Here is a 269573-nt window from a genome sequence, read left to right as displayed (position 1 = left end):
CTTCCTGCCTCCCCGTGGGACTGCTTACACCACCTCATGGCGAGGTAGCTGGGTTCCAAGAAGGAACATTCTTCCAACTTTCCAGGAAGACAGACCCCACTGCAAGTGCTTCTCAAGTCTCTGCTTGCATCGTGCTTACTGCTGACCCATCAGCCGGAGCCAGTGACGTGGCCGAACTCCTAGACCACGCCGGAGGGAGTGCTTCACAAGGACAAATACTGGATATGTGGTTCCCAAGGGGAGGGGGGTGGCAAGCACCAAAGTATAGTCAACCACAAGGGTCATTATGGAAAAGCCTGTGAAGTTGTGACACCCAGAGGGCAGCTGCCCAGCTTGGAATTGTTCCCCTTTGGGGCAACTGGGTGGGCTGTAGCTGGTGGACACCTCATCCATGCTAGGAAGGCAGTGAGGGCGTTCTTCGTAGCCAGAGTGCATGCAGGAGCTCTAGGTGGCCACGGTTTTTTGTTTTTTATTTTGTTTGTGGGCCAGTCTAGAGAACAGGAAGGGTTGAGACAGTTTCAGATAGATTTCTGGTGAGGCCTCTCCCTGAGGCTGACTGAGGCTCCCCCTCAGGATTGGGGAAGGCTTCCCCTTAGATCCATCCCATTTTATAGTAAATCATCCCGCCTTCTTTTTAAAGTTTTATGGAGGTGTAATTTGCATAGTATAAAATTCACCAATTTTAAGTGTACAATTCAGTGGTTTTTAGTAGATTTATGGAGTTATCACTCAATCCAGTTGTAGAACATGGGGCCAGAGAGGCCCCTGGTGCTCATTTGCAGTCAGTCCCCACTCCTGCCCCAGCCCGGACGACCACCAGTCTGTTTTCTGTCCCTATAGATTTGCCTTTTCTAGACGTTACATGTCAAATGACCCTTTTTGCTTTACTTCACATTGGCTTGTTACCAGCTACCAGAGAGGCTTCTCTAACCCAGCATAGCCCATTGCTTTAGATATTTTGGTATAAATCCTACAAGGCCTTTTGTCTTATGCACATACATATGCCCTTGCATGTGTCATTTTTTTTCATATACTAGTTTTTAAAATGAACTGTGATCATATTGTATATCTTGTTGTATAAGATACACGACTTTTGGGTTTTTTTTTTTTAGGTGATCACAGATAACATTCCACATTGTCATATGTTCTAAAAAATCATATATGATAGAATTATATTTTGTTATAGGCATGTACCATAGTTTAACAAATACCCCTGTTTCCAAATAATGCAATCATACCAACAGGCTAAAGAATAAAAATCACATGATCATATCACATGATACATGACAGGATCCAATACCCATTCATGATAAAAATTCTCGGCAAAGTAGGAATACAGGGGAACTTCCTCAACTTGATAAAGGACTTATGCAAAAAACCTACATCTAAACATCATACTTAACGGTGAGAAACTAGAATACTTAGAAACTAGAAGCTCTCCAGCTAAGCTGGAACAAGACAAGGGTGTCCTCTCTCACCACTCCTTTTAACATCATACTAGCTAATGGAAGTTCTGGCTAATGCAAGAAAATGAAATAAAAGGTATACAGATAGGGAAGGATGATATAAAACTGTTTGTATGCAGATGACATGGTTGTCTATGTAGAGAATCTGAAAGAATTGAAAAAAGTTGACCCCAGGACTTCCCTGGTGGCACAGTGGTTGAGAGTCTGCCTGCCGATGCAGGGGACACAGGTTCGTGCCCTGGTCTGGGAAGATCCCACATGGCGCGGAGTGGCTGGGCCCGTGAGCCATGGCCCCTGAGCCTGCGCATCCGGAGCCTGTGCTCTGCAACGGGAGAGGCCACAACAGTGAGAGGCCCGCGTACCGAAAAAAAAAAAAAAAAAAAAAAAAAAAAAGACCCCAAAGTGGACACAACAGGTGAATAGCAAGATTACAGGATATGGGGTTATTTATACAAAAGTCAGTCACTTTCCTATATGCCAGCAATGAATTAGTGGAATTTGAAATTAAAAACAATACCATTTACATTAGCAGGTATAAATCTAACAAAATATGTACAAGATCTATATGAGGGAAACTACAAAACTCTGATGAAAGAAATCAAAGAACTAAGTAAATGAGGCAATGTTCCATATTTATGCACAGGAAGACTCAACATTGTCAAGATGTCATTTCTTGCCAGCTTGATCTATAGATTCAAAGCAATTTCAGTCAAAATCCCAGCAAGTTATTGTGTGGATATTGACAACCTGATTTTAAAGTTTATAACCAAAAGACCCAGAAAAGCCAACACAATATTGAGGGAAAAGAATGAAATTGGAGGACTGACACTACTCAACTTTGAGACATACTCTAAAGCTACAGTAATCAAGACACTGGTATTCGTGGAAGAACAGATAGCTAGACAAATGGAACAGAAAGGGAGCCCGGAAATAGACTTCCATAAATATAGCCAGCTGATTTTTGACAACGAAACAAAGGCTATAGGAGAAAACATAATCTTTTCAACAAACAGTAATGGAACAGCTAGGTATCCATGTGCAGAAAAAAAAAAAATCTAGACGCAGATCTTACATCCTTCACAAGAATTAACTCAAAATGGATCATATAAAACTGCTAACAGAGGAAAAAATCTAAATGACCTAGGGTATGGTGATGAGTTTTTAGATACAACATGAAATGTTACCAAGCCAAAACTTGGGTCCACTCGCCGGCGTGCAGTAAAGCCAAACTGACACCAGGTTGTGGCGAAAGAAAGAGCAGCATTTATTGCAGAGCATGCTGTACAAGGAATCAGGATAGCTAATGCTCAAAGCACACGAACTCCTCGATGGTTTTCAGCAAAGCATTTTGAGAGGTAAGGTGAGGGAAGGGAGTCCCAGGGTAAGTGATCATCTCTGATTGGCTGATGGTGAGGTCACAGGGTGGTGTCACAGGGTGGTGTCACAGGGGTTCACATAATCAGTCTTTAGGCTGTAGTAGGTCTGGGGGGCTACGTACTCATGGTCATCAAGTAGTTAACCTCTTCTATCTAGTGGGGGTTTTGGCATCTGTAGAACAACTCAGGAAATGTGCATCAGGTACTATTATTTGGGTACTTCAGAGAGGAGCTGAAGCAGAGGATGTGGGGGGAGGGATCTGTCCCAGGGAAGACCCCTTAGGGTCCTGGTTGGTTCTACAAAGGCACAATTCATGAAAGAAAGATTTTGTAAGCTGGACTTCATTAAAATTAAAACTTCTGCTGTGTGAAAGGATACTATCAAGAAATTAAGAAGACAAGCCACAAACTGAGAGAAAATCTTTGCAAAGCACACATCTGATAAAGGACTGTTATCCAAAATATACAGAGAAGACTTAAAACTCAATAATAAGAAAATGAACAACCTGATTTTTAAACAGGCAAAACCCCTAAACAGACACTTCACCAGAGAAGATACACGGAGAGCAAACAAGCATGTGAAAAAATGCTCCACATCATGTTATCAGGGAAATAAAAATGAAAACAATGAGCTGCTACTACACATCTATTAGAATGGCTCAAATCCACCACTCTGACAACACCAAATGCTGGCGAGGATGTGAAGCAACAGGAACTCTCTCATTCATTGCTGGTAAGAAGGCAAAATGGTACAGCTGCTTTGGAAGGCAGTTTGGCAGTATCTTACAAAAATAGGCATACATACTCTTATCACATGATCCAACAATCTTCTCATATTTACCCAAATGATGTTAAAATGTATGTTTATACACAGACCTGCACATGAACCTTTTTTCATAATTGCCAAAACTTGGAAGCAACCAAGATGTCTTTCAGCAGGTGAATGAATAAACTGGTATGTCCAGAAAACAGAATATTTTTCAGCACTAAAAAGAAACAAGTTATCAAGCGTGAAAAAACATGGAGGAACCTTAAATACATATTACTAAGTGAAATAAGCCAGTCTGGAAAGGCCGCTTGCTGTCTGATTCCAATTATATGACATTCTGGAAAAGATAAAACTGCAGACAGGGAAAGGATCAGATTCTGGGGGTTAGGGAGGGAGGGTGGGATTATTAACAGGCGTAACACAGGATTTTTAGGGTGGTGAAAATACTCTGTGTGATAGCATAATGGTATAACAATGGATATATGTCATTATTCATTTGTCCAAACCCATAGTATGCACAACACCAAGGATGAAATGTAATGTAAACTATGGAGTTTGGATGACAGTGATGTGTCCGTGTAGGTTCTCCTGTAACAAAGGTACCACCTTGGTGGGGGATGTGGATAATGGGGGAGGCTGTGTATGGGGGGCAGGGATATTTGCGAAATCTCTGTACTTTCTGCTCAATTTTTCTGTGAACCTAAAACTGTTCTAAAAAATAAAGTGTTAAAAAAAAAGGCACTGCAATTAAAATGGGCAAATGATTTGACTAGACAGTTCTCTGAAGAAGGTATACAAATAGCCAGTAAGCATATGAAAAGATGCTCAGCATCATTAGTCATTAGAGAAATTCAAATGATATTCACAGAGCTGGCTAGAATCAAGAAGACATAAATAATCAGGTGGCTAAGGCTATGCAGAAATCGGGGCCCCCATACATTGCTGGTGAGAATGTAAAGTGGTACAGTCGTGTTGGAAAACAGCCTGGCAGCTTTTCAAAATGTTAAATGTAGAATTACCATATGACTCAGCAGTTCCTCTCAGGAGAAATGAAAACATATATCCACACAAAGACTTGTACATGAATATTAATTGCAGCATTATTCACAATAGCCTCCAGGTGGAAACAGCCCAAGTGACCATCAGCTGATGAATGGATAAACAAGTGTGATAGATGCGTACAGTGGAGTACTACCCAGCAATAAAAAGGAGCAAGCACTGATAAATGCTACAACAGGGGTGAAACATCACGAATTGAAACATTTCAAAGAAGCCAGACAAAAGAACACATGTTGTATGATTCCTTTTATATGAAATGTCCAGGAAAGGCAGGTTAATAGAGACAGAAAATAGATTAGGGATTACTTACTTGGGTCGTTTCATGTTATATCACAGTCATTTTTTTCAAGTTGCTAAATGGTTTTCATGACCATTCTTTAATGGTTCTATTTTCTTATTCTTTTAGTGTTCCTCATTAAGATTCCTGCTTTTATATATAACATTGCAGTGAACACATTTGTGCTTAAGGTTTTTTGCCAGGGATTGGATTTTTTTCTTCTGGTTAGATCCCAGAAATGGTATTCTTAAGTCAAAAGATGTGAACATTTTCATTGTCACTTTGTCATTGCCAACACTGTCATTAATGTGTTAAGGTACCAGTCTCACCTCAAAACTACCAGGATTAATTATTATCACTTGAAGTACTTGTTGCTAATTTTTACATAGGCAGTAATTTGCCATTTAAAAAATTATTAGTGTGGTTGAACATTTTCCATTGTTTGTTTCCTAGTAGCATTCCTTCTTTTATAAATTGTTTGCATCCTTTGTCTATTAATCTCCAGGGAGTAGGGAGATCTTGGTGTTTCTCATCATTTATTCATATGAGTTCTTCCTGCAGTTGAAGTGGTGATTCTCAACCCAGTCTAACTGGCTGGTCCCATCTGGGGAATTTGTGGAGAGGGTCCCTCAAAATTCCCCTTCGTGTGGTATTAAGGAGGGAGGTGGAGGAGTGGGTAAGAGAAGGGAAGGACCAAGACAGAAACAAAACAACTCAGAGGCAGGTAGGTCCTGGTCCTCAGCCAACCCCGTGTCCTTGTTTCCCCCAGTCCTGGGAGAGCAGGCTGCAGGGAAGAATTGGACATCTGTTCTCTACCTCTGGGGCCCTTGGCCTGGTTCCCTCGTTTATCTGCTCTCATTAGTCGACGAAGGCCTGGTCTCCCCAGACTGGCCATCCCAGGAGCCCCGCTTCCCTCTTGGGCCCCCCTCCCCAGTCCGACGGCAGACCCCTCTTTCTGCCCACCCAGCCCGGATCCCCTTTTGGGCCTCTTGGAAATTTCTGCCCTCTCCTAGTTCTCAGGTCATTTGAATCACTGAGGTGTGTGGCATGGCTGTAAGAAGCTTGGCTTCTGGTCCATTCGGGCCTAAGTCCTGCACTTGCTGCTTGCTGGCTGTGCCTCAGTTCCCTGTTTGCTAAAAACCTGTGATTTGTTGTGAGGAGGATCCGTGAGAACATGAGGAGTACTCGGCAGGCTGCCTGGTAGCTGGGGGCCACGGAACAATGGTGGTTACCCTCAGGGGAGGGGGAGACCCTAGTTAAAATGAGGCTGTTGCTTAGTGTTTCTCAACCTCGGCCACAAAATCGCCCACACCTGGGTCCCGTCCTCCGAGAATTTGATGTCGTTGGGCTGGGGTGGGGCTTCCCAGCCCAGGCGATTCTGATGGCCAAGGTTGAGACGCACAGGCTGGGAGGACTAGTCCGGGGGGGATCTGCCTGTCATCTCCCGCCGCCACCCCGGGCCTCCCAAGGGGAGGCTCCTCATCTCACTTTCCGAAATGCATCCCTTCTCCAAGCCCGAAGGCCTACCTGAGCTTCTGGTAACTGACCTTCCCTGGATGAAGCCAGAGCAGGGCCCACTTCCTCTCCTGACTCGGGGTTTAATTCCATTTTATTGTCGCACCACTTTTTCTTTTGCACATGTTGGTGTTTGTTCTTTTCCTGCCTGCACGTCTGTGGACAGAAAACCAGACTCGTCTTTTGTGACCCTTGGGGCATCTTGGAGGCTCCCGACTGTAAACTAGTGTTTGGGAAAAGTGCATCTTTCTCCCCAAGCTCGTCAGACATCCCCGGGGCTGGAGAGGACGAGGCCGGGGGAGTGAGGCAGGCTGTGCACGTGGGCTTGGCAGGATACTTTCGGCTGCAAGTAGGAGAAGCCCCAGCTCAGACTGGCTCAGAGGACCACCAACTGTGGTCTCACCCAGCGGACATCCAGAGGAAGCGCATCCCATGGTCACGCAACCATTAGCGTGTTAACCATGTGAGTTTGGGCTGGCAGCTTAAACTCAGTGTCCTCGTTTGTGAAAAAGGACCGTTGCCCGTGCAGTGAGTTGACATTAGTAAAGGCCTTACAACGATCCCTCATGTGAAGGAAGTGTTCTGTATGTGTCGGCTACTCTACGATCAGTCATCACTGCGTAACAGATGGGAAATTCTTGGTGGTCCACAGCAATCAGCATTTCTTTCCCGCGCGTCTGCAGGTTGGCAGGGCTTGGCTCGGCCCCTCCCATTCAATCTGTGCATACAGCTCAGGTCTGCCCCACAGGTGTACCCACTGGGTCCCAGGGAAGCAGTGCAGCAGGTGCTGGAGCGATGCTTTTCACATAATGGTGGCAGTGACACAGGATAGAGGAAGAACACCAGCGTCGGTTGGGAATTGGCACGTTCTCACTCTGCCCCCTTTCATTTGGCCCAAGCAAGTCCCATGTCCCAGCCCAGTTTCAGCAGGGAGGGGAGGTAAATTCTACTCACGCCAGTTAGTGGTAGTATCCAGTCACATGTCAAAGGATATGAAGAATTAATAAACAGTGTGTCATCGGTGGATTAGATCAAAGATTGTATTAACATTGTTAAATTCAAAATGTTTTCTCATTTCTCTTGTGATTTCTTCTTTGACCCGTGGGTTATTTAGAAGTGAGTCATTTAGTTTCCATATCTTGGGGGAATGTTTTCATATATCTTCCTGCTACTGATTTCTAGTTTAATTCTCTTATGATCAGAGGACATACTTTGTATCAGTATTAAATTTCTTAAGCCAAAGGCTATGCTGTGGTGATGTAATAGAACATCTCTTTTCTTAGAAAATACATGCTGCAGTATTTAGGGGTAAATGTCCATGATGCATGTAACTTACCCTCAGATGGATCAGGGAAGAATTCTGTGTGTGTGTGTGTGTGTGTGTGTGTGTGTGTGTGTGTGTGTGTGTGTGTGTAGATTGCAATTAACTGAAGGTGGGACAGGGAACATGCACAAATCATAAAGCTAAAGGGGTAAAATGTTAACAGTAGGTGAATCTGGGCAATGGATATATAGGTATTCTTTGTACTATTTTAATTTTTGCAACTTTTCTGTAAGTTTAAAATGATCTCCGAATAAAAAATAAAAAGAAAGGAAAAGCTAATAGTCTCACCCCTATTCCACTCCTCCAGGTGTGTATCCTTCCATACGCTTTCCTTACCCACACAAACATGTACTAATATTTATACACTTAGATGGGATTTTTATCATTTTATTAAAATAGGATTATTCTCAGTGCATTAATTATCGTGCAACTTGATTTTCTCTCTTAACAATATATCGTAACAGTCCTTCTAGGTCAAAAATTTAGGTTTAATCTAGGTTTAATTTACTTTGAAACAGAGGTTTATAAGTACCACAGTTTCTTCAACCATCCCCCTACTGTTGGATATTCCGGCAGTTTCCAGTTTTTTTGTCACCACAAACGAGGCAGCAAAAACCATCCTTGTACATATCACCCACGGTATTGGTGCCCAGTCCGTGACTCACTTCTGGAATTAGAATTTCAGTCAGAGTCAGGTAGCACCACAAACCCTTTGCGATTCATCGTGTTCAAAGCTGTCGCACCGTGGGAGTGAGGCTGGTCTCCAGAGGCCAGCCATCTGCTCACCCTCGTGTCCAGTCGCACGCAAGCCCAGCATTTCCAAGGCGGGCCAGAATGTCCTCTGGAAAGCTTTAAAAAAAAAGAAAAACAGTGCCCCCCCAACCCACGTTTCTCTTTGGACCTGAAGAGACTGCTGGAACAGTCTGCTGTCTTGTGGCAGGGGCCCCATATCGAGGTGGCCGGGGAGTCCAGCATTTCCACGTGTCAGCCAGACCTGGCACGTCCCGCCTCAGCTAGTTCATGCACCTGCTAATTATATAACTTTAAGAAGGTTTTGCTAGAAATTTCAGGCAGAGCCCAGGCTTCTGTAGGTGGGGCCGAGTGGCTGGTTGGATTCTCGAGTGGAGACAACTTGTAGTCCAGTTGATGTGGCTGAGATTGTAGTTGTGATCTTCACACAGGACAGTGTCCCACAGCAGGGATGACAGTTAACATCCATGGGATGTTGCCTCGTGCCAGGCAGGGAGCTAAGCACTTTCCATAGAGCATCTCGTTTAACTCCCACTGTGACCCTGAGGTACAAGAGTCGTATAATCCTATCGCATCACTCACCTGTGGCCACAGCACTTCTGCATGAAACCACCCCAAACCTTAGCAGCCTGAAACAACCACCAGTTATTTGCCTGCGATTCTGTGAGTGAATGATTTAGGCTGGGCTCACATGGGCAGTCCTGGCTTCGGCTGGGCTCCCTACTAGGCTTCTGGGAGTTGGCTGGCTGTTGGCTGGAGCGACGGGGATTTTCATCCACGTGGTGTCTCATCCCCCAGCAGGCTAGCCTGGGTGTGTTTACGTGCTGGGGGAAGGGGTGAGAGCGGGAGAGAGACAGAGAGTATCAAGGCTTGCTCAGGTCTAGCCCAGAATCGGCACATCATCACTTTTGCCACATTCTCTTGGCCAAAGCAAATCACACGGTCAGCCCAGATTCAAGAGGTAGCAAAATCACTCCACCTCTGGGTGGTCGGAGCTGCAGTCACATTGCACAGGGCATGATACAAGGAGGGGTGAAGGTCTGTGGCCATTTTGGTGGTTTACCTCACCGGCTTTTGCTGGTCAGATGAGTCAGGAACAGAGAGGTTACTTAAATCGCCCGAGCTCACAGAGCCAGCAGATGGCAGGTCCGGACCTGGGCGGGCAGACAGCAGCGCCCCAGCATCCAGCCCCTCTCCCATCTGCCCGCGTCCATGAAGGCTTCCTGACTGCGGAATCATCTCGCCATCTCTCAAAATCCCCAACACCCAGTCAACCTCAAGGAGAGAATCATCTTCAGAGACCCTTGGCTCCTTGAAGGACAGGCATGTGACAGAAGTTGGAGGAGGTTTTGGACAGATGGCCCGGCAGGTGGTTGGGGGGTTGAGTGGATCGGTGGGTGGACGGCTTGTTGGCAAGTAGATGATGTGAGAGGGCTGAGGACAACTGTCACCTCATCTCCGCTTGGGTTTTTTTCTGAAGTGGAGGGGCAGGAAATAAAGCTGAGCCTCCAGGTGGACTTTCTTGGGGCCATCAGGCTGAGGGCCTGAGGTGTGGGGTCCACACTGGGATGAGTCGGCCTTTCCAATCCGAGGTCCTCTGAGCTGGAGACGGTGAGTGCAGTCTTCCTTCCTTCAGAGGAGGGAGAGCCCCGAGTGAATTTTACAAGAGAGTCTTCAGTGCCAGGGTTTGGACCGATCATTTCCCAAGTCTCTAGCCCCGTGCAAGGCACCAGGATTCCCAAGAGGACTCTTATCTTCAAGGAGTTTACAGTCTGAGTCCCCTCACAGGGCCCTGGGCAAGGCCAGGGACACAGTCTGCAGGCACAAGTCCTGGCTGATGGCCAAAGAGAAGAGAGCGGCCTTCTCCGTCCCTCTTTGTGGGGTCACCTGGGTGGCTGTGCTGTGGATCCCTCATGTGTGCCCAGGCTGTGTGTCAAGTATCCCAGCCCATCCCAAAGGGGTTTGTGGGAAAGGCCTTGACTCTGCTCTGGAAGCCACCCCCAGCCATCAGCCTGCCAGGTGGGCCAAATGCACTGGTTCATAGTTGGTCATGTCACTGTCCATGACCTTGTTTCCTCCCCATAGAACTCTGAGGAGATGGGATGGGGGCCAGAGGACCCTCCAGCGCCCAGAAGAGGCCTTGGAGAGCAGCAGCCTGAACAGCTCTCTCACCACCTGCCAGCTTCCACCCAGCACCATGAGGCTCTTTTTTTTTTTTTTTTTTTCAAATTTGTGTATTTTATTGGGTCAGCTTGATGACTTTTTTACCTAGTTATATGAGATACCTAGTTGAAGACACCGACCCTTTCCAGCACTGCAGAAGGTCACTTGTGCTCATCTTTACTTTGCATGGCCACCATTTTTCTGACCTTTAGGTGAGTTTTGCAAGTTCTCAACTCATCCTGCATCCCATGCTTTCCCGAGATTACACTCATCGTTAATCTGCACTGGTCTCTCCCCCGAGGGCTCCTTGAGGGCTCCAGCTGCTCTAGCTGGAAAGCCAATACTCGAGAAGCAAGTGTTAATGGAAAGGAGGGTTTGCTTTATTCCAGTTGCCAGCAACGGGGGGAGAAGGCGGACTCCTGTCCAAAGGCCAACTCCCCACTGCCCATCAGTGGGCAAGAGCTTTTATAGGCAGAGGGAGGGGCCGCATGCAGCACAGCACAGTCAGCTCTGACAGTCATCTCAAAATGTCACCAGTGGTCTGATCAGCATCATCTTGATTGTTTTAAGCACAGTCCGTGTTCAGTTCCAGGGTCGGTTTGTTGCCATTTCTTTGAGGCCAGTTCTCGGAATTGCAGCAGTTTATGTCATGGCTACAGCCTGGTCATCAGGTAGTTAACTTCTTCAACCTGGTATGGGTTTCAGTATCTATAAGACAGCTCATAGGACATGGCTCAGAATATGATCTGTAGCCCTTGAGGAGGAACTAAAGGTCCTTGAATTTGTTTAATGGCTTAACTATTATTATTTTGTCCTGTTTGACTGCTTTCCTTTGTTTCTATATTTTATCATTTCTCTGATTAAATTTATTCTTTGGCTAAGGTTTTCTACGGACAAGAGGCAGGTGAAGGACATGGTGGGGGGCGGGTGTAGGGAGGTTGTGTCCTGGAAAAGCCCTATAGGGTCCTGTTCCATTTCAGGAGTGGGTCTTAATCACCTCTGTCCCTGTTTCCCTTCCCTCCAGACTAACACAGAGCAGGGTGCCCAGTGGATGTGCCTTCCATGAAGGCCAGCCTGCCTCTGTACAGCACGGGGTGATGGGTAAGAGCACAAGCTGCCTGCCTTCCAAGCCCTGACGCTCTCACTTACCACTGTGTGACCTTGGGCCAGTTACCTAACCTCTCTGTACCAAACCAGGGAGGATACTACTACTTGCCTTACAGGATCACTGTGATAATTAAGGGCATCAGTATTTATAAAGCTCTTCCAAATGTCTGGGGCATAGTGAGGCTGTTTAGGTGTTTGTTAAATGAAGACATGAAAAAAAAAGATATTTTCCACCTGAGCAGCTGAAGGCAAGGTCTAGCCCTGTCTTTTGACCACCATCTCCTGAGTCAGGAGTCAGCAAATTATAGCCTCCCTGCCACCAGGTCTTGTAAGTAAAGTTTGATTGGCGCACAGCCATGCTTTCTGGTTTGTGTGTTGTCTAAGGCTCGTTCACGCTGCGATGGCGGAGTTGAGTAGTTGCAACAGAGACCATTTATCCTCCGGCCTTTTCCAGAGTGAGCTTACTGACCCCTGCCCTGAGTCTTCTAAACTCACCATCAACCATGGTCTGCTGCAGCTTCAATGCGAACTGCTCTGACCTGGGAAAAAGTGGCTTCTGTGGATGTTGCACGTTTAAATGCCTCAGCTGTCCTCTCTGCGCAAACCCCCTTGACCCCCAAGGGTTTCCTTGGCCTTAATCCTGGTCCTCAAGAGACCCTCAGGAGGCTCAGAGGTGGCCCTTTGTTTGGCTGGTGGGTGGGTTTGAGCTATCATCTCTGAGTGGGGACAGGTGAGGAGAGAGGTGCAGACATGCCCTCGGGGATTAAAGTTCCACCCAGAGCGATAGCGGCTCCCTGCTGCCACAAGGGCCACAGTCCTGTTTAAGTTAGGCTGTTAAGTGTTGGCCTTAGGGCCAACTCTGGCGAGCTTGCATTCCTCTGGCACTTTCCACCAAGCTTGCCGTTGCAGATTACTCAGGAAGGCGCCAGAGAGTAGATTGTGAGATGCAATTTATTATGTAAATCTGGAGCTAGTCTTCCCAGGCCATGGGTTTACTGGGGCATCGCTCTGGGCCTTGCAGATACTCCCGTTACTCCTGGCAACAGACCCACCTGCCATTCACAAACTCCATTTCCTGGGTCCTATTGCCAACAGGAAAACGAAACCAAACCAAAAAAACCAGCATGAAGGCAGAACTTACTTGAGGGGAGGCGTGCAGGGGGAAAAGGACAGCAAACCTTAGCATTTCAGTAGGAAAAATCTACTCAGATATCCCTGGAAGGGTGGAAGTGTACATTGGAGCCATCTTTCGGGAAGGCAAATTGCAGTATATACCAAGAACTTGAAAATAGTCCCAGCCTTTGACCAAATCTAGCCTCTGGGAGTCCGCTATCGCCACAACCATGGCGTGTAGCAAACCACCCCCTAACGCAGATTTACAATCATAAACAATTTTCTTGCACACGAGTGTCAAGAGCTGTGAAGGGTCTCAGATGTTATCCTATTTCCAAGTTACCAAGTGAGCTGGACTGTTTCACGGGGGCTGGTAGGAGACATGAGTCTTCTGGGTCAAAGGTGAGGGGTGGTTTGTTCACCTCAGCCATGGCAGTCGCCAAGGCTTCAGCATTTGCCCCAGTTCTTCACGTTGTGATTCTCACACGGCAGCGCAGTTAGGACAGGGGACACCTGCACACAGTGGGTGACACAAAAACAAACATCGATTCAAGGTGGGTTGTAGACATAAAAGGCAAAACAATAAAGCTTCCAGAAGAGCATCTTGAGATAGACGAAGAACATTAGCCATTTGGCCTTGATTCCCAGTCCAGGCGTCTCTTGGAGAGGCCAGGCCAGGCCAGACCACCTCCGGGCCACTGGGTCTGCTCATTTCTCCACCCATTCATTCATCACAAGTTTTCTGAGAGGCAACCATGGACAAGGCCAACACACAGCAGTAAAACAAAAAAACAAAAACATTAACCGTGAAGGAAAAATTGATCAATTGGACTTTATTAAGAGTTTATTTCGTGTAGCTTGATGGTGTTTCCAACTTTGCTGGTGGGGCACAGGGATTCTGAGTTATTTCAGAAGATGAAGAAAGAGAGAGAGGCCGCTTGAGAAAATTAACAAGGTGATCCTGGCAACACCCTCAGCGGGCCCAGCTTCCTGGCTGCTGTCTAGGGCTCTCCCCTCCACCGCCGGGTGCACAGCGTGAGGGCCTGAGACCTGGCTCTGTTACTTACTGGTCGTTTACTAGCATGTCACCCTGGAGAGTTACTTCACTTGGCATACGGCAGTGATGGGAGATGGAGGGCCGGCACTGGTGCTGGCAGCCACCCCAGCAGAGCCCTGTGCACTGGCTGTTCACATCTGCCAGCAGAAGCCATTGATGGACTCCATGACTGCAGTGCCACCACCCAGAGGCTGACACAACCATCTGAAAATGGAGTGAGTCAAAATGACTCAGTCTGCAAATGCTTTATTCAAAGCCGAGTTTTTAAACCAAAGCACAAACCATGGCAAGTAGGAATATTCATTCAAAGGAACAAAAAGAAAAGCTCAACCTCTATGTACTTATTTAGAACCACCTACCAAAGTAAAAGCAAGACCTAACTCTGCCGTCTACTAGAGGTAAATTGAAGTGTAATCAACCCGCATGGCTGGATGTCCTCACCTGGTGAAGAGTGTCCTCGGGTGGCTGGGTCCTGTCAACTGAAGAACAAGTTACCAAAATAGAGCAGATCTCTCTAAAAGCAGCATGATTCAAGGGGGAGGGACAAAGACCTTAACAAAGAGTCAAAGATTTATGCCATTTAAAAAACTGCCACAAAGGATGAAACTACTTATCTTATAGGCTGGTGACGAGGATTAGTGTTGAACGTAATGCAGGTATTAGGCACATGAACGCATCGTCACTAGTACGATTATTATGGCTGTCAAGTAGTGAATGATTTGAATGTACCATCTGGTCAGTTCTTTTAACTGTGACCATCAGAACTTCAGTATCATGTAGCTTTTCTGCATGAGGCGTTCTGAAGCTGACTGTCTTGGGTCACAAGCAGACCCTGGGCTGAGGACTTGAGTGTTAATGGTTTATTAAGGATGCGCTTCCTGGGAAGACTGGTGTGGGAGTAAGGGAAGCAGAACCGGGAGGGGTAAGCAGCTCTGTGCTTTCAAGTTAAGTCCTGTGGCTTCATCCTGGGGGCTCAGGAGTGTAAGTTATGCCTCGGAGTTTCCCTGACCTGAGACAAGGGAATTCTGGCATCCTCCAGACGTTGTCTGGAGGGCTGCGCTCAGGGGAGAGTATTAACTCCCAGATGCTTCTACCAACACTTTACCAGCTTTTTACCAAGAACACTGCTCTATTGAAGAGTATCACTGTGAATCATGGAAGCACATTCAAGGGGTGATAGCCAAACACTTAAAGGGATGCAGAGGGGTCTGGGCAGATCTCTGACAGGCTCTATTATGCTTACTAACCCCTATTAGGCTGAAGAGACATCAGCAAAGGGTCTCCTTTCATGCTGGTTAGGGAAGGAACCAACATCTGTTCAAAGGCCACCATGTGTGAGGCCCCACAAGAGAGCATTTAAAAAACATCGAAATCGGGGGCTTCCCTGGTGGCACAGTGGTTAAGAATCCGCCTGCCAATGCAGGGGACACAGGTTCGAGCCTTGGTCCGGGAAGATCGCACATGCTGCGGAGCAACTGAGCCTGTGTGCCACAACTACTGAGCCTGTGCTCTAGAGCCCATGAGCCACAACTACTGAGCCTGTGTGCCACAACTACTGAAGCCCGCGCACCTAGAACCCATGCTCCACAACAAGAGAAGCCATTGCAGTGAGAAGCATGCACACCACAACGAAGAGTAGCACCCGCTCGTTAAACTAGAGAAAGCCTGTGTACAGCAACAAAGACCCAACGCAGCCAAAAATAAATAAATAAATTTATTTTAAAAAATTATAGAGAGGTAAAGAAACACAAGAATTCTACTCCTTAAAAAAAGAAAAAAATGGGCTTCCCTGGTGGTGCAGTGGTTGAGGGTCCGCCTGCCGATGCAGGGGACACGGGTTCGTGCCTCGGTCTGGGAGGATCCCACATGCCGTGGAGCGGCTGGGCCCATGAGCCATGGCCACTGAGCCTGCGCGGCCAGAGCCTGTGCTCCGCAATGGGAGAGGCCACGACAGTGAGAGGCCCACGTACCGCAAAAAAAAAAAAAGAAAGAAAAAAATAAATACTTCTTTTGCAACAACTTCTCTCAATGTTGGGAAAATAGTATCTATACCAAAAGCCTCAGGTTTAAGTCAATTCTAAACCTGGCCTAGGAATTCCTATCATTGCTATGGGACTTCCTATCAGTCAACAGGGACAAAAAAAAACCAGTTTCAGGAACCTAGAAAGCAGAAAGCAGGTGGTGTCTCTGCATCAGCCTGGTTTTATGCCCTCTCTGAGCCCAAGGCTGACTCATGAAGAGGGTTCTCAAACCTCAGTCTTCTGTTTTATAATCTGCTTTGCTTTTTCGTGAACACCCCTGGCTTCTCTGCCGGTCCCCATGGAAAGCATGCCCAGGGGTGCCCTGTCTAATGCTGGGACAAGTTGACAGCACGTGGAGGCTGAGCCGCAGGCTGAGGAGCCTCGGGACTGGGATTAAACCAGCCTCTCACTTCTTCACCCCTGCCTGCAAAATAAGAAAACCTCTGAGCTGAAGGGTGGCAGGTCCCCACTGAGGGTGATGATTCTTGGGTCATCTATGTTTTTCTTGGCTGGAGGCCAGAGCCAACATAACCCAGGGAACATTTGCAGAGAAAAATCCTTATGTTTGCTTACTTTGCTTTCTTGCTCTTTCTCGTCAAAATTTAAACAGTGCTGAGGCTGAGAATGAGCAGATTCAGGAAAAAATGGCAACAACAACAATAACAACCTGGAAAGTGAGCTGGCGAGGCCTGTTGGCTGGGCCGGCAGACTCGGAGGCCCTCCGGAGGTGGTGACTTTTTGACTTTCATTTGAATCCCTGCTATGTTCTGCCATCTTTTCCCTTACCTTTCCCATCCTGGGTTCTGCGATTAACGTCCAGAATTGAGCGCTGTTCAGAGCACGAGACCTGGGCTGAACAGAGATGCAATGCAACCATCTTCTCCAGTGTCCTAAGGAAGAGAAACCCAAATTCAGCCAAGTGGATAAGTCTTCTGAGGCTAAGAAAGAAAAATGCATGTGTGGAGCTTGCATTCTCAGAGATATTGTTATGACCTACTATGTGCCATGTACTGTTCTAGAAATTACTTAAATGAACAAAATCACCGTATCTAAACTAATTACAGAGTTTCTACATGGCGGTGATATAGAGGTCTGGGATATTATTTTAGTCCTATCATGCAGATATCAATAATTATATTTTGTTTTATTCATGATTAGATAGCAATATCATTTATGCTTCTATTCTAGGACTAGGACAGGGAAAATGCAAGATGAGCCTTCAGTATCTTTTTTTTTTTTAGTTGAAGTATTGTTGATTTACAATATTATCTTTCAGGTGTACAGCATAGTGATTCACAGTTTTTAAAGGTTATACTCCATTTATAGTTATTATAAAATATTGGCTATATTCCCTGTTCTGTGCAATATATCCTTGTAGCTTATTTATTTTATACATAATAGTTTGGACCTCATAATCCCCTATCCCTATCTTGCCCCTCCCCCTTCTCTTTCCCCACTGGTAACCACTAGTTTGTTCTCTACATCTGTGAGTCTGTTTCTTTTTTGTTATATTCACTAGTTTGTTTTATTTTTTAGATTCCAAGTATAAGTGATAGCATACAGTATTTGTCTTTCTCTGTCTGACTTATTTCAGTTAGCATAATATCTTCCAAGTCCCTCCATGTTGCTGCAAATGGCAATATTTCATTCTTTTTTTGTGGCTGAGTAGTATTCTATTGTATGTATATACCACATCTTCTTTATCCATTCATCTGTCAACGGACACTTAGGTTGCTTCCATATATTGGCAATTGTAAATAGTGCTGCTATGAAGAGCCTGAAGCATCTTGTGGTGTGAGTAAGTAAGGAAGTATTTGAAAAGGGTGGGGATGTGTCAGTGGCTGACAGAGATCCTAATGGCCAAAGCTGGAACAGTTGAAGCAATGAAATAAATAACAATAATGTTGGATTATAACCCATAGAATAAAAAAATCCGTAAGCACATACTGATATAAGTAAATAAAATTTAAAGAATCAATCAATAAATAAGGGAGAAAGGACAGCTCTTCTTTATAGGAGAATTCTAATTAATAAATGTAGAAAGAAAAAGGGAAACAGAAAATCTCCTTGAGAAAACGAATCTAATGTCAGATTCACTGATGAATCCTAAAGTAGTCAGCAAAAGTTTGAGGAAAAACAGGATATTTGCAATCTCAAGTATCTCTCCCAAGATATTTATTAATTACAAAGAGAAAAACAGTAACTTTATGGTATACACATCCAGGACACAGCACCATAACTAAGTGACCAAAGGCAGCATCACTATAAAAAGATATGTCAACACATTGCTCCCCTGACAGGATACACTGAGGAGGGCAGAGTGCCTCAGGGTTCTTGCCCAAACACTTCGCCTGCATCTGATGCTGAGACAAACCCAAACTGAGGGATATTCTACTATATAACTGACCAGTACTTTTCAATAATGCCCAAGTCATGAAAGACAAGGGAAGGGACTTCCCTGATGGCGCAGTGGTTAAGAATCCACCCACCAATGCAAGGGACACGGGTTTGATCCCTGGTCCGGGAAGATCCCACATGCTGCGGAGCAACTAAGCCCATGCGCCACAATTACTGAGCCTGCGCACTAGAGCCTGCAAGCCACAACTACTGAGCCCGTGCAAAACAACTACTGAAGACTGCACGCCTAGAGCCGGTGCTCCACAACAAGAGAAGCCACCGCAGTGAGAAGCCCGTGCACCACAACGAAGAGTAGCCCCTGCTTGCTGCAACTAGAGAAAGCCCACATGCAGCAACGAAGACCCAACGCAGCCAAAAATAAATTTTAAAAAAAGACAAGGGAAGACAGGAACGGTCACAGATTCAAGGAGATTAAGGATATGTGACATCCAAATGCAGTAGTGGGAAAACTGCTGAAGTCCAAATAAAGTCTGCAGATTGGTTAATAGTATTGTACCCATGACAACTTCTTAATTTTATATGGTTACATTAGATAGTAACATTAGGAGAATCTGGGTAAAGGGTAAGTAATAAACTTTTCTCTAAGTCTAAAAAAATTTGTTAAAGGACAGAATACATTTGAAAGTAGGTCTATTTTATGTCTCATAGAAAAAGATTTAGCGGGAATTCCCCAGCAGTCCAGTGGTTAGGACTCCATGCTTGCACTGCACCGGGCATGGGTTCCATCCCTAGTCGGGGAACTAAGATCCCGCAAGCCACGCATCATGGCCAAAAAAAAAAAAAGAAAAAGAAAAAAGAGAAAGGTTTACCTTTAGGTTCAGAATGGTCTGGTTTTACAAAGCACCTGTTTATCATGGACTTAGGGTCGTTGAGAGAGGCAAACTTGTGTGTCTGTGGAGAAAGCGCCAAAAACCAACTGTCAGCGTAGCTGACACGTTCCTTCTTGCTTTGCCCCTTGCTGACTTGGCATTTCCAGGTCGTTTTGGTTTTCCAGATTTGTACAAATGAACCCCTGGCTCAAAAGTATTACAAATGATTACAATTCTTTGCATGAGGTAATGTGGCTTATACAGTACCTTGTTCTTAAAAAAAAAAAAAAGCCGTACAGAAACCACTTGGTGTGCATTTTGTTTACCCGAAATCAGATGTCATGTCGACCCTATAATTTTTGGCCTCACATTGGCGCATTAAAGCCCTCAGACCACATCCAGAAAGACCACATCCCTCAGCACAATGCTTCCGTTATGTGGACCCAACTGATGGAAAGGAAAATAGAGAGCAAGGGAGTTTTCCCTACTAACTAAACAATTAGGCCCTTCTGAGAGAAAAACATCAAATTTCAAGTAACCAGAAAGTTTCACAGGTCATTGTGGTTATGAAAATCAGTGCAGCCAACAATTAGCAGAAAATTTGGATGGTGCCTTTTGTACCATCAATGAAACAACTGAAAAGAGTGGAATATTCCCCTTTTCTACCTTTTGTAAGCTTTTCAAAGAAACATTTATTTTTAAGGAAATTGTGTTTTTAACAAAGGCTCTGTGTGTTCTTTATTGGTCTATGAATAATAACACTGGTCAAGTAGGGAAAAAGTGGCTCCAGGCAGGGCCACCACGAAGAGTTGTGCATGTTGTGTACTGCAAAAAAAAGGCACCCCGATGAAAGGCTAGTGAGGCTGAAACCCATCCTTCTCTCTGCCCTCCAAGCTGCATGCCTGTAAGGTGACATCTACCCAGAGGAACGGTTGCCTTATTCTAATTACACAAAGGTGCCGAGCAGGCTAGTATTGGCTCTAGCAGTAGGTGTGGTATGACCGGTGTGGGGAGCAGATTGGGAAATGCAAGTTTGGTGTGGCGGGAGGAATTTTGATGATCTATGACTAGATCTTAACTATTTTACTGTTTTATGGCAAATATTTCTTTCTAAACCCAGTGTTTTTATTGAAAAGGTAAGACTCTCTGCTATCCCGGAAACCTACCATATTCCTCACATAGCCTTCAGAAATTTCCTGCACACACACACATACAAATTTACACAAATGACAGCTTATTATTATATCCTTTGCTTTTTCTTTTTTTAAATTTATTTATTTGTTTTTGGCTGCGTTGGGTCTTCGTTGCTGCGAGCGGGGGTTGCTGTTTGTGGCAGTGCACGGGCTTCTCATTGTGGTGGCTTCTCTTGTTGTGGCATACAGGCTCAGTAGTTGTGGTGCATGGGTTCTAGAGCACAGGCTCAGTAGTTGTGACCCATGGGCTTAGTGCTCTGCCGCATGTGGGATCTTCCCGGACCAAGAGTTGAACCCGTGTTCCCTGCATTGGCAGACGAATTCTTAACCACTGTGCCACCAGGGAAGTCCCAATCTACTTTTTTTAAAAGTATAGTTGATGTACAGTATTATATAAGTTACAGGTGCACAATATAGTGACTCACAATTTTTAAAGCTTATACTCCATTTATAGTTATTATAAAATATTATCTATATTCCCCATACTATACAATCTATTCTTATAGCTCATTTTATGAATAATAGTTTGTACCTATTAATCTTCTATAAATAAATTTTATATGTACATAAACGTAGCAGTCTTTCCCTTTATGGCTTCTGGGTCTTATGTCTTATTTAGAAAGAGCTTCCCTACTTGGAGATGATTTCTTTAAAAAAAAACAAACTTAACTTCTCATACTGTTATGTTTTTAAAAGTACTTTCATCCATCTGGAATTGACTTTGGTGTAAGGAGTAAGGTATGGCTCCACCTGGCACTCAGCTGTCCCAAAGTCATTTATTGAATAATCTATCTTTTTTTCACTGCTTTGAAATGCCATCCTTCCATATGTATTTGGGTCTATTTCTGGGTTCTATTATTTGTCCCACTGATCTAGCTGGTACATTCATATACTATTTCAAGCCTCTTTAATTAAGTACGGTTTTATAATACCTTTTATTATTTAGAAGGAATAGTCTCCCCATATTAGCCTTCTTTTCTAGAGTTTTCTTGGCTATTCTTTTTTTTTTTTTTTTTTAGTTTATTTATTTTTGCTGCACACGGGCTTTCTCTAGTTGCGGTGAGTAGGGACTACTCTTCATTGAGGTGCGCGGGCTTCACATTGCAGTGGCTTCTCTTGTTGCGGAGCACAGGCTCTAGGTGCACAGGCTTCAGTAGCTGTGGCTCACGGGCTTAATTGCTCCGCGGCATGTGGGATCTTCCCTGACCAGGGCTCGAACCCGTGTTCCCTGCACTGGCAGGCGGACTCTTAACCACTGCGCCACCAGGGAAGCCTCTTGGCTATTCTTGCATGTTTTACTTTTCATATGAACCTTAGAATCAGCTTGTCTAATTAGAAAGTAGATATTTTCATTGAGATTGCATTTTTAGATAAATTTAGGGAGAGAAAATACAATATCACTTCTTCCTATTCGAAAATAGGGTATGTCTTGCTATTTATTCAGTTGTTTTTTATTCAAGTTTTGCTAGAGCTTTGGCTCATTTAAATTCATTTTAATTGAGTTTATTCCTAGATATTCTATCTTTTGTGGGTATTGTAAGTGGGGTTTTTCTTTGATTGTATTTTCTAACAGGTTCTTTGCACATCAAAAAGCGATTGCTTTTTGTATGTTAAATTTATAATCAGTCACATTACTGAATTTTCTCATTATTTCTACTCATCTTTCAGTTGATTCTCCCGGGTTCCCAGATATAAAATCATATCACCTACAAATAACGATACTTTCTCCTAAGAGTTAATTACACATTTACTTTTACTGCAGGATTTTCTTACAGGGCCGGGCAAGGATCTTCCAGTTATCCTGTCCTCGAAGGCTGTGTCTACAGCCGGGACACGCCAGATCCGGATGCTCTGCTCTCTACCCTCAACCCCAGTGGCTGATTTCCCACCAGCATAAAACTTAACAGAGAAGAGCTCTAAGCAGAGGAGAGACAGGTTCGAATCTGGAACTAAGAAACCACCTGGCATCTTCCAGAATGACCCTCCTCTCTGTGCCCTTGAGCAACATTTTCCAAACCTCTGTTGAAAATAAAGGTGATTCAGATCACTCAAGTCATACCAGGCCTCAGCTGGGTTGTTCAAATACTGGAATTATTTCAGTATTAAAGGCATGTTTCTAGTTCTTAAAGCTAACTAATCCCAGGTAGGAGTAAAATGGCACAACTGCCTTGGAAACCTGTTTGGCATAATTTCCTAAGGCTTAACACACCTATAGCCTCTGACCCAGCAATTCCACTCCTAAGTTTTTATACTCAGGAGTAGTGAAACCCACATACCTACAGTCATTAATCTTCGACAAAGGAGGCAAGAATATGCAATGGGAAAAAGACAGTCTCTTCAGCAAGTGGTGTTGGGCAAGCTGGACAAACTCGTAAATCAATGACGTTAGAACACACCCTCACACCATGTGCAAAAATAAACTCAAAATGGCTTAAAGACTTAAACATAAGACATGACACCATAAAACTCCTAGAAGAGAACATAGGCAAAACATTCTCTGATGTAAATCATACCAGGGTTTTCTTATGTCATTCTCCCAAGGCAAAAGAAATAAAAGCAAAAATAAACAAATGGGACCTAACCAAACTTACAAGCTTCTGCACAGCAAAGGAAACCATAAATAACACAAAAAACAACCTATGGAATGGGAGAAAATAATTTGCAAATGATGGAACTGACAAGGGATTAATCTCCAAAATATACAAATAGCTCATACAACTTAACAGTAAAAAAACAATCAACCCAATTGAAAAATGGGCAGAAGACCTAAGGAAACATTTCTCCAAAGAAGAAGTACAGATGGCCAACAGGCACATGAAAAGATGCTCAGCATCACTAATCATTAGAGAAATGCAAATCAAAACTACAATGAGGTACCTCCTCACCCCGGTCAGAATGGGCATCATTAAAAAGTCTACAAATAACAAATGCTGGAGAGGGTGTGGAGAAAAGGGAACCCTCCTATACTGTTAGTGGGAATGTAAGTTGGTGCACCCACTGTGGAAAACAGTATGGAGGTTCTTCAGAAAACTAAAAATCGAATTACCATATGATCCAGCAATTCCACTTCTGGGTGTATATCCAGACAAAACTATAATTAAAAAGGATACATGTACCCCTATGTTCATAGCAGCACTATTCACAATAGCCAAGACATGGAAGCAACCTAAATGTCCATCAACAGATGAATGGATGAAGAAGATGTGGTACATATATACAATGGAATATTAGCCATTGAAAGAACGAAATAATGCCATTTGCAGCAATATGGATGGATCTAGAGATTATCATACTAAGTGAAGTAAGTCAGACAGAGAAAGACAAATATCATATGATATCACTCATATGGGCAATCTAAAAAATTATACAAATAAACATCTACGAAACAGACACAGACTCAGGGACATAGAGAACAGACTTGTGGTTGCCAAGGGGGAGGGGGTTGGGGGAGGGATGGAGTGGAAGGTTGGGGTCAGCAGATGTAAGCTATTATATATAGAATGGATAAACAATAGGGTCCTACTGTATAACACAGAGAACTATATTCCATATCCTATGATAAACCATAACAGAAAAGAATATTTTTAAAAAGAATGCATATATATGCAACTGAAGCACTTTGCTGTACAGCAGAAATTAATGCAGCATTGTAAGTCAACTGTACTTGAATTAAAAAAAAAGAGAACTGAGAAGCGAATGCATAGAGCCTCCAAAGTCAAAGGCAGAAATGTTCTCAGTATTTCTGTTGGTACCCTCCTCCAACCAACCCAACTCAAATGTCCATCAACAGAAGGACAGATAAATTGTGTTTTATTCATACAACGTAATCTTTTTTTTTATTGGAGTATAATTGCTTTACAATGTTGTGTTAGTTTCTGCTGTACAATGAAGTGAATCAGCTCTATGTATACCTCCCTCTTGGACCTCCCTCCCACCACCCCCCATCCCACCCATCTAGGTTGTCACAGAGCACCGAGCTGAGCTCCCTGTGCTTTACAGCAGGTTCCTGCTAGCTATCTGTTTTACGCATGGTAGTGTATACATGTCAATCCTAATCTCCCAATTCATCCCACCCTCCCCTTCCCCTCACTGTGCCCACATGTCATTCTCTATGTCTGTGTCTCTATTCCTGCAAATAGGTTCATCTGTACCATTTTTCTAGATTCCACATATATGAGTTAATATACGATATTTGTTAATATACAATATTTGTTTTTCTTAATTTGTTAATATACGATATTTGTTTTTCTCTTTCTGACTTACTTCACTCTGTATGACAGTCTCTAGGTTCACCCCCATCTCTACAAATGACCCAATTTCATTCTTTTTTATGGTCAAGTAATATTTCACTGTACCACAGATATGTACCACATCTTCTTTATCCATTCATCTGTCAGTGGGCATTTAGGTTGTTTCCATGTCCTGGCTATTGTAAATAGTGCTGCAATGAACATTGGGGTACATGTATCCTTTTGAATTATGGTTTTCTCAGGGTATATGCCCAGTAGTGGGATTGCTGGGTCGTATAGTAGTTCTACTTTTAGTTTTTTAAGGAACCTCCATACTGTTCTCCATAGTGGTTGTATCAATTTACATTCCCACCAACAGTGCAGGAGGGTTCCCTTTTCTCCACACCCTCTCCAGCATTTGTTGTTTGTAGATTTTTTGATGATGGCCACAACATAATCTTTTGTAGCAAAGAAAATGCCTGAAAGAGACATTCACCATGAGAAAGAACACATTCCTGCTTTACTCACAGCGTGAATGGTTCCTACAAATGCATTGTGAGCCCAGAGGCCAGACCCGGCAGAGTGCACACTGCAGGTTTTTACTATGAGCTACTTTTGTGTATCTTCAAAATTCTCCATAATACAGTTTTTTTTTTAAGCTGCTCTGAAAAAAAAAATGTAAAGATGTGTAAAGCCATTTAGTAAATTTTCCATCAAAATCACTAAAATAAAGTCTGACAGTTGACCAAGAAAGAAATGCAAGGGAAACAGTTTGTAATGTATTTTACAAAAATGTTAACCCAAAATGTTATTCAAGGAGTTTGTGCCTTACAGAGGAGTAGGGGTGGAGTCATCAATTACCTGAATTGGGCAGAAGAACTCCTGGACGTGCTTATTCATCCTCCTGAGGTTTGCTGGTCACTCACTGTGGGTGGACCGCAGGGACCCGAGCTCTGGCACAGGGGGACTGGGCGCCTAGCCTCTGCCACTCACCTGTGCCCACGCTGCTTACCCTCTCCTGGTTCTAGATCAGCACCCACTTCACTGGGTCGTGAGGAATAGAGAATCACAGACGCAGATGCTCTCATTTCTTGTAGGAAACAAAAAAGGGGTATGGGGGCATATTTGCTTTTGGAATGATGCTGTGAGCAGGCAGGGTGGGCAGATGGTAATTCTTGTAGAGAAGCACACACAGCCCTGAGGTTGGAGTAGTTGAAAGAATGGGCTCGTATGATGGCTTACAGCACTGTCCTTGAAGCCGGATCCCCGAGACCTGTCTGTGCCCCACATCCTGAGTTCAGTATGACCTCGAAGACCTGTGGTGTCAGTTAGTACGTGGGAAGGTTTAGAAGCACACTTGGCCCGAGTGCTCGATGCAGGTGCTCAATGAACCTACTTACAATAATAGTGCAGCTGCCCGTTTGTTCTGATAACCCGTGCGCCCCTTAAGGATTTCTGGGCCAGCCTACATTTGCAAAATGATGAGACGCTGCCACGGGTAGCTTGAGCATCTTTTTGCTAAAGCCATAATCGATCCAGGCTGCACGTAATCAACTTAGCTAGGGACTCGGAAGTTTAAAATAGCCAAATAGACCTTTAATAACACTTTTTTTTTGAAAACATTTTTATTGGAGTATAATTGCTTTACAGTGGTGTGTTAGTTTCTTCTTTATAACAAAGTGAATCAGCTATACATATATCCCCATACCTCCTCCCTCTTGCGTCTCCCTCCCACCCTCCCACCCTCCCTATCCCACCCCTCTAGGTGGTCACAAAGCACCAAGCTGATCTCCCTGTGCTGTGTGGCTGCTTCCCACTAGCTATCTATTTTACATTTGGTAATATATATAAGTCCATGCCACTCTGTCACTTCGTCCCAGCTTAATAACACTTTTATAGTTCACATCCAAGGTCATGTGCCACGGTGACGCAAACCTCTGTTTTCCTCTCCTGTGAAATGGGTGCACATCCTCAAGGTGCTAGGCAGGTTAATAGGACTAGATCCTTGCATAAGGGTAAGACTAAGAGGTCCCAGGAAGGCCGTAGCCCCGGGTGACCCCTTTCCTCTCTGGGTTTGCCCCAGACTCTCCTGCTCCTGCCCTTCCTCACCATGAGATGCTGGGTGATTCACCAGCTTCAGTCTGGGAGCAGGCTCTGAGGGTCCTGCCTGTCTTCCCAGACACACAATATCCCAGGTTTCCTTCTGCAGGTCTTGGTGTCTCTGCCAAAGATCCCGGGTACGGGCTGTAAACTGGGGGAGAGTGGAGCACCCCTGGCTTCTCCCCATGGGGACAGTGAGGGCGTTCGTCACGGAGCAAGCCCTCTGTGCATTTGTTTAGTAGGTGTAGCAATAGAAATGCTCCTCGCCAGCAACTTCTTTGGTATTCTGACTCTGTCATCTCAAGAAAGCCTCAAGTCATGCCATTTACTCCAAAGCACGGCATCTGTAAAAGCATAATGCCGGGGGACCGGGGGCTCAGCCTGCTGTTTATTTCAAAAACCCTCTGGCAGAGATCATCTGGGCTCAGGATGTCACTCCTTGGTCACTCCCAGATTCTTGATGGATTTATTAAGTTTTTCGGGGAAAGTTCTTCTCTGTTATTTGCTTGGCAAAGCCTTTTTGGCTCCCGTTGGGAGATGATTACAAGAAGCTTATGGAAAAGAAGTGGAGACCCCAGTCACATGTGGTCTCCAGAGCTGACCGACAGTTTTCTAGAGGCCCGAGGGGCCAGGTGGGGAAAACATGTGGCTGGATTGGGGTGAGTCGTTCGCCTAAAGGTATGGACAAGTTGAGAGCAGTGCTGACCATCGCCACAGGGAGTCACAAACGCCTGTGCCCTCTGGGTCAGGCAGTAGGGAGTGGCGGGGAGTGTGGTGAACTGGAGATTGCTTGTGCCTTCCAGACAGCAACCCTGCCCTCAGGCTGACGCCTTGTGGGAATGAGTGCCCAGCTTTGCCAGATCTTTGATTTGTCAAAAGAGGCCAGGAATTTGGAGCTGAGAAATTTCCAGATTCTTCATGTTGGAACCCATTTTTTCAATTGAAAAGAAGCTCAACATCAATCATCATTAGGGAAATGAAAATCAAACTACAGTGAGATACCACCTCATACCCATTAGGATGGACTATTACTAAAAATAATAAAACAGAAAAAAATAAGTCTTGGTGAGAATGTGGACAAGTTGGAACCCTTATATGGTGCTGATGGGAATGCCAAACAGTATAGCTGTTGGGGAAAACAGTATGGCTACTCATCAAAAAAATAAAAATAGAATTACCCTATGACCCAGCAGTTCCACTTCTGAGTGTATGCTTAAAAGATTTGAAAGCAGGGTCTCAAAGAGATGTCTGTACACTCATGTTCATAGCAGAATTATTCACAATAGCTAAAATGTGGAAGTACCCCAAGTGTCCATTGATGGATGAATGGGCAACTAAAATGTGGTATATTCGTATGACGGAATATTATTCAGTGTTAAAAAGGTAGGATATTCTGACACATGCCACAACATGGACATTGTCGACATTATGCTACATGAAATAAGCCAATCACAAAAAGACAAATAGTATATCATTCCATTTATATAAGGTACTTAGAGTCCTAAAATTCATAGAAATTCTACAGAAAGTAGAACTGTGGTTGCCAGGGGCAAGGGGAGGGGAGACTGGGGAGTTAGTGTTTAATGGGGACAGAGTTTCAGTTTTACAAGATGAAAAGAGTTCTGGAGATGGATGTTGGAGATAGTTCACAACAATGTGAGTATACTTAATGCCATTGAACTGTACACTTAAAGTGGTTAACATGGTAAATTTTATGTATATTTTCCCACCAAAAAAAAAGTGGAAAAAGTTGTAAGTACAGCACAAAGAAAACTTGTCTTTGGGCCGGCGGGGCCTGAGGCTGCTGGCTCGTCCCCTCTGCTGCACCTGAGCCTCCACTTCAGCCTGCTCACTGCATCCACTTTCCTGCCAGGCCCAGCTCTGCACCATCTCCGGGGCTGGGTGCACCTGGGTTTCAATCCTGCTCTGCTTCTCACAAGTCATGAGATGTTGGAGTCGGCCCCTAAGGGTAGGCCAGGGATTATAAAAGTAGCTTTGTCGCTGTGCTTGTTTCCTACCTGAAGGTCCCTGGAGGCACTGACCCCAAATGCCTCAGCCCAGGTGCCCTGGGTGATGGCAAAGGTGAGCTCAGCTCCTGGTCATGTGAACTGCTTGCCCACACGCTGACTTGACGTGGTGCTTAGGAATTACAAGCTCTCTTTAAATCCATGCTTAACAGTTTAAGAGGAGGGCATATGTGCAGGTGGGCCAAACTAAATGTTGTGAAGAAAAGAGGACGGGAGGGTGTATTAGCAAAACAATTTTACATAAATTCCCCTCACAGTTTTCCTATAGAGTTTAAAGTTTTGTTGTTGCCTGTTTTCTCTGAGGGATTCCAACAGACTTGCTTTTTCTGACAGTGTAAAATTTAGTAAAAGTAAACTAGAACTTTTTTGGTAAAAGTACATTTGTGAGTTATATTCTTAAAATACACCATCTTTTCTTGGGCATTTACCAAGGATTTGAAAGCAAGTAAGTTGTACAGGGTCCTTGTCCTCAAGGAGCTTACATTCTAAAGGAAAGACAAAATTAAAAGTACTTTTTTAGCTTCTGGGTAAGGGTTACTAGGGATTGGTGGGTGACCAGCCGGCAGGGATAGGTCAGGGGACCTGTCCTGCTGGACAGAAAGCCTGAGCTGACAGTACAGGGGGACCAGGACTGAGCCAGAGAGCCAATGGGAGGGGGAAATGGAGAAACACAGAGAGGAAGTTCTCGTGTCTGTGATGTGAAACCTAAGACGAGGTCCCAGTATTAAGTGCTGCCTTGACATCTGGTGAAGCCCCCAGAGCCTCAGATGCCCAGACCACAGGTTCCCCTCCCCACCCTGCTCCCCAGGATGAGGTCCCCCACCCAAGCAACCCTCCTTGTCAAGGGGACCAGGCACAGTTCCTGCTTATCCCTGAGGAGCGGGTTTCAGCCTGTGGAGGTGTTCAAACAAGCCAACCACACCCTGCCTCTTGAGCCGGAGGTCACCCCGCCCCTTGATACCACCGAGCTCACCGCTGCAAGAAACAGGCTGTTCACTCTGTCCCCAAGCACAGCCCCCGTGGGGCCCTGAGTGGCGCGGGGTCCTCTTCTGCCCCTAGCTGTGAGGATGTGTGACAATCTCCTCTGTCCAGCGCCGTGTGTGTCCTTGGCCATCCCCATGACCCTAGGACCGGAATCCCCCCTCAGCAGCAGGTGAATAGGAGGCGGTTAAGCAATGCCCAGCAGGATGCACATGGGGAGCCATGAATCAGCATTGCTGGAGGATTCGGTGAGGCTAGAGCAGTGGGATGGCCGCCCAGGAAGTGGGCAGAGACCAGCTCACGGCCGTTCTAGCACCTTTAACTGGTCATGCGGACCTTTGTGGCAGGCACCTCTGGAGTGTGCGGACCAGGGATGAGGACCAGCCATATGTGAGTGTAAACAGGGGGCTCTGGACAGCACATGGCAGCGTTCGAAGAGGATGAGGCTCCAGGGAGCAAGTCTGATCAGGGGGCTACTGCGGATGTCCGGGTAAGAGACAGTGAGGACCTTAACCAGGACCAGGGTGTGCGGTGGAGGAGGGCGAGCCTTGGCAAGGGTTTATGATGTAGGAAATGTAGTCAGTTTGCCCCACCTGATCAAAAGGCATCAGGTATGTGCTGAATCCATTAGTGAGTGAGTGAGTGTTAAAGGGGCTCTTGCTGGAGCCCAGCAGGACCGCAGGGTAAGGTTGTGCAGGGTGAGAGCTTCCCAAGGGCAGCCAGCCTGCAGATGAGCGAGGGCCGGGGGCCCATCTTGTGCTCCAGTAACCTGGCATAGTGGCGAAGTGTGTAGGAGGTCGCCAGGAGAGCCGAGACGAAGATAAGACCGCCACCCCCCCCACCCCCCCCACCCCCGCCCAAGAGATGATGTGATCTCATGCTCAAGTGCTGACTCAGGCTGGGCGTGCAGAATTCTGAAAAGGCAAACGCCATCTCTCTCCGTTTTCCTGTGTGAGATGAGTTGGACTTCTTGAAAAAAAAAAACAACTTTCATTTCTTCCCTTTGGGTAGGATTAACCTTCAACATGTTGACTCAAGTATGAATTAACTAGTGGATCCAAATGTAGGGTTTTTTTTTTTTTTCGAGACTAGGGAAAAGTCCATAGTCCTCTGGACTGTGATTTCAAGAGAAAATTTAGAAAGATGAGAAACTCAATGAATCAGATGCTAAAGAACTTTATTCTGGCGGTTCTCAACTCTGGCGGCACAGTAGAAATATCTGGGGAGTTTTTAAAAATAGTTAAACCCAGCTCCACACCCAGAGATTGTGATACAGTTTGAGGGGCAGGGCCCTGGCGTCTGTATTTATGCTACCCCCACCAAAGACAGCTGTGGAACGGGTGCCTGCCAGGTTGTTAGCCCAGGCGCCGGTGGAAGAGAAAATGCACGTTGTGAGACCAGCAAGCAACATTTTATATTAAAGGACTTTCACAATCGCTAGCTTTCACGACCTTATTTTACTCACGTTACACTAAATCAGCGCTCAAATGGTTCTCAAACCAAGCACTTAAGATTTAAGTACATGAAATCTTCAAGTTGGAAAAAAAAAACTTTCAAGAAGATTCCACCTTATCGATTCACACTTGAGCACATTGTCAAGCACTGTGGAGGGCTGGTTGTTATCCGGTATTAGTTGGGTTTGGAGAACCAGCAAATAAACAAATTAAAGGCAGTACCTGAAAGATCTGAGGGTTAGGTGGACATCTTACATTCTGATGACGATTTTTGTTTCATCTTCTCCCTGCCCCAAAGTAAACCATAAATCAAGGTTTACAAGGACTTAGATTTTTTTTTCTAATAAGTCCACAAAAATGTGTGGCAGACTCCATAGGAACCTGCTTTTCATGTGCTCCTGAGTTCAGCTACTGATTCTCCCTGTGGCTTTTAGAAATTTCTTCTCAGTTTTCCCATCAGTGTAATTATTGAAAGGCACCACACCCCATGCATGACACCCACAGCAACACGAGACTCCGCCAATGACTTTCAAAAGCATAGAAAAGATACCTTCCCCTCCTCATACATGCTTAAATTCCAAAACAGCGCATTAATTTACATGGTAGTATAGTGAGCAGAGAAAATCACAAATTCCGCAGCATAATCTAACTAAAGGGGTGTGTGTATATATATATATATATATATATATATATATATATATATATATATATATATATATATATAGGATTAATTATCTATGGCAGATGTCCCCAAAGTTTCTCCACTCACAGTGACCTGAGCATCTCAGTAATTTTTTTGTGGCACCCCCTAGACCAACAAGAATACTCCAAAATCTTGTTATTGAGTTCAAATATAAGTATTCAGTAGCCATTTGAAAAAAATAATACACAATACACATGGCTTGAAAAAATATTTTTTATTTCTTCCTTAAATAAATATCCTGAAACTAATTAAATATTAAGGTGCCTGCTGGGCATTCACACTTCTCAAACCTTGGACCCAGATTGGATAAACCACCTTCACTTCCTGTACCACGTTGATCTTCACATGATACTTTTTTTTTTTAATCACTGAAAACTCAGCTTTACAAATGTATAATGTTATTGAAAGGAATGAGCATGATCTAAGGTTGAAATTGTGAGCAACTTCAAGGTAGTCCCAACCTCTCTGAACCTCGGTTTCTTCACTCCTGGAATGATGATCAAATAAATGCATGCCCACCTTATTTGACATTCTTGTGAAAAATGAGTGGGATAAAGTGTAAAAATGGTCTCTAAAAAATGTAAAGCACTATGATAATAGACGTTCATTTCCAGTAATAAATAATAAAGATGGTAACTTGGAACATATCATAACATGAATAGAATTAAGAAATTAAATACTAAGTATCTTGAAAATTGTTATCATCCTTTAAGTTAAGTGCTAAATCTTAGCACTTAAAGTGTGGTCTGAAGTGTGTTAGACTCTGCTGGGAGTGTGTTAGAAGTGCATAATCTCAGCTTCACCCCAGCCTTACTGAATCAAAACAAGGTGTCTTAAAAAAAAAAAAAAAAAAAAAGATGTCTAGAGGATTCACCTGCACATTAAAGTTTGGAAAGCAGTGATGTAATTTAACTTCATCATTTTGTATTAGTTAGCTGTCACAGTAAAATTACTTGTCCTAACCATAATGGAGTAGAAACCAACAACAGAAGGAAATCTTGGAGATCTCCAAATGTTTGGAAATTAAATAACACACTTTAAAATAACCCATGGATCAAAGAAAAAATCACAAGGAAAATTAGAAAATATCTTGAAACTGAGTTAAGATTAAAATGCAATATGTCAAAACTTACGGCATGTATCTAAACTAGTGCTTAGAGGAAAGTTCAGAGCATTAAATGCTTACATTAGAGAAGAAGAAAGGTCTCAAATCAATTACATAAGCTTCCACTTCAGGAACCTAGAAAAAGAAGAGGAAGTCAAACCCACAGTAAGCAGAAGGAAGAATATACAGTAAGTCCCCTACATACGCACCTTCAAGTTGCGAACTTTCAAAGATGTGAACGTGTGTTTGTATGTCAAATCACGTACGTTAGTTCACGTGTCTGGCGTACGTTGTCCCACATGTGCATCCTCTGCAAGTGGTTATGCTTTTGTGTACTTTACTGTATAGAGTACAGTAGTACAGTATCTTTATTTCAAGCCCAGGATGTCGGGAAGCAAGCGTAAAAGCAGTGGTGATGTAGCTTGTCCTGCTAAGAAGCACCAAGTGATAACAATGGAAACAAAAGTGAAAATAATTGAGAGAGTGGAGCGAGCCAAAAAGATGGCAGACATCACTCATTCTTATGAATTATTCAACCACTGGCACCATTCTAAAGAACAAGGACAAGATCATGGAACATGTGAAGGCTGCTGTGACGATGATGTCGACAATGATACCAAAGGAACGTGAAAAAGTGATGGAGGAGATGGAGACACTCCTCAATGTGTGGATGCAGGATCAGCATCAGCGTCGAGTCCTGCTCAGCTTAACGCTGATTCAAGAGAAAGCTAAAAGGCTTTATGAAGACTTGAAGAAGTAACATGGTGAAGAATCAGAGGGCACATCTTTTAATGCCAGCCATGGCTGGTTTCATCGGTTCAAGGCTAGAGCCAACCTTGACAACGTAAAAGTAAGTGGAGAGGCAGCAAGTGCATATATGGTAGCTGCCTGGGAATTTCCTGAAACACTCCGAGAACTTACTGATGATGGTGTGTATTTACCCCAGCAAGTTTTTAACGTCGATGAGACACGACTGTACTGGAAGAGGATGCCAGACCGAAGTTACATCAGTAAGGAGGAAAAGTTGATGCCAGGCTATAAAGCAGCAAAGGATAGGCTAACTCTGTTGTTTGGTGGCAATGCTTCTGGTGATATGAAGCTGAAGCCTGTCTTAGTTTATCACTCAGAGAACCCAAGAGCTCTTTAAAACATAGCCAAGGGCTCTCTTCCTGTTGTGTGGAAGAGTAACCCCAAAGCCTGGGTTACACAGGCCATTTTCCAGGACTGGTTTTTCCACTACTTTATCCCGGAGGTAGAGAAATATTTCTTGGAGAAGGACATCCCATTCAACATTCTTTTGCTGCTCGATAATGCTCTGGGCCACCCCCCATTCATGGATGACTTTCATCCCAATGTCATAGTAGTACATCTGCCACTGAATACTACATTGCTCATCCAACCTATGGACAAGGGAGTTATAGCGACTTTCAAGAAAAATTATTTATGTCACACTTTTCGTCAGACAGTAAAGGCAAGTGACAAATCAGGAACAACCTTGTGACAATTTTGGAAGGACTGTAACATCTACAAGGCCATAAAAAATATTGACTTCACTTGGTGTGAGTTTACGGCTGTCACCATGAATGGGGTTTGGAAGGACCTTTGCCCACAGTTTGTTCATGATTTTCGTGGACTTGAGAAGGTGGATGAGGGGTCCAAAGAGGTCTTCAGCAACGTAGTGACCCTCAGTGAGAAGCTGGAGCTAGATCTGCAAGAGGACAACTTCACTGAACTCCTTGCTGTGCAACACAAGGAGCTTATTAATGAAGACCTGATGGAATTGGAGGCCCAGAGAAAGGACGAAGAGGGACAAGAGGAAGAAGAAGTAACTGAAGAACTAAAGAGATTCATGATGCAGGAAATGGCAAGGGGATTTTATTTATTTGAGGAGGCACTGTTAAGATTTTGAGGCACAGAACCTGAATGTAGAACAGTACACAAAACTTGCAGCAGCCGTTCAGAATGCAATCCAGTGCTACCTTGTCATCTATGATGAGAAAAAAAGAGCTACTACCCAGACATCCCTGGATTGTTTTATCAAGAGGGTAGATAGAATTGAATCCAGCAAGGAACCAGAACCTGTGCCATAACGTCAGGCGTGAGTGAAATTGCAGCTTGCCCTCCGTCTTCTATTGTTGATGATCCTTCAGCTCTACCATCTCCCACCTCCTCTCCGTCCTCCAGTCAGTAACTCTTCTTGCCTGTTCACTTGATGCCAGTCCCTGTGTGCCAGCCGTTGTACTGTACTACTGTACTTTTCTAGGAACTGTACAGTCAGATTAAAAATGTTTTTTTGTGTGTTTGTTTTTTATGTATTATTTGTGTGAAAAGTGTCAATAATATAAACGTATTACAGTACAGTACTATATAGCCGATTGTGTTAGTTGGGTACCTAGGCTAACTTTGTTGGACTTACAAACAAATTGGACTTATGAACGCACTCTTGGAACAGAACTCATTCGTATGCAGGGGACTTTACTGTAGTAATGATCACAGCGAAAATCAATGAAATAGAAAACAAAAAAATAGAGAAATCAATGAAATACACAAAGTTGGTTCTTTGAAAAATCAACAAAGTTGATAAATGTTTAGCTAGACTGACCAAGACAAAAAGAGTGAAGACATAAACTCTCAAAATCAGAATGAAAGAGGATACATCAGTACATGCCCTAGAGAAATCAAAAGAAAGTCAAAGGGAAATATTATTCACAACTTTGTGCCAACAAATTGGACGAGTTAGATGAAAGGAATTCCTAGCAAAATTAGCAAAACTGACAAAGTAGCATCAAGTCTGATTAGATTAATATCAAGTAAAGACATTGAATCAGTCATTTAACATCTTTGCACAAAGAAAAGTCCAGGCGCAGCTGGCTTCACTGGTAAAGTCTATTGAACATTTAATGCAAATGAGTGGAATAATACAATCCTACACAAATTCTATTTAAAAATAGAGGAAAGAACAATTTTTTAAAGGAATGAACTTTTTAAAAAAATTATTTATTTGTTTATTTTGGCTGTGCAGGGTCTTAGTTGTGGCATGCAGGATTTTTAGCTGCGGCATGTGGACTTCTTTGTTGTGGCATGCATGCGGGATCTAGTTTCCTGACCAGGGATCGAACCCGGGACCCCTGTACTGGGAGCAGAGTCTTACCCACTGGACGACCAGGGAAGTCCCAGGAAAGGGCAATTTCTTACTCATGTTTTAAGGGCAGTATTACACCTGACAATCACAAGCAAAGACTACAAACACCGCTTGTGAACATAGATGCAAAAATCCTTAATAAAATATTAACAAATCAAATCCAACAATATATAAAAAGGAATGGTCGTTGCTGTATACCTTTGAGCATTTTCCAGAGTTCCAGCAAAGTTGATTCTGATAACTTCTGCTCATCTTTTCAGTGTTTCTCTGGAGGGACAGGCCCTTGCTGCTGCCAATCTGCCATTTTCAGTGATGTCATTGCCCTGGTTGACTTCTTGACCACAACCTCATGAGAGATCTTCATCCAAAACCATCCAGCTAAGCCACTCCCAAATTTGTGACCCACAGAAAATGCGAAATAATGTGTTTACTATTTTTAAGCCAAATTTTAGAGCAATTTGCTACACTGCAATAGATAACTAATGCAAGATTATAAATCATGACCATTTTCCTAGGAATGCAAGGATGGTTTTACATTTGAAAATAAAATAATGTAAAACATCATGTTAATAGAGTAAAGGAAGAAACGTATAATCATCTCAGCCAATTCAGCAAAAGCATTTGATAAAACCCAACACCCATTCATTAAAATAAAACAAATAACTCCTTAACAAACTAGGAAAAAACCTCGACCTGATGAAGGGTGTCTTTGGAAAGCCTATAGCTAACATCCTTCTTATGGTGAAAGACCAGGTGATTTCCATATAAGAGTAGTAACATGGGGGCTTCCCTGGTGGCGCAGCGGTTGAGAGTCCGCCTGCTGATGCAGGGGACACAGGTTCGTGCCCCGGTCTGGGAAGATCCTACATGCCGCGGAGCGGCTGGGCCCGTGAGCCATGGCCTCTGAGCCTGCATGTCTGGAGCCTGTGCTCCGCAGCAGGAGAAGCCACAACAGTGAGAGGCCCGCGTGCTGCAAAAAAAAAAAAAAAAGAGTAGTAACATGGTAAAGATACCCCTTCTTACCACTCCTAATACAGGTTATGCTGGAATTTCTAGCCAGTATAATAAATCAGAAAAAGAAAGGCATATAATTAGAATGGAAGAAGTAAAACTATATTATGTTACAAATTACAGGATCTTGTAGGTAGAAAATCCTAAGAAATCTACCCCAAAATGAGGATAATTAAGTTTAGCAAGGTCTCAGGACACAAGAATCAAGTTCACTGTGTTTCTATACACTAGCAATGAACAATCCAAGAATGAAATTATGAAATAATTGCATTCACAATAGCATAAAGAGAGTAAAATATGCATGAAACATCAGCAAAAGGAGTACAGTACCTTTCTATTGTAAACTACAAAACACTGTTAGGAGAAATTGTATTTCTCAAGTAAGTTTCACATAGGCAGCATATGACTGTGTCTTGCTTCTTTATCCAGTCAATCACAGCTCATTGAAACTGGAATCTTCAGAGCATCTGCATTTAACGTGGTCATCTATGTCACTGGGTTTAAATATACCATCTTGATATTTTCTAGTCCATCTGTTCTGTTTCCTCTTTTCTCTGTGTCCCCTTCCTTTGGATTGAGTACTTTGATGGGTTCATTTTATCTCCTTTGTTGATTTATTGTATATGGCACTTTGGTTTTTAGCATTTGGTTTAGAGTTATAGTATACAGTTGACCCTTGAACAACACGGGTTTGAACTCCGTGGGTCCACTTGTACTCAGACATTTTTCAATAAATATGTACTACAGTGCTCCACGATCCGCAGTTGGTTGAACCCATGGATGTGGAACTGTGGATACGGAGGATGGACTGTAAAGTTATATGCAGATTTTCAACTGAACAGGGGTTGGCACCCAATCCTTGTGTTGTTCAAGGGTCAACTGTATATCTTTAACTTATCACAATCTATCTTTAAGTAATATTATACCATTTTGCATACAATATTAGAACCATAAAACATCATACTTTGATTTCTACTTTTATTAAAACCATGATACTTTTTTTTTTTTTTTTTTTTTTTTTGTGGTACGTGGGCCTCTCACTGTTGTGGCCTCTCCTGTTGCGGAGCACAGACTCCGGACGCGCCGGCTCAGCGGCCATGGCTCACGGGCCCAGCTGCTCCATGGCCCGCAGGATCCTCCAGGACTGGGGCACGAACCCGTGTCCCCTGCATCGGCAGGCGGACTCCCAACCACTGCGCCACCAGGGAAGCCCCATGATACATTTTTATTAGTTTTGCTTTAAACAGTTCAATTTTATTTTAAGGATATTAAAAATATGAAAAAGTATATTATATTTACCTTATAAATTACCATTTACAAGGTTTTTCATTCTTTTTATAGTTCCAGTTTTCATCTGATATCTTTCTGTATGAAGGATTTAACATTTCTTCTGGTACAAGGTCTGCTAGTGATTTCTTTCAGCTTTTGTGTACTGAGAAAGTATATTGCCTTCATTTTTGAAATATTTTTTTGCTATGCATAGAATTCTAGACTGACATTTTTTTTTCTTTTCACATTTTAAAGGTGTGCTTGCACTGTCTTCTGTCTTGTACTGTTTCCTGAGGGCTGTCATGCTTATGCTTGTTTCTGTATTCACAATGGTCTTTTTTTTTTCTGTAGCTGCTTTTAATTAAGTAATCTTTTTATGATTACTTTTAAACAGTTTGATCATGTTGCACCTTATTGTTTTCTTCATATTCCTTATTTTATTAAAAAAATTTTTTTAATTAATTAATTAATTTTTTTTGGTTGTGTTGGGTCTTCATTGCTGCACACAGGCTTTCTCTAGTTGTGGTGAGCAGGGGCTACTCTTTGTTGTGGTGCGCGGGCTTCTCATTGCGATGGCTTCTCTTGTTGTGGAGCACGGGGTCTAGGCACATGGGCTTCAGTAGTTGTGGCATGCAGGCTCAATAGTTGTGGCTCACGGGCTGTAGAGCGCAGGCTCAGTAGTTGTGGTGCATGGGTTTAGTTGCTCCACGGCATGTGGGATTTTCCCAGACCAGGGCTCAAACCCGTGTCCCCTGCATTGGCAGGCGGATTCTTAACCACTGTGCCACCAGGGAAGTCCGTTCTTCATATTTCTTGATCTTGGAGTTTGGTTAGTTTCTTAGATCTGTGGGTTTATAGTTTATATTGAACTTGAAAATATTTCAGCCATTTATTCTTTAATTTTTCCGTTCTATTATTTTTATCTTCCCCCACCTTCAAAGACATCAATTACATATGTATTTGTCTGTTTGAAATTATTCCACAGCTAACTGATACCCCGTTCTTCTTCCTTTTTTAGCTTTTTTTTCTTGGTGTGTTTCATTTTGGATAGTTTATATTCCTACATCTTCAAGATAATGAATCATTTCTTCTGCAATGTCAAATCTTCTGTCGATCCTACCCAGTGTATTTTTCATTTCAAACTTTGTAATTTTCTTCTCTGACGTTCAATTTGGGCCATTTCATACATACACAGAATTAAGGGGTCCCCCTCTCCACCTCACTCCAGTTCTGAATTCTATACAAACACACACTCTGGCCTTCAGAGGTCTCTTTTTCTGGTTGGTTGGGGTTTCTTGTTTGTTTGTTTTTTGCCTGAAAGGTAGTATTTTCATCAGAATTTTAGACTCCTACACCACCTTGCAGCTCTGTGACTGGGGTATTTTCCATTGTCCTCAAGGCTAAGCTATGAAAGAGAAAAAGGAAAATGGTAATTTCCTCTATGCTTTTACAATGGGGATCCCTTTTCATAGATGCTTTGGTCCAAAAGATGAGATTTCTATTGAGTTTTATCCACTCACGCAATCACCATGTATCTCTGCAACACTGTTTTTGCTTACTTTTAAGAGTACTTAGGTAGTTGTTTTTTGTGCAGAGTTTTTGGTTGGAGTCACTGAATGAAATAGATTTACTATTTACTCCATCTTGGGGAAAATTGGAAGCCTACTTTTTTCTATTTATTTGTGCCTCTGAATCTCAAATATGTTTCTAGCAGAAAGCATAAAGTCAGATTTTGCTTTTCTTTTTTTAAAAATCAAGTCTGACGATTTTTGTCTTTTGTTTAGAATACTTAGTTCATTCACACGTAAGGCAATTACTGATATGTTGGATTTACAGCTGCCAATTTGCTTTTTGTTTTCTATGTGTATCTTGGTTTTTTTTGTTCCTTTGTTCCTCCATTACCACCTTATTTTGTGTTGAACAAATATTTAGTATGTCATTTTAACTACTTTGTCGCTTTTCTAGTTTTTTAAAAGTTTTCCCCCATTGGTTGCTGTAGATATTATACTGTACATTTTTAACTTATCATAACTCATTTCAAATTAATACTGCCTTAATTCTGATAAAATATATCAATTTTATCCCAATAGAGTTTCATTCCCTCCCCTCGCTTATGATGTTGTCTTAAATATTACATCTCTGTATCTTTTGTAATCACACATACCCACACAATCTTTATTATTTATGCAATATTTATTTTTAACAACTTGAGTTAGTATGGTACATATGTTATAATTGATAAACTACTATTGATACAGTTCTGAAAATTGAAGTCCATAATTTACATTAGTATTTACTCTTTGTGTTGTATAGTACAGAGCTGTAGGTTTTTGATAAATGTGTCATGTCGTGTATCCACCATGACAGTTTCAAAGAGAATATTTTCACAGCCCTAAAAATCTCCTGTACTCTACCTCTTCATCCTCACCCCCAACCCTCAAACCACTGATCTTCTTGTCTCTATAATTTTGCCTTGTCCAGAATGTCATATAGTTCGAATCATACAGTATGTAGCCTTTTCAGGTGGCTTCTTTCATGGAGCAATATGCATTTAGTGTTTCTCCATGTCATTTTGTGTCTTGATAGCTCATATTTTTAAATTAATGAATAATATGCCATTGTATGGAGGTCCCACAGTATGTGTATTCTGTCAACTATTAAAAGTCATCTTCATTGCTTCCTGTTTTTTGATTATGACTAAAGCTGTTCATGTTCAGGTTTTTGCATGAACATAAGTTTTCAGCTCGTTTGGGTAAATACCGGGGAAGGTGATGGTTGGATCATATGGTAAGAGTATGTTTAGTTTTGTAAGAAACAGCCAGGCTGTCTTCCAAAGTGACTGTACCATTTTTCATTCCCACCAGCCACTTTAAGAGTTCCTGTTGCTCTACATCCTCACCAGCATTTGGTGTTGTCAGTGTTTTAGATTTTGGCCATTCTATTAGGTTTGTGGTGACATCTCATTGTTTGTTTGCTTGTTTGTTTTTGCGGTACGCGGGCCTCTCACTGTTGTGGCCTCTCCTGTTGCGGAGCACAGGCTCCGGACGCGCAGGCTCAGCGGCCATGGCTCACGGGCCCAGCCGCTCTGCGGCATGTGGGATCTTCCCAGACCAGGGCATGAACCCGTGTCCCCTGCATTGGCAGGCGGACTCTCAACCACTGCGCCACCGGGGAAGCCCTCTCATTGTTGTTTTAATTTACAATTCCTTAGCGATATATGATGTTAAGCATCTTTTCATATGCTTATTTGTCATCTGTATATCTTCTTTAATGAGATTTCTGTTCAGCCCTTTTGCGCATTTAAAAAAATGTGTTCTTTGTTTTCTTATTGTTGAGTTTTAAGAGTTCTTTGTATATTTTGGATAAGAGACTTTTTTTTTTTTTTAGTTTATTTATTTATTTTTTGGCTGCGTTGGGTCTTCATTGCTATGCATGCCTTCTCTAGTTGCGGTGAGCGGGGGCTACTCTTCGTTGCAGTGCGAGGGCTTCTCATTGTGGTGCCTTCTCTTATTGCAGAGCACAGGCTCTAGGCGCACAGGCTTCAGTAGTTGTGGCATGTGGGCTTCAGTAGTTGTGGCTCATGGGCTTAGTTGCTCTGCGGCATGTGGGATCTTCCCGGACCAGGCCTCGAACCCGTGTCCCCTGCATTGGCAGGCAGATTCTTAACCACTGTGCCACCAGGGAAGCCCCAATAACATTCCTTTATCAAATAAGTGTTTCGCAAAAATTTTCTCCCTGTGACTTGTTTTTCTTTCTCTTAACAATGTCTTTTGCAGAGCAGTTTTTCACTTCAGTGAAGCCCAAGTTATTAGCTTCTTCTTTCATAGATGGTGCTTTGGGTGTTGCATCTAAAAGCCATTGCCAACCACTTAGCATAATGCCCTCAGGTCTGCCTATATTGTCACAAATGGCAGAGTTTCCTTCTTTTTTCCGGCTGAGTAATATTTCATTGTGTATATATACCACATTTTCTTTCTCCATTCATCCATTGATGACATTTAGGTTGTTTCTATGTCTTGGCTGTTGTGATAATGCTGCAGTGAACCTGGGAGTGCAGGTATCTATCTCTACAAGACCCTGTTTTCATTTCCTGTGGCTGTATAACCAGAAGTGGGATTGCTGGATGATACGGTAGCTCTATTTTAACTTTTTGAGGAGCTGTCATACAGTTTTCCATAGTGGAAATGGTAGTGGCTGCACCAGTTTACATTCCCACCAACAGTGCACTATCCCCGTTGCACTATCCAATGTTGAACTATCCTTGCGTCCTGGGGATAAATCCCATTTCATCATGGTGTATGATCCTTGTAATGTGCTGTTGAATTTGGTTTGCAAGTATTTTGTTGAAGATTTTTACATCTATATTCATAAGGAATATTGGCTTGCAGTTTTCTTTTCTTGTAGTGACCTAATCTGACTTTGATATAAGGGTAATAGTGACCTCCTAAAATGAATGTGAAAGTATTCTCTCCTCTTTTGTTTTTGAAAGTTTGAGAATTACTGGCATTAATTCTTCTTTAAATGTTTGATAGAATTCACCAGTGAAGCCATCTGGTCCTAGGATTTTCTTTGTTGGGGTGTTTTTGATTACTGATTGAATCTCCTTACTTGTATTGATCTGTTCAGATTTTCTATTTTTTCATGATTCAGTCTTGGTAGGTTGTATGCTTCTAGGAGTATGCCAGTTTCTTCTAGGTTGTCCAATTTGTGGTGTATGTTTATTTATAATAGTATCTTATCAGCTTTTGTATTTCTCTGGTTGTCTGTTGTAATGTGTCTCCTTTCATTTATAATTTTATTAATTGAGTACTCTCTCTTTTTTTCTTGGTAAATCTAGCTAAAGGTTTATCAGTTTTGTTTATCTTTTCAAAAAAATCAACTCTAAGGTTTCCCTGGTGGTGCAGTGGTTAAGAATCCGCCTGCCAATGCAGAGGACACGGATTCAATCCCTAGTCCGGGAAGATCCCACATGCTGTGGAGCAACTAAGCCTGTGCACCACAGCTACTGAGCCTGCGCTCTAGAGCCCATGAGCCACAACAACTGAGCCCATGTGCCACACCTACTGAAGCCCATGCGCCTAGAGCCCATGCTCCACAACAAGAGAAGCCACCACAATGAGAAGCCTGCACACTGCAACGAAAAGTAGCCCCTGCTCGCCACAACCAGAGAAAAGCCCGTGCACAGCAACAAAGACCCAACGCAGCCAAAAATAAATAAATAAATAAATAAATAAATAAATAAATAAAAATTCATTTAGCCACTCTATTCCTTTTGATTGGAGAATTTAATTAATTTACATTTAAAGTAAGTATTGATAGGTAAGGATACTAATACTATCTTATTAATTTTTTAATGTATTTATTTATTTATTTTTGTCTGCGTTGGGTCTTCGTTGCTGCATGCAAGCTTTTTCTAGTTGTGGTAAGTGGGGTATACTCTTCGTTGTGGCATGTGGGCTTCTCATTGTGGTGGCTTCTCTTGTGGAGCATGGGCTCTAGGCACGAGGGCTTCAGTAGTTGTGGCACACGGGCTCAGCAGTTGTGGCTCCCAGGCTCTAGAGCTCAGGCTCAGTAGTTGTGGCACATGGGCTTAGTTGCTCCGCGGCATGTGGGATCTTCCTGGACCAGGGCTCGAACCCGTGACCTCTGCATTGGCAGGCGGATTCTTAACCACTGTGCCACCAGGGAAGTCCCTATCTTATTAATTTTTTCTGGCTGTTTTGTATTTCTTTTGCTGCTGATCATCCCATCCTGGAGTACGGGATGTCGTGGCAAAATGAAGCAGTCTTTTCTACTCTTTTTATGCAGTTATTCTCAGGTTTTTTTGTTTCACTGTGTTGCTGAAGCTTTGTAGGTGGACTCCAGAGCTCTCCTAGAGCTGTTTTCACTCATGGATCCCTGTCTAATTGTTGATCTTTGTCAGGGAATGGAGGTTGGGGTCTCCAGCTCCAGCATTTTGATTACCTATGCATATACTTTTAAACAAAGAATATACCTTCTGATTTTTTTCACTTAATAAATTGCAAACACAGGAATTTAATTTCAGATAAAATTATTCACTCAACATATATTTACGTACTTCTTATATATTACTATATACAAGTAGGATAGAGAAAAAGAGGTGATGCCGGTACCAAAAAGCCTAAATCCTCACACAGGTTTGATCCCTGACCTGCTGTGAATTAGAGGAAATGACTTCATTGTGCTGTGTTAGTACTTTTAGTACTTATTTTATAGTGTCTATAAAAGGCTTCATTAAAAACATTAAAGTAATTATGTTACTTATCCGTTAGTTCCTCTTTCTGTATAATCACTGTTAGGGCAGGATATCTTCCTCAGGGCCTGATAAAAGATACACAAGAGACATAAAAATGCAAGATATAAAATACCCAAATAATTAGGTTTCAAACTTCAAATTTTGAAATTCTCATCTTGGCATTTTCCTCGGGAAGCAACAGGTTGCAGTTAAAAGAGTGACGTTTACACAGAGACCTGCATTTGAATCCAAGCTTAATCCTAACAACTAAGTTGGTGCCCTCAGCATGTTTTTTAATCCATTAATGTAAAGGGTGGTATGGCTGGTCTGGGTTTCCTGTGCTGCTGTGCACGAAGGCCTATTTTCTGTGAGTGGCTGGAAGGAGTACTAACTGGGAGTTTCACTTCTGTCCAGGGCTTACTAATGAGCAGTTTTCCTCCAGTGGGTACAGTCTACAGATGCTCCATGTGCTTAAGTGAGGTGACCTCTGTCCCCAAACAGGAGGAGTCTTGGCTTTCTCTGGACAGTACATCGATTTTTGTGAGGGAAGATTGCAGTCAACCCTCCGTGAACCTGGGTTCCACATCTGAGGATTCAACCAACAGTGGATAAAAATACAGCCCCCCTCAATTCCAGAAATTTCCCAAAAGCAAAACTTGAATTTTCTGTACACTGGCAACTATTTACATAGCATTTATATTGTATTTACATAACATTTACATTGTACTAGGTATTATAATTAATCTAGAGATGATTTAAAATATAAGGGAGGATGTGTGTAGGCCATATGCATCATATGCAAACACTACACCATTTTATATAAGGGAGACAGTGCCTGGCACAGAGTAGGTGATCAATAAGTGTGTCAATAAGTGATGAGTTCAAGTTTATCATCATATGTTTTTATCAGGGACGCATGGTACACCGCGCTTAAGGGTTGCTTAAAGATGCTTGCCAGGCACACATGCCCACAAGCTTTGGTGAAGGCTGAGTGTTCTCCCAGCAGTGCTCTCCCCAGAAGTCCAGCCCGTACGTGAAGGTTTCTGATGCTGCTGCCAGGGCCAGGGGGCGGGATGGGGGGGGGCGCTTCTGCAGAGAGTGACATCTGCAGCCAAACTGCAGACCGAAGGTGGCGGATGGAGGCACAGAGCAGGCAGTGATGCTCACTTAGGAGTTCGGGAAGAAGCGGAACGTGCAGCGGATGGAGTCCGTGTCGGTCCCCTCTTTCCACAGCTGTCTCAAGGTCCCTTTGGAGAAGATTAAGCTGGGATCCCCAGGTCTGCTTCTGACTTACCCATGGGACTAGGAGCTGTCACCTGGCTTGCCAGCATTCAGATAGCCAGGTGCCTGCCATATGCGCTCGGAGACTATAAAGAAAAGACAGATGAGTCTCTGACATGCCCTCTCCCTGGGCAGGAGCTGGATCTTCTGGTAGGTCAGTGTGGTAGTTTTCAAATCAGTCAGCAGGGACTTCCCTGGTGGTCCAGTGGTTAAGACTCTGTGCTTCCAGATGGGCACAGTTCCATCCCTGGTCAGGGAACTAAGATCCCGCCAACGGCTTGGCGCGGCCAAAAAATAAATAAAATAAAGTAACAAAATGTCCGCAAATTCTTTGACATGCCTCCCCTCAAAAGGTGGAGCTAGTCCCTTCCCTGCCGTCTGCCCGTGGATGTGGACTGGGCCTGGTGACTTGCTTCTGATGAGCAGAACGTGGCACAGGTGACGGCCTGTCACTTTTGAGACCAGCTCATACGGCTTCCCCCACCTCTCTTCTTTCTGGTTGTTGGAACCCAGTCACCACGTTGTAAAGAAGCTCAGGCCACACACAAGGGGAGGTATGGCTGTCCCCCCGCAGCCCGTTAGGCTCTCAGCCCACAGCCAGCATCAGCCACAGACACGTAAGTGAACAAGCCTTCAGATCATTCCAGACCCAAACCTTTGAGTCTCATAAACAACTCCATTGTGTCCTGAGTTCCTGTCCCTCAGAAACTGAGAAACAAGAAATGATTACTGTTCCTTTAAGCCACCAAGGTTTGGTTAGATTGGTTCTGCAAGGAATGGATGACCAACATAGCCAGTTTTTTGAGCCAAGTTAGAGCATCTGAAAGCAATGTGCTGATCAGACCTGCTCAGCAATGCTTAGACACAGGCTGCAGGTGACATCCATCGAGGGGTCTAGACAGGAGAAGCATTTTCCAGTTTGATAAGGTAAAGCAGTGATCCTCAACAGCGTACCATTCCCAGAGGATGGTTGGGAAGTTGGCGGAAGTGTGGTTGATGTGCCGCCAGGGAGTCTGGACATGCAGCAATGTGCGAGGCAGCCCCGCAAGGTCGAGAATTAGCTCATGTCCCGCGCTGCTTTCAAATGTGCTTTGCCCCCAGCTTCCGCTGGATCTGGCAGTGGGAGACCCCGAGAGCACAGTGGAGCATGGAGGAGAGGACAGGGCACTTGCTCCTGGTTTCCTCCCGACCAGCAATGGATCAGCAGTGGCCACGTTCCCCTGCTCAGGCTGCAGCTCTGGGCGGCGGGGTGGGGCGGGGGGGGACCCTCTCCTTCAGCTCCACGACTGACTGCGTCCTGTCAACTGCTGCCTCCCCTTTGAAGCTTCGGGAACCTTTGCTCGACCCTCGAGAGCTTCACCTTCCCTGATGGCTTCCCTAGAGCCTGCCTTGGCCTTCATGGAACTTTCCTTACTTCCTCCTTCAAGCATGCCGTCTGTTTCCTTCTGGGGCGCCCGCTGATACCTTGTATGCCCATCGTCTCCTCTCTGTAGAAGTGTTATCCCTGCTTATGGTAAGATTGTTTCCCTATTTCTCTTATTATATGCAAGTAAGTCTGGTCTGTCTTCTCTGAACACTAGCTTTTATTCTATCCTCCACCTTTAACTCTTCTGTTTTATTTTTCTGTACTTCTCATCTGGACCGTAATTCTGAACTCACTTACTTTTTTTTTTTTTAATATTTATTTATTTGATTGCTCCAGGTCTTAGTTGTGGCACACAAACTCTTAGTTGCGGCATACGGGATCTATTTCCCTGACCAGGGATCTAACCCAGGGCCCCCTGCATTGGGAGCTCAGAGTCTTAGCCACTGGACCCCCAGGGAGGTCCCTCTTCTCACTTACTGTTAAATCTAAACTTATTAGGGAGTTCCCTGATGGTCCAGTGGTTAGGGCTCTGTGCTCTTACTGCCGAGGGTCTGAGTTCAATCCCTGGTCGGGGAACTAAGATCCCACAAGCCACGTGGCGAAGCCAAAAAAAACCCCAACTCATTAATTATAAATATAACTAACTTCTACAAAGAGGTGCAAGTATTTGCTCTTTTATTATGTTTTCTAGTGTAGTCATGCTGGAGCAACTACATATTGAAATGTGTATTCCATAGTATTTCTTTATAAATTATTTTTCTTCTACTTCTTTATATTGTGGTTTGGAATATGCCTATATATAACATCAAATATATGATATATATACATCACATATATGATATATGATAGATATAATTTGTGTATGTATGTAATATTTATTATATATGCTTATTATCTGTAAATTTCATTTCCAGACAGAAAAAGGGATTTACTTAATATTAATTGTAATAGGGAGTCTTAATTGTAATAGGACCTCTGACCGTTGAGTCCCACAGTGTTGAGAAGGTTATAACAAAGTCTCCTCCATGACATTGGCCTTGACACCCCACAGACCCCTTGAGCAACCTGTAAGATTTTGTGGGCTTCCTGAGAATGGCAGTCCATCAACTCACAAAAAGGACTCCCAAGTTCAGGAAGCTTTCCTTTGAGCCCCTCCCGCCTCCCATCGTCCAGAAGCCTGGTGGGAATTCTGAAACCCACCCCGCCACCTGGCAGCCTCAGAAGGAATCAAGTTGTTGAGGTCAGAGTCTCCTGGGGCAGAAATGGACAGTGCAGCCTCCTTGGCCGACACTTACTTATCCCATCTGCCACTTCCCAAGACATTGGGAATATGCACCAACCTGGTCTATGGTGGCATAGACAAGGTGGTGAGGACCCTCTGAAGTAGATTGCTGAGTCCAGAATGATCACACTGGGACACGTCAGTGCCTTTTGGAGAGTACCAGGTATTAAAGATAGTGGTAAGAACATGCAGCATTTAACACACTACATGTTGACTGACATTCCTGATTCTCTTATCCTTCTGTGTCCTCATTAAACACCCCACTGTGACCTCACCCCACTGTGACCTCTCATTGTTACAATGAAACCAGACAGAGACAAAGTACACCAGAGCCGATCTCACTAAAAACAATTAGACTCTTGACTGCTATAATCACCATGGCTCTATAATATTGTCCCCTTTCAAGGAGCTGAGAATCCTTTGCAGACATGACCTCATTTACCTATATGACAAACTTATCCATAGGCTGGGTATTATCATCCCAATTATGTCTTAGGCAGTTAGGACTGTCTCAAGATTGCCTGGAAAACTGGCCATAAAGATGAGACTGGAAACTTAGTCCTGCAATTTTCACTTTTGTTCTGGACCAGCTAGAGCTTGTTGCCACTGGCTACAAGGCACGAAAGACATTTGGAACGTTTGGAGAAATGCATATGCGCTTTGCCATCCAAAGTAAAAACAGCAATATCAAACCCTAGGTGTCTGAAACACTCTCCAAAAGAGGAAACAAAAAAGATTCTAACACATCACCAAAAGAGGCTGTAGAATAATATCTCTGGCTAATACACATGCCAAAAGCACTTGGGTCTTCCAAGTGTCACACCATGAAAATAAAAGGAAAAAAGGAAAAGAAATACAAATAAAGAACAAAGAGATGAAATCAAGAAACATTCCCTTTAAGAAAATATTGCAAATAAGGGAGAGACAGATTCCTTCTGGAGCTCGTTGCAATACTCACACATGAGAGGGAAACAAAAAAAGGGAAAGAACTGCATCGACATAATTTGCCTTTTTAAGACATCTAATTTTTTTCTCCAGTTCACTGCAGTCTTCTTCCTATCTGGTGTATCGTTCAGTGACAACCAAGAATCTGAAGCGTCTTGGGATCCCAGGTGATACACATGCCCCCAACACACGTGATGTTCTCATGACCCATGTGGTTGACATAAATATCTACCCTTGAGCCTATGGTTAATAGGAAGCTGATTTCCTAAGGCAGAAAAGTTACTTAACTAAATCTATAACACAGCACAGTTTTTAAATAAAACCAAAAGTGCCTCTCTAATGCACCGAGTTTAGAGTTTGGTTTCCACCTGGTGCAGGAACGCCAAGCTCTCCTAGCACACCCTTCCAGACTTAGGGCCCCTGTGAAGTGGGATGAGGCACTGGACCTGGCTTGGAGGACTGGCACAGTGTGGTGACCTGGGTGACCTTGCACAAACCACGGTTCCTATGCCTGGGACCTTCACTGTAAAGGAGCAGGCCCAAACCGGAAGACTTCGGAAGTCCCCTTCTGGAGCTCCCACCTGCTTATATGTGAATCTGCTTGATGAGACTGTATGCTTTTTTGGCCACACCTGGAGCCAGCTTGGGTTCCCCTTGATGTGGACCCCAGAGAATTATCTGATGGAGCTTTGGGCACCAACAGCGTGTTAAAGACCTTTCTATACTCACTACACTGATGTATTTCTTTTTTTTTTTTTTACGGTACGCGGGCCCCTCACTGTTGTGGCCTCTCCCGTTGCGGAGCACAGGCTCCGAACGCGCAGGCGCAGCGGCCATGGCTCACGGGCCCAGCATGTGGGATCTTCCCGGACCGGGGCACAAACCCGTGTCCCCTGCATCGGCAGGTGGACTCTCAACCACTGCGCCACCAGGGAAGCCCCTGATGTATTTCTTGACTTCATCATCTCCCCAGTAAGTTTGTGAGTGTCTTGGGTGCAGGAGCAGGACCCCCTGCTTTGAATCCCAGCAGCCCGGTAAGGACCCAATGCATGGTTTCAGCTGTGTATATGTTTAGCATGTTATCGAACTAGTATAGACATACAACTAATATTTCAAACTAATATAAATAGATATATTTATATCTGTTTATATAAATAGATATAAATAGATGTATTTTTAAATTAATCTACTTAACTATTCATAATCTAAGATAATCTTTTTGTTCCTTAAGAAAAAAAAATTCTGAAAAACCCTGTGTTCAGGCAAAAAGAAAATGAATTTGACATTGCATCAATGAATTTGGCAGGCAAGATAATGAGACCCATTCATATTTTATTCTCAGTAGAATCTTGAATTCCAAGGAATTCAAAATATATCAGCAAGACTGATTTCACTCTTGTAATATTTTTGAACACTGAATTGGAAGAAGAAGAAAAAGATCACCGTTTACTGTCAGACCACCTTGCCGGAGCCCATAAATCAATTCTAGAACTCTGAACTTGCAATTCATTGATATGGTGATTTTCTCTTTCTTAGTGTTTGTCTTTCTAAGGATGATCACTCTACAGTCAACAGCAAAGATCCTTTTATTTCATTTTGTAAAGCCACAGTCCCATAGAGCCCCCGAATGTCAAGCGGACAAAACAGGAGAACATTCTGGAAAGTTCTGATTTTACACATTCTGAGTTTTCTGGTTCTCTGAACAACAGTGGCCCACCAAGGCCACAGCAGCCTCCTCCCTTCCATCTTTGACGCTCATCAGAAGTTGCTTAGCATCCATGGAGTCACCTCGTTGTTCTTATCTTTGCATTTCAAGGGTTCAGCCAGCTCTTGAGTCCTTTCTGAGTGTCAGCTCTGAGAGCGACAGGTGCTAAAATGAGACCCGGCACCTGCCTGGGGGGAGATCATTCCTGATGGGAGAGAAACCATGAGAAACATGTTGCAACACACCATGGTAAAATATATTAAGGCAGAGGTTTGTAAATTGCCCTAGGAAAGTCAAATCAAGAGGGTATGGGGAAGCTGCTGAGAAGAGGCAACACTTGAGCTGGACCTTGAAGGATGAGTAAGAGCTTGCCAGGGAAGGAGGGGTGACATTCAGTCCATGGGGTCCTGGACAATGGGGAGCTAGAAGCACAACGTTTTGAGGAAATTCTAAGCAGTTCGAAGTGGCCAGGAAGACCTGAGGTGCAGAGGGGAAGCAGAAAGTAGGACAGTGAAGGTTAAAACTAGGGTTGAGTCGGGGTAGACTGGAACAGAGTTGAGATTTTATCCTGAAGGCAGCAAGGAGCCCCTGGGGGTTTATAAGCAGTTTGGGTAAATCGTCAGAGCTCTATTTAGATAACAGGAGAGCAGAAAATTAAAAGGCGGTCAGGAGTTTTCCAAATGCCAGGGCTGAGCAGCTGTTGTGTTACTCCCAGAGAGAAAGGACAAAGGGCTCAAGGCTACACCTAAGGCTGAGGCAAGGCAACAGAGAGAATCAGACAGATTTAAGAATCTGGAGCAGGCAGGGTGTGCTTGGTAACTGATTTGATGCTGGGAAAGGCTCTGGGAAGGTGGGTGATCATCGGTGAAACTGAGAGGAGAGCAGTGAAATTAATGGAGATCAAGGGACCAAGGAGGAGAAAGAGGCCTGGGAAGGAAGGGAACAGGCTTGAGCTGCCGGATGCCCACCACCGGGCACTGGAGACTAGGTCTGGAGCTCCAGAACACTCCCATGGGAGGCATCTTATATTCTCCCACGTATACAGATAGAGCTTGGTTTTGATTCAAGAGATCGCAGACGATTGTAATTCCAAAACAATGGAGCAATACACGTTCAGAAGATGTGATAAAAGCATGAAAGCTAATCTGGCCGCTGAAAAAGATACTCTCCTCCCCCCACCACGCCAGACCAGACTGGGATGTCTTCCGGGTTTTTTTTAATTTGTTTTGTTTTGTTTGAGGGTGTGTGTGTGCACAATTTTCTTTGCTTGCTGTTACGGTCATCTAGCTATTAGCTGAGTGTCTTCTCCCAAGAATGTATGTAATTGCTGGGACCTGGTATAGACTTCTTAATCACTGGGGTGAAATTTTATGTTTGCCTCCAGGTAAGAAAAGTTGGTGACAAGGGGAAAGGGTAGAAAGAAAGCAATTACAAAACAGTGTTATGAAATAAGTAGCTCTTCTCCTTGTCTCTTGGTTGGACCTATCAGGAGAGCGGTTTGATATCACCGTGCAGTGTGTACACTGAACAAAACTAAGGAGGGCAATTTACATCTTAGACCTTGTAGAAATGAATATTTATCAGGAAAAATTTCAGGAAAAGCAAAATGCCTTAAGGAAGGGGGCATCTTTTTCTAATTTGCACAAAAATGCTATCGGGCTAGCAGAAGCTTTCTTTTCCTGTTGAAGATGGTTCACTGGTGAGATATGTAAGAACAGTAACATATATTCATTTCACCAAGACATTAGACGGCTGAAAGGAAACACAATCCATTCATTCTCAAGTTGCTGGAATCCTACTATAGACACCAGCCTGGAATTCAGTCTTTAGCCAGAACAAACACAATTTAAGATATAATCAGGGTTAAACTCTTGTTACAGTCAAATGCAATGTTCTTTAACCAGAAGAGAATGTGCAGCATCTCCAGCTTCTGCTTTTATCTTGTGGAGGTGAAGGGCGCTTGGAAGATGCCTTGACTCGAGTTCTTTGCTAGGATTCTTGTATCGGTTCCTTAAGTGAAAGATGTTTTCTTATGTGAACACATGGCTTCGTCCGTTTGTGCTGCCAAAACAAAAATACTGCGTGACTTAAACAAGTTATTTCCGACAGTTCACTAGGCTGGGAAGTCCAAGATCAAGGCCCCGGAGTGTGGCCTTGTCATGATTTCCATCCTCTTCAATGGTATCCATACTTAAAATACAATTACATATTTCAATCTCACAGACATTTGGAAAGATACAAGATCAGTGGATTCCTCTGAGGCGGCGGTCACCTCGGTTGTTCAGGGGATGGCTGCTCTGGACAGCTGAGCCCTGACTGTTGGGCTGCTGGCCTGTGCCCGGTCTCCGCCTGGATGGCCAGAGGCCTACGGTGAGGGAATGCCTCCCCAAGTAGAGGGTGCCCCCTGCTGTTCAGTGGTGCTGAAGCCACTTTGAGAGTAGGGTCAGGGCTTCCAGCGGATGGGGGTCTCAGGTCAAAAGTCAGAGTACCCTGGACTTTCCTGGAAAGGCCCTGCGAGGTGATTAGCTCAAACCCACGTATTACAGATGGAGAAACTGAGGCCCAAAGAGGTCAAATGTCTTGGCTGTGGTCACAGCTGGTTAAAAGCTGGATTTCCTGACCCGTGCCACCCATCAAGGGGAAATGGAACTCACAACTCCAGTCTCTTTTGCCTTTTTAAAGCCTAAGAACAATTACTCATAAATTTACTGTGCCCATTTCTTATGATTGATACCTTCAACTTCCTATAATGTGAACTATTCACATTTTCAATACATGATTTCAAAAAATCAAATGATTTAAAAAATAGATTTAAAAAATCATTCATTATGTTTGGATCCCAGAGTCTCCCCAGGAAGGAATTTCCTTAAGAATGAAATAGAGGCCTGCCTCTTTCTTTCTTTCTTTTTTTTTTTTGCAGTACGCGGGCTTCTCACTGTTGTGGTCTCTCCCGTTGCAGAGCACAGCCTCCGGACGTGCAGGCTCAGCGGCCATGGCTCATGGGTGTGCCCAGCCGCTCTGCGGCATGTGGGATCTTCCCAGACTGGGGCATGAACCCGTGTCCCCTGTATCGGCAGGCGGACTCTCAACCACTGCGCCATCAGGGAAGCCCATATTTTATTTATTTTTAATTTAATTTATTTATTATTATTTTTGGCTGCGTTGGGTCTTTGTTGCTGCATGTGGGCTTTCTCTAGTTGCGGCAAGCGGGGTCTACTCTTCATTGTGGTGCGCGGGCTTCAGTAGTTGTGTCATGCGGGCTCTAGAGCACAGGCTCAGTAGTTGTGGCGCATGGGCTTAGTTGCTTTGCGGCCTGTGGGATCTTCCCGGACCAGGGCTCGAACCCATGTCCCCTGCATTGGCAGGCGGATTCTTAACCACTGCGCCACCAGGGAAGTCCCAAGGCCTGCCTCTGTCTAGCCTAGCCATTTCTTTCATTATCTTTCTCCATAGGCCTCAGTTTTTTTAAAATCTACCATACAAAGTGCATATTTAGAGGAAATGTGTTTTCTCACTTTTAGAGGCACAGACACCCTGCCATGTATGAGATGTTATAGTACTGACTGATATTACCAAGTGAAATTCGACGTGTGAAACACTTCAAACAGTGACTGGGACAGTGTGGACTTTCCGAAAATGTTAGCTATCAGGATTGTGTCATCACAGCCAAAAGCCAAGGGGAGAAGGGTATTTTTGTCAGTCTCTGTTGCCTTGTGGAAGATTAGTGTATCGTTTCTATTTGATACCTTGAAATACTGAAAAATAAATCTTAAGAGTTCAAAGGATCTTGGTATCTTTGACAGCAGGTACAGACACAGGTATCTGAGGATGCCCGGAGGCCCAGCAGCCCCACCCTGGGGCTGACCGCTGTAAGTCACTGAATCTCCCACCCTGGGGATCACTCTGCTCCTTGATCTAGTCTGTAGATGTGTCTGCCTTGGTATGAAGGGCTTGCCTGTGCAACCCTCCAAACTTGACCACTCGGCTAAAACTAACGTTTCCTGTAAACTTTTTTTTTTTTTTTTTTGGCCGTGCCACACAGCACGGCTTGCAGGATCTTAGCTCCCCAGCCAGGGATCAAACCTGCGCCCCCTGCAGTGGAAAGGCAGAGTCCTAACCAATGGACCACCAGGGAATTCCCTAAACTAATTCTTTTCCAAGTATATATCTGGAGTCTAGTAAAGGTGTGTTGAACGTATGCAACTGCTTGCTAAAGCCACAGGATTCTCAAAAAAAAAAAAAAAAGCTAATTCTATTTATGTGAAGTTCTAGGACAGGAATCACTGATCTAGTGATTGCCTTTGAGGCTGTGGGGATGAGGATTTAGCTGGAAGGGGCACAAGGGAACTTCCTGGAGTGATGGGAACATTCTGTGTCTAGAGAAGGATTTGGGTTTCATGGGTGTCTGCGTTTGTCAAAATTTATTAAATGGCACTCTTAAGATTTGTGCACTTCACTGTAAGTAAACTTAAAAAATGGACTGTAAACAAATATTGAACTTTAGTTAATGACCTGCGTTCTGAAGTGCTTAGGGGTGAACTGATGTCTGTGACTGTGAAATGCATCCAAAAATTTGATGGACTAATGGATGGGCAGATAGCGAGGGGTGTGACAAAAAATGTATATGTGTATGGTAAAATAGTAACTGTGGTAGGCGTCTGGACATTCCGATATTGGTTCTTCCAATATTTTGTGTTAGAAGATTTTCACAATAAAATGTTGGGAGGAAAAGAATTAAGATAGATGCAGTCATTTATTATCTCTAATGTTACTCCAGCTTATTCAACTGTCAAGATTCTACATTGGAAAAGGACATTTGTTACAGTTCTAACCAAAGAATTGTGCAGAGTGGAGAGCTGGTACCTCTCTGGTCCTTTGTCTAGTAACATGGCCGGACGGTAATTACTTGCAGACACATCCCTCTCCCCGATAGTCTGTGCTGCTGGAGCGGGGAATGCAACACATTCACTTAATGAGCCCTGCGAGTGGTGTGTGGTGGGCACTTCATTAACATGTGGAAAGAGCAGGGTTTGGGGGCCAGACAGGGGTTCAGATTTGGATTCTGCAACTTACTGGCTGCTGCCAGCTCTGTTTCTGTGTCCCCATCCACAAGAAGGGGGGGAATCTCCATTTGGTGTTCTGAAGGTTCAAGAAGGTAATATGGGCAAAGCACAGTATCTGGCTCCTGAGAAGAGCTTAAAGAAATAGTAGCCTATACCTGAAATTGAGTCATACCTGGGCCATCGGGCCCTCGTGGAACTATTGGAGAACAAAATCCCAAAGGAACCATTAGGTTCTCATCTAGACTGAGATATCTTGTCAACCCATTTCCAGGACTGACCTCATTCAGCTGCTCCTTCTGTAGTTCGCTTTATCCACACCCTCCTGTCATTTACAAGGTGCCTCCAGGGGACTGACAACTGCCATGGGCCCCGCCTGGCCAGGAGCATCCCCCTTCCTGGGAGCTCAGGTCCCCAAGTCACAATCTGCATCTTGTCAGAATCCCCAGCATTTTCAAGTTTGAAGACGCTAGTCTACATTAGATGAGTTTTCTGATGACTCCCAGTTGTTCACTGGTAATAAATCTCATTTGTCTTTACCAGGGCTTTACTCCTGTATATTACTTCTTATTGTCCCTAATTTCTTCCTTCTTCAGGATCTGCTCTTTCCTGACACTGGCAATTGTCCTTAAAAAAAAAAAAAATCTGATCATGATGCTCAGTCTTTTTTGTTGTTGTTCTGGTTTGCTTGGGACCTACCCATTTTTTTTGTTGTCTTTTTTTTAAACTTTTTATTGGAGTATAGTTGATTTACAATGTTGTGTTAGTTTCTGCTGTACAACAAAGTGAATCAGTTATACATATATTCAGTCTTTTTTAGATTCTTTTCCCATATAGGTCATTACAGAGTATTGAGAAGAGTTCCCTGTGCTATACCGTAGGTCCCTGTTAGTTATCTATTTTATGATGCTCAGTCTTGCTTAACTATGAATATGGTTAACAAGTTAACTTATTGGGCTTCCCTGGTGGCCCAGTGGTTAAGAACCCGCTTGCCAATTCAGGGGACACGGGTTTGAGCCCTGGTCCAGGAAGATCCCACATGCCGCAGAGCAGCTAAGCCCACACGCCACAACTACTGAGCCTGCGCTCTAGAGCCCACACGACACAACTGCTGAAGCCCTCACGCCTAGAGCCCGTGCTCCGCAACAAGAGAAGCCACCGTAATGAGAAGCCCGCGCACCGCAACGAAGAGTAGCCCCTGCTCGCTGCAACTAGAGAAAGCCTGTGTGCAGCATAACAAATTAATTAATTGATTAATTAACTTATTAAGGGACAATCGGCTTTTCTGAAAATATTAAATATATGGGTACACGGATGCATTATTTAAATTAAAAAATAATATATCAATGATGTTCCTTTTCTCAGTAATTAGATATTGTGCTGTTATAATTTTATAAGCTCACCAATGGACAGGATTGAGTACGGACACCTCAGCCAGGCAGGTGAGGAAATCCATGGAGCCCCCGCCTCCATCATCATTCCTGCCTCCTGTCACCCACCCCCCGCCCGCTTCGTGCTTCATTGTCCGAGCTCTCCCAGTCCTCTGCACTTCCAAATGGCTCTGGTGATACTGGGATCAGGGGTTTGAGCTTCCCCATGTCTCATTGCTACCTGGAAATTCTGTATTTTCTCTTTTAAGATAGCATCCTATTTAAATGCCTAGTGCTGATTGGAAAATCATAACTTGGTAACCATCGCAGTAAAGACTGGTTTAGGCAAGAATCATCAATGGATGTATGGTCTTAAAGTGTCTCCCCAGATATGGTCTTCAGTACAAGGCAGAAATCGAGCAGCACCAGATGTGATGCCCCGTGAAGGACACAATTCCGCTCAAGTCAGTGCTGGATCCAACCATGTAGGAGCCTCAGGTAAACCCCAGTAAGAAATGGTCAGCTACCAAAAAGAAGCCCTGACCCTTCAAGAATGTTGTCACAAAAGACAAAAACACAACTGTGAAATACTCCAGATTAGAGGAAGTTAGGGACATGACGACTAAACTCAAATCCTAGACTGGATCCTGTGCTAGAGTAAGGCCATGTTATAAAACACACTCTTGGGTCAGTTGTCAAACTGGAGTATGGATGGCAGGTTATGTAAAATATTGCATCAGTGTTAAATTTACTGAACCAGGTAACTACTGTGGTCGTGTAAGAGAATGTCCTTGTTCTTAGGAAACACACATCGACAGAACTAAGGGTCTATGGTGTGTGCAACTTACAGTTGGTTCAAAGAAGAAAAAGGAGAGAGAGAGAGAGCGTGCGGGTGCTTGCTCACTTGGAAAAATTAGAGAGAAACGCTGGAGGAAAATGTTAGCGGTAAGTGAATCTGGTAAAGGCAGTATTGGTGTCCTGTGCACTATTTTTGCAACGTTCTGTAAGCTTAAAATTATTTCCAAATAAAAGTCTAAAGTTTAAAATATGTATTTGTACAAATTAAAAAAAACATTCAACTCAATGACATGTTTCTCTAAGCAAAGGTAAATCACACACTACCAATAACAACACACACCTATTCTCAACTGTACAAAAACATGCAGACCTACCCTGGGGAGATGTGGAAAATCTCGTCTTTGTTGTCAGGTCCATTCCTAAGGCAAAGGTCAGCTCTCCCTCTCTTGTCTTTTCTGCGTCAAGGGTTTAAGCTGCTCAGTAGGTCAGTTTTAAGTTGTAAGGGAAGCCATAATCACCCAGTGATACCAGGTGGCTGTTATTCTCCAGCACCACCCCTCGGTATGGGTTCTTCCCAGCAGGACTCCTCAGCCTTCACACCTCTTAGGTGAAATCCACATCACATCCCTGAAGACCAGTGTGGATTAAAAAAAAAAAAAAAGCACAACCTAAAAGTTGAGAATGATATTTTACTCGGTGGACATCCTGAGGATTTAAGCCCGGGAGACAGCCTCTCAGACGGCTCTGAAAGAGTGTTCCATAGAGGTAAGGGAGGGGCCAGGATATATAGGAGTTTTTGAAGAAAAAACAAACAAACCAGGTAGTCAGAACATCAAAGATTCCTGTTATTTTAAAAAAAACAGACATCTCCAGTTAATGAATTTAGCACTTTTCTATGTATGGGAAGATGCAAGAGTCTAGGCTCCTTGAAATCATTCCTTTGATATGCACCCAACTACCTAGGGCCAGTACCCTTGTTTCTCCATCCTGAATCGCCTCAGGGTGCACAGTTGGGAGGGGCTGCAGTGGCCACAACAGCCTTTGTTTACTGATCGGGCAGGTGGCATTTTTAGTCCACATTAGCTATGTGGACAAAGAAAGTCAAGGAAGTCACCTGCCCGATCAGTAAACAAAGGCTGTTGTGGCCACCAAGGCATCAGCCACTGCAGCCACACCTCACCCACCACGGTGCACCCTGAGGGGGCTCAGGATGGGAAAGAACAGGATACTGGTCCCAGATAGCTAAGGTGCGTAGCAAAGGAATGATTTGAGTGAACCCAGACTCTTGCATCTTCCCATACATAGAAAAGCACTAAATTTATTAACTTGATGTCTAATTTTCTTTAATTAACAGTAACCTTTTGATGTTCTGACTACCTGGTTTTTGTTGCAAAACTCCTATATATCCTGGCTCCCCCACTCCCTCTTCGGAGCAGTCCCGCAGAGCTAACTGAGAGGCTGCCTCCTAAGCTTGAAGTCCTCAGAAAGTCCGCCTGATAAAACATAATTCTCAACTTTCAGTTTGTGCATTTTCAGTTGACACTAATTTCTTGGTGAATGACTAGTCGTAGGGTGCGGCAGAGAGGGATGTGGAGAGAGGGTCCAAGTCAGACTGGGCACTTTCTCCAGGGCAGGGGCTGAATGGAATTCATTACGAACAAGGCAGCTTCCGGGCAAGAGAAGGGGATGGATTCAGCCTCCAAGAGCTAAAAAGGAATTTTAGGAAATTCTTGTCTCTCCCTGGCTTTCCAGGCCATGTGAATATTTTCTTGGTCTTCCTAGAGGACAAAATTTCAGAAAGCAAATCTGAGGAAAGTAAACAGAACTGAGAAGGTGCCCTAGTGGAAACGCCCTTCCACAGCGAAGTGGGGTGTGTTCTTCAGCTCCCCAGTTGAGGTATCCCAGATAGCACCAGTGCTGCCCCATTTTCAGGACCCTGAACAAAGACCCAGAGAGCTGTGGACAAAAAAAGAAAAAAAAATATGGCGCCTGCCATTCCAATAAACAACGAATGTTGCCTGCCGTCAAGGCATCAGTCTCTGCAGCCACACCGAGGGTGCACCCTGAGGATGCGCCCTGAGGCGACTTCAGGATGGAGAAAAACAGGATATTGGCCCTAGATAGCTAGTGCCATATCAAAGGAATCATTTCACTGAGCCCGGACTCTTGCATCTTCCCATGCATAGAAAAGTGCTAAATTCATTAAGTTGAGATATGTGTTCTTTTGTGACTAGTGGTCATCTTTTGAGGTTCAACCACGCGTTTTTTTCAGCAAAAACTCCTATATATCCTGGCTCCTCCCATACCTCTTTGAAACAGTTCCCCAGAGCTAGCTGAGCGGCTGTCTCCCAGGTGTAAGCCCACCAAATGAAACATAATTCTCAACTTTCAGGTTGTTGTCTTTTTCCGGTACACAGAGCGAAGACTATGAGGGGATCAGCCCCAAGCTATGGTCTATCACTGAGGCTCCTGTCCCCCCACTAGATGGATGAGAGGCTGCCCATAAATCTGTGGACTCCACACAGGGACAAGACGTCAGGGAGCACAGAGGGATGTTTCGGTTGCGGACATGGGCAGGAACCCGCGTCTGCCTCCTTCGGTCGTGAGATCCCGGTAATATGCCTTGTCTCTCCCAGTCTCAGTAACCACCCCCGCCATGGGTTTAAGTGAGTTCAAGGGTTATGTGAACTGGTGGACACCACGCCCGCGCGGCGCTCACGGAGCGCGAGCACAGCCTCGCTTCCCCGCAACCGGAGCGGGGTAGACCGCACGTCCCAGCGCCACCCACCGGCGCCCACCCAAGGAGCCAAACGGAAGCGCCCCTTACACGTCACTTCCGCCAACCGAGGGGGCGGGCTCGGCACCGGATGCGGAAGTCACTGCAGGGGTCAGTTGGGAGGGTAGTCTTTGAGGCGGATGTGTTAGAGAAAGGGGTCAGTGCACGGAGAGAAGCTACATGCTTTCGCTACATGCCTTCTCCACGTGGTTTGAAGAAAAAAAAACAGGGGGAATCCGGGCGCCACAGTGGCCATTCTCCGGTGGCCGGAGCATGTCACCCAGAAACGGCTCCCTCAGAGGCCAGTGGGAGCGCCTGGCGGGCGGCGCGCTTGATGGCGCCGAGCATACTGGGAGGTGTGGTCCCGGCGCGACCCGAAGATTCTGGGTAGTGTAGTCCTGGCGTCCTGCTGGAGTGGCCCCCGAGCTGGTGGCTCTAGTGACCCCTTGTTCTTTGGTGGCGCTGGTGAGTGTGGCTCCCGCGGGCCCTCGCTGCAGCCGTGCCCTTCCCCGCGCAGAAAGGTAAGTCCTGAAAGACTGGCCTGCGGGCTGGGGCTGGAGACGGTTCGGGTGGTGGGGAGAGGAGGTGGCGGCGGGGACGCGCTGTCGTGGCTCAGGCCGTGCCCTACCGGGTGTCACATTTGGGGAATGTGGGCGCGCATCTCCGAGGGACGTGGGTGAAGCCCAGCCGCGATGCCCAGTGGTGGCGGCTGCTGGGCTCCGGCCTCCTCCTAGGTTCGGCCTTGGCCGAAATAGCGGTATTGGGAGAGGCGGTCGCTCATGCCACGAGTCCCCGGGTTTAGGGGTTTGAGTAAGTAAGCTTCGGGGGCCTTATGTTTCCGAGGGGGTGACAGGTGCCAGCAGGCCCCGGTGCCAGGTGTCTCGAGTTCTGGTGGGTGGGAGCTGGTAGTCTTCTTTCGGGCCCGGCTACCCGTCGGCTTTGCTGAGGCCTCCCGCGGATGGGCGGCCGGCGTGGGCCAACGCGCCCGGGATGGGCTGGGTGTGGAGTGGCCATTTTGGCGCGATCTTGCGGGGTGCGTGTGGGGGGTGTCTCAGTTTGGCTGGTCGCCCCTGGGTTTGGGACTTGGAGGAAGAGGTCGTCTGGGGCCCACCGAGCAAGTTTTTCAGAGGTCCTGGAAACCATCATTGATCACGGGAATCAAGGATTTAGACATCTCTGGTGTGGCCCGGCTTTGGGATCTTACGTTCCATTTTAAATTTTTATTACGGAGAAATTTTAAAGGGAAATAAATAGAACTCCGTAGATCATCACGCAGACTTAACCCTTATCACCTCGTGAACAATCTTGATTCATCTCAGAATGATACACAGAATCCTTACAACCCGCAGAGGTTCGCTGTCACTGCCCTGCTTAAGAGCCTGGCCTCCACGGCCAGATTGCATCCAGACTCTGTCACCTTATAACTGTGTCACCTTAGGCAAGAGACTGACCTCACTGTGCCTCGGTTATGTCATCTGTAAAATGAAAATAATAAATCTTACTTCACTGGGTTGGGAGGCTAGAATGAGGTGAAACTCATCCAGCGCCCGGATCAGTCTCCGGTATATACTAAGTGCCCAGTGAGTGTGAACTTCCCTAGTAAAGATCAGCGGTGAGAGAGGATCAGCTAAGGCCCGTGTTCTAGCCTACATAACAGCTCTGTTCCCAGCAAGCTGCCCGCAGTCTTTTCTTCTGTGTCAGGTCCCTTCCTGATGCCTTTAAGGAAGAGGAAACCCTACCCTGCTGGAGCTTGAGAGTTTCCAGCGACTCTCCTGAACCTTTCGGTTCTCATTCTGCCCCCTGTGGCTCCTGCCTGCCCAGAGAGGGCTGCCTGGTGGGCCAGGGGAGGACCCTGGGCTCCTGACAGCCCAGCCTCAGGTGGGGGCCGCTTGCCTTTTGCCTGCTGGACCATGGGTGGGTTTCCTTCGCTCAACTTTGACATCTTGTGCCTTGTAATGCCCCATCCCGGGATCAGGGCCCCAGCTGGTTTCCCCAGGAAGCAAGGCCTGTTGTAAGGGTGGCCATTTTCACAGGGACTGTTCTTCAGACCCAGCGTCCGCCTTCACTACCCCTCCATCCTGGCGCCAGCGCTCTGTCTCAGCGTTTGCTCACACCTGCTCACTCCCGGGGCTTGTCCGCCGTGAAGGCCTCGGCCTTCTGGTCTTGTTCCGTCCAGCGCTCTCACTGCCTTTTTGTCCCAGGCCTGTCATTTCACACACAGTTACCTCAGAAGGCAGCTTACACATAAGGACTTCTTGTTGTAATATAACCACAATTTCATCATTACACCCAACAAAATGAATAGTTCCTTTTCCAGTTGTTTTAAAGTTTCTTTCAGTCAGAACAGCTCTGGTCAGAGACAGGAGAGGGAGATGTATGTGGAATTCGGTGTGGTGGTTTTCCCTGTCTCTGCCCCTCTCCCCGCATTTCTTCTAACCTTGCAGATCTGGTTAACATCTGCAACTTCTGCCCTTGGTACAAGCTGGGCCTCTTTGTTCTTTCCAGACTTACCTCCTGTTCGGTGGCTGCCGTGTTCTCTCCCCTGTGCTGTGCGCTGGATCCCCTTCTTCTTCCCCGTCTCCACTCCTGCAGCGCCCTTGCTCCTGCCTCTTCTCCACCTTCTTCTCCCTCTGCCCCCCCTTCCCCCACCGCTGCCTCTTGAGTTGGGCACCTGAGGTATAAATACTGATCTTGCCATTCAGCCTGCTAGAAAGGGACCTTTCTAATCGTTTGCTTCTGTCCCCACTCCAAAGTCTGACTGCCCAGATTCAAATCTCAGTTTCACCATATCTAGCTGTGTGGCCCTGAGCATGTTATGTTGCCTCTCTGAGCCTTCTGTTCCTCATCTGCCAAATGGGGATCAGAATGGTGTCCACCTGACAGGGATGTTGGGTGTGATAACCCTAGCCATGCGGTTAGAGCGCCTAGTACATAAATACTCAGTAACTGTTCGTTAGAATTATTATTAATGCTTCCAACTTGTTCTCCAAGTCACCCTTTCAGTGTCCTCCCCTAATCCCCACACTCGTCAGACCCTGCTTTACAGCTGCATGGAAACTTATTCCATTGTCTGCTTTTGTTTCTCCGTACCTCTCTGCTTGAGCATCAACTCCTGTGATGAGCTGGGATGGGCTCCCCCGGCAGAGCACGCTGCACGTCCCCAGCAGTATTCCCGGGCTCCCATTCGCTGTGGGATGCTTGACACATCAGGACCCCAGGGCTCAGCCTGTGTCATGACTGTCCAGCTGTCCCATTGGACTGGGAGGTGGTTCTTTGACGGTCGGGTGCCTTATCTTGTGCTTCTTGAGCCACTGATAGGGTTCCTGGGACCGGGTTAAATGAGTGCCGGGTTAAGTGAGACTAAGTGAGTGATGCATGGTGAAGACATGAGTGTCATCCTTGCTGGAAGGATGGAAGTTCACATGGGGAGTCTGATTGGAGAGTGCGCTGTGGGCATTAGTGGAGTGAGCCCTGAATAGCAAGTTAGTGTGGACTTGATGTGGGTGCGGGAGGGACCCAGTAAAGGGTCCTGAGCAGAGCAGGGACCACAGTTTCCCTCCAGCTCTTGCCCTGCAGCTTTCCTCCCCTTCAGAGCTAAACTCCTTGAAAGAATTCTCTTTTCTTGATGTCTCCGTTAATATCCTTCCATTGTCTTTTAAATATTCCAGTAAGGCTTTTCAGCTTTACCCACTAAAAAATATTCTTTGTCTAAGTTACCACTGAGCTTCCTGTGGCTAAATACCAGTCCATGCTCAGCAACATTTTACATAGTTGCATTCGTCTTAGGATCTCCTTTCATGTTGCTGTCCCTGGTTTCCAGGTTTTCCTCCTACCTCATAGGCTGCGCCTCCTCTGTCTCCTTGGCTGGCTTCTTTACTCCCAGAACCCCTGTGGAAGGCCCCGCTTCAGCTCCATCTCTCCTTGGTGGCCCCGTCCACTCTCAAGGCCTGAGATGCCATTCCTCTGAGGTTCAGCCAAGATCTCTCTCTTCAACTCCAAATCCCAGTCTCCTGTCTACTTGGCATTTCCACTTGGGTATCTCATGGGCATCCAAACTTGATGTGTCCAACAACAAACTCTGATCAACTCCTGTAAACATGCCCCGACCCCGTGGAGGATGGACAGTTCTTTCAGGGAGTTCAGCTGTAAAAGGGAGCAGAGACATGGCAACGCCTTCAGCTTCCTCAGGCTCAGAACTTCGGAGTCATCCTCGACTCCTTTCTTGCTCTTACACTCCATATCCCCAGTAAGCAGCCTCCGCCGCTCCTGCTGTGGTCCGGGCCACCACCTCACCTGGATGGTCATAGCCCTTGAGTGATCTCTCTGCTTCCTTCCTTGTCCCTCTCAGTACAGCTGTATTAGTCAGTTCAGCAGGCAGGTCATGCATTTGCTCAAAGACCTCCAGTGGCTTCTCACCTCAGTCAAAGTCAGAACCTCCCCCACTCAGTGTCAGTCACCGCATACCAGCCACAGTGAACTGTCTCTGTGCCTTGACGGTGCCAGGCCGACTCTCGCCTCAGGGCCTTTGCACTGGCTGTTCTCTTGCATGTGATGCTCTCTTCAAAGTTACTGACTTGGCTCATCCCTCACAGCCTTCAGATTTTTATTCAATCATCTTCTCAGCAAGGCCTTCCTAACCACTATTTAAAATCTCAAAACCCCGTCTCTTTTGTGTTACTTCTTTTCTGCTTCCCTGCTTTATTTTCTTTATCTCACTTATTACTTTCTGATCTGATGTGTGTTTTATTTGTTAATTTAATATGTCCATCTTCCTTCTCTAAACTTGCATGTCAGTGAGGGCAGATGTTTTTGTCTTTGTTCACTTCTGTATCCCCAGGGTCTAAGATAGTGTCTGTCGCACAGTAAGAGCTTAGGACATTTTTAATAAGTAATCCAGCCATGTGTAGGTGGAGCTAATTCTGGGAGGAACGGATCAGGCTGGCCGGGATGTCGGGAGATGGTCTGCAGAGCCTCTCTCAGGAGGGACTGTCCCTTCCCCAGATGGGTTGGGGGTGGGAGGCATAGAGAGTTCTTGGAGGTGGACTCAGTAGGCCTTGGTGACTGGTGTGATTTGGCAGGAAGAGAAGTACACCTGGTGCCCGAGTCAGCATGTGGGTGATGGGAAGGATGCTTCTGTCATTAACAGAGCTGAAGAAGGCAGAGGCACAGCATGTCTGTGAGGGCTTTCATTATTGATTGCTGCACAACAAGCTCCCCAAGCCCATGGCGTAGAGGAGCCACCATGTTATCATCTCTCCCAGTTCCTTCGGTTAAATCCGCTGGGCAGTCCTTCTGCTCCGTGGGAGTTATAGATCCAGCTGAATTTTCCCCCAAAGTCACTTGTGGACTCTTTTGGGTTGGACCATCCAAGACGGTTCCGTCACACATCTGGTGCTTTAGTGGACTGGCTGGAAGGCTGGGGGCACCTGGGCCCCACACTCTCTCTTCGCAGAGTATCGGGGCCTCTGCTTCTGTGTGGTCCCTCCAGCAGGGGAGTTGAAGTTCTTAAAGTGGCATCTCGCGCCTCCTGAGAGCATAAGCTGTGTCGCCTTCTTAAGACTTAAGCCTGTGGGACTTCCCTGGTGGTCCAGTGGGTAAGACTCCACACTCCCAATGGAGGGGGCCTGGCTTCAATCCCTGGTCAGGGAACTAGATCCGACATGCTGCAGCTAAGACCCAGCACAGCCAAAATAAATAAATAAATATTAAAAAAAAAAAAAGACTTAAGCTTGTAACTGACACAGTGTCACTTGTGCCACATTTATTGGTTAAAGCAGGAATGAGGTCAGTCTGAAGGAGCTCCCAATGTTTGAAGTTGAAATAATTTGAGCAGCAAAATAGTGATAATATTCTTTTTATTTTATTTTATTTTTTCACATCTTTATTGGAGTAAAATTGCTTCACAATGTTGTGTTAGTTTCTGCTGTACAACAAAGTGAATCAGCCATATGTATACATATATCCCCATATCCCCACATATATCCCCATATCCCCTTCCTCTTGAGCCTCCCTCCCACCCTCCCTATCCCACCCCTGTCTATCCCACCCCTCTAGGTCATCACAAAGCATTGAGTTGATCTCCCTGTTCTGTGCAGCAGCTTCCCATCCATCCATTTTACATTTGGTAGTGTATATATGTCAATGCTACTCTCTCACCTCATCCTCTTTTATTTTTTTATTGGAGTATAGTTGCCATACAATGTTGTGTTCGTTTCTGCTGTACAGCGAAGTTATCAGTTGTACATATACATATATCCACTGTTTTTTAGATTCTATTCCTATATAGGTCATTACAGAGTATTGAGTAGAGTTCCCTGTGCTATATAGTAGGTTCTTTTTAGCTATCTATTTTATATATAGTAGTGTGTATATGTCAGTCACAATCTCCCAATTTATCCCTTCCCCCCCGCAACCTTTCCCCCCAGTAACCATAAGTTTATTTTCTATATCTGTGACTCATTTCTGTTTTTTAAGTTCATTTGTACCATTTTTTTAGATTCCACATATAATAAAGTGATAATATTCTAATATAACCCATAGGATAAACTGTAAATCCACGCTGAAATAAATAAGAAGGGACAACTCTTGCTTACAGAAGAATTCCAATTAATTAATTAATTTATTTATTTTTCATATTTATTTATTTATTTTTTTGGTTGCACCGGGTCTTAGTTGCAGCAGGCAGGCTCCTTAGTTGGATCATGCAAACTCTTAGTTGTGGCATGCATGTGGGATCTAGTTCCCTGACCAGAGATCGAACCCAGGCCCCCTGCATTGGGAGCATGGAGTCCTATCCACTGTGCCACCAGGGAAGTCCCCAGTTAATGAATTTAGAATGAAAGAGGGAAATAGAACATTGTCATTTGGTCAACACCACAGTAATAATTGTTGCAGACAGGTCCCACAAAATTATGCTGAAATTAGTGGGTGGAAGATTGAAGAGAAATACGTTATTTGTATAATCTCAAAGTATCTCTCCCAAGATACATATTAATTATAAAGGGAAAAAGAGTGACTTTGCAATGGAGAAAGCCAGCAGACACTGCCTTAACCAAGTGATCAAGATTAAGGTTAACATCGTCAATAATGAAACATACCAATATCACGAACCCCTTGATAGGGTGCACTGAAAAAGACACATGACTTCTGAGGAATTCTAGCCCCAAATGAACTAATATCATTCTAATCATTTTTTAAAAATCAGATAAACCAAAATTGACGGATGTTGTTCAAAAATGTCACTTTCATGAAAGAAGGAACTGTCACAGATTGGAGGAGATGAAAGATATATGACAGCTAAATGCAATGTTGGAAGCTCAGTTGATATCTGGACCAGAGGAAGGACAGGACATTAGTGGAAAAACTGTTGAAATGTGGTTAAGAGTTGTAGTTTAGATAATAGTATTATATCAATGTTAATTTCCTGGTTTTGATCATTGTATTTTGGTTTTCCAAGATGTTAACATTAGAGAAAACTAAGTGACGGTTATATGGGAATTGACATTTTTGCAACTTCTTTTTAAGTCTAAAATTAAAAATGAAAAGTTTTATGGATTCATCAATCTTACATTGAATTGGATATTGGAAGAATGAGAGTTGAGTTTTGTTAAAGAATATTTCAGTATGTATAAATGCAATCATGATTTTTCTTCTTGGATCTGTTCATTAATATAGTGTATTATAGTAATGGATTTTCTAATATTGAACCAGTCTTACGTTTCTGGGTAAATCCCACTTTGTCATGGTGGAATATTTTCTTATTGCTTTGAATGATGGTATATTTTTGCCATGCATTTAATGTGGTAAAATATATATAACATAAGATTTACCATCTTAACCATTTTCAGTGTATAGTTCAGTAGCGTTAAGTACATTCATATTGTTGTGCAACCATCCGCACTCTCCACCTGCAGAACTGAAACTCTGTACCCATTAAACAGTAACTCTCTATTTCCCCTTCCCCCCAACTGCTCTCAACCTTCATTCTGCTTCCTGTCTCTATGGATTACTCTAGGTACCTCATATAAGTGGTATCATATAGTATTTGTCCTTTTGTGTTTGGTTTGTTTCACTTAGCATAATATCTTTAAAGTTCATCCATGTTGTAGCATGTGTCAGAATTTTTTTTGAGGCTGAATAATATTCATTGTATGTATATACCACATTTTGTTTATCCATTCATCTATTGACAGACACTTGGATTACTTTCACATTGTAGCTATTGTGAATAATGCTGCTCACACAAGTGTACAAATATCTGTTCAAGTCCCTGCTTTCAATTCTTTTGGGGAAATACCCAGAAGTGGAACTGGTAGATCATATGCTAATTTCTTTTTTTTTTGATAATTTCTATTTTTAATTTTTTGAGGAACTGCTATATTATTTTCCATAGTGGTTGCACCATTGTACATTCCCCCCAGCAATGCACAAGGGTTGAATGACGATTATGAAAAGTCTGATGGAAGTCTGGTATATTTTTTGCCTAGAGTCACTTAGGATTTTTGTTGTTATTCTTCAAAGTCTGATAGTTTTTCCAGTAGATACCTTGAAGTTGTTGGTTGTGAGTCAATTCTTCCCTTGTACTCTGTAAGCCCTTTCATATTTAGATTCAGGTCATTTTAAAAAAAAATTTTGTTGGAGTACAGTTGATTTACAATGTTGTGTTAGTTTCAGGTGTACAGTAAAGTGATTCAGTTATACATATACATATATTCATTCTTTTTTAGATTCTTTTCCCATATAGGTTATTACAGAGTATTGAGTAGAGTTCCCTGTGCTATACAGTAGGTCCTTGTTGGTTATCTATCTATATCTATCTATATATTTTATATGTAGTAGTGTATGTATGTTAATCCCGAGCTCCTAATTTATGCCCCCCCCCACATTTCCCCTTTGGTAACCATAAGTTTGTTTTTGAAATCTGCGAGTCTGTTTCTGTCTTGTAAATAAGTTCATTTATATCATTTTAAAAAATTAGATTCCAGGGGCTTCCCTGGTGGCGCAGTGGTTAAGAATCCGCCTGCCAGCGCAGGGGACACGGGTTCGAGCCCTGGTCCGGGAAGATCGCACATGCCACGGAGCAACTAAGCCTGTGCACCACAACTACTGAGCCTGTGCTCTAGAGCCCGTGAGCCACAACTACTGAGCCTGGGCACCACAACTACTGAAGCCTGAGCACCTAGAGCTCATGCTCCACAACAAGAGAAGCCACCGCAGTGAGAAGCCCACGCACTGCAAGGAAGAGTAGCCCCCACTCGCCGCAACTAGAGAAAGCCAGCGCACAGCAACAAAGACTCAACGCTGTCAAAAATAAAGAAAATAAATAAATTAAAAAAAATTAGATTCCACATATGAGTGATATCACATGATATTTGTCTTTCTCTTTCTGACTTATTTCACTTAGTATGATTATCTCTAGGTCCATCCATGTTGCTGCAAATGGCATTATTTCATTCTTTTTTATGGCTAATAGTCCATTGTATATATGTACCACATCTTTTTTATCCATTCCTCTGTTGATAGACATTTAAGTTGCTTCCGTATCCTGGCTACTGTAACTAGTGCTGCAGTGAACATTGGGGTGCATGTATCTTTTCTAATTATGGTTTTCTCTGGGTATATACACAGGAGTGGGATTGGTGGATCATATGGTAGTTCTATTTTTAGTTTTTTAAAGAACTTCCATACTGTTCTCCATAGTGGTTATACCAATTTACATTCCCACCAACAGTGCAAGAGGGTTCCCTTTTCTCCACACCCTCTCCAGCATTTATTGTTTCTAGATTTTTTGATGATGGCCATTCCGACCAGTGTTAGGTGATCCTTCATTGTAGTTTTGATTTGCATTTCTCTGATAATGAGTGATGTTGAGCATCTTTTCATGTGCTTTTTGGCCATATGTATGTCTTCTTTGAAGAAATGTCTATTTAGATCTTCTGCCCATTTTTTGATTGGGTTGTTTTTTTGACATAGAGCTGCATGGGCTGCTTGTATATTTCGGAGATTAATCCCTTGGCGCTTCATTTGCACATATTTTCTCCCATCCTGTGGGTTGTCTTTTCATTTTGCTTATGGTTTCCTTTGCTGTGCAAAAGCTTTTAAGTTTAATTAGATCCCACTTGTTTATTTTTGTTTTCATTTTCATTACCCTAGGAGGTGGGTCAAGAAAGATATTGCTGTGATTCATGTCATCTATTTTTGAAGTTTTCTTGGGTTATAGTTTTAAATATTAGTTCTGTTCCCTCCCCACCCCCACCCCAACCCTTTTTTGGTTTATTTCTTTGTTTTCTTCTGCAGGAGCTGCAATTATACAAATGAAATTCTTTGTTTGTCTGTTTTCCATTTCAACCATTTTTTCTCTAACTCTTTTTACTTCTTTCTTTCATTTTCATCTCCTCCTGTTAGCTTTCAGTGGCCATCATGTTTTCATGTCACTCTATTCTTCCTTGGTGTCTTACAATTTAGTCTTCATTTCTTTCTTTTTTTTTGGTTGTGTGGTTTGCAGTATCTTAGTTCCCCGCACTTATTTGCAAAACAGAAACAGACTCACATATTGCAAAAACAAACTTATGGTTACCAAAGGGGAAATGAATTGATAATTGATTCTAATGGCCAATTTTTGTCCTTCATTATTGCTTTAGGTTTCTCTGGTTTTGTTCACAATGCAGTGTTTTTTCTGTGTATACTTCTTACGTTTTAAAAGAAAAATCTTAAAAATAAAGGAGTCAATAGCATAATGAACGTCCTTATGTGCATCATCTTGATTTAACACTTGTTTATATTTTGCCATATTTGTTGCATCTGGGTTTTTGGTTTTTGGGTTCCTTTGGTGTTTGAGAATTTTTTAATAATTTTTTATTAATGGAAAAATTTCAAACATATTCAAAGCAAGGAAACTATAATAAAACCCCAGCTTTAACAGTAAACACTGTGTAGCAATCTTGGGAGGGGGGTGGTTTGTCCAATTTTTCCTGAAGTGTTTTTTTTGTTTTGTTTTTATAAATACATTTATTTATTTTTGGCTGTGTTGGATCTTCATTGCTGCCCATGGGCTTTCTCTTGTTGCAGCCGCAGTGCGTGGGCTTCTCATTGTTGTGGCTTCTCCCATTGCAGAGCACGTGCTCTAGGGCTCAGCAGAGCACGGGCTGTAGGGCTTATGGGCTTAGTTGCTCCATGGCACATGGGTTCTTCCTGGACCAGGGCTTGAACCCGTGTCTCCGGAATTGGCAGGCGGATTCTTAACCATTGTGCCACCAGGGAAGCCCTCCTGAAGTGTTTTTAAAAGCAATCCCATGGATCATTTCATCTATAAATACTTCAGTGTATATTTTTTAAAACAACCACAATAATACCATTTTCACAACCCCTCAAATTAATAATGATGTGTTAACATCTACAGTCAAGTAGAGAGCCTGAAAAACGTCCTTCTACATTTAGTTTGTTGGGATCAGGAGAGTTTGGGACCAAACCTACTGAAGGCCTGACTCTGAACTTTTTTCCAGGGCCCTGGTAAAAACCAGAGTGTTACACTTCCACCGTGCCACCCCTCCCCCAGCTGTGGGGTTGGAGAGCAGACCCTGCCTCGCTCACTGGGAGAGCATTTCCAGCTGACACCCTCTAATTTCTGCTTTCCTTACATGGATCTGCCTTCTGAGATATCATCCTTTAGTGATACCAGGAAAAATGGCCACAGGGTCCTGGGAAGCCAGGGTAATGGTGAGTGTTTCCTGCATTTCCACACTGGCTGTCGCAGGATGGACACAGTCCTTTCTCTTGTCTTGACCACCTTGTTGGCACCTGGCAAAGTCCAGCTCTAGTCCTGGAAGTGTAACTTATCTTACCTGCAGCCTGTTTGACCATGACTTGGTCAGTTTAGGAAGTTACCATCCCTGGAAATATTACCCGTGGAAAGGCACAGGATCAGAAAAAATGCAAGAAAAACCTTTAGTTTACACCTCAGATTGAACCCTGGCACGGAGACACAGTACAACAACAAAAACAAAAACCAAGCAAATCTGGGGAATCTGAGTTCCAGAGTTGCCATACTATGTGGGCTTACTAGACAAAAGACTTTAAGACAGCTGTCAGAACTAATGGAAAACATGAACGAGGTCAAGAAAACAATGTAAAAACAAAATGGAAATGTCAGTAAAGAGATAGAAAACATGAAGAGGAACCAAGAAGCTTAATGAACTCTAAGTAGGATAACCTCTTAAAAGAGACCCACACCAAGATACATTATAATCAAGCCAAAGGCAACAGAATCTTGAGAGCAGCAACAGAGAGCTCAGAACTTAATCACAGATGTATGATCAGGTGATTTTCAACAACACTACCAAGACCATTCCATGTGGAAAGGACAGTCTATTCAATAGACACTGCTGGGAAAACTTATACCCACATGGAAGAGAATGAAAATTAACTCAAAATGGATCAAAGACCTAAAAAGGTAAGAGCTAAAACTGTAAAACTCTTAGAAGAAAACATTGAGGAAAAGCTTCATGAAGTTGGATTTAGTTATGATTTGTTGGGTAATAACACCAAAAGCCCAGGCAACAAAAGAAAAAATAGATAAATTGGACTTTATCAAGGTTAAAAACTTTTGTGCATTAAAGAATGTATATTTGCAAGTCATATATCCGATAAGTAATTAATGTCCAGAATATATAAAGATCTCAGAGAGCAACAACAAAAACCAAACACCCCAATTCAAGAACCGTCAAAGGACTTGAATAGACGTTTTTGCCAAGAAGATATACAGATAGCAAATAAGCACATAGAAAGATGGTTACTGTCACTAATCATTAGGGAAATGCAAATAAAGACCACAATGAGAGATCACTTTATACATTTCACATGATGGCTATTACCAAAAACTCAGGGAGCAGCAAGTGTCGTCAAGGATGTAGGGATACTAGAATCCTTTTACATTGTTAGTGGGGATATAAAATGGTGTGGCTTCTGTGGAAAACAGTAGTGTTTCCTGAAGAAACTGAACATAGAATTACCATTTGATTCAGCAGTTCAACTTCTGGGTATATACCCAAAAGAACTGAAAGCAATTTGTATGGTAGTATTATTCACAATAGCTAAAAGGTGGATACAAAAACCCAATGTCCGTCAGTGGAGGAATGGTATATACATACAGTAGAGTATTTTTTAGCCTTAAAAAGGAGGAAATTCTGAGTACATGCTTCAACATGGCTGAAACTTTTAATTTTAATTTTTTTTTTATTTTATATTGTAGTATAGTTCACAATGTTTTGTTTGTGGTGTACAGCACAGTGATTCAGTTATACATATACATGTATCTATTCTTTTTCAAATCCTTTTCCCATTTAGGTTGTTACAGAATACTGAGCAGAGGTCCCTGTGCTATACAGTAGGTCCTTGTTGGTTATCTATTTTAAATATAGTAGTATGTATATGTCAATCTCAAACTCCCAATTTATCCCTCCTCCCCACCTTTCCCTTTTGGTAACCATCTTTGTTTTCTAAGTCTGTGAGTCTGTTTCTGTTATGTAAATAAGTTCATTTGTGTCATTTTTTTTTTTAGATTCTGCATATAAGCAAAATCATATGATATTTGTCTTTCTCTGTCTGACTTACGTCACTCCAGGTCCATCCACATTGCTGCAGATGGCATTATTTCATTCTTTTTTATGGCTGAGTAATATTCCATTGCATATATGTACCACATCATCTTTATCCATTCATCTGTCGATGGACATTTAGGTTGCTTCCATGTCTTGGCTGTTGTAAACAGTGCTGCAGTGGACATTGGTGTACATGTATCCTTTCAAACCATGGTTTTCTCTGGATATGTGCCCAGGAGTGGGATTGCTGGATCATACAGTAGCTCTATTTTTAGTTTTTTAAGAAACCTCCATACTGTTTGCCACAGTGGCTGCACCAATTTGCATCCCCACCAACAGTGTGGGAAGGCTCCCTTTTCTCCACACCATCTCCAGCATTTATTGTTTGTAGACTTTTTGATGGTGACTAGTGTGAGGTGATATCTCATTGTAGTTTTGATTTGCATTTCTCTAATAACTAATGATGTGGAGCATCTTTTCATGTGCCTCCTGGCCGTCTGTATGTCTTCTTTGGAGTACATGGCTGACACTTGAAGACATTATGCTAAATGAAATAAGCCAGCACAAAAGGACAAATTCTGTATGATTCCACTTATTTGTGATACACAGACTAGCCAAATATTGAATACATGGAGACAAAGTAAAATGATGGTTGTTTACCAGGGTTTGTGAGAAAGAGGGAGTCAGGGTTTAATGGTTACAGAGTTTCAGCATGGGATGATGAACAAATTCTGGAGATGGAAAGCGGTGGTGGTTGCACAACAGTGTCAACATACTTAATGTACTGAAATATGCACTTAAAAATGGTAAAAGTAGTAAAATGTTTCTGTATATTTTACAATAAAAATTTAAAACCTACAGGCTGCTACTACACGCGACCTATTCTGTATTCTACCACTAGGTGCCTTTTATTCCTCCCAAGTGGTCCTGCTTCCCATGATTCAGGCTCTCTCTTTCTTGGCCCACAGTGTCCTCTGCTTTGCTCCCCACACGCCTCATCAGGAATACCTGGCACCTTCCTCTTCCCTTGATTCCTGCCCTTCCCTCAAGACCAAGTTCCTGGGCCTCTCATGAAACCTTTCCTGATGTCTATATTCCAGTGTACTCTCCATTTTGAAATAGTGTTGAGGTAAAGATAGTAAAATGGGGCAGGCGGATGAGAATGGCACATAGAGATGAATTTGTAGACCAAGTAGCCAAGAACGTCCACGCTGAGCATCCACAGTGTGGGACGGGAAGTTTAATGGACTGTTACCCACATTTCGTAAGTGAGAAAACAGAGGTGCTAGTTGACGGGGGGGGGGGTGGGCCCCAAACCAAGGCAGTAGGATTCAAGTTCATGCTCTTTACCACTCGCTGCTTGTGGCTCTCAGGCCAGGGAAGGCCGAAGGGGCCCGATGGGATTGAAGGGAAGGACTGAGTTGTATTTGGTCTTTGCCATAATTGAATGGTACTAACTTCATTCTGATGCTTCAACATTTAAAACCATTGTTCAGGGCTTCCCTGGTGGCGCAGTGGTTAAGAGTACGCCTGCCAATGCAGGGGACATGGGTCCGAGCCCTGGTCCGGGAAGATCCCACGTGCCGTGGAGCAACTCAGCCCATGCGCCGTAACTACTGAGCCTGTGCTCTAGAGCTCGCGAGCCACAACTTCTGAAGCCCGTGTGCCTAGAGCCCGTGCTCCGCCATAGGAGAAGCCACCCAATGAGAAGCCCATGCACCACAAAAAGTAGCCCCCACTCGCCACAACTAGAGAAAGCCCACGTGCAGCAACGAAGACCCAACGCAGCCAAAAATAAATAAGTAACAGAACCAAAGCTTAAAAAAAAAAACATTGTTCAGACTATTCTTTTAAATTCTTAAAGTCTGTTGCTTTACTGTTGTTTAATTTTTATGTTATTTGCTCTTCCCTCAGCCTAGATTTGCTCTTGTTATTTGCTCTTCCCTCAGCCTAATGTTCCCGAAAGTTAAAGACTCCATTTTTTGGTAGGTATTCTCCGAAACAGCCTATTCAGTATCTCGAATGTGTAGGTTAAGTGCCACTGCCCCGATAGTGACAGGGGTTAAAAGTCTTGGAACACAGAGCACCAGGGTCAAAGACAAAATCTAGATATCTCACCTACCTCTCCCCGGGCAGGCTTCTGCCTGCCCCTGACCCTGAGTCCTGGGCAAGGCTGGCTCCTGGGTGAGCAGGGCTGTATTCTGTGTTACAGGCACACATGGCATTCAGAGATGTGGCTGTGGATTTCACCCAGGAGGAGTGGATGCTGCTGAGCCCTGCTCAGAGGTCCCTGTACCGGGAGGTGATGCTGGAGAACTACAGCAACCTGGTCTCGCTGGGTAAGCCTGGCATCTCTCAGGACCCGTATCCCAGCAGCTGGGTACTTTAGGCTGTGCTTGAAGCAGCTATCTTGCTTTCTGACTTTGCCTTTGGGTTGGACTCAGAAGCAGAGACACTCTGTTCCCTCTTTCCCCAGAGAAGGTCTGATTTTGTAGAATTGAAATGTGTAGAGGTGCGTGTGTGTCTGTGTGTTGTGTATGGGATAATCTGCATTTCTAGGCCTTTTCTCCCAGTCTCTTGGGTAAGCATGACATGTCTTCCTAGTTATTATCTTCTTTTAAATGAGGGAGTTGTTCTCTCCCCAGGATGGAGTAGGGTCAGTGAGCTGTCATCCTGGTTTCCCCTCCCCTGCAGAGAGCTCCCCACTCTCAGGTCTTTCCCACCACCTTTTGAAATTCCCCACCCAGTGTGGCTCTGAGTTCAGGAACTGGCTTTTGAGCCTATAACCTACAGCCATATTGTTTTCTTTTCCTATGAGCAGGGATTCCATTTTCTAAACCCAAACTCATCACCCAGCTGGAGCAAGGGAAGGAAACCTGGAGAGAAGAGAGAAAATGCCCACCTGCCACCGGCCCGGGTGAGTGGGGAACACTGGGCAGCCCAGGGGGTTGGGGGCAAGAAGGCGTCGCTCAGGTGCTGGGGAGGGAGGCTGTTGTGCTGGCCCTGGGGCCACCCTGTGTGCTGCCCACCATGTGACCTTCCAGCCCTTCATCTGCACTCGAGCTTTCCCTTTTTGCCCTCTCTGCCTCACTCAGTTCTCTCCCACATTCATAGGCTTCTTGCTCTTGTTACTATATTTTTAAAAGATCAAGCAAGAATGTGGAAGTAAAACTGAGTGAGCTAAAGAAAAAAGGCAAGCCCAGTGGGAGGAAGGAAGGCTATAAAAAGCCAACTGGGAAATTGAAATGGAATTCTAAAAAAATTGTAAGAATGGATTTCACCCAGGAGGGTGAAACTTTAAACGGTTATGTAAATACCTATATAATCCTCAATTTTGTCTCTTAGCCCCCAGAGCCTAAACTAGTTACTATTTTGGCCATTTAAGAAAAAGTTTGCTGACCCCTGCTCAAAGGGATTACAATATACAGCCTTCACTTTTCCTTTTCTACTTATTCTGGATACCACTTTATGTAAAATTTAAGAACAGTGCAATTGCACACTTCAAATTAAACCTTTTTCCCCACTTGCTTTATTCTGTAGTTGTCATTTGTACTGCCCCTCTATACCTTCTAAACTCCCTAATACAATGTTAAAATATTTGTTTTAAGCACTCATACGTATTTTTTAATCAAATGAAAAAGTGTTTTTATACTCATCCAGATAATTTACCATTTTCTGTGCTCTTATTTTCCTGAAGATTTGAGTTTCTACCTGATAGCATTTTAGTTGTCTAGCATTTCTTGTACAGGTGGCAGTGTATTCATTTAAATTTTGTTTTTCTGAATGTGTATTTCATCTTCATTCTCGAAGGATATTCTCACTGGATATAGAATTCTAGTTTGGTTTATTTTTTCAGTCCTTTAAAGATACTGTTCCCCTGTTCTGGCCTCTGCTGTTTCTGATGAGAAATCAGCTGTCATTTACACAATTATTACCTTGGTTTTTTTGTTACTTTTCTTTTTAAACCTCTGACTACTTTCAGAGTTTTCTGTATATGTTTGGTGTTCAGCTCTTTGACTGTGTCGTAACTGAGGAAACATGCTTTGCTTTGTATTTTCCCTGCTTAGGGCTTGCTGAGATTTCTGAATCTATAAATTTATGGCTAGAGCCAAATTTCGGGAATTTTTGGGCATTATTCTATCATGGTTTTTTTTTTTGTTTTTGTGGTACACGGGCCTTTCACTGTTGTGGCCTCTCCCGTTGCGGAGCACAGGCTCTGGACGCGCAGGCCCAGTGGCCATGGCTCATGGGCCCAGCCGCTCTGCGGCATGTGGGATCTTCCCAGACCGGGGCACAAACCCGTGTCCCCTGCATCGGCAGGCAGACTCTCAACCACTGCGCCACCAGGGAAGCCCTATCATGGTTTTTTTCTGTTCCCCTCTCTCCCCCTTTTGGGGACTACAGTTACATGTGTATTAGTCCTTTTTACATTGTCCCACAGGTTGTTGAGCCTGTCTTTTTTTTTTTTTTTCCCCCCTCTCTGTTCTTCAGATTGATTTCTGTTGATCTGTCATCTCCAATATGCTACTAAGTTCTGGCCAGTGAATTTTTCATTTTTAGATATGGTATTTTTCCTAACCGTTCATTAATGAAGAGCAAATTTTCCTTTACCTTCTTTAGCAGAATAACTTAGATACTTAGCGGATACATTTTTATTTATTTATTTATTTATTTATTAACATCTTTATTGGAGTATAATTGCTTTACAATGCTGTGTTAGTTTCTGCTTTATAACAAAGTGAATCAGTTATACATATACATATGTTCCCATATCTCTTCCCTCTTGCGTCTTCCTCCCTCCCACCCTCCCTTTCCCACCCCTCTAGGTGGTCACAAAGCACTGAGCTGATCTCCCTGTGCTATGTGGCTGCTTCCCACTAGCTATCTATTTTACGTTTGGTACTGTATATATGTCCATGCCACTCTCTCACTTTGTCACAGCTTACCCTTCCCCCTCCCCATATCCTCAAGTCCATTCTCTAGTAGGCCTGTGTCTTTATTCCCATCTTGCCCCTAGGTTCTTCATGAACTTTTTTTTTTTCTTAGATTCCATATATATGTGTTAGCATACAGTATCTGCTTTTCTCTTTCTGACTGACTTCACTCTGTATGACAGACTCTAGGTCCATCCACCTCACTACAAATAGTTCAGTTTCGTTTCTTTTTATGGCTGAGTAATATTCCATTGTATATATGTGCCACATCTTCTTTATCCATTCATCTGTTGATGGACACTTAGGTTGCTTCCATGTCCTGGCTATTGTAAATAGAGCTGCAATAAACATTTTGGTACATGACTCTCTTTTTTTTTTTTTTTTTGCGCAATACGTGGGCCTCTCACTGTTGTGGCCTCTCCCGTTGTGGAGCACAGGCTCCGGACGCGCAGGCCCAGTGGCCATGGCTCACGGGCCCAGCCGCTCCGCGGCATGTGGGATCTTCCCAGACCGGGGCACGAACCCGTGTCCCCTGCATTGGCAGGCGGACTCTCAACCACTGCACCACCAGGGAAGCCCCCATGACTCTTTTTGAATTATGGTTTTCTCAGGGTATATGCCCAGTAGTGGGATTGCTGGGTCATATGGTAGTTCTATTTTTAGTTTTTTTTTTTTTTTGCGGTACGCGGGCCTCTCACTGTTGTGGCCTCTCCCGTTGCAGAGCACAGGCTCCGGACGCGCAGTCTCAGCGGCTGTGGCTCACGGACCCAGCCGCTCCGCGGCATGTGGGATCTTCCCGGACCACGGCACGAACCCGTGTCCCCTGCATCGGCAGGCGGACTCCCAACCACTGCGCCACCAGGGAAGCCCCTATTTTTAGTTTTTTAAGGAACCTCCATACTGTTCTCCATAGTGGCTGTATCAATTTACATTCCCACCAACAGTGCAAGAGGGTTCCCTTTCCTCCACACCCTCTCCAGCATTTATTGTTTCTAGATTTTTTGATGATGGCCATTCTGAGCAGTGTGAGATGATATCTCATTGTAGTTTTGATTTGCATTTCTCTAATGATTAATGATGTTGAGCATCCTTTCATGTGTTTGTTGGCGATCTGTGTATCTTCTTTGGAGAAATGTCTATTTAGGTCTTCTGCCCATTTTTGGATTGGGATGTTTGTTTTTTTGATATTGAGCTGCATGAGCTGCTTGTAAATTTTGGAGATTGATCCTTTGTCAGTTTCTTCATTTGCAAATATTTTCTCCCATTCTGAGGGTTGTCTTTTGGTCTTGTTTATGGTTTCCTTTGCTGTGCAAAAGCTTTGAAGTTTCATGAGGTCCCATTTGTTTATTTTTGTTTTTATTTCCATTTCTCTAGGAGGTGGGTCAAAAAGGATCTTGCTGTGATTTATGTCAGAGTGTTCTGCCTATGTTTTCCTCTAAGAGCTTGATAGTGTCTGGCCTTACATTTAGGTCTTTAATCCATTTTGAGTTTACTTTTGTCTATGGTGTTAGGGAGTGTTCTAATTTCATACTTTTACATGTACCTGTCCAGTTTCCCAGCATCACTTATTGAAGAGGCTGTCTTTTCTCCACTGTATATTCTTGCCTCCTTTATCAAAGATAAGGTGACCATATGTGCGTGGGTTTATCTCTGGGCTTTCTATCCTGTTCCACTGATCTATATTTCTGTTTTTGTGCCAGTACCATACTGTCTTGATTACTGTAGCTTTGTAGTATAGTCTGAAGCCAGGAAGGCTGATTCCTCCAGCTCCATTTTTCATTGTCAAGATTGCTTTGGTTATTCGGGGTCTTTTGTGTTTCCATACAAATTGTGAAATTTTTTGTTCTAGTTCTGTGAAAAATGCCAGTGGTAGTTTAATAGGGATTGCATTAAATCTGTAGATTGCTTTGGGTAGTATAGTCATTTTCACAATATTGATTCTTCCAATCCAAGAACATGGTATTATCTCTCCATCTGTTTGTATCATCTTTAATTTCTTTTATCAGTGTCTTATAATTTTCTGCATACAGGTCTTTTGTCTCCTTAGGTAGGTTTATTCCTAGATATTTTATTCTTTTTGTTGCAATGGTAAATGGGAGTGTTTTCTATTTTTTTTTTTTTTTTGGCAGTACGTGGGCCTCTCACTGTTGTGGCCTCTCCCGTTGCGGAGCACAGGCTCTGGACGCTCAGGCTCAGCAGCCATGGCTCACGGGCCTACCCGCTCCGCGGCATATGGGATCTTCTTGGACCGGGTCACGAACCCGTGTCCCCTGCATCGGCAGGTGGACTCTCAACCACTGCGCCACCAGGGAAGCCCTTGAGCAGCTTTTCATGTGCTTCTTGGCCATCTGTATGTCTTCTTTGGAGAAATGTCTATTTAGGTCTCCTGCCCACTTTTGGATTGGGTTGTTTGTTTAATATTGAGCTGCATGAGCTGTTTATATATTTTGGAGATTAATCCTTTGTCCGTTGATTCGTTTACAAATATTTTCTCCCATTCTGAGGGTTGTCTTTTTGTCTTGTGTATGGTTTCCTTTGCTGTGCAAAAGCTTTGAAGTTTCATTAGGTCCCATTTGTTTATTTTTGTTTTTATTTCCATTACTCTAGGAGGTGGATCAAAAAAGATCTTGCTGTGATTTATGTCAAAGAGTGTTCTTCCAATGTTTTCCTCTAGGAGTTTTATAGTGTCCGGTCTTACATTCACGTCTAGAATCCACTTTGAGTTTATTTTTGTGTATGGTGTTACAGAGTGTTCTAATTTCATTCTTTTACATGTAGCTGTCCAGTTTTCCAGCACCACTAATTGAAGAGACTGTCTTTTCTCCATTGTATATCTTTGCCTCCTTTGTCATAGATTAGTTGACCATAGGTGTGTGGGTTTAATCTCTGGGCTTTCTATCTTGTTCCATTGATCTATGTTTCTGTTTTTGTGCCAGTACCATATTGTCTTCATTACTGTAGCTTTGTAGTATAGTCTGAAGTCAGGGAGTCTGATTCCTCCAGTCCATTTTTTTCCTTCAAGACTGCTTTGGCTATTCGGGGTCTTTTGTATCTCCATACAAATTTTAAGATGATTTGTTCTAGTTCCGTAAAAACTGCCATTGGTAATTTGATAGGGATTGCATTGAATCTGTAGATTGCTTTGGGTAGTATAGTCATTTTCACAATATTGATTCTTCCAATCCAAGAACATGGTATATCTCTCTATCTGTTGGTATCATCTTTAATTTCTTTCAACAGTGTCTTACAGTTTTCTGCATACATGTCTTTTGTCTCCCTAGGTAGGTTTATTCCTAGGTATTTTATTCCTTTTGTTGCAATGGTAAATGGGAGTGTTTCCACAATTTCTTTTTCAGATTTTTCATCATTAGTGTATAGGAATGCAAGATACTTCTGTTCATTAATTTTGTATCCTGCAACTTTACCAAATTCACTGATTAGCTCTAGTAGTTTTCTGGTAGCATTTTTAGGATTCTCTATGTATAGTATCATGTCATCTACAAACAGTGACAGTTTTACTTCTTCTTTTCCAGTTTGTATTCCTTTTATTTCTTTTTCTTCTCTGATTGCCGTGGCTAGGACTTCCAAAACTATGTTGAATAATAGTGGTGAGAGTGGACATCCTTGTCTCGTTCCTGATCTTAGAGGAAATGCTTTCAGTTTTTCACCATTGAGAATGATGTTTGCTGTGGGTTTGTCATATATGGTCTTTATTATGTTGAGGTAGGTTCCCTCTATGCCCACTTTCTGGAGAGTTTTTATCATAAATGGGTGTTGAATTTTGTCAGAAGCTTTTTCTGCATCTATTGAGATGCTCATATGGTTTTTATTCTTCAATTTGTTAATATGGTGTATCACATTGATTGATTTGCGTATATTGAAGAATCCTTGCATCCCTGGGATAAATCCCACTTGATCATGGTATTTGATCCTTTTAATGTGCTGTTGGATTCTGTTTGTTAGTATTTTGTTGAGGATTTTTGCATCTATATTCATCAGTGATATTGGTCTGTAATTTTTTTTTTTTTTTTTTTTTGGTAGTATCTTTGTCTGGTTTCGGTATCAGGGTGCTGGTGGCCTCATAGAATGAGTTTGGGAGTGTTCCTTCCTCTGCAATTTTTGGGAAGAGTTTGAGAAGGATGGGTGTTAGCTCTTCTCTGAGTGTTTGATAGAATTCACCTGTGAAGCCATTGGTCCTGGACGTTTGTTTGTTGGAAGATTTTTAATCACAGTTTCAATTTCATTACTTGTGATTGGTCTGTTCATATTTTCTATTTCTTCCTGTTTCAGTCTTGGAAGGTTATACCTTTCTAAGAATTTGTCCATTTCTTCCAGGTTGTCCATTTTATTGGCATAGAGTTGCTTGTAGTAGTTTCTTAGGATGCTTTATATTTCTGTGGTGTCTGTTGTAACTTCTCCTTTTTCATTTCTAATTTTATTGATTTGAGTCCTCTCCCTCTTCTTCTTGATGAGTCTGGCTGGTTTATCAATTTTGTTTATCTTCTCAAAGAACCAGCTTTTAGTTTTATTGATCTTTGCTGTTGTTTTCTTTGTGTCTATTTTACTTATTTCTGCTCTGGTCTTTATGATTTCTTTCCTTCTGCTTTGGGTTTAGTTTGTTCTTCTTTCTCTAGGTCCTTTAGGTGTAAGGTTAGATTGTTTACTTGAGATTTTTCTTGTTTCTTGAGGTAGGCTTGTATAGCTATAAACTTCCCCCTTACAACTGCTTTTGCTGCATCCCATAGGTTTTGGTCGTCATGTTTTCATTGTCATTTGTTTCTAGGTATTTTTTGATTTCTTCTTTGGTTTCTTGAGTGATCTCGGTTATTTAGTAACGTATTGTTTAGCCTCCATGTGTGTTTTTTATGTTTTTTTCCCTGTAATTCATTTCTAATCTCATAGCGTTGTCAGAAAAGATGCTTGATATGATTTCAGTTTTCTTAAATTTACTGAGGCTTGATTTGTGACCCAAGATGTGATCTATCCTGGAGAATGTTCCGTGTGCACTTGAGAAGAATGTGTAATCTGCTGTTTTGGGATGGAATGTCCTATAAATATCAATTAAATCTATCTGGTCTATTGTGTTAGTTAAAGCTTCTGTTTCCTTATTTGTTTTCATTTTGGATGATCTGTCCATTGGTGTAAGTGAGGTGTTAAAGTCCCCCACTATTATTGTGTTACTGTCGATTTCCTCTTTTATAGCTGTTGGCACTTGCCTTATGTATTGAGGTGCTCCTATGTTGGGTGCATATATATTTATAATTGTTATATCTTCTTCTTGGATTGACCCCTTGATCATTATGTAGTGTCCTTCCTTGTCTCTTGTAACATTCTTTATTTTAAAGTCTATTTTATCTGATATGAGTATAGCTACTCCAGCTTTCTTCTGATTTCCATTTGCATGGAATATCTTTTTCCATCCCCTCACTTTCAGTCTGTATGTGTCCCTAGGTCTGAAGTGGGTCTCTTGTAGACAGCATATATATGGGTCTTGTTTTTGTATCCATTCAGCAAGCCTGTGTCTTTTGGTTGGAGCATTTAATCCATTCACGTTTAAGGTAATTATCGATGTGTATGTTCCTTTACCATTTTCTTAATTGTTTTGGGTTTGTTTTTGTAGGTCCTTTTCTTCTCTTGTGTTTCCCACTTAGAGAAGTTCCTTTAGCATTTGTTGTGGAGCTGGTTTGGTGGTGCAGAATTCTCTTAGCTTTTGCGCGTCTGTAAAGCTTTTGATTTCTCCATCGAATCTGAATGAGATCCTTGCCAGATAGAGTAATCTTGGTTGTAGTTTCTTCCCTTTCATCACTTTATATCATGCCACTCCCTTCTGGCTTGTAGAGTTTGTGCTGAGAAATCAGCTGTTAACCTTATTGGAGTTCCCTTGTATGTTACTTTTCATTTTTCCTTTGCTGCTTTCAATAATTTTTGTCTTTAATTTTTGCCAATTTGATTACTATGTGTCTCAGCGTGTTTCTCCTTGGGTTTATCCTGTATGGGACTTGCTGTGCTTCCTGGACTTGGGTGGCTATTTCCTTTCCCATGTTAGGGAAGTTTTCGACTATAATCTCTTCAAATATTTTCTTGCGTCCTTTCTCTCTCTCTTCTCCTTCTGGGACCCCTATAATGTGAATGTTGTTGCTTTTAATATTGTCCCGGAGGTCTCTTAGGCTGTCTTCATTTCTTTTCATTCTTTTTTCTTTATTCTGTTCCGCAGCAGTGAATTCCACCATTCAAGCCTTCCAGGTCACTTATCCGTTCTTCTGCCTCAGTTATTCTGCTATTGATTCCTTCTAGTGTAGTTTTCATTTCAGTTATTGTGTTGTTCATCTCTGTTTGTTTGTTCTTTAATTCTTCTAGGTCTTTGTTAAACATTTCTTGCATCTTCTCGATCTTTGCCTCCATTCTTTTTCTGAGGTCCTGGATCATCTTCACTCTCATTATTCTGAATTCTTTTTCTGGAAGGTTGCCTGTCTCCACTTCATTTAGTTGTTTTTCTGGGGTTTTATATTGTTCCTTCATCTGGTACATAGCCCTCTGCCTTTTCATCTTGTCTCTCTTTCTGTGAATTTTTTCCCCCCCCCACAGGCTGCAGGATTGTAGTTCTTCTTGCTTCTGCTGTCTGCCCTCTGGTGGATGAGGCTATCTAAGAGGCTTGTGCAAGTTTCCTGATGGGAGGGACTGGTGGTGGGTAGAGCTGACTGTTGCTCTGGTGGGCAGAGCTTAGTAAAACTTTAATCCGCTTGACTGTTGATGGGTGGGTCTGGGTTCCCTCCCTGTTGGTTGTTTGGCCTGAGGCAGCCCAACACTGGAGCCTACCTGGGCTCTTTGGTGGGGCTAATGGCAGACTCTGGGAGGGCTCACGCCAAGGAGTACTTCCCAGAACTTCTGCTGCCAGTTTCCTTGTCCCCACGATGAGCCACAGCCACCCCCCACCCCTGCAGGAGACCCTCTAACACTAGCAGGTAGGTCTGGTTCAGTCTCCGCTGGGGTCACTGCTCCTTCCCCTGGGTCCCAATGCACACACTACTTTGTGCCCTCCAAGAGTGGAGTCTCTGTATCCCCCAGTCCTGTTGAAGTCCTGCAATCAATTCCTGCTAGGCTTCAAAGTCTGATTCTCTATAGGAATTCCTCCTCCCGTTGCCGGGCTCCCAGGTTGGGAAGCCTGACGTGGGGCTCAGAACCTTCACTCCAGTGGGTGGACTTCTGTGGTATAATTATTCTCCAGTCTGTGAGTCACCCACCCACCAGTTATGGGATTTGATTTTACTGTGATTGTGCCCCTCCTACCGTCTCATTGTGGCTTCTCCTTTGTCTTTGGATGTGGGGTATCTTTTTTGGTGAGTTCCAGTGTCTTCCTGTCAATGATTGTCCAGCAGCTCGTTGTGATTCTGGTGTTCTTGCAAGAGGGAGTGAGAGCATGTCCTTCTACTCCGCCATCTTGGTTCCTCCCCCTGGGGAAATTTTTATTTAGATTAATTACGGAAGTTAACAGGGCTTGAATTGGTCAGGGGTACCATTCACTGGGGGGCCTAGACTATGTTTGTGTTGTTTATTGCTGAACGCCTACTGCCTTGTAGAAATTCTGGTACAAAGTAATCCTCTAATGAATATTTGTTAGTGAGGTGGGACACTCCAGTTCAGGTGTTTTTGCTCGTGATCTCTTTAACCACGACTATGCTGCCTCCTCCACCAGGGGTCCTCCAGTCTGAATGACTGCTCTCCTTCCACCCCATTCTCCTAGGGAAACAGGGGAGACAAAGACCCTTCCACGAGGGTCCTGTGGTTAGATCTCTCTGTCATAGAATACCGTTTGGGCCCAGTTTCTATCACCGTGGTGGCTGGGCGTTAGGAGGTAAATGTAGCAGGTCCTGTGAAGGAAGTCTTGCCGGGTAGCCCATAAGTTCTAAGCATTTGGAAGAACAGGGAATCAAGTCTTAACATCAGATGAGGCAGAACTGCTCCGGCTGCCTCGGGTCTCAGTTCTGACTCACGCTTCTCTCTCTGCAGCAGAACCAAAGCCAGAACTCCACCTCGGTCCCTTCCGCCCTCCAGACTTCTCCAGTCAGCAGCTCCGCATGCAGCACATGCTGTGTAGTCACCCTCCCTGGATCTTCACGTGCTGGTGTGCAGAAGAGCCTGTCCGGCCAGGAGCTCCGTGCCCTGGGGATCAGCAGCAGCAGCAGCAGCAGCAGCAGCAGCGAGCCTCTGATGGAAATCCCTGGAATGACAAAGCAGAAGGTCAGGAGAGAGAAGGCACCCAGCCTTTGTTTGGAAAGACAAAGAAAAGGACTTCAGGCGTGTTCCCCAGGCCGCCACCCCAGCAGCAGCCGGTCAACTCTGGGGATGGCATCCAAGGCGTGGAGGGAGTGGCCAGCCCAGCTCAGACGGGGAGTCCCGAGGAAACAGACAGACTGTTGAAGAGGATAGAAGTCTTAGGATTTGGAACAGTCAACTGTGGGGAGTGTGGCCTGGGCTTCAGCAAGATGACAAACCTGCTCAGTCACCAGAGGATACACTCAGGGGAGAAGCCGTATGTGTGCGGGGTGTGTGAGAAGGGCTTTAGCCTAAAGAAAAGCCTTGCCAGACACCAGAAGGCACACTCGGGGGAGAAGCCCATCGTGTGCAGGGAGTGTGGGCGAGGCTTTAACCGCAAGTCGACACTCATCATACACGAGAGGACACACTCAGGTGAGAAGCCTTACATGTGCAGCGAGTGCGGGCGAGGCTTCAGCCAGAAGTCAAACCTCATCATACACCAGCGGACACACTCTGGGGAGAAGCCCTACGTGTGCCAGGAATGTGGGAAAGGCTTCAGCCAGAAGTCAGCCGTCGTCAGACACCAGAGGACGCACTTGGAGGAGAAGACCATCGTGTGCAGTGACTGTGGACTGGGCTTCAGCGACAGGTCGAACCTCATCTCACACCAGAGGACACACTCCGGGGAGAAGCCTTATGCCTGCAAGGAGTGTGGGCGGTGCTTCAGGCAGAGAACCACCCTTGTCAACCACCAGAGGACACACTCCAAGGAGAAGCCTTATGTGTGTGGCGTGTGTGGGCACAGCTTCAGCCAGAATTCAACCCTCATCTCACACAGGCGGACACACACTGGGGAGAAGCCTTACGTGTGTGGGGTGTGTGGGCGAGGCTTTAGTCTCAAGTCACACCTCAACAGACACCAGAACATACACTCAGGGGATAAGCCCATTGTGTGTAAGGACTGTGGGCGAGGCTTCAGCCAGCAGTCAAATCTCATCAGACACCAGAGGACACACTCAGGGGAAAAGCCCATGGTGTGTGAGGAGTGCGGGCGAGGCTTCAGCCAGAAGTCAAACCTTGTTGCACACCAGAGGACACACTCAGGGGAAAAGCCGTACGTGTGCAGGGAGTGTGGGCGAGGCTTCAGTCACCAGGCAGGTCTCATCCGGCACAGGCGGAAACACTCGAGGGAAAAGCCTTACACGTGCCGGCAGTGTGGACTCGGCTTCAGCAATAAGTCAGCTTTAATCACGCACAAATGGGTACACTCGGAAGAGAAGCCCTGTCTATTCAGAGAGTGTGGCCAAGGCTTTCCCCAAAAGTCACACCTCATCTTACATCAGATGACACACCAGGGCAGGAAGCCTTATGTGTGCAAGACGTGTGGACAGGGCTTTAGCCAGAAGTCTCACCTCAGCAGACACAGGAGGATGAAGTCCGCCCACCACAAACTGCGACTTCAGTCTGACCCCGAGGCCTACTCAGAGCAATCTTCTGACCCCTTGCACTCTCTCTGAGAGTGAAGACGGTGGTGAGGACTGGATAATCAAACATCGTACACTTTCATAAAACGCATTCCGTAAGTGGTCAAAGGACATTTGCCTTCGTTTACTTCCTCCATGCTAAGTCTTCATGTTTTGTGGTCTTTTGTTCTAATAAACTGCTTCTTTACAAACCTTGGCTGTGTTATTTCATTCTCTCTTCTATAAAGATAGGGACTAAGGAGTGTTAACGGAAATCTTGAGCTATTGAGTCCACTATTCCATAAAAATCCAATTCCTTCTAAGACATAAGAACTGAGTCACTCCGTATTTATTGGAAAAGTCCTGTATAGGGAGAGAATCTGGGGACTGTATTCAGGGGATTTAGGTGAGGGGAGGGAATCTTCCAGGAAATATGGCTTCCCCTAGCCATTCCTCTCATCTGCAGCCCCCTTTCTTGCCCCTCTCCTCCTGGCTCTGAAACATCTACATTGTTGCCTTTGCTGAATCATCCCCTAACTACCTTTATTGCTTTTTTTCAGGCTTTAGTCCCTAGTCCTCATGTTTTGGGGCCCCCTTGACAACATATTGTCCCCAGCACTCCAGTCTCAGAGCCTGGTCCTCTGGCTATGACAACCTTGGGTCTCCAGTCACACCCATTCAGATCACCAAGAACATGGTGCTCTGATAATGAGACAGCCTGTAAGCAGGTGCCCTCCTAAGCCCTTCGGTAACAGGAATAAGACTTGAAGCCACATTCCCAAATCAGCCCTGTAACATCAGGGTTAGAACTTCCAGTTGTGCTCCTTGGCACTCCACCCCATGCCCAGCCCTCGTGCCAACTATCCAGTAACTGGCCTAAGGTCCCTTAGCCACACACCCTCCAGAGTTAAAACTTAGTTCTCCAACCACAAGGCTGTTTATCATAGTGAAAAGATATTTAATCATATTTGAAGATTCTCAACCATACTTCCTTCATTGTGTTCCCATCCACAGTGGTTTTGCTTTAAACAAGTGGCCTTTAAGGTAAGGATCATCTCAAGGTTGCAGCTATGAAAACCTTTAAGACTTCAGAAGATTTCAGTATGCAGCTCCTAGACCCTACCAACTCCACAAAATGGTTTCTATGAGTTTTAAGGGTATCATCCCACGGCACCCTACACTCAACCCAAACCAGAGAGGGGCCTGACTTGAAAAGGTTTGTAGGTTTGGTTTCATCTAATGGAGTGAAATTCAGTTAAGAGGCATAGGAAACCCAAGACATTTGAAATAGAAACACCAGCTTAGTCTGAAAAGGGCAGAGAAAAATGCCTACGTTTATATGGGCAGGGAGGCAGGCTGAGAAATATACTGATCTGTAAACAGGCCATTTCTTAGGGAAAAGGAAGAATAACAGTGCAGACACAAAAGCCATGAGAGTCACTCCCAGGGGGCAGTACCAGGCACTTGTCAAGGAACTGATGGCATGTGCCTGGCTCAACTTCACAGCCCACACCAGGACACGTGGTCAGACTGTCAAAAGAGAGAATCTTGAAAGCATGGAAAGAGACATGCGACATACAAGAGATCCTCAGTAAGATTGACAGCCGGTTTTCGGTAGATACCATGGATGCCAGAAGGCAGCAGGATGGTATATTTAATGTGCTTGAAAGAAAAAAAGGTCAACCAAGAATTCTATGTCTGGCAAAAGTAGAGAAGTTAAGACATTCTCAGAAGGTTTGAGGGAGTTCATAACTAATAGACATGACCTACAAGAAATGCTCAAGGCTGGAACGAAAGGACACTGGAATAGTAACTTGAAGCCATACAAAATGATAATAATAATGCCAGTAAAGGTAGCTGCATAGTTATGTATGAAGTCAGTATTATCATATTTTTGGCATGTAACTTTCTCATACGTGATTTAAAAGACAAATGAATAAACAATCATAAACCTGTTAATGAGCACGTAATGTATAAAGATATAAGTTGTGACAATACAACATAAGATGGGATGGAATTGTATAGAATAATTTTTATATGCTATTGAAATTAAGTTGGCATTAATTCAAACTAGTGGTTAGAAAATTAAGATGATAATTGTAATCTCCAGGGTAATTTTGAAGAAAATAACTAGAAAAAATATACAGAAGTATATCCTGTACATATGTAAATAAGTACATACAGAAATACACAATTTATATTTTGAGAAAAAAATCAAAATTATACACTTGAAAAAATTAAACACAAAAGAAGGCAGTATTGGATGAATTGGGGAACAAAACTTATATAAGCTATACAGAAAATACCACAGTTGCAAAAGTATGTCCTTATCAGTAATTACTTTGAATATAGATGGGTTAAGCTCTCCAATGAAGAGGGACACCAGCAGAATGGATTAAAAAACACATGATCCAACTATATGCTATCTCAGAGATTCTCACTTTAGATCCAAAAGCACAAACAGGTTGAAAGTGAATGAATGGAAAAAAGGATATTCCATGCAAATAATAACCAAAACAGAGGTGAGGCAGCTATACTAATATCACAATACCGGACTTCAAGTCAAAAATTGTTTCAAGAGGGCTTCCCTGGTGGCGCAGTGGTTGAGAGTCCGCCTGCTGATGCAGGGGACGCGGGTTTGTGCCCCGGTCTGGGAAGATCCCACATGCCGCGGAGCGGCTGGGCCCGTGAGCCATGGCCGCTGAGCCTGCGCGTCTGGAGCCTGTGCTCCGCAACGGGAGAGGCCACAACAGTGAGAGGCCCGCGTAACGCAAAAAAAAAAAAGTTTCAAGAGACAATGACATTCTATGTTGATAAAAGGGTTAATCCATCAAGAAAATGTAACAATTACATACACACCTAGTAACAGTGCCCCGCAACGTATGAAGTAGACAGTTACATACACACCTAGTAACAGTGCCCCGCAACATATGAAGTAGACAATTACATACACACCTAGTAACAGTGCCCCGCAACATATGAAGTAGACAATTATATACACACCTAGTAACAGTGCCCCGCAACATATGAAGTAGAAAATTAACAGAATTGAAGGGAGGAATAGTTCTGCAATAATAATTGAAGATTTCAATGCCCCACCTTAAATAATGGATGGAGAAACTAGACAGAAGATCAATAAGGAAACAGAGGACTTGAGCATTACTGTAAACCAACTAGACCCAACAGACATGCACAGAACACTCCACCCAACAGTGGAATACACATGCTTCTCCAGTGCATGTGGAATATTCTCCAAAATATGTAGGGCCATAGAAAAGTTCTCAATAAATACTAAAAGATTGAAATCATACCGGGTATCTTCTCTGTCTGACCACAATAAAATGAAACTAGAAATCAGTAACAAGGAAAACTGGAAATTCCACAGATGTGTGGAAACAACACACTTGCAAACAACCAGTGGGTCAAAGAAGGAATCGCAAGGGAAACTAGAAAATGCTTTGAATGGAGCAATGAATGCCTGCTGCTAAGGTTTCCACCATGGGTGCAAGGAAGAAGTTTTCTGATGCCATTTGTCTGATTATGACAGCTAAAATCAAATGGGGAAACATGGGAATTTTAAAACACAGAGGGGGCAGATAATTTTTCAACTCAACGTTGTAAACAGCAGAGCCTGTTATACTCCAAAAAATGTAAAAAGTGAAAAAAAGGAATCTAAAATTTGAGTTTATATTAGCAATGCTGGAAAATTATTTCCCTTACACCCTTGCCTTCTGGTTGATTCCACTTTAAAAACTAAAAGATCAAAATTAATTTTTTGTCAAAATTAATTTAGATTAAAAGGAAACTAATGACTATTCAATTTTAAATTGCTTTGAGATGAATGAAATGAAAACACAACGAAACTTACGGGGTACAGCAAAAGTAGTGCTCAGGAAATTTATAGCTACAAAGGCCTACGTTTAAAAAGAAGGAAGATCTAGGGGCTTCCCTGGTGGTGCAGTGGTTAAGAATCTGCCTGCCAATGCAGGGGACATGGGTTTGAGCCCTGGTCAGGGAAGATCCCACATGCCATGGAGCAACTAAGCCCTCACGCTGCAACTACTGAGCCTGCGAGCCACAACTACTGAGCCCGTGCACCACAACAAAGAGTAGCCCCCGCTCACCACAACTAGGGAAAGCCCGCACGCAGCAATGAAGACACAATGCAGCCAAAAATAAATAGATTTAAAAAAATTAAAAAATAAAAAGAAGATCTCAAATCATGAACCTAAGCTTTGAACTTAGGAAACTAGAAAAAGGGCAAACTCAAACTTGAAGCAAGGATAAAAGAACAAAGATAAGAGTGGAAATTAACATAGACAATAGAAATTAATAGACACAAATCAATGAAACAAAAAGTTTCTTTGAAAAGAGCAACAACACCGACAAACTTTTAGCGAAACTGACTAAGACAAAAAGAGAGGAGCCTCAAATGACTAAAATTAGAAATTAAAGTGGGCCGTTACTAATGACTTTACAGAACCGAAAAGGATTATAAGAGCATGCCGTGAATTATTGTGTCAACAAATTAGTTAACCTAGATGAACAGATAGCTTGAAACATACAAACCCTTAATCCTGTATAAATAGGAAATCTGAACAGACCAATACGAATAAGGTGATCGAGTCAGTAATCAAAAACCTTCCAACAAAGTAAAGCCCGGAATCAGATGGCTTTGCTGGCGACTTCTACCACTTAAAGATTTTACACCAATTCTTCTCAAAATCTTACAAAACCTCTTCCTAATTCATTCTGTGAGGCCAGTATTACCCTGATACAAAGCCTGACAGAGACAACATGAGAAAACTACAGACTAATATCCTTTATGGACCTTGATGGAAAAATCCCCAACAAAATGCTAGCAACCAAATCCAGCAGCACGTTACAAGGATTTCACACTATGACGGAGTGGCTTCCTGGTTCAGCACAGGAAAGTCCATCAATACAATACACACGTTCATAGAATGATGGTTAAAACACACACAGAAACATGCACACATTCCATTTATATGAATACCCAGAATAAGCCAATCCAAAGAGACACAAGGCAAATTAGTGGTTGCGAGCGGCTAAGGAGAAGGGGGAAATAGGGAGTATCTTCCCTATTAGTGATAAAGGGCTGCCATTTGGGGTAATAAAAATGTTCTGGAACTAGACAGTGATGATGGCTGCAGAACATTGTGAATGTGTCAAAAGCCATTGAATTGTATACTTTAAAAATGGTTAAAATGATAAATTTTATATTATCTGAATCTTATCTCAGTTAAAAATTTTAAAAACCTTACCTAGCCAAATCCTATAATAGGTAGAAGAATAAAAATCTAGGGACAAATCTGGTGCCACAAAAATATTTGAGGCCTAAAATTGCCGATGTAAAATAAAGCTTACGGGACTTCCCTGGTGGCCCAGTGGTTAGGACTCCGTGCTCCCCATGCAGGGGCCCGGGTTCGATCCCTGGTCAGGGAACTAGATCCCGCATGCTGCAACTAAGACCTGGTGCGGCCAAATAAATATTTTTTAAAAAATAAAATAAAGCTCACACACACTTGGTAAAATCCTAAACTGGCAGCAACAGCGTTTCAATTGTTTTCTTAAGTTTTTCCAAAACAAATTGAGAGAAACGGTTCTGAAAAACCGTTGCTCTGTATATGGCGCACAGCTGATTGTTTGGGATTGTTAAATCCTCTAAGTACCTGTTTATCAATCTATAAAGTGTGAAAGCAAACATCTCAGAAGTGGGTGTACCATCCTGCTGGCCGGCCAGAATGAGTGCTTGGTTTTGTGATGTCAATTTGCAGGGAGCCTTTCTCGGGAGAAGCAAAATTTTGTGTTCTAATCCCTGTTCTCAGGCTCCATACAGTATTATAGAGAACAACGCAGTCCTTACAGAATATTGAGACAGTCCACAGCGAAAGGCTCATTTCTGTACCCCAGTCTCTCAGTGCTACTCGTGAGCCAAAGGGGATGCCTTCACAGAGGAGAGGGTTAGCCAAGAAAGTTTTCATTAAAGGTGTGGAACTTTAGGGAGAGATCAGGGAATGATGACAAGGACTTGGAAAGTCAGAGGAGAGAAAGAATAACCCAGGAAAAACTGGAAGTAGAATTTTTAGGCATGGAAATAACAGCTATAGTTTCCACAAAGAGACTGCTTTGCCTGGATTTTAGGGAACGTATTAGGGAAATTAGATAAATTGTTACCAATGGTCAAATTCTAGAGGCTTCAGAAGCCAGTTTGAGGAGTCTAGAATTGGAATTATAAAGGAAAGGGTCAAAATAAAATAAACAAAATGCTGAGGCACTTAAACTGTGGGAGAAATTCAGTGAAAGGCAGAAAAAACCACCACCAACAGCCTGACAATAAATGGTACTCAAGTCTGGATATAGAGGTAGGAGAGAAAAGGTAAGATGCCTGGCCTTTTCCAAGTCAACCATTAAATATCTTTCAATGCTAGTATACTTTTCTACTTTTGCTATTTTAATTTATCTCAAATCCAGAGGATACCCTATGCTTCCAACTGCATCTGTAGCTTTTTTTTTTTTTTTTTTAAACACATCTCCACTCTCCTTCATGTGTCTAACTGCAGAGATTCCCACCAGGGCTCAGACTTCTGAGTAAACAATGGTGTCTTCCATCCTGAAAAACGTGTGCTCTGCTGCCCCACTGCCCTGAGCTTTGATAGGAGAATGTGGGAACCAAGAGACGATTAGGTCCTGATTTGTAAAATTTTAGTGTTTAGTGTTGATGAGCCTTTTCAGATAGTTCCTTCACGTTAAATTAATACAACCCCAAATATGTGTTCTTTACTTGAAGGGAGACACTTGCTGACTGACCCAGAGTCTGAGGTCCTGATTGACGACGTTCTTTTATTCCTCATGATTTGAGTCTAGATAGTATAACAATAAGTGGTGAAGCTGCCTGGGTTTGAGTCAATATAAATACCAAGGCTCCCCTGCCTTCCCCTCTGTACCCAAGAAGAGAATTTATAATCTGTATCTCTGCTTCCAGTTCTCTGAAACAGAACCTGTTTCGGCCATATTCCCTGAGAAAACGGCAACAAATTCGAAATCACTATCAGTTTTAAAAAAATCTAAACACAAATTTAATGGCAATTTCTCATGGCCTATTGGTTAATAAATCGCGTCTGAAAATTATGTTAAAGAATAAAGAATACGAATATTGGTAAGCTTATAACTGAAAATCCATACTTAGACAAGTATTGTGGTTGCCCTACTAGTCACTACTAATTAGGTTTTTTTTTTTTTTTTTTTTTTTTTTTTTTTTTCCGGTACGCGAGTCCCTCACTGTTGTGGCCTCTCCCGCTGCGGAGCACAGGCACCGGACGCGCAGGCTCAGCGGCCATGGCTCACGGGCCCAGCCGCTCCGCGGCACGTGGGATCCTCCCGGACCGGGGCACGAGCCCGCGTCCCCTGCATCGGCAGGCGGACTCCCAACCACTGCGCCCCCAGGGAAGCCCTAGGCCTTTTTTATTGCATTAATTTGAGTAATATTTTTATGTCTTTCATCCTTTTTCTTGGGTTTCTTTGGCTGAATTTTTTCCTAGGTTCTTGATTTGTACACATACCTTGTTAATTTCTAGTCTTTCTGTTTAAAGCTAAGAATTATTGTTTGAAGAACACTTTGAGGCTTAAATGCATATTGCTAAGTGAAAGAAGCCAGTATACTAGCCAAGATATGACAGCAACCCAAGAGGCATCAACAGAAAACAGATAAAGATGTGGTATATATACACAATGAAATATTACTCAGCAATAAAAAAGAACAAACTTCTGCCATTTGCAGCAACATGGTTGGACCTAGAGAATATTATGCCTACTGAAATAAGTCAGGCAGACAAAGACAAATACTGCATATGTGGAATATAAAAAATACAAATGAATGTACATAGCAAAACAGAAACAGACTCAAAGATACAGAAAACAAACTAATGGTTACCAGACGGGAGAGGGAAGGTGAGGGGCAAGTTAGCGGTGAGGATTAAGAGAAACAAACTACTATGTATAAGATAGATAAACAACAAGGATACATTGTACACAGGGAATTATAGCCATTATCTTGTAATAACTTTTAATGGAGTATAACCTGTAAAAATACTGAATCACTATGCTATACACCTGAAACTAACATTGTAAATCAACTATACTTCAATAAAACAAAGAAGCCAGTTCCATCACATCAAAAAGACGAAAATATGTAGGAATAAACCTACCTAAGGAGGCAGAAGACTTGTACTCTGAAAACTATAAGATGCTGATGAAAGAAATTGAAGACGACAAAAACAGATGGAAAGATACACAGTGTTCCTGGATTGAAGAATCAATATCATTAAAATGACCATACTATCCAAGGCAATCTATAGATTAAATGCAATCCCTATCAAAATACCAATAGCAGGACTTCCCTAGTGGCTCAGTGGTTAATATTCCGCACTCCTAATGCAGGGGGCCTGGCTTCGATCCCTGCTCAAGGAACTAGATCCCACATGCATGCTGCAACTAAGAGTTCACATGCCACAACTAAGGAGCCCATGTGCTACAACTAAGACCCAGTGCAACCAAATAAATAAATAAAACTTATCTCTTAAAAAAATACCAATAGCATTTTTCACAGAAATAGAACAAATAGTTTTAAAATTTGTATGGAAACACAAAAGACCCCAAATAGCCAAAACCATCTTGAGAAAGAAGAACTGAGCTGGAGGAATCACGCTCCCTGACTTCAGACTATACTACAAAGCTACAGTCATCAGGACTTCCCTGGTGGTCCAGTGGTTAAGGTTCCACACTCCCAGTGCAGGGGGCCCAGGTTCAATCCCTACTCAGGGAACTAGATCCTGCATGCTGCAACTAATAACCTGCATGCCATAACTAAAAGAGCCCTCATGCCGCAATGAAGATCCCACATGCAGCGACTAAGACCTGGCGCAGAAAAATAAATAAATATTTTTTGTAAAAAGTAAAAAGAAACGAGAAATCAATTAGAGAAAATAGCTACAGTCAGCAAAAGAGTATGGTGCTGGCACAAAAAAAGGACACATAGATCAATGGAACAGGATAGAAAGCTCAGAAATAAACCCATACACTTATGGTCAATTAGTCTATGACAAATGAGGCAAAAATATACAATGGCGAAAAGACAGTCTCTTCAATAAGTGGTGCCAGGAAAACTGGATGGCTACATGTAAAAGGATGAAATTAGAACATTCTCTAAAACCATATACAAAAATAAACTCAAAATGGATTAAAGGCCTAAATGTAAGACCAGAAACCATAAAACTCCTAGAGGAAAACATAGGCAGAATGCTCTTTGACATAAATCGTAGCAATATTTTTTCCGATCTATCTCCTAAAGCAAAGGAAATAAAAGCAAAAACAAATGGAACCTAATTAAATTTAAAAGCTTCTGCATAGCAAAGGAAACCATTGACAAAAAGACAACCTACTGAATGAGAGAAAATATTTGCAAATGATATGATCAATAAGGGGTTAATATCCAAAATATATAAACAGCTCATACAACTCAATATCAAAAAATAAACCCACTTAAAAAGTGGGCAGAAGAACTGAATAGACATTTTTCCAAAGAGGAAATGCGATGGCTAACAGGCACATGGAAAGATGCTCAACATTGCTAATCATAGGGGAAATGTAAATCAAAACCACAATGAGATGTCACCTCACACCTGTCAGAATGGCTATCATCAAAAAGAACACAAATAACAAATATTGGCAAGGATGTGGAGAAAAGGGAACCTTCATACACTGTTGCTGGGAATGTAAATTGGTACAGCCGCTGTGAAAACAGTATGGAGGTTCCTCAAAAATCTAGAAATAGAACTACCATATGACCCAGGAATTCCACTCCTAGGTATATATCTGCAAAAAGCAAAAACACTCATTCAAAAAGATACTTGCACCCCAATGTTCATAGTGGCATTATTTACAATTGGCAAGATATGGAAGTAACGTAAGTGTCCAACAACAGACAAATGGATAAAGAAGATATGGTGTATACACACACACACACACACAAAATGGAATACTAAGCCATAAAAAATGAAATGTTGCCATTTGCAGCAACATAGATGGACTTGGAGGGCATTATGCTGAGTGAAATAAGTCAGAGAAAGACAAACACTGTATGATGTCACTTATATGTGGACTCTGAAAAACACAACAAACTAGTAATATTTAAAAAAAGCAGGCACTTCCCTGGTGGTGCAGTGGTTAAGAATCCGCCTGCCAATGTAGGGGAGATGGGTTTGATCCCTGGTCCGGGAAGAGTCCACATGCCACGGAGCAACTAAGTCAGTGTGCCACAACTACTGAGCCCGCGTGCCACAACTACTGAAGCCCACGTGCCTAGAGCCCATACTCTGCAACAAAGAGAAGCCACCACTATGAGAAGCCCATGCACTGCAATGAAGAGTAGCCCCTGCTTGCCGCAACTAGAGAAAGCCTGTGTGCAGCAACGAAGACCCAATGCAGCCAAAAATAAAATAAATAAAATAAATTAATTAAAAAAAGTTTTATAAAGCAGCAGCAGACTCAGATATAGAGAACAAACTAGCGGTTACCAGTGGGGAGAGGGAAGGGGGGAGGGGCTAGACAGGGGTAGGGGATTAAGAAGTACAAACTATTATGTATAAAATAAGCTACAGGGATATACTATACAATGCAGGGAATATAGCAAATGTTTTATTAGCGATAAATGGAGTATATCTTTTAAAAATTGTGAATCACTATATTGTATCTGTAGCATAATATTGTACATTTACTTCAATTAAAAATTTTTTTAAAAGAAGCCAGTCTGAAAAGGCTATATAATGTATGATTCCAACTGTATGACATTCTGGAAAAGGCAAAACTATGGAAACCATAAAAAGATCAGTGGTTGCCAGGCGTTCAGGAGGAAAAAGGGAAGGACTGAGGAGGTAGAGCACATGGGATTTTCAGGGCACTGAAACTACCCTGTCTGGTTCTGGGATGGATATGTGACGTTATGCATTTGTCAAAACCCATAGAACGTAAAACACAAAGTGAACCCTAATGTAAACTACGGACTTCAGTTAGTAATGACTTATCAATAGTGGTTCCAATGTAACAAATGTGCCACATTAACAGACGTTAAACTAGGGGAAACTATCTACGAGAACTCAGCCACAATTTTCTGCAAACCTAAAACTGCTCTAAAAAAAAGTCTTAAATTTTTAAAGAGGTTTTTAGTAAAACCATGAGAAACACATAAAAATTCTTATATATCTGCAAAATCCAATGAGAAAATATCATTAAAGATAACATAATTTTGACATCAAGAAACACTTTACCTACCATTAACCTATGAAGAAATATCTAAGGTTTAAAAGAAGAACACTGTAAGATTTTACTGAGGATATTTTAAAAGGCACATATAATTGAGAAGACACAAACATGAATTCTGGAAAAGACAATATTTTAGAGGTGTATATTCCTCCCTTGATCTATAAATACAATAAAGTAAAAATAATTTAATAAAATTTTTAGTAGACCATCATAGATTTCAAGTTTCATCTAAAAGAGCAAATTTTGGAGAAAAGCAAAGAATTTTGATAAATGGTGGGAGACTTCCTCTAAGATATTTCAAAAACATACTATAGAGCTGTAATAAGTAAGACAGATTCCTATACATGCCGGCGTTGGGTTTATAAGAAATACTGCATTTCAAAGCAGGAGCAAAAGGAAAGATTTTTTTTTGAAGTATAATTGACATACAACGTTATATTAGTTTTGAGTGTAAAACATGATTTGATATTTGTATATATTGTGAAATGATCACCACAATAAGTCTAGTTAACATTTGTCACCATAGTTACAAAATTTTTTATTATGATGATAACTTTTAAGATTTACCCTCTTAGCAACTTTAAATCTACAATACAGTGTTACTAACTATAGTCACCATGCTGTACATCACATCCTAGGACTTATTTTATAACTGAAATTTTGTACCTTTTGACCACCTTCACCCATTTTGCCTACCACCCGGCCTCTGGCAACCACCAATTTGTTCTCTATATCTAAAATGTTTTTGGTGTTTTTTCTTTTAGATTCCACATGTATGTGAGATAATACCTGATTTTTCTTTTTCTGATATTTCACTTAGCATAATGCCCTCGAGGTCCATCCATGTTGTAACAAATGGCAAGCTTTCCTTCTTTTTCCAACTGAAAAAATTCCATTGCATGTGTATATATATATATATATATATATATATAAATCTTCTTTATTCATTTGTTGATATACACTTAGGTTGATTCCATATCTTGGCTAATGTAAACAATGCTGCAATGACTATGGGGTGTTGCATATATCTTTTCAAGTTAGTACTTTCAGGTTTGTTTTTTTTTTTGGATAAATACCCAGAAGTGGAATTGCTGGATCATATATAGTTCTATTTTTAATTTTTTGAGGAACCTCCATAATATTTTTCCATAGTGGCTGCACCAATTTACATTCCCACCAACAGTGCACAAGGGTTCCCTTTTTTCCACATCCTCACCAACACTTGTTATTTCTTGTCATTTTGATAATAACCATTCTAACAGCTGTGAGGTGATATCTCATTGTGGTTTTGATTTGCATTTCCTTGATGATTAGTGATGTTGAGCCATTATCTCTTCATGTACCTGTATGTCTTCTTTGGAAAAATGTCGATTCAGATCCTTTGCCCATTTTTTAATCAGATTGTTTGGCGTTTTGCTATTGAGTTATGTGAGTTCTTTATGTATTTTGGATATTAACCCCTTAATAGATATGATTTGCAAATATTTTATCCTATTCAGTTGGTTGCCTTTTCGTTTTGTTGATAGCTTCTGTGCACAGCAAAGGAAACATTTCAGTTTGATGGAGACTCATTTATTTTTGCTTTTGTTGACTATGCTTTCAGTGTCAAATCCAAAAAATCACTGCCAAGACCAATGTCACAGAGCTTACTGCCTATGTTTTCTTCTAGGAGTTTTATGGTTTCAGGTCTTACATTCAAGCCTTTAGTCCATTCTGAGTTACTTTTTGTGTATGGTGTAAGACAGTGGTCCAGTTTATTTTACATGTGGCTGTTCAGTTTTCCAAGTACCATTTACTAAAGAGACTGTCTTTTCCCATTGTATATTCTTGGCTCCTTTGTTGTAAATTAATTGACCATATATGCATGGGTTTATTTCTGAACTCTCTATTCTGTTCCATTGATATGGGTCTGGCTTTAGGCCAGTACCATACTGTTTTGATTACTGTGGCTTTGTAACATAGTCTGAAATCACAGAACATGATACCTCTGGCTTTTTTCTTTTTTCTCAATATTGCTTTGGCTATTCAGGGTCTTTTGTGGTTCCATATAGATTTTATGATTGTTTGTTCTACTTCTGTGAAAAATGCCATTGGAATTTTGATAGAAATTGCATTTAATCTGTAGATTGCTTTGGGTAGTATGGCTATTTTAAGAATATTAATTCTTCCAGTCCATGAGTATGGAATATTTTTCTATTTGTGTCTTCAACTTCTTTCATCAATGTCTTATAGTTTTCAGTATACAGTTTTTTCACTATCTTGGTTAAATTTATTCCTAGGTATTTAATATTTTTTTACACAATTGTAAATAGGATTTTTAATTTCTTTGATAGTTTGTTACTAGTATACAGAAATGCAACAGATTTCTATATATTGCTTGGTACTCTGCAACTTTACTGAATTCATTTATTCTAACAGTTTTTGGTGGCGTCTTTAGGGTTTTCTACATATAATATCTTGTCACCTGCAAATAGTGAGTTTTACTTCTCATTTTCAAATTTGGATGCCTCTTATTTTTTTCTTGCCTAATTGCTCTGGCTAGGACTTCCAATACTATGTTGAATAAAAGTGGCAGGAGTGGGCATTCTTGTCTTGTTTCTGATCTTCGAGGAAAATCTTTCAGCTTTTCACCATCAAGTATGATATTAGCTGTGGGCTTCTCATATATGACCTTTACTATGTTGAGGTATGTTTCCTCTCTACCCACTTAGTGGAGTTTTTAATCAAAACAGATGAATTTGTCAAATGCTTTTTCTGCAACTATTGTGATGCTCATATGATTTTTATCCTTCATTTTGTGTATCACACTGACTAATTTGCACATGTTGAACCATCCTTGAGTCCCTGGGAAAAAAATCCCACTTGATCATGGTGTATGACCCTTTTAATGTACTGTTTTGTTTGGTTTGTTAAATTTCAAGGATTTTTGCATCCATGTCCTTCAGGAATATTGGCCTGTAATTTTCTTTCTTTGTAATGTCTTTGTCTGGTTTTGATATCAGGGTAGTATTGGTCTCAAAATGAGTTTGGAAGCATTTATTCCTCTTCAATTTTTGGAAGAGTTTGAGAGCATAGGTATTAAATCATCTTTGAATATTTGAGAGAATTCAGTGATGCCATCTGGTGCTGAACTTTTCTTGGGATGTTTTTGACTACTGATTCAATTTCTTTACTAGTAATCTGTTCAGATTTTCTATATCTTCATGATTTAGTCTTGGAAGGCTATTTCTAGGAATTTGTCTGTTTCTTCTAGGTTGTCCAATTTGTTGGTGTATAATTGTTCATAGTAGTCTCTCATTAGCCTTTGTATTTCTGTAGTTTCAGTTTAACACCTTTTATTTCTGATTTGAGCCCTCTATCTTTTTTGTTGGTGAGTCTAGTTAAAGGTTTGTCAGTCTTGTTTATCTTTTCAATGAACCAGTTCTTAGTTTCATCGAACTTTTCTATCATCTTTGTTATTCTCTTTCTTCTACTAACTTTGGGCTTTGTTCTTTTTCTAGTTCCTTGATGTATAAAGGTTGAGGTTTTTCTTGTTTCTTGAGGTAGGCATTTATTGCTATGAACTTCTCTCGTTAGAATTGCTTTTGCTGATCCCTTAAGTTTTTGTACTTTGTATGTCCACTTTAGTTTGTCTCAAGGTATTTTATTTTGCTTTTGATTTCTTCATTGACCCATTGGTTGTCTAAGTAGCATGTTTAGTAGTATGTCTCCACATACTTGTGAGTTTAAAAGGAAGCATTTTTAAAGTATTGTTATAAGCTATACCTTTCTTTTGGAAAATGTAAGTTAGGTTGCCTATTTTATAGCCCTCCCCAACATAAATTCTGGGAAGCAAGTTCTTAGTACTAATAAAGGTACTAAGTAGTACCTACTAAAGAGATGTCTCGGGGGGAACAAAGTAATGCTTCTGGCAATTTACTCTAGGAGGAGAGACAGGACATTCGACTCTGGACACTTGTTGCAAGTTGAGGGGATCAGCGTTACAGAATTACAGCTGGAAAAACTCGCACTGCCCTCCCCAGAGGCAGCCCTCACTTTGAGCTGTGTGTGCTCCTTATATTCAAGTTGTCTGAAACACAGAACGCATGGACCTCACGGAAGGACGTTTTGGACCATTAATAAGTCAGCAAGGCGGCATCTCTGGGCTTCTGTGGCAACTAACCACCACCAATGCAATTTCCAAGACAAGACCATCTCACAAAGGACCCAGGAGTAATTCAAGTTGGGTGTGCCACCACTGAGGATTTGTTTCTACCCAATATTCCTGAGTTTTAAATTTATATCATTGTTGCCATTTTCAATAGAGTTTAGAGAAAATTAAAGGGATTGACTAACTTGCCCCAAACAGCTCTTTCTGTAAGCATAATTCGCACCTAACCACAGAGCCTCAAAATACATGAGGCAAAACTGACAAGACAGAAGGGAGAAATAAACTCAACAATAGTCATTGGAGATTTCAATACTCTACTTTCAAGAGTGGCCAAAACAATTAACAGCTCAGTAAGGAAACAGGAACTGAATACCACTCTAATCCAACCAGACCTAACAGACCGTGTAGCTCTACAGAGCACACCACACAGCGGCAGCAGAATCCATGTTCACAAACCTGTGGAAATTTAAATAACACCCTCTTATATAACCAATGGTTCAAAGAAGATATCACAAAGGAAATTAGAAAGTACTTTGAGATGAATGAAAATGAAAACACAACATATCGAGAGATATGGGAAACTGTGAAAGTAGCAGTCAGGGAAAATTTACAGCTATAAATGCCTAAATTTAAAAACATCTCATCAGTAACAAACTTCCACCTTAAGAAACTAGAAAAGGAAAGTTAAAAGTACACTCAAGGGCTTCCCTGGTGGCGCAGTGGTTGAGAGTCCGCCTGCCGATGCAGGGGACACGGGTTCGTGCCCCGGTCTGGGAAGATCCCACATGCCGCGGAGCGGCTGGGCCCGTGAGCCATGGCCGCTGAGCCTGTGCGTCCAGAGCCTGTGCTCTGCAATGGGAGAGGCCACAACAGTGTGAGGCCCGCATACCGCAAAAAAAAAAAAAAAAAAAAGTACACTCAAAGTTAGCAGAAGGAAGGAAATAAGGATTAGAGTGGAGAAAAATGAGAGAATAGAAAACAATAGAATCAGTGAACCCCAAAGTTTGTTCTTTGAAAAACATCAACAAAAGAAAAAAAGAGAAAGATGCAAATAACTAACATCAGAAATTAAAGTGAGGACATTGTTACTGACCTTACAAAAATTATAGGGAATACGAGGAAATACTGTGAGCAACTGTATGCTCTTCAACTAATTAGATAACCTAGATGCAATGTTCAAATTCCTAGAAAACGATGAACTACAGAAACTGATTCAAGAAGAAATAGAAAATCTAAACAAGTAAAGAAATAGAATATTTTAACGAAGAGTCTAGTATGGATGTAAGGATGTCAGAGGCACAGAGCTCAAGCACAGGGCACTCTGGGCCATCTCCAACCACGTGAGTAGGATGAGAGTAAGGAAGTCAGCCTTGCCCTGGAGGAAGTGAGTTAAATTCCTTCACCTACCCAGTAGTCTGGAATGGAGAAGAACCACCTACCTGCCTGCTCCATACCTGTGCCCCTTAGAGCAAAGCCTGGGAGCTGACAAGCCCCCGACACAGGCCCAGCATCACTATGAACCTGTATGTACCAATCCTGCCAGTCAGTCACTTACTAATACTGACCACCCACAAAGGCCCACCAGCCACTGAAGAGCATTAACAATAGGACATGTAAGTGAGCATGACATCACACGTGGCAGCCAGGTATACACACGTATTTGATTATGTCCATGTGGTTTAAGAGAATTAAAAACTTTCCAGTTGTTCCTTTGGGGAAAGAAGGGGGGATTAGTGAGAATTCCAGGAATGAAACTTCTAAGAAGACACTGTACACATTGACAGTTTTCAGTAGCTAGATTCCTGTATTGTGTGAAAATTTACATATGTTTTACATATGTGAAAACTTACATAGTGAGTTTATATTCACGTGAGGTGATTGTCCCAGTTCAAATTCATATTCCCCAAATAAACAAGGGGGTCTCTCCGAGAAACACTGACATGAGTCTTCACTGAGGAGAAATGAACAAATTAAAGTAATGAGTCTATTAAGGTAAATACCAAATACCGCCTCTGGGAAACAAGAGGGCGAGGAAGAGATGGTGGGGTGGGTAACACTTAGAAATACAGGTGAGGAGGGGAAGAAGGGGGTGGGTAGGAGGATGGGGGAGGGGAGAGGGGAGCGGAGAAGGTTCGGGGGGCGGGGAGGGAGGAGACAGGAAGGGTGAACAGAGAGATGAAGGTAAGTGGGGGGAAAGAGCTGATGTAAGAGATGAGGAGGGAATTTTAGGGGAGAAGGCGGCAAAGCAGGGTCCAAAATGTTCAGCAAATTCCGTGAAGATGTTTCTTAGGTCCTATCCGAACGGAACCGTGTTAGATTGGATTTGCATTCTAATAAAAAACTTGGCCAAAACCCAGAAAAAGCCTGTTTTAAGAAATGTATAAGTTCCTCTGTCATCAGATGACCCACGTATTTAAGAGCCTTCGCTACAGACACAGCCGGTCTGCCCAACCAAAGGGCAACAAGAGCCTTGCGCCACCCCCAGGCTTGGATCCCCACCACATGCAATGCCCACTCCCGACTCACCCAGGAAAGGGTCCTCAACAGAAGGGGGGCAGCAAGGGGGTGACAGGGCTGCCTTTGCGGGGAGCCCACAGCTGCTCCCCGGGCCCAGCTCTGTTCTCCTGAGCCCCCTACCCATTTCCTGGGACAAAACCACCAGCAGTTTGTGGCGTCCAGTTCTTCCCTGGAAAGGCAGGAGACGGTCCAGCTCTCTGTACAATTCGAGCCTGAAAGCATCTGTGCCCTTCTGTCGGTCACTTCAGGATCAAATGGAGGAGGGAGGAGCAGAGTACAGAGTCTTCCGGTCCGTGTTTTTTTTTGTTGTTGTTTTTTTTTGCGGTACGCGGGCCTCTCACCGTTGTGGCCTCTCCCGTTGCGGAGCACAGGCTCCAGACGCGCAGGCCCAGTGGCCATGGCTCATGGACCCAGCCGCTCTGCGGCATGTGGGATCTTCCCGGACTGGGGCACGAACCCGCGTCCCCTGCATCGGCAGGCGGACTCCCAACCACTGCGCCACCAGGGAAGCCCGGTCCGTGTCTTTGATGTAAAGGAAGCCCCCTGAGGTTGCTGGGAATGCAGCTCACTGACTGCAGTGCTGGGAGAAACTAAGTCTTTTCAATTTTGTAGTTGGTCAAGGACGAGCAGGAACCTGGGACTGGAGCATTTGTAAACAGACAAGGGGAAAAAAGCAACTGGAGTGACTTCTCAGGAACCCCGGCAGAAGTAAATTAAAGAAAAATGAAAAATGGTGTTTGGGACACACTCCAGCCAGAGATGTACCTCCATGGCCCAAGGCCAGGATGCCTGAAGCTGGGGTCCCAGCTCCAGGCAGGGACTTCACCGTCACTGATCAGGCCAGAGAGTGTCCCACCATCCACAGAAGCCATGACTGGCGAGTTTGTGGTCCTGGTGTCCCTGCCATGTGGACTCAGGATGTAGCGACCTCTTGGTGTATTGTTACATCAGACAGGAGGTTCTGGAACACCACAGGCACAGTCCCCTGGAAACCAGCCACAGCAAACACCGTTTTAAGTAAAAACATTCTAAGTTACAGACGGTTTAAGGATCTCAATTGTGAAGACCTTAAACATGTTTTCTACCCAATATGATTATGTAACTTTGGGCACCTCAGTTGAACAGTTTTCAGAGAAAAAGCTTACCAGAATGATCATCTAACTTGATCCAGGCAGCTTCCCCACCTCCCGTCATTGTAGCATAATATCAAGATTTTTCTCCATTCTTTATCACAGAACACCTCTAAATCCTCAAGAAAACTGTTTGAAAAAACTTAATATGGCGCATTGCATTTGGTATGTGCTCTATAAAAATTTACTTTGAAAACTTAATGAGGGCTTCCCTGGTGGCACAGCAGGTTCGAGCCCTGGTCCGGGAAGATCCCACATGCCACGGAGCAACCAAGCCCGTGCGCCAGAACTACTGAGCCTGCGCTCTAGAGCCCGCGTGCTACAACTGCTGAGGCCCGCGCGCCTAGAGTCCGTGCTCTGCAACCCCCAGCTCACAGCAACTGGAGAGGGCCCAAGTGCAGCAACGAAGACCCAATGCAGCCAAAAATAAATAAATAAAATAAATTAATTTTTTTTAAAAAGTTAATGAATGTGTGAGTGAATGTATAAATTGAACGGAGAGGCGCAGAAATGCAGACCAGGCTAGCATCTGTCCTGCTCTAATGAAAATTATGCCAACCGCTGAGAAAAGCTGGAATTCCAATAGTCATTCCACAAAGAACAAAACCAAAAAACCCCTGAGGCTTAGCACAAATATTTTTGGAACATGTAATAATTTAATGCTTTGTTAGAGATTTCCTTCTTCCATTTCTAGTAAATCTGACACACACAGGCCTCCTCCTCCAGCCACCCCCAACCTCATTTCAATGACACTTGGTGGCAGGTCGGTTTTGCTGCAGCTACACTATCACCAGCCTGCCCAGCCTTTGGGGCTTGGATAAGTAAGCAAACGGCTCCACAGACACAGTGGCTCCCCAGCTTCTGGAAACCAGAGAATCTGTACAAATTATAAGAGCACTAAGGAATGAAGCCTCTGATTTCTCTCAAATCAAAAGAGAGGTTTGGATCTACCTTCTCCCCTTCTCGCTGGTTGTGACCAGCTCCATTTGATCCCAGCTGTGATCAGAGGTGGGTAAACCCACATCCTGCACACCTGCAGGTTCTGCGTGCCGTTCACGCGGAGCTACAAGCCTACAGGGATTCGCTGGGAACGGATCCTGGAGCAGAGGGAAGACAGGAAGACAGAGCGAAGCTGGTACCCTTTGAGGAACTTGCCTTCCTGACAAGTGGAGGGACCCACGGGCTAAGCTGTCACTGTCACGGTCACCGAAGGAAGGGCAGGCACACGCTAAATGCTCTTAAAACACCTTTTGATGGGATAATTTCACTTCCCTTGTAAAAGCTGTTCCTGATCTTAAGGAATTTAAGGAAAAAAGAGAGTAGGAGAAGCAGGTATTCTTTCCCAACAGGTAACACATTTCTTGGTATATGGAGCAGAGTCAGGATATTGTTTTTTTAAACGAGGAAAACGATTTCGATATTATTAGTGTGCAAAAATATTTACGTAAAACAGTCTATCCACAGAGACGTTCAGAAAACTCTCTGGATGGTACAATTTTTCCCTCTTCATTTGAATTTTCTGCATTGTTTTAATTTCTTACAATAAGCATGTAATGGTTTGCAAAAACAATAAATTATCTCAGTAAGAGAATTAGTAAATCATTTAGTCTGTCAAAATTCGATGAAGCCTAAATATCTACCTTGATTATAAATGTGTCTAAGAGACAAAACGTACTGCAACATTACCCGTTTTATAACAACACATAAACCCACGTAACCAGGATATTATCTGAAATTTAAAATATTTTGAAGGTTTTTTTTAGGTTATAAAACAGTTGATACCCAAACATTTTCTAGTCTACTGACACACGTACTTTTATTTTTATCTGCAACGTTATATCAGAACTATCTGATAAAAAAAACACATGTTTTTCAAACCTCACAGCCAGGATACCCCTGCTGCAAAACCTGCAGTTTGGCTACAAAATTCTTTTGCCCAAACGCAAAAGCCACAGTGAATTTTCTCCACAGCTCTTTGCTGAGAACCTACCTCACCATGTTCATTTTGCCAGACACGCAGGAGCCGAGACGCCGGGGTTTGCAGCAGAGAGAGGATTTCTTCACAAAGCAGCCGAGCGAGGAACCGGGAGAACAAATCTCCAATCCACCTCCCGGAAGGCGAGGGGCTGGGGTCTTTATGGCGTAACCAATCAAGCGGCAAGGCGGTCTGAAGCGTGGGGAGCGTGGGGAGAGGTGATTGGGAAAAGGTGTGATAATCGCCATTCTGCGCAGGTGTCCCTAGGCTTCAGGCTCCGCACCTTCCAAAGGTCACGCCACGACGCTGGTGCGTCTTAACTGGCTGACCTCACATAGGCGCAGCTGTCTCCAAGCTCCTGGAAACAGCTCGGGCAAACATCTTACTGTTCAGGCTCCATGCGGCTTGGAGGACGTGCGAATCTGAAAATGACCTTGATTAGTGCCGGCAGGTGAAGCGGATCAGACTCATCACCCAAGTGCCGGGAACTGGCACCAAGAGTCTGCGCCCGCAGGTGTTTAGTCTCCGGGGAGACGGGCCTGTGACCCGGGAGGTACCAGCTGGATGCGTCATCTCTGCTGGGGGGAGAGGCACACGCGGCTGGGGCCGGTGGTGGAGGGGCAGGAGGGCAGCTAGTCCTGCCCGGCCCGGAGCTGAGGGGCCAGGTAACTTTTGGGGGCCCAGGTAGGACCTCAGGAGCAGAACCAGAGAAGAGCCTGTATGATGGCCTCAGCCTCTGGTCCAGGAGTCCCTGGTCAACTCGGGAAGGGGGTTTGGTTTTCTCACGAGGACAGATGAGGCCGCCTGGTGAAGGGCAGGACATGGGCAGGATGGGAAGGAGGAGGCTGGGGGGGACCGGGGGAGCAGGGGAGGCCAGGCCTGAGCAAGGGCAGGGTCTGGAGGTGGGCAGGCGGGGTCGGGAGCCCAGAGAGATCATCGTCCCAGCCCACGGGTATGGGCATCCTGGACACAGCGGCCACAGGGGGGACCCACAGGGGATGCACTGGGGTGGCCCTAGGTGGGCGGTGATAGAACAGAGCAAGATGACCTGAAAGCCCAGCAGCGCCAAAGCCAAAGGCCACAGAAAAGGGAAAAGACAGAAGGTGAACCGTGCAGAGGAGCGAATGCTGCCACCAACCCCCCTCCCTGGGCGGGCGGAGACACTGCCGGGAGAGGTGTTGTGGGCAGGAGGGGCCGAGCGGAGACAGGCCCCCTGCAGCTCCCGCCCCTGCAGCTCCCGCCCCAGCAGGCTGGCGGCCGAGTTCAGCTCCCAGCAGGGAGGGCTTGAGCTCCAGGCGGCCGCCCATGGGTCCCCACAGCCTGCAGTGTGCTTCTTCAGAACCAGAAGAAGGACTCGGCTGTTTCAAGTCTCTGACCTTGAGCCACTCTTTTAAAGGGCTCCACTGATAAGGTCAGGCCCACCCAGGATCACCTCCTGTTTGATTAACTTTAAATCAATTGATTATGGTTTTTAATTACATTACAGACTCAAGTCACCTTTGCCACTTAACATCCAATGACAGGAGGGGCACCCCACGGTGTCCACGAGAGGGACTCGCTGGGCGTCATCATAGAGCTGCCTGTCATGCCTGGTCCTCAGCACTTTGTACCCCCAGTTTGAAGGGAAAAAAGAGAGTGAATATGGGGATGAATATCAAAGAAAAAAAAGACAGTAAATTACAGAAGTGTATTAGTCAGCGTTCTCCAGAGAAACAGATTACAGAAGTGTATTGGTCAGCGTTCGCCAGAGAAACAGCCAATCGGATAAACACAGAGAGAGAGATTTATTATCGGAACTGGCTCGTGCTTTCACGAAGGCTGAGGATTCTCCCAGCCTGCCATCTGCAGCCGAGACTCAGGAAAGCTGGTGATGTAGTTCTGGCTTGAGTCCAAAGGCCGGAGAACCAGGGGCACTGGTTTGGGCCCAGTCTGAAGGCAGGAGGAGACGGCGGTCCCAGCTCAAGGGCCGGGAAGAGAGAGTGAATTCTGCCTTCCCCCGCCTTGTTAACTCCCATCCCCACGTGTGATGCCACCAAAGTGGGAGCTGGCACGGGCTGGGGCACATGGCAGGTGGTGCTGGGGCTTGGATGGAAGAGAAGCCTGGGGTCGCCTGTCTGGTGAGGAGGAAATCGTCCGAGGCCTGAGGGCACCGGGGAGCCCAGTGGGCGCTGTGACTGTTTTCCCATTACCATCCTAGGATAACGCTGATTGTAGAAAGATGGAAGCAGGAGCAGGGAGCCGGGTAAACTAAATTTAATTTCTTTTAACATGAGGACTCAAATCCAGATACAGCTGTTGTAAAGATGTCCGCTTAAACTAGCGAATAAAAGAGCTAACATCTAACTCTTCATACTTTATTCATGTGTGCTTTTTATATTTATCTACGGAGTAAACTTGTTTCAGGTGGCCACATATGGAAAAGTAAGGAAAGTGTTTTCTGAAGCTTATTGACGAGCGCAGAGCCTTGTTCTGTAGACAACGCTGTAACCCACTCTCATTTATTCATTCTGTTTATTTACTCACCGAAGTAGCTTCCAAGATGGCCCCTCATGATCCTTGCCTCTGGTATTTGTGCCACGTGGACCTGAGCACAGCAGGATGCCTTGGGAATGATGGTGGGTGGTCCTGAGGCAGGTGATAAAGAACAACGGGACCCGGCCTTACTCTCTGGGACCCCCACTCGAGGGCAAGCGGCCGCCATGTTGTGAGGCCACTCAAGCAGCCCGGGAGGCTCTGTCGGGGCTGCGGGGCCACCAGCCGCTCCCCCTGCGCAGTCCCCTTCTCCTCCTCTCACGGGTGTCAATCACCAGTAAACACTCATGCCCTTCCATCCCAAACCGTCACGGCACCTGCTTCTGGAGAGCCCGGCCCAGAGCAGGCTCCACGGTGAGGAGGGGGAGGGAGACGCGTCCAGGGCTCACGTGGCTCCACCCTCCCCACATCACACCCGCCCTTTGTTCCCCACTGCGGCCCTGCTGAGCTAAGAGTCGGCCCGCAGTCAGGCCCTCTCACTCCCCGGCTGCCTACCATCCGGTTCCTTCATTAAAGCCCTGACTTTTTATCACTATAGCAGTTCCTCTCCCTCGTCAAGCCCTGATACACCGTCATTAGGCAAAGAAAAAGAAAGCTCTATAAAGGATAAGAAAAAACATGATTTTTGAAACCAGAAAGGTCCTGCCTTAAAAACGTGGGTTTGATTTTAATTTTCTTCCAAACATGTAGTTCAATGTTTATATAATATTTTATGTAACCTTGTAGGATTTCACCAAGAAAGTTTCTGGATTTGAAACCGTGTTCCTGCATCTTAACTATTAAGCTACCTGTTCCCTTTTTAAATGAGGTTTGATTCTCAAGGAGTTAAATTCAAGGGCAGTTTCAGCGTGAGATGTCAGGCAGCTGGTGCTGGGAGGGCCTCTGGGTCCCGCCAAGAAGCGCAGAAAACCCAGGGAGCAATGTTTCCTGCACTCAGGGTATGAAAGCTTCGCCCAAGAGCCCCGAGGGGATTGTGGTGGAACCTGCAGGTCCCTGGGGCCCTCCCTGCTCCCTGAGGTCTGGGGAAATGGCCTAGAACTGCACACCCTCCTCCCCCACTGTCGATTCTAGAGCCCGTGGGGTGCGAGCCACAGTGTCGGGTGCCCTAACCCACCTTCCCGGGGTGGTGGCCACTGCATCCCTTCCATCTTCTGAATCCTGAAGCTTGTGCAGTTTCTCTTGCAGCCAACCCTGAGCCCAACCTTAAAGGAAGAGAATTCTGGTAAGGTCGTCCTGGCTACACGATGCAGACACTGTGCAAACCACCCAGACACCAAACCAGATGACTGTCCTTGGCGGGGCTCTCCGGACACTGGTTACCCTGGCAGCCGCTCCCTCCCCTTCTGCAGGCCGCCAGGCCAGGCATCTACCTGGGAAGCCAGGGTCGGCACCGCCCAACCCCACTGGGGCTTGGGTCCCACTCTGCACCTGTCCGCCTGCAGACAGTCACCCACCCGGGGGAAATAAAGTGTAGGCAGTGATGCCAGCAGAGTCTATTACTTATTGTCGTGAGTTAATTATTCTAAATTAACAAATATCCTGTTTACAAATGTTAACAGAAACAATTTAGGGACTCCTACTGCAGCATTAGCACCCAAAGATTGAAATGACGACCTGAAAAAAAGAAATGAGTCAAAATTACACATTCCTGCAACTGGTTTATTCGAAGCTTACGTGTCAACCAAAGAACAAGCCATAACAACAGGAATATTGATGAGTTTAGCTTAATAAGGAAAAATTCTACTAAGCTCAATCTTTATGCACTAATTTGGAGCCACTTACTAGATATATTAAGCAAACGACATGCAGAACAGTACGTGGCTTCCCACCATTTGTCTTAGACAAGGGGACAGAATATATGTGTTACCTCTACTTATATTTTACGTGTCCTCTGTATGAACACATACACATACTACATACATTTGCTTATATAATCCTACACTACTTCTGGAAAGACACGACGGACACGGATGTCCTCTGTGGAGGGGACGTGGGTGGTCGTGGGGCAGGGACGAGAGGGGGGACGTCACAACATTTTATACCTTTTGGCTTAGAACCGTGTGTAATGTTATCTACTGAGAAATAAAATTAAAGAGCAAATTCTAAGACAAGCAGCAATGCACCACTGAGAGCATACAGTAAATTCATCTCTCCAGGGCATTTGGGGAAACACTCATGGGGTGTTGGGGGCTTATACTGTCACATAACTTTTAAAAGCTTAAGAGTGCCTCTCGAGCTCAGTTTTCAAAACTCAAATACGCATTTCAGAAGGAAGAGAACAAAGCACAGCCAGAGCCGGATGGTTTCTTTAAAGGAAGCCTGCGGGGCCCTCAGGGCTAACGGTCATCCAGGCTGAGCTTAGCAGCAAAGAGCGAGATGACGGGGTCATCCCCAGTTTCCAGGGCCAGGTCATACGCCGTCTGCTCTCTCGCGTTCTTCTTCTGAACGCTTGCGTTGCATCTGCGAAGGAAATGGGGGTGAGCGGACGGACTCAGGTCTCCGAACCTTCCCTGCCTTGGAGGCCAGTCTGGGAGCTCCTGGCCCCCGTCCCAAACTTCCCCCAAGAGGCCACCGTGACCAGCCCTCAAGGGCAGCTCTACCCTGAGACCTGAGAGGCGCTGTGATCTCACACGTCCAGTGCCAATCCCGGCCGTGGGTTCCCATTGCATCAACGGCCCACAACCAAGTGGGTTTAAGGGGGCAACGTTATCATCGTGCTTTTAAAAGCCCTTAGTGCCCTGGGAGCCATGGGGGGATTGTGGCTCCATTACCGGGTCAGCTGTTCAGGAACCAGGACCCTCTGAAATCCTCACAGGCCAACAGGGGGATCACTGTGGCCATCAGTGTCCCTCGGAGGCCAAGGAACATACCCCAGTAAGGCAGCGATGCACTCCTTTCCTGCCAGGCCCAGCACAGCTGCTCCATGAAGAGCTGTATTTTGGAGTCTGTTTGGATGGGAAAAAATCCCTGGCTAAATCCTTGGTTCGCATCCTCGAGAAACTGGAGACGGAGCAGGTGATCAAAGGGGCCTTGGTTTCACCCATGACCTATTTAACTAACCCAGGAAAATCTCTTGACTCTGCCCTCTCTGCTCCTTTCCTTGGAGGATTTGGAGGGTAAGCTTTCATATCAGATAGAAAGTGAAAATCTATACACATATTCATTTTTTAAAGTGAGAAACCCCACAAGGATATGGTTTGTAGTCAATTTAGCAAATGCTAATAAATACTATGTTAGTATATTTCCTCCAAGAGTTCATGGAACGCATTGGACACGGTCTCACCCTTGGCTTGACCCTTTGGGCACTGTCTGTATGACAATAACCTCTCAGGACTGTGGCTCCTATCCTTGTGTAGGGACAATGACCTTGGCTTCAGTGAGTTTGGCTTGTGTGATATGAAAATAAACACCCATCTTAGAACCCAGAGGGCAGGCCCGAGAGGTCAGATAGCATATTTTGCGACCTGCCAGACTGTCTCTCCCTTGCCTGGTCAGCTCTGGCCCAGTGAGTGAGCAGCGGATGCTGCAGTGGAGGATGGGGTGCTACCTGCATTCTGGAGTTCATGAAAGGCTCCTGCCCAGAGGTGGCAGGAGTGATGGAGGCAGGAGTCGTGGCTGAAGACAGAGATGAGATGAGCATCTGGAGGTCTGCATTCTCCTGGCCCTGATCTTTCCCTCGACACCCCCACCCTGTCCCCTGCACCTGCAGATGTACCTGCTGCCATACATTTATCCCAATAGAGAAAAAGGATGGTGGCCTCTTTCCTGAAAGAGATAAACGGAGCCTCTGGCCACGTCCATGCCCAGAGGGAAGCTTTCCACTTGTCCCAGCCTGAGAGCAGCTTCATACACCCACAACCCACCCCACCCCCACCCCAGATGATAAGCTCCTGCCATACACACAGAATTCCCACTCATCTAGCCCATTCCGCATTCTCAAACATGGACGGGTGACAAAGGGTCACACACATCTGAGAAAAATCTGCAGCATCGAAGAAAAATCGAATACAAATGTAAGAAATTACAAATGACTGAAGACAATATCAGACAGAGACAGAGGGCTCTGAAGAAGAGACAGTCAAAACAAAAAGGAGCTCTTAGAAAGTAAAAGTATGACCGTTGAAAGAAAAAGTATTCAGCAGGAGGGTCAAGAAAATCTCTTAAGACAGAGAGAAAAAGGGAAATGAAAACTATGGGGGAAAAAATTAAAAAGACAGACAGAGGGGGTCAATTCGAGTGGTCCACCACCTAACTAATAGGAATTCTAGAAAGAGAGAATCGAAAAGAATGGAGGGGAGAAAATACCAAAGAGATAAAATTTCCCTGAGCTGAAGAAATACATGACTTTTCAGACTGAAAGGGCCAAGTGGATGAATGAACAACAGCACATCAAAAAAATACCCCTATGAAATTTCAGAACATCAGGAATACATGCTTCCAGAAGGAACAAACAGGTCAGAAATGAATAAGAATTTGCTGTAGCATTTTCATGGGCTATGCTGGGTGCTAGAACTCACGAGAGCAAGGCTTGATTATTTTGAACACAGAAATTAATATCAAGGTATTAGTAGTCAAGAGTGAAGAGAAAAGAAAGTCATTTTTGATATTCAAGGTCTCAAAAGTTTTTTTCTACATACCCTTTCTGAAGAAGTTACCTAAGGCCACACTCTAGCCTGACAAGGGTCAAAACCAAGAAAGAGGAAAATGTGAACAATAACTATAGGTGGATTCCAGTGAAAAGGAATCCCATGATGACCACTGTGCAGCAGGGCCAGAGGGCTGTCAGACAAAATCCGAGTAGGAAGTATACTCCAAGAGGAAAGTCTCTAAGAAAAAAAGCACTGAAAAAGTAAGAAACCAGGTAAGATTATGGATGTGGTGAAGGCATGTTCTTTTTCAAACCAGAAAAAAACAAAGGCAATCAGAAAGTCCAGGAAAATCAAAGTCACACACAAAAACACACAAGTTGTTCATGGTTTATGAAAGGAAATGAAATGTGACCTGATTTTGAATAATTTATGGTGTGTAAGGAGAATCTACTTGACATTTCTGGTAAGAAAATTTTACTTTGAGTGGCCTAAGTGTTGTTTTCTTGAACCTACAAACAAGAAAATGTAATCAGAGTATACCAATGAACAATATTTATGTAGCTATTATAATGCAATTGCCCTTCATGCTTTTCAACTATTGCAATCAACCTATGGATGAAGAATAGATGTCTTCATTGTGTTAACACAAGTAAATATAGCTGTGATTAGTGTTGTAAAAAGTAAGCATATACTACTAGAAGTTGTGAGGTGGAAGGGGAAGGAAAGGTAGAGGTTAAGGTAGAGAGCACTAATATACATTTATAAGCACTTACATCCAGGTGAATCAAGAGACACCACTGACATCATTGAAAGATGACGATTGAAATACAGGAGTTTAGGCATGTCATTTATATTTTAACCGTAATTAATGAAGAACAAAAACCGGAACAGAATGATCCAAACATGAAGGTCCGGTCAGCAAGCAAAGTCATCCCCTATGACAGCAAGAATCAGCAGCTACTGTCTAAGCTAAATCACGCGTGGTCGGTTTAAGTGCATTGTTCAGTGACAGAGATATAGGTGACTCTCGGGAGAACTTTAAGACATTTACATGTAGCTGCCCTTGGAGACAAGGACTGGGGGTGAAGAGGTGAGGGCGGCAGAGGACCGCCAGGCCCTTGCACAGGATTTGATTTTTCAATCATGTCCACGTCTTACTTCGATACAATTAAAAAGCGATTTGGTGCGTATGAATAGTTTCAATAAACAGACACAATTTAAGAAATCTTTCTGCCAGACTAGCCATAAATAAGGCGACGTCAGTACGACTAGGCCAGAGATGAATAACGAAACTGGTGACTAAACCTCCCCATACTGCTCTGTACCTAAATCAAGTCTGTCCCAGACTAATTCTGGGAGTCTCTGGTCCTGGGGGATGGGGGTGGGGGCCTTTCCTGACCACACCACACTCGATTCTCTTACCTGGCTTTATTTTCTCTGTAGCACTTATCATGCTCTGAAATTACTTATTCACTTGTTTACTTGTTTATTGCCTGTCTCCTCCACTAAACTGCAAGCCCCATGAGGGAAGGGAAGTGATGTCTTCATCACTGCTGCATCTCCATCACCTAGAATGCTGACCAGCACACAGTAGGTGCTCAGAAACCACTAGCAAAATGAATACATCAATGAAAAGAATGAATAGACAAACAAATTTAGGGAAGGAGTATTGCCTCCAAGATTGAAACCCATGTGAATTGCAGGAAAACATAACTAAGAACTCTGCATCCACCTGTGGGAGGGTAATCCTCTGCCTGATTCGGGCTCCAGAATCCGAACTGACCAGGTAATGAGAAGGCTTTCCACTTTCCAAAGTAAATGAGAAACTTAGCACTTTCACCGGTTTTGTGTTGCAGCAGAACTCTAAGTGTCCAAACACCCTAATGGTCTTAGACCTTGTCTAAGTTTAGATCTTATCATGCATGTAATTTCAGCTAACTTATTTGGCCAAGGCTCCTGGTACCAACTAAATCTGAGTGGTATGATTGGTTAGTTTCTCCTCATATTTCTCCAGAGGCAGTAAGTGAAAGCGGCAAGGCCACGTGCCTTATGACAGAATTTCCATGACTTTCCAAAGATCTGCCTTCGGTTTGATACAAACAGTTCCTGCAAGCAACTAAGATTTGGGGATCACCCTTCATATTGTTGTTGTTGGTGGTGACATTATTGTTATTAGTTTGATCAGATCAACATAACTGAGCGGTCAGGCACGGGGGACAGTCCCGTGTCCAACAGCACTGTGAGGTCACTCCTTACCACGGACCATGCTGGGATGATTCTTAACGTCTCAGTGTTTGTATGAACGGTTTCTGGACCCTTGCTCCTCAGACTGTGGCACCTGGACCACTGGCATCTCCTGAGAGCTTGCTAGAGATGCTGGATCTCAGGCCCGGCCCCACCCAGACCTACCAAATGTGCATTTTCACAAGATCCTTGGCTGACTTACATACACATTAAAGTATGAGAAGCATTTATCGAGTTCATCTTCTTAGTTTGGTGCATTAAAAAAATACACATGCCCTTTCCTTAATGTGAAAACTTGGACTTGGGAAGGCTTGGTGACATCTGTTAACAGAAATAGAACTTAGAACTTAAATCCAGTTGTAACACCTTTCACCCAGGGCTTCTGTTATCTAAGCCCCACGTGGCTCTTCTCCCAGAGCCAACGCACCCATCCCCATATCCTGTGTCAATCATCGCGCAGTGGACACTTTCCACTCAAATCCTGATAATCCTCTTTTTTCATAATCGCAGCTTCACGACTGCCACCATTAAAGTCCACGCATCAGGCTCCGGGCACTACAAACGATCTCATTTCATCCTCCGCTAACTCTATGACCCGAGTTCCATTATCCCCATTTTACAGATGAGAAGACCTAGCAAGAGGAATGTGTTCATTTTCTCCACATTTTGCTCTCTCCTGCCTCCAAACTGTCCCCTGTCACCACAGAAGACTCCACTTTCCCCTCCTTTAGCACAATTCCCAGTGGTCACATTCAAAGTGTACATTTCTGACGAGGTCTTTCAGATGACCTCTCCTGGGCTCTAAGTCACTTGAATTATTTGTTCATCTACTCAGCACATGTGTGAGTGCCAGCCTGGTGCCCCCAGATGTGCCAGGGCCACCTGGTCACCTGTGACACAGTGCTTGTTCCTCTCTCGGGGAGCTCAGAGGACCTGGCTGTAAATTCAGGGTGGAGGGGTACACAGTGTGCTACGGGGGTCTGACCACGGAGGTCTCAGTCACACCAGACACCAATCTCCTCCTCAGCTTTCATCTTTCCTGCCTCCCCAGTGGCATAAATAAGGCTTCACTGTCACTTCACCCCCTCAAGTTCCTGGGGCTTCATCACGCATTTACCATTTGAACTCAGATATATTCACAGGGTTGCGGCATCTCCTAGGTGGACTCAAGACCTTCTGTCTTCACAACTCTCCCCAGGCTGAGAGCAGAGTGCAGTGTTCTATTTACTCAATAATGGGGCTGGGGGCGGGGATCTCTGATGGCTAGATTTTCTGGGTTGGTGGTTTCCTGCGTAACCACAGTTTGGTTTTGGAAGATGATGAATCATGACTCTGCCAACTCTTAGCTGTGTACCTAGCTCCCCAAACAAGTTAACTGCAACACGGCGAGGGCACGAGACGGAGCGCGTCCTGCCATCAGAACTCCATGCTGTGAGTCTCCTCCTCCGAGGAGCTTGTCATTGTCACGGCAGACCTTCCAGAACGCGGTTGGCACAGCAAGTACACTGTGGTGCTCTGTGAATTTGTATCATAAAGACACTTTTCTACTAATGCACAAGCAACTCAGACTGTTTACTCCAATCTAAGTATCACGGTGAATTAAGGTACACTCTCTCTTTGTAAATCCTGAATTACCTAGAATAAAACTCCACAGGTGAACCTCTAAGTAAACTGATGGTTGCATTTTCCTCACTTGCCTGCTAGGGTAGAGCTCAGAGGCTCGATATTTGAAACTGCCAGTGAAGAAGGGCAGCTACTGTCCAAAAGCAAACAGCATCTCTCTGTGTCCCTCTCCTCACAAGACTTTTTGAATCCGTGTTTCTGAAGTCTGCTGGTAAGAGGTGTCAGCTTTGGTGGAAGATGTGTATTTCTCCTCAGCCATCCCCCTTCTGCTGAGTATGAGTTTATTCTGGTAAGAAAGACACAAACATGGGAACCAGAAACCCTAGGGAGGGGCTTTCTGCTACCGGCCAAGCTGCTGGACAGAAGTTACCTGTATGGAGACCACCTGGGCTGCCTCTCGCCATTAGCTAAACAGGCTCAGGGTGAGAAGAGAATGTTAATCCTTGTTTGCAAAGGACAAGTTACGGAGCCTCTTTTACAGGAAAGTCAGATCGCCAGATGGCTTGTGCCTGAAGAGCTGTAGACAGTGGAGCCTTGAGGTCATGTTCCTGGGTCTACAGAGGTCCAGCTGTGGGGCAGAGGCCGGGCGGACCCAGGCCCAAACACTGTGAACTAACAAATATAACCCACACTCAGCAGAATTGGCTCTCAGTGGAAACACCTGCTTTCTGAACCCGCCCCTCCCTGACCCCACGTGAGCTATATTCCGCTAACAGTAACCATGACAATGCAGGGGGAGTGACAAAGGGCTATTACACACCATTCAGCTAGACCATATAACCACGGCGTTAGGCTTAGTAGAAACGCAAGGAGATCACATGTGGATAGATGTCAGTTTACAGAATGGTAATGAAGCAACAATGGGAACTGAGGAACACCAAAAAGAGACAGGTTGCCTGTTCCATGTCCAGAGTTAGGTTCATCCTGTTAGCCGGACTCTTCATAAAGCCAGGACTCATCACACTCAAGCAACAACTCAAAATGTGCTCAAGCGATTTTTGTATCAACCACAAACATTATATGTAAACGCTATAAAAATCCTTATCTGAATTATCCAAACATAAAGTATACCTTCACACAAAACAAGGTGTCATTATTCCTATTGATAATGATAAGTGTGGGAACGTAAATGACGAAGCTGACAAGGTATGACCCTGTGAACCCCAAGAGAACTTGAGAAAGTAAATTCCAGCCGTCGAGTGTGTACACCCACAGGCCAAACACTCTGCTATAAAATTAAACTACTGATAAAAAGGGGGTCGTGTCTACTGACACAGGAGTCCTACTGGGCAGAAACTTTAAAAACCGCACATAGAAAAATTAAGAGAGAGATGTTTTGAATAAAAACGCTAGAGGAAATTTTGAAACAGGAGAACAGAAGCAAAGCTATTTAACTTTTGTCCCCTGTGCTCCTTGCCATCCTCCGCAGCACGATTCACAGAGCGGGGCCCCCAGCTGCCTCAGTAACAGTGCGGGCGGCAGAGTGGTTGACCTGCGATTCCCCCAGATGACTTCCAGTTCAACAGCTTGGTCAGCGGGATGTAAGCATTTAACAGCGAGGACGTGGACTCAAAACACTGTCCACCCCAGGTCCCCAGAGTAATTTGCAAGAGAACAGTGGACTCACAAGGCCGGGTGGGGTCAAGGGTGGGAAAGGAACAAAACCATCCCACGTGGCTGGGGATCTCGTCATCCCGCTTCCCAACTGTGGAAACAGGAGACGACATGGTGAACCCACATGCACCGCCTCTCCCCGGGGCTGTTCACATCCACGGACGACCGGATAAGGTTTTCTTTCGGCAGTAACTTCATGGGTACATTTCCCATCACAATGAAAATCATGATGAAAACACTGCTTAACATCCAACGGCTAAGGATTTGCAGGCCCACAAATATAAATGAGTTAACAAAATGGATCATCATTTATCAAAGCTACTAAAAGTTAGACAATCCAGTAGTCCGTTTAAAAACCTTTGTTTTGGGCTTCCCTGGTGGCGCAGTGGTTGAGAGTCTGCCTGCCAATGCAGGGGACATAGGTTCGTGCCCCGGTCCAGGAGGATCCCACATGCCGCGGAGCGGCTGGGCCCGTGAGCCATGGCTGCTGAGCCTGAGCGTCCAGAGCCTGTGCTCCGCAACGGGAGAGGCCACAACAGTGAGAGGGCTGCATACCGCAAAAAAAAAAAAAAAAATCTTTGTTTTACCCAGATTTGGAAAACAGAAGCAGTTAAGTCTCCCATTAAGGCCAGAACGGGTTGAAATGGTTCCTAAGTGGTTCAGGTTGAACAGGGCCTGCAAACTGACTGCTCGGAGGAGCCCCCCCAAGTAGCAGCTGGCTGCGACCTCACCCCCAACTCGCCCTTCCTCGAGTCTCACTTACGGGCCCCACTGCTGGTCCACGTCCGCTCCCCTCTGCACGAGAACCGGGATCGCTTCGTGGTGCGTGCTCGTGACCGCCGGGCTCAGAACGGGCTGTTCTTCGCTGTCACCGCAGTTGGGATCTGCTCCCTGCCGCGTGTAGAGAAGGACAAACTTGCACAAGGCCTAAGCTCAACGGCACCCGCTCGCCATCCTAGTAAGTATAACAAACCCTTGATGGAACTAAACTGCTTTAACTCAAAAGAGGCAGGAACCCCAAGACCCAACCTATAAAGACAGAGCTGCCAAGTCATGTGCGCGATAAAACTTGTGTTTCTGCTCCCCCAGCGGGAGGCCAGCCACCTGGATGGACAACCTTGCTTCTTTAGGAAACATCATGGTCACACAGGGTCACAGACCAGGGATTCTGTCCACCTTCCTGCACTTTATTTGGGCTCCTGTGCACTTTTCTGCCTATTTTCTTTGCTCTAAAAATTAGCAACAGGTAACAATTAACGTAAAGTTTTGACTAGCCATTTAGCCCACTTCCAGACGGTTTTAAGTTAAGCGGCACTGTGATTATCACAATATCGAACAAAACTTCCATCTGAAAGAGACGGGGTGGCAGGCCTGGCTGAGAGCCTCAGGGAGGCGTGTTCTTGGGCTGCACTTACTTCATCGCATAGCTGCTCCATCACAGACACTCTTCCTTCCCCTGCTGGCCCGACTTCCTTCAGCAGAAGCCTGTTTTCAGGCTGCAGGATCACAGAAGGTGGTCGTTTGCACGGCAGCAAAATCTTTTTACTGTCACACCCCACTTGTCCAGGCTCAACCCTCAGGGCAAATGTTTCCTCTCCTGGGTAAGTTCTGAGTCCCAGGGACAGGTGAGTGTGAGCACGAGCGTGTATGTGTGTGTGTGATGTGTGTGTGGGGTGTGCGTGTATGTGTGTGTGGTCTTCAATGGCCAGCAGCATAGATAAACACATCTAGTGTAAATCTAGCCAGTCTCTGAGGTCTTGCCTGGGGGAAGGACGCCACACTGACATTTTTTCATGTTATTAAGGGCAGGGATGCAATGAGAAACCTCGTAAAACCCCAGAAACCACACACCAGTTTTATTATGAATACTTCGAGGAAAAGCAACCAGGTGAATCCTAAAGTTTACGCTGCATGCTTTATAAGGTGTTCGAAATCAGCCCGAGTGTGACCACCTGCCTGCGGAGAACCGCCCCCCCTCCCCCGCCCCCGACCAGGCTGGGTGCCCGTGTGCCTGCCGGGAGGCCCCGGGGCCCCGCGTGACTGAAGTGGTGGGGCTGGAGGGGGGAACTGACCCTGTGTCCACCTCCAGCTCGCTGCCACAGCCGAAGACGGCCGACCGGCGGGCAAGGTGGTGGGTGAGCAAGGGCACCCACTGTCTCTCCAAAGCTCCCGTTAAAACTATTCATGCTCCATAATTGTGAAGAACAAAACTCTAACAGCTGAGGGAAACCGGGAAAGGGTACCATGCATGGATCAGAAATGAAGAATCCTAAAGATTGAAAGCAGATGGAATCAGACTGACAGGGAAATCAAAGCCAAGAGGAAAACCAGCTGCAGACCCCAGACATGTGAGTGTGTTCTCTCCAGGGAGCCCAGCAGGAGGGCGGGCGTTGGGTGTCGCCGAATCCACAGCGTGTTATTAAAGGGCTTTACCATGAATCACGGGGATGGCCGGCATCTTCCCCGCTCTCCCGAGTAGAAGGGCGGGAAGCTTTTGCTCCCTGCTTAAACCCTGATACTATTTTCCATACAGTTCACAATTGGCCTAACAGAGGCTTCTCCTGGGAGCACTGGGCCTGAGAAGGGCGAAGGGCAGAGCCCAGACATAGCACGGGTTTGGAGAGCCAGGAAGGAGTGGAAACCGCCACGGCACTCCCACTACCGCGCTCACCAGCAGAGGAAAGGCCTTCCCACACTGGCAACTTCGAGGACCCTCCACCCACAGAGACCTCAGGCCCACAGACCCAGCTGGGCACCCATGCTAATCAAACTAGCCCTTCGTTTATCAACATGACCTAGCAACCAAGGATCATCACATGTTCAAGACAAACCAAAAGCAAGAAAGAGAAAGATGAGCAGATAGAACTGACCCCAGAGGAAACAGGTGATTCAGGAGACTGAGGAGAACTTTAAAATAATTCCAGTGAATAATCTTGAGAGATTTTAAAGGTTTTGCCTCCATAAAGTAAAACACACTGCTATAAAAAAGGGAACAGAAAATGAAAAAGTATTCTTCCATTTAAACAATCTCAAAATAAAACATTAGATGCACAGGCTGAAGAAGACAGCTCTAAGGATCAAGGAGAACACATACCGTAAGCTGCTGCTGCTTCTCTTGAAACGTTTTGGTCTTGAAATTCTTGGTCCTTGTGACCTTCTCCGTGGTGTCTGGGGTGCTCTGGCTGTAGTCACTCACTGGAATGACAGGAGTCGAGGACCAAAGTGAAGCCCCCCGCCACTCCCATCATGTAAAGAGCCACTCTCCTGCCATGCCCCCCTCAAGAGGTCGGAAGGAGGAAAAGGCTTTTATAGAAATTTCTATTTGATGAAACCTGGCCCGAAGGACTCCTGGGGCTGTCCTTCTTGGTCCAGAACCAGAGGATGGAGGAGGGAGGGGAATAAAAGGGGCTACAGTTCTCAGGCCCCAAAGAGCACCCCCTGCCCCAATTTATCTCCCCAGTTCCTGTGAAAGACTTCAAAGGTCTCAGGCCTGACTTTGGGGTGGCCAGAGGAATAACATGGGTGGAACGTGAAAGTAAGAGGCCTGGCTGGGCCGGCAAATCTTAAGCAGTTCTCTCCATCCTCGCCAAGTCACTGTGTTGTTTTTGGTCAACAGTTCTTTAGGTTTCTCTTTTTTAATTATTACTTTTTCTTCCAGGTTTACTGAGATGTAACTGACATACAGCAGCACTGTATGAGTTTCAGGGGCATAGCAGAATGATTTGACTTACATACACCATGAAATGATGACTGCAAGAAGTTTAGTGAACATTGTCATCTCATATAGAAACAAAATGAAAGAAATAGAAAAAAAAATTTTTCCTCGTGATGAGAACGTGTAGGATTTACTTTCCTGTAACGACATCCATATAGACTGGTCAACTTCTTTAAAGTCCCCGGAAGGGGACAACTCACCCAGGTTGGACCCGCTGCCGAAAAGCCCGTTCCCTCCCTCGGTGACACTGCTCAGAAAGTGGTCGCTGAACTTCACCGCCTTGTTCAGGTAAAGGTTCTGGCCAATGAAAAAATTCCAGCACCATGAAAGATGAGGCTGCCGCGTCCCAGCAGAATGGTCTCCCTGCTCACCTGCTCCTCTTTCTGTTAACGACAGCCCTGTCTACCCATACAGTCAAGCCTGCAGCGTGACCATGCTTCCAGACACCTCCCTCACCTCACCGTGATGTTTTGTCCATTCTGTCTCTTACGCAACTCCTCATTCTGGCCCCTCTTCTCACAGCGACATCATTGTAACAGCCTCCAAACAGGTTCCTGCCAGCCCACCTTCCCTGTGGCTGCCCCAGCCCCTTTATACAATGAATGTATACGTAACTGTGTCCCTCTGTGCTTACAACCCTTCCATGTCTTGGGATTAGGGTGGCCTGACGGGGAGGCTCAGGCTGCAGAGTCTGTATCCTGGTTTGGTCACTTAGTAGCTTAGGGGCCTTGGAAGAAGCAAGTTGCTTAACTTCTCTGAGCCTCAGTTTCCTCACCCGTAAAGCGGAAATATTATGACCAGCCTCAAGGAGATGTTGTCAAAGCAAAATGAGGTTACATGGATGTCTATAAAATGAGGATGGGTGATACACAGGCCAGACCCAGGATTCTGCATCCACCTGGACCGGTTCCACAGCGTGGCACCCTGCTCCTGCCATCAGGAGCCACCTGCTACTTCCTGAGCACAGAACACGCAGGCTAAGAAAAAACACCCACAGAACCTGGGACACATCCTCGACTTCTACGCGACGGACAGCATATTGCAGGTGCTCTTGTGTCTGTCCAGTTCCCCTTAACCAGTCAGGTACCATCCCAGCTGCCACGTTGGCTGCTAACAGCTCACAGCTGACCCCCGTCTCCAGCTGCCCTCAGTAGGTGGGTGCTGACCTGCCCTAGCGGTTATGCCCCTCCCCCCAGCCTCAAGTGGGGACAACTGTGTGGTGTGACTTGCCGTGTTCTGCGTCCCTCAGTCCCATTCTCCTGAAGCACCTCCTCGCCCAAGCTCTGCTGCAGCCACACAACCAAAAACACAGCATTTAGTGCTTTCCTTGGTTACAAAGCACATTCACGTGTATCTTCCCACCGGACACTCCCAGCCTCCCTGTGGGTCAGGCAGGGCCCAGCTATCTGTCCCAGTTTTAGAGACATCGTTAGCACCCTGCCAGGTCACGGCCAGGCCCGAGTTCCCCTCCTTTTCCTTGCCTTCTTCACTCTCTTCTCAATCCATTAATTATCCTTTTGTATGTTGTGACTTCTTGTCCAATGAAACTAAAGCTGCCTGTATCAGTTAATGTTTGTCACACACTTATGGGCTCCATGGCAATGTTCCAGTTACCAAATGAGAGGGAAGATCCAGGGAGACATGGCCACAAAGTACGGCTTATTTTTATAGGCAAATAGGTCAAAGTACATATCAGCAAACATTTCTGTCAGTCTTTCGCCTATACTCAGACTTCAGTGGGTATAAATAAACCTGAGAACTACAGGACCAATAGGGTGGGTGATAATTCCTTTCTGTTCTTATGACATCTTTATGTGCCTGAAAGCTGGCTTCTCTGAGGTTTAGCTCAGTTATTTATCTAATTCTATGAAATTGCTGGCCTCCAGTTAAGTTTCATAATATTCTAAACTCTTCCTTTCTATGAATTATGCAGAAGCATTTCAATAAATCATAAGCTACCATTCACTAGGTCAGTCAATTTTGAAATAAATAACTTCCGGCGGTTTTACTCACCTTGTTTGAGACTTGAATATAATTCAGCCTGATGCTAACTTCATAGCCATCCTCATGGACGGTAGCAGAGATGAGCTTGTAAAAAAGTATTAGAGAGAATTCACAACCATGAGTGTGGGACTCAAAGCCCGGAGCCACAGCCAAGAAATTCTGAGATGCTAAGCTGTACATTTAATCAAACATTTAATTAACACAAAGGAAGGCAGGAAAAGAGAAACAAAAACTAGATGAAATAGGACACAAATGGCAAAATGGCAGACACAAATCCAGCCTTCTCTATAATTCCATTAATTATAAATGAACTAAATACTCCAATCAAAGAGCAGAGATTGCCAGATTGGTTAAGAAAGCAAGACCCAAATTGATACTCTCTATAAGAGACACACTTCAATGAAGCCAGATGGCTGCAAGTCATCACCTGGCAAAAAGTAACCTGGGAGGGCCAGGCCTTGGCAATCAAGGGCCAAGTATTCAGATGAGCAGCTGCCTCTGTAAATAGCGGGAGGAATTTAGATCAATGGGGCTCAGCAAATGCTTTAAGGATCAGATAGTAAATATTTAGGTTTTGTGGGCTATATGGTCCTTGCCATTGCAGTGCAAAAGCAGCTACAGACAATAAGTAAATGAATGAGTGTAGCTGTGACCCAATAAAACTTGATTTACAAAACTGGTGGCAGGCCAGATTTGCCCCACAGGCCACAGTTTTGAGACCCCTAGATTAGGCCAAGGAATTAATAAACCACCAAAATAGATTATCAAAGGAAACTGAGCACTACTTGACAATGACACAGTTCCAGTGTTGGCCTAACTTGGTGGCAGAGGAGGGGATGGGCTAACTTTGAAAGGTTCTTTTAGTCTCATGACAGAGGAAAAGGTCTTCTCACAGATGTGTGTCTTTATAACAGCAGTATCCCTGGGGTCTGACAGACCTGCTTCAAATCCTGAATCCCCTGAGACCCAGAGTGTAGTCTTGGGCAGGTCACCAAATCTCTCTGAGCCAGTTTTCCTGGATGTCAAATAAGGCAAGGAGGCATGGAAGGTGGGGCAGGAAAAAGAGAAAGGGCAAGTAAAGTGCAATTTCAGGACAGTCCGTGTGAGCAACCTCAGCCTGATCCCATGTTATGCTCCAGAGAGGAAGTCCTGCTCAGAGGCCACCCACCTTTCCCATCCTGGGCTCTGCAATCAGGGCCCGGAATTCAGGGTTGTTCTGAGCATAAGACCTGAGGTGAGCGGAGATATGGTCCACCTGTTTTCTCCAGTATCCTAAAGAAGGAGAGAAACCCAAACACACGGATGATTCTTCTGGGGTGAAGGAGGAAAAGTGTCAGCATGCAACATGCATTTTCAGAGAGCTCATTTCTCTTTGCCAAACTCTGTGATGGTTTTTGCTTTCTGAACCTCGACTGTGCACTAGAATAAGTTCCATGAATATTACAGAATTCCAAAGGAACGTATTTTGATTGCCATATCTGGGGTCTTTTTCTTTTATTCGTTTAAAATTAACCATATTGAGAAACAACTTACTAATAAAGTGCCCCTATTTTAAAGGTAAGTGCCCCGATTTTGAGTTTTGGAAAGGTATACATCCCATCGATATGGAGAACATTCCCATCACTCCAGAAAGCTTCCTGTGCCCCTTTCAGTCTGCACAGGGTTTAAAATAATTCGAATTTATTGCCACCATTTAAGGCTTGAGAGATTTCACGTGAGTCTGGTTTCTCGTGCACAGGTGGGCGATACAGTAGCACTGGGCCTGCCCTTCTGCCAGGCCTGGCTGCCTGGGGCCGAGGGGTGGCTGCCCGCTTTGGACGGGGCAGGGCGCTCCAGCCGGCCACAGCCCTTGCAGGCCTGGCTGCCTGCCTTTACTTCCTGGCTCTGCTCTGTGGCCACTTGAGTATGAAAGCCTGTGTCGGATCCCACCTCATCACTTTACCAGTGAGGACACTAAAGCTGAGAGCAATTGGGTGGCTTTTGCAAGGTCATCCAGACATCTAAATCTTACTCAGCCTTACTTTCCTCACCTATAAAATGGGACTAATACCTCTTACCTCATACGTTATTGTGACACCAAATAAGAGAACCTCAGTGTCTTAGTTTGGGTACCCCTGACAGCAGAGCCTGAGACGAATATTTAGTACAGGTAGTTCCTTTTGAAGGTGACCCTGGGAAGCACGAATGATGGAGCAGAAACAGCAGGACAAGGCAGGAAGGGAAGTCAATTAAGAATCTGTTAAAAGCTGGTCAACGCCGTGGGCAGTGGGGCTCCGTCCTGCTGGGACCTAAGAGGAACCAGGCAGAACACACCCCAGGTCTGTGCACCGGACAGAAGGACCGAGGCATTCACTCTCCGCCCCCGGCCCCGTGTGTGAGCTCCAGCACTTCCGAACTGCACCCGCCTGTGGACCGGCAGTCTTCTGCTCTGAGGCAGCAAAGCAAAGAGATGCCGTGGCACGTTTGATGAGGGACGCGAGCAAAGATGCGCAGAACCAGCCACCCCGCTGTGCTGGAATCAGGAGGGCAGAGGGGTCTGGGCATCACGAGAGTCGGCTGCCAGTAGCTGACATAACCCCAGAGGGAGCATCGAGCCCAGCACAGGGTTTGGCACAATGTAGGCACATTCACCCCACAGTCACTGAGCACCTCCTGTGTGCCATGCACTGTCTGAGGGCTGGGGATACAGCAGTGAACAAAGTTCTTGCCCTTGAGGAGTTCACAGGTGGACCCAGAGAAAATACAGGTAAATAAATAAATACGCAGGCAGGAGTATGCTAAACACGAAGATCTGACTGAGAATCTACAACAGATGTACAATTCCAAGATCAAGTGTCAACTCTCAAAAAAGCCTACAGGGAGGGCTTTATGGAAAGGCTGGGAGGGGTGAGGGGGTCTTTTGGAAAAGGTCCTGGCAAGACCGTAAGTCCTCTTTTGGGGGGTGAGGTCTGCTCCCTCCCAGTTCGGGATGAAAGAGGGGGTTCCAGGGGCTGCCTTCTGCTATAGGGAACTGAGGTCCCATGTCTATTTTCTGTTGGTGCCAAGCAAAGCACCCCAGAACTTGGTGGTTTAAAACGTCAACCACCTGAGGCCTCACACTTCTGTGGGTCCGGAGTGTGGTCAGCGCCCAGCAGGGACGGCTCATCTCTGCCCCACATGGTATCAGCCGAGCCATCAGCTGAGGCTAGGGGTCCGAGATGGTCTCATCCCTGTAGCTGAGGCCTCGGCTAAGATGGCACAGAGCTGGGGGTCGCCTGGCCTCTCTTTTCCCGTGACTGCCGCCTGCACCCGCTCAAACGTCAGCAGTCTTTGTGGTGGCTGTTGGCTGGGCCCTGAGGCATCTGTCCTCATTCAGTGATCTGTCCTGACCTTTTTACACGGCACTCACTTCCTGGGGAGTAAATGCAAGCTCCCAGCCCTCCTAGGTCCAGGCCCGGAACTGTCGTAGTGTCTCTTCTGCCACTTCTGCTGATCAAAGCAACTCGCAAGGCCAGTCTAGATTCCAAAGGAAGGGAAACAGCATACAGGGGTGGGAGAGGTCATTCTGGTCATCTCTGCAGATGATCGACCAAGACACTCATGCCTGGAAGACAGTAGACTGGGTCCTGACTCCCAGTTGGGAAATCCATGAGGCAAGAGAAGAGCTGGGAATGACTGACTCCCAGCTCTGCAGCCCAGGGAACTCAGGGGACCTCATCCCCGTGGAACCATAAAATAAACAAACATTTAAAGTGTCTGGGGCTTCCCTGGTGGCCCAGTGGTTGAGGGTCCGCCTGCCGATGCAGGGGACGTGGGTTCGTGCCCCGGTCCGGGAAGATCCCACATGCCGCGGAGCAGCTGGGCCCATGAGCCATGGCCGCTGGGCCTGCGCGTCCGGAGCCTGTGCTCCGCAACGGGAGAGACCACAACAGTGAGAGGCCCGTGTACAGCAAAAAATAAAAATAAAAAAAAAGGGTCTGGAAATGGTTCTAGGGACATAGAGCAAATACAGAAACATCTGAAGAAGAAACTGTGCTAAAACTCAGAACAGCAAGAGTCTGTGGTGTTTGAACCATGACCCACCCCCTCCTCCCCTCTCTCAGCTGAGCACGATGAAAACTTCACTCCACATGGTTCAACCATAAACACACAGCTCCCTCTCCTCCCAGCTCCCAGCTCCCAGCTGGAGAGCCACGGAATCTTCCCAGAAGAAGCAGGATTTCAGTGTTTCTCATCCCGCCCCCAATTACCTGCTGCAGAGACCAAATTCTGGGCAAGTGCAGTCAGGAGTGGGGGCCCCCCCTCCTCTGTCCAGCCACCATTTATGGGATGGACGCTCCCCTTTGGGTCTGGTACACTGAGAATACTGCGGTCCAGGTCATCCTTGTACTGGCTTATTTGTAAAGCAGAGGTCTCATAGAAGAAGAGGCAAGTCAAGAAGACCAGAGGTGACAGCTGCACCTCCTTCACTGAGTGCCCAGCCGCTGAAAAGAAACACACCATTGTCCCCACCCCCCTGATCCAGAGCATTGGCTCAGATATTTTGCACAAGGGAAGATAAGACAGAGAGCTCCGAATCTCCACAGGAACCCACTCCTTTGGCAAGAGTGTGAGGAAGTTCAGGCCTAAGGATAACAATGAATGATGTGGTAAAAAGCAAGTAAAAGAAGCCTAGAGATAGCAGTTAAACCATAGGCTGGCCAGTTTACCAAAGAGAACCACAGAAGTAAACAGCTAAGAAGAGCTCTCCTGAAGTCCGAAAAATATCTCAAACACTGATCTCAAAAACTATCCCTATAAAGAATCTCAAATTTAATTGGATTAGGGAGCCGACAGCAGCCGCGCGGCGGGCCCAGACCCACGCGGCCGAAGCTCCTGCAAACTTGGGCGCGCGCTCGCGCCATTGCGCCGGCGGCCCGAGCGATGAAGATGGTGGCGCCCTAGACGCGGTTCTACTCCAACAGCTGCTGCCTGTGCTGCCATGTCCACACCGGCACCATCCTGCTCGGCGTCTGGTACCTGATCATCAATGCCGTGGCCCTGCTGATTCTATTGAGCGCCCGCCCTGGCTGATCCAGATCAGTATCGCTTTTCAAGTTCTGAACGCGGAGGTGACTTGGAGCTCATGGATGATGCCAACATGTGCATTGCTATCGCCATTTCTCTTCTCATGATCCTGATCTGTGCAAGGCTACTTCTGTTTATCAGCATCATCTTGACTTTTAAGGGTTACTTGATTAGCTGTGTTTGGAACTGCTACCGATACATCAATGGCAGGAACTCCTCCGCTGTCCTGGTTTATGTTACCAGCAATGACACTACGGTGCTGTTACCCCCGTACGATGATGCCACTGTGAATGGCGCCGCCAAGGAGCCGCCACCACCTTATGTGTCTGCCTAAGCCTGGAAGTGTGGCATAGCTGGGAGCGATGGCTTGACTTTCATACATCAGAGCAATAGTTCTTTAATTTTACTTCTGAGATGAGCTCTCTGTGCCTATTTGTTGCTGAAAGGCTACAATTTAAATTTTTAGATGTTAAGTTGAAACTCTCTGTAGTTTGAAACCTATGCTTTAGCTAGAGCACCGTGATAGAGTAACTGTAGAATTCTTTCTGTGGGGTTGGGGTGGGCTCCCCTAGTCTTTCCTCAGCATTGAAACTACCCAACAATCCGGATGAACCTTTTGTCCGAGGAGTCTGTTGTACGTGCTGAGCCCCAGAGTTGAAGAATTTGTGACACTTTTCTCTCCATTCCCTCCTTTCTCTTTTGAAAGCGTTAAATAAAATCAAAATTATACAATGCTTTTCTTAGGCCACTCCAGTTTATAGAACAAACCCTTAGGAGAAAAGGAATGTTAATCGTGTAAGGAGTCCACATATACACATAAATAAAACAAGAATTTCCTTAGATCCTTTATGATTTAAATTCAGTGACAATTTGAGTTTGCTGCTCAAGGATTTTGTCCACGGGTTAAATTGAGACCCTTTGTCAATTGCCGGCAGTGAGGACAGTCAGTCACCACCCCGGTGGCTGCCCTTGTACACCCATGTCTGGGGTCACGGCACGGTGTGTTAGAGGGGAACCGGTTGGTACTGTGTTGTATCAGGTTCTCCCTTTCTCACAGTTTCCCATCCCCACTCAGAGCCTAGTCTGACTCAGGGAGGACATCCATCAGCTTCTGTCAAGCGGAATTGCTGATATGTATTTACCCAACAATCTGAGAAAAGGTTTTCTTCTCTCCCTGCAAGGCACATCCTACTACTTTGAATTTCTGAGTATGCCTCGTCATCTTTTAAAATGAGTGTAAAACGGACTTCAGAAAAATGGGAGGTGGCGGGGGTGCTTTCCTTGCAAAATGCCCTTATCTTGACTACCTGAATTTCAAGGGACTTTTATATATTCGTATGTTCAAAAGTCACAGCTCTCCTGTTTGTTCATTATTGAATATGCTGTAAATGAAGCCATTTGCAATTAAAGTGAGATTTGCCCACATCCAAAAAGAAAAAAAAAAAGAAATTAATTGGATCAGCCTGTAGAGCAATTTACACCCCTAGAGTGTGGTGGAAAGTAATAAAGCAATCAGCCAGCAATAAGTGGAATTAAAGGCTGGTTATGGTCAGGGAAAGAGATGGTCAAAGAGAGCCTCGCTAAAATCACGGTCATCCTAGGTGACAGGGTGCATGGCCAAGGCCTCACTCTCCAAGGAGCAACTTCAGAGGTGTCCCACTGTGGGGGTGAGACAGAGCTCAGGAACCTGGTCCAGCTGGTCACTAAACAAACAGACAAGCAAATAACAGTAACAAGCCTGGAGATGAGGTCAGTACCCAGAGTTGCTACAATATGTTATTTTAAATGTCCAGGTTCCAAAAATAAAAAGAAAATTTAAGAGACAAAAAAAGAATGCAAAGAAACAAGAAACTGTGATTCACACACAGGAAAAAAAACAGGCAACAGAAACTGTGAGAGAGGTCACATGTTGGAGATTTAACAGATTTCAAAGCAGCCATTGTAAATATATCCAAAGAACTAAAAGAAACGATGCATGAAGAAGTAAAAGAAGGTGCCTCATGAAATATAGAATATCAATAAATACATAGAAATTATATATAAAGAGAACCAAATAGATATTGTGTAGCAGAAAAGCATAATGATTGAAATTAAAAATTCACTAGAGAGACTCAGAAGTTAATTTGAACTGACAAAAGAAAGAATTAGCAAATTCAGAAACAGATGAACAGATATTATGCAATGCAAAAAACAGAGAGAAAAAAAGAATGAAGAAAAATGAACAGAGCCTAAGAAGCCTGCAGGAAACTATCAAGCATACCAACATATGCATAATGAGAATCCCAGAAGAGGGGACAGAGCAAAATGCAGAAAAAATATTTGAAGAAACAATGGCCCCAAACTTCCCAAATTTGATGAAAGGCATGAATTTACACATCCAAGCAGCTCAACAAATTCCAAGTAGGGTCCACACCAAAAGACACACTTTTAAGAGACAAAAACAGAGAATCTTGAGAGCAGCGGGAGAGAAATGACTCATCACATACAAGGGATCTGCAAGAGATTAACAGCAGATTTCTCACCAGAAATCATGGAGGCCAGAAGACAGTGGGATAACATATTCAAAGCGCTCAAAAGAAAAAAAAAACCTGTCAACCAAGAATCTTATTCCCAGAAGCTATCTTTCAAAAATGAAGGCAAAATGAAGACGTCACCAGACACTATAAAACTGAGGGAAGTCATTGCTATCAGACCACCCTATAAGAAACACTAAAGAAAGTTCTTCAGGCTCAAAGCAAATGACTCCAGACAGTAATGTGAATCTATACACACAAAAAAACAAAGAGCACTGATAAAGTAACCATGTAACTATAAAAGACATTACAAATGCCTATTTCTTTTCTTCTCCTAACAAATATAATAATATATTGCATAAAATAATATGTATATAGGTGTAGTATTTGTCCTATAACATATAGAAATGTAATATCTTGGCCAATAAGAGCACAAAAGAGGTGGACAGGAGCAAAGCTTGATTGGGCTAAGGAAATGGCTCCAGATGGTAACTCAAATCCACAGGAGTAAACAAAGACAACTAGAAATGGGAAGAAAGGAGGCTAATATAACAAAAGCCATAAATATATAATAAAGTTGACCCTTGAACAACACAGGGGTTATGGGCACCAACCCCCCATGCAGTTGAAAATCTGTATATAACTTTAGAGTTGGCCCTCCGTATCCATGGTCCCACATCCGTGCACTCAACCAACTGTGAATCATGTAGTACTGAAGTAAGCATACAGTGAAAACAAAAAATCCACATATAAACAGACCCACACAGTTCAAAGCCATGTTGTTCAAGGGTCAACTGTAGTTCTTTCTTCTTTCAGCATTTTTAAAAGACATAAGGTTATATAAAGTAATAAATATAACAGTGTTTTGTTGGGTTTGCAACATATATAGATGTAATATATATATATGTAGACATTGTTGTTATATATACCTATAAAACCAGGAAGAAAGAACAGAGCTATATAGGAGTAGCATTTCTGTGTCACACTGGAATTAAATTACTATAAATCTGAAACATATTCTGATAAGATGTGTAAGGTAAGGGGCTTCCCTGGTGGTGCAGTGGTTAAGAATCTGCCTGCTAATGCAGGGGACACAGGTTCAAGCCCTGGTCTGGGAAGATCCCACACACCGAGGAGCAACTAAGCCTGTGTGCCACAACTACTGAGCCTGGGCTCTAGAGCCCGTGAGCCACAACTACTGAGGCCACATGCCACAACTACTGAAGCCCACGCACCTAGAGCCTGTGCTCTGCAACAAGAGAAGCCACCGCGATGAGAAGCCCACACACCACAATGAAGAGTAGCCCCTGCTTGCCACAACTAGAGAAAGCCCATGCAGCAACAAAGACCCAACGCAGCCAAAAATAAAATAAATAAAAATTAAAAAAAAAAGATGTATAATGTAAGCCCTAGAGCAACAACTAAGGGAATAAGCTGGTATGGAAAAACCTGAACGAACTTTTTGGCCAACCCAATATATAGGGGAAAAAACCCATTAAACATTCAAATCTTACATTAGAAAATATGCAACACAAAAGCAAGCAGTAAAGGAGGAATACAGGAACAAAAAGATACAAACATTTAGAAAAGAATGAATAAAATGGAAGACACAAATCCAACTTTATCAGTAACATTAAATGTGAATGAATTTAACAACCCAATCAAAAAACAGAGATTTTAGACACTTTAGATTCAAAAATACAAACAGATTAAAAGTAAAAAATATGGAAGTATATATATCATGCAAACAGCAACCACAAGAAAGCTGGACTGGCTATACTAATACCAGACAAAATAGATTTTAAGACCAAATAAAATGTTACTAGATAAAAATAGGGACATTTTATAATGAAAAAGGGTATCATGAAGGTATAACAATTATAAACAATTGTAAGTATGTACCTAATAACAGATAACCAAAACACATGAAGCAAAAACTGAGGGAAATGATGGGAGAAATAGACAACTCAGCAACAATGGCTGGACACTTTAATACCCTATTTTCAAAATGGATAGAACAACTAGGCAGAAGGTCAGCAAGAAATAGAACACTTGAACAGCACTCTAAACTAGCAGGACCTAATGGACATCTACAGACTATTCCACCCCCAAGAGAATATATATTCTTCTCAAGGGCACATGGAACATTCTCCAGGATAGGTCATATGTTAGGCCATGTCAAGTCTCAATAAATTTAAAAGGGTTAAAATCATACAAAGTATGTTTCTGATCACAATAGAATGAAACTAGAAATCAATAACAGACAGAAATTTGGGGAACTCACAACTATTTGGAAATTAAATAATTCTTAAACAACCAGTGGGTCAAAGAAGAAACCACAGGGGAAACTAGAAAATTCACTGTTGAAAGAAAATGAAGGTACAACACCAAAACTTATGGGATGCAGTGAAAGCAGCACTCCCAGGGAAATTTATTGTTGTAAATGCCTACATTAAAAAAGAAGAAAGGCCTCAAATCAAGACCTGAACCCCACAAAATAAATAAATAAATAATTTCACCTAAAAAAAAAAAAAAAAAGACCTGAACCTTTGACCTTGAGAAACTAGAAAAAGAGCAAACTCCACCTAAAGCAAGAAGAAATAAGGAAATAATGAAGATTAGAGTGGAAATTAACGAAAGACAGAACAGAAAAGCAATACAAAAAATCAACAAAACCCAAAGTTGGTTCTTGAAAAGAGATCAGCAAAATTGGCAAATCTTTACCTAGACTCACCAAGAAAAAGAGAAGTGACTCAAATTGCTAGAATCAGAAATTAAACAGGGGATATTACCACCAACCTTATTGAAATAAAAAGGATTATAAAGGGATACTATGGACAACTGGATGCTAATAAATCAGGTAACTCAGACGAAATGATGCTCAGCATCATTAGTCATCAGGGAAACGCTGATCAAAACCATAACGAGGGCTTCCCTGGTGGCGCAGTGGTTGAGAGTCTGCCTGCCGATGCAGGGGACACGGGTTCGTGCCCCGGTCCAGGAAAATCCCACATGCCACGGAGCGGCTGGGCCCGTGAGCCATAGCCGCTGAGCCTGCGCGTCCGGAGCCTGTGCTCCGCAACGGGAGAGGCCACAACAGTGAGAGGCCCGCATACCGCAAAAAAAAACAAAAAAAAAAACATAATGAGACACTGCTCCACACCCACTAGGATGCTTGTAATGAAAATGTCAAATAATAACAAGTGCTGATAAAGATGTGGAAAAATCGGTACCCTCATACACTGCCAGTCAGAATGTAAAATAGTGCAGCCACGTTGGAAAACAGTCCAGAAGTTCCTCAGAAAGTTAAACATGTTACCATTTGACCCAGCAACTGCACTCCTATGTACATACCCAAGAGAAATGAAAACATATGCCACAGAAAAATTTCTACATGAATGTTCAGAGCACCGTTATTCTTAACAGTCAAACCTGTTCTCACACACACACACACACACACACACACACACAAAGCTGGACACAACTCAAATGTCTATTACTGGTGAACATACAAACAAATGTCATATATCCACACAATAGAATATCACTGAGCTATTATTAAAAAAGTAGAATGAAGTACTGAAAACGTGTTACATGGACAAAACTTGAAAACATCACACTAAGTGAAAGAAGCCGGTCACAAAAGACCATATTATATGCTTCCACTTATACGTCCAGAATAAGCAGATCCATGAAGACAGAAAGTAGATGAGTGATCGTTACCCCCTTGGGAAGGGGACGTACAGGGTTTACTTCTGGGGGGATGAAAAGGTTCTAGAAATGCAGTGGTGATGGCTGTACTGCTCATGTACTAAATGCCACTGAACTGTACCCTTTAAAATGGTTAAGATGGTGAATTTTATGTCATGTGAATTTGCCACAATAGAAAAAGAGATTATGGCAGTCAGCAGTAACGATGCAGACTAAGCACATTTCTGTGTTAGTAGCACACATTCTTTTTTTTTTTTTTTTGCGGTACGCGGGCCTCTCACTGCTGTGGCCTCTCCCGTTGCAGAGCACAGGCTCCGGATGCGCAGGCTCAGCGGCCATGGGTCACGGGCCCAGCCGCTCCGCGGCATGTGGGATCTTCCCAGACTGGGGCACGAACCTGCGTCCCCTGCATCGGCAGGCGGACTCTCAACCACTGCGCCACCAGGGAAGCCCAGTAGTACACATTCTTATGTGCGACTTCATTTACCAACGCGACAACGGGGCTAAGAGTCAAAACATGCTAAAAGTTTAAGGAAGTGCTATTATTCATACAAAGCAAAATTACTTGAAGTAAGAAAAATAAAGGCACTTCTTGTACATAAAAATGAATCGAAAGGAAGATAAAAGACGTAATTTTCTTTCAGGGAAAGAGTGGGTTCCCTTCTGAGAGGAGAGTGTGTCTCACCTCTCCCTGGGCTGACGGCTGTGAGGAGAGGTTTATGGTCACTCATTTTCTCCTGCCTCTGCTTCTGAGAAGCCATTTCCAGTTCTTTTTTTGCCAGGAGGGTCCCAGACGGGTAGAACAGGCCAGTGGTCTGTGTGCCCACATCCTTCTTAGGCCCAGCATCAGGCTTGGGAAAAGGAACATTTAGGGGCTGCCAGGCAGATTGAGGCTGTATGAGCAAGGCAGAAAACATTAAAAAAAAAAAACCTATAATATAAATTAATTAATTCTCCATTTTATCACAGAAAACAATTCTAATCAGGAGTAAAAGTATCTCCAAAACACTGTACTTTGAACTAAAAGGGGTTTTCAGGCCTTGCCTCACCTTCTTTGCTTGTTTTTCGCAGCAACTCCCAGCCTGAGCCCTGAAGCCAGCCCCACCCCTTGTCCACTGACTGTCTCAAATTCGGCAAATCAACTGATGCTCCCTGTCCTGCCGCCTGAGACCTGGAAATCTATCCTCTCAGCTCTACAATTCAGAGGAGCATAGACTTTACTACCCATCCACACTCAACTACTGGGCACCTACATTTTCTCTGAGACACTCTCCTGCATCTGGGCCTGGGGACCTGAGAGGACCACCATGCAAGGATATGTACTTTGCACACTGCACAAAAGCATTGCATCTAAACGGGTAATATTTACATAGTGGACATTGTATGTTTGCATATTAGGACAATTTTTATGGTAAAAGAAAATGTCTAACAAAATTAGTAAATTACAATCAATTTCCAACAGATGGCAGTCAATTGTCTTGAGAAGAAAAACACCATGTCTCATTTGCACAAAGGTGCCACCTCGGTTATTGGCAGTCCCGGGATCTGCAAGTGTTTTCATTTGGGTTAAGGAACCGTGAACGCCCTAAAAATGAATGCAAAGTTGCTGAGTGCTTTTCATTTGGGTTAAGGAACCGTGAACTCCCTAAAAATGAATGCAAAGTTGCTGAGTGCACGTGCATTCTCTCTAACAATCATCAAGCTTCAAATTCTTCTAATGAAGAGATTTGAAGAATCTAAAGAAGAGAAGAAACCCGAAAAGTCTTTCTGTAGCTTAGACAAATTCATAAAAGTCTAACACAAAGCTGGTTACAGATTAAGTCCTTCTGAAAATAACCTTGTGAGATTTTCCTCAAATATGCCCAGTTGTTATAAGTGGCGAAAGCAATTGTACGAACCCAATATAAGTTTTCTAAAATATAAAAGAGCAGGGGGAAAGTTCTTGGTGTGCTACATAAGAAATTCACGAGACGAGAGTACATTCTATCCCATGTATTTTAAAGCTCCCTAATGACATTACATCTATTACCTTGCACACGCAGTTAGACCTCGATTTACTACAGATAAATGCATATTTACATCTTTGAATTCTGAAGAAATCACTCGAGTGTTTAAAACATAACGTGGTTGAAGGTATTTACACACCCAGTTGAAAGTCCACGAGAAAGGTCTAAGTGTTTTGGCTCTCTTCCCCTGGGTTGGCTCACAGGGTCGAGAACACAAATTCAGAGTCACAACCCCTTCCTGGGTCCAGTTCTTACTACCATGGAGGCCTCACCTCAGCAAAAGGGCCAGGTTCTCCAGCAGCTGGAGCCAAGCTGTTCTCCACACTAGGTCTTGCCAAGGACTTCACGTAAATACCACAGGAGCCACAGAATCGTGCAGATGGGTGATTGCTGGCTCCACATTTATAACAAACGGAGTAGCAAGTTGCAACGCCAGGCTAGAGGATAGAAAATACTTTTATATTTTCATGAATATCAGAGACACAATTTTCCCATACAAATTATGCCCATACCATACAATCTGCAGCCGTCCAAAGAACACATGCCCATACCCTCTGACCCTGTAATTCTACCTTCTAGAATTTATCCTACAGATGGAAAAATTCACAAAGAAGTATATTCAAGACCATTCCCTGCAGGATTGTGGTTTTAGAGGAAATAACTGGAAACAGCCAGCCCTAAACGTCCAGCACCAGGGGATGGTCTAAACGCACCACGGGACATATAGACAGCAGAAAAAATGAGGTTACTAACGAGATACACTGCTAGGAGCAAAGAACTGGGTCTGTGTTCGTATTAAACTACCAGTTACTTATTAATGCATCGAATGGCTGAAAGAAGACCTCAGAAAGTGGGTTACAGTGATTACTTCTGGGGGTAGGAGCCATGGGACTAGGATGGGAAGGGAGACTAACCCTTCACACAAAACCTCTTGTATTATTTACATGTGACCCTTACTCCCATAAATAATTCTGCGTGTTTCATTAAAAAGGTAAGTAGACAATTCATAAAAGAAGAAAACACCAGGAGTCAACAGATGAATGAAAAGGTTTAACCTCAAAAAATGCAGATGAAAACAGCAATGAGACACCTTCTCAATCTGAGAGAACTAATGATCTCTGTCTGCAGATTCTTAGGGAAATAGGTGCTAGGACCCAAATCCCAAGAAGCGATTTCAGCAAGGCTGTGGAAGGGAGGAGCCTGGCTCGGGGGCCCCTGAGGCACAGAGAAGCTGTGTTAAAACCCCCATGGCGGCTCCACATCAAGCTTCCCCTGCTCTCACGTGGACAGGTGGACACAGGGCCGTACAGGCGGGTCAATACCCCAATCCCCCTCCCGATCCGGAAGAGAAGGAAGCCGCAGACCAGTGCAAACCCCGGAAATACGGTGGTACTTCTGCCCCAAAGAGTAAAACTATGATGAGCTTCACCAGTGAATAAATTAGAACAAAGAACATGCGCTGCTTCATGGAAAGTCGAGGAAACTGGTGCCTCACATATCTTGAAGCCCCCGTTACCTGGGACGCCAAAGGCAGCGTGCCCACCGCCCTCGCTGTGAGGATGTTACTAGAGAAAAAGCCTGAGCAGACGGCGCGGCCTGAGAGGTCACGGCCGAGGCTCATCCTCTCTCCTTCGGACTCTGGTTTCCATCTGGCAATGTCAACTTACTTGCCACTCCTGACACAGGAGAAGAATTATTTTCTTTGGGGGAGGGAGTTGGGATTGTCTCATGAGACTTTCTGAGACTCTGGCAGGCGGACCTGGACTAGAATCTTTGCTCCCGCTGCTAAACCCCACGGCAGGGGTGGCACGCTGGCGCCCTGGTCGCCTCTGTTTACAGATGAGGGAAAGCGAGGCACCGAGGGGGTGAGCCCCGCGATCTGAACCCAGGTCAGCCGACTCTACGCTATAGCCGGGCTTTCATCCACGACTCCATGCAGCCCCTTCAACACAGTGGCTCCCTCACGGGGCGCTCCTGCGGCGGGATTTCACCTGGTTAAGCGCAGCGCAGTCCGCAGGAGTGCTCAGCACAGGGTCAGGCTCCCTGTGTCAGCTTCCTTCCCACTAGACCTGATTTCCTGGAGGGAAAGGACTCTCATTTCACACTTTTCCCCACAAGCACAGGACCTGGGACCTGGCACCTGGGAGCCACCCAAGTAGTTACTGAATGAATCAATCGATCAATGAATAACTGACTCCATTGATAACGGAACGTGTGCATACATTATAGAAAGTGTTTACTAAGGATAATTTTTCCTCAAAGAAAACTGTGCGCCCAGTGTATCCTGTTTTACTTCAGGGATTGCTCTGTTGTCCTAAAACAGACATCTTTCCAGAAAGAGGCTACCCCAGCTCCCAACACCCACAGATTCTGAGAAAGAAGACCCCTTTAGTATATACTTATCCTCGCCCCATTTATGTGCAATTAAAGGAAGACTCTTTGGGATAAAATCAAAGGAGAAACCCTTTGGAAACTTTTCCTTCAGACTTAAATTTCAATTTATCCTGCTGTTAAAGCAGGGTTTTGATACAAAACTTGCTAATCTGGGTTTCTAAATACAAAGCCTTCAGACCTTTCATTGAAATGCACAGTGATTCAGTTATACATATATACATTCATACGTATATGTGTATATATATATATTCTTTCTTCTCTTAATTTCTTTAAGAGATACATACAATTGTTTAAAACATAAACCACAACATTCTTGAAGGGTTTATGATGTATAAAGGTGTAATATGTATAACTGTAACATAAAGGATGGGGGAATGGATATGAACCTATACAGTTGCAAGATTTCTGTATTTAACCTGATGTGGTACAATAATAACTAATTAGACTAAAAAGTTAAAAATGTATATTTTAATCACTAGGGCAACTACTAAAAAATAATGCCAAGAAATACAGCTAAAAAGTCAACAAGAGGGCTTCCCTGGTGGCGCAGTGGTTGAGAGTCCGCCTGCCGATGCAGGGGACACGGGTTCGTGCCCCGGTCCGGGAAGATCCCACATGCTGCGGAGGGGCTGGGCCCGTGAGCCATGGCCGCTGAGCCTGTGCTCCACAATGGGAGAGGCCACAACAGTGAGAGGCCCACGTACCGCAAAAAAAAAAAAAAAAAAAAAAAAAGTCAACAAGAAAATTAAAATATAATTCTAAAAAGTATTCAAAAACCCCCAAAAGGCAAGAAAGTAGGAACAAAGGAAACAAAACAGATGGGAAAACTAAAAATCAATAATCAAATGGTAGATCAAAAACCAAACATATCAATAATTATATTAACCTTTGATGGACAAAACATTCCACTTAAAAGGCAGAAATTATCACAATGGATTATTTTTTAAAAAAGGAAAAACAAAATTACAAAAATTTAAAAATGAAAAGGAAAAACAACTATATGGAAGCCAGAGACAAGGTCCAACTATATAGGCCGAAAGTAAATACAAAGATAAAAATATTCCATGTAAACAATAAAAAGGAAGGCTGGAGTGGTTCTATATCAATATAGGCTGAAACAAGTTTAGGGGAAAAAATGTATTACAAGAGATAGAGAGGGAAATTTCATAATGATAAAGGTTAGATTCACCAGGAAGACATAACAATAAAAAATGTTTATGTGCTTAACAAAATACATGATGCAAAAAGTGACAGAATTAAAGACAGAAGTAAACAATTCCAGAATCATTGTTGGAGATTTTAATACCCCTTTCTCAGCATTTATCAGAACAATTAGAATATGATCAGCAAAGACATATAAGATCTGTGCAACATTACACTTTGACTTCAGTGATATTTATAGAATACCCACAATGACGGAACACACTTTTGAGTGCAGCTGGTATGTTTTCCAGGTTAGATTATATACTGGGCCATAAAACAATTTTCATTGACTGAAAATAACTCAAATCATACAGGGTATGTTCTCTGACTATAATGGAATAAAATTATAAATGAGTAACAATAAGATAAGGGAAACCCCATATATTTGGAAATTAAACAACCAACCTCTAAATAAATCATAGGCCAAAGGAGAAATCACAAGGGATGTTAGAAAATATACTTTAATAAAATTTTAATAAAACTAAACTGAATTATAATAAAAATACAACCTACATAAATTTGTGGAATATTGCTAAAGAAGTTCTTAGAGATAAATTTGTAGTCTCTTTTTAAAAAGAAGAAAAATTTTAAATCAAAGATTTGAATTCTCACCTTAAGAAATCAGAAAGAGAATATTAAATAAAATCTAAAACAAAGAGAATAAAGGAAACAATAAAGAGCAAAATTCCAAAAAACGAAACCAAAAAATAGAGAAAATCAATGAACCAGAAGCTAGTTCTCTGAAAAGATCAATAAAAGTTTTAAGTCTCTATGGGACTTTCCTGGTGGTGCAGTGGTTAAGAATCCACCTGCCAATGCAGGGGACACGGGTTCGAGCCCTGGTCTGGGAAGATCCCACATGCCAAGGAGCCACATGCCCATGCGCCACAACTACTGAGCCTGTGCTCTAGAGCTCACGAGCCACAACTACTGAGCCCGTGTGCCACAACTACTGAAGCCTGTGCACCTAGAGCCCGTGTTCCACAGCAAGAGAAGCCACCACAACGAGAAGCCCACGCACTGCAACGAAGAGTAGCCCCCCTCGCTGCAACTAGAGAAAGCCCACACGCAACAAAGACCCAACACAGCTAAAAATAAATAAATAAATAAAAATTTAAAAAATTATAAGTCTCTAGCTGGAGAGAGAGACTGAGAAAAAGAGAGAAAAGGCAGAGAAAGGATGAGAGAGAGAGAGAGGAAACTGAGAACACAAATTACAAACATCTGGAACGAAAGAGGCGGTCGCACTACAGATCCTACAGACATTAAAATGGTAAAGAGGGGAAGTCATGAAAAAAACGCCTGATAATACCAAGTGTTGGTGACAATGCAGAGAAACTGGAACCTCCATATCTCACTGGTAGGAATGTAAAACGGTATAGACACTTTGGGAAAAAAGTACGGCAACATCTTATAAAATTAAAGAGGAACTTAGATGGAACCAGCAATCCCAGTCCTATGTATTGACCCAAGAGAAATGAAAACTATGTCCACACACAGACTTGCATGTGGAATATTCACAGCAGCATTATTCATAATAGCCTGAAACTGGAAACAACCCAAGTGCCTGTTAACTGGTGAATGGATGAATTCGTTATATTATATCCATAAGGTGGAATAGTACTCAATCATCAAAAGTTTTAAAAAATTAATACATACAACATGAATGAACCTCAAAACATTATGGTAAATGAAGGAAATCAAACACACGCACACAAGAGCTACATACTTCCTTAAAAGGCAACGCCACAGTGTCCGAAGGGATGAGTATTTTCTGGGGCTGGTGATTATGGGAGGGGCTCAGCTGCCAAAGAACATGAGGAAACTTTTTATGGTAACGGGACTGTTCTGTATCTTTACGGTGGTGGTGGTTTAAATGACTGTATATAACTACCAACAGTCATTAACCTGTAAAATTAAAATAGGTGAGTTTTATTGCTTATAAATAACACCTCTATAAAACTTGGAACAAAAAGAGTTCCTTTAAATCAGCTAGTCTTAGACTGTCAGTAATTAGACAAAGCATTAACAGATACCTTGGGGAATTCCCTGGCCATCTAGTGGTTAATACTCTGTGCTTCCACAGCAGGGGTGCACAGGTCCGATCCCTTGTCGGGAACTAAGATCCCACAAGCCACGTGGTGTGGCCAATTAAAAAAAAAAAAAAAGATATCTTGGCCAACCTTCCTGTTAAGGGGTGAATTGTTGTAAATCAACAATTAAAAAGAAAAATTTAAATAAAAGCAGAGAAAAGAAGTTACAAGTATATGAAAAACAAAGATTTTTTTAAAGGTAAATTGTATCTCCTCCAAAGAGGAGTCCTAACCCCAGCACCTAGGGTTAAATTTTTTCTTAAAAAAATATGACCTTATTTGGAAATAGGATCTTTACAGAGGTAATCAAGTTATTATAAAATGAGGTCATTAGGGGGGGCCCTCATCCAGTATAACTGGTGTCCTTATAAAAAAGGGAGACAGAGAGATACACACCCAGAGGGAAGAGTGTGTGAAGTCATACAGGGAGAAGGTGGCCAGGTGACTGGGGTGATGCACTCCACAGGGAGCTGGAGAGAGTTCCTTCCCTAGAGCGTCACGGACAACAGGGCTCTGGCAGCATCTTGATTCTGGACTTCAGGTGCCCAAAACTGTGAGACAATGAAATTCTGCTGTTTCCAGCCACTCGGTTTGCGGTACTTTGTGTTGGCGGCCCCGGGATCGCAACCCCCTGCCTGCTGATACTAACGTGCTGACTACACTGACCATCACATGCTTGTCCAGCTTCCCAAGTAATTGCTCCGAGATGAGAAGCCCCCAAACAGAGAGAAATATTATACAACGCCCCCAAGGAAGCAAGTATTTTTCTTCTAAATTGGCTAGTAAACGCCGACTTCTTCATGGGATTGTTAGGCCAGGGCAAGAGCCACCAGGAAGTAATTTTAAACTTCATCAGAACATTTTATAAACATAAAACAGATCAGCTACATGGAACCTATTCACTATATTTAAATTCCTTCATTTTAAACACTCAAGTTAGGCTGGCAGGAAACCCAATGATGGGTGCCCACCATGTTCTCAATTTCAAAACACAGTAGGCACACTGTGGAATTGAGTCTCTTTTTGATTAAAGCCTCATTTCACTTAAGTGCTGAAAACTCACTTATTTTTGTTTAAAATACTACTTATAGTTGCTACCAGCACTTGTACTTTGCAACTTGTTTTCCTAGGATCGGGAATTTGGGACTTGACATGCAGTATAAAATCAGTATGTGTACATTTTGCTTATTGATATGCTGTGATCTGAGGGAATCTGGAATGTTTTACCAAGATAAAGCTTAAATTTTTTCTTAAAAAACAAAAACAAAAACTAAAAAACACAGCAGGCACAGTCCACACAGACGTGCCTGCCCGTGAGTGAAATGTGAACAGCCCCTACCCCACTGGTGGCCGTGCAGTCACTAAATGAAATTGTAAGAAATTGCCAACTTGATTGAATCACCCTGAAGACTTTGAAAACAGTTTTGTACTGGTGAACATAGAAATGTTGCTTTCACTTTACCGTGAGCAGCTTCTTTTGGTCTCTCCCCTCTCCTCCCCTACAAACTTCCTCTCCCCTCTGCAGACTATATTTCTTATCACTAACACTGAACATTTATCAGCCATTAAAATACAGGACTGGCACATGCAATCAACCTACCTCTTGTGATGAAGACAGGGGCCCCTCACAGGTGACACAGTATCTCAGGTGAGCAGGGTTCCCTGTGCCGCAGCTGCAGCAGATCGCTTTCTCCTTGAAAACAGAGAATGAGAAATACGTGTTTCCACGGAGGCTCTCGCATTTCTTCACAGATAAATGTATTCATTTTTCCTGCCAATTCATCTGCATAGTATAGCATACGAGGACTAAAGGGTGTTAATAAGGTGGAATAATATAAGAGGTACATTATCTACCACCATGATGATTAGCAGTCAGATATTCTGATGATTTCAGGATCTAAAACTTATCTTTCAAAATAACTTACATGGAACACAAGTTTGAACACACACACACACACCATGCAAAAAGGGAAACTATATGTAGCTGTGCTGATTTGAAGTGGCATCTGTACGTTGATTCAAGTTTAAGGTTTTATTTCAAGGCATGATACTCTGAAAGCCATGAAAGCCAGAACTGAGAAGTTTCATATTTATTTAATCACGCTTTTTATTTCTTTCTTATTCAGTATTTAGTATGTAAATTCTTTAAGTCCAAGAAATCAAAGTACTGTTCAAAAAAAAAAGAAAGAGGGCTTCCCTGGTGGCGCAGTGGTTGAGAATCCGCCTGCCGATGCAGGGGACACGGGTTCGTGCCCCGGTCCGGGAAGATCCCACATGCCGCGGAGTGGCTGGGCCCGTGAGCCACGGCCGCTGAGCTTGCGCGTCGGGAGCCTGTGCTCCGCAACGGGAGAGGCCACAACAGTGAGAGGCCCGCGTACCGCAAAAAAAAAAAAAAGAAATAGGTGTTCCTTTGAGCAAACAGCTGTGCAAGGAAATCATTAAGCAGTCTTTCCAGCCGATCAGCCAGCTAGAGACCCTATACTAACACCCAGACCCTGAAATTGGATTTAGGATTTAGGAATTATTACAACATAAATAGTGTCAGACAAATGAACATAGTTTTGAAAGAAACAAACCCCAAAATGAAAAAACTGAAAAAGAGTACTCATTTGGCCTTAGGAAGGCAGAGTGACTATGTTGCACTGCTTCTGAGTTATTATTTTTTTCATTGTGGAAACTGTGCTACTTGGTGGGCTCCGTCTCCTGGCTTCAACAATAAACAGGAAGGCCCAAGACCAGCAAAAGAGTATACGTTTACAAGTAACCTAGTTCTTGGCCTGGGGTCTACCCCACGGGGCTTTATATTAAATATGAATTTAGATTTGCTCTGTAGTTTCTCACTTAGAAATGGAAAAGTAAAAAGACTGTATTAGAAAATGGGTCACAAGTTCAACCTTCTGAGTCAGGAACCTGGGGATAAGCTGCAATACAGAAAACAACAAGAGAAAAAGAAAAGATGGTTAACACAGCCTAGCCAGAGTTCGGCCATGGGAGGTTGGTAACTAACATCTGTTTAGTCACTGGACTATTCTGCAGAATTCCCCTGTCCTTTCCAAGTCATCCTCAAGTCCCACTTACGTAAAAGACCCCAAGGTCTTCCTAGGAGCCAGAGCCAGCTCGGGAAACCACAGTTCCCAGCCCAGAGAACGCCTCAAGGGCAGAGGCCAACTCACTGCTCCTCAAAATGGCAGAGAACCGTAGACTTGCTCTCCGTGGGTCCTGACACCTCCTGGTTCCAGCTTTCTCCCCAGTTGCTTAAGGTCCCCAAAGCATAATCTGCAATCATCAGAGCTTTTCTGTGAGATTTAAGGCAGTGATCTTCCTGATCTGGTAGAATCCACTGAGAAGTGAAACAAATTTCCTGTCCCTCAGTTAAAATACAGTGAGATCTGTTTGCTGCAAGAAATACTCTAGAAAGAGAAAACTATAAACTAAGTAAAACTGCTTACTTATTAAGTCCAATGGCCCTCAACTTGCAGGACCCACAATCTAAAACTAGTATGTCCTGGGACTTCCCTGGTGGCTCAGCAGATAAGACTCCACACACCCAATGCAGGAGGCCCAGGTTCGATCCCTGGTCAGGGAACTAGATCCCACATGCATGCCGCAACTAAGGAGCCCACGTGCTGCAACTAAGATCTGGTGCAACCCAATAAATAAGTAAATATAAAAATAAATAAATAAATGGGTAAACTTAAAATAAATAAATAAATAAAACTAGTATGTCCTCCATACCTGCCATTTGTGTACGTGTGTGTGTCTGTGTGTGTGTGGTGAGAGCACCTGGAATCTACTCTCTTAGCAAATTTCCAGTATACAAAGATGGATATGTTAATTAGCTTGACTGAAGTAATCATTTCACTCTGTATATGTATATCAAAGCATCACCACCGGGGCTTCCCTGGTGGCACAGTGGTTGAGAGTCTGCCTGCCGATGCAGGGGACACGGGTTCGTGCCCCGGTCCGGGAAGATTCCACATGCCACAGAGCGGCTGGGCCCGTGAGCCATGGCCGCTGGGCCTGTGCGTCCGGAGCCTGTGCTCTGCAGAGGGAGAGGCCACAACAGTGAGAGGCCCGTGTACCGAAAAAAAAAAAAATCACCACCTTAAAGATATGAAATTTTTATGAAAATAAATAAATAAATAAATAATGAAAACTAGCACGACAGAGGCTTCCTTGGTGGCTCAGTGGTTAAGAATCCGCCTGCCAATGCAGGGAGTATGGGCTCGAGACCTGGTCCGGGAAGATCCCACATGCTGCAGAGCATCTAAGCCTGTGTGCCACAACTGCTGAGCCTGCGCTCTAGAGCCCACGAACCACAACTACTGAGCCCTCATGCCGAGAGCCTGTGCTCTGCAACAAGAGAAGCCACCACAGTGAGAAGCCCATGCACCGCAACGAAGTGTAGCCCCTGCTCACCGCAACTAGAGAAAGCCTGCACATAGCAACGAAGACCTGATGTAGCTTAAAATAAATAAATTTATTAAAAGAAAAAACAACTAGCATGACATAACTCTGCCCAGTCCAAACTAACTTTGCCCAATCCCAATACTGCCTTGCAAAACTCTCTTTAAACAGAGTGAAGTAAGTCAGAAAGAGAAAAATTAGTATCATATATTAATGCATATATGTGGAACCTAGAAAAATGGTACAGATGAACAAGTTTGCAGGGCAGAAATAGAGACACAGACATAAAGAACAAACGTATGGACACCAAGGGGGGAAAGCAGCAGGGGTGGTGGTGGTGGTGGGATGAATTGGGAGATTGGAATTGACATATATACACTAACATGTATAAAATAGATAACTAATAAGAACCTGCTGTATAAAAAAATAAAATAACATTCAAAAAATTTTTTTTGAATTTAATAATCTTTGTTTTTTAGAGTAGTTTAAGGGCCACGTCAAAACTGAGCAGACATTACAGGGAGTTCCCATATACACCCCTGTCCGCACACACAACCCCCCAGTATGAACATCCCGCACCAGATGGTGCATTTGTCACAACCAATGAACCTGCACCGGCACATCCTCATCTTCCAAAGCTCACAGTTTACCTCAGGCTGCATTCCTGTCAAATTCTCTTTAAAATCGCCCAACCGCGGTACTGAAACCCTATAAATACCCTTCCCCATCTTCTCTCTTCTGAGATGCTGCTAAGATGGTCAAAGTGCTGGTTTATCTCACTGTATTCGGTCCAGTAAGCACAGCCTTCTTGGTCGACAGGCTTTCCTCATGGTTTCTGGGGTGGCTTTTTGACACCACGCGGCTCACTTCTTGAAGAGCAGTGACCATGACCCACAGATAAAAACCTTGTATCACAATCACTACATCATAGATTCACATATGTCCGTAGGGATGATGTGGGACTCAGGCCACCACCAGGCAGCCTTAATGAGGATCCTAAACATTTACAACAAGCACTTTATAAAAAGCCAATACCCTCATTTGCTGCCTCATCCACAGCACTGGCAACACATTGACCAGTTGAACGGTTCCAAGCAATTTCGTGGACCCGGCTTAGTCACTGGGGTAAAACTTTTCCTTACAAAGCAGCTGGAAGATGAGAACAATTTTCTAATCTCCCAAATGATAAGCTTTAATTGACACAAACCAGTAGGTACTGGCAAACTTAATCTCAAAGAGGATTTTGTAAGATGCCAAGGTCAACTTGACACAGAGCTGTGGTTACACTGGCATTAGCCCTGAATCATTGGGCGAGGGGCTGGGGTCTCATAGGAGGTACCTGTGCCCTCGCTGTGTGAGTCCTCAGATCTCTTTCAAAGAGTAATGACTTCACGGGGATCCCAGCCCTAAGCCTCACAGATTCCAGGAACCCCAGACACAATGGGAGTCCTGGAGGTAAAACATGTGTTGCTAGTTAGAGCCAGAAGGAAGCTGAAGGTCTCTTTCTAAAAGAGTTCATGTGTTCTGGTCAAAGGGGAGATGCTGACATTAGTTTTCAACTGTAGAAAACGGCCAAAGGGATGCCTTTGTTTTTTGTAAAAGAAAGAAAGAAAGTACGAAAGAGGGACTTCCCTGGTGGCACAGTGGTTAAGAATCCACCTGCCAATGCAGGAGACACAGGTTCGAGCCCTGGTCTGGGAAGATCCCACATGCCGTGGAGCAACTAAGCCCGCAAGCCACAACTACTGAAGCCCGCGCGCCTAGAGCCTGTGCTCCGCAACAAGGAGAAGCCACCACAATGGAAGCCCGCATACCGCAATGAAGAGTAGCACCCTCTCTCCGCAACTAGAGAAAGCCTGTGGGCAGCAATGAAGACCCAATGCAGCCATAAATCAATCAATTAATTAATTTAAAAAGAAAAGAAAGAAAGAAAAGGGAGGGAGGGAGGCAGGAAGAGTCAATCAAACAAAACCAAATTTAAATGTGTGAATATATAGAAATATGTTTCTGTGCATCTAGATAAATACATAGAAGGACACTCACTAAGCTGCTGTCATTGGTTATTTCAGGGGATAGAAACAGAGGTGGGGTAGGGAAATTACACACTTTGTTGTGTATCTTTGGACTATTTCACGTGTTACTGAAAATTAGAAAATTTTTAAAAACATAAAATCCTCTCCTATTCTGAAATACAGGCCAGAGGATAAAAGAAGAAACTCCTGCTACTATATCTTCTAATCCTGGCAGTAGAAAAAAGTATCTGATGCAGCAAAATTCCTCAGCGTTGACAAGGGCTTTACATCAACACAAGAGAAGCCTGCCACAGCGGTTGGGTCTGTCTGCATCACAGCAGGAAGAGGACCGATGGTGCTTTGTGCACCTTGTGGCGTGAGATGGAGACCAACCTAGAAATGGGAGGGAGGCATCAACTGGCCTTGCTGGCGCTTTGGGGAGGGACGGCACGTTGGCTTCCGTGAGCAGCTTACACAGGTGTTCCCACTGACCTCAGAGGAGGCTCTCTGGGTGAGAATGTGATCTAAAAATCTGTCGCCCTTATAACTTCTGGGAAAGCCACTGGGATGAAGATTTCCAACCAGGGTCCTTCTGTGGGTAGCAGCAATACTGAATGTCCCGTCGTAAAAATCAGGCATTTCCCACCAGATCAGATGTTATGGTGACAAAGGTCTCTCTAAAAATCAAGTCTGATTAAAAGCCTTCCTTGCTTTTAACCCTCCAGAGTCCATTGGGAAAGAAGGGTAGAGAAGGCGCCGTTTCCCACAGCCCACGGGCCCCGCCAGCATTTCTGCAGCTCACGAACCCGAACTGCTTGCAAAGTTTTGGAGCACATCCTGCAGTTTCCGGTCTCTGTGCATCTTTCTGGCATGCCCCCCTCCTCCACCTCATACCTGAACACACACCCACGCATCACTTCTCTTTGTCCCACCCCTTCCCATATGGCAAATGCCTGTACCTCCTACACCTTCTGCTCAGATGACACCCCCTCTTCAAAGCTATCCCTGGCCCTCGCCCCCGATAAGAGCTGACGAATCCTCCTCTGTGCCCCCTGCCACCATGGCAAGCGGGGGCCCAGATCACTGGGGCAGTGGGTGCAGGGGTCACAGCCCGGGGAATGCAGCGAGCAAAGCCCTAGAGGGTGCTCCGGGAAGCAGCAGCTGGTAAAGCCACATCAAAAGGTGCCTTTGAAAAAGCTGCTCAGTAGCTGAGGGCTGGCACGGGAGGGGCAAGGTGGAACCCAGAGAAACTGGGCGAACCTGAAGGAAGGTTCATGGCTGCGCCTTGGTGAGGGATGCCAGCTGCCTGGGGACCTCGCTCCTTCCTCAGGCTCCTTCCCCTAATCATCCCTGTTCAGTGACCCTAGAGTAGGTGTCCAGCGACTGCTTCTCAGGCTCACACCACTCCCTGTGCCACCTGGCACTGCTGGGAGCTCAGACTTATTCCAGTAAATTCTTAGGGTGCAGAACGTATTGTGTACATGGTAAAGTACACAAAAAAGAAGAGGATGGAGCGCCCAGAGTGACCCAAATGCTCTGGTAAAAGCAGCTCAACTAAAGCAGTGTAACTAATAGTACAAGACATACAGCTGCTGAAGTCACGTCTTTATTAAAAACAACAGTAAATCGTATGAGTCCAATGTTAAAACAGACAAAACACCTGGGAAAAAAACACCGTGCCAACAGAAACGGTCCTGAGATTCTCACTTCTGGAGATAATGATAAATGTACCCTAAATCATTATTTCCTAAGGTCTTGAGAAAGTTAATGTTTCAGAGAGCCCTTTATTGAAGCTGTCCCTATTTGAGGCATTTTTAGCTAATGTAAAGCTTGGGTACTCAGTAATTTCATGATTCCCTTTGAAAACTCAACATCAGAAGTCAAACAGGCTTGATTTCCTCATTATAAGGTATATGTTCTGCCTTTGGCCCATTAATAGAGTAGAAATCAGTTTCAAGTGATTGTCTCTCTCCTCAAAACTGTACTTTAAAAAGGGGTCACTCTCAGGAATAAAGACGCAGACATAGAGAATGGACTTGAGGACGTGGGGAGGGGGAAGGGTCAGCTGGAATGAAGTGAGAGAGTGGCATGGACATAGATACACTACCAAACGTAAGGTAGATAACTAGTGGGAAGCAGCCGCATAGCACAGGGAGATCAGCTCGGTGCTTTGTGACCGCCTGGAGGGGTGGGATAGGGAGGGAGGGAGGGAGACGCAAGAGGGAGGAGATATGGGGATATATGTATGCATATAGCTGATTCACTTTGTTATACAGCAGAAACTAACACAACATTGTAAAGCAATTATACCCCAATAGAGATGTTAAAAAAAAAGAGAGAAGGCAAAAAAAAAAAAGGGTCACTCCTGGATTTGACACTCCTAATCACTATAGAAGTCCTATGTTTATCCTCAACAGAGGACTTACTTATACCTTTGTACCCCCTGTCTTTCCACAACATGGGAAGAAGTCTGGGTTTCAAATGCTGAAGGTGACATGATATATACTGAACCTGGCTCTCAGCCAACACTTACCCCTATTCCTCCTGTTTTGAATAGTTCAAAGGGTTCGAAATGATATTATCTTCAAATATCCCGGATAATGTAAATATTAGCGAGAACAGGTGCTGCTGTGATTGACAGAACAGCCAAAATCATGGTGACTTAAACAAGAGAGAAGCTGGTGTCTCACTCTCATGTATAGGAAGTTTGGAGATAGGCCTCCAGGGCTGTATGGTGGCTTCCTGCAGTGACTTTTAAAGTTTCTTAAGATTGCAAACAGTCATCAAACAAAAAGATTAGTAAATTTTCATCTACCTGACTTTGGCCCAGCCAGTTCTTCAAAATCTCACTTCTGAAGGTTTACTTAGCCTGGGATACTTTTGAACATTTTTTTCACAGTGAAGGGGAGCTGGGACATGTAAGAAAAAGTGGACTTACCTTTTCTCTCATAAACTTTGCCCACATAGACTCCACAAGGTCATTTTCGGAGTGCTACAGTTCTAATTATACGTTAAGTCCACGCACTTCCCTTATTGCTAAAAATTCTTGCTTTTTTAATCTCCAAAGTTATCTTTATTAAAATCTATTTCATCCTCTAGTGACCTTTACTTGAGGTCAAGTAAAAAGGAGGTGAATGGGACTATAAATTGAAAAATGGAGAAAAGATACAGTTGTATGTTCAATAATTCTACCAAAAAAATTTTCATGGCATGACATCATTTGTCTAACAAGATTTTTTTAATGTTCATGATGATACTTAACTTTTTCATCCATGTGACTAGCTGTAATCCTTCTTTTCTATGTAATAGAGACCCATAATCAAACAAAGCAAATGAAAACATGAAGTGACTTTAAGGACAAGATGAAAAGTCAATATTAATTACAATGTTCGAGTTTAAATATATGAAGTAAACAACTGTCTGTGTTAGCTGCAGTGCAATTTGTCCTCCAAATCCATGTTCAGGGAACACATTTCTGTGTATCTCTCTTGATATTTAGATCCTACTGGCAAGTTAAACTCTTGGGCAGATGCCTTTCCAAAAATGAGAGTGGATTTTGTTCACAGGTATCAGCTTATCAATTGTTAGCCAATTCCATCAGCTGAAGAAAGATGTTTAATGGTTTGAACATTAATTTCTATGTGTTTTATTCACACTTTTATGGATTCACATTTCATTACCTTCAAGCGGAGGTTGGCCTGTGGCTGCAGCTGTGGAGTGAGAGGAGCCTCACAGACCACACAGATGGGCGTATTCACGGGCACCAGGTTTTCACATTCTGCACATAAGCCCATCTGCACAAAGAACGAGGTCAGGTTGGCAAAAACTGAAGGTATAAGTAGATCTTAAAATGTAAGGTTTAATTTGCTTTAATAAAAATTTCTTTTAAATAATTACCACTTTTATTCTTATTTCCTTCCTATTAAAGTAAAAACATGTTTATTGTAGAAAAGAGAGGTATAAAGAAAAGAAAAAATAGCTTACAGCATGATGGAGTGAGGAAATCGACACATCTTCTCTCCAAAAAGCAATTATAAAGTTGGATAAAACTTTAAAAATTCTGAAAGTCAACCAAAGACAGACAACAAACTGAAAAGTAATGAACTTCGGGCAAGGACACCACACGTCTGTTGGGTCTTGCTTGGGCTGTCCCCATCCTCCTCCAGCTCTGTCAGCGTGGAGGCTCCACAGAGCAGGGAGGGCTGTGAAAAGCAGCAGCTTCGTGGCTGCTGACGGGCAGGGCTCATGTGACTTGGAGCACGGTTAAGGTGATGATCTCAGTGGCAAGCAAACAGGGAGGACAGTGGATCCACTAGCCTGAGCTCATGGTCCTGTTTGGGGCAACTGATGAACCAGCAACTAGCCAGGGACTTGAAGGGGAGTTCCAGAAGGTAGGCCATCTCTAGGGGGCTTGATAAGCTCCTCCCACACCCTCAGTTGACTGGACGATGTTCGGATGTGCAGCGTTAGACCTAAGAGGGTCCAAGCCACCCACACATCCTTGGCTGCACATGAAGATACAAGAGAGCTCAGCATAAAGTAGGAGCTGGGGCAGACCTGAAAACAGCCTGAAGTTTGAATGTTCCGCCCAGCCCACAACAGATCCCTCGGCAGAGACTGGAAGCCTTGGAGCACCAAGGTGTTTGAGCACAACTTCTGGCCAATCTTCAGTCGAAGTCTAAGCTATGCACACCCAGGGCTGATCCCAGGCTTAAAAATAAAACAAGGGGGGCTTCCCTGGTGGTGCGGTGGTTGAGAGTCCACCTGCCGATGCAGAGGACACAGGTTCGTGCCCCGGTCCGGGAAGATCCCACATGCCGCGGAGCGGCTGGGCCCGTGAGCCATGGCCGCTGAGCCTGCGCGTCCGGAGCCTGTGCTCCGCAACGGGAGAGGCCACAACAGTGAGAGGCCCGCGTACCGCAAAATAAATAAATAAATAAATAAATAAATAAATAAATAAAACAAGGGGAAAACCCTGATATTAGTGGCTGAAAACTGCAGGGAAGACAGGCTTGAAAGAGTTAATCCAAGTAAACAAACAAAAAAACCAAAACAACACCACAAGGAGAAAAAGTCAGAATCCAGACTTATTATACTCTCTAAAATGTCCAAAATTCAAGAAAAAATTGTGAGATGTGTAAAAAACAAGAAAGTGTGACCAGTACTCAGGGGGAACAAACGGTCAATAGAAATTGTCTCTGAGGGGAGGAAAAGAAGATATATTGGAGCAAAGCTTCTGTGTATTACTGGATTTAAATTAAATTATTCTGAAATAGACTTGAGAAATTAAGGAGTATGTTGTAATCTCTAGCGTTCTCTTAGAAAAGAACTTTTAAAAAGAAAAGAACTTTTTAAAATAGTAAAAAAAAAAACAGGAAACATAGGAATGAAAATGGCATACTAAAAATTATTTATTTAACACACAAGAAGGAAGTAAAGGAGGAACAGAGGAACAAAAAAGACGTGAGACAAATAGAAAACAAACAGCAAAACAGCATATGTAAATCCAACCATATCATTAAAGACATTAAATGTGAATAGACAATAACACCACATTCAAAAGGCAGAGACTGTCAGATGGGATAAAAAAACGAGAGGTATGCCTGACTAGAGACATGACCTAGATTCAAAGATACAAATAGGTTGAAAATACACGTATAGAAAAAGGTATATAATGGAAATAGTAAGGGTAAGGGAGCTAGAGTGACTGCATAAATATCAGGAAAAAAGGACTTTAAAAACAAGAAATGATCCTAGAGACAAAGAGAGGCATTTTGTGATGATGAAAGGGTCAATAAATCAGGAAGACACAGCAATTATAAGTGTACATGAACATAACAACAAGTCCCCAGAATACATGAAGCGAAAACTGTGAGTCAGCCTTAAGGTAAGGCTCCATCTGTCATCACCTGACGACTCTAAGCCCCAACTTTTACTGGTGGACCACAGTGGCATTTTGGAACTCTAAGGATCAGCATCAACTCAGAGCTAGTATCTAGTAAGCCCCCAAAGGTTTAGGCATTTCCTCTTCCTCAAGGCACAGGTCCCTCTGGAAAAGGCTTCAAGGATGACCTATGACATGTACTTGCAATGATGCAGGGTCCATCCTCAAGGACACCCAGCCGCCCTTCAGTTAGGGAGCTGTGGGTTTGCGAATCGACCTAAGTCTTGAAACTGGGTGACGCCCTTGGATGTTCCACTGTGGTGGCTCAAGTCACGTATTTGGCTACAAAACATGTGATTTTTTTTCTATTATATAAACCAAGCAAGACACTAGTAGGCTGCCCATCTGTTTCATTCTTAGGAAGACCACGATCAGATTCTGATTACTGATATGTTGCTGCGGCCTTTTACGGTAGATGTGCCCACCTTGTCTTTGGCAGTTAAGTGCTGCCACTTGACCTCTGGAATCCTGCTAGCTCCCTGAAATCAGGGAGCCCATCTCAAGAGTGGCATCGCCCCATGATCATGTCTGGCCTCCAAGGAAAGCAGCCATAGAACTTTTCAAGGATGCAGGCGCTCCTTTCACTAATATGTATTCCTAACTCTATGCCTTGTTGAAGGACATGTCTTCTGGGCCTTCTTGTGAAATGCAGGTGAGAGTTGGGGGCACACAGGACAAACCTGACAAACCTACTCCAACATGATACCAGGAAAGACTTAGCATCGAGTCTCACTGACCATAGGCTACTACTGAGTCCAAGTTTTAGTCAGCCAGCCCCAAAAGCAGCTGGAGTCACCGCCAGCTTCATTAGCTAACATATTAAAATCAATCCGGAATCTATAAAAGAGGCATGTATATCAGCGAATTTGGCCCAACTTAGTGTTATATTCTGCCCTCATTTAAAATCCACTCCCAGACTTGTCCCCCAAGATTCTGCCAATATATGTTAGCAAAATTGTGCTCTTCTTTTCATGTGTAAGCTTTTTGTCCCGGATCACAGAGTACACCTGTCCCTCTAGAGCAACTGGGATTGGACCGTAGTCATGCTACAGGATGGCTACGGTGAGTCTTGATGAGAATACACATCCCCTTTCAAAGCCACTGCCCCAGGCGAGGTTATCACAGAGATTTCAAGGAAAGGAAGGCTAGCATCCTCAGACAGGAGGGCCAGCTCATCCACTAGCAGAGTAATTTAGGGAATCAAGAATGTGCGTTTCGGACTTCCCCGGTGGCGCAGTGGTTGAGAGTCTACCTGCCAATGCAGGGGCGGGTTCGTGCCCCGGTCCGGGAAGATCCCACATGCTGCAGAGCGGCTGGGCCTGTGAGCCATGGCCGCTGAGCCTGCGCGTCCGGAGCCTGTACTCCGCAATGGGAGAGGCCACAGCAGTGAGAGGCCCGTGAACCGCAAAAAAAAAAAAAAGAATGTGCATTTCATCTGGGTCCAAGCCAACATCTCCATTCCCAGTTTCAGGATCCTGTTCTGTCCCAATACATACCCGAACTTTCACAAAAGAAATGTGGTGATAAAGTGAATTCAGCTTATGCTGTAACTCACCAACATATTCAACTAAAGTTTGTGTTTGCTTTCAGCAGCAAATCCCTGGAGCTACAAGAAATAGGTTCTTTTGGGGCTGTCATGGGGGCACTCTGGTTCTTGGATTATGAGTGAAAGGTCCTGAGCTTGTCGGTTTCTGTGATGCTCCCAGGTGCTCAGGAGCACTGTCCACAGCCCTGGCTGGTATCATCACTGCTGCCACAGCCGTCAAGTGCAGCGGCCACCTGGCCACCCCAGAGGCTTGCTTCAGGTGATGCTTCCTCACTACCAGGCCCGTGTGGTAGCTTGATTTCTCGTGATGCCGCTTCAGGCTATGAATTGCTAGCATCCTGTTTCCCATGGGCAAGGAGCTCAGCGCTGCTCCCGAGCAAAGGGAAGGACCAAACCCCTTCTTCGCAGGTCTAGTTCCTGGGGCCGCTCCTGGTACCAACTCTGTATCAGTCAAAGTCCAGTCAGGAGACAGAAAGCTCAGGGTAATTTAAACAGGGAAAGTTTAATATAAATAGTTATTAACTAATAACAGAGGACTAACTGCTAGTGGGTAAAGCGAACTCGAAAGGATACAGGACTACCCAGGATGGGGAGGGCCACTGCTGCTCCGGCTGAGGCAGGGACCTGAAGAGGATCCGGTCTGGAAGAGGCACTTACTGAACTGGGTGTGGCTGCCACCCACTGGATGGCAGAGAAGTTCACTGGGGTGACACAGACCAGAGCTGGCCCCAGAGCAGGCGGGATCCTATGAAACTCATGAGGACTCTCCCCCTGGGGAGCTGGCAGGACATGCTGGGAAGCCACGCGCAGGCTGCTGATGAAATGTGCTGGGAAACTGCCCCCTGGGATGCCTGAGAGACTTTCTGGAAGCTGGCTGGGTACCCGCGGAGCCCACTGAGAAGCTGTTCACGAGATGCCATGCAGTTCACCGGGGTTCAGCACAACCAGGTGTCCTGCAGGTTAGCTGAGCACCATCAGAGCACGGGGAGAGGGAAGCACAGCAGAAACAGGAAGAGGAGTCGAGACCTTTCTCCCGCAGTGTCCCTCCCAGCAATGGGCCTCTACTGACAAAAATTAACATCAACCAGCTGGCTACGGAGAAATCCACAAGGCAGGATGAAGAGGCACCCCTCTGCATCTCTCTAATGAGACCCTGAGTGGCTTGGGTCTGGGATCCTAGGAGTAGGATCGCCCCTTTGAGTACCAGAAACCCAGCTGAGAGCAGGACACAATAAGAACTCAACAGGTCAAATTACAAAGCTTTTTATACATTAGAGCACGTTAATAAATATCATTTACAGGCAGTATAGATGTTGCAAATGTCATCATTTTGAATATTTATAATCCCTGATAACCTTTTCTCCCTGTAATAACAAAGAAAGTCTTGAAAATCTGTTTGCAGGCCAGTAAAAAATAACTTTGGCATTGCACCCATAAATATAAGCAGGGAAAATTCAAACCAATGAGACCTGTTCATGTTTTATTTGCTGTCCCATCTTTTACGAGGAGTTCAAAATATATCATGGAAGTAAAGTGACTTCTACAGCATATCCATTTAGTATCTGGCCACTTGCTTAAATGCATAACTCAATCCTAAAACTCTGGACTCTGAATTTATTGAATAGTGACTTTTTCTCAGTGACTATCTTTTTTAAATGGTCATTTTCAGTCAATTTCACAGATCCTTTTATATCATTTTGTAAACCTTAGTCCAAAAAACCCCCAAAGTATCACGTGCATAAAAGATGAACACATTTTGGTGAAGGTTTTGATTTGTAGTAAGCCAAGTACGTTTTCTAACTAACTACAGACTTAATGGTAGGATAATATCAATTATTATCTACACTTAGCCAAAACTTTTTAATTTAGATATACTGATCAATCTATAGCCTATATAAACAGCTTCTTTGGACAGAATGAAGTATCCTATGGATATACAGACTTGTAATTAGTACTCCTGGTCATTTATTTCTAGAATATATTTCCTTATTGTCCCCAGGTTATGAACAGAAATATCACATAAGTAGGAAACATGTATTTATCCATATGTGAATCATTGAAATAAAAAGACTTCAGTCTTTTTCTGAGCCTATGCTTCTTCAAGGCCACACAAAAGAAATGGCATCGCAAACAAGCTTTTCATTCCTAAGTAGCAGTCTGGATAGTACAAGATTCACTTGCCAGTAATTTTTTCAACAAGTATTTACGTTTGTGGTTCACGTGTGCCAGGTACTCTGCTCCTGCTGCACACAAAGATCAGATAAACCAATGGAAGAAGGTTTTAAGGATTCTGCTGCTCACCTGAGCTCCTTCTGGGGGTGGGAGACGACAGCCAAATATGGGCGGGACAGAAGAGCCACATTCTAGACAGTAGCGGGCAAAGGGGTCAGACGGGCGGGGCACAAGGCAGTGGGCACACCTGCAACAGAAGAGGGTCCTGACTGGCCATGTTCTGAGGAGTGCACGTTGAGAAGTCAAGTGTCAATCTTGACAAGCATTCAAACGTTTTTCTGAATAAAATAGAAAGCAGAACACACTCAAAGCCTATGGAACAAGTTCAAGACGGGAGATGCTTGTCTAGTCATTTTATTACCAAGTGGCCGTACAGCTGGGACTCATGGTGCCCTTCACCTGAAGGCCAGGCCCATCTCACTTCCCGGCGGCGGCGGCAGTTTATCGGCCGCCTTTGACCCCACTTCCCAAGTGGGGCCCCAGTCGTCCCATCACCTTGGATCTGGCGTGCGTGAGGGTGAGACATGGGAATTCCGGGAATGTCCACGCCGCACTTTGCTGACTCCCCATCTGAGCAGTGAGCCCAGCATCAGCGAGAGGTCCTCTCACCTGGCACTCGGAGTCACTGTCAGTCAGGCCCTGTCTTTGTCTTCACTCACCTGGGTGGAGTCCGAGGCTCTGGCTCAGCAACATCTGGCCCCATTTCCCAGGCGGCTGGGTCCCACCCTTCAGCCCTCACCCACCTACCTCGTTCTGGATATCAGCCAAAGTGAAAGGACTCCAGGAACTGGGCTTCCCTGTGAATAACACTGCTCGATCCTGTGACCTATCTGAACTGCTCAGCATCTATGACGTTTGCATACGGTGCACTGGATGGCTTGGTAGCCTGCACCAGTCTCCACCATGGCCTCTCAACAATCACTAGCCTTTGCAGTTGAGTCCACTTGGGGAAAGGATAGTCTTTTCAACAATGGTGCTGGGCAAACCGGATAGTGACATGGAAAAGAATGAGGTTGGACTGATTGATACCTTATGCCACATACAAAAACTAATACAAAATGGACCAAGGACCTAAATGTAGGAGGTAAATTTATAAATCTCCCAGAAGGACACATAAGAAAAAAGCTTCATGACACTGGATTTGGCCATGATTTCTTGGATGTGATCCCAAAAGCACAGGCAACAAAAAAAATAGATAAACTGAACTTCATAAAAATTTGAATATCAAAAAATACTATCAAGACTGAAAAGACAAACTACAGATGGGAGAAAATATTTATCAATCATATATCTGATAAGGGATTAATATCCAAGATATATAAAATATTCTTGCAACTAACAACAAAAAACAAACAACCCAATTCAAAAATGGGCAAAGGACTTGAATAGACATTACTCCAAAGAAGATGCCCAACATCACTTGCGATTAGGGAAATGCAAATCGAAACCACAATGAAATACTACTTTACACCGGTTAGGATGACTATTAGAAAAACAGAAAATAAGTATTGGTCAGGATGTGGAGAAACTGAAACCCTTGAACATTTCTGGTGAGAAAGTAAAGTATGCAGCTGCTGTGGAAAACAGTTTAGCAGTTCCTCAAAAAGTTAGACATAAAATTACCACATAATCTAAAAATTTCAGTTCTAGGTAAATACCCCAAAGAATTGAAAGTAGGGACTCAAAGAGATACTTGTACACCAATGTTTATAGCAGCATTATTCACAATAGTCAAAAGGTGGAAACAATTCAAATGTCTATCAACAGATGAATGGATAAATGAAATGCAGTATATATATACAATGGAATGTTTTTTACCTTTAATATGGAATGAAATTCTGATACATGCTACAACATGGATGAATCTTGAAAATATTATGCTAGTGAAATAAGACACAAAATGTTAAATGTTGTCTGATTCCACTTACATGAAGTTACTAGAACAGGCAAATTCATAGAAACAGAAAATATAACAGAGATTACCAGGTGCTGGAGGGATAGGGGGATGGGGAGTTATTGTTTAATGGGAGCTGAGTTCTGTTTGGGATGATGAAAAAGTTCTGGAAATGGACGGTGATGATGGTGGCCCAACACTGTGAATGTACTTAACGCACTGAATTGTACACTTAAACATTGTTAAAATGGTAAATTTTATTTATGTATATTTTACCACAATAGAAGTATAAAGGACTGTAAAAAAATAACTGATTATGTCAAATAAAAGTAATAATGTATTGTGGGGTTCATAATATTTGTAGAAGTAAAATAAATGACCACAGGAGCACAAAGGCTGTAGTTACCCAGTTATTGGAAGTATACTATCATGAGGTTCTTAGGCTATAAATGAAGTGGCATGATACTACTTGAAGACAGACTGTAATAAGTTAAAAATGTGTGCTATAGGGCTTCCCTGGTGGCGCAGTGGTTGAGAGTCAGCCTGCCGATGCAGGGGACACCCGTTCGTGCCCCGGTCCGGGAAGATCCCACATGCCACGGAGTGGCTGGGCCCGTGAGCCATGGCCACTGAGCCTGTGCGTCCGGAGCCTGTGCTCCGCAACGGGAGAGGCCACAACAGTGAGAGGCCTGCATACCACACACACACACACAAAAATGTGTGCTATAAACCCTAAAGCAACCACTAAGAAGAAAACTTATAGTTAATAAGCCAACAAAGGATACAAAATAAAATAAAACATACCCAATTAATCCAAAAGTAAGCCAAAAAAAGGGGGGGGCAACAAAGAATAGATAAGACAAACAGAAAACAAATAGCATGACAGCTGACAAATTCAAACATATCAATAATCAGAATAAATATAAATACTCTCAACAGCCCAATTAAAGTGCAGAGATTGTTAGATTTTTTAAAAGCAAGACCTGATTATATATGCTGCTTAAAAGAAACCAACTTTAAATAGAGAAACACAAATAGATTAAAACTAAAAGGATGAAAAAAGATACATCATGCAAATACTAATCAAAAGAAAGCAGTAATGGCTATTTTAATATCAGACAAATTTGATTTCTGAGCAAAAAATATTATCAGGGTTAAAAAAGGTTATTTTGGGGGGAGGAGGGATAAATTGGGAGATCGGGATTGACACATACAGACTACTATTATTTAAAATATATACCTAATAAGAACCTACTGTATAGCACAGGGAACTCTACTCAATACTCTGTAATGACCTGTATGGGAAGAGAACCCAAAAAAGAGTGGATATATGTACATGTATCACTGATTCACTTTGCTGTACAGCAGAAACTAACACAACATTGTAAGTCAACTCTACTCCAATAAAAATTAATTTTTTTAAAAAAAGCTATTCTGTAATGATAAAGGGGTCAATTCAGCAACAGGACATAAGATTCCAAGAGGTTTATATATTTAATAATAGAGCTTCAAAGTACATAAAGCAAGAGCCGATAGAAATACAAGGACAAGTAGACAAATTCATAATTATAGTCACAGATTTCAGCATAATTTTCTCAATAATTGATAAAACAATAGACAAAATCAGTAAAGACAGAGAAGACTTAAATAATACAACATTGCATTAGTTTCAGGGGTACAACAGAATGATTCAGTAATTGTATATACTGCAAAATGATCACCACAATGTCTAGTTAACATCTGTCACCATACATAGTTACAGAATGTTTTTTCTTGTGCTGAGAACTTCTTAGATCTACTCTCTTAGCAGCTTTCAAATATGCAACACAGTATCATTAACTATCGTCGCCATGCTGTACGTTACATCCCCAGGACTTATTTATTTTACAACTGAAAGTGTTTTGGCCACCTTCACCTATTTCACCCACTCTCCCAACCCCCAGGGAGATGCAAATTAAAACCACAACTACCACCTCATTAGAATGGCCAAAAATAAAAATAAAAGTGTTAGTGAAAATGTAGGGAGACTGGAACTCTCATACATCATACACTACTGGTGGGAATGTAGAATGGTACAACCTCTTAGGAAAACAGTTTGACAGTTTTCTTAAAAAGTTAAACATATGCCTACCATATGACCCAGCCATTCCACTCCTAGCTGTTCACCTAAGGGAAATGAAAGTATATATGCACAGGACAACTTGTATACACATGTTCATAGCAGCTTTATCTGTAATGGCCCCAAACTGAAAACAACCTAGATGTACATCAATAGGAAATAGGATAAACACACTGTGATGTATCCGTACAATGGAATACTACTCAGCATTAAAAAGAAATAAACATCTGATGCGTGCAACGACATGGGTGAACCTCAAAGTAATTAGGTGGAGTGAAAGAAGCCTGGCAAAGGAGTAAATACTGAATCATTCCATTTATATACGGAATCAAATGCAAACTCAGCTGCAGTGACAAGAAGCATATCAACAGCTGCCTGGAGATGGACAGGGACACGTGGGAGGATTTCAAAAGGGTGCGATGTAGGACATTTTTGGAGGTGATGGATTTGTTCATTTTCTTGATTGTGGTGATAGTTTCAAGATTATATGTATATGTCAATTGTACTCTTTAAGTGCAGTTTATTGTATGTCATTTGAACCTTTAAATATTGTAAAAATTTAATAAAAAACAGTTGGGGCAAATACCACTGTTATGTCCCATCCTCAAATTCTTTTTGACCATACTGTGTCTTAGCAGGACTTAAGAAACAGTAAAGAGAATGCAATACTTACTTGAGGAAGTCTGTCTCCCTTTGAATCCTCATGATCTCTGTGCTTGTCAAACTCTTCTGGCCAGTTATATGTGCAAAACCAGGGAACTAAAATTAAGAATATGTATAAAATCATGCTACAGTACAGTAAAATTACATTAAGAGCTCATTTCAGTGCTTTGTCCTACCATATCCAGCAGCCATCTTTTAAAAACCATGATGTGGGGGCTTCCCTGGTGGCGCAGTGGTTGAGAGTCCGCCTGCTGATGCAGGGGACACGGGTTTGTGCCCCGGTCCGGGAGGATCCCACATGCCGCGGAGCGGCTGGGCCCGTGAGCCATGGCCACTGAGCCTGCGCGTCCAGAGCCTGTGCTCCGCAATGGGAGAGGCCACAACAGTGAGAGGCCCGCGTACCACAAAAAGAAAAAAAAAACCATGATGGGGAAAGTCTTAAGTAATGATGAATTGTTAAGTAATAATTTTAATTAAAAAATTAAAGTGATGTTCATCATCAGACACATGTATTTCATTAAAAACAAGAGTTTACAAGAAAAGAGATCTGAATTACCATCAGACAGACCAGATTTCAGAATTTAGAAACCCAAGTGAGCATCCATATTTCTCAAAGATTAAACCCCTAGGAAAAGGACTCACCTGAGAGAACTCATCTGCTGCTATCCAGAAACATTTAACTCACTTAGATATATTTTAATTTGAGCAACCTCTTTGTACCAGGCACTGTATTTGATGCAGGGTTGGGGGACAAAGATAAACATTACATAGTCCCTGCCCTCAAGGAGCTGAACTGGTGTACATACAAAGTACTGAAACACATGGGCTCAGTGTCATAACACATCTGTGTTGAGTCCTACGAGAACCTGGGGAGGTTACGATCCCATTCACCTGCGCGGGGAGAAGGGCTCCCCAGGGCTGTAATGTCTGAGCTGGGCCTGGGAAAGTAAAGAACAGTTTGTTAAGTAGACAGAAGGACAAAGGGAATTCCAAGTAGAGGAAACCCACGTGTGAAGACACAGGCAGGGCAGTGATGGCCCATCCTGGTTGTCGGATATGGTCCAGGGGTCGGAGTGGCAGGGGAAGGGAACAGAAAGGACGGCTGAGGGAGAGAAGCTAACACTTATGGAGGGTCTGAGAGTAGGAAAACGTGCCTGGCACATTTCACAGTGACCTCCTAAGGTCAATGGGCAACATTATCCCCATTTTATTTTATTTTTGTAACATTTTCTTCTGATACAATTTCCAACATAGAGAAAAGGTGCAGGGATAGTACAACTAACTCCTTTGTTTGTGTTGACATTTTGCCCCAGGTGCTCCATTCTCTCTCGGAAGCATGAGAATAACCTGCAGCATGACTCCCCTCCTCGCCCCCACAAACACTACAGCATTTCCCAAGAACAGGGGCGTCCTCCTACACAACAGTGCAAACATCAAAACCAGAAAAGTCAGCAGTGATACAATACTAGTATCTAATCCACATATCTTTGTTCACATTCTGTTAGTCGTGCCGGCAATGGCCTTCCCAGCTATAATTTCCTCCTGGACTAGGGTCTAGTCCAGTATCACACTTTGCTCTTAGTGGTCATGTCTTTTCTGTCTCCCTTAATCTGGACTCTCTCCTGAAGCCAGCACGCCTAGAGCCAGCCCGTGCTCTGCAACACGAGAAGCCACCGCAATGAGAAGCCCACGCACCGCAACCAAGCGTAGCCCCCACTCGCTGCAACTAGAGAAAGCCTGCGTGCAGCAAAGAAGACCCAACGCAGCCATAAATAAATAAATAAATTTATTTTAAAAAAAGAAATAGAAGTGTCTTTAAAAAATTTAATTTGATTGTTAAAATTTTAAATTCTGTTATAACACAGAAAGGTGCAGGTGTGGGTTTCTCTTGGAAATTCCTCAGATGTGGCAGCGCTGAGCCTGCTGGCCTTCTCGTCAGTGGCCAGCTGGACTTTCACTCCACGTATGGGTTCCAGAGAACCCACAGCTCTGGGCCCTGACACTAAAGCCAGGCGTCAGCTGTCATCTACCTTCTGCCCAGGCTGTAACGCACGGCTACTTGGCTGCCTCGCCCCGATGGTGACCTCACCACTGATGGCGCCCCCTGGCGTCCCCCGGCCAGAGGCTCGGCTCAGAGACACCTGTCTCCCTGGTGATTGACCTGTTGTAACAACCACCAGCATCCTTAACGCTGATGTTTGCTGAAGTAAGCTTCAGTTAGGACTGAGCTAGAATATTGAGAAGAATCTCTTACCATATGAAGAAAAAGAGCGGAAGATAAAAGTTTTGTGGTCCTTTTTTGGTCTCCTTTGTCCTTTGAACTCTAGTCAAATTCCCCAAATGTGTCCCCAGGTTCCTATTTTTTGGGAAATCTGAATCTTGGGATCTTTATTCTATCTTTTCCTTGGAAACAACTCTTAAATTAGTAGGTGGGCAAGGAAATCCAAATACTCATGCACAAAGGAAGTAATTCTTTCTAGACACATTACAGATAATTATGGACACATAGACTGTTTTTCTGAAAATAGTTATGAATATGTTTTGTCATATACCATTCATTTGTCAAAATGATGTTGTTTCATCTCAAAAGCGGTATTCTTCTTTGGGCTACAGTGGCAAGCACTGCTCGTAGGAGTCGTGTCTGCTCAGTAGTCCATTTGGAAACCAGGTCAGCATTCTTCCCAGAAGACTGGGAAGGGCAATCTTCTATTGCAGGCATGGCTATCCTTTTGTTTAGTGGGGTTTACAGGCAGGCCTTACTAAGTCTGTAGTCCTCTGGCCTGGGCTTTGGGGTCCTCCAGAAAATACAGTGGGTGGGCAGATGAAAGAACCCAGGAGGTCAGGCTGAGTTACACCGCAGCACTGGAGACTGGAAAGGAAGGAGGGAGGTGGACCTCGGGATCAGGATAATTGGTCTTCCAGGCTGGTGGTTCTCAGATTGGGTTGACCATCAGTCATCCACAGCCTCCGTCTCAGGCTTATGGACTTAGACTACCTAGGAGCACTGCAAGAGCAGGGAGCTGGCAATCTGTATACATACTTAAAATTCCCCCCAGGTGGCTGTGATGGGCAGCCAGGTTTGGGACTCATGCTTCTGACCTCCCTTATACTTGATGATTAATGTGAGCAGCCTTGAATCATGGGCACACAAGAAGCGCTTGTGGTTGGATAGAAAATGTGACTCCAGGAAGGCTCTACCTGGTGCTCAGAATTGGAGGAAGAGAGCAAAGTGTCCTGGGGTGCCCTCAGATGCCAAAAGTCTAAATGGAATCTTATAAACACTGAAAAATCAAAGTGCTATAGTAGTTGTAGAAGACAACTAGTACAAGGGCATCTTTCTTGAGTCACACAGTAAGAACGTATTAACGTGGCTTTTACTGAGGTTGTAAACCACCTCTATCTTGTCAGATCCAAAGCGCAAGTCCCCATCTTTGCCCAATTCGAATGCGCAGTCACATTCGCATAGATGACCACTGCCTTCTCCTTGAAACCCTTTCTTTTCTTGGCTTCTAAGGCACCACATTTTTTTTTTTTTTTTTACTTTCTTCTTACTTCTTAGGCTCTTCCTCCTCTGTTCAACCTCTAAGTCAAGAATTTTGTCTATGCCATCTTCTCTTCACTTTCTGTGCACCCCGGCAGGTGATCTCACTTAGCCCCAAGCTTTAAATACCGTCTACAATAGATATTGAACATTTCTAAATATATATCTCCAGTCCTGACCCTTCCCCTGAGTTTGAACCTGCATATCCAACAGTCTACTTAACACCTCCACTTGGATGTCTGATGCGTCCCAAGCACCTGCTCCTCCCTGGTCTTCCTCATCCCAACAAATAGTACCGTCATCTCCAGACGCTAATGGTACCATCATCTGCAGACGCTCAGGCCAGAACCCTGAGAGCCATCCTTGGCTCCTCCCTTTCCCTGATCCCATCTGCCTGATCCCGCAGCTAAACCCTCCAGCCCGACCTTCAGAACGCCGCCTCCTGTCTCAGCACTTCCACAACCTGGGCACAAGCTGCCATTACCTCTCACGTGGAGCAAAAAGCCTCATAAGCGATATTCCTCTCATGCCTGTATAGCCTACTCTCCACACCGTGGCCCTAGAGAAAACTTGTAAATGTCAATGAGATTGTGCCTTACCCTCCAAATGGATTCCCTTTACAATCAGAAGAAAATCCGAACTTCTCACAATGGGACTCATCCTAGTATCTGGGATTCCCACCCAAGCCTGCCAATTAGAATCACTTATGGGTGAATTTTAAAAAGATAAAACCATGCCCAAACCTGACACCAGACCAACGAAGGCACAATTTCTGAGGCTGTGGTTTGAAGGACCTCAGGCAACTCTGAGGGGCAGCCACGTGGGAGCAGCACAGTGTTCTGAGCTGCAGCCCCGCTGGCCCCCCGCACCCCATCTCCCACCCCGCTCCCCACGCTCCATCCTCACCGCCTCCCTGTGATCCCTCACTTTGATGAACTTGACGTTACTCTGCCAAGACCTTTGCAGGGCTGGCTTCTGTTCATCTTGAAGATTCCATTAAAATGTCACCTTTCCAGGGGGGGGGCCTCCCTTATCCCCTTGAATTAGAACACTGTTCTTCCTCCATGTGCACTCTCTGTCCCAGGGGTTCTCAAATTTGAGTGTATCTCAGAAGTAGGGCCAATTAAAACAGATGATCAGGCCCACCCCCAGAGGCCCTGACTCCGTAGGTCTGGGGTGGGGCCTGAGGGGTCTGCATTTCTGATGAGCTCCCACATGATGCTGACGGTATCAGTCTGGGGACCACACTTGGAGAACCACTGCTCCATCCCATTACCCAGCTCTATCTTTTTCATGACACATCACTATTCTTAATTTTTTGTTCGATTATTCACATGTTTATTATCTGCCTGCCCCCACCCCCGATAAAATGTGAGCTCCATGAGTACAGGGGCCTTTCTTGTTCAACCAGGTATTCCCAGCTTTGGAACAGTGCCTGGCATGTGGTGAAAAGGCAGGGATACTTCCTTAAAGTATTTCATGGGAAGCATTAAAAACACAGTAGGGGGGGCTTCCCTGGTGGCGCAGTGGTTAAGAACCCGCCTGCCAATGCAGGGGACATGGGTTCGAGCCCTGGTCCGGGAAGATCCCACAGGCTGCGGAGCAACTAAGCCCATGCACCACAACTACTGAGCCTGTGCTCTGCAACAAGAGAAGCCACTGCAATGAGAAAACCAGGCACCGCAATGAAGAGTAGCCCCTGCTCGCCACAACTAGAGAAAGCCCGCGCGCAGCAACAAAGACCCAACGCAGCCAAAAATAAACTCATTCATTCATTAAAAAAAAAACAAAAAAACCACAGTAGGCATTTAGTACCCTAAAGATTGTCTTTAGAAGTTACCTGGGGCTGCTGGGTGGCTGGTCGAGAGCCTGATTCTTCACGGAAAGCTGGGGTTTCCCGTGGGCTTTCTGAGAACCGAAGATCTTTCAAAGTTTTAGGGTCAGTTCTTTCACCCACGTCTACGATTATATCAAAAACATCATTCTGTGAATATCTATAATTATATATGCATTCATGCAACTGTGTCTTCATAGTTAGGAACCTTTTAATAAGGGACCACTGTTGTCACATTTTTTCTCTAAAGTAGAATTATACAAAGAAGCTCCCACTCAGTTAAATTAATAGCAATAAAGAAAAGAATTAGCCCAGACTGAGAAAACTAAAACCTGCCCTGCGACATTCCACAACATTCCACACCAGGCCGGGGAAAATGGATAAATCCAGTTGCAAGGTTAGCAGGAAACATCATGTGTCCCAAGGACACACTGCAGCTGTAACATGTCGTAACAGCCCCCACTTTGAGCGACTACTGTTTCTTACTTGCCAAGAAACCTTGTTCCCTAAAATCAGATTATCAGAAATTTTGCTATTTGAAATCTTATCAGTAAGAATGAAACATCCAACTCTTGCCTGGAGGACCCAAGTCACTTTGACATAGAGAGGTAGCTTCAATTTCCACCCTGGTGCAGAGCTTCAGAGAGAGGTTTCTGAACACATTCCACATTTATCTTTGTTGGTTCCAAGGTAACAGAACCCCGGTCCCCTTCTCGGGTCCATACCTCATACCTCATGAGGTACACCTCGGGACCATTTCACACCGAGCCCTGCTTCGCTTGAGCCTATCAAAACTCTTCTTTCATTTAAATTTCATCCTAACTCCACCCTTCCCCCTATAACTGTTATCTGTGCTTTGGTTGATGAGATCCCATGGTTCCTCTGGTGTGTGGTCTCCCACGTTGCAATGAATCGATAAATCTGACTCTGCTGGACAGCTGCACTATCCCTCATGGTCTTAAGCTGTTGGCTAGGACAGCATTAAAAGTCAAATTACAGCTTACTTTATTGTTCCAGTGTTTCTTATCCAACCCTTCTGCAGACAAGAACACAAGCACTGAACCTGTTTGGTGGTTTAGAATATTAAAGCTTATCTTTGTCCTGTCACGTCATACCTGGAAACTTTCCAAGGTTAACATTCCAACCCAGTTTATTTTCAACATTCTTATATTTCTTCCTCCCTTTTGATTCAACAAATCCATTTTTCAGTTCCTAGGAGGGAAGAGATTGCACATCAATCCCTTGATTCTGCCCATTTAGATATGAAAATTAAAAGTTCCATGGTAGAGACAGTGACATAGCCTGCACTTCTCACTGGAAAGGTTTACAGTAGTTTTCACAAAGTGACCTCTGTCTCACCTTTCCCTGGAAACACACAGCTTTGAACCTGGGCTGCTTGGTGGGCAGCTTGTCTGCTTGGGAAGCCCCACCAGTTTGAGTGGCCAAGACCGGAAGCAGGTGGCAGCATATACAGGCAGGATGTCACCATAATGGGAGTCAGAGTAGTAACAGAGGGACCACCAGACCCAGGGGGCAAAGACAGGTTGGGGTCAGGCCAAGACAGTACTTCTGTCCACTACCTGCCCACACACAGCCCTGAAACATAAACACGCTTCTCTCTGGACTTCCTTCTTCTTGGGCTCAGTCCCTCGTGCTTGGTTGAAGCCTGAGCACCTGCTGCTACACGTGGGTTCAGCCCCTGCCCAGTGTAGACCCCTGACCACACGTGGGCCACACACAACATCTGTACCACTGCTCTGCTCCCACAGCCTCCTCTCTGGCCTCTGGTCAATCATTAGACTGAAGGGATTCCCAAAAAGCTTCCCGTCACCCCCAGCAAGACCTCCATGACTGAGACTTTTTGGTTGGTTGCCTTGCCATGGGCTGGCACATCCTCTGACCCTGGGATCTATCTCACTGATGCCCAGAACCCAAACATCCTTTCAAGACAGGTCTAGTTCATTCTCCAAAGAGATTAGGCTTTGCAGCTATTTGGCAATGAAGGTTTCACCATAATTGAAGGCCATGCCCACTGAGGGCTTCGACTAGTCTGATGCATCTAGTCAACAAATATACACCCTCTGCCCTCTCCTACCTGCCCCCGTGCAAGATGCTGAGTATGGCAGACATGCTCTCTGACACCTGGGAGCCTATAGTGCATGGGGGAGACAGACAGGGAGAAAAGTATTCACAGCATCAAAGCATTTTATAAAAGCAGAAGACCTGGTGCTAGGGGAGCAGAGACGGAGCACCGACGCCCAGTTTAGTTTGGCTGGAATATAGACAGGGGAGTCACAAGGCAAAGAATGACTGAGGACAGAAACTGCTTCTTAGGATGCCAGGCTAAAGGGTCCTGCTTCCTTCGACAGGTAAGGACACAGGAGACAAGGATGCCTGCTAGGAATCTCCAGTGGGCAGGGTGGAGGAGGGACTGGCCAAAGGGTGGGAAATCAGCAAAGATACTTTGCAATGGTTGATACTGACCCCAACTATAAGGACCTGAAAATGGGCAGAATGACTGTGGTGGTAAAGGAAGGGGAAGATGCGACCACTGAGAATGGGAGCTGAGGATGCGGTGAGGATCCGGATGCCTTAGAGCGTCCTTACGTACCTGCTCTGGAGGGTCTTTGAGAATATTTTCCACATTGTCTTCTGAAGGGACTGTATCTGGCAGTACATAGTCCACCTGAAACACCTTTGTTACCATGGCACTCTGTCTCCAGTCTCTGAACATTATTCGGAACAGAAAAGGTCTGCGTGTTACACAAAGATTCAAAGACAAGGTGCCTAGAAATTAAGATGACTCTATAAAGCCCCTTAGTCTAGAGACTAAATTTATTGTATTTTAAATTTGGAGAAACGAAAATACAGCTTCTATAATCTTTCCCTACCTTATTCTTATTCGGGTTATCTCTTGCTATGTAACAAACTGCCCCAAAACATAATGTCTTAGAACACAAAGCTGTGGGTTCGCCATCTGTGCTACCGGTTGCCATCTCTCGTGTGGCTGCAGTCAGGTGTCAGCCGGAGCCGATTCAAAGACCAACTCAGCCGGAGGTCCAAAATGATCTCTCCCCTCGTGTTCCAAGTCTGGCCTGGGCTGGCCATTCAGCTCTCTCCTTCCCTCTCTGTCCATCTCCCTCTGCATGTGGTGAACTTGGCTTCCTCACAGTACGGAAGTGTCAGGGAGGTCAGATTCCCTACACGGTGGCTGGCTTCCCCCAGCATTTATGTTCCGAGAGACCAGAGCAGACACTGCAACACTTCTTGTGGTCTGGCCTTAGCGTCATGTCTGGTACGTTATCTTGGTCAAAAGTAAGTCACAGGGCCAGCCCAGGTCCAAGCGGAGGGGCTGCCCTGGGAGGCGTGGTTCATGGGGGGCCATTCTGGGGGACCATCTATCACACTCACCATAAAGATGTCATAGTTAAGTCTCAACCTATTCTAAAACAAAGAATGGGGTTACCTATGTATCATTCATTCCATATGAGTCATGGGGATTTTCCGTACCCCAGTTGTGGGTAGCACTATATATGCTGCCCTGGGAGATTTTAACTGTTATTCCTCAAATACCAGCAAGTTCTCAATTTATTCATAATATTTCACAATGAATCTTGCTCCCCTCGGACGCAACAGGAGTCCACTGAGAAAGCAATGCAGAGGGCCCAGAACTGAACTCTGGCTGTGATTTCAACTCAGAACCAGAAGCTCATCTATACTTTTTAGTTTTTAAAACAGTTTTATTGAGGTATAATGTACATCACATAAAATTCACCTGTTCTAAGTATATAATTTGATGATATTTCCTAAATTTACACAATCGTGCAACCCCCACCGCAGTCCAGTTTTAGAACGCTCCATCCCTGAAAAGTTCCCTTGCGCCTGTTTGTCATCCTTCCTTGCTTCCACCTCCTACTCCAGGCAACCACTGATCTGCTTCCCGTCTCCATAGTTTTGCCTTTTCTAGAAATTCAAAATAAATGTCATCATACAAATATAGTCTTACATATCTGGCTGCTTTCATTCATCCTTTTTTTTTTTTTTGAGGTTCACCCATGTCGTTGCATGTATCAACAGTTCATTCATCTTTATTCTTGAGTAGTATTCCATTTTATGGATGTACCATAGTTTGTTTTTCCATTGCCAAGTGGACAGTCACTTGGATTTTTTCCAACGTTTGGATTATTATAAATAATGCTGCTATGAGCGTTCACATATAAGTCTTTGTAGTATAAGCCCTGGAGGTTGGATTTTCTCTTGTTTGTAACAAACAAGTGCCTGACTTAAGCTTCGCTTGCTGAGGCATCCACTTCAAGGGCGGCGATCTTGAGTAGACACGCTGCCGACCACAGGACTGGATAAAGATCCAGGCCACCTACCCCCACGGAGTCTCCTTTATCTTAGAGACCTTGGTTGGTTTCAATGACTGACCAATTGGGTTGCTTGTTTTTTCTCTTCCTGCTTTAAATTCTCACTCTTACGTTTAAAATTCACCAATAAAGAGTGAGCCCGGGGAACCCTAGCCCCCTCCCTCAACCCCAATAAAAGCAGAACCTCTGGTCTGTGATTTCTCCCTTCCTCACTCCCTCCCACCATCCCTGTCTCTCCCTCTGTCTCTCTCTCTCTCTCTACCTGTGACCTCGCTGTGAGCCACATAATTTCCAGGACTTGTAAGTAATAAACCTCATCTCTTTCAAATCTTCCTGATGATTATTGCTAAGGGCCTCTTGCAATCATAATAAGAACAAGGCCCGGTCTAGCCACATGTGTGGATAGATACGCAGGAGCAGAATTGCTGGGTCATATGGTCAGTGGGTTTAACTTTTTGGTTGTTCCATCTTACATTCCCACCGGCATCATCTGAGAGTTCCGGTTTCTCCACACACTCACCAACACTTGATATTGTCGGCCTTTTTTGATCACCTGTACTCTTGAATATGTTCTCTGTAGGTATTTGCTTGAGATGTGTCCCTAGTGTATTAGGATGCAGGCTTGGCTGTTGTAACACAGAACTGAAACAACAGTGGCTTAACCAAGAGGGCAGCAACGGGCTGTAATCCACCCAGAGCTGTGCAGAGGAGCCACGGTGTCAGGGTCTGGGGTCAAGTTTCCACCGTGTTGCTCCACCACATCTAGGACATTGCATGTGTCCTCTGACCCAACATGGCTGCCCACCACAGCCACATTCCAGCCAGCAGGAACCACAGCCCACCTCTTCCTTTAGGGTACAATCCAGAAGTTGCCATATCACGTCCACATGCATCCACTGGCCACACCTGGTGACATGGCTCCAGCTAGCTTCAAGGAGGACTGGGAAATATCTTTCTTCTAGGAAACACATGTCTGGCTAAAAATCACGGGCTCTATGATTCTTGAAGAAGAGAAACACAGACATTGGGAAGAGCCAGCAGCCCCTGCCGCATCATGGTGACCACACTCTGGTGTATTTGTTTGATATGTTTAACTCTCTCTCCCACTAATTTGCACTGAAAGCTCACAGCTGGAACACAGGTGGTTCTGTTTGATTGGCCCAGGAACTTAATACTGTTTACATCGCCAGCTGTCTTCTCTCTTTGGTGTTTCTTTGTCTGCTTTGCTCATTGATTTTCATATTGGCCTTTGATTTATTTTATCTGTTTCATTAACATTTCTTTTGCAATTTCTCAGATTTCTTACATGTCGGTTTTTAATATTTCTTAAAATTCTTGAAGCTTCAAGTAAATATGTGTCCCAAAATGCTTTAAATTCTTTAAGTAAACATTCAGAAATGAATATACATCAGTTCCAAAATAGTTGAGAAATGTTTAACCCTAAGCAATGCAGAGGTTGTAAGCCACATTTTTAGAAGGAGAAAAAAAATTCTCAGAAATACACAACTGATCTAAACGGCCACTACCTATCAGTGAGTGACAATATTTAAGAAATAACATGATCAGTGGGTACTTGCATGTTCACTGGTTGGAGTGACTTATGGGTGGCTAAACTTTGGGGAAGCATGTTTTGTTTTGTATTTAATAACAAAACCAAATTTATAGATGCAGATATGTGGATGCAGATAGAGACAGTCTTTTAGATGAAATGCCTGCTTAACTCATTCACCTCAACATCCATCTCATCTGAATGCTCATCTTTGGCCCACGGTCTGTCATCCGAGATACAGCTGTCCTCCTAGTTAGACACTTCCTGGACCTCACAAACATTTCCATCCAGGGACCATTCAAATCCTGGCGAATGCCCAGGCTTCCTGAACGTGCACATACCAGCCCCATTACTCTGAGCAGAAGCCTGGTTCCCACCCACTTGCTCTACCCCTTTTAAGGTCTAGGTTGTCTCCCCACCCTAGCTAGCCCTTTCCTTGGGGACCCAGCCAGGGCTCCTACCCATAGACCTTGTCACCCAGAAACCAGCTCAGACTGCCTGCTAGGTGGAAGGATTTTCTGATGGTAATCCAAAAAAGGCTTAGGTTTGGGATTGGAGCTAGGAATTCTACTCAGAGCCCAAATCTCATTTGAACACACATACATTTTTGCTAGGATTGGAATCAGATGCCATAAATATGTATCTTTAGAAATACCAATATAAGGTAAAAAAAAAGTACTCATAGCTCTATCCCTGTAAAGATTATTATCCTCTCCATAAAGCACCATAATTACTTGAATGATTGCAAGGGAGTGGAAAAAACTGGATCTGGAAGAATTCTGCAACTTGTCCAGGCCAGGTTTTCTCAACCTATTGGAAATTATTGATATTTGGGGCTGGGTAATCGCTGCTGTGGGGCTGTCCTGTGCACTGTAAAATGCTCAGCGGCATCTTTGGCCTCCACCCACCAGATGCCACTAACACACTCCCGTTTCCAGCGTGACGACCAAAATGTTTCCCCACGTTGCTAAATGACCCCTTGGAGCAAAATTATGCCCAGCTGGGAACCTCTGGTTTAGGAACATGAAGGGGTTGAATGGAAACCGCTTATTCACCCAGGCATGAACTTTTCAAATAGGAGGCTGACTTTTGAGGTGGGTCACATGACAGCAATCTGTTAGCCCTTCGTTAAGAATTTGAAAGACAATCACTACAGCTGCCACCTGCCTGATCCCAAGTGTATCACCTCTGCCCTTCACAGTGGCTTCCAAGGGCGTCCTGTTAACCTCATGTGACAAAGGAAGAAACTGAGATGCCAAAGGCCACATAACTTAAGCCAAGGTCACACGAAGAGGAGGCAATAGAACTGGGATTAAAATCCAGATCTGCAGGTCAACAAACTCCATCCTCTTTCCCACACTCCGAGCAGCGTCTTCTTGCCTTTGTCGCTGCCTCTGGAGATGGCAGCTGGATCTGTCATCCACGCAAACGCAAGGTTTTAGGTCCAGGGGCGGTAGATGGATGCCTGTGGGATGCCCTGGTAGCCTGCGGATACGTTTACTTTATTAATCATTGCTGCCAAACGGGGAAGTCCCTCTTGGTTCTGCTGAAGAAAAATGGTTGTTCTCAGGGGACTCTGACTCCCCCGGTTACCTACCTTCCGTTGAAGCAGCTTTTACCTCAGCCAGGCTTGATTTTTCTTGGCCACCATATAAGGTCATTGACAGAAAAAGGAGAACCATGCAAGTTCATTGCCAGAACACTACAAAATGATGATATCAGAGACAGGAAGCTCTTGACCACAAAGGAGGATTTTAAAGAATCAAGGCAGATGTCAGAACGTTTGCAGACCCTGGATTAGACCATCAATACACAGACCATCAAACCTGAAACCCTCTCCCTTTGCTGAGATGTTCCCGAGTCCCTGGCCCCTCCTGCCCACCTGTGTTCCTTACCAGACCATTCTCTGATGTGAAAGTCATAGACATACATATGGGGACATGAAAGCACATGTATGGCAAAGCTCTTATTCATTTCCTTTCAAGAACTATTTTATCGCAAATGGATAGAAGCACTAATTTTCTGCCTTGAAAACTCAAAAATTTTTTGCATAGATACTTTCCCTAAGCTGAGCGCATCTGAAATACTAACAGTTTTTCAGAGCAGACACTTAGTGGGCACAGAGCAAGACGGTGAGAGGCATTAACAATGCCCTTATTTTTCAGACTCTTTTGGAAGCTTTATTAACTCCTTTGAACTACATAGTCATTAACTACTACTTCACTTTATGACCACCTGCAGCTTATAAAGGGGCCTGCCTTGGGGCTTCCCAGGTGGCGCAGTGGTTGAGAGTCTGCCTGCCGATGCGGGGGACACGTGTTCGTGCCCCGGTCCCGGAAGATCCCACATGCCGTGGAGCAGCTGGGCCCATGAGCCATGGCCACTGAGCCTGCGCGTCCGGAGCCTGTGCTCCGCAATGGGTGAGGCCACAACAGTGAGAGGCCCGCATACCACAAAAAAAAAAAAAAGGGGCTGCTTTGCAGCATTGGGCACCAGAGTAATTAGCTTATTCATTTTTAACAATTGAGATGATTTGTTTCAATAGAAATGGTTTGGCAAGTGGGAAAAGACACAGATTCCAATCTTTAGTAAAGAATAATAATGTGTAAGGAGGTTGTTTTGTTTGGTTTTATTTTTATTTTATTATTAAAAAAAATTTTTTTAATGCCTAAGCAATCATCTTTGGTGTAGAACTTGTAGCTCTTGTCAAAAAGCCACGCAGTAGTTCAGCCAGCAGGGGGAGCCTGGAGTCTCGTTTAAATTAACTGGGCCAGCCAGGTATTGGTTTGGGGCTTAAAAGTCTTCCAAAAATGTGGCCAAACCTGTCTTGCTGCACAAAATAATTCTTCTATCACAGACACACAAATCTGCAAAGCATTTGAGGGTTTTCTTCTCTACAACCCACAGTGAAGTTTACCAAATTAAGTGGTGTTTCTATATTTGAAAATGAAAAAAAAAATCATTGACTAGGAAAGAAAGGACAAAGAAAAGAGTGAAGTAGCTAATGTTTAACAAACTGAAATGACAGTAGCTTTGAAGGCCAATAAAGTGAATACAAAATCAGAGGGAGAACCACAGTGGTCGTAGGCACGTCCTGGGAAATAAAAGAACCATTCACTAAAAACAGAATTCTCCTCAGAGCCAGGCGAATCTCTTTGGAGGTCCCAAACCCTGAAAAGGCTCTTCCTTCCCAAAATCCCAATGTGGATTTCAAACTAAAAACAGTATTAATATACATAGCCTTCACTGAGCTGTACCCTTACGATTTGTGTACTTTACAGTATAACTCAACAGAGGACAAACAAAACAAAAAAGTTACAGATATGTGCTGAAATTAAGATAACTTTTTCTTTAGTGTACTTCTAATCCAGAACTGATTCTCATTGAAATTAATAAAATTAAAACATAATAAATACAAATTATCTTAATCATTATGCTCTTAACTTACTTAGACACTGCGATAGCTTTAACTTGTATTTTTCCATCAGGCAGAGTAATAGGCTTCATATACTTCAACGTAGTGTTTTCACCATAACCAATTTTCTTTAGGAATTCAGGTTTGCTGCCATCCAGGGTATAATATATGTTGACATCTGGGGTGTCTGAAAAACCCAAAAGAGGATATCTGGAATTAACATTAAAGTAGCAAGTCCCTGAATAACACCTATGGGTCAGTTATTTAATGAGTTTTTTTTAATGTACTGTAGAAATGAATAACAATAACTAACAATAATTGAGTTCTTTGTGCCACGCACTGTGCTTTACATGAATTAGCTAATTTTATCAGTACAACCTTATGATAGGTCCTATTTTATACCCACATTACAGATGAGGAAACTGAGTCCCAGAGACGTTAAGAAACTTGTTAAATAACAGCAGAGTTGTGGTTTGACTTATGGGAGGTTGGATCCATAGGCCATGCTCTTGAACCACTATGGTATTTTGCCTCCCCAATAGAGCAACGATACAAATCAAGCAGGGGTGAATTTTAAAACTGCAATGCCTACTTAGAAAGCAGAAGCTAATTTTTCATTCTTGGAGCATTGCTTAAGAAATGCTTTTGTTATATTTTATTTGGACTAGGTAAATGATTCCTACATTTCTTAGAACATGTGTAAAGGTAAAAAATACATATGATCCAAGATTCAAAAGGTCAGAAAAGGATATACAGTGAAAACTCTCCCTCCCACCCCTGACATAAGTTGCCCAAAGGCAACCAATAATATCAGCTATCCTTCCAAAAATAGTTTACATCCATACAAGCATATATGTACATAGTTTTCCCCCCTCCCTTTTTTTTTTTTTTTTTGCTGTACGCGGGCCTCTCACTGCTGTGGCCTCTCCTGCCGTGGAGCACAGGCTCCGGACGCGCAGGCCCAGCGGCCATGGCTCACGGGCCCAGCCGCTCCGCGGCATGCGGGATCCTCCCGGACCGGGGCACGAACCCGCGTCCCCTGCATCGGCAGGCGGACTCTCAACCACTGCGCCACCAGAGAAGCGCTCCCCCCTCTCTTTATATACAAATGGTGGCTTATCATACCCTGTTCTACACATTTCTCTTTTCATTTAACAATCTGTCTTGGATATTGCCCTATATTGGTACATAAAGGCATCCCCATTCTTCATTACGGCTGTACTGTATTCTGTCTTTCTATGGATGAATCATTGGCAAACAGCCAATCCCTACAGATGAACATCTAAACTGTCTTCTTTCCTTTTCTTTCTTTCTTTTTCTTTTTCTTTTGCTATTACAAGCATTGTAATGAATAACCCTATAAAGAGTTCTTTTTATAAGTACATCTGTAAAATGTGTAGAACTCGTACTGTTGAGTCAAAAGCTACGGGCACTTGTAATTTTGGTTAACGGTGCCGAACTTCCCTCCACAGACAGTGAAACAATTCACATTGCTATCAGCAAGGCACGGAAGTGCGTGTTTACCCACAATCTCAGCCATATTGTGTGTGACCATTTTTTCTTTTATTTTTGCCAATATTTCTTTTATATTTTCCTAGGTTAAAAAAAAAGTATCTCATAGTTTTAACTCACATTTCTTACATTTTGAGTAAGATTCACTCATTCATTCAACAAATATTTACCAAGTACCTATTACATGCCAGACACTGTTCCAGACACTGGGGATACACCAACGACCAAAGTCCCCGCTGTCATAGAGCTTCCGTTTTGGGAAAAACACACAAGCAGTAAACAAACAAAAAATTACATATAATCTGTTAAGTGGTGATTAAATGCAAGGGAGTAAAAAAAAGCAGGGGAAAAGGTCTGCTCAGCAAGCTGGTGAAGGGATGAGTAGAAGCATATTCTCATATGTTTAAAAGATATTTGTATTTCCTTTCCTATAAAGTGTTCTTTCACATCCTTTGTCCATTTTACTATTGGGTTATTATTATTTTTGTCATTGAATTGTAGAATCTTTTATTTATTAGACATTTTCAATATTAGAGAATTTGGATATCCTGTCATCATTTGTCAATAATCACCCAACTTCTCCTGAGGGTTATGGGCACATATACTAAGACTTGTATTTTGGTTTGAGAATTTTTGAAAATAATATTGGCTTTTAAGATAAAGGGAGATACAGTATAACGTAATATATTCTTAGTTGGAACTCTTAGTCTAGGAAGCCCAGGTGTCACACCATCGATACAGATAAACAGTTTGTATGCACATTAGTTATTAAAATACATAACTGGAGTCTCAGAGTCTGTTTTTTTAAATCGAAGTATAATTTATTTACGATGTTGTATTAGTTTCACATATACAGCAAAGTGATTCAGTTATACATATGTATACTATTTGTTTCTTTTTCAGATTCATTTCCATTATAGACTATTACAAGATATTGAGTATAGTTCCCTGTGCTATACAGAAGTTCCTTCTTGTTTATGTATTGTATATATAGTAGTATGTATATGTTAATCCCAAACTCCTAATTTATCTCCCCCGCTCCTGCTATCCCCTTTGGTAACCATAAGTTTGTTTTCTATGTCTGTGTGTCTATTTCTGTTTTGTAAATAAGTTCATCTGTATCACATATAAGTGATATCATATGATATTTGTCTTTCTCTGTCTGACTTACTTCATGTAATATGATAATCTCTAGGTCCATCCATGTGGCTGCAAGTCAGAGTCTGTTTTAAACAAGTATTTGTTCATATGTTCTATCTATAAAACTTTTCCTTCTCCTTATGTTAATTATATATGTATATGTGTATGTGTGTGTGTGTGTGTATTCCTGGCATTAATAGGAAATGCATTCACTGCTTTATTTCTGCAGAAATAGCTAAGATTTCTTTTGGCATTACCATGTGACAGACCCTGTGCCCCTCACATCACATATCGATTCATTAAACCTCACAATGGCTGTAAACAGTAGATAATACTATCACTCTCTTACAGTGAGGAAGCTGAGACTTATAAAGGCACGACAACGTATTGAAGGTCACTAGAAGTTCTCAAAGCCAGGATTCACTCTCCAACCTGTCTGACTGGGAAGCCTGTGTTAGCAGGTCAAACTGAAATCCCAGAAAAATAATGAGAATCCTGGGAAAGTCTGGGGAAGCATCAGGAAATTCTCCCTTGGCTAAGGTGAGTCAAGGCATTGCTACAACTATTACCCACACAAATGGAAGGTTGGTTACCACTCTATAAACTACCATTGTTTCAAATTTTGGAAGTTTTACAAACTTCCCAAGATCCTGATTATAGAAAACATGTGAAGAGATAAATCAACAACCAGATGAATATAAAGAATATGGCAGCGTTATTTTAAATGATTTCAAGTATATTTGATTCTTACCTGATTTCATTTCCAAAAGCGTGTTGTTATCAATTTCATGGTTGGCTTTTCCAGGCTGAGGCACCCGCAGGGGAATGATTTGAGGGACACACACTGAACCAGCCGTCATTTCCCCTCCTTACATTAAAAACAGTGGATGAAAATAAATTCCAATGGGCACCTATATTTGAACACAAACACTGAAGAGAAGCACCTCGTTCAAATACAGTGAGACCAGTAAAAACTAAAGAGAATACTGTTAATCCATTATCTACAAATATCATGTTTATTTTTTGGGAGACTCATCCCAGTTCTTTGGGTTTTTTTTTTTTTTGTCTTTTTTAAATTGAAGTATAGTTGATTTACAATGTTGTGTTAATACAAATATCTTTTTTTTTTTTTTTTTTTTGGCGGTATGCGGGCCTCTCACTGTTGTGGCTTCTCCCGCGGCGGAGCACAGGCTCCGGATGCGCAGGCTCAGCGGCCATGGCTCACGGGCCCAGCCGCTCCGCGGCATGTGGGATCTTCCCGGACCGGGGCACGAACCCGTGTTCCCTGCATCGGCAGGCGGAGTCTCAACCACTGCGCCACCAGGGAAGCCCACAAATATCATTTTTAATTGAAATAATTATTGTTTCAGCTGTATTTTTGCTGTTGAGATCTGGTGTGGGGTTTTGATTATCTAAATATTTACCTCACTTTGGGAGAAAAAGCATGAATGTATGGGATGGGGGCACAAAATTCTTTTAAATGGACAAATTAAGTGAACTCATCAGAGCAGAGACCATCACTGATGACCTGACCTGAGCAACCCCTGGATCATTACCGCATTTTTCTGCCACCTCTCTTGGTTTCAGGCAAGTCAGCACACAAGAGGAACAGAAGTAACTCTGTATGTAGCATGAAATGTTAATTTAGAGCCAACTCCTCTGGGAGAGCTCCAGGTTCAAAGCCCTGCAGTTGTCACCAATTGGTTCTTGCACGTGAAAGCTGCAAAAGAAACTTTAGAAGGATGGCAGAGGATCACGCCTCAGCCGGAAGAAAGCTAGCATGGATATAAACAGTGAGCAAAAAAACACAAAAGTCTCCCACTCCATCTACTGTATTTATAAGTAATTAAGTACAAGTATGGAGGCCTTAGGGATCTTTTTCTTGGGGGGGGGCTCATAATTATTAATACATAAAGGATTCAGGGGGAAAAAAACCCCCACACCTTAATACAGCAACCATTTACATCTCCGATGGTCTGTTCAAATTTCAATGATAATGGATGCATAGGTTTTACTCAATTAAAATCTATATTAAAACTCGAATTTTATAGTGTACTTCTTGCACCCTCCACTATTATTTACAATTTTCCAAGTACTTATATAATCTTATTTATCAATTTGTGATTGGACATTTAGGCATTTACTAGTTTCTTTTTAGTTTTGGGTTTTGCTATTCTAAATAACGTTGCCCTGGGAATTCCCTGGCGGTCTAGTGGTTAGGACTCCATGCTTTCACTGCAGAGGGCCCAGGTTCCATCCCCAGTCGGGGAACTAAGATCCCACAAGTCTGAGGCACGACCAAAAAAAAAAAAAAAAAATTTAAAATAAATAATGTTGCCCTGAACATCTCTGTGGTTTGAGGTTTGTCACAGAATATAACCCAAAGGTGGGATAACTAAACTTAAGCAGTGAACTTAATGCCTGGTTGGACAGTTCCAGGTCGGAGGCTAAGAATTTAAATTGCAGATACAGATATAGATAGTGGAGCAACGGCCCCTACAGAAGGGATGGACTCTGGAGCTTGCCCGTCCTCACACTTTCATTTAAGTGAGAGATAGTTAAAATAAAAACAGTTAAAAACTAGTTCAAAATAAAAACATTTGGGGAGGGAATAATTCATGCGGCGACTAGGAGCTGCCCTTGGAAGGCTGCCAGTGGGTAGGCCAGTGGGCCCCGAGCGAAGAAGATCAATCAGTAGACCGATCCGTTAGGCCCAAATGTCAGTGTGGCGTCAACAGCATCCCCTACCCCGCAACCCCTCCATCCAGACTGCTCCCTCACCGCCCGCATCCGGAACCGCGCCTGGTCCTTGTCCCCGTCCTTCAGGTGCACCCAAGGACGTCCGCTACCTCTCAGCAGGAGTGAGGGCTGCCGTCCTCCTCCTTCTCCTCCGGCCACCGGGACCCGATTGGGAACCCCGGAGTACCTCCGCAGCCCCCCACGCAGGCAGCCCACCGCTCACTGTCCTTCGTCCTCTCCTTCACAGCGGTCCGGGTTACCAAAGACGCTGCGAGCCGCGCCCCGCCACCTGAGAGTCGGGCAGGTGATTGGCAGGAACCCGGCTTCCTAGCAACTAGCCCCGCCCCTGCGCTTGGCCCGGAGACTGGTACCCGACTCGAGCTCCTTTCGTCAGGCTTCACCGTAGGCGACCGAGAACTTGCCCTCACAGAGGTTGGAAAGTGCTACAAGGTGGCGTCCCAACTCAGAATAGGGGAACCAGGCTCGTTCGTCCGACAGGCACTGACATTCTGGAAAAACCAGAATAAGAATTTGTAGCGGCGCAGGCGCGGCTTGGCCACCTCAAGGCGACTGGCAAAGAAGGACCGCTTGCGACACGAGGAAGAAGGCCCATGTGCTAGTCGCTGTCTTCATAGGTTCCAGGGTTCCCCCGCTTGCTGTCCGGCTTTCCGGACCGTCTCTTCCCCCAGGGACCGGGACCAGCGCCCTCATGGCCGAGGTGAAGGTGAAAGTGCAGCCGCCCGACGGAGATCCGGTCGAAATCGAAAACAGGTAAATCAGTGGGTGAGAATTGTTTCCCGGCTCGGGAGGCCCCGCGAGGCGCTGGACCCCGTCTCCGGGACCCTCGCAAGTTCAGTGGACGCGCAGGGAGGGGATCGCGGGTGTTGGAACCCTCCTCCCATCCCCGGAAAACAGAACTCTTAATTTCGAAACGAGTCGGACAGTTTGCAAAATTGTGTAGCTGACCTTTCCCTGGTGCTATTCGGGAAGCTCTACTGATGCGCTTCTTTCCCACATTAAGGTGATCCATGCTCAGAGTGAAGACTCGGCGTTTTCCCCATAGTACTTGTGGATACACGTTCTGATCATGGATCGCCCTTGTCAATAAGGGAATTCCCGTGGCAGAACGTTTAGCCGAAGTTAGAGTGCAGTTTTCTGTTATGAAGCAACACAAGTCAGATGGTTTTAGTGCAGTATATAAGTGAAGATTTTAGGGCGCCCAAAGCCTCTGCCGATTTTATGTATTCTACCGTGCACTGCAATTTTTAGGTTACCACATAGTTTTAAAGGACCCCAACTTTTTAAAACTATTATGAATAACACATATGATGATCCTAGGGCAAGATGAAAATTCGGGTTTATTTTTGTTTCTTAGAGATAATTCTAAAAGCAGGTCCCAGTTGTGGTGAATTGTCATAACAGATTTTGACTTCCCACCAGAAGTGTTTGATTTACCTCCTGCTCACAGACTTATGGCTATCCAAGGCACTGTATCTTCCCTTTGTCATACTTGTACCGTCTGAGAAAACTGAAGCCTCAGCTTTAATATGTCTTTCTGTGTTTTCATTTGACTTTTGTTCTAATTTAAGGTTCATGTGAATAAGGAAAAGACATGCTTCTCTTAAATACAATAAAAATGTAAACGTGTATTTCAAAAGCATCGTCCTCATTTTTAATATGCTTTGAATCAGAACCATTGTAGAAACCTAGATTATCTATCAGATGTGAAAAAAGGCACAATTCCAAACTGTTCTTCTTGTATTTTTTCCCCTACCACCTCTTGAGATAGGTAGAAACATGAATATCATTAATGCCTTTGTTCCTAGGATTATAGACTTATGTCACCAGTTCCCTCATGGAATCACAGACCAAGTAATTCAGAATGAAATGCCGCATATAGAAGCCCAGCAGCGGGCAGTGGCCATCAATAGACTGTTGTCCATGGTAAGGTGAATCCAACTAGTTCATGTAATTACTTAAATGTTGTGATTGTCATTACTTCCTGTTATGTAGTCACGAAGCCATTCTCAAAAGTGTGTTAGGTTGTGACTGATAAGACTCCAAACCAGGAAACAGCTCAGACTGCCTGAATTAAGGAAAGAAGAAGTAATATGCATTTTACAAGACAAATGAAATACTTGTATTTTAACTGTTACATTTAGTAACCTAATTGTCACTAAGCTACATAATGGCACACAGCTACCTATGGGCATAGTCTATTCACACCTTTTGTTTGCTTTTTACTGCTAGTAAAGGCAAATACATAGTAAAGGCTTTGGATCAAACACTTAAATAAGCTAGTATGAAGATTAAAAGACAAAAAATGGAAAAATCAACTATAGCTACAATAAACAGTTAAGGAATAAACATGTGATGATCAGGAAGAAATAGACAATCTGAACAGTCCAGTCACTAGTAGTAAAATGGAATTAGTAATCAAAAAACTCCCAGCAAACAAAAGTCCTGGACTGGATGGCTTCACAGGGGAGTTCTGGCAAACATATAAAGAAGAGCAAATACTAGTCCTTCTCAAACACTTCGAAAAAATTGAAGAGGGAAACACTCCCAAATTCGTTCTATGAGGCTCCCATTACTCTGATACCAAAACTAGACAAAGATGCTACCAAAAAAAGAAAATTAGAGGCCAGTGTCTGCGATGAATATACATGTAGAAATCCTCAACAAAATATTAGCAAACCAAATTCAACAGTATGCAAAAAGGATCATATACCATGACCAAATGGGATTTATTACAGGAAGGCAAAAATGGTTCAATATGCAGAAATCAATCAGTGTAATACACCACAGTAACAAAAGGAAGGATAAAATTCACATGATCTTCTCAATTGACACAGAAAAAGCATTTGGCAAAATTCAACATCCATTCATGATAAAAACTCTTAGCACAGTTGGTATAGAGGGAACATATTTCAACATAATAAAAGCCATTTATGACAGACCCATAGCTAACATCATATTCAGTGGTGAAAAGCTGAAAGCCTTTCCTCTAAAATCAGGAAGAAGGGAATTCCCTGGCAGTCCAGTGGTTAGGACTTGGTGCTTTCACTGCCAGAGCCCAGGCATACAAATGGGAAGGGAAGAAATAAAACTGTCCTTATTTACAGATGACATGATACTATATATAGAAAACCCTAAAATCTCAATCAAAAAACTATTAGAACTAATAAATGAATTCAGTAAAGTTGCAGGGTCAAGATTAATACACAGAAATCTGTTGCTTTTCTATACACTAATAATGAACTATCAGAGGAAGCAAGAAAACAATCTTGTTTAAAAATCACACAAAAGGAATAAAATACCTAGGAATAAACTTAACCAAGGAGGTGAAAGACCTAACTTTGAAAATTGTAAAACACTGATGAAGGAAATTGAAGGTGCTACAAAGAAATAGAAAGATATCCAATGTTCTTGGACTGGAGGAATTAATATTGTTAAAATGGGGACTTCCCTGGTGGTCCAGTGGTTAAGAATACGCACTTCCACTTCAGGGGGCGTGGGTTCAGTTCCTGATTGGGGATCTAAGATCCTGCATGCTGCGTGGTGCAGCCATAAAATAAATAAATAAAAAGTAAAGACTATATTAATATTGTTTAAATGTCCATATTATCCAAAGCAATATACAGATCTAATGTGATCCTTATCAAAATACCCAGGACATTTTTCACAGAACTAAAATAAATAATACGAAAATGTATGGGTAGCCACAAAAGAGCCCAAATAGCCAAAGCAATCTTGAGAGAAAAAGAACAAAGCTGGAGGTGTCATGCTTCCTGACTTCAGACTATACTACAAAGCCACAGTAATCAAAACGGTATAGTTCTGGCACAAAAAGAGATACATAGATCAATGGAACAGAATAGAGAGCCCAGAAATAAACCCATCCACTTACGGTCAATTAATTTAAGATGAAGGAATCAACAGTATACAATGGGGAAAAGAGTCTCTTCAACAAGTGGTGCTAGGAAAAATGGACAGCTACATGTAAAAAATGAAATTAGGACTTTTTCTCACACATATATAAAAATAAACTCAAAAAGGATTAAAGACTTAACTGTAAGACTGGAAACTGTAAAACTCCTGGAAGAAAACACAGGCAGAACACTGACATAAATTGTAGCAACATTTTTAGAGAAATGCAAATCAAAACAACAATGAGATATCACTTACACCTGTCAGAGTGACTATCGTAAAAAAGACCACAAACAACAAATGTTGGTGAGGATGTGGAGAAAAGGGAATCCTTGTACACTGTTGGTGGGAATGTAAATTGGTGCCACCACTGTGGAAAACAGTATGGAGGTTCCTCAAAATACTAAAAATAGAGCTACCATATGATCCAGCAATTCCACTCCTGGGTATATATCCAAAGAAAATGAAAATACTAATTCAAAAAGATATATGCACCCAAATGTTCATAGCAGCATTATTTACAATAACCAAGATATGGAAGCAACCTAAGTGTCCATCAACAGATGAATGGATAAAGAAGATGTGGTACATATATACAATGGAATATTACTCAGCCATAAATAAGAACAAAATGATGCCCTTTGCAGCAACATGGTTGGACCTAAAGATTATCATACTAAGTGAAGTAAGTCAGACAGAGAAAGACAAATACACATATGATATCACTTATATGTGGGATCTAAAAAGTAAACAAAGGAATGAATATAACAAAACAGACTCACAGATATAGAAAACAAACTAGTGGTTACCAGTGGGGAGAGGGAGGGGCAAGATAAGGGTATGGGATTAAGAGGTACAACCTACTATGTATAAAATAAATTGGCTACAAGGATATATTGTACAGCACAGGGAATATAATCAATATTTTATAATAACTTTAAATGGAGTATAATCTATAAATATGAGATCACTATGTTGTACACCTGAAACTTATATAATATTGTAACTCAACTATACTTCAGTTCAAAAATAAAGCAGTGCACCAGATTGCTGAACACTGTTCTAGCCAAAGGAAAAAACGAGTGTTGGTTTTTTCTGGTCAATTCACCATTGTGAAGGTCTTCAACTCCAGGATGGATAGAGCAAGGCATGCTGGGAAGTGTGGCAATTAAAAATGTTTTTGTTCTCGGACCCTCCCTTTTAGCCTTTTCTTTCTGTCTGAAAATTATGCTCAGCACCTCACTCTCTTTCACCACCTCTGCAACCCCACCTATTGCCAGTTCTGTCGGCTACAGGCTGTAGGCAGTGGTAGAGCTACTGAAGAATTTTAAGCAAGGGAGTAATTACTAACAAATCATGAGTGTTGCTGATTTTACCTCTTAAACAATTCTCAAATCTGTTCCACTGTTTCCATTCCTACTACCCCTGCATGTCTTCAGGCTCTTGGCTTTTACTTGGACTATTACAGTGCATCTTAACGGGCTTTCCTGGCTCCATGTGCCTCAGAGCAACCAGCCTGCTCTGTCTTAAATACAGATTTGACCAAGTCACTTTCCCACCAAAAACTCTTCTCTCAACTCTAGAGATTCAAGTCCACACTCCTGGGTTTACCACACTGAGCCCCTCCCTTCTGCACCCACCTCATCTCCCTCCACCCCTCCAACTCAAAAGTGAGTTTTCAGAAGGAACAGATGGTTTTTGGTTCCCTAGCAAATCACGCTGTTTCATGCCTCAGTTCCTTTGCTCATGCTGTCTTCCCTGCTTAGCAGGCCCTTTTTCCCTTTCCTCACAGACTGACTCCTCATTATTCTCAAGACTCATCTCTGCTATCGACTCCAGGGATCCTCACTGACCCCCCAGGCTGGGCCAAAGCTGCTTCTCTGAGAGGCCGTCCCACCCTTTACTTAGCTCTGTCTTAATGCCAACCCGATGGTATTGAAGTCAGCTGTGTAATTCTCTTTCAGAATCCATGTTTGTCCCCCCCAAACATATATCACAGTACAAGTGTTCAGTAAATGTTCATAGGCTGAGATGAACAACTGAATGGATCCTCCAAATTGGGCTTTGTGGTTTGAGGGAGGGAGGGAAAGTATTGCTGTTTATCCATATATCAACCTAATTCCAAGTCATGGGTCTGCCCAGCCTTAACTCGTGGGAATGGGGCCTCTCTTAGCCGTGCTTCCCTGAACTGCTGGAAGCCCAGTGGTAACATCCATCTGGGTTCTCCTAAGTTCAGACCCAAGGAAATGCAGGAGCGTGACACACATGCTTTGTTTTACTTGTGACTTGTATAAAAACAGAACTACTACAGGCCTTTTATTCATTGGTTGACCTTTCTGCCTAATTTTCATGTAACACTACAGAAATCACACATGTCAGTAAATGTTACTATTAACATTGTAAATTTCATTTACTCATTGTATCATAGAATATTTTTGCATGAATAGCCTTTATTTGAACTTTTTTAGACAAATTACATTTTACTATATTTATATATATTTATTGAATTTATTTGAATTAAATATGGATTTTTATTTATTATTCTAAAGCTGCTTGTTTAAAATTCTTTACACATTGATCATATAACCAAGCCAGGATCTAACATGTAGAAAATTGTTAGGTATTAATATTTGGGGAACTGGCGAGATAAAGAGTTAAGTTTTAAAAAGTACATCACATGTGACATGTAGGAAAAAACTTAAGTACTCAAGTGAAGAACTGGCAACTATGGGAGGTAGGCTATTTTAGTCCGTGTAAAATATTGAAGAATGCATTAATGTTTGTCATTGGATTTGATATATCTCCAAAATAATTCACTGTTATTTTCTTTTTTAAAAAAAACAACTTTAGGGTCAGCTGGATCTCTTAAGGAGCAATACAGGCCTTCTGTATAGAATAAAGGAGTCTCAGAATGCTGGGTAAGCACCTAATTTTTTATTTTAAGAAAATTTTAATATGATAAAAGTAATATATGTTTGGGGAAAAAAAGCCAGTACAGAATTGCATGTAAACCTGGCCCGTGTATCATCTCACCTCCTATATGCGTTCCATTTCCCAGAGATAGCTGCTGTTAATATTTTGGCATATATCCTTTCTTATAGGTATATATAAATACATATAGATGATTATATATTTATATACCATATATTTATATATAATCTCTCTCTCTTTTTTTTTTCTTATTTTAACAAAAATGGGATCATGATATCCATACTGTTTTGCAACTTGTTTTTTTTCACTTACTATATCTTGGACATCTTTTCATTTGGTACATACAGCCCTGTCTCATTCTTTTTAAGGTAAGCCCTTCTTTTGGTAAATAAGTCAATGTGATGACCTTGTCTGCTCATTCGTTTCAGTAGTCTTGTAGATTATTAGATTATCCTGTACCTCTTTGCCTTTTTAATTCTCCTTTATTTCCCTGCAGTAAAATGAAAGGATCAGATAACCAGGAAAAACTAGTATATCAAATCATAGAGGATGCAGGAAATAAAGGTAAGCATGTAGAGGAACAGCAGAAACAACATTGTCTCTAGGACCAGATAGTGGGGACTGAGATCCTGGCTTCCCAGGATATAGATCAGTCAGTTCAGTATGCTGCCGTTTGTTAAAAGGAAAAGAAAATATAACACACACACACACATATGTATATAACAATATATAATGTACATACATTTGAAGGACACCCAGGAGTGACACTGTTGTTGCCTCAGGGAGATAGGAACTAGATGGCTGTGGGCAGGGATGGAAAGAGACTTCTGAATGTGGACCATATGAATATATTATCTATTCAAAATAAATAAATTAAAACTTAAGAGTTTTTTTTTTAATCCTTACTTGCTAAATTTTGGAAGGCTTCGTTTCTTCCTCTTATCTGTAAATGGTGGATAATAACATCTCTCTGGTTTTTGCAAAAATCCGAGGGACGCCTAGTGCAGTGTGGCAGTGTCTGGTGTAGCTCCCTCAAGAGCTATTTAGTTCCTCTCCTGTTGCCCTTAAAGAACTTTATCGAAATTGCTGTTATTACAATTTAAGATCTGTTTGAGTCATTGATATTAGCTTTAACAATTACAATGTAATCTGAAGTCATATAATTTTTATATGTGTTGGGAAGTTAAATTAAAATTTTAAAAATAAATATGAAGAAGTCATTCTCTATTTTAAAAAAATCTTCCTATCTTATTATGCCTTCACGTTGGGAAGAAAATACAGCAAAATGTTTTAACATAAATTCCTTTTATACATATAACACATATTTCCTTCTTTGAAAGAAAAATCATAGCTTTCTGCACAGGCTTTTAGTGACTATGGGAACTGTAATCTTTCTATTTTCCAAATATAGTGCTGTATAAATAATGGACATACATGCACACAGATGCTCTCATAAAGTGTTTTTTGCTCTCATCAAGGGTGGCAGCCAACCCAGACCCAAACTTAAGGTTGTTTTTCACATATACAATTTAAAGTGATATTTAAAGAAAAAAAGAGGTTGGGATGTAGGGGGGCATGGAAAAGGCAATATATGTTAATTCAGTGACATTCAAGATTTTTCTTCCATTACAAAAATGTCCTTTTCATATGTTTTTTAAAAGGTGCCACACTGGCATTCCAAGAAATTTCCAGTTAGAAAATAGAACATATAACTTATGTATTGTTTTGCATATTTTTGTTACTTTATCTGAGACTCTTACCTCTAATTCATTTTTCCTATAGCTATGCTCTAGGAATATATACATATTTTGCTAGATTTATAATGAGATATAAGCAATGGGAAAAGAAACACATATCCTATAGTGTTCAACTTATTTTACTTTACTTTCTTATAGGAATATGGAGCAGAGATATCCGATACAAAAGCAACTTGCCATTAACAGAAATTAACAAAATTCTAAAGAATCTGGAAAGTAAAAAGCTAATTAAAGCTGTTAAGTCTGTGGCAGTGAGTAACCATCTCTTTTCTTCCCCTGGATGTTCTCTGTACATATATTACTCCAAGTATATTTCAGGTTTTTATTCTTTAAGCTATGTCATGATTTAAAACAACTGGTCAAAAAAGATTTTTTAAATTTTAGCTCATATCGGATGGTTTGGAGATGCTGCTTTAGATATGTCACTGCCAGTTAACTCTTAGAGTCTTACCCACTCAAAAATCTAAAACTACTTACTCGCTTCAGTAAAGAATTTGGGGGATCACGAACATTTTTCCTGGATTTTGTGGTATGTAAGATAATTTATTTCAACCTGGTGTATGAGATTACCCATTCCACAAATACCCGTCGTGCATTTGCTGTGTGCTGGGCACTGTTCTGGGGGCTTGGAATACATCAGTGAGCAGGTCACAGAAAGTTCTCTGCCCTGGCCCTGGTGGAGCATCTGTTCCAGCACATGGGATTTCTCCTCCTCCTCTTGCCAGCCACCCCGTCACATCCTCCAGGGGCTCCAGGATCCAGAGCTGGCTCCAGCAGACACATTGCTGACTTCACTGATTGAGGCATCAGAGGAGCTGGGGTGCTCCTAGATTAAAGTGTGCTTGAACACAAAATTCAGCAAATAAAAACTTGATAGTCATCAGTGGTTTTATTTATCAATGGTATTTATGTCCTACCACTCCCTCATTTAGAATATTATTTCTCTTCCACATTTTTATTGGATAATTTCAAATATGTACAAAAGTATAGAAAATAACAAAATGAATCCCCATGTACCCATGCCTAGCTTCATTTTGCCAATCATGCTGTACATCTTTATTTTTAGTAGCAGCTTTATTGAGATTTAATTCAGTGGGTTTTAGTATATTCACAGAGTTCTGCAGTCAGCACACTGTTCTAATTTTTTAAATTATATCTTTTTAATGTTGCTGTGTTTTGTTTTGTTTTGGGTTTTTTTGGCCATGCCGTGTGGCTTGTGGGATCTTAGTTCCCTGACCAGGGATTGAACCTGGGCCAAGACAGTGACAGCACCGAGTCCTAACCACTGGACTGCCAGGGAACTACCAATATGTGGTCTTTAGTGTCTGGCTTCTTTCACTTAGCATGATGTTTTCAAAGTTTCAGACTAAAGTAGTATTAGATTGTAACCCAAAGTATAAAATAAATATTCATGAGAACATACTAATATAAATGTTTGAATAAATAAATCAATGGGCGAGAATAGAGAAGTCTTCATGCAGAAGAATTCCAAATAATTTGTGTAGACTCTTCATCCTCAAGGAAGTAGAGCGAACTCCCAGTCTTTAAGTGTGGACTGTGCGTGGTGGCTTCCTTCCACATATGGAAAGGTCAGGACAAAAAGGTAACTTTACAGTGGAGAAAACTGAGAAACACTACCTCAAACCAGGTGATGGATTTATAATGTCAAGGCTGATAAGTTATATTGATGACAATCAATCATCATTTAGTGATGATCAGGTACTCTTGATATGACATGATGAGAAGTGCACTTTACCTCTGTGGTCTTTTTTCCAGTCTACTCGGACAAATCCCAATTAAGGGACTTCCTACAGAATTTTTTGCCAGTAATTCTAAAAAATGGCAAATTCACCAATAACAAGGAAAGTCTGAGAAACTGTCACAACCAAAGTCTGCCTCATGTATAATAAATTTGTAATAATATGGTATTCTGGATAGGATCCTGGACCATTAAAAGGACATTAGGGAAAAACGAAGGGAATCTGAATAAAGTGTAGACTTTATAATTAATATTGACCTATCAATATTGTTTCATTAGCTATAACAGATGTACTCTGGTAATGTCAGGTGTTAGTACTAGAGGAAGCTGAGCACAAGGTCCCATCTTCACAATAATTCTGTAAATCCCAAACTGCTCTGAAATATGAAGCTTTGGGGGTTTTTAAGTCTTAGTTTTGGAAGACTATTTTGTTACATCTAACCATCTACTGTGCGTGTTTTTTCCTAGGCCTCAAAAAAGAAGGTGTACATGCTCTATAACCTGCAGCCAGACCGCTCTGTGACTGGTGGAGCCTGGTACAGTGACCAGGATTTTGAATCTGAATTTGTAGAGGTGCTTAACCAACAGTGTTTTAAATTCCTACAAACCAAGGTGAGGCATAATTGAGGAAACATCACTCCAAGTATAGTTTTTTTAAGTTTCTTCATAAGGAATGTTTAATCTTGTGTATCATATCTTACAGGAATTGAAAACATTGAAATTGGTCATTTTTACTAAACAAAATATGTCCTGTTGTTGTTCTCACTATGAATTGTATTCAGAAGGCACCAGAATTCTTCCTGAAATTTATGTTTCTACCCTTATAGGCAGAAACAGCACGGGAAAGCAAACAGAATCCAATGATACAAAGAAATAGTTCATTTGCTTCATCACATGAAGTGTGGAAGTATATCTGTGAATTGGGGATCAGTAAGGTTGGAACTCGGTTTCTAATTTTCATCTTATTTTTAAAAACTTATTCTTCATCATAGGGATATAGTTTACAATGTATTGCAAACACAGCTGACCCAGACCCTTTTTTCTGGTGATACCCATGTACATTCTGCAGAACCCACTTTGAGGAAGTACTGTCCTAAGGCAGTCAGGCAATGGCGGTCATTGCCGTCGGGCACTTTCTGAACTGTATGTACCTGAGCTTGGGCTACAGAGCAGCAGAGTGGAGGCCTGGCAGTGCATTTCACTACCAGATTCAAAAGTCTGTTCTGACAAGTTCTTGATTCTCTTGGGGACGTTTCCATATATGTGCCAGACATCCATTATCATAGCAGTTGTCGTTTATTGGTATTTTCCTACTTATGAGATGTTAGTGGCATTGTCAGCACATTCTCTGAAGATCTGTACAGACACACTGTGCTTGATACTTTTCATCATCAGAGAAGAAGCTGAAGTGGCTGCTTGGACAAATTTTCATTTCCTGGGCTCCAGATCTCTCTTTCATAAAAAAACAGGAATTTGGACTATTTGATGTCTAAAATACCTTTCTGCTCAAGCATTTTATAAACCTCCATCAAATTCTTGCCAAAGAATGTTACAAGATGTCTAGATTTTCCTTGGGAGGGTGAAGACATCAGCAAGTGTCAAGCTCAGTGCGAGCTCAGAGCCCTGACCCTGGCATTTGAGGGTCTGTGCTCACTTCGGCCATTGTTCAGCCTCTTTATGCCTCCATTTACTCTCCAGCATAATCCTTCCCCATTTCACCAAGGAATTGTGGCCTTTTATGTTTTTTAACACCCTCCAAAATGATGTCTCCTTGTCCTTTTTGGGTCCTTTCTAACGTATCCCTTTTGTAGGTAGAGTTGTCCATGGAGGACATTGAGACCATCTTAAATACACTCATTTATGATGGGAAAGTGGAGATGACTATCATCGCTGCAAAAGAAGGCACCGTAGGCAGTGTGGACGGACACATGAAACTGTACAGGGCAGTCAATCCGATCATCCCGCCCACGGGATTGGTCCGGGCCCCCTGCGGACTCTGCCCGGTGAGTTACAATGGCTTCCCTTTACACTTAACTGCCACCGAGTGCAGATGCCACATAATGTATATCAAGCACACCCTAGTTTTCTTAAACTCAGGGTTGACCAAGAACTGTGGAAATCTCCATGTAACCTTGATGACAGAGCTTTAACGGACAAATCATCACCTTGTATTTTCTTAGAATAACCATGTTAAGGAAATTTGTTTTCTGCTCTTGGCCCCAAAATGGACATATTTTTTCTTTTTGGCTGCACTGCACGGCATGTGGGATCTTAGTTCCCTGACCAGGGGTCGAACCTGCACCCCCTGCAGCGGAAGCGTGGAGTCTTGACCACTGGACTGCCAGGGAAGTCCCCAGATGGACGATTTTTGATGAGGGCTAATCATTTCACCTCAGTAGGGAGGGAAATGAGATTTGTTGAGAACCTACTATGGGCCAGACATGTTCTTGAAGATTTCTGTGGTCTCATTTAATCCTCCTTACGTCCCTTGGAGCTAGTGATGTTACTTCCCTTTAAGTGTGAGGGAACTCAGGCTGAGGGCGACCTAAGCATTCAGCTGAGACACAACAACCAGGACTCACACCCAGAGGTGATGTGCTTTCCCTCGAGGCCCGCCCCACACTCTTCATTCTTTTGTTCCCAGATAGTCTCTGAAAGCCACCTGTGTGCTGCAGGCACCGTGCCAGCCCTTGTGGCATTTATATTCTTGGGCTGTTAGTCCGTGTTTTATTGTCTACATGCCTAAGCTCTCTATGCCCTGGTTTCAACTCCTAGAAAAAAGGCTAACCTGTTGGGAATTCTATTTAGCACCCTTCACAAAAAGGAAGGTGGCTCAACGTGAAACATTTGGTTAGTTAAGATTAAGTCATTCGTGTGTATATATCTCCCTTCCTGGACTCTTGTTACCTGCCTTCTGCCCAGTGGGTAGGTGGATATGGTCGGCTTAGTGCTACAGTGAAAGGTCTCTCACTCACTCTATGATCACAGAGCAGGTCCTATTCCAGTATGTTCTTATTTACAGTCCTAACCTCTTTCACTTCGAAAGTTTTGTTTTTAATATTGCTTTAAATAAATGGTTGGATCTTGGATATTTTGTTAGAATTTTGTTGTAGTTGATATTTAAGACATTACCTATAATGTAATAATTTTAAAACTTCAGTTTGAATATAACCTTTTTTCTTTTTTAAAGGTTTTTGACGACTGCCATGAAGGTGGTGAGATTTCACCATCTAACTGTATTTACATGACAGAGTGGCTCGAATTTTAATAGAGAGCTATGAACTTTACTGACATTTTGCAAATGAAGTTACTTTGGGAACAAATAATTTGATTCATGATGGCACATCAAATTCCCTTGAAAGCAAACCTCAAGATAAAAACTTGCTGCTACGAAAAAAATTTTTTTAATCTATGAAGACTAAATTTACATTGGTAGAGTAGGCAACAGGACATGAAACAGGTAAGGTTAGTAGTGAAATCCATTCTTCCATAAGTAAAATACTTTGAACTCCTGGAAGACCACCTTCTGAAGCTTTCAAGACTTTTGATGATTCACAGGAAAAGAAGCAAATATGTTCATATTCACCAAGTACTGTGATAACGGCTAGAGCTTTAAAATGCCTGTTTTAAAGTTACTTATTAAGGTCTTCATTGGGAAATTTTTATATATGACCCAGTGTCACCATTTCTGTTTTCTCAGCAGTTTCATTGAGAAGAAATGAAAAAGAAGGCAGGAATAGCAGGGGAGAACGCAGACTTGGGGCATGAGGGGGGGACACAGTGGAACATCCCTTTTCTACACACTGTTGATGCCTTTTTATGTCCGCAATATTCTTTCAGGGGATTATGCCTCTGTACTTACCTCAAACCCAAATGACGCTGTTGTCAAGGATATCTTTTTAGTGTATAAATATTAATTACTCTCATCTTAAATGGAATATTTTCACTGCTTCTTCTTTGTTAAAGTCTTACAAGTTTCACTCTGTGGCTCAATTGTATTATTTGCTAGAATTTTCCCCTGGATTCTTATTTAACTAAAATTAAAACTAAAAAGAATCCATTGCCCTCCATTCACTTTATTGGGCGGGGTGGGGGCGATTATCATTCTTCTTTCCTTATCCTGTTTTAGATTTTTTTCCATATTCTGTTCTAAAATTCATGGTGTAATAGGTCTAAACTAAGCAGGAAGCCATTATAATTGTCCTCAGTTCTAATAGCACTTTCAGTCCCAATCTTCAGCTCAACAGAAAACAATAGGTTACTTGATGTATTGTTACACAGAAGTTAGCTATAGGTCTTTTTAGGATCTCAACTATCATATTTTCACTTCGTAGCGCCACTTAAAAGTTTCTGTGTCCAGGCCAAAAGTGGGGGACCGAGGGAAAGGAAAGCTCTGCTGGGGCCTGAGTTCAAACACCAGGTTTGGAGAACCAACACAAGGGTTATTTTGAGATAAACAGTAAAATAAAATTCAGCTCAGTATCCAGTTTTTAAGAACCAGATAAATTCTGTGGCCAGCTGTACAGAATTAGCCTTTGATGACACTGGTGCTTTGAAACAAAGATCATTTCAAGTACTAGATGTGTAAGATCCAGAAGAATCTGGGAGCCTGAAACTACAGAGGGTTTCCGATCCACTCTCAGAGAGAGCTGGAATGCTAAGAACAATATCTGCCCTTCCTGGGACCTAGCCTGTCACAGGGGCGATCGTCTTATTTAATGACAAAACTGAGCTTGGAGGAGACTTAGAAGTGGAACGAAGGAAGCAGTTTGTGTTTTAAATACATTTTGTACTGTATCTTGACAGCCAGAGATTTTTTTAAGTTTACAATCAGTAGCTAAAACAAAAGTATTCCTTGCCTACCAGAAAAAAGAGCTCCTATAAACTTGTTTCCCTTAGCATGGTTTTCATTCTGAATATTAACTAAAGAAGGATAGAGACAATCTTTTTTTTAAAATTCATTTATTTATTTTTTAAATTAAAAAAATTTTTTTTTTTAGCGTTGGGTCTTCGTTGCTGTGCGCCGGCTTTCTCTAGTTGCAGCGAGTGGGGGCTACTCTTCGTTGTGGTGCGCAGGCTTCTCATTGTGGTGGCTTCTCTTTGTTGCGGAGCATGGGCTCTAGGCGCGTGGGCTTCAGTAGTTGTGGCTTACGGGCTCTAGAGCGCAGGCTCAGTAGTTGTGGCACACGTGCTCAGTAGTTGTGGCTTGCGGGCTCTAGAGCGCAGGCTCAGTAGCTGTGGTGCACGGGCTTAGTTGCTCTGCCGCATGTGGGATCTTCCCAGACCAGGGCTCGAACCCGTGTCCCCTGCATTGGCAGGCAGATTCTTAACCACTGAGCCACTAGGGAAGCCCCGAGACAATAATTTTAAAATACAGCACCTCTGTTGATCATTAAATGGATATCTACCCTACAGGAGTAAACTTTGACCAAAACAAATTGTGGTGCTCTAGACTCACGACAACACCAAAAAATCAAATTGTAAGTGAAGTTCTAACCTTACACTTGATTTCCATTTAGTGTAAGGTATTTTGCTCACCTGAAAAGATATTCCCTAGAGTCTATCAAGGCCCGTCTCTGCTTTATAAAGATCTGTAGAGAGTCAAACAGAGAATCATGAAAGGCCATGATTTGACGGTTTAAATGAATAGTCCATGTGGAGTTCTTCCCTGAAACTCCTCTGATCTTAGTTTGGTGATGAGTAAGTTTTATAGGATCATAATTTTTATGGTGATCAACTAATAGGCAAACTAGTCAAACAAAAGTAACTTCAAGTTGAGTCACTTCTACGTTGGTGGTGGGTGAGGGAAGCACGTAACACGCGCTGTAGTGCAGTGCTGTCCAATAGAACCTTCTATCAGGATGGAAATGCTCTATATCTGTGTCCAGTAAGGGAGGCACTAGTCAGCCGTGTCTGGTGAGCACCTGAACCGTGGCTTCTGTGAATGAAGAACTGAACGTTTTCTTTGCTGGTGCCCTGTGGTTACTGGTTACCATACTATCAGCCCAACTCAACCATCGTATTCAAGTTATTATTATTTTTTTCTTTTGCAGTACGCGGGGCTCTCACTGTCGCGGCCTCTCCCATTGCGGAGCACAGGCTCCGGCCACGCAGGCTCAGCGGCCATGGCTCACAGGCCCAGCCGCTCCGCAGCATGTGGGATCTTCCCGGACCAGGGCACAAACCCGTGTCCCCTGCATCGGCAGGCGGACTCTCAACCACTGCGCCACCAGTGAAGCCCCCCTCAAGTTATTTTTATAGGAATAAAGAATATCAAATTATTTCTCAATTGTATATATTTGGTTTTTTCTACAGAGGAAGAGGACAATAAAGTATTATGAACTGTTATTTGTATAAGTTTGTAAATTTTTTTAAGAAAGGACTTCAGAAAACAAGGCAGAGAATATGTAGAACAATGACTACTTCCAAATAATTGAAATAGAATCAAGCTTTGATTATAGGCTTGGTCAAATCAATGCTAAACAGCTTCTCTGAGAAAAGTATTCAATGGATTTATCTACTTTGTTTTTCACTAACTTGCCAAATAAACTTTTTAATCTTTATTTTTAATTATAAAAGACAGTGCACAAACTCAAATAATCCCGAGGTGTATAATGTAAAAAGGAGACGTCCACCACACCATAACTACCAAAATTCCCATCCCCTAAGATAACTGCTGCTAAAAATTTAGAGAATCTCTCCTAACATTTTTTGAGCACACTTAGAAATCAAAAGCCTTTTCAGGTTCAAATGATGGCTTTGAATTTTCGTTAGGTATCAACAGTGTGGGAATTCACATTATTGCAGCAAATATCAGGTGTGAATTTACTGGAAATTGTTTTGAGATGTTACTTGGGGATAATAATAGCCAAAAAATGTTGGAAAATGAAAAAGGGTTATTTTTGAGGGAGTATGATTAGAAGAAAAATCATGGAATGATGCTGAAAGAGATATAAAGGACCATGGAAATTAAAAGGTAGAACACTTTACAGAACAAAATCTGAGATATGGAAAGATCATTTTTAAAAATATTTAAGACTTTGTAACAAAATCCAAACTGTTCCCATGACTTCATCCTTTGACATCATGTCTATTTCTCAGGCTTTTCTCAAGCTCTAAAGCACTGGCTAAGTGAATACTTACAGCAAGAGGTCACACATGGATGGCTTGGCCTTTGTGTCTTGCTGTGTTTGCAAATTTTTTATTTACGCTGTAGTTGCCAACTAACAACCCATATGTCTGTGGACTGAACGTAATTCATGTACATGTGGATTACATATACATACACTTATGGTCCCTAAATACAAAAGTGTATTAATTTCTTTCCTTGAAAATCAGAAAACTGGCAATGCCTTGCCAAATTCCCACATGGCAACAATCCAGACAGGGCCCAGCAGTAGTTCTCCCTGTCGCCCTAATCCTTGCCAGTCTGGTCTTAGACCGATCCCTGCCTGACCCTGCAGACCCTTGCCTCAACCTCCTTGTGTGTCACTCTCTCAACATGTTAAGGACATGTTATGATGCAACTCCTACAGCATAACATGAAACCTGTTTAGTTTTAATCTGGACTAGGGATCAGGAAACCTGGGTTTCATTTGTGTCTTATTCACTTTGGATAGGTAAGGGCGGTTAAGCTGTCCCATGTCCCTTATCAAATGGGAAAAATACTGTTTTCGGTCAGAGCAATTTGAGGAGATGTAGGTTCTATGGAAAATGAAAATACTGTTTGTAAGTTAGTTTGAACATTGAAACGTGTGTGTGTTTTGGACCTTAATTTGATCTGGTTTGCATGCCCGCTGTTCATCTGATAATGGATGATTGTCATCTGTTCCTAACCTGATCGTTGCCCGACTCCCATGTCCTTACACACAACAGCAGGAACGACCCTGGCTATCCTGGCACTTCCAGCATGGACTTGACCACACTAACCAATTCATGAAACTCTGTGTTCTGGAAATGGCCACGGTCAGTGAATCTGTACAATTTGGCTTCCAACCTGTTGGCCACTTCTTGTTGTTCTTTCCAAGGAAGGAAAGGATCGTCGGTGGAGCCAAACTGCACAATGTGAGGGCAGTTGGCTTTGATCTTCTCCCACTGCCAGGGGCGGCTGAAGTATCCTATGAGAAGAACACACAACCTCTCAGTGTCATGGATACTTTCCATTCTCACCACTCTAGTGAGGACCATGGCAGAGACTCAGAGAATCAGAGCCCAAGTGTTGAGTTAGAAGCCCTTCTTCAGTTTTCAGATCCGTAGGGCTTGATACCATAGCTACTGGTGAAGGGGGAGGCTAGGGCTCAGGGGTTCAGTTCTAGACTACGGGTTAGATAGTGGCTCACTGCCCTCTCTAAGTGCCTAACTTATACCTAAAGATGGGTGGTAAGTATTCCTCATGTGCTGTTAGATTTTGTGTTAACCTGTTGGAAGACAGTGCTGTTTTACTACCTGAGCGTGCAGCCCCGTGGCTACAGGAAGGGCTCTTCCGGTTTCTGCCTTCAGACTTACCGCTTGCCCGTTCGTTGTCATCCCCCAGGTCAGACGTGTACGCAGACACTAACACGATAGCACACACCCGGTGGGTCTCTGCGTACCTGGAGCGAGAGGAATGGTGTAGCTGATGTTTAATGTTAAATCTGGTCCCAGAAAGTCAGTAAGCCATCCAAAACTCATTTGATTTAGCTTACAGAAAGCACATGCTATAGGCTGCTGAGGTTAGTAGGAAAAAGAGCAAGGAAAATGCAGAAATGTGAGCCCGGTGGTTAATCACCTCACCTGGGCTACCTGAGTTTCTACTCTGTTTTCAAGGTAGTGCAAACCTCTTCCATAATTCTTTCTGAATAAACATAAAAAGTGTAATCATTCCCTTTGATGTGTGCATTCGTCGGCATTACTTGGTTGGTTAACATGTGGATTCCCAGGCTCAGCCCAGAGCATCTGATTCAGAGGATTGTGAGTGAGGCAAAGGAATCTGCATTCTAAGGCGTGACACCTCCCCAGCCCAGGTGACAGATGCAAGTGGTCTGTGACTGTACCATCCCAGAACTGTGCCTCTCTCACACACGCTTGTTTGCCTTGTCTTACCTCTGTCCCCCAAGGGCATCCCTCAAGGGCAGGTCTGAGCCTTCTCGATTTTTGTGACCCTGTTCCCTAGAACAGTGCCCAGCAAACAGACACTCAGCTAACTGTAGACAGTTCCCTCACTGAGCAAAGGCCAGGGCTAATGAAGGACCTAGAAAGGTAAGAGCTCTAGGAGGCCTTGGTGCCAGGCAAGGTTTAGGGTTGGTATTTTGTTCTCGTGCCTAAACTTTTCCCCCAATCTTTTGCTTTGAAAAATGTCAAACTTACCGAAAAGTGAGAACAAGCACCCAGATTCATTAATTTTGCTACAGTTCACCCCTAAATACTTTAGCACGTATCCCCTAAGAACACGGCTGTGCTCTTATGTAACGACAGTATCATTCTTACACCTAATAAATTTAGCACCAAGACAGTAACATTACCTGTATTCATTTTTCCCTAGTTGTACCAAACTGTTCTTTAAAACATCTTTTCAATCCTAGATCTGGTCAAAGATCACGCGTTTGGTTTCATGACTCTTCAATCACTTTTAAATTTGTTTTAAATGAGATTGACGACTTTTAAGAATTTTAGGCCCATTTTCTTGTACGTTATCCCCTAAACTGAACTTGTTTCCTCATGATTAGGCTGAGGTGAAACACTTGGCAAGACCATTACGTAGGCAATGTTGTGTCCTTCCCACTCCTCCACAACGATGGGCACACGATGCCAGTTTGTCCCATTACTGCTGAGACTGTCAGATTCCCTAGGGTGATACCCCTCAGATCCCTCCACTGTAAAGACACAATTCCCCCTTGTGATTAATAAGTAACTGTGGGGTAGTCCTCTGTATCCTGTTCCCCTATGATCTTAGGCCCCATGGCTTTAGCATCTGATTTTCTCCTTGCCTACCTTAACTTTAGAAGTTAATTTTTAGAAGGTTCCTGACAATCCTACAATAAATTTCAGGAGTCTTTAAAAGAAGCCACATCGTTATTAGCCAGCGGCCTGAGAAAAATTCAGTTGGCCTTGGGTTAGCACAGATTTCAGCATAAAGGGCTTTCTTCATTTTCCGGACAACCCCTGGCAGCTTATAAACACTATGTACCACAATTCTGTAGGTCCACATAGGAAAGCATTATTCTTGTAGCTTCCACAGGTGTGGCTGAAAGGTTATGGAACTTGGCAAGATTTCTCTGACAATCGATTCACGTGACATCCTGAGGGGCTGCTGGGGACAAGAAGCCACACAAAAACCATAATCCTGGGACTTCCCTGGTGGCACAGTGGTTAAGAATCCGCTTGCCAATGCAGGGGACACAGGTTCGAGCCCTGGTCCGGGAAGATCCCACATGCCCCAGAGCAACTAAGCCTGTGTGCCACAACTACTGAGCCCAAGTGCCACAACTACTGAAGACCACGCACCACAACTACTGAAGCCCGCGCACCCAGAGCCCGTGCTCTGCAACAAGAGAAGCCACTGCAATGAGAAGCCCGCGCACCGCTACGAAGACCCAACGCAGCAAAAAATTAATTAATTAATTAAAACAAAAAAACCCCCATAATCCTTTGTCATCTAGCCTCGCAAATACAGAGGAAACCCAACCCTAACAGGCTATTCAGCCAGCTCCATCCTTACATTCCAGGCCTTATAAGCCTGCAGGGTGACGTTCTAATGGGGAGCAGCAGGGAGGCACCCATGACCCCTGGGGGCGGGGGCTGGGGCTGGCGGGGGGGGGGGGAGGGGAGTTGAGGGCAGTGCGGGTAGCAGCCTCCACCCTCCAACGGGGAGTTATCAGCACCTACCATATGCCAGACACTCTGCCAGGCACCGGGGTTTCGTGTCAGAATGAACAAAGCCCCACCCTCATGGAGCTTACATTTGACTGGCAGGAGACAAGAAATGAATAGGATGTCAGGTGGTGAAAAGTGCTACAGATAATAAGGGGGGTCATAAGATATAAAGGGGGTAGGATTCGGTGGGGTGAGGCTGCTGTTTCACGTGGAGTGATTACATAAGGCCTCACTGAAAGGGGACGTGGAGCAGAGACCTAGAGAGGAGAAGGCCATGCAGGTGTCTGGGGACAGAGAGTCCAAGTAGAACAGCGGCAAGCACAGGCCTAAGAAAGGCACAAGCTCGGCATGTTCAAGGAACTGCACTGAGGTCTGTAAACCAGGCTGGGGGCAGCGAAGGGGAGACGGCAGAGACAACATGGGGGGCGGGGGGCTTGAAGGCTGAGAAGTTCTTCTGAGGGTGACGGGAGCTGCTGGGGTTCGGAGGCACTTGTGTTTTAAAAGGGTCACTGTATCCCAGTAAGAGCAAAGTATCTTTTTAATCCACTAATCAAACCAGGAAGGAATTAGGACAGATCATTTTACTACTCACTGTCTCCTCTGCAGTGTAAACTTAAGATGTGCACGAAGTATTTCCCAAGCAAGCTTGACTGGAGCCCACAGGGGTAGGGGGGATGGTGACAATTCAATAAGGACCACACCTCATGGCTGCAATGGCCCCAGAACTGTGGCCTATGATGATGGTCTCCTCGTCACAGTGCAGCTCCGTCTCCATGAAGGGCAGCCAGATGCTCTCTTGAGCTGTGACTAAGGTTCAGGGGAAAGAAAGAGTCCGTCACTCAACAGGGACAGTCTCAGTCCAGCGCTGCCCACCTTTCTAACAGAGGACCATTCAGCAAACCGCAGAACCGCAATGGGGGATGGGGCTGTTTTAATAGGGCCAAAGTTTTTTTTGTTTGTTTTTTTTTTGTTTGTTTGTTTTTGTGGTAAGCGGGCCTCTCACTGTTGTGGCCTCTCCCGTTGCGGAGCATAGGCTCTGGACGCGCAGTCTCAGCGGCCATGGCTCACGGGCCCAGCCGCTCCGCGGCATGTGGGATCCTCCCGGACCGGGGCACGAACCCCATTTCCCCTGCATCGGCAGGCGGACTCTCAACCACTGCGCCACCAGGGAAGCCCAGGGCCAAAGTTTTATGTGTTGCTGTCTGAAAGACTCAAATCTGTAGTTTTGGTAAATAGTTTTGTTTTTATTTTTTAGCATTTTCTTGAAAGGAAATACTAAGAAAATAAAATATAACTCTGAAGTTTAATGTAAACTTTCCAACTTGAAAACAAAAATCCTCTTGACAATATTGTTTCTCAAGTTGATGTCCACATATTTTCTTTCTTCCCAAAAAGGAAATTCCTGAGACAACTCATAGGCACTCAGAACAGAAGGGGCCACGTTACATTTTCTAATATTAGGATCTCATAGAGATGCTGTAAGTTTTGTCATACCTCTGCCTCAAATGAAACACCCATAAATTTTGCCTGAAAAGATTTGACTTATAGAAGGGAAAATCCGTTGCTTACAAAGTTGAAAATTAAATTCTTCCGAGCCCAGGTGCTCTTCTTGATCCTTACGATAATTTTCTATCATGTTTTTTGGTTTGCATCCTCCTCCCCCAAATACTTGCCATCATTCACTCTGAGGTATGTATTCCCTTAGGCTTCTCTGCTAGGATATTCCTCTTCTCTACCGGAAAATGACAAGATCAAAACCCAACAAGAGGAGGCTTTTTAAAGACACATTTAAAAAACTTACTTGGGTCAGGCATGTTTTTAGCCAAACACTGGAAACCAGGTATCTACGATATGAGAAGGAGAAAAAAATTATAATAAAGAGCTTAATTACAACTAATACTTTGCTAATAAGAAATGAGACACCTGATATGAGCTTTAACAATTCAATAAGTAGTTGTTTATATCATGAAATGAAGTGGGGTAAGTGCTACAGGATTACATATGAATATACAATCCCTCCTCATAAACTCCATCTGTCTGTAGTTCTCTATCTAGCCAGCTCCGCGGATCTCTTCATATGTGCAATTGCACATGTACATTTATCACCGCTGGCATATACATATAGAGAGGGCATAGCAGATTCTAGACAAACTGACCTGGAGCCAATCAGACTATGCTCCAGGGAGTAGGTAAAATGTGGTACATAAATGTGGTCCAGGAAGTTGGAGATCCAATCCTCTTGGACAGCTGCAGCCCTGACCTTTTGGTTTGTAGCTCTAGCCATGGCTCTCAGCCACAAGCCTGGAATTTTATTCTAGAGACCCAGTCTAGAGCTCTAGAGGTTGGCAACTCAGGGAACAGTCTTATTGCCTAGTTATGGAAGAACGTTTAAAAAAAAAAATCAAGATGCACAAGACAGCCCGCAGTTAGATGCCATTTTTATAAAGCTCACAAAGAGGCCAAATTTAACAATATATTGCTTAAAGGATACATACATAGGTTGAACAGTACATTAATTAATTTTTTAAACTAAGTTTTAAAAGCGAAACAAACTTTTAAAATTTCATACGGCAGGGAAACGGGATGGAGGGACATACAGGTGGCTCTGAAGGTATTGATAATGTTCCTAGATTTCAGTTTGGTGAGGGACCCTCAAGTATTGGTTACATTATTCTTCATAATGTATGTACGTGTTACATACATCCTTTGTAAATATCAATATTACATATTAAAATGTTTAAAAATGCGAGACAGGTGCTTCCCTGGTGGCGCAGTGGTTGAGAGTCCGCCTGCCGATGCAGGGGACACAGGTTCGTGCCCCGGTCCGGGAAGATCCCACACGCCGCGGAGCGGCTGGGCCCGTGAGCCATGGCCGCTGAGCCTGCGCGTCCGGGGCCTGTGCTCCGCAGCGGGAGGGGCCACAACAGTGAGAGGCCCGCGTACCGCAAAAAAAAAAAAAAAAAATCCGAGACAGAGAGCAGAGAAGATTGGTGTAGAATTATCTGGGAGTCCCATATCTGAACCCGCAGCAGATACGGGGAGCGGGCTCGGTCTCCAGTTTCTAGAGGTGGAGCTTGTACTCTGAGCCCTGAGAGGAGCCCTCCTGGCTGTTTCACCAGCCGAACTTCCTCCACTACTTGTAGAGTCTAAGACGGGGTTCCCAGCAGGGCTTGAAATGCCCACGGTCGCGAGACCCCTCCACAAGACCACCAGAGTCGAGAGTCAAAGCCAAACGGCAAGGGTCATTTATTGCAGGTTCGAACCTGGACCTCTGCGCACTCGTTGCCGGTGGCGATAAGAGGAGTTTAGTTCAACTCTTTCATAGACAGGTACAATCAAATTCGGGACTTTCCAGGGGTGGGGAGTACTGATTGGTTAACCTTTAAACAAAGACACTAGTCGCCGTCTGATTGGTTGGATGATTACAAGGGGGGGTCAGCAAGCGTAGTTACAGAAGCGAGAGCTGCTGGTTAAGTTCCGGTTTCCTGAGGTTTCGTTTCTCAATTGGAAATACTTAAGACGGGGCCACGGTTACAAAAAGAAATAGTGCAAACAGGAAAACTGACGGAACCCTAACAGCGCTGCGGCCTCCACCAGCCCAACGGCAGGGCGGCGGGAGGCTGTGCGCCCAACTCCAGGCGGCGCTCCCAAATGTGGCAACCCAGCGCCGCGCCCTGGAAGGGCCCTTTCTCGGCCCTTCTCCTCAGAAAAGAAACTCCAGGAAAAGCACAGACTGAATGCAGGGCGTCAATTCAGTCTTATTCCCACCAAAGTAGAACGCAGTCTCCTCAGGCTCTGCACAAGGGGGTGGGAGCGGGGAGTCCTCCGGCCTCTCCCGCGCCAGCCCGACCTCCCAGTGCAGCGAGGTGCGTCTCCTACCTGCTCCAGCTCCCTCTTCACCCAGCTGTACCAGCCGTGAGTGGCCATATCTTCGCCCCCGTTCCCAGGGACGATCACCGCCTTGCAGGGCGCCGCCATGAATGCAGCCGACCTGAGGCGCTCAGACCGCGTGCGCGACCGGGGAGCCTGCCCGTGGCATTCCGGGAATTGTAGTTCCGGGGCGCCAAGAGCGCACCCACTGAGCTTCTGGTTCCCTACTGCACAGGGCAGCCGCAGACAAACCTTGCGGGTTTCCAGCAGCTGTGTAAGTCACCTTTTACTTGCTTCTTGCTGGCGCTTCCATTCCCCGCCCCCCTTATTTGGGACAGACCGTGACATGCCCAGAATGTGTTATCTCTTACCTAGACTAAGTGATATTTGTATAGAAAAGTATGTTTTAGTTTCAAAGCAGAACACAACCCGTTTTCTTTGTTGAGGACTCCTGATTTCAAAATAGTTCTTAATAAAATAGTCAATATCAGCCAATAACAGTCAATACCAGCGCGGCATGGCAAAAAACAAAACAAAAAACCAAAAGAAAATTAGGACTCAAACACTAGTTCTTTAAAAAAAAAAAAAAAGCTTTGCTGAAACCCTTCGGGGCATTTCCGGGTTTTAGGGAGGCATGAGCCACCCATTACCTTGCACAGCCCTTCGATAAACCTTTCTCTGCCCTAAACTCTGACGTTTCAATATTGTTTGGCCTTGCTGTGCGTCAGGCACATGAACTTGTGTTCACTAGCATATCTAGGGGTCCGTATATCCAAAACACTGAATGGTTCATCCTGGTTTTTGTACTGAATTCCTTTCAGCGTGTGTTGTAGGTCAGCGGCTGCAGTGGCTCATGGTTTGATCCTTATAGAATTGGATGGCAAATAACATTCTTTGTTTTACACTCTATGTGTTTGTGCATCTGTATGCCTTCATGGCTGTAATCGCAAAGGTCTTCACCTGTTCTAAGAGTATGAAATGGTTTACTAACTTTAGAGTTCTAACAAATTGGATTATTACATCTTTTAAAGAAGCTTTGTTCTCATTGCCTCTTGCCGTATCAATTATTTTAAGCTGGTTATTTTCTAAGAAACAGCAGATGTGGAAAAAACTCTTAGCCAAGTAGGAATTATCCTTTTGTAAGACACATTTACATTTGTAAGGGAAATCTCCATTTGTAGGTTGTCTCCCTCTCTGTACTAGAAAGAGGATGGCCACATCTCTATAAAGTTACCAGTGGAGAAGGCAGTGACTTAAATCTGCTCAACAACCTTAACCTTGTTTACTGCGCTTTTCCTGGTGACTTCCCATAACTGACTCCCCAACCTCAATATCCTCTTTTGTCTTTAGCTGAGGATGGTTTTTAAGGTGAGGACTTGAAACATTTTAGCAAGTTACTCATTTTCCCTAGGTCTCTCCCATGTATACATGTTACTAAATTTCTATTTCATTTTCCCCTGTTAATCTGCCTCATGTCGATCTAACTCTTAGGCCAGCCAGAAGAACCTAGAAGGAGGAAATTTTCTTCCTTCCCAATGCCTATCAGGATAACTACACAGTCACATAAATAAACTATTCCTAAAATAAGGAAATTAAACTTCTAATACATTAATGTGGTAGATTTTTAAAAATCCTTCTTACAGTAATTTCTAGCACTAGGAATCCAGGTTCAAATAAGTCAAGCAAATTTTTGGCAAATGATATTTTCTTAATGTTTGGTTAAAAAAAAAACCCAGCTATGTCTATCTGTGAAAGAGAAGAATAAATCTGACTCCACATTGGATCTGTTTCTTTTACTTTAACCTTTGTATTCTATTGCTTTTGCTTCAAGTTAATCACTAAAGGGATGTTGCCTACAGCTTAAAGTATACATAATGGCCAAACTGGAGGAATTCTGCCTCCCACGCCTGAGTGTTAAGCTAAAATACCTTTGTTTAGCTGACAGGAAACATCCTGACCAGGCCCCCCTGTGAATGGCTGCAGGAAAAAAGAAATTAACACATCCCCTCCTGAGTCTGGCTGGAACTTAGGCAGGAGGTAGATGGGCCCCAGGCTGAACAGTTTCTCCCCTGCGGACAGAAACTCCATAGTAGCAGAAACTCCATAAAAGCAGGATGATCAAGGAGGCTGGGCCCTGCCCAGGTAAGAGATAAAAGACCACGTATTCCTCATTCTCAAAGTCAAGGAGACCTCCCCGAGTGCACAGGTGCAGAAAGGCTCCTTGGAGGTCAAAAAGGGAGGGGGTGCCACCTCCTAGTATGTGACGTCAACTACCCATAGGCCTCTTCACTACTATCCATCTTGGCTAAGAGATGTGCACCCACACAGGAGAGAACCCTGAGATATACCAAATCCGGACTCAGAACCAGGCGAAACAAGATGATTGGCTAGAGGAAACCATGAAGAAATGCCCCATAAAAGTGATTCAGACTGCCACGAGGGCGTGACTGTCTCTCTGAGCCCGCCCGTGTGGCTGTCCACACGTACTGCACCCTTTTCCCTCTTAATAAACACTCTACTTGCTTCACTACTTTCCGTCTCTATGTAGAAGTTCATTTCTACACAGCTGACGGGCCGTGGCCTTGTCACTGGCCACTGGTCCCTGGTGGTCTGGTGGCTGGGATTCAGCGCTCTCATTGCTGCGGCCATACCTCAATCTCTGGCTGGGAACCGAAAAAATCCTGCTTCAAGCCGCTGCAGGCCGAGGCCACCCGAGGTCAGAACCAGACTCCTGGGTCTGCGACCTTCCAAATGAAGTCGCTAGTCCTTGCCCCAACTCATCTCTCAATTGGCCTGTTGTGCGGCAAGCAGCACCAGCTTGGACTTGGTAACATTTTCTCACTGTGAAGTATGATGCAAATGTGTATTGTATCTTAATTGAGTGTGTATCTTTACTGAGAGAATAATTGATTTGAACTTCCTGAACTTATACCAGTTTAAGTATTAAAAAACCCACTATTACTCCTACATAATGCTTTAGATACACGAAAAGTGTAAACTTGTTCAATAAAACTGAACCATTATTCGACAAATTAATTTCGTAGCACATCGACCTAAAACTAACTTCTATGATTTGTTAGTCACTTAAAACTTTGTACTAATATTAAATTGAGCTAGTTAATTCTTGGACGCCTTGATATGCTTTAAGCATACTTTTAAGTTTATATAATTTTGCTTATTTTTATATGCTACAGACGGGCCATATCGCTGGGTCAGATTAATAAACGTGCTCGGTTTTGCCACTTATAAGAAGTGGCAAAACGGCCATGGTGGCTGTAGAAAGCCGTGCTCTATGCAGTTTGGTGTTTTGTTAGTCTCTTAAAACGTTTGACTACCACAGTTCCCAATTATTCACTTTCTCGTGGAAGGATGACAGGGAACGAGAGGGATTAGCCTGTGCGCTAACGCCAGGCTCCGCAGAGAGCCGGAAGGCACCTGTGCGCGAACGAGGGGCGAACGAGGGAAGGAAACCCTGCAAGGTGAGGAAGAATAACTACACCTGTTTAACTGACAGGACTCCTGCGCGCATGCGTCCCCACGCTCAAGGCTCACGCTCCCTTAGCCTCGCCCCTTTCTGCGCGCCGACACCTCCTTCCGGCCAGCTTCGGTTTCCTCCGCGAGGAGCCTCGCCCTCTTCCGGGGCCACGCGTCAACGTTCTCGCTTCCCGGTAACTAAGGCGATGAGAGGGACTTCCCACTGAAGCGAGCGGACGTCTTATTGGAGTAGGGCGAGCTCCTGAGGCGCGCTGGCTGTGGCTAGGAAACAGTTCCCTAGGCGCCGGTATTTCGTGAAGCAGAAAGGTTTAGAGGTGAACGTGGAGAAACCTGTATTCTGAGTAATTGTGATTTTTAAGAACCAACCACGTCTGTCTTGCCCTGTTCCAAGATGGCGGCGCAGCCTTTCTAAGTGTCTTGCTTCCGCTCGCCCGCCGGGGAGGCGCTCTTTGATTGGCCAGCGGACGGCGCCGTGGCGTGACGCACAGGACGCTAACCAATCGGCTTAGGGCTGAGTTGGACTTGGCGGTGGGAACTGGAGCCCGGCTCTTGCAGCGGTGGGTGCGTACGGCTGCGGCCAGGTGAGCGGTTCCGGCCAGGTGAGTGGGGAGCACAGGTTATGAGAGGCCGAGGGCAGGGACCGGAGTCTCTGCTTAGGGGCAGGTGGGTTGCTCCTGGGGCGAGGCCTTTTCCCGGCGGTCAGAGGAGCTGCAGGGCCCGAAGACCCAGGGGTCTGCTGAGAGTGACGTGGTCCCAGCCAGGTGGGGCGGCCGGCTGGCCGGATTCTGGCGCAGGATCCCTCGGAGTCGCGGGAGACAGAAGGACCCAACGTCCAGTTTACAGTTGAGGAACTCGAGATTCTGGTTAAATGACTTATGCTTCGTGACAGAGCCGGAGCTAGAACCCAGGTCTTCGGACTCCCTTTAAAGATTAAACCTTGCTTTACCTTAGTTGTGTCCTGAAAAATCATACCTTAAGGTGGAATGAATGGTACAGATTTTTTTTTTTTGACAGATACGTCTACAGGATCTTTACAATTTTACTTATTCATTCATTCAGCTGTTAACCTATTCTGAAAGCCTTCCCTTTTGAAAAGATGGTGTTAATGGTAGACCTGTCTCTCTAGAAAAGTGCACCTTGGCTCATGCACACAATTTTGCATACAGTTTCAGAGGACTTATTGACCCTGTGAAGTCCCCTGTTGGCTATGTGCCCAGAGTTAAGAATCCATGCTCTTGAGGGAGTGAGCGGAAGAGGCAGTGGGAAATGGAGAGCGCAGGTTTTAATATGTGGATGCCTGGGGACATGGGATGGAGATAGTGCCTTTTAATAATGATCTGTTTTGAGAAGGAAAACAGCCACTTAATGAAGTCTGCCGAGGTGCTTGCTGAGAATTGGGATGTTAGAACTTGCTTTCATTCCCATCTGAATGACCCTTTACTAGCCAGGAAGCTGCAGAAGTGTTTTCTGTGTACACAGAACTACAGTTTCCTGCTTTGGCCAGAGATAACAAGTAGATGCCTTAGAGTTTAAGCTGGAACAAACATTTGGAATTTTTGTGCTCCGCGTTGTGTGTAATAGAGTAATTCATTTGCATTTATAGCCCTATGTTGTTCCCTTAGTCCAAATTAACAGTATGGCACTTCTCAAAACAGCTTGGAGACAGTCATTATTCAGCATTGCATAAGTGAGCACTAGAGGCCACTTATATAATAGAGTCTTTTTAAAAAAAAATTATTTCTTCTTGGCTGCGTTGGGTCTTTGTTGCTGCGCACTGGCTTTCTCTAGTTCTGGTGAGTGTGGGCTACTCTTCGTCGCTGTGCGTGAGCTTCTTGTTGCTTTGGCTTCTCTTGTTGCGGAGCACGGGCTCTAGGTACGTGAGCTTCAGCAGTTGTGGCACGCGGGCTCAGTAGTTGTGGCTCACGGGCTTAGTTGCTCTGCGGCGTGTGGGATCTTTCCGGACCAGGGCTCGAACCCGTGTCCCCTGCATTGGCAGGCAGATTCTTAACCACTGAGCCACCAGGGAAGCCCTATAAGATTCTTTAATTTGTCATTTTCCCCATAGTTCTCGAGAGTTTTGTTCCCTTGAACCCTAATAGCTGAAGTGTGTGTTAGCCTAGAATTTAGTATGTAAACAGGATGAAGTTGGCATTATTTGGGTTTGAAAAACGTACTTAGTCTGAATGGCTGTTTCATTAACTGGAATCTTCCAAGGCATGAGCATAAGCGACTGTGGTGAGGGGACAGGAGCTGGTGAGGAACTCACTTAGCATAATAGCAAGTGTGCCTTTGTAATTTTGGTGATCCCAAGTAGAAGTACCTTGGCTAAGAACTGGTAGTTGTTCTTGTGAATAGGATTCGCACTTCAGTATCCAGTTCTTTTCTGCATAATAACGGAAGGAGGGAAAGGGCACAAAACCAAGATCGCTTGGAATGTAAATTATACTACAGTATTTACTCGAATAGAGCAAGGAGGAAAGCGAGTCAGGGAGGAAGGTAGCTGGATGCTGAAACAGGGTTTGAGACTTAACCCTTGAGCACGGGGCTGAAATTGGCTTGGCTGAGATGATCTGTGATCTAAGAGGAGATTTAAATTACTATTATTCACCTACATGCAGCTTAGGGATGACCAAATGATGGTAAACCTTCCGCCCCTTTTATTTTTTTAAGGACTAGAAAGGAGGGTTGAGAAAGGAATGGGAGAGGTAGCTGTGAAGTTAATTGGCTCTTGGGGGGTCAGAGAGAAGTGAGATGTTGTCATCCTCCAGTGACAGGTTCTTCCAGACTAAGTGTTTAAGAAACGTGGCGTTAGGTGGTCATCTTTTTTTGAAGTTCAGCTGAGAATTTCACATACGATTAAACTTTATCTTTAGTGTCTTTTTTTTTTTTTTAGACAATGGCAACATACCTGGAATTCATTCAGCAGAATGAAGAACGCGATGGCGTGCGTTTTAGTTGGAATGTGTGGCCTTCCAGCCGTCTCGAGGCTACAAGAATGGTTGTTCCCCTGGCTTGTATCCTTACTCCTTTGAAAGAACGTCCAGACCTGCCCCCTGTACAGTATGAACCAGTGCTTTGCAGCAGGCCAACTTGCAAAGCCATTCTCAATCCACTTTGGTATGAATTCTTTTAACAACTAGCAAAAATGATGAATACAGTAAATTATGACTTTCCCGTGATTCTCCTAAAAGTGACTCAGTTGGGCAAGATGTCAAATTTGAGATGAGTAGTAAATGGTGAGAGTCTTAGGTGATGAATGCTTGTGGAAGTCTCCCTGGCCTGATATTCCACATAGAATTAGAATTTATGGGAACGAGGTGGAGGTAGAGGGAAAGGATTTGTAATTTTTTGTTTTTCTGATTTTCAGTTTGCTTTTGCCTTAACTATTGATTTTATTGGTGCCTTTCAAAGCATTTTCCAAAAAATATCCAAAAGCTTTAGAGAGTTTTGTTGTACCTACCTGGTATGGTGATGCTGTATGGCAGGAAGAGGTAATAGGCAGAAGAAATTTGAACTCTTGATGATTTTATTGTTAAGTGGAATTTTTAAATTTTTTGCGGTATGCAGGCCTCTCACTGTTGTGGCCTCTCCTGTGGCGGAGCACAGGCTCCGGACGCGCAGGCTCAGCGGCCATGGCTCACGGGCCCAGCCGCTCCGCGGCATGTGGGATTCTCCCGGACCGGGGTACGAACCCATGTCCCCTGCATCGGCAGGCGGACTCTGAACCACTGCGCCACCAGGGAAGCCCTAAGTGTAACTTTTTTGTGCCTGAAATGGTGACCTTTGATAGCTCTCTTAAACGTGGGCACTCTTTGAAAGAATTTTTAAGCAAGTGAAGAGTGTCATAAATACTCTTTAAAAGATAAAATTTTTATATGAGGGAACATTTTTTACTTCATTCTCCTTGCTCTTACTTGGTGTACCCATGTATAAGATGCTGCTGCTCTTTTAAAATAATAGCTGATCGTTAATTTTCTAAATGTAGAAAGCGGGGGAAAGCAACTATAAAGCATTATCTTGAACCAGTTCTAGGAAGTGTATCAACCCAGAAGCATTCTGCTCAACTTCTTCAGGTGAACTAAGTGTGGTTAAAGTCTGCGTTGTTTTTCCTGTGTGTTAAATGTCCTTTTAGTATTAAAATTTCATAGTTTCATATATTTGAACAATAAAGACATTAGAAAAATCATAAAGAGTATGTTTAGATAACAGGGCAAAAGGAAATAACCTATAATTTTTATAACTCATGAATTTCTAAATATTATCTAGGAAATCGGAAAAGAGCAAAAAGGATTTAGTAGTTGTTCATTGTTGCTGCTTGAAGGAGCCTTTCGGTGCACTCAGCAGCCAGAACTCTAGCTGCAGAGAATGTGTTGCATACCTTCCTCCATTGAGGCACCCACACCTGAACACACATCCGTGCGATTTACTGAACAAGAAGTTTACACTTAAATGCTTTCTACCTTAAAAATGAAAACGGTATCTGGTTGTAATATTTATTTTTCTCACAGTCAGGTTGATTATCGAGCAAAGCTTTGGGCTTGTAATTTCTGTTTCCAAAGAAATCAGGTATGTGAACTGTAATTATTTTACAAGTATTTCCTGTGTTTCACTTTAGTTGTCCTACTCTGAAAAAAATTAAATGAGGTTGAATTTGTGTCTGCTCTGGCACAGGGCACCTGTCAAGGTGATATTTCTTAAGCCTAATATTGAATGTTGAACATATGTGATTTTTGTTTTGAATGGTCATTCAGTTTCATTATATGAGTCTTTGTCTTTGCTGTGGATGGGACATAGATTTCCTTTTTTTTTTTTCAAATAGGTTTTCTGTAAGTACTGAGTACGTTACCCTAGAAAACAGATAAGGTGTTTATATTACATTTGATTTCAGTTTATTCTAATTGGATAGTGTACGTTACTGGATTTTCATTTTCGATCTTCCTAACTTTCAGGATCAAGTTGATCTTGTTTTGATTTAAACATTTTTAACTACTAAACTAGGAGCTCACAAATGATGAGAGAGACTTTTCTTTGAAATGAACTGTGCCTATGGAGGAAATGTTCAAAAAGTGGATTATGGTGGTTATTGCACAATTCTGTGCATTTACTAAAAATCATTCAATTGTACATTTAAAATGGGTGAATTTTATGGTATATAAACTATACCTCAATAAAGCTGTTAGAAAATAATTATGCCCAACATAATATATAGTACTCTAGCATATCTTAAGATATTAATAACATCCACTTGTTTATTCTTATATTTGATCATAATTAACAGTCTCATTCTCAGATAGCACACACCGAGTCCAGTGGTGAAGAGACCAGTGTGCAGTTGATGACTTTTAAGTGTAGTCTTGGGAATTAGAAGCAGATACCGTACAAGATTTGTCTCCCTGGGCGATTCAGAGTAATTGCAGATCTTAAAAACATTCCTACACCCTGTTATATTCAGAATTGATGTCTGTTTAATGTAATTTATTGTTAAAATTATAAGGCATCTAAAGACAATGTCAACAGAGTAAAAGTCCAACCCATAGGATGGGTGAAAATATTTGCAAATCATGTGTCTAATAAGGGATTAATATTCAGAATATATAGAGAACTCCTAATACTCAACAGCAACAGGAAAGCCCAACTCAGAAATGGACAAAGGACTTGAATAGATATTTCTCCAAAGACGATAGACAGATGGCCACTAAGCACATAAAAAGATACTCATCGTCACTAATTATTAGTGATGTTTACCAAATGGTCCAGTATTCCCACTTCCGGATATATACCCAAAAGAACTGAAAGTGGGGTCTTGAAGAGATACTTAAACACTCATGTTCCTAGCAGTATTATTCATTAGTGATGTTAACCAAATAGTCCAGCATTCCCACTTCTGGATATATACCCAAAGGAACTGAAAGCAGGGTCTTGAAGACATACTTACACACTCATGTTCATAGCAGTATTATTCACAATAGCTAAAACATAGCAACTGATCTGAGTGTCTGCTGACGGGTGAATGGATAAGCAAATGTGGTCTGTATGTTCAATGCAATATTAATAGCCTTAAAATGCAAGGTGTTCTGACTTATGCTACGTGATCGAACCTTAATAATATTACTGAGTGAAATAAGCCAGTCACAAAAGACAAATACTGTATGATCCCCCTTGTATGAGGTACTTGGAGCGGTCAAATTCATAGAAAGAGAAGGTAGAGAGGTGGTTGCCAGGGGCTGGGTGGGGGTGATGGGGAGTTACTGTTTAACAGGTTCAGAGTTTCAGTTTTGCAAGATGAAAGAAGTTCTGGAGATGGATGGTGGAAATGGGTGCACAACATTATGAGTGTATTTAAGACCACTGAACTGTACACTGAAAAAAGATTAAGATGGTAAAATTTACCACGATTTTTAAAGTTTGGGGGAAAAAAATCAATGTACAAGCTACAAATTTAAAATGTTTGTAGAGAAAAAACAAAACACCTATGACATTATGTTAAGCACCAAAAAGCAGGTTGCAAAATTGTGTGTATAAGGTGACCTCAGCTGTGCTTAAGGTAGAAAAAGTGTGGAAGGAAATACACCGAGATGTTGACAGTAGCTGCCTCTGGGTGATAGGAACACGGGGGGTTTGTATCTTTTATCTTACATTTTTCTTGTACTTGCCAGTTTTTCTACAATTAACATGTATTACTTTATTGATAACAACTAGAGTAGTAAACCCAAATAAAAGCTTTAGTCTTCCATGTAGATTATTGATGAGACAGCTAAAATTTCAGCCCTTAATTTACAGGGCAACAATTTGGAAATTGTTTTTAATAGTGTGTGTTTTGATGATTTAGAAGTTACACGATAACCTAAAACTGCATTAAGAAAAAGTTCCAGTGTGATATAGATATAGAACAGGGTTATGGATTTTAAATTCTGATTAAAAAATGATTGATTGATTGATTGATTGATGCCCCAGGTCTTAGTTGCAGAATGCAGGATCTTTAGTTGCGGCATGAGAACTTTTAGTTGCGGCATGCATGCAGAATCTTGTTCCCCGATCAGGGATTGAACCTGGGCCCCCTGCATTGGGAGCACACAGTCTTACCCACTGGACCACCAGGGAAGTCTCTTAAATTCTGATTTTTGTATTTTAGTAACATGTTCTACATTTTGTGCTTTCAGAATTAATATGTGGTCATTAACTATTTTCATAAATGGAAAATAAAAGGCATAATGTATCTTTCAGCCCTCATGAAGCATTGCTTTGTTTTCTTCTCTTCAGTTTCCTCCGGCTTATGCAGGCATATCTGAGGTGAATCAGCCTGCTGAATTGATGCCCCAGTTTTCTACAGTTGAGTACGTGATACAGGTAATTGTTTGCTGTGCATTTAAGGAGCAGTGTTAAATTGAGCTTCTTTTGAAATACTTTATCTTCCGTGTCTCTTGCCTGTCTGGACGATTTAAAGCTGTGAGGCCCCCAGGATCCTGAACATTAGGTCATGGTACGTGTGCACGTGTGATGGCATCGTTTTCCTGTCTCCATAGAAGGGTACCAAAAAGGTAGCACTGATTCAGTTCAAAACCCGCCCTCCACAGCCTTGTCCGTCTCAGTTGATGGTACCCCATCTTCTAGTTGTTCAGCTTAGAAATCTTAGATTCATCCTTGACGTCTCTCTTTTTCTCACATCCCATATCTAATCTGTTAGGAAATCCCTTGCAGTCGATATTTACAGTTGATCCAGAATCCAGCCACTTCTTTCTCCCCACAGCTCCTGTCCTGGGCCAGCCCCCACCTCTCACTTGAATTATTGGGGCAGTCTCTTAGCTCTTCGCCCTGACTTTACCCTTGCCCACTTATGTTTTATTCTTCACCCAGCAGCCAGGGTAACCCTTTAAAAACATCACATTAGGTCTGTGTTCAGAAACCTCCAGTGGCGAAAATGGCTCCCTTTTCACCTGGAGTAATAGTCTTCAGAGTTTTGTGTGAGCTGGCCGTGTTACCCCTCTGACCTCAGCTTCTTTTAGGGTCCTCGTTCAGCCAAATGGGCCTCCTTGACTTTGCTCAAGCGTGCTGGGAACAGACGTGGCCCTGGGCCTTTGCTCTGGCTTTTCCTCAGGCTAGAGCTTTCTCCCCTGTATCTGTATTGCTCGCTCCTTCTCCTCCAGGTTTTTGCTCAAATGTTACTTTCTTAATAAGGCTGCCCTGACCTCCCATTTAATGGTGGAGCCTCCCTGCCCCCCCACCCCCATGCCCGGCCTTCACAATCCCTCCCCCTTTCTCTGTTCCGGAAAGTTAGCTCCTGAGGCAGGCAGGGATCTCTGGCCTTTTGGTTCGCTGAGGTATCGCAGGACCTGGAACAATGCCTGGCGTTCAAAAATGTGGAATAAATTGTTGGATATAAAGTAGTCTTTACGTCTAGTTTGTTTTTATAAAACTTGTCGTTTAATGAAGTAAGTAGAGGTTTGTTTCGATATTCTTATCCCTGACAGTCAGTATAAATAAAGACTTGTTACTTACATAACTTGTTTTGCTTTTTTTTGGCTGAGCCATGTGGCTTGGAGGATCTTAGATCTCCGACCAGGGATTGAACCTGGGCCCCGATAGTGAAAGCGTGGAGTCCTAACCAGTGGATCGCCAGGGAACTCCCTTGTTTTGCTTTAAAAAGAGCTGGTTATGTCTATTTGTATACTGATCATTGTGCTGTTTTTCTTTGCATAAAGCGAGGTGCTCAGTCCCCTCTGATCTTTCTCTACGTGGTGGACACGTGCCTGGAAGAAGATGACCTCCAGGCACTCAAGGAATCCCTGCAGATGTCCCTGAGTCTCCTTCCTCCAGATGCGCTGGTGGGCTTGATCACGTTTGGGAGGATGGTGCAGGTCCATGAACTCAGCTGTGAGGGGATTTCCAAGAGTTATGTCTTCCGGGGGACGAAGGATTTAACTGCAAAGCAGATACAGGTTAGTGCCTTGCTTGTCCCCAAGCAGGACCAGGGATGTTTCTTAAAAATTCCTTAGGAAAAAGGGAAAAAAATGTCATTCACTTGTAGTGTTAAGGGAAATGAGTCTTTCTGGTTTGTGTAGGACATGCTGGGCCTGACCAAGCCTGCCGTGCCCGTGCACCCAGCGCGCCCGGCACAGCCACAGGAGCACCCTTCCATTTCCAGCAGGTGAGCTTGGATGTGCACATGCACAGCGGCGGCTGTGGGCGGGAGGGAGGGACAGCAGGAGAGCTTTTGTTTTTTATTTTTAGAGGGGAAAAAAAGACTCAGGCTAACCAATATTTAATGTTTAATAACAAACATGACAAGTCAGTGTATGTTTAAAATTTATAACTAAGTTAATATATAAATATATATATACACACACATATACATGTGGGGCAGATTTGCTCAAAATATTTTTCCTGGTTAGACTTGTATCATCACAGAGATTTTGAGACCACTGTACGCAGTCATTCCCCTCTTATTAGATACATGGTTCTTGTCCTTTTTGATTCTTAAGTAAAGCTGGGGAAACTGAAAAGGCTTCTGTTGGGTGTCCTCTAACAAGCCTGAGATTGGCCCGCTGTGCTCCTAGGGCTGCCCAAGGCTGGGTTAACAGTTGGCAAACATGATAACATGCTTTGCTGACATGCCTGGCACAGCCTCTTCTCTAAGAAACTGGTGTTCCTCCCTGTATGACTCCCAAGGTTCAAGAGAAACGCAAATGGAGTCTTCAGAACGATGAAGATTGTCCACGTCCATGAACCTTACATGGACTGAGTTCATGTTAGCATGTCTTTAGGGTTTTGCTGCTTAAAATTTAATTAAACTGATTTGCTCCTATTTGAAATTGATTTTTTTTCCATGCTACATATGCAGATTGCTATATACTAGGCTTTAAATGACATTCTTGAATAAAATTGCTTTGAGTTTTTTGTGTTTGTAGTTAGAGACTTTTTTTTTTTTTGCTGTACGTGGGCCTCTTAGTGTCGTGGCCTCTCCCGTTGCGGAGGACAGGTTCTGGACGCGCAGGCTCAGCAGCCATGGCTCACGGGCCCAGCTGCTCCACGGCATGTGGGATCCTCCCGGACCGGGGCATGAACCCGTGTCCCCTGCATCGGCAGGCGGACTCTTAACCACTGCGCCACCAGGGAAGCCCTGTAGTTAGAGACAACTTTGAAGGAAAAAAAAAAAACTGCACGTTTTTTGTACTCTGATACTTATTTTGAAGAGCAGTAACTATGTGTCATGCAGGCTGAAGACCAGAGTACTTTATTAAATCAGGCTTGACGTGTCCATTCAATATCATGCAGATTTCTGCAGCCCATTCACAAGATCGACATGAACCTCACTGATCTTCTTGGGGAGCTGCAGAGGGACCCATGGCCCGTACCTCAGGGGAAGAGACCGTTGCGATCCACTGGTGTTGCTTTGTCCATTGCTGTTGGCTTGTTGGAGGTAACTCAGAATTTACTGGGACCTATCGGACCACACAAGCTTTCTCACAGAAGGTGTGTTTGTTGGCCTTGTCTGAAAAATCAGCTGTGACCGCAGTCAGCTGGCAGTGTTAATTTATCAGAACGTGGTTCAATGATTATTATTATCCACACTGAAGGAGCCCTTGGTGTTTTGAAAATACAAAAAGTTTTCATGAGAAACACAAGGCCATTAGGGCACCAGGATCACAGGAAAGAAAAGTGTGCCAGACCCTCAGGTTGGAAGAGAGAAGCTGCTTCTCGGCAGCGTCATCTGCGTTTTGCTGCAGTATCATCAGCAGTCAAGACAGCTGAGGACAACTCACATTTGGAGCATTTCTGTGAGAAACATGCTTGGGGTGGGCTGTATGTTCCTAAAATGCTGCCACTTACTGCTTTAGGGCACTTTTCCAAACACGGGAGCCAGGATTATGCTGTTTATTGGGGGTCCCCCTACCCAAGGACCTGGCATGGTGGTTGGAGATGAGCTAAAGGTTCCTATTCGTTCCTGGCACGATATTGAGAAAGATAACGCCCGCTTCATGAAAAAGGCAACCAAGGTAGGTGCTCCTGGCTCAAGGCTGTAAGTGTGGTCACCCAGGTGGGGTTTGGGTTGCCCTGGAGTGACAGCTGCTCTGCTGAGGCCATGCTTTGTGGTCAGTGAGTACCTCTTGCTGAGATGACCTTCCAGATCTCGGCTGATGTTAAGTATCTGTCCTAGTTCTGAGACCTTGGTTAGAGTGGGTGGCCCTAAAACTGCTAAAAGTGTTTTGAGACTGAAAACTGCAGTTTTATTTTATTTGGATGTTATGAGAGAAACTGTCTCCACATTCCTCTCTTTGATCACATCCCTTTGGTGCGGTAAGGCACGCCTAGTGAGTGATGTTGCTGTTCCATAAAGGTAACTTTTCTCTCTTTGCAGCACTATGAGATGCTTGCTAACCGAGCTGCTGCAAACGGTCACTGCGTTGATATTTACGCTTGTGCCCTTGATCAGACTGGACTTCTGGAGATGAAGTGCTGCACAAACCTTACTGGGTATGTGGACAGTGAACCCCTGGGAAAAGTGAGAGTACTTATTCTATGGAATGAGACTTGAGTGATGGAACCGTGGGAATGGCCAAGGCTGGCTCAGATGAGCGTTCAGGTGGCTCTGGGCTGCAGTTTCGGTGCCTGGGGAGGGTTTGTGGGCCTCTTGGAGGAAGAAGCTGTGATCAGAAGGAGGTCAGGGTTCACTGTGAACTTGTCGTGTCAGAGTAACTTAATTTCTTAGAGTTGTTGCAGACACCAAGGCAGGAAAGCAAGCATGGAGTATGTGGCCTTCAGCACTTCCTTGTGAGAAGGGGGGAAATAGGCTGAATGCTAGAGCAATTAGGAGCCCCCTCACCTGGCTTAGTAACTGCACCTCATGACAGCCGGTACTCGCTCAGCCTGGAGGGTGCGGTGCAGGGCGGGCTGGGAGCCCAAGTCTTCAAAGCGGGATGGTGCCCAGCCAACTGCCTTTGGGGCCCATGGGCACGCTCGAGCCTCACCCCAGACCTCCTGAATCAGAGGCTGAGGATGCAGCCTGGTGGTGGGTTTTAACAAGCTCTCCGGGGATTCTGGTGAGAACCACCTATGGCACCACTAGGCTGAAGGTGCTGCAACATCAGAATCACCCGGGAACATTCAAAACTACTTTTGGTCTGGGTCTTGTTCCTAAAGTCGGATTTAATTAGCATGGTGCCTGGCCTGGGCATCAGCATATTTAAAGTTCCCGAGCATTTCTGACGTGGAACAGAGTTTGAGAAGCACTGGTGCGGCCCGTGTGCGCTCCAGGCATGCCTGAACACAGACAGCGTCTGGAGAACCTGCATTTGTGTGCAAGTCCCCTGGGGTCTTGTTCACACGCAGCTGGAAAAGCAGTGGCAGAGAGCTGTGGGTGGGCCTGGTGTTCTGCATTTATAAGGAGCTCCCAGGTGGTGCTGCGGGTCCTCACTGAGTAAAGGGGACGGGGTAGAACCCTCGTCATCTGCAGCTGTCCTGGGGACCAGCAGGCGCATGAGATGATAGAGGACCAGTGATGCTGGCCTGGCTGTGCCGCTGAGTTCACTTAATACGCTGGACTCCCCCCAGTGCCCTGCGGGAGTTCTTGTCGTGAAACATCACAGGAAAACTTCCATGTGTTTGTGAACACCCCCGAGCTTCTTATACACCAGAGTTCACGTGTATGTGTCTCTCTTCTGGAGAGGGACCAGCACTTCCCTCACACTTTCAGTGAGGCCTTTGACCCCTGAGTGACAGTATTTAGGGCACATCACCTGTTGCACAACTATAGTATCGGGGAAATGTGTGAACAGTGACACTGAAAAAAAAAAAGACTTAGAGGTTTCAGTTGATGGCTTGAAGTGAGCCAACCATTTGTGATGACTTCCAGCAAAGGCGAGGTGACCCTGGGCTGTGTTATGGGGTCCATTATCTTCAAGGAAGATCACAGTCTTTGTTTCCTTGGGACTAGTCACACCTTATCCAGATTATATCATCATTTATTTTTTTAAATTTTTAATTTTTGAAACAGTTAACAGATTCACAAGAAATTGCAAAAATAGTACAGTGAAGTCTGTCCATACTTTTCATCTAGCATCTCCCAGTGGTAGCATCTTACATAAATACAGCACCATGTCAGAACCAGGAAACTGACTTGGTATAGCACAGTTAACTATTGATACATCACGGACCGTACTTGGCTCTCACCAGTCTGTACATGCACTCATTTTTAAAAATCTGTGTGCACGTCTAGTTCTTTGAAATTGTTATCCTCTCTATAGGTTTGTATCACCACCACAGTGATCAAGATACAGCACTGTTCTAAAGAATTCTATGTTTAATGTTTTAAAAATAGTGTCTTTCTTGAGTACAAATTGAACTGGCTGTTTTCCATTATTAGTAAGTGATCAGTAGCACCTCTGTGGACATGCTTGCTTTTTTCTTCTTCTCTAAAATAATTGTTCATAAATACCCAGGAAGCATCTGAATGGCTTTGAGTCATCCTAAAGGTTCACTTTCTTTTTCCTTTTTTCTTTCCTAGAGGCCACATGGTGATGGGAGATTCTTTCAACACTTCTCTCTTCAAGCAGACATTCCAAAGAATTTTTAGTAAAGATTTTAATGGCAATTTCCGAATGGCATTTGGTGCTACATTGGAAGTAAAGGTAGAATAGATTTCTAAAACCTTAATGAAAGAATAGTCTTCTTACTTAGTAGTCATAGTTGGGGGAGCCTCACCCTCAGGACACGGGCATCTAAAGATAAGTTAAAAAGTTCCTAGCAAAATAATCCCAACAAAGTATATTCATTCTGTCCCTTTTCTTCTCAAGAATGACCTGCATATTTATCAGTGTTTTAAACCATGAGATGTCTGCTCTCCCTGCAGGGAGAGCAGGCCTTACAAAGGTGGTGGGCTAAGTGCCCACCCAACCACCGGTTTGTGTTTAGCGTCTGCCTGCAGACTAGCCAGGGCGCTCTAAAATGGGGCAGCATTGTGAGTTTGGCTTTTGTTTTTCCACGTAGGGACTGATCGCTCTATACGCTTGATTCTGAGTCATTGAGAAAACATTCAAAGGGGCCGTTAGAAAATATGATGGCAAATATTACTTTGCAAATTGGCAATAATCATTAAATCATCTAGGTTAAACTTTAAACAACATTGTCAAATGTTGGAGGTTTTTTTAAAAAGATGGAGAAGGATGGACTTTGCTGAAATGAATTCAGATTTAAAAGTCTGAGTATGTTGGCCTCGTCATTGTGTTGGAGTTCATAAATTAAGTATTTTTAAAGCAACACAAAACAGCATATTCCCTGATTGACATTTGTAACTAGTTACAACAGGTTTGTGGCACAGGAGGAGAATGTCGTATTGGTAGAATTGCTGTCTTCCATGTGCACGATAATTTCAGAGTTGAGAAGGCAGAACATGCTGCTGCATCTTTGGAACAAAGATAGCTCTATTTCTAAAGGAGGGTTTTATTAAAGTTTTAGTCAGTTCACAGCAGCCCTGGAGAAGCATATACAAGCTTTTGCATGCTAGAATCCCTGTAGGATTTTCCCTTGGTGGAATAATAACCCTGCCGTTTTAGTTGTGTCCTTTGTGAGGGGGTGGTTCTTGGTGATTGTTAACTGTCTGCTCTTATCTAATTCTGCCTCAGACCTCGCGGGAACTGAAGGTTGCTGGAGCCATAGGCCCTTGTGTGTCTCTGAACGTGAAAGGACCGTGTGTGTCAGAAAACGTAAGGAAAACTCCTCCATCACCCTCACCTCCTTTGCCTGGGAATTGACCCCTTAGACGTGTCGGGGCTGGATGACCTTGCATTGTGTCACCTGTTGGCATGTGTCTGTGGTGAGGAGAGAGGGGTAACTCACTGACGCCCATAGCCCTGAGGGGTAGTGTCATTTCTGTCTTTCCATCCATTGGTCTGAACGGTCAGAGAGGAGAAAGCTGAGGCTCAGAGAGGTTAAGTGTCTTGCTTAGGGTCAGAGATGACAGCGGGGGAGCTAGGTAGGGACCATGTTCCCCACCCAACTACCCTTTCTTGGGTGGCCGCGCCAGAGAGCTACCAGGCGTTGCGTTCTGTGCAGCACAGTCCTGCAGGGACAGACCCGTGTGCTTATTGCCCTTGTAAGGGCTCCCTCTGTCTCGCTTCGCAGAGACCGTTTTGAGCTGGTTGGGCAGTGGGTGACACTGTGGCGCATGTAGACAGCAGTGTTCCTTGAGTGACAGATTTGAGTACATGGAACGAAGTTCAGCTCTCACTAGGTGGGGAGATGGCCTTGCTGGTGGCCCACTTCCTCTGATGACACTTGAGCTGCCAAGTATACACTTTTGGTCCAGTGAGGCCTGTCCAGGGTGGGTCTGGGCTGGGTTGTCACAGTCACGTCCTTCCCTCACCGTCCTCTTCAACGTGAGGCTGGATGGGAGAGTCGGTCGTGGGCTCAGGGTGCAGGTGTGGCCCTGACGAGGTGCTTCATGGCTCCGGGATCCAGCATCTCTGTCCGGGAAATGAAGGCAGTAATGGGACCTACTGTACAGCACTGTTGGGAGGAGTCCACGAGCAGCCCAGGTGAGGCACTTAGAACAGTACCCAGGACGCCCACACTGGGTTTCACCTTTCCCATTGAAGTTTTGTCCTCATCAGCAATGAACACTCGTTAGTGACTACTTAGAGTAAGTTTTTATTGAAGTTACCAGAGGCAGGCGGTTTGAGAGGATATTCCTGTAACCCTCCGGGTGAGGCAGGTTGTTGCCCAGGCCCCTGTGGCGAGTCCCTCGTTACCCCCATGTACCCAGGGACATGTACTCTTGTTTCTCGGCAGGGCTTTGGGAGGCTGCCCTGTTCCAGCATATTCTCCACAGACTTAATATCTGCCTAAGAAGGTATTATAACTTAGTACAGCTGTTCCAGGATCCAGTAGGTTTCAGCTGTGAAATTTTTGGATGGGGGGTGGAGGAGGCAAAGGGGAGGAAAGTACAGTTTTCAGACACACAGGGAAGTTTTGAGAAGAGCGTAATGAGTCTGTATCCCCACCACATAGAGTCGGTAATCGTTGACGTTTTGTCATAATTCCTCTGTCCTCGTTTTGGCCACATTTGTATTATCTACCTGATTTCATCTGTTTGCCATATTCTTTTATCATATCAATATTTTGCCTTTGAAAGCAAGTTGCAGACGTCTTGACACTTAGTCTGTCACTGTTGCGGTGTGCATCTTCTGAAGACAAGGGTCTTCTACGTTATTCTCAAACCTTAGAAAACAATGATTTCCTAATATCATCTAACATATAGTCATATTCTTTCCCTAATTTCTCTCCAGATGTCATTTGCAGCTGTTTTTCCTCTCTAACCACTATTGTATTTGATAATACATATCCTTAGTCTTTTAAAATGTAGGATGGTCTTCCTGTCATTTTATTTAGGCTTTTTTGCTTGTTTTGTTTTGTTTGATGATGTTGGTCTGTTGAAGAGACAGTGCCAAGTGCCGGGAGTCTTCTGTAATTGAGTGTCTCCGTATGTTTGTTTCCTCGTCTGACTTGTTTTCTGTCCTCGCTGTATTTGCTGTGAAGTGGAGGTTAGATGAATGATTAGATTCGGGTTAAACCTTTCTGTCCCCCATGCTTCCTGAGTGATCTGTGTACCTCATGCTGAGTTGTGGTGAGGTGATGACTGTCCTTCAATTACAGGGGCCCGTTTCCTTTTTGCCATTAGCAGGAGATCTGTTGAACAAGATTGTAGCACAACATGAGTATCTTGTTTGCCCGTAGCCTTTCACCTTATGGTTTTAGGTTATCCATTGATTATCCTGAATCAGTGTATTTGAATCACAATAAACTGGTGATTTCCTAATTCCATATTTACAGTTCTTCTGATCAAGGCAGGGTAGATGCTTACATAAGGAATTTGTGTATTAGTGAGAGAATACAATGCTTGTGGGACTCTGGAGGGTTTGTGGCCACGCTTGAGGGTTGGTGCTATAGGGGAGGGAAATTTTTCTTTTTCCTCTACCCATCTTAGTTTCATTGGCTGGGACCCTGCAAATTAGACTGACGAAACACAGCTTAACAGGAGAAAAACAAACAAGTTTATTAATGTGTGCATCACACACACAACACAGCACGTATATACTCAGTGATGAGTCACTCAGAGGGAGTTAGACCTTGGGATTAGTTGCATCTTAACAATAAATGTTCTTTTACAATAAATGTGTAGATAAGTGACAAGACAAAGGAAAGGGACCTTGATCTTCTAGGGGTGGCAAATTGTGGAAGAGTAGACAGATGGGGGAGACAGATGGGAAAGGAAGGTTGTTTTACCAAGAGTTGTTACATATATTCTTCTGGTGCTGCCTCTGGACTGATAAGCATCTAGCGTTGTCTTTGATGGTTAAGAAGCTCCTGACTTCCTGGTAGGAGGAGGATAGAGAGTTTTCTTATGTCTGCCTTTTTCTTTTCTTTTTTTTTTTTTTTTTTTACGGTACGCAGGCCTCTCACTGTTGTGGCCTCTCCCGTTGCGGAGCACAGGCTCCGGACGCGCAGGCTCAGCGGCCATGGCTCACGGGCCCAGCCGCTCCATGGCATGTGGGATCTTCCCGGACCGGGGCATGAACCCGTGTCCCCTGCATCGGCAGACGGACTCCCAACCACTGCGCCACCAGGGAAGCCCCTTATGTCTTCTTTTTAATAATTACCTACAGCTTAAAATAATCTTTATGCCAGCCTGGCATATTTTGGGTGACATGCTCTGAATCCCCTTGATTTGAAATTTTAACAGGTTTCATATTAAAAATGGAGTCAAAAGGTGTGGAGAGAGATTTGAGAGAAGGGATTAGCAAGGCAAGAAAGGGGGACAGACAGGCTCCTTTTACTTCCTTGCCATCGTCTGTGGGTGCAGCCTTCACTGTCCAGCAGATGTTCTGTGCCTCTTTTAGAAAAGACCCTGAAAGGGAAGGTGAACACCTAGGAATCCATTCGTCTCACGATCTTGCTTGGGAAAGACTTGTGAAACGCAGGGTGTCCTCCCCAGCCTGCACTGTAGAGCTGTGACTTCCCTTTCCCCTCTGACCATCACCTTCCTGAGATTGCTGGTTCTGTGGCCAGGGACATGGGCTCCTGGCATGGCTTTGTAGAGAGACGGAACTGGTGTCAGCTGTACTCAGCTGACAGTGTACAGTTTGGGTGGATTCAGAGTAACAGAAGACGTATGTATCATGACTCTCTGATGCATAATTGTGTTACTTTCTAAGGATGGTATCCCATATTATAATGAGGTGTTAAAATGTATAGTATTTGCTGTCTCTAGAATGATCAAATGTATGTTTCAGAGTCTAGTGATCTTCTTGGTTAATGGTTCTAGGTATTTGACACCTGCAGACTTTTCTTCTAGATGTCATGCTTAAAACAGTGATACCCTTCATGTTTTAGTGAACTTTTTTTTTTTTGGCGGTACGCGGGCCTCTCACTGTTGTGGCCTCTCCCGTTGGCAGAGCACAGGCTCCAGATGCGCAGGCTCAGTGGCCATGGCTCACGGGCTTAGCCGCTCCACGGCATGTGGGATCTTCCAGGACCGGGGCACAAACCCATGTCCCCTGCATCGGCAGGCGGACTCTCAACCACTGCACCACCAGGGAAGCCCAAGTGAACTTCTTATTTATTGCTGGGAGTCATTCAACTAGTCAACACAAAGCAGCCTTCACATGATTAAAATCTCAGTTGTCTTACCAAGAATTTATATGTAGCTTTTGCATAAAGGAATTGGGTTAAAAATTAATATTTAACAGCTAAAGTTCTGTAATTATTTCTTGTTCTAATAATGGTGGAAGAAGTACATAAATCTTTCAAGCTAAGCAGGTAATTCTTTTTCTTTTCAAGTATTTACTTCATCCCCATCCCTGACCTGATTCTCTCAGTTGACATCAGTGTTATGTATTGTGTGTGTGTGTGTGTGTGTGTGTGTAGATAAAACTCAACGACGTAATGAAAACTGACCAGAGTGCCAGTATAAAAAGCCTAATTGTAAAGTACTGTAATAAATGTTAAACTTTATTCTGGTCTGTAATTGTACTTTTTTCAGTGAAATTAAAAAAAAATTTTTTTTTTCTTTTTTTGGCCGCACTGCCTGGCATGCGGGATCTTAGTTCCCTGACCAGGGATGGGACCTGCGCCCCCTGCAGTGAAAGTGCAGAGTCCTACCCACAGGAACACCAGGGAAGTCCCGAAATTTAAATTTTCATTTGGAATGAGATATTCTAAGGGACCTGCCCTTCTCAGAGTCAGTGCTTTTCATCAGCAGGTAATCACAGGAGCATCTTTTTTGTTTCATTTCTTTTTAATCCCTCTTCTCTCCCCTAGGAGCTTGGTGTTGGTGGCACGAGTCAGTGGAAAATCTGTGGCCTGGATCCCACGTCTACGCTCGGCATCTACTTTGAAGTAGTCAATCAGGTGGGCTGCATTTTTTCATGAATAGTTGCGTCTCAATGTTGTGTTTTCTGATTTGTTACAGACTGGTGGCCTCCGGTTTCTTTCTCCACAAAGTGATGCTACTTTGGGCTTGTGTTTAGCCTGATCTTCGTCTGACATCTTTTTTATTCCTTCCAGGGTATGGGCAGAGTCAGACAGCAAACTGCTTTTGTCAATTTGTTGTTGAACTGATAAGGTCATCAGAAGAGGAATGGCTTTTGCCAGCCATCATAATGTTGGTGAATTTTTGAGTGTGTCAGTTTTTCCCCAGTATTTTATTTTTTAAAATTCAAATGTATAGAATGATAAGTAGGATTTGTACAGTGAATACCCAAGTATCAACCACTCAGGTTCTCTAACTAACATTTTGCTCTGTTTGATTTGTTACACATCTAGCCATTTCCCAATTCATTGTGTTTGGATGCATTTCGAAGCAAATTGCAGTCACCAGTGTCATTCATCCCTAAACCCTTCAACGTGTATATCAACTCACGTTCAGTATTTATTTCCATATGGTTCTCTTTTTTGAGGTAAAAGTTGCAAACAGTGAAATGCCCCGAATTTAAGTGGACCATTCAGAACGCATCAAGAATCTTGCGGTCACCGCCATGTCAGTTGTCTTAGGACGAGTGCACAGGCTCTGTGACCGCTTGTGTGGGGTCATGTGGTGACAGTAATGGGTGCTGGCCTCTCATCCTGCAGCACAACGCCCCGATCCCGCAGGGGGGCCGCGGCGCCATCCAGTTCGTCACGCACTATCAGCACTCCAGCACCCAGCGGCGCATCCGCGTGACTACCATCGCCCGCAAGTGAGTGGCCCCGGCTTCCTCTCCGCTGAACCTCTGGCTTTTTGCTATGGAGAGAGAGTCTAACATCTAGTAGTTTATCTCTGTGATTCCGCTGAGTGAATGGTTCTCACGAGCCCTCACTGGCTCATTTGATCAGAGCAGGACGAGGAGGAGGCACTGCCGGCTTAGAAGACTCTCCTTTCAGTAGGAATAAGTTCATTAAAAGTCATTTTTTATTATTTATGAAATAAGTGACCCATAAATATACCCTCCTTATAAAAGATTCAGGCGGCACATAAGTATGTAAAGAATGGGTTTCTCCCACTCTCCTCAGAGGTAAAATGCTATCACTGTACTGACATGTGACATGTAACTTCACAATCCCATTTCTATGCAGTTATAGACCACGTGTGTATATTATATACATGATGGCTTATGTGAAGATATTCATAAGATTTTCGCAAGAATGTGTCAAGGACACCTTCCATGTCAGTGCATAAAAGCCTCTACCTCATTCATTTTATTTTATTTTATTTTATTTTGAAAAAAAGTTTTTTGGAAGTATAGTTGATTTACAATATTATATTAGTTTTAGGTGTATCATATAGTGGTTTGAAACTTTTATAGTTTATACTCCATTTAAAGTTATTACAAAATGTTGGCTATATTCTCTATGCTGTACAGTATATTCTTTTAACTTATTTATTTTATACGTAGTAGTTTTTACCTCTTATGCCCCTCTCCCCTTCCCTCTCCCCACTGGTAACCACTAATTTGTTCTCTATATTTGTGAGTCTGTTTCTGTTTTGTTATATTCGTTTGTTTCATTTTTTAGATTCCACATATAAGTGGTAACACAGAGTATTTAGTACTTGTCTTTCTCTGTCTGACTTATTTCACTAAGCATAATATTCTCCATGTCCATTCATGTTGTTGCAAACGGCAGAATTGCATTCTTTTTCATGGCTGAGTAATATTCCATTGTGTGTGTGTGTGTGTGTGTGTGTGTGTGTGTGTGTGTGTGTGTGTGTGTATAAAAATACAGGAACAGATTATGTGCGCACACACACGCACACACACACACCTTTGTCATGTATCCATGTCTGTGTCTTATTGGAGAGCTGGCTCTCAGGCCTCTCCCGCATGCAAGCACAGCACTCACTCTGGAATGGTCAGTTGGGCAGATGCACAGAGTCAGCTCAAACACATCGAAGCAGCATTTGACCAGGAGGCTGCAGCGGTCCTGATGGCGCGGCTGGGAGTGTTCCGAGCGGAGTCGGAGGAGGGGCCGGATGTGCTCCGGTGGCTGGACCGACAGCTCATCCGACTGGTAAGCTGGGGACAGTGGCACTACGTTCAATCTTGGTCTCTGGTCTACTTTTGAGAAAACTGTTGTTTAAACCTATTATTTTATACAGCCAGTAAATAAGAATTTTATCAGTGGCTTACCTCATGCCAAACACCAGGCGTTCTGAGAATGATGTAAAAGAAGTGTTAAATATGCATCTCCCCCAAGGGCTCATGTTACAGTTGGGAAGAAACACCACACACAGGCCGTTTAGGTAATGGTACAAATCTGAGTGTGTTGAGGGTTGACTTAGATGAGTCCCTGTGTATCCTGTGGTTCTCTGTTTTCCCTCTAGATCTTGGACGGTTTGGGGGGAAGTAGGGGTCCATGGCCCAGTGAGTGTGAGGAGATGCCTGATGTGTCATTCTGGGTCTAATCAGGAGAGAGAAGCCACGCGGTAGTTTAAACGGGGGGAGTGTTATATAAAGAATTAGTGTCACAACAGGGGATTAGAATAATGAGGGATTGGCTAGTAAGAGGTAAAGAGAAGTCTGAAGGATACAGGATAGTATATCCGAGGGGTGCTACTTCCAGGCTGAGGTAGAGCACCCCAGCAAGACCCGCATCCTCCCAGGGCTGATGGAGCCCCACGTGGGGCAGGGCCATGGCTCGTTGGGTCTCTTAGAGCAGAGACGTTGCCGTGGTGCCTGCTGGAGGAACTTAGTAGAAATTCACCCTCTGTGGCACCGAGAAAACCGTTCACCAGGAGGCGTCTCAGCAGGGGCGCACGGTGCTGGGGGGCTGCAGGCGCCAGTGCTGCGTGAAGACGCTGCAGCCATCCGCTGACCAAGCCTAACGTAGTGCCCTGGCAGGGGAAAAATATTTAAGGGCCCCAGATCCATCTCACAGCCGGCGAAAAGGGTAAGTTTGGAGACACGAAGCAATAAATCAATGATTGAGGTACCTTATGATCTTACCGTTTGTAAATTCACAGCACGTGTTAGTGATCAAAGGTCCTGAAAAGCACAGTAACAAAACTTATTTAACTTTGTTTAGCCCTATGTGTGCCCTTGCTGTCCCACAGAATCATTTTTTCAGGGAATGTCAGCATTGCAAACGTAATTTGAAATTGAGCAGAGAGTCCAAGTGGTTGGCGAAGGCTTCTGGTGGGAAGTGAGCCTTGAGTCAAGTCTTTTTAAAGGGAGTAGAAGGCAAGGCTTGCCAGGTGGAGGACCCAGCACCCACAAGCCTGTGGGGTGTAGCTGGGCATTCAGTTCATGCTGGGGACCCTGGAGAGGCTGCTGTCACGGGTGACCAGCGACTACGGTGGGGGAGCAGCAGTGCAGGTGCAGGTCGCTTGAGCAGTGCCTTGACTGTAAAGTGAAGTCTCTGCCTGGGTGTTAGAGGGGAAGGGTTAAGTGTGGTTCTTAGGCGGGGGCGTGAGAGCAGCATGACACTGTGTTCACACTGCATTCACCGTCCCTGTATAAGGTAAATCGGAGGGCGAAAGGGCTGCTGTTACGGAGGCCAGCGGAGGATTTCGCCGGCTCCAGGGAGCTGAGACCAAGGTGGCGGTGGTACAGTTGGAGGGGAGAGAAGCTTTGGAATCAGGCTGTATGCCGAGAGAAGAATTGACCAAACTTGGTCGAACTATACGTGGAATCAAAAATGAAAAACATTGGGCTTCCCTGGTGGCGCAGTGGTTGAGAGTCCACCTGCCGATGCAGGGGACACGGGTTCGTGACCCGGTCTGGGAAGATCCCACATGCCGCGGAGCGGCTGGGCCCGTGAGCCATGGCCGCTGAGCCTGCGCGTCCGGAGCCTGTGTTCTGCAACGGGAGAGGCCACAACAGTGAGAGAGACCCGCGTATCGGAAAAAAAAAAAAAAGAAAAAAAGAAAAACATCAACGCTAACTCAAGTTTTAAGTGTGGGCAACTGCAAGAATGATGGAGCAGTGGGAAACAGGAAAGGAGAGCAGCTGTGAGGGGGGAGGGAGGGAAATCCCCTTTTCTAATGTACTAGTTTAATTTATTTTGAATGTGAACTTGCATGTCCAAGGAAAGCCACCCTGTAGTTAGGATAGGTCCTGACAGGAGCTCGGGTCGGAGGTCAGCACTGCATGTGGGGGAGGGATTTGGGTGACTGTGGCCTGGCCGTCATGTCGTGTGTAGCCAAGGCAAGGAGGATGGGAGCAGAGGGCCAGGAGCTAACCTCAGAGGAACCCACTGTCGTCAGGAGGAGGTAGGGAGACGGGCTGTCGGATGAGGCAAAGAAAATCAGTCGGAGAGGTGATGGGATGTAGGAAGGCACTGCTGCAGCGGCTGAAGGAGGGGTCAGGAGGTTCGGGGAGTCACATGGCTCATGGTGGCAGGGAGTTGAGGAAGGTGAGGTCTGTGCAAGGATGCGGTCGGAAGAGGGTCACTCCCAGAGATGAGCTCTCTTTAGATGGTGGGCATCTGCCTCCCTGGTGAAATGAAGTATGACAAGAGGAAATAAAGGCAGGAAGAGAAAATGTTCAGAGATTTGCCTGTGAGAGGAGGAAGAAAATGGAGTTGTAGAATAATAGAACATTAGGCCTGTCTGTAACTGCTAGGATGTCAGAGTCCTGGAGGATTTTCATATGGGAGAGGCGCCTGAGAAGGCTTCTCTAGCCCCTCGCTGTTGGAGCAGCCTCAGCCGGCATCGCCTGGAAGCTGCTTAGAACGTGGGGCCTTCAGCACCTCTGCCCCCAGATCTGCATTTAACATCCCCTGGGTGTTGGGGGGAGCTGGGCTGGAACTCGGGCAGGCAGGGGCGGAGCTGAGAGTGGGGCATGGCCCTCCTACTCCAGGGAGTTCTCAGGTGACACTCACTCAGGTTTTTTGTGTGTGTGTTTTTTTTTTCTATTTTCTCTCAATAGTGTCAGAAGTTTGGACAATATACCAAAGAAGACCCCGCATCTTTTAGGTTATCAGATTCCTTCTCTCTATATCCTCAGGTAAGTAATACATGTTTTTTAAAATAACTAAAGAAGAAAGTGATAGAAATAAAACTCGCTGCTCTCAGGGTCAAGTCAGGACTCTGTGTGTTTTGAGACTCCATTTGGAGGTGATGAGGTCGTTCAGTTCAAGGCCAGACAGTGCCTAAGCCCCACGGAAGACGCAGGTGACACGCAGAGAGCAGGTGCACAGACTTTGGGGAGAAGGCAAAACAGGATTGTTGCTTTGAGGCCACAACACGACCTCTGATTTGTAGAAGTTCTGGGTGGACGGTCACCCGTGAACATGAACGCAGCAAAATGAGACCGCAGTTACCATGGTAGACGTTGTTGACGTGTCTGTAGTGGCTGTGCTGCGTCGTGACTGTGAAGACCCGTGCATGACGGGGACCAGGTGTGTGGAACCGTTCAGAGCCGGGAGGGGGTGGTGGAGCGAGGCACCACAGCCGGGGGTCTGGGTGCTGCCTTTTCTGAGCCTCTACCCTCGTCTGTAAGTGTGGCAGCTGGGGCTCAGCTCCGCTTCAGGGGTGAGGCTGGCTGACCCCGGGTCCGCCGCGGGCCAGGCACCCGTTTGGCTTGGCGGCCAGGAGCCAGCTCCGCAGCTGGGCCCGGGGTGTGCGGGTCGGGGCCCTCACAGATGCAGCTTCCCCAGAACTGGAGGCAGACTCAACCTTTTTCCCCTCCTCCCTCAAGGATGCCTTAATGAGGAATAAGTAGGAAGAAGCAAACTCTCAATCTTAAGTGAACTTGTTAGGACTTTGGTACTCCATCAGGTATTACCTTTTTGAATACTCGATTTGGCAAGTGGACGCAGGCCTCAGTCATGAACTTGTACAGCTTGGACTCAGGGCTAAGGGAGGGGGGCTTCAGAGGTCTCACTGGACGCTCAGCCCAGAGTAGGGCTCTGCAGTCCCCGCCGTGTGCCTGTCTGTCCTGTGCCCGAGCAGTTGAGGCTGGACAGTGCTGTGGAAAGAGGCCGGGCCCGGCCAGGGTCAGGGCTGAACTGGGTTCCATTGCTGGCTGTGTTGCTGCCGGTCTTGGATGAGGTCCCGAACCTCTTCAGAAGGATGGAGTTGGTCTGGGAAGTGGCATGCAGTCTTTCTAAAGCCGGGGAATCTTTTCTTCAAGAGGAGCCTCTCAACAGCCAGCACAGAGAGCAGACAGACATGGTGACCCGCACCCCTGGGCCCCGAGGATCCGCTAAGGCTCGGAGGGCAGTTTGAAAACCACCAAATTTAGATGATTTCTTAGTTTCTTTCTGTTGAAGCGTCTAGCATAGAGGTCCAGAGCCAGGCAGCCTGGAGCAGAGGCCGGCCCTACCGCTCAGTGGCGAGGGGTGTTAGGCAAGTTGCCAGCCCCTCGGTCTCCTTGCCTGTGAACTAGGGGTGGTAAGAGAGCTTTCCTCGTGGCTTGTCAGGGGGACTCGATCATTCTTGTCCAGCGCTCTGTGCCCTGTACGTAGGATGTGCCGAGTATCAGCCTGGGTCATAATTTAGGAACCTACAATTCATTATATTTAAAAGCTTCTCAGGAAGCTTTGTTTGTTTTATTTTTGTCTGCGTTGGGTCTTCAGAGCTGTACACGGGCTTTCTCTAGTTGCGGCGAGCGGGGGTTACTCTTCGTTGCGGTGCGCGGGCTTCTCATTACAGTGGCTTCTCTTGTTGTGGAGCACAGGCTCTAGGCGCGCAGGCTCAGTAGTTGTGGAGCACGGGCTTAGTTGCTCTGCAGCATGTGGGATCTTCCTGGACCAGGGATCAACCTGTGTCCCCTGCATTGGCAGGCGGATTTTTAACCACTGTGCCACCAGGGAAGTCCCTCTCAGGAAGCTTTGTACTTCTCAAGGCAGGTCATTTTCATCTTCTGGCAGCTTTTTAGCGTGAGCTAACAGCTGCTCTCCCCCCCTGCTCCTTGGGGGCTGGAAGGAATGCATCTCTGTCTGCAGTGGTGACTCCTGGCCTTTTCTCCCTTGAGCTCCTCACTCCCAGCGCTCTGCCTCTGTCTCAGCACTCTGCCCTCTCTTGTGCTGTCACTGTGCCTGGCGTCCCTCCGCTGCCTCTGACTTCTTCTCGCACGTCTTTTAGGCCCCAGTGGCTTTGGGGACGCTCGTGCTGCACCTCCACCCCCACCCCATCATGCCAGGACTTTCCTGCGCTGGGGCCCTGAATGCGCCTTTTCCGCACTGGACTGTGACCTCTTCAGAGCAGAAACTCTGCTCTGCGACCTGGCCCGGTGACTCCAGAAAGCAGTGCTTTGCCTTGCCTCTTTCATGCAGAAGCTTTGACATGCCCAGAGGGCCTCCTCTTTTTCCAAAAATTATGTTTATTTCTAATTGTAGTGAAAACCCGATAACATAAAATTGACCACCTTAACCGTTTAAGTGTGCAGTGTGGTGTAGTGTTACGTATGTCTGATTGTTGAGCAGGGAATCTCGAGAACTTTCTCATCTCATGAAACTGAACTCTGTACCATTAAACAGCAGCTCTCCCCTCCCTCCTCCCTGGCCCCCGGGGCTGCCATTCCACTCTGGTTCATTGAACCCAGAGGCCTTGTTCCTAAGGGCTGGGTTCTCCTGTTTCCAGGGCGGGGGCAGGTCTGCTCTCTGGGTGTCTAGGAAGGTGACAGCTGTGTGCATTTGTCTTTTTCTCTGTAAATGCAGTTCATGTTCCATCTGAGGAGGTCTCCGTTTCTTCAAGTCTTCAACAACAGCCCTGATGAGTCGTCGTATTATCGACACCAATTTGCCCGACAGGACCTAACCCAGTCCCTCATCATGATCCAGCCCATCCTCTACTCCTATTCCTTCCACGGGCCGCCAGAGGTAAGGGCCGCTGTGAGTGCTTCTCCCACAGTTGGAATCACCTAATACAGACTTTTTTCTAGCACGTTTACTCTTAGAGCCAAACTGTAAAAAAGAAAACTTCGAGTCTTTATAGTAATTTAACATTATTTCTGAGTATTAAAAAAATGTGCATAGGAAAAAGTCATAGGACGTGTATAATTAGAAAACAATTTAAATGTTCAATAGCAGGAAAATTAAGTAACCTAAGAAATATTCACAAAGTTTATGTAACATAATAAAATAAATCCTTATGTTAAATAAAAAAGTAGAAACTTTTCTAAATTATGACTTTTTTAAAGCCTGTAAGAATTAAAAACTATAAGGAAATAAACCAAAATTTCAATATTTGTTGTTCTTGAGTAGAAATTTTCAAATTTTGCTTAATGAATGTAAGTTTAAGTTACTTTTCTTATTGAAATAAAAGTCATAGTCAAATGTATTTTGTAGGAAACTTTAAAATTTGTATTAAAGGATGTTCTTTTTCATGTAGGCATTGGAGTTCTCTGTCATCTACAGCAGTAGATTTGAGAGAAATGTGTCTCTGATAGAATATATTTCTAGCACAAAACTGAGAAAATTTGGAATTATTTCTGGTTCCTAGAGCGAAAGATAATAACATTCATCTTACTTCCTAGTTGATGAGGGATTATTTGGAGCCTGTGTTTTCTACAAAGTTGGAATCTAGAACTGCCTAGTCAGGGAGCAGAATGTGGGAATTTGGCACGAAGAGGAGACCCTCCCGGCTGGGTGTGGGGTTGGTGGGTGGCCGTGTGGACACCGAGGGAAGACCCATGCCATCTCTCCCTTTTGCTTCAGCCTGTGCTCTTGGACAGTAGCAGCATTCTAGCTGACAGAATTTTGCTGATGGACACATTCTTCCAAATTGTCATTTATCTTGGTGAGGTAAGATGAAGTTAATTTCTTTCTTACTATCATTTTTTACTAATTTACTAATTTTATGACATTTGAAAAAAGAATTTGGGCTTAGAAAACCCACAGTTTATTATAATGAGTATAGTGGCTTTTATGCTAGTGAATAAAATTTCTTTTCAGGACCCGGGAAAAAGGTGGTATTTGTATATTTATTTATTTATTTATTTATTTTTGTGGTACGCGGGCCTCTCACTGCTGTGGCCTCTCCCGTTGCGGAGCACAGGCTCCAGACGCGCAGGCTCAGCGGCCATGGCTCACGGGCGCAGCCACTCCACGGCATGCGGGATCTTCCCGGACCGGGGCATGAACCCGCGTCCCCTGCATTGGCAGGCGGACTCTCAACCACTGCGCCACCAGGGAAGCCCTGGTATTTGTATATTTAGTAATTTTAATATTACTTGCTATATGTAAACGTCAGGTTGTCCTTTTATTTTTTTTAATTTTTATGCAGCTTTTTTTTTTTTTTTTTTTTTTTTTTTGGCCATGCTGCAAGGCTTGCGAGATCTTAATTCCCCGATCAGGGATTGAACCTGTGCCCTCGGCAGTGAAAGCGTGGAGTCCTAACCACCAGGGAATTCCCTAATTTTTTATACACTGGTTTTTTTTTTTGGTTTTTTTTTGCGGTACGTGGGCCTCTCACTGTTGTGGCCTCTCCCGTTATGGAGCACAGGCTCTGGACGCGCAGGCTCAGCGGCCATGGATCACGGGCCCAGCCGCTCCGCGGCATGTGGGATCTTACTGGACTGGGGCACAAGCCCGTGTCCCCTGCATCAGCAGGCTGACTCTCAACCACTGCGCCACCAGGGAAGTCCTATACACTTTTTAAAGGTTACTTTTCTCATGTTGTACAACACATCCTTGAGCCAGTAGTTTGTACCTCCCACTCCCCCACCTGTATATACACTGCCCCCCACTCCACAGACCACTCGTTTGTTCTCTATACCTGTGAGTCTGCTTGTTTTTTGTTACATCACTAGTTATATTTTTCAGATTCCACATGTAAGTGACATCACACAGTATTTGTCTCTGTCTGACTTATTTCACTTAGCAGAATGCCCTCCAGGTCCATCCATGTTGTTGCAGATGGCAAAATTTCATTCTTTTTTATGGCTGAGTAGTATTCCATTTATATATCTACCATATTTTCTTTATCCATTCATCTGTTGATGGACACTTAGGTTGCTTCCATATCTTGGCAATTATAAATAATGCCGCTATGAAAATTGGGGTGCATGTGTCTTTTCGATTTAGTGTTTTTGTTTTTTACGGATATATACCCAGGAGAGTAGAATTGCTGGGTCATATGGTAGTTCTGTTTTTAGTTTTTTGAGAAACCTCCATACTGTTTTTCAGGTGGTCCTTTTATATCACTATGATTTATTGCTTTCTGAGTTGTCAGGCAAGATCAGTTTACTTTTCGTCAGTAAGCTTTTTATATTCACACTGTCCTTTCAGAGTTATGTTAGAGTCACTAGTAAATACTGCTAAGTTTACGACTAGAGTTTTTTCTCTGAGATAATGTGGCCCAGTGAACCTTATGCCAGGTCTGTGGATCCCTAGGATGGCTGTGGATGGTGTTCAGGGCAGCATGCATTTCTTTCTCAAAGAGGTTCATGCCCTAAGGAAAGGAATGGCTCTTCAGGAGAAAATCCTTTAACTGAGTGTTATATTCATGGATATATTCTCTTTTTTGTCTATTGTACATTTTTTACCTTTAGTACATTGCTTTAACAACTGACTTGACTTCCTGATGTCTGTATATTAGAAGTGATTTCAAATGTCCTGAAAAGATGTAAATTGTGTTTCAGCATTCTTTAATGCCCTAGAAAGAAATGGTTTTTCTAATACTAACAGGCATTTTATAACTTTAAACTGTTTTCAGCGTATTAACAGCCACTCTGCTAGCCACTTGGCCACAGGTGCCAGGTCGTCAGTAGTGGTCCTAGACTTAAGGCTGGGTGACCGACCAGCTGCTGTTCCCACTGATGCCTTCAGGAGCTTCCTGTGTCTTCAGCTCATCCCTTATAGACATCTCTGACTACAGCCGCTATCCTGTTCCTTTACACGTTGATTGAGCACCTTCTGTGTGCAAGGGATAGGTTCTAAAGATGAAGGCAGATGACCTCGCTCTCACCCTTTAAAAGTCCTAAGCCTTCTGATTGCAGGGGTTCTTATGAACTCTTGGTCCCAAGCAAGCCGATGGGCATTCCCTCCACGCCGCCAGCTAGTCAGAAATTAAGACCTGGGAAACGGCGCTGGCGCCGCGGCGGAGGTGAAAGCAGGCTGGTCTCCTGACAGCAGTTCTGTTTCCAGAACACATTCCTCACTTCTTACGTCTTCTTACTCCATTTTCTTTCTCCATTGCTTTCTTTTTTAGTATCCCCCAAGTAACATGTGAAAGCACTTCCGTTTAGTTATAAAGATATATTAATCAGTCAGTGAGTATTTCTTCATTTCCGGCGTGATTAAGGTGTGTTTCCTAACACAGTTGCTGACGGGAATGAAAGAAGGATTGAGACACCATGTTTAGTTGGGGAGACAGTCTTTCCTTTCCACACTTTGGTGTATTGCCTTCTGCTTGTTGCCTAATTAACATACATGCTTTGATTCTTATAGTTTATCTCCACCACCAAGAGGCTTGGGGCCCAGGGGAGCAGGGGTTGGGGTGGAGTCGGTCCCACCCGCCTGTGGGACTGCCAAGCACCGGAGGAGGGCGTGAGAATTGTACCACCAGGAAAAAGAAAGGACAGTGGAGTCTGTATAGGAAGCCGGCAAACCCCGTTCCCTACCAGGGGTGGTGAGGACGTGAGGGCTAGACCGAGTGATAGCGGGGGAGGTGGAAAGCAGGGGAGCCCAGGGCTCCTTGGGGCACCCGATCCGGGGTGTTTGTCAGTACAGTTAGAAAGGGGAGGGGAGGTGTGGTGGGCACTGACATTTCTGGCGGGACTGTGTAGGTGGCAGTGTCGTGGACGCAGTGCTCGGCTTACTCATGCTCCTGGACAGCTCCACATGGCTCCCCTCGGACACTCATCTCTCTCGACAGAAGACTTCGTCACTGGAAACAAGTTCTGGGTGGGACGTTAGAATGTCAGGGGCGTCAGAGAAGGTTGTCATCACAGCACCTCCACGGTAGTTTTGATTTCTTTGTTTTGGTGTAGACCATAGCCCAGTGGCAGAAAGCGGGCTACCAGGACATGCCTGAGTACGAAAACTTCAAGCACCTTCTGCAGGCACCCCTGGACGATGCTCAGGAGATCCTGCACACGCGCTTCCCCATGCCGCGGTACATCAACACGGAGCACGGAGGCAGCCAGGTGAGCGAGCCCAGCCCGGCCCTGATGCTCTGTTGGCTTTATTATGCATTCTCATGGCTATAAATCCAAACTGCCTGGTTCGTATCTTATATGGTGACATAAACTGACATACAGGTCAGCTTCCAAATATGACTTCTTTTTAAATGAGTGGTCAGAATATGTTGGTGTAAGGTAGAGGATTGCCAGAATGAAATACACTTCATGTTTCAGGAACCCTAATAAATGGAGAAGCTTTGGGCTTAAACTAAAGAAATGGGTTCCTATGTGGTAAAAAGTTTCTAATTTAACAAAAAAAATGTAAAAACTTTTTTTCTATTACACTAATATTAATGCCACTTTTAATCTTTAAATCTAAATCTCTCTCTCGTTTTTTTTTTTAAAGGCTCGCTTCCTTTTGTCCAAAGTGAATCCATCTCAGACACACAATAACCTGTATGCTTGGGGACAGGTGAGTAATTGTCAGGTATTTGAGGAGGAGGCCAGGCTGCTTTTTTAAAAACTTGTTTTTAAATTCTACAAATTGGGGAATTCCTTGGTGGTCCAGTGGTTAGGACTTGGGGCTTTCACTGCCGGGGCCTGGGTTCGATCCCTGGTTGGGGAACTAAGATCCTGCAAGCTGCAAGGTGAGGCCAAAAGAAAAAGAAAAGATAAATAAATAAATCTACACATTTATTGAATTGAATCCCTTTTGGCCCAGAGACAGAGTAACTTGGGTATTTTGCTGGGAAGAAAACTTTGAATAATACAGTAATCCTCATTATCCATATTTTTGCTTTACAAGGTTTCAGTTATCTGAGGTCGGCTGTGGTCAAAAAATTCCAGAAATAATGCGTTAGTTTTGAATTACACACCATTCTGAGTAGCCTGGTGAAATCTCACACCTTCCCGCTCCCTCCTACCTGGGGAGTGCGTTATCTTTGTCCAGTGTTTCCACACTGTATATGCCAATATTAATTAGCACCTGTACAGGAAAACCTTAGTACGTGCAGGGTTCTGTTCTACCTGTGGTTTGAGGCAGCCACTGGGGTCTTGGAAGCTGCCCACCCTGGATAAGGGGGATTAGGGACTTCTGTGTAGGCTGGGGGTGGGGACATGCCCTGTGTGGATCCCCTTCTGCAGTACACAGCAGAGTCTGACAGGTTCAGGCCAGAGGACAGAACACTGAACTGTGGCCTCCACGTGCTTCCCTCGGAGACACAGTGGCATTGCCCAGAGTCCCCACACTTCTGTCTCCCCCGGGAGTGCAAGGCAAACACATGGACTCATGCTCACCATTCCTTCTGCCTCCTCTTCACTTTTTAGGCTCCAATTTCCTTCCTTTTTTTTTTTTTTTTTTTTTTGCGGTACGTGTGCCTCTCACTGTTGTGGCCTCTCCCGTTGTGGAGCACAGGCTCCGGACGCGCAGGCTCAGCGGCCATGGCTCACGGGCCCAGCCGCTTCGCGGTATGTGGGATCTTCCCGGACCGGGGCACGAACCTGTGTCCCCTGCATCAGCAGGCGGACCCTCAACCACTGCGCCACCAGGGAATCCCCCAATTTCCTTCTTTATCTAATTATTCCTAGCATTTATGTCTCCTTCAAATGAGTCTTTTCTTTCATTCTGTTTTCTTGTAATAGTTTTTGGGAGGTAATTGTAAATTTATATGCAGTTGTATGAAACAATACAGAGAGATCCCCTTTGCTCTTTGCCCAGTCCCCCCGCCCCCCCGTGGTAACATCTTGCAAAACTGTAATACAGTATCATAACCAGGACATTAAGATATGCATTTCCACCAGCACAAGGATCTCTCATGTTGCCCTTTTATAGTTATGCTCACTTCTCTCCTGATCTCCTGTTTTCTATTTCTATAATTTTGTCATTAAAAAGTTAACATGTGTTATATACACAGGGAACTGTATTCAATATCTTGTAATAATCCATAATGGAAAAGAATATGAAAAAGAATATATGTATGTATGTATAGCTGAATCACTTTGCTGTACACCAGAAGTTAACACAACATTGTAAATCAGCTATACTTCAATTTTTAAAAAACGGTTACATAGGGCTTCCCTGGTGGCACAGTGGTTGGGAATCTGCCTGCCAATGCAGGGGACGCGGGGTTGAGCCCTGGTCTGGGGAGATTCCCACATGCCGCGGAGCAACTAAGCCCGTGAGCCACAACTACTGAGCCTGCGCGTCTGGAGCCTGTGCTCCGCAATGGGAGAGGCCACGACAGTGAGAGGCCTGCGCACCGCAATGAAGAGCGGCCCCTGCTCACCGCAACTGGAGAAAGCCCTCGCACAGAAACGAAGACCCAACACAGCCAAAAATAAATAAATAAATTTACTTAAAAAAAAACGGTTACATATATGAAACCACATGGTACGTAAACTTTTGGGATTGGCTTTTTTCCCTCAGCATACTTATCTAGAGATTCATTTAAGTGTCAAATTTATAGGTAATTTGTTCCTTTTTATTTGCCGAGTAGTATTCTGTGGTATAGACATACTGCATTTTATTTAATCATTCACCCATTGAAGGACAGCTGGGTTGTTTACAGTTTCTTTTTTTTTTTTGGCTGTGTTGGGTCTTTGTTGCTGTGTGCGGGCTTTCTCTAGTTGTGACGAGCGGGGGCTACTTTTCGTTGCGGTGCGCGGGCTTCTCATTGCGGTGGCTTCTCTTGTTGCGGAGCATGGGCTCTAGACGCGCGGACCCAGTAGTTGTGGCTCACAGGCTCTAGAGCACAGGCTCAGTAGTTGTGGCGCATGGGCTTAGTTGCTCTGCAGCATGTGGGCTCTTCCCGGACCAGGGCTTGAACCCGTGTCCCCTGCATTGGCAGGCGGATTCTGAACCACTGTGCTACCAGGGAAGCCCTTGTGCAGGTTTCTTATAAACTTTTTTTTTTTTTTTTTTGGCCATGCCGCACAGCTTGTGGGATCTTAGTTCCCCGACAAGGGATTGAACCTGGGCCCTCGGCAGTGAGAGCGCCAAGTCCTAACCAGTGGACCACCAGGGAATTCCCTGAACATTTATTAAATCTATTTTTATTTCTTTCATCGGTGTTGTGTATTTTCACTTTCTTTTTTTTTTTGAGTGATTGTGAATGGTACTGTACTTTTAATTTCAGTGTCCAGTTGTTCATTGCTAGTACAGATCTTCTTCAGCTTGTGATGTGATTGCATCCCAATAAATCCATCATAACTTGAAAATGCATTTAATACACCTAACCGTATTTTATAATGAAGTGTTGAATATCTCATGTAACTTATTGAATGCTGTACTGAAAGTGAAAAACAGAATGGTTGTGAGTGTCTTGGTTGTTGACCCATATGATCAGTGTGGCTGGGAGCCACCCCAGTATCACGGGGGAGGATCATACTGCATGTTGGTAGCCTAGGAAAAGACCACAATTCAAAATGTGTATGGTTTCTACTGAATGAGTACTGCTTTTATACCATCATAAAGTCAAAAAGTCATAAGTCAGCAACCATCTATATATAGAAATAAAGTTATTTTTGTATACTTGTCTAATATCCTGTGACCTTCCTGAGTCACTTATTACTTTTGGGAGTTTTTTGGTAGATTCCTTGGGATTTTTTACAAAAAAATAGACAGTCATGTCTTCTGCAAGTAGGGACAGTTCATTTCTTCCTTTCCAATCTGAATACTTGTTTCCTTTTGTTGTTCTGTTGTCTATTTTCAATGTCATTTATATCTGCTCTAATCCTTATTTTCTTCCTTCTGCTTGCTTTAGGTTTATTTCCTTCATTTTCTAGGTTCTTGAGATAGGAGTTCAGATTATTGATGTGAGACTTCTCTTCAGTGTATGCATTTAGTGCTCTTAATTCCCTTTGCAGTACTGCTTTTGCTGTGTCCCACAGGTTTTGATTATGTTGTATTTTCATTTTCATTCAATTTGATATATTCTTTTAAAATTTCTCTTGAGGGTTCTTCTTTGACTCTTGGATTATTTAGAAATATTGCTTAGTTTCCACAGATTTTCTTGTTGTCTTCAGTTAATTGATTTCTGTTTTGATTACATTGTGGTTAGAGGATATACTTTGTATTATTTCAATTTTTAAAAATTTGTTGAAGTTTGTTTTATGGCCCAGGATATGGTCTGTCTTGGCATATGTTCCATGGTCACTTGAATAGGCATTCTGCTATTGTTGGATAAATTGTCCTATAAATGTCAATTAAGTCCTGTTAGTCGATGGTGGTGTTGAGTTCTTACATATCCCTGCTGATTATCTGTATAGTTCTATCCGTTTTTGAGAGAGGATGTTGAAGGTTCCAACTCTTAATGGTGAGTTTGTTTCTCTTTTGCGTTCTGTCAGGTTTTTGTTCACATATTTTTCAGCTCTGTTGTTTGTTGCATACACACTTAGGATTGCCCTTTCTTTTTGGTGGATTGACCCTTTTATCATTATATGATGTCCCCACTATCTCTGGTAATTTTGTTTGCACTACTGTCTACTTTATCTGGCCTTTATAAAGCCCACACTTATCTTTCTTTTATTCTTTTTATTTATGCAAAAAAATTAATGTTTGCATGATATACCTCTTTCCATCCTTTAACTTTCAACCTGCTTCTATCATTATATATTTTTTTAATCTACTCTGCTAAACTCATAATAAATTTGCTTATTTGGACCATTTATATTTAATGTAGTTACTGATATGTTAGGGCTTATTAAGTCTGCCATTTTATTTTTTTGTTTTCTGTGCTTTTCATTTCTCTGTTTTCTTTTTCCTTCCTTCCTGTGGGTTACTTGAACATTCCTTATAATTCCATTTTAACTTGTTCACAGTGGTTTTTTAGTATATCTCTTTTTGTAGCATTTTTTAGTGGTTATTCTTGGTTGCTCTAGATATTAGAGCATTACATTACATTATGTGTACCTAGCTTATCATGGTCTACTGGTGTTATCTTTTTTACCAGTTCAAATGCAGTATAGAAAACCTACCCCAGTCTCACTTCATGTCCCTTTACCCTCTCCCATTTATGATATAATTGTGTTAAATGTTTCCTTTGTGTGCACCAGACAGTGTTACAGTTTTTCTTCAGCCATAATCTATAAATCTAAGAGAAGATGGAAAACCTCTTATTTTTATCTGTAGTTTTGCTTACTGTGTCCTTTATTGCTTCTTAATACTCCAGAGTTTCTTCTTTTATCTTTTCCTTTCTGTTTAGAAATCTTCCTTTAGCAGTTCTTTTCAGGGTAAGTCTTCTGGTGATAGACTCTTAGTTTTCCTTCATTTGAGAATCTCTTGATTTCCTCTTCAATCCTGAACAATATTTTCTCTGGATATAAGATTCTGTTGACAGTCCTTTTTCTTAGGCAGTTGAAAAATATTGATAAAATGTAATCTTTCTCTGGACCCTTTCAAAATGTTTTCTTTGTTAGTTTCAAATGTTGAAATACCATACGTTTTTGTGTGAATTTCTCTGAATTTATCCTATTTGGAATTTGCCCAACTTCTTGATTCTGTATATTTATGCCTTTTGCCAAACTTGGATAGTTTTCAGTCATTACTTTCTACAATACTTTTTCAGCCTGCCTTGCCTGCCTTTCTCTTTGGGACCTCAGTGACGCAAATGTTAGTTCATTTGTAGTTCCACAGCTCAGTTGGGTACTTTCTATTATTTTTATCTTCCAGTTTATTGACTCTTTTCTCTGTTCCCTTTCTGCTGTTGCATTCAAACTTTTTATATGTTACTGTATTTTTTAGTTATAAAATGTTCATTTGGATTTTCTTTGTCTTATATTTCTTTTCTGATGCTTTATGTTTTCATTTGTTTCAAGTGTGTTCCTAATTGCTTCTTGAAGCATTTTTGTCATGGCTGCTTTAGTCTTTGTCAGGTAATTCTAACACCGTCGTCAACTCAGTGTTAACACCTGTTGACTGTCTTTTTTCTCATTCATTTTGAGATCTTGACTCTTGGTATAACAATTGATTTTTTAAAAATATAAATGTATTTTATTTATTTATTTTTGGCTGCGTTGGGTCTTCGTTGCTGTACGCGGGCTTTCTCTAGTTGCGGCGAGCGGGCAGTACTCTTCGTTGCGGTGCGTTGGCTTCTCCTCGCGGAGGCTTCTCTTGTTGCGGAGCACGGGCTCTAGGTGCACGGGCTTCAGTAGTTGTGGCTCACAGGCTCTAGAGCGCAGGCTCAGTAGTTGTGGCTCATGGGCTCTAGAGCACAGGCTCCGTAGTTGTGGCACGTGGGCTTAGCTGCTCCGTGGCATGTGGGCTCTTCCTGGACCAGGGATGAACCTATGTCCCCTGCGTTGGCAGGCGGATTCTTAACCACTGAGTCACCAGGGAAGCCCCATAACAAGTGATTTTTGATTGAGACGTGGACATTTTCATATTTGTTATGAGACTCTGAATTGATTTCAACCTGTTTTGGCTGTCTTTTTGTCACACTGCTCTGGCAGGGAAGGGGGTGGTACATTGTTTCATTTCTGCCAGGTGAGACAGGGGTTCAGGTTTTCCACTGGCCTCTGTTGACACGTGAGGTGGAGGGCGACTTCTTGTTACTGTGTGTGGGGACGGGAGTTCCAGCTCCCCACCTGGTTCCCATTGATTCTCCTGTGGAGGTGGCCTTGTCACTGGTGGGTGACGGTGAAAGTGCTTTCTCTGCACTATGCCTTCTCTGATACCACCCCAGAAGTTGGGGCATGGACATCTTATTACTACCAGGTGTGGGGTGGAAGTCCAGGCTCCCTGTGTGGTCTCTGCGGACACCATGGGTGCAGGGAGACTTCTTACTGTTCAGCAGGGATGAAATCCCTGGCTCCATACTTGGCCTTTTCTGATACCACCCTGGTGGGATTGTTGGGTCCCTCAGTACTGCCATGTGAGGGGTGCAAGTCTACACGATCCGCTCAGCCTTTTCTGTCTTGCTAGGCTGCCCTGGTCTTTTGCTAGAGAAAGTGGGCTCTTTTTGTTTAGTTTTTGTCCGTGCTCAATAACTGTTGCCAGCTTTTTCAGCTCCAAGTCTGGCGCGCATGCGTGAGGCAAAAAGGAAGCCCTGGGAACTGGCCACTGTGTGGTTCCCTGCATCCCAGGGTCTCTAGTTAATATGCTGTCTTTTCACCACCTTTCAAAGTCTTCTTATGTTTGTTTTATATAAAACATCCAGGGGTTTTAGTTGTACTTAGTTGAAGGAATGAGGAAAAGTACATCTACTCTTTCTTCCCAGAGAAATCCTTTTATAAAACTTTAATCATGCTTATACTTTTTTGATTATAACAGTAGTACCGTTTCATTTTTAGAAGACTAGTATATGTAAAAAAAAATTTTAGAAAGAAAGTTTAAATTACATAGAATGCTACTAGCTAGAGTTAAGTACTTCTGGCTTCTTTCTAGTTAATATAAAAGGTATATATCATGTATATCTGTGTGTGTGCATATGTATATATTTTTTTAACAAATTGGAATCTTGTTAGAAATCAAGGTTTCTATTCAATACTTTTTCCCTTAACGTTAATTGAATCATAAGCATTTCTTGATAGTGCAGAGATCCATCTGTTTAGTGGATACTGATTCACACATTGTGAATACGCTGTTACCAAGCTTCTGTTGTAAGCAGATCATTTAAGAGCATCAAGCTGGTTGCAGCAGGGTGGTGGGGAAGATGAGAGGTGGGGCGTGTGGGCCCCCAGGAGTTCATGCCTGCTGGGAGCCAGACCCTGGATGAGTCATCAGAACTACACAGTGGGGTAAAGTACAAGGGCATATGCTCAAAACTGTCTGTAGTGGCAGGAATGACCTGATATGAGTGGATCAGGGAAGGGTTTTGTGAGGAAATTATGCTTTAGTTGAAAAGATTAGCTAGGCAGAGGACGGGGCTGGGTGGCAGGAGTGCTCTTGGCAGACAGACAGCACTTGCTAATTTTGTGAGGGGAAGGGTCCTTAATAACGCATGAATTCCAACCAGCTTCTAAGAAACCTGCCAGAAAACCTTTTTCATTAAACTTCAGGAAACAGGAGCGCCCATCCTGACTGATGACGTTAGCCTGCAGGTGTTCATGGACCATTTGAAGAAACTGGCTGTCTCCAGTGCCTGCTGAGCTGAGGACATGAGAAGGAAATGGAAGAAAACACGGTCACACTGTGCTCACAGTTGTTTGTAAAGGCTTAACGTTCCTTTTACTTTTCTGCTGCATTTTAATAAATAATCAAAAGAAGTGTTATGTAACTCTTTAGATTTTAATTTGCTTGTATTCCTTATCTGTGCCCTTTTCTTTACACCATAAAATTATAAGGTCATAAACGTTTTGGTACCGGTAGATGTTTATATGCTTTTTGTATTCTAACTTTTAGAGTCTGTATAAAATCAGAACTAATGTATTTTGGCAGCTTGCTTACATGAAAATCATAATGATCAGAAAGGAAATAAATCTGGATGAAGAAGCACTGGTTAAAATAATGCTAATACAAATTTGATTTCTGAGGTCTCTGTGTGTTTTAAGTAAATTCCCCAAGAGGTAATTCCTGAACTTAATCTTCATTTACTGTCAAGGATATTGTTAACATTAACAGACAAAGAAAAGTAAGAAATATGTGAAACTTTATTGAGGCAGAGTGGTCTGGAGTGGCACTGTTCCTACCTCACCTGAGCTACAGAGAACAGATTGCTGGTCACCAGAGGGGAAGGGGTGGGGGAGGGTGAAATGGGTGAAGGGGGTCAACTGTATGGTGCTGGATGGTGGTGAGCACACTGTAGTGCCTACAGAAGTTGAATTATAATGTACACATGAAACATATAATGTTATAAACCAATGTTACCTCAATTTAAAAAAATTACAGCTTATTCTACTCAGTGGAGTTCATCCTTGTTTAGAGGTTATATCCCCTTTTAACATGGGCCAATTGCTAGGACAGCTGTCATCCAGGAATTTCTTTTGTTTGGACTCCTAGGTTAGTTGCAGTTTTCCTTTTATCTCATAAGTCATTTTGCTGCCTTAAGTGACTGTTCCTAAAAAGAGCATACAAGAGATAATTCACAGAGCCTGTTCTGCCTTCATACCTGACAGCTTTACTGAGTATAAACTCTAGGCCCAAAATAATTTTATCTCAAAACTTTGGAGGCATTTTTTCAATCATTCAGCAAATAATTATTCAGTATTTGCTATGTTTGGAGTAGTCTTCTAGGGCCTGGGAATGTAACCAATAAAACAATTCCTATTCTCACAGAGCTTATATTCTGGGTAGGGAAGACCAACATTAAAAAATTAGAAGTAAATTATATAATTTTTTAAGAAGCTAATGAGTGCTATGTAGAAAAGTAAAACTGGGAACTCCTATTAATTGGCTGTCGGACCATCTGGATTGATTCCAATGCTCTATCTTTTGAATTTTTACTTACTTCCATCTTAACCTCTGCTCAAAATTCTGGGTGGGTTTCCTATCTTAAAATGTTTAACAATTACATTTTAAATGCCTAAGGCTTTTATTTACTGTACCTTTTCCATAGAATATTTTTCTTATATTTGGGATATAATTTTGAATTGAGGTAGATCATATAGAAGAGTACATAAGCCTGTGTATCCAGTTTAGGGTTGAAACTTCCTCCTTGGGCCTGTTTCCAATTGACAGGAGGAATGTGATAGACCCAGCTGGCTCTGGTGTCTCTCCAGTGACAATGAGTGAAGGTGCCGAGGGGCACCCTGAGCCATGCAGGTCCCACCTGTGGGTGCTAGTGGCTATTTCCAAAGAACGTGGAGGTGGGTGTTAGTGTTCTTTGGAGAGCAGCCATCTCGAGAGGGAGACACTGAGCCAGTGTGCCTAGTAACTATAAACTCCATCTTGAAAGCAAGGAAACTCCTGAAATGATCAATTAGGAGAGTGGCAGCCCGGATGGAAGGAGGCTGGAATCCAGCCGAGGCCTCAATAGAGGCAGCTTTTAGACACAGGTGACAGATGAGGTGTTAGGTGAGAGGGTGAGTCAGGAAAGGTTTCTTTCCTTTTGGGGGCTGGGGCGCAGTAGGGGTAGGGATAAATTCAATCCTGGCCACTGTTTGAGTTTCAGGAGCTTGTGGGGTAGAACTGAAAATGCCCTGTAGGTTGGCAGTAATTAGTATGTATTTATCTTTCAGGAGAATGTGGCGTATATTTGAGAGTCATAAACGTATAAAGTAAATAACATGAGTAAAGTTGCTCAGTATGAGAAGAGAAGCAAGCTTGGAACAGAATACTGATTTTCCTGTTTTGTTTTTAACGACCTTATTGGGGTATAATTTATATACGATAAACTGCACCCATTTAAAGTGTACGGTTCAATGAGTTTCAGATATGCACACCCACGAAAGCACCACCATCACATCACCATCAAGACACAACATTTCCACTGCCCCCAAAGTTTCTTCAGGCCCCTTTTAGTCCTTCCGTTTCTGCACACCCTGGTCGGAGGCAACTACTTGTCAGCTTTCTCCCACTATAGATGAATTTGCTTCCAGAATTTTATGTCTGGTTTCTTTTGTGCCTGGTTTCTTTCACTTAGCATTACCCATCTGAGATTTATCCATGCAATTGCGTGGATCAGTACAGTAGTTCCTTTTATTATGGAGTGATAGACTCACATTTCCTTTATTCATCCACTAGTTGATAGACATTTGGGTTGTTTCCATTTGGGGGCTCTTATGAATAAAGCTCTGTGAACACCCACATACATACGTTTGTGTGGACATAATGTTTTCATTTCCTTTGGGTGAATAGGAACCGAACGTCTGATTCATACAGTAGGGGTACTTCAATTTTTAAGAAACTGCCAGTATCACAAAGAGGTTGTGATATTTTATGTTCCCACCAGTAAGAGGTCTGATTGCTCCAAGTCCGTACAACCCTTGGTATTCTCAACATAATTTTTAGTCATTCTAATAGGTGTCTCGTGGTTTTAATTTGCATTGCTGTGATGACTAACAATGCCCCTGTACTTATTGGCCATTTGTATATCTTTAGTTAAGTGATTGTTGCCTGTTTTTCAGTTCGGTTGTCTTTTTATAATTGAATTGTAAGATATCCTTATAAATTCTGATACAAGTCCTTTGTCAGATCTACCTACTTTGAATATTTTATCTTGTGGCTTGTTTCATTTTCTTAACTGCCTTTCGAAGAGCAAAAGATTTAATTTTGAAAAAGTCCAATTTACCAATACTTGTTTGTGGTTTATGCTTTTTGTATTCTAAGAAATCTTTGCCTATCCCAAGATGGCAAAGATCGCCTTTTTAAAAAATTTTTATTTTATATTGGATGTAGTTGATTTCCAATCGTTGTGTTAGATCTTTGCTTCTCAGTTTGTAGTTTTAGCTTTTATATTTAAGCCTATCATCCATTTAGCGTTAATTTTTGTGTGTGGCAAAACACCAATTTTTAGAGGGTGGGAGAAATGGGAAGAGCCCTGAAGGATAAATAGATTCTGAAGAAAATTATGTTTTCGAAGCTATGAAAGGAGCAGGTGGAGTCGTATGCGCTGGAAATCGTCTGATTATGGCTGCAAAGTAGTTACTGGCTATGGAAGTTTACTGAGTATCCACTCTGTGCCCAACACATCCCTTTTGCTCTCAAGTTGTTTGGTTTCTTGAGTGGGGGTAGATTATGCTTCGAGGAAATGTACGGATAAGAGAAAAGCTTATGGTGGATCGAGTGGAGACTTTTTGTTTTTGAGGCGCGGGCTCGTTTGTATGATGGAGTAAAGAACAACAGAATGAAAAGGGCGTGAGATGGAGGTGGACAGAGTGTAGTTGCTGGGCCAGGGCCCTGAAAGGCAGAGAAGAATGGGACCCACAGCCTAGTGGAGGGGCTAATTCAGACGTGGAGGGACCCACGCGCACCAGACAGGGCTCCAGGCAGGAAGATGGGGAAGATGAGTTGCGGGTCGTAGACGGGGTATCCTCGCAAACCTGAGAGCTGGAGGAGGGAAGGAATTAAGTTTAACAAGGGCCACCTAAAGCCTATGTAAGGCAGGACTTTGCAAGTGGGAGGTTTGCCTGAGAGTGTCATTGGGGCCCGTCACGTGGGAGGCAAGATCGTCTCCGGACCCCGGGCGCCAGACCCGAGTGCGTTGCCCAGCGCGACGTCCGGACTACACGCTCCAGGATGCATCGGGGCCGGCGCAGGAAGCGGCCAGCCCGGAGCGGCTCCCCATTGGAGGCGGCGGCGGTGACGCGCCCACCGGAAGGCCCGCCTCCGCCCTGGGACTCCGAGGAGTGAGGTATTCCCGGCGGCGTCATGCGTCCGGAAAAGGCCCTGTCTTGGTACCGGCGCATGTCTATGCTGTACGGACTGGGCGCCTGGACCCTGCTGGGCTCCTTGTTTTTGTATAATCAGAGAAAGAGCAAGCCTCCAGGTACGGCTCTCGGGCGGGACCTCCGGGGGACGCGCGGCCTTGCGTGGGGCGTGTCCGGGGGGTCGCAGAAGTGGCTTCGCTGTGCCGCGCGAAGAGGCCGGGAGCGGTGCTTAGAGCCGCGCGTTATCGTGGAATCTGCCAGCAACGACCTTTTAGAGCCTCTTCCCCGAACCTTGCTGGTTTATTGAGCGAGGCCGCCCGTATCCTCAGAATTTGAAGAATCCGTGAGATTCCAGGTGGAATTTCAAAGACCCTGGATGGTGGTTTAAAGAGGCGATGCTTCTGTAACTTCAGCCCTGCTTTGGTCGCATGGTCGCCTTTGGCGACCAAACGATTTCGCTGACTTACACCAGCGAAGGACTACTGAAATCTTCCCAGTTGCTGGGAGGAAAAGGAAATCCCGCAGCTTTCAAAAATGTTCTGGAAATCTGTGGCTTCGTCTAGAGTAGGGACTGCCTGGGGCTGAAGGTGAGGAGCTGGTGGGGGAGCGACTGCTACAAAATAAGGGGTTTCCTTTTGTGGATGAAAATATTCTACACTTTATTTTGGTGCTGGTTGCACAGATCTGAAGATACTAAAAACTGAATTTACATTTTAAATGAGTTAATTGTATAATAAGTATTATCTCAGTAAAGCTTTTTATGTAAAAACTGCTGAAGATTACATTTGGTGATGAAGATCACCAATGGCCTGAAAGTGCACATGTCAGTATTAAGCATTTTAAAACATTTATCTCTGTAGTGGTCATTTAAAAAAGTTATTTACATTTTCTTTTTTACAGAAAGAAAACAGTGTCAGGAACCTGATGGGGGTGGGGGTAATTCTTACCTTAGTTTATTTTATTTCAAAGACTTTACTAATAATTCTAATGACTGCTGCCTAAGTTAAAAGTTAGTGATCAACTATACTTCAATTAAAAAATAAAGTAAGATAAAATGAAAGTTAGTGATGCAGCTGTTACTTTTTTTTTTTTTTAAGGTGGTGAAGTAGAACAAAAGGATGTCTCAACAAATGAACTGTCTGAACCCCCGAAAGGGTTTTATGTGGAAACGGTTGTCACATATAGAGACAATTTTGTTCCAATTACTGCCAGGATCGTCAACTATTTGAAATCATGGACTGGTGGCCCTGGACCAAAATCATGATGGACGGCTGAATTCTGAAAACAGGACTTTGGTTCAGCATATAAATTTGAGAGATACTGTGATTTCCACTTTCTCTTTGTGAAAAGTGTATACATTTAATTTTGTTGTAAAATAGAATCCCTAATAATATGCAATAAATATTTCCTTGAAGAAAAGTAAATTTGCATATTCAGGAGGTGTCCTTCTATACTCACAGGAGTAAAAGATTGAAGTGAAATGTCGTATTGAGCTTCCATAAGCTTGATTTTCTGAAATTAGTTCATGTAACTTTATATTCCTTTCATGTTGCTGTCAGACATAGCTTTTGTGGTCCCTTTAAGCAAATCTCCGTGTTCAGTTTGGGACTTAGAGCAGCCCTTTGGGCACTAGTGGGTGCTTGGTAAGTATGTTGTGAATTATATTATAACTCCTGGATTAAATAGACTCGATCTGTTCTTTAGGAGCTGTACAGATACCCTCATTCTTTCAGCAGGAGTGGATTAAACCCCAATGGTGGCTACCAGTAGTCTAGAGATAGGGGATACAAAGTGAGGACAGTGGGGTTCCTGCCCTTGAGTGCTGCAGTGTTCTCTCCGCTGGGCTCGTTTGGTTGCAAGTAACAAACCCACATAAGTGCGATTAAATCAGAAAGAGATGTTTATTAAAAATGTGTGTGGACGGGGAATTACCTGGTGGTCCAATGGTTAGGACTCGGTGCTTTTGCTGCTGTGGGTGTGGGTGCAATCCCAGGTCGGGGAACTAAGATCCCACAAGCTATGCAGCGTGGCCAAAAAAAACAAAAAACCAGTATAGACAGCTCAGAATTCAAACAGTATGCTGAGGTCTTCGGAGGGCCTGGCAGCAGGAACCGGAATGTAGCCACTCACTGAGCCTGCCTGGGGACTGTCTGCCTTGTTGCCTTTCTCACTGCACACGTTTTGTCCCCGTTATTTCTGTAGTAACATCACTTTGCAGCCACAGCGTCAAAGTCTGATCAGCTTCTTCCCAAGCCAGAGTTTGTCTTCCACTCCTGTGAGAGTCACTTCCCTGTGTATCGGATCCTTTCCTGTGGATCACTGAGTCCTGCCTCAGTTAGTAAGAAACTAGCATTCGTTGCCCATTTGGGTAGTGTTTCTTGTGCGCAGCTATTTGGTACCCTGTGAGGACTAGGGATTCCTGGTAGGACAGGAATGGGACACTTCTGGGTTCCTGCTATAGTACTGTCACCTTCAAACCTTTGCCTTGATTTCTCCTTGGTGTCAGTTCTACCTTGTGGGTGGCCTGAGCAGTGCTTTGGGGGCAGTCAACCTAAGTGACAGAGGCTCCAAGATGGCAAGTAGCAGCTTCAGATGTCAGCAGCAGAGGCTCCTCACTGGACATCAGAGGTCAAGAATGGGTCAGTGCCAGTGGGGTGGGCACCCTGGTGGACACCTGTGATGGGCATCAGACGTGCAAGAAGCAGCATACGGTGGGGGAAGGGAATTTCTGAATGGCTTCCCAGAGCAGCCTGCTTCTCATCACTCTCCTTGGAATCTCAGTTTCATGCCTGGCCCCCGGCTGCCAGGGAGACTGGGAAAGTGCGTTTCTGGCTTCCGCATCAGGGATGTGTTGACCCTCAAAGTGGGGCATCTCCTAGATATAGGAAGGATGATCACAGCATGCTGGGCAAGTAGATACCAGGACAAATGTCCACTCCAGGCAGCAAGCCAGACTTTCATCGGGAGGCACTAAGATACCTGCCTCTGTAGGTCACTTTCCCCAGAGAAGGTTTCTCTACCCGGGGGTGGATGCCTGGCTGTAGGAATTCTGGGAGCTGAGTGTGTGTGTGTGTGGCTTCAACAATTCCCGTAGTTCTGCTGAATCTTGGCTTAAATAGGCCTTTGTGGACTAATCTAACAACCAAAATATAATTTAAAGTGTTCTTCTGGGAGAAGGTTTTCAAAATTCCAAACGTCTATCTTTCAGGTGCAGTTGGAACACGGTCTGTTCAGAAGTTGGGAATCACCCATTGAAGGAGAGTTTGTAGGATTGGAAATAAGTTTCCCGAAATTCTGAGGTCTGGTAGTATTTAGAGGGAGTGGGTTTTCTTTTTCTTTTTTTTAAGATGTATGTATCTCCGGGGCGTGCGCCCCCTTCCTGACATCCGTCCAGCTGGAGGAGCCATCGGGGACCATTCAGATGAAAAGGACTCCTGAGAGATAGTGGAGCAACAAGAGAAGAGGAATTGGGTTTTCCGGCCCTGTGGAGTACCACAGAGCCCAGGGCTTTAGAGAGAGAGAATCAACTTCTACGTAGTTTAAGCCATTATGACTTTGGGTCTCTGCTACAGTTGATGTAACTCTAAGCAAATCACATCTCCCTATTCATTTCTTTTTAAAAATGGTACCTAACTTTTCATGATAGAAAAATCTCCTGTGTTTTCTGAGCTTTGGTTTCTTTTGAAGAAGAGGTATAATATCTAGCCTGTCTACTAATAGGGTTGTGACTGTCAAATGAGAAAGTGTTTGTGCACGCATGATGATTCTTAGGAATAGAATGTCTTAGCTACTCCTGGAAATGAGGCGTGAAAGGCCTTCTTTCTGGTGATAAATGCAGTCTGCTTCTGTCGTCCTCCAGCCGCTTTGCTTTCTTCCTTGTGGCTCCCCAGGGAGTTACCTCGTCACAACTGGCCTGTCTGAAAACAGGGCTTCCATGGGTAGTAACTTGCTTCTTCAGCACAGCAGGTTAGCAGTTGTATCAGCGTGGAAAATGGCACATCCTTTGGTCCAGCAATCTCACTTTCAAGAATTTGGGAGATTCCTGAAAAGATTTAGGAAGATGCCTCTTCAACATCACTCGTTCAGCATGGCCTCGAGCTGAAACAACCTCTTGGTCGACCGTGCCGATTGCCTTCCCAGCACCCACTGATCCCACTCCTCTTTTATAACAGACCCTGAGCTCACCCCCGTCAGGTGCTTCAGGGGGACTGGCCCAGGTCCTGATTGGTCCAAGTCAGTGTTTCTCCAGGGGGCGCTGCAGCCTCCGTGGATGTGACAGTCCATTTTGTGGGCTGCCCCAGGTGTTGCAAGTGCTTTAGCATTTCAAGTTCCTTGGGCACTAAATGCCTGTAACAATCTTCACAGCTTGTGACAGCTTCAGACACCCCTCCCCACACACATTTCCAGTAACCCCTGGGGGGCTCTATGCCCCAGGTGAGAACCTCTTATCTGAACCAGTCAGGAGGAGTAGGTCCCATCTCCCTTGCTAGTGACTGGGTTAAGCATGGTCATGTGATCTCACTCTGGCTAGTGAAACTCGAGGGGCTTCTGGGCAGGGTGTCCCAGCCTCAGAGGAAGCACTAGGAGGCGATAGTCTCCTGTACTTCTGAACATTGTGTCTGGATAGGATGCCCAGTACAGCCACAGCCATACTGTAAATCTATGACCCCCTGTTAGTCAAAAAATCAAGTTCACACCTGTATTCATTCAGCAATGTTATCTGAGCTTCAGGCAGTGTGCTAGAGGCTTAGGATAGAATGGTAAGCACGAGACACTAATAGAGCAAATTATCGGGCACTGGAGTGATTGGAAGTTGCCAGGAAAAAAAAAAAAAGTCGCCAGAAGATTATGAGGGAAAAACCATAGGATAGCGATGGAGAATAATGGGGAACCAGGACTCTTAACTTTGTGTGGTCAGAGAAGTTCTCTCCGATGAGAAGGCGTTTAAGCTGAAAATGAAAGGAAGGAGGGGAGCGAGATGGACAAAGAATGGGGGAAGAGCATTCGAGGGGGAGGACCAGCAGATGCTGAGGTCCCGAGGTAGCAGCAAGTGGATTACCTGAGCAATTTAAAGAAGATCAGAGTCTGGAACGTGAAGACTTTATATTCTAGCAACCACTTTTACGTCTTATGGAGAATGGATTGGGTGAAGACAGAAGTGGCAGTAAGGAGACCACTGAACAGCTGTAGTAGATGCAGGTGAGAGATGACGGGCCATGGAGCAGGATGGCACTGGGGCTGGAGAGAAGAGGGCGCGTGGGGTTCGTTTGGGGGAGTCAGGAGGTTTGTTGATGGACTAGTTACTCAGGGAGAGGGAAAGAGCAATCATGAGTCACTTATGGCTGGAGGAAACAGTGGAGCCATTGATTTGAATCAGGGTGGCCCAGCTGGTGGAGTGTGGGGGGCTTGGGGGGATTGCAATTCAGTCCTGGCACTAACCACCCAGACTTAGCACAGACCCTGCAAGTCTAAGGGCACGTCCCCAAAAGGGCAGCTCTCAGTTCAGTTGCCAGGCGCACCTTGGGGGTCGCCAAGCCACCTTTACTTCTGACCAACTGGCTACAAATTTGGGAGTTTTTTTATGACTCCTACAGGTTAGATAACTTACTGCAATGACTCACTGAACTCAAGAAAGCCTTATACTTACAGTTTTATTATAAAGGATACAAATCAGGACTAGCCAAACGAAGGAACACATCAGGCAAGGTCTGTGAAGGTCCCCAACAGAGAGCTTCACTGCTCTCTCGGTGGAACCAGGGTGCAGGTTCCTCATCCATGTGTTCACCAGAAAGGACGCTCTGCTAAGGTTCAGTGTCCACAGCTTTTATTGGGGTTCCATCTCACATGCACAACTGATGGACTCATCTGCTGTGTGACTAAACTCAATCTCCAGCCGCATCCCACCGCCCCTCCTCAAAGTCCCACCCTCTAGCCACATGATTGGTCTTTCTGGTGACCAGCTCCCACCCTGAAATGTTTCATTAGGAACTCCTATCCCTTGGGAAATTCCAAGGATCTTAGAAGCTCCATGCCAGAAACACAGAACAAAGACCAAACTCTTTTTTATACGGCAGGGGTGAAAAGCCTGAATCCCATTTTCAGTCTGTTAATTTGGTTCATGGAAGTGGAGAGGTCAAGAAGGCATTTGGAAGTACAAGCACAGAGGATGTGTTGGGAATGGAAATGAAAATGTGCGAGTCAATAGCACAAGGTGGAATTCAAAAACATGAGGAGAGTGGCGATTTAGAGGGCAAAGGAGAGCGTGCAGAGGGAAGGAGGCATCGCAAGAGGGGCTGCTGGATGCTTCTGCCTCCTGATACTGACCTTTTCGAGCTCAACAAATATGTAAAAAGAATCCTGGTGTTCTGGTATATTTTTAAAACGTTTTATTTTTGAAATAAGTTACCTTCACTTATAGCCCAAGTGGTCAACATTTTACTTTGCTTTATCACTCTATTTTCTCTGTATATATCATTCTTCACCAGATCTGAAAGTTGCAGATATGTCGTCCCTTTACCCCTAAGTACATGTGTGTATTTCCTAAAAACAAGGATGTTCTCTTACATAAAAATCAGGAAATTAATATTGGTTCAATGCCATTATCAAATCCAGCAGTTCTCAAAGCGTTCTCTGAGATCCTCCTTAGAGGAGCTGAGATTTCCACCTATTTTTATAATAATATATAGACAATATTTGACTTTTTCATTCCTATTCTTTCAAGAGTGTACAATGGGGTTTTCAGAGGCTTCATGGTAAGTCATGATCTCATTGCTCTAATGTCAGTATATAATGGATTTATTATTGTCATTTAAAAAATTATCATAAGTCAATATTTAACAATTTTTCTAGGTTGTAATTTCTAGTACAAGTAAAAATCTTAAGATATAAGCTATTTGGGGTGTTCAATAATTTTTAAGAATGTAAAGGGGTCTTGAGATCAAAATGTTTTGAGATATGTTGATTTGATGCAAATTTAAACAAAAATATTTACCAATTGTCCCAATATGCACTTCTTTCTTTTTATTTTTTTCTGGCTAGGATAAAACTCAGTTCATGCATCACATTTAGTTTTCCTGTCTCTTTAAAAGTCCCCTTTAATTTGGAACAGTTCTTCAGACTTTCTTTTTCTTGACATTTTTGAAGGATCCTTCTAGTTATTTTGTAGAGTGTTCCTTAATTTAGGCTTGCCTGATGTTTCTTCATGATTGGATTCAGAGTCTACATTTTTGGCAGAAATACCACAAAAGTGATATGGTGTCTTTCCTGGTGCAATATCAGAAGTATATGATGTTTGTTTATCTCATTACTGGTGATGCTATCTTTGGCAATTTAGTGTGCAGTATTTAACACTCAAGTATATTAGTATAGTCTTTTCTGGCCAAATGACTCTTCCTTGTTCTCCATTTGAAGCTTTTTCTTGTAGGAGAGGAAAAAGGTTTTCTCACTCTCTTGAGGTCCCTGGCTGGGTCTGAAAATTAAAGTGACAAAGACAGATGAACAAGAGAAAAGCATACAAATTTATTTAAGTTTTACATGACGTGAGAGCCTTCATAAGGAGATGAAGACCCAAAGAAACAGACCTGTGTAATTTTTGTTGTTAGGTTTGACGAAGCATGAGTAGTCATGGAGGAACACGATAGGTTAAAGAATATGAGGTAGGCAGAGTAAACTGGGGGAAATTTAGCAAGGCCTGTTGGTTCAGATTCTTCTTGGTGTGCTTTTGTCTTTGGAGATAAGGCTGCTCCCTCCCTCCCAGTACAGATAGGGCACCTCTCACATTTATGACCTGTTTCAGGACAGAAGCGTGGGGACCTGGGACCCTCTACCTGAACGCTTGCATCTGGACAAACATTTCCTACAGCAACCGATACAAAGAAACTATAAGAGACTGCAGATAACTGGACCCATGCACAGTCACAGGGGCAGTTATGAACAATAAGACACAAAACAGCCACAAACCAACTGCCATTTCTGAGGTGCCAGGAGGAAAAGCAGGGTAGAGCAGACCCAAGTTTGGTTCGGGAACATCCTCAACTTCCTCCCTCTACACCCACCAGCACTATTAGGCTGTAAGAAGAAGACACACTGAGAAGGGCTTGTTTTTATCAGTGATAATAATTTGTTAGGGTAATACTTGTACAGTCCTTTGCAGATTTCTAACACTTTTGCACAGTATATATTATTCAAATCTTCTAACAAGTCTGGGAGAGGGGCCAAGTATCAGTATTAGAGGAGGAATTACAATTACAGAATCACGTATCTGCGCACTGCCAGGACGCGGCTAGGTCAAATGAATACCTAAACAGTTAAATGGCTATTTTAGGCAGCAGATACTCTCCTGTCTGGTTTCTGAGGAGTTAC

The 269573-nt window shown here is 43.8% G+C and overlaps 5 protein-coding genes and 1 long non-coding RNA gene across 22 annotated transcripts; 3 read left to right on the top strand and 3 right to left on the bottom strand.

Moving 5' to 3' along the window:
- The first annotated feature begins 61375 nt into the window (after positions 1 to 61375).
- On the top strand, positions 61376 to 89737 carry ZNF133 (zinc finger protein 133). Of its 6 annotated transcripts, none has more exons than XM_049699111.1 (4): positions 61376 to 61798; positions 77085 to 77211; positions 77694 to 77789; positions 87817 to 89737. In XM_049699111.1, exons 2-4 carry the CDS (start codon positions 77091 to 77093, stop codon positions 89577 to 89579), a joined length of 1980 nt encoding a protein of 659 aa, XP_049555068.1. In that variant the 5' UTR covers positions 61376 to 61798; positions 77085 to 77090; the 3' UTR covers positions 89580 to 89737. The 6 variants fall into 6 exon arrangements, with proteins under 6 accessions (XP_049555068.1, XP_049555067.1, XP_033285272.1 ...); XM_049699110.1 differs by having other exon boundaries at positions 61377 to 61798; positions 87814 to 89737; XM_033429381.2 differs by lacking the exon at positions 61376 to 61798 and adding an exon at positions 72779 to 72992 and having other exon boundaries at positions 87814 to 89737.
- Positions 80113 to 107977, bottom strand: LOC125961394 (uncharacterized). Its single transcript, XR_007472076.1, has 2 exons — positions 107943 to 107977; positions 80113 to 82020 (listed from the first exon to the last, which is right to left on the bottom strand). It is a non-coding gene; the product is annotated as an uncharacterized LOC125961394 (long non-coding RNA).
- A 6830-nt stretch (positions 107978 to 114807) lies between these two features.
- DZANK1 (double zinc ribbon and ankyrin repeat domains 1) lies at positions 114808 to 189153 on the bottom strand. Of its 8 annotated transcripts, XM_033429391.2 has the most exons (20): positions 188884 to 189153; positions 186854 to 187032; positions 183484 to 183637; positions 176728 to 176842; positions 175232 to 175328; positions 174123 to 174241; positions 168752 to 168837; positions 164135 to 164252; positions 158024 to 158137; positions 149525 to 149617; positions 142507 to 142671; positions 140914 to 141121; positions 130127 to 130230; positions 128968 to 129042; positions 127155 to 127251; positions 126334 to 126434; positions 124655 to 124735; positions 124003 to 124130; positions 116040 to 116114; positions 114808 to 115629 (listed from the first exon to the last, which is right to left on the bottom strand). In XM_033429391.2, exons 2-20 carry the CDS (start codon positions 186960 to 186962, stop codon positions 115506 to 115508), a joined length of 2163 nt encoding a protein of 720 aa, XP_033285282.2. In that variant the 5' UTR covers positions 186963 to 187032; positions 188884 to 189153; the 3' UTR covers positions 114808 to 115505. The 8 variants fall into 8 exon arrangements, with proteins under 8 accessions (XP_033285282.2, XP_049555075.1, XP_049555076.1 ...); XM_049699118.1 differs by lacking the exon at positions 116040 to 116114 and having other exon boundaries at positions 188884 to 189151; XM_049699119.1 differs by lacking the exon at positions 116040 to 116114 and having other exon boundaries at positions 186854 to 187013; positions 188884 to 189151.
- A 287-nt stretch (positions 189154 to 189440) lies between these two features.
- Positions 189441 to 205566, top strand: POLR3F (RNA polymerase III subunit F). Of its 2 annotated transcripts, XR_007472065.1 has the most exons (10): positions 189463 to 189612; positions 190668 to 190785; positions 195622 to 195689; positions 196199 to 196266; positions 197598 to 197710; positions 199687 to 199830; positions 200046 to 200153; positions 201030 to 201221; positions 202409 to 202678; positions 205272 to 205566. XR_007472065.1 is itself a non-coding variant. In XM_004270407.3 (9 exons), exons 1-9 carry the CDS (start codon positions 189551 to 189553, stop codon positions 202484 to 202486), a joined length of 951 nt encoding a protein of 316 aa, XP_004270455.1. In that variant the 5' UTR covers positions 189441 to 189550; the 3' UTR covers positions 202487 to 203276. The 2 variants fall into 2 exon arrangements, 1 of the variants encoding a protein (XP_004270455.1); XM_004270407.3 differs by lacking the exon at positions 205272 to 205566 and having other exon boundaries at positions 189441 to 189612; positions 202409 to 203276.
- Positions 203595 to 214849, bottom strand: RBBP9 (RB binding protein 9, serine hydrolase). 2 transcript variants are annotated; one of them, XM_049699133.1, is made up of 6 exons: positions 213949 to 214849; positions 211871 to 211913; positions 210771 to 210876; positions 207724 to 207809; positions 207215 to 207335; positions 203595 to 204524 (listed from the first exon to the last, which is right to left on the bottom strand). In XM_049699133.1, exons 1-6 carry the CDS (start codon positions 214045 to 214047, stop codon positions 204434 to 204436), a joined length of 546 nt encoding a protein of 181 aa, XP_049555090.1. In that variant the 5' UTR covers positions 214048 to 214849; the 3' UTR covers positions 203595 to 204433. The 2 variants fall into 2 exon arrangements, with proteins under 2 accessions (XP_049555090.1, XP_004270533.1); XM_004270485.4 differs by lacking the exon at positions 203595 to 204524 and having other exon boundaries at positions 205948 to 207335; positions 213949 to 214062.
- Positions 214850 to 217573: 2724 nt separating this feature from the next.
- On the top strand, positions 217574 to 262636 carry SEC23B (SEC23 homolog B, COPII coat complex component). 3 transcript variants are annotated; one of them, XM_004270409.4, is made up of 21 exons: positions 217574 to 218015; positions 220328 to 220551; positions 221943 to 222000; positions 224695 to 224781; positions 226134 to 226370; positions 226494 to 226579; positions 227707 to 227851; positions 228270 to 228428; positions 228791 to 228906; positions 230936 to 231059; positions 232053 to 232133; positions 236746 to 236835; positions 237556 to 237662; positions 238818 to 238971; positions 241830 to 241907; positions 244564 to 244725; positions 245563 to 245649; positions 248838 to 248993; positions 249376 to 249441; positions 256965 to 261331; positions 262310 to 262636. In XM_004270409.4, exons 2-20 carry the CDS (start codon positions 220331 to 220333, stop codon positions 257052 to 257054), a joined length of 2304 nt encoding a protein of 767 aa, XP_004270457.1. In that variant the 5' UTR covers positions 217574 to 218015; positions 220328 to 220330; the 3' UTR covers positions 257055 to 261331; positions 262310 to 262636. The 3 variants fall into 3 exon arrangements, with proteins under 3 accessions (XP_004270457.1, XP_004270458.1, XP_033285283.1); XM_004270410.4 differs by having other exon boundaries at positions 217574 to 218033; XM_033429392.2 differs by lacking the exons at positions 217574 to 218015; positions 220328 to 220551 and adding an exon at positions 220596 to 220925.
- The last annotated feature ends 6937 nt before the right edge of the window (positions 262637 to 269573 follow it).

This window comes from Orcinus orca, chromosome 16 (assembly GCF_937001465.1).
Source record: "Orcinus orca chromosome 16, mOrcOrc1.1, whole genome shotgun sequence".
In the NCBI taxonomy this organism is placed as follows: Eukaryota; Metazoa; Chordata; class Mammalia; order Artiodactyla; family Delphinidae; genus Orcinus; species Orcinus orca.
Note: the sequence above shows the minus strand (reverse complement) of the source record. Positions and strands in the feature narration are given on the sequence as shown.

Bases quoted from the DNA above. Each gene is read 5' to 3' on its own strand.
- RBBP9 (XM_004270485.4), bottom strand. From the start codon at position 214,047: ATGGCGGCGCCCTGCAAGGCGGTGATCGTCCCTGGGAACGGGGGCGAA. The intron at 211,914-213,948 runs GTAGGAGACGCA...CTCATATCGTAG, and splicing joins TGAAGAGGGAGCTGGAGCAG to ATACCTGGTTTCCAGTGTTT. The intron at 210,877-211,870 runs GTAAGTTTTTTA...CCTGAACCTTAG, and splicing joins TAAAAACATGCCTGACCCAA to TCACAGCTCAAGAGAGCATC.
- DZANK1 (XM_033429391.2), bottom strand. From the start codon at position 186,962: ATGACGGCTGGTTCAGTGTGTGTCCCTCAAATCATTCCCCTGCGGGTG. The intron at 126,435-127,154 runs GTGAGTTGTCCC...CTGTCATTCCAG, and splicing joins CGGCAGCGGGTCCAACCTGG to TGAGTGACTACAGCCAGAGC. The intron at 124,131-124,654 runs GTAAGTGCAGCC...TACACGCGGCAG, and splicing joins TGGAGCAGCTATGCGATGAA to GGAGCAGATCCCAACTGCGG.
- ZNF133 (XM_033429381.2), top strand. From the start codon at position 72,960: ATGGCCACAGGGTCCTGGGAAGCCAGGGTAATG. The intron at 72,993-77,084 runs GTGAGTGTTTCC...TCTGTGTTACAG, and splicing joins CCTGGGAAGCCAGGGTAATG to GCACACATGGCATTCAGAGA. The intron at 77,790-87,813 runs GTGAGTGGGGAA...CTCTCTCTGCAG, and splicing joins CCCACCTGCCACCGGCCCGG to CAGAACCAAAGCCAGAACTC.
- POLR3F (XM_004270407.3), top strand. From the start codon at position 189,551: ATGGCCGAGGTGAAGGTGAAAGTGCAGCCGCCCGACGGAGATCCGGTC. The intron at 190,786-195,621 runs GTAAGGTGAATC...AAACAACTTTAG, and splicing joins TCAATAGACTGTTGTCCATG to GGTCAGCTGGATCTCTTAAG. The intron at 199,831-200,045 runs GTGAGGCATAAT...CTACCCTTATAG, and splicing joins TTAAATTCCTACAAACCAAG to GCAGAAACAGCACGGGAAAG.
- SEC23B (XM_004270409.4), top strand. From the start codon at position 220,331: ATGGCAACATACCTGGAATTCATTCAGCAGAATGAAGAACGCGATGGC. The intron at 231,060-232,052 runs GTAGAATAGATT...ATTCTGCCTCAG, and splicing joins GTGCTACATTGGAAGTAAAG to ACCTCGCGGGAACTGAAGGT. The intron at 236,836-237,555 runs GTGGGCTGCATT...CTCATCCTGCAG, and splicing joins ACTTTGAAGTAGTCAATCAG to CACAACGCCCCGATCCCGCA.